Source organism: Hyperolius riggenbachi, chromosome 1 (genome assembly GCF_040937935.1).
Source record: "Hyperolius riggenbachi isolate aHypRig1 chromosome 1, aHypRig1.pri, whole genome shotgun sequence".
Lineage (NCBI taxonomy): Eukaryota > Metazoa > Chordata > Amphibia > Anura > Hyperoliidae > Hyperolius > Hyperolius riggenbachi.
Window position 1 is genome coordinate 276,532,706 of NC_090646.1, and position 288,358 is coordinate 276,821,063.

At 44.8% G+C, this 288,358-nt stretch overlaps 1 long non-coding RNA gene across 2 annotated transcripts; it reads right to left on the bottom strand.

Annotated features, from left to right (window-relative positions):
• Positions 1 to 77,123: 77,123 nt before the first annotated feature.
• On the bottom strand, positions 77,124 to 218,364 carry LOC137548098 (uncharacterized). 2 transcript variants are annotated; one of them, XR_011026667.1, is made up of 4 exons: positions 218,335 to 218,364; positions 86,992 to 87,100; positions 80,641 to 80,801; positions 77,124 to 77,278 (listed from the first exon to the last, which is right to left on the bottom strand). It is a non-coding gene; the product is annotated as an uncharacterized lncRNA (long non-coding RNA). The 2 variants fall into 2 exon arrangements; XR_011026669.1 differs by lacking the exon at positions 80,641 to 80,801.
• Positions 218,365 to 288,358: the final 69,994 nt, after the last annotated feature.

Below are 288,358 nucleotides of genomic sequence, written 5' to 3' on the forward strand. Positions count from 1 at the left end.
AGTAGCTAAGTGGGAATTAAATGGCATATCCATTCAAGACGATGAATGGGAGGATTTTTTTCTATCTCTTAAATTATCCTCTACAGTGGCTCACAATAGACTCATACAGTTGTATATCATACATCAAGCGAATTGGTCTCCAATGCAGATGTATAGTAAACAACTACGTAGTGGTGACAAATGCCCTAAATGTAAAGCACCTGGGGCAGACTTTTTCCATCTTATATGGCAATGTCCAGAGATTGCTAGTTTCTGGCATCAAGTCATATCTATGTTATCAACCATTGGAGGTGACACACTCGATCTAGATCCCAAACTCTGCCTTTTTGGCCTAATGACAGAAAAGCAATAGTATTGAAATTGTTCTCCCCTGATTGCCCCTCGATTTCCATGTGGAAAACTTTGATTATGGAAATCATCCAGTTTGAAAAAGTATTATACTCCAATCAGAAGTGTTCTATGAAGTTCAACAAAATATGGGATAAGTGGTTAGACTCCCTTCAGGCTAGATTCACAGTGGGACGTTGCGTTTTGATGCCACGTTAAAGTCGCACCGCAAGCTTACAACGCAACGCGCCCAAAAAGTGGCAACGCAGCGTTACCGTCACATACAGCAGATACAGTAAAAAATACAGGCAATGAAAAGTATGCTTCCAAGTCATTACTGAGCATGTGCAAACAGTCCAACGCAGCTAATAACGTGTATAACGCACTGCATGCAGTACTTTTACTTAACGTGCAGCGTTAGACACCAACGCAACGTGTGCACTGTGAACAGGGCATTGATTTTTCATTGCAGTGAGTTATTCTGCGTTAAATGCTGTTTTAACGCGCGACTTTAACGTCCCACTGTGAACTTAGCCTGACACTATTTAAATCTACATTTAAATATAAGCTGATAAAGTAACTCAAACAATAACTCTATGTTATCACATGCAAGTGCGAAGCACACACAGGCACCCTTGGTTTATATAATTACTGGGTTATAAGTTACACTGAGTTCCCTGAGCTGCTGCTCAGGTTTTCTATATTTAAGAAATATTTATATGATTATATTGCCAGAGACATATTCATACCATTTATTTGCAGAATATTTTGCTGCTGTAGTTCACAAATCAAAATGTTTAAGTGATATACTGGCCATAATATTCTGTGTATGTGACTGTTGTTTAATTGGGCAGTAGGTATGTTGCCTCTGCTCATTTCTGTTGTTATATCCTTCTATGATCATTAACAAAACAGGATCATTAATAAAATGGATTTAAAAAAAAAAAAAAAAATTCATATGTTGTTTGGGTCGATGACCCTACTTTCCCCTTGAGACACAGTGTTTCCCAATATGGGATAGCCAATAGATTACTGATCTAGCTGCTCTTTCTTTGCTCATTCAGTAGTGTTTTGTATAAAAGATCTCCTTGTCAGCGCTTGTCAACGTGTGTTCAGGCGCAGTAGAGACTCTTCGCTCGTGCTTTAGCGTAAATAGCCGAGCCCGGTCAGCATCTTGCGCCTGCACAGTAGAGTGGATCCAATCAGGTTCGTCTATATCCACCAGAGCCCGAGCGTAGAGCAGCTATGGTGCCTGCAGTGGCAGGCAGAAGTAAATATTGTTATCAGCTTCTGCTCCAGGCTGCCAGCACTGGATTGGGCTGGCGGAGGATATACAGGCTTCCCCCTCTCGAGGTACATACCCCTTCAGGGGCACTTTTTTCTTTACAGGTTTACTTTAAATGTATATGTTATTGCTTTGTGAATTGAAAGCATTAATTCACTTGATTATGGTCAATCATTCATAGGTCATCTCTGAGAACTTCTAATTGAAATCAAGTCATCTCAGGTCAAGAACCAAAATGAAATTAAATGGATCAATTGCGAAATTAAATGAGTAAATTAATGTGACATTACTTGACTAGATTGCCTAAATGTAATTTCACACCACTATGTAGCAAGGAAATAAATATCATGAAAGTGAAATCTTCCAGAGCAAGATGTTTTATTCTTAGTAATGCATACAGTACTTTAACCACTTCAGGTTCCAGGGTTTTTCTCCTCTTAAAGTGGACCTAAACTTTTGAATAGGACAGAAGGAAAACATAGAGAAATGCATCCTGTACGTATTTAGAGAGTTTAGCCAGTCTCATTCCCCCTCATCATTGACTAATCACAAGTTGTAGATTGATCGCATAGCTGTGTCAGCTGACTGCCAAAACTGAGAGGGTAATCTGAAAGCACAGGATGTTAAAGAGAACCCGAGGTGTGTTTAAAGAATGCTATCTGCATACAGAGGCTGGATCTGCCTATACAGCCCAGCCTCTGTTGCTATCACACACCCCACTAAGGTCCCCCTGCACTCTGCAATCCCTCATAAATCACAGCCGTGCTGTGAGGCTGTGTTTACATCTGTAGTGTCAGTCTCAGCTGCTCCCCCGCCTCCTGCATAGCTCCGGTCCCTGCCCCCGTCCCTTCCCTCCAATCAGCAGGGAGGGGGGAAGGGATGCAGGCGGGGACTGGAGTTCTGCAGGAGGCGGGGAGAGCAGCAGACTGACACTATAGACATAAACACAGCCAGCTCTGACAAGCTGTTTGTCAGCAGCGTGGCTGTGATTTATGGAGGGATTGCAGAGTGCAGGGGGAGCTTAGGGGGGTTTGGGATAGCAACAGAGGCTGGGCTGTATAGGCAGATCCAGCCTCTGTATGCAGATAATATTCTTCAAACCCACCTCGGGTTCTCTTTAACAATGTCTGCTTCCATGAAAGCAGGAAGTAAATACAGTAGATTTATTGCAGGATTTGTATCAGCTGCAACAAAAAAATGGCTTTCTTTAAAGGTTATTATTCTGTTGCGTATCTTTTAGAGCAGAGAGAAAATTCTGAGTTCAGGTCCACTTTAAAGTTCCTGACAGTTTTGGCATTTTAACTGTGTCACTATTAATACAGCAATAACTTTTAGAATACTTTTGTGATCAAAGTGATATATATATATATAATTTTTTTCTGGAAAACACAGGTTTTCTTTGGGTAATATTTTTTTCAAGAATTGTTTAGTTTTATAGTCATTCTACAGGGAAAAACATTGGCGTAAATGCAGAAATTACATGTATTTTCCCCTATTTTTCACATGATAAGAGCCACTGTTATAAAACACCTCAAAACATATTTTTTGGCTTGTCCTGATTAAAATGATACCATATATTCCATATTTCGATACTAGTTGTGCATGTATTGAACCATTATCTCCAGGATGTGCGTCTGTAGAGATTGGATACGATCGCTAGTGAGCACAGTGTGGGGACCACAGTGCTGTACAAATAAATTGCTATGCAACAGCACAGTGATATATCTATACAGTGTTGTGTTCCCGAACTGCCGTCCTAGTGATCACATCCGATTGATATGGGCGGCAGCCAGTACAGGTGTCAACAGGTCTTAAGGCCAAGTATAGGTGACACAAGGGATTCAATGATTGGTAGGGGTTAAAACTTCAATGCAGGGGGGGGAATATATATATATATATATATATATATATATATATATATATACAGTGGGGTGCTAAAGTTTGGACAACCTTGTTAATCATCATGATTTGCCTGTATAACTCGTTGGTTGTTTCAATAAAAAATGTCAGTTAAATATAACATATAGGAGACACACACAGTGATATTTGAGAGGTGAAATTAAGTTAATTGGATTTACAGAAAGTGTGCAATAATTGTTTAAACAAAACTAGGCAGTAGTGTTGGGCGAACATCTAGATGTTCGGGTTCGGGCCGAACAGGCCGAACATGGCCGCGATGTTCGGGTGTTCGACCCGAACTCCGAACATAATGGAAGTCAATGGGGACCCGAACTTTTGTGGTTTGTAAAGCCTCCTTACATGCTACATACCCCAAATTTACAGGGTATGTGCACCTTGGGAGTGGGTACAAGAGGAAAAAAAAATTAGCAAAAAGAGCTTATAGTTTTTGAGAAAATCGATTTTAAAGTTTCAAAGGGAAAACTGTCTTTTAAATGCGGGAAATGTCTGTTTTCTTTGCACAGGTAACATGTTTTTTGTCGGCATGCAGTCATAAATGTAATACATATAAGAGGTTCCAGGAAAAGGGACCGGTAACGCTAACCCAGCAGCAGCACACGTGATGGAACAGGAGGAGGCGCAGGAGGAGAAGGCCACGCTTTGTGAGACACAACAACCCCGGCCTTGCATGAGGGCAAGAAGCGTGCGGATAGCATGCTTTGTACCGCCATGCAGTCATAAATGTAATAAAGATAAGAGGTTCCATAAACAAGGACCGGCAACGCTAACCCAGCAGCAGCAGCAGCAGCACACGTGATGGAACAGGAGGAGGCGCAGGAGGAGAAGGCCACGCTTTGTGAGACACAACAACCCAGGCCTTGCATGAGGGCAAGAAGCGTGCGGATAGCATGCTTTGTACCGCCATGCAGTCATAAATGTAATAAAGATAAGTGGTTCAATAAACAGGGACCACGCGGCAACGCTAACCCAGCAGCAGCAGACGTGATGGAACAGGAGGAGGCGCAGGAGGAGAAGGCCACGCTTTGTGAGACACAACAACCCAGGCCTTGCATGAGGGCAAGAAGCGTGCGGATAGCATGCTTTGTACCGCCATGCAGTCATAAATGTAATAAAGATAAGTGGTTCAATAAACAGGGACCACGCGGCAACGCTAACCCAGCAGCAGCAGACGTGATGGAACAGGAGGAGGCGCAGGAGGAGAAGGCCACGCTTTGTGAGACACAACAACCCAGGCCTTGCATGAGGGCAAGAAGCGTGCGGATAGCATGCTTTGTACCGCCATGCAGTCATAAATGTAATAAAGATAAGAGGTTCAATAAACAGGGACCACGCGGCAACGCTAACCCAGCAGCAGCAGACGTGATGGAACAGGAGGAGGCGCAGGAGGAGAAGGCCACGCTTTGTGAGACACAACAACCCAGGCCTTGCATGAGGGCAAGAAGCGTGCGGATAGCATGCTTTGTACCGCCATGCAGTCATAAATGTAATAAAGATAAGAGGTTCCATAAACAGGGACCGGCAACGCTAACCCAGCAGCAGCCAGGGACGGATCTAGACCAAGTTGCTACAAGTTGCGCCTGGGGCAAGGTCAGGTTTTGGCGCCTAAACTGCCATTCCCCATCCACATTTTGCCGCCTTTTTAAGAATTCAACAAATTGCGCCTGGGGCAAGAGACCCGCTTGCCCCCCCCCCCCCCTAGATCCGTCCCTGGCAGCAGCAGCACACGTGATGGAACAGGAGGAGGCGCAGGAGGAGAAGGCCACGCTTTGTGAGACACAACAACCCAGGCCTTGCATGAGGACAAGAAGCGTGCGGATAGCATGCTTTTTACCGCCATGCATGCAGTGATAAATGTAATAAAGATAAGAGGTTCTATAAACAGGGACCGGCAACGCTAACCCAGCAGCAGCAGCACACGTGATGGAACAGGAGGAGGCGCAGGAGGAGAAGGCCACGCTTTGTGAGACACAACAACCCAGGCCTTGCATGAGGACAAGAAGCGTGCGGATAGCATGCTTTGTACCGCCATGCAGTCATAAATGTAATACAGATGAGAGGTTCAATAAACAGGGACCGGAAACGCTAAACCATCCCAGATGTTCATTGGTCATGTTACTTGGTTGGGGTCCTGGAGTGTTGCGTTGTCGTTTCCAATCCAGGATTGATTCATTTTAATTTGAGTCAGACGGTCTGCATTTTCTGTGGAGAGGCGGATACGCCGATCTGTGACGATGCCTCCGGCAGCACTGAAACAGCGTTCCGACATAACGCTGGCTGCCGGGCAAGCCAGCACCTCTATTGCGTACATTGCCAGTTCGTGCCAGGTGTCTAGCTTCATGCCCGGTTTCAGGTCCAGCGGTGCCAGCCACAAATCTGTCTGTTCCTTTATTCCCCTCCAAATTTCCTCCCCTGTGTTCTGCTTATCCCCAAGGCAGATCAGCTTCAGCAACGCTTGCTGACGCATGCCAACAGCTGTGCTGCACTGCTTCCACGATCCTACTGCTGCTGGTGCTGGGTTAGCGTTTCCGGATGAGGTACAGCTTTGAGATGCGTTGGAGGAGAAGGAGTCAGAGAGGTAGGTGCTGCTGTTGTTATCCAGTGGGAGGGACGGCATGGCAGCTGTTTGCGGCGTGGGCAACACCCGCGCCGTAGCAGGTGAGGAATCGCTGCCAGGCTCCACAAGGTTCACCCAGTGCGCGGTAAGGGAGATGTATCGACCCTGGCCGAACGCACTCGTCCAGGTGTCAGTGGTGAGGTGAACCTTGCAGGCAACGGCATTCTTCAAGCTTCGGGTTATTTAGCTGACCACGTGCTCATGCAACTCAGGCACTGCAGAGCGCGCAAAGTGGTAGCGGCTGGGAACCACGTAACGTGGGATGGCCACTGACATCATGCCCTTGAAGCTGTTTGTCTCCACCACTCGATATGGCAGCATTTCGCAGGCCAGAACCTTGGCTATGCTGGCTGGCTGTTACTGCCACGGCCCGGGGGTCATTTGCTGGCAATTTCCTCTTGCGCTCAAACATCTCAGAGACAGACAACTCAACCGTAGGGCTGCACACCGAAGGGCTGTTGGTTGTTGTGTTTGATGAACACTGGGAGACCTCAAGAGCACTAGTCCGGAAAGTGACAGTGTCAGCATCGTCTGATGTTTGTCAATGTTGTGAACCACGCAATGGCTGGACTACTGCTGCTGCTGAGGCGGGTCTGGTGGTGAGTCTGGTGAACCCAAGGGAGGCAGTGTTGCTGGTGGTACCCTGTCCTGCCGCGTTTGCCCACAGAGTGGGATGTTTGGATAGAATGTGGCGGCTCATGCTGGTGGTGGAGAGGTTGTTAATACTTTTCCCCCTGCTCAGGCGGGTCTTGCACACCTTGCAAATCGCCATGCTAACATCCTCAGTGCAGTCTTCAAAGAAAGCCCAGACCTTGGAGCACCTGCCTTGCTGGCGATTTCTGTTTGCGCCTCTTTTGCCTCTCACTTGAACCATGCTTGCGGTGCCTGAAATTGCGCGCTGCCTACCTTGTGGCACAAGGCGAACTCGTGCAGCAGTGGGTTCCTCAACAGACTCATCTGTGCTGCTGCTACGACGGCGATGTTCTCGTTCACAAACAAAATCTGGGTCTATGTCCACATTGTCCATACCCTCCTCTTCCATCTCCTCAAACTCGTCATATGTCATTGTGGGGGGCCGCCGCCGTGGAGTAGAGCTCCCCAGAACAACCTCTGCGCAGCTCACTCCAACGTCGTCTGGTTATCTGGCAGTTGTGTGCGTGGTGTCGCTGCCGGTTGTGTCAGCTTTGTGCCCACTGGCTCCTTGTAACTGGCTGAGGACTCGGACCTCGTGCGTGATGTGCTGGTGCTGCTTAACCCACTGCTGGACGCTTGAGAGGTCATCCAAGTAATTATCTGGTCCTGTTCTTTTGGATCTGTGAGGGTTGTTGTCCTGGACAACATGGGCGGTATTGAGTGGGTTTTCTTGGGTGCTCCCCTGTGGCCTGTACGTGAACCGTCAGGGGAAACACCTCTTCCCTTGCCCCTCCCTCTTTCACCGGATTTCTTCCTCATTTCACTTATCCTTAAAGTACACGCTGACTGGCAGCAGTACAGTGGCAGTACAGAAATGCTATACAGTGGTGGGTGAGCGGTGTACCACTATTGTCAGCAGCGACACAGAGCACAATGCTATACAGTGGCGGGTGAGCGGTGTACTACTGTTCCCAGCAGACACAGAGTGGAAGTAAACACAATGCTATACAGTGTGGCTGAGCCGTGTACACAGAGTGGCATTAAACACAATGCTATATAGTCTGCTATATAGTCACCCCGAACAGGGTGATGTTCTGCAGAACCCGAACAGTGGCAAACACTGTTCGCCCAACACTACTGGGAGGGAACGCAGATTTTAGTACTTAAACACACGATACAACATGTTTTCCGGGGTCAGACTCTGAGGCACATACAGATGGTCCCGATCATCATCCTCATCATACAACTCTTCTCCTGAGTCTGACCCACCCACCACCTCTGCCACCCCAACATCCCCAGACACAGACCCCTCATCGTCCTCAACATTAACTTGGGATGCTGGCCTGAGCCAGACCTCCTCCTCCACATCAGGCCCCATCATCTCCTCAATGGCAGCCCTCATTAATCGCTCTGGCGCCGGACCGATGGACACAACGTTCTCCTCCGGGGAGGGCTGCTGCTGACCACTGGCTGCTGGGGTGGATGTTATAGCTTGCGTGGGGCGTTGGCTGTTGCTGTTGTTGGGAGTGCTGCTCACAGCGGAGGTCTCTGGGGAACTCATGTTGAGCTCATATAGTGGTTGACGGTGAGTGGAGTATTACTGATCCCAGCAATATACACACTGACTGGCAGAGTACGCAATGCTATATAGTGTGGCTGAGCGGTGTACACAGAGTGGCAGTAAACACAATGCCATATAGTCTGGCTGAGCGAGCGGTGTACTACTGTTCCCAGCAGAATCAGAGTGGCAGTAAACAATGGTATATAGTCTGGCTGAGCAGTGTACACAGAGTGTCAGTAAACAATGGTATATAGTCTGGCTGAGCGGTGTACACAGAGTGTCAGTAAACAATGGTATATAGTCTGGCTGAGCGGTGTACACAGAGTGTCAGTAAACAATGGTATATAGTCTGGCTGAGCGGTGTACACAGAGTGTCAGTAAACAATGCTATATAGTCTGGCTGAGCGGTGTACACAGAGTGTCAGTAAACAATGGTATATAGTCTGGCTGAGCGGTGTACACAGAGTGTCAGTAAACAATGGTATATAGTCTGGCTGAGCGGTGTACACAGAGTGTCAGTAAACAATGGTATATAGTCTGGCTGAGCGGTGTACACAGAGTGTCAGTAAACAATGGTATATAGTCTGGCTGAGCGGTGTACACAGAGTGTCAGTAAACAACGGTATATAGTCTGGCTGAGCGGTGTACACAGAGTGGCAGTAAACACAATGCTATATATAGCGTGGCTGAGCGAGGTGCACAGTGGCAGTACACACAATGCTATATTAGTCAGGCTAAGCCGTGTACACAGAGTGTCAGAAAACACAATGCTATATATAGCGTGGCTGAGCGAGGTGCACAGTGGCAGTACACACAATGCTATATACAGCGTGGCTGAGCGAGGTGCACAGTGGCAGTACACACAATGCTATATATAGCGTGGCTGAGCGAGGTGCACAGTGGCAGTACACACAATGCTATATATAGCGTGGCTGAGCGAGGTGCACAGTGGCAGTACACACAATGCTATATATAGCGTGGCTGAGCGAGGTGCACAGTGGCAGTACACACAATGCTATATTAGTCAGGCTAAGCCGTGTACACAGAGTGTCAGAAAACACAATGCTATATATATAGCGTGGCTAAGCGAGGTGCACAGTGGCAGTACACACAATGCTATATATAGCGTGGCTGAGCGAGGTGCACAGTGGCAGTACACACAATGCTATATATAGCGTGGCTGAGCGAGGTGCACAGTGGCAGTACACACAATGCTATATTAGTCAGGCTAAGCCGTGTACACAGAGTGTCAGAAAACACAATGCTATATATATAGCGTGGCTGAGCGAGGTACACAGTGGCAGTAAACAATGCTATATATAGTGTGGCTGAGCGAGCGGTGTACTACTGTTCCCAGCAGCGACACACAATGACTGGGGGGGACCCTGGCTAGCGTGGCTGGAGAGCGAACTACCCTGCCTGCCTACCCAAAGCTAAACCCACAGACAAATGGCGGAGATATGACGTGGTTCGGGTATTTATTTACCCGAACCACGTGACCGTTCGGCCAATCAGAGCGCGTTCGGGCCCGAACCACGTGACCCGTTCGGCCAATCACAGCGCTAGCCGAACGTTCGGGGAACGTTCGGCCATGCGCTCTTAGTTCGGCCATGTGGCCGAACGGTTTGGCCGAGCACCGTCAGGTGTTCGGCCGAACTCGAACATCACCCGGACAGGGTGATGTTCTGCAGAACCCGAACAGTGGCGAACACTGTTCGCCCAACACTACTAGGCAGGTGCATACATTTGGGCACCACAACAAAGAAATGAAATCAATATTTAGTAGATCCGTCTTTTGCAGAAATTACAGCCTCTAAATGCTTCTTGTAGGTTCAAATGAGTGTCTGGATTCTGGTTGAAGGTATTTTGGACCATTCCTCTTTACAAAAAATCTCTTGTTCATTCAGATTTGATGGCTTCTGAGCATGGACAGCTCTCTTTAACGCACACCACAGATTTTCAATTATATTCAGATCTGGGGACTAAGATGGCCATTCCAGAATGTTGTACTTGTTCCTCTACATGAATGCCTTAGTGGACTTTGAGCAGTGTTTAGAGTTGTTGTCTTGTTGAAAGATCTATCCCCGGCACAGCTTCAGCTTTGCCACTGATTCCTGGACATTGGTCTCCAGAATCTGCTGATGCTGAGTGGAATCCATGCATCCCTCAACTTTGACAAGATTCCCAGTCCCTGCACTGGCCACACAGCCCCACAGCATGATGGAACCGCCACCATATTTTACAGTAGTTAGCAGGTGTTTTTCTTAGAATGCTGTGTTCTTTTTCCTCCATGCATAACGCCCCAATAACTCAATTATAGTTTCATCAGTCCACAGCACCTTATTCCAAAATGAAGCTGGCTTGTCCAAATGTGCTTTAGCATACCTCAAGCGGCTCTGTTTGTGCTGTGGGTGGAGAAAAGGCTTCCTCTGCATCACTCTCACATACAGCATCTCCTTGTGTAAAGTGCGCCAATGGTTGAACGATGCACAGTGACTCCATCTGCAGCAAGATGATGTTGTCGGCCTTTGGTGCTGGTCTGTGGGTTGACTCTGACTGTTCTAACCATTTGTCGCTTCTGTTTATCTGAGATTTTTCTTGGTCTGCCACTTCGAGCCTTAACTTGAACTGAGCCTGTGGTCTTCCATTTCCTCAATATATCCCTAACTGTGGAAACAAACAGCTGAAATCTCTGAGACAGCTTTCTGTATCCTTCCTCTAAACCATGATGGTGAACAATCTTTGTCTTCAGGTCATTTGAGAGTTGTTTTGAGACCCCCCATGTTGCTACTCTTCAGAGAACATTTAAAGAGAAGGGAAACTTAAAATTGACCCACTTAAATAGTCTTTCTCATAATTGGATTCACCTGTGTATGTAGGTCAGGGGTCACTGAGCTTGCCAAGCCAATTTGAGTTCAAATAATTAGTTCTAAAGGTTTTGGAAGCAATAAATTGACAACAGTGCCCACATTTATGCACCTGCCTAATTGTATTTAAATAATTATTGCACACTTTCTGTAAATCCAATAAACTTCATTTCACTTCTCAAATATCACTGTGTGTGTCTCCCATATGATATATATACAGTATGTAACACTGTCACTTTAATAAACATTTTTTTATTTTGAACTTTACTGGACCACTTGTACTGCTTCACTTGTAAAATGTGTATACGAGCGTGCAAGAGCACAATAGGGTTTCATGTCCAGGAACCTACAGGAGCACTGGGACTAAGTCCATAAACCACTAATGGTTAACTGCTTGTAGTTTCAGGACATAGATTCTACGTCCTAATTAGTGCTGCTGTAGGACGTAGAATCTATGTTAAACCTGCATTAAAAACAGCTACCTGCCACTGTTCGTGCTCATGCCCGCGAATGCGCAAGCTGGTGTGCACTCCCGAGCGTGCACATGATCGGCCATGCTCCAGCACATTGCATGCTCATGTGTGCTCCTGCATGTGCACGGTCCTGTGAATGATTGTTGCTTGCTAATAGCAACAATCATTCAATGAAATTCGGGGTAAAAAAGGTTTTAAGGCTGGATGCACCAGTAGCAGAAATGCTAGCGTTGCAGAAAACGCTGCGTTTTTACCACTAATGGAAGTCTATGGGCTGCAGGAGAAAACGCATAAAAAAGCATATGCGTTTTCGATGCGTTTTAAAAATGCTGGTTTTGTTGCATAATAGCCACAGACACATCAAAAACGCACATAATGAAAATCAATGGGAACGTAATGGTATGCGTTTTTCATGCGTTTTTATATGCGTTTTTTCATAAAAATAATTTTTTATGCTGTATTTCCACTTCCTGTTGTCTGCCTAGGGATTTGCATAAGTGGAAATATAAAAACTCCTGAAAAACTCATACAAAACGCATATGCGTTTTGTATAAGCGAACCGCAAACGCTTTAAAACGCACACAAAACGCATGAAAAACATGACATAAAACGCAGCCTTTAGAGTTATGTTATGTGTGCACCCAGCCTCAAAGTTTAAAAAAAAAATTAAAGTGACATGGTCCCAATAAAGTAAAGTGTTTTATTTAATTTTTAACCCCAACCTACCTATTAACCCAATATTAACCCCTGCAATACCTATACTTATTTATAAACTTTGAATGACTGCCGCCTGTAGCGATCGGATGCCAAAGCTCTACAGATGTCTCGCTCTGCCGTTACCTATCGATACATCAGCACTATGGCCCGTACAATGTCGCCCTAGCAAACGCATCCGATCACCACAGACGCGCAGGCTGGGGATAACGGTCTGCCACATGCTCAATATGGCATATATGGCATAAGGAGTATTGTTTTAACCAGGAATGGACAAATAATTCATTTGTTTGTGCGTTTTATAACTGTGGGACGTGTCATGTGAAAATTCGGAAGATTATGAAGGGTGAAAAATTTAAAAATGGGTATTTTCTGCATTTACGCTTAATTTTTTCCCCATAAAATGACTAAGATAAAATAGTTTTGGGAGAAAAATATTACCCAAAGAAAGCCTAGATTGTACTGAACAAAAAAAGATATTTATCACTAAGATGGCAAAAGTAATTGAAAAGTTACTGCTGTATCAAAACGACACAGCTAAAGTGTCAAAAATGTCAGGGACCTTAAGGGGTAAAAACTGTGGAACGCAATCCAGTTAAAGTAAACCAGAGCTGTAAAAAAATAAAGATTTGATACTCACCTGCAGCTTCCTCCTGCAGCATAAGCCTGTTCCTCCTACTTGAGACTGTTACTGTCAAAAATATCACTAACACTAACTTCAACTATTCAGACATTGACTATGATATTGAGGCAACCCATTCTGGTAAAAGCAGCAGATTTCCGGCAACACTACAGGACTGTTACCTGACTCAAATGGTAACTGAACCAACTAGGGGGGAAGGCATACTGGATTTGATCATTTCAAATAGACCAGATAACGTATCAAATGTGCAGGTTCAAGAACATTTGGGAAATAGTGATCACAACATGATAATGATTGATCAGGTGACTGATAGGCCGTGGAGCAGGTGGAGCAGCGAAACAATGAAAACTATGAATTTTAGAAAAGCAAAGTTCAATCAACTTAGGCAGGCACTAAGTTTGGTGAACTGGGATAATATACTACAAGGGAAGGACACTGAAGGGAAATGGCAAACTTTTAAAATTATTCTCAATCAATATTGTAGTAAATATATCCCACATGGAAACAAAACATCTAGAAATAAAAAAAAGGCCTCTATGGATGAATAGAGAGATTAGATATAAAATAAAGTGGAAAAAGAATGCCTATAAGGTCCTAAAAGAGGAATGGACCGAGGCTGCATTAACCACTTCGGGACCACAGTCTTTTCGCCCCTTAAGGACCGGCCACTTTTTTTCCATTCAGACCACTGCAGCTTTCACGGTTTATTGCTCGCTCATACAACCTACCACCTAAATGAATTTTGGCTCCTTTTCTTGTCACTAATAAAGCTTTCTTTTGGTGCGATTTGATTGCTCCTGCGATTTTTACTTTTTATTATATTCAGCAAAAAAGACATGAATTTTGGCAAAAAAATGATTTTTTTAACTTTCTGTGCTGACATTTTTCAAATAAAGTAAAATTTCTGTATACATGCAGCGCGAAAAATGTGGACAAACATGTTTTTGATAAAAAAAAAAACATTCAGTGTATATTTATTGGTTTGGGTAAAAGTTATAGCGTTTACAAACTATGGTGCAAAAAGTGAATTTTCCCATTTTCAAGCATCTATGACTTTTCTGACCCCCTGTCATGTTTCATGAGGGGCTAGAATTCCAGGATAGTATAAATACCCCCCAAATGACCCCATTTTGGAAAGAAGACATCCCAAAGTATTCACTGAGAGGCATAGTGAGTTCATAGAAGATATTATTTTTTGTCACAAGTAAGCGGAAAATGACACTTTGTGACAAAAAAAAAAAAAAAAAAAAGTTTCCATTTCTGCTAACTTGCGACAAAAAAAAATGAAATCTGCCACGGACTCACTATGCTCCTCTCTGAATACCTTGAAGTGTCTACTTTCCAAAATGGGGTCATTTGTGGGGTGTGTTTACTGTCCTGACATTTTGGGGGGTGCTAAATTGTAAGCACCCCTGTAAAGCCTAAAGGTGCTCATTGGACTTTGGACCCCTTAGCGCAGTTAGGCTGCAAAAAAGTGCCACACATGTGGTATCGCCGTACTCGGGAGAAGTAGTACAATGTGTTTTGGGGTGTATTTTTACACATACCCATGCTGGGTGGGAGAAATAGCTCTGTAAATGACAATGTTTTCACTTTTTTTACACACAATTGTCCATTTACAGAGTTATTTCTCCCACCCAGCATGGGTATGTGTAAAAATACACCCCAAAACACATTATACTACTTCTCCCGAGTACGGCGATACCACATGTGTGGCACTTTTTTGCACCCTAACTGCGCTAAAGGGCCCAAAGTCCAATGAGTACCTTTAGGATTTCACAGGTCATTTTGCGGAATTTGATTTCCAGACTACTCCTCACGGTTTAGGGCCCCTAAAATGCCAGGGCAGTATAGGAACCCCACAAATGACCCCATTTTAGAAAGAAGACACCCCAAGGTATTCCGTTAGGAGTATGGTGAGTTCATAGAAGATTTTATTTTTTGTCAAAAGTTAGCGGAAAATTGATTTTTATTGTTTTTTTCACAAAGTGTCATTTTCCACTAACTTGTGCCAAAAAATAAAATCTTCTATGAACTTACCATACTCCTAACAGAATACCTTGGGGTGTCTTCTTTCTAAAATGGGGTCATTTGTGGGGTTCCTATACTGCCCTGGCATTTTAGGGGCCCTAAACCGTGAGGAGTAGTCTGGAAATCAAATTCCGCAAAATGACCTGTGAAATCCTAAAGATACTCATTGGACTTTGGGCCCTTTAGCGCAGTTAGGGTGCAAAAAAGTGCCACACATGTGGTATCGCCGTACTCGGGAGAAGTAGTACAATGTGTTTTGGGGTGTATTTTTACACATACCCATGCTGGGTGGGAGAAATAACTCTGTAAATGGACAATTGTGTGTAAAAAAATCTAAAGATTGTCATTTACAGAGGTATTTCTCCCACCCAGCATGGGTATGTGTAAAAATACAACCCAAAACACATTATACTACTTCTCCCGAGTACGGCAATACCACATGTGTGGCACTTTTTTGCACCCTAACTGCGCTAAAGGGCCCAAAGTCCAATGAGTACCTTTAGGATTTCACAGGTCATTTTGCGGAATTTGATTTCCAGACTACTCCTCACGGTTTAGGGCCCCTAAAATGCCAGGGCAGTATAGGAACCCCACAAATGACCCCATTTTAGAAAGAAGACACCCCAAGGTATTCCGTTAGGAGTATGGTGAGTTCATAGAAGATTTTATTTTTTGGCACAAGTTAGTGGAAAATGACACTTTGTGGAAAAAAACAATAAAAATCAATTTTCCGCTAACTTTTGACAAAAAATAAAATCTTCTATGAACTTACCATACTCCTAACGGAATACCTTGGGGTGTCTTCTTTCTAAAATGGGGTCATTTGTGGGGTTCCTATACTGCCCTGGCATTTTAGGGGCCCTAAACCGTAAGGAGTAGTCTGGAAATCAAATTCCGCAAAATGACCTGTGAAATCCTAAAGATACTCATTGGACTTTGGGCCCTTTAGCGCAGTTAGGGTGCAAAAAAGTGCCACACATGTGGTATCGCCGTACTCGGGAGAAGTAGTACAATGTGTTTTGGGGTGTATTTTTACACATACCCATGCTGGGTGGGAGAAATAACTCTGTAAATGGACAATTGTGTGTAAAAAAATCAAAAGATTGTCATTTACAGAGGTATTTCTCCCACCCAGCATGGGTATGTGTAAAAATACACCCCAAAACACATTATACTACTTCTCCCGAGTTCGGCAATACCACATGTGTGGCACTTTTTTGCACCCTAACTGCGCTAAAGGGCCCAAAGTCCAATGAGTACCTTTAGGATTTCACAGGTCATTTTGCGGAATTTGATTTCCAGACTACTCCTCACGGTTTAGGGCCCCTAAAATGCCAGGGCAGTATAGGAACCCCACAAATGACCCCATTTTAGAAAGAAGACACCCCAAGGTATTCCGTTAGGAGTATGGTGAGTTCATAGAAGATTTTATTTTTTGTCACAAGTTAGTGGAAAATGACACTTTGTGAAAAAAACAATAAAAATCAATTTTCCGCTAACTTTTGACAAAAAATAAAATCTTCTGTGAACTTACCATACTCCTAACGGAATACCTTGGGGTGTCTTCTTTCTAAAATGGGGTCATTTGTGGGGTTCCTATACTGCCCTGGCATTTTAGGGGCCCTAAACCGTAAGGAGTAGTCTGGAAATCAAATTCCGCAAAATGACCTGTGAAATCCTAAAGATACTCATTGGACTTTGGGCCCTTTAGCGCAGTTAGGGTGCAAAAAAGTGCCACACATGTGGTATCGCCGTACTCGGGAGAAGTAGTACAATGTGTTTTGGGGTGTATTTTTACACATACCCATGCTGGGTGGGAGAAATAACTCTGTAAATGGACAATTGTGTGTAAAAAAATCAAAAGATTGTCATTTACAGAGGTATTTCTCCCACCCAGCATGGGTATGTGTAAAAATACACCCCAAAACACATTATACTACTTCTCCCGAGTTCGGCAATACCACATGTGTGGCACTTTTTTGCACCCTAACTGCGCTAAAGGGCCCAAAGTCCAATGAGTACCTTTAGGATTTCACAGGTCATTTTGCGGAATTTGATTTCCAGACTACTCCTCACGGTTTAGGGCCCCTAAAATGCCAGGGCAGTATAGGAACCCCACAAATGACCCCATTTTAGAAAGAAGACACCCCAAGGTATTCCGTTAGGAGTATGGTGAGTTCATAGAAGATTTTATTTTTTGTCACAAGTTAGTGGAAAATGACACTTTGTGAAAAAAACAATAAAAATCAATTTTCCGCTAACTTTTGACAAAAAATAAAATCTTCTGTGAACTTACCATACTCCTAACGGAATACCTTGGGGTGTCTTCTTTCTAAAATGGGGTCATTTGTGGGGTTCCTATACTGCCCTGGCATTTTAGGGGCCCTAAACCGTAAGGAGTAGTCTGGAAATCAAATTCCGCAAAATGACCTGTGAAATCCTAAAGATACTCATTGGACTTTGGGCCCTTTAGCGCAGTTAGGGTGCAAAAAAGTGCCACACATGTGGTATCGCCGTACTCGGGAGAAGTAGTACAATGTGTTTTGGGGTGTATTTTTACACATACCCATGCTGGGTGGGAGAAATAACTCTGTAAATGGACAATTGTGTGTAAAAAAATCAAAAGATTGTCATTTACAGAGGTATTTCTCCCACCCAGCATGGGTATGTGTAAAAATACACCCCAAACCACATTATACTACTTCTCCCGAGTTCGGCAATACCACATGTGTGGCACTTTTTTGCACCCTAACTGCGCTAAGGGGCCCAGAGTCCAATGAGTACCTTTAGGCTTTACAGGGGTGCTCAAAATTTAGCACCCCGCCCACTTGCCAGGACAGTTAACAAACCCCACAAATGACCCCATTTTGGAAAGAATACACGCTAAGGTATTCCATGAGGGCCATGGTGAGTTCATAGAAAATTTTATTTTTTGTCACAAGTTAGCGGAAAATGACATTTTGTGAAAAAAAACAAAAAACCACAATTTCTGCTAACTTGTGACAAAAAATAAAACATTCTATGAACTCACCATGCACCTCACGGAATACTTTGGGGTGTCCTCTTTCCAAAATGGCATCATTCGTGGGGTCTGTCCTGGCATTTTAGGGTCTCTGCAATCATTACATGTATGGCCAGTATTAGGAGTTTCTGCTATACTCCTTATATTGGGCATAAGGGTAATGCACTGTGGGCTGAAAGGAAAAATGAACGTCAAACAATCAATCAATGTGGATGAAAAAATATCTGCCAAAAAATTTGAAAAAAAAAAAAAAAAAGAGAGGAGGAAGGCGTCTGCCAGGACATAGGAGCTGCCGCCCCAAAAATCCAAACCCACCAGCTCGTATGCCCTGGCAAACCTGATTTATCCATTCACACCGATCGATGTGGATGAACAAATCATTGCCAGAGTTCTTTTTTGATACAAAGTGTTTGCCAAAGCATATGAATCCCCAACACCACTCCTCGGCCCATATGCCTCGGCAAACGTATCTTTTTGACTGCGGAGGAGAAATCTCGTCCTGCAGCGCTGCATGCACCGACTTGTGTGTAAGCTGACAGACGCGCAATGTTCTGTCAGGATGCACCATCAGTGCTGCAGCTGATTGGTCAGTCTGGATAGAAAAAAAGAGAGAAGAAAAAAAGACAAAACAATACAAAAAGGAGGGGAAGGCGTCTGCCAGGACATAGGAGCTGCCGCCCCAAAAATCCAAACCCACCAGCTCGTATGCCCTGGCAAACCTGATTTATCCATTCACACCGACCGATGTGGATGAACAAATCATTGCCAGAGTTCTTTTTTGATACAAAGTGTTTGCCAAAGCATATGAATCCCCAACACCACTCCTCGGCCCATATGCCTCGGCAAACGTATCTTTTTGACTGCGGAGGAGAAATCTCGTCCTGCAGCGCTGCATGCACCGACTTGTGTGTAAGCTGACAGACGCGCAATGTTCTGTCAGGATGCACCATCAGTGCTGCAGCTGATTGGTCAGTCTGGATAGAAAAAAAGAGAGAAGAAAAAAAGACAAAACAATACAAAAAGGAGGGGAAGGCGTCTGCCAGGACATAGGAGCTGCCGCCCCAAAAATCCAAACCCACCAGCTCGTATGCCCTGGCAAACCTGATTTATCCATTCACACCGACCGATGTGGATGAACAAATCATTGCCAGAGTTCTTTTTTGATACAAAGTGTTTGCCAAAGCATATGAATCCCCAACACCACTCCTCGGCCCATATGCCTCGGCAAACGTATCTTTTTGACTGCGGAGGAGAAATCTCGTCCTGCAGCGCTGCATGCACCGACTTGTGTGTAAGCTGACAGACGCGCAATGTTCTGTCAGGATGCACCATCAGTACTGCAGCTGGTTAGTCGTTCGCTCGGTCCACCTGGAAGGTTATTGGATGGAAAAAGAGAAAAAAAAATACAAAAAAACCCAAAAAACAAGCAAGCAGCAAAGCAATTACTTCATTAACATTAATAACCTTTGAACTTTTTTACTTAAAAACTTAACATTGCAAACCAAACATTAACTTCTTTGCTTACCTGTTTTTTGTTTTTTTTTGTTTTTTTTTAACTTACCTCCCGAGGACAAACCTCTCCTCCCCCATGGAACAATGTGCGAAGTGCAAATCGCACAGAGTTGTGGCGAAATACATTACGCAATTTGTCCCAAGTGAAAGGAGAGGTTTCTGGCAGCCCTGTGTATTAGGGTCCCTGGAAACCCGATGTTTGGTTTCACACTGCATATTGACATATCCGGTGGGTCGAGCCCGCCGCACCGTATCGTCCAAAACAGACCTTCAGACAATACCACAAGAGTAGCATTCGGCCTAGTAATGGACTGCGTCGCCATAGACTAACATGACTTCCGGGCCGATCGATATTGCCACAGAAGCCACGCAGTAACGTAGGCATGCACTAGCGTTAAGTCAAGCACTTCCGGCGTAGGGGGGGACCGCAAAGTGTGACTTTTGCTAGGCATTTTGCCCCAACGCATCGCAGCAGTGTGAAATAGCACTGAGAGACCCTTGTGTGCCTACCGCTGTGTGTGGAGTTCCCTACTCTCTAATAGTGTACCTGCTCGTGGTACCTCTCAAAACACTCCCCTAGGCATAGGCCAGGCTGGTCAGGACAGGTGGGACAATAAACGGTGGTGTCACGCCTTATTCCAGCCCTGCTGCAGACACGACAGCGTTTTCTTCGGATTCGTTGACCTGGGGTAGTCGGAATTGGATAGGCGTAATGCCTTCCATGCAGCCGGCTAGTTGCATCTTGGGGTTGGGCCACGGCACCTCCTGGATACAGGAGTTCCATCATGATCTGTTTATTAAATTGAATAAACGATCCAGTTCTCCCAGCCTTACTGTAGAGAACAAAGCTGTTGTAAATTGCCAATTGAATGAGGTAAAAAGACACTTTTTTATACCAGCGTCTTGTTTTTCGGGAAACTAAATAGGGCGCTAACCTCTGGTCATTGAAGTCCACCCCTCCCATGTTAGTATTATACTCGTGGGCGACAAGGGGTTTTTCAATGACCTCAGTTCGCCGTTGAATTTCAACTGTCGTGTCTGCGTGAATGGTGGACAGGAAGTAAACCTCCCTCTTGTCCTTCCATTTCACCGCGAGCAGGTCGTCAGCACACAAGGCGGCCCTCTGCCCCCGCTTAAGTCTGGTGGTAATGAGCCGTTGGGGGAAGCCCCGGCGACTAGGCCGCACGGTGCCACAGCATCGGATTTTTTCTATTTTTAAGTGCTGAAAGAGGGCCACACTTGTGTAATAATTGTCCACAAAAAGATGGTACCCCTTCTGGAACAAGGGTGACACCAAGTCCCACACAACCTTTCCACTGCTCCCCAGGTAGTCAGGGCATCCGACCGGCTCCAATTTGGAGTCTTTTCCCTCATAGACCCTAAAATAAGATGTATAGCCTGTGGCCCTTTCACAGAGCTTATACAGTTTCACCCCATACCGGGCGCGCTTGTTTGGGATGTACTGTTTGATGCGAAGGCGCCCGGTAAAGCGTATGAGGGACTCGTCTACGCAGATGTCCTGGTCAGGGGTATAAGCATCTGCAAATCTGGATGACAGGTGGTCTATGAGGGGTCGAATTTTGTGGAGCCGGTCAAAATCAGGGTGGTCACTTCGATGACAGGTTTCGTTGTCATTGAAGTGCAGGAAGCGCAGGATGTTCTCAAATCGTGTCCTGGACATGGCAGCAGAGTACAGGGGAACATGATGTGCTGGGTCCGTAGACCAATAAGACCGCAACACATTCTGCTTTACTAGTCCCGTGTGAAGGAGAAGGCCCAAAAAAATTTTCATTTCGGAAACTTGGACTGGTTTCCACCGAAAAGGCTGGGCAAGGAACTTTTCCGGATTGGCGGTTATATATTGTGTGGCCTTACGGTTGGTCTCTGCCACAATTAAGTCCAAGAGATCCTGGGTGAAGAACAGATAGAAAAAGTCTAGGGCCGATCCTAGATTATCTGTCTCCACCTGGACTCCAGACTGGGCGGTGAAAGGGGGAAGTACGGGTGCGGCGGAATCAGGGGATTGCCAATTTGGGTTTGCCAGCACCTCTGGTAAATTAGGGGTAGTACGGGCCCGTCTTCTTGGTGGCTGCGACTGGGATCTTACTGCACGTGCCACCGAACCAGTTTCAACTTCCATGCTGGTGCTCGCCACTTCACCAGGGTCTACGGAAGTACTGGTTCTAGGTCCAGGAGATGTTGTGCTGCTGGTGCCTGCCCCACCATGAAATCTCAGACCAGCACGAACACCACTCTGCTGCCCTTGAGGCTGATCCTGCGCCACCTGCGGTCCAACAACATGGGGTGTGGTACGCCTGGCTTTAGCCGGGACCTCAACCTCATCATCACTATCGGTCAGTGAGCCACTGCTCAATTCAGGTTCAAACTCTGACCCGGAAGATTCATCAAATGAGGCGTCCCAATCGTCCTCATCCGACTGGGCCATGTACCTGAGAACCTCATCATCGGAATACCCCTTTCTTGCCATGGTGGGCTGCTAAATTTAGGGGGTATTCCTCTGAGACTACCCAGAAAAAAAGAGCACCTACCTAGCAAAAGGGAGTATTTGAGAGGTAGAAAGCTGTGGTCACTGAGTTTTGATAAAAAAATAAATCAAAACTGAGGTTTACAGTGCCACAGCTATTGTACAGTGTTTTTTGCAGTGATCAGAAAAAAAATTCTGTCACTGCGGTGGGGCGGGCTGAACGCAAGTGCAGGCGAACGATCAGGCCTGATCGGGCAAACACTGCGTTTTTTTTGTGGATCCTAGTGACCCTAATAGATCTGACTGCGATCAGTAATGATCACTTACAGATACTATATAGTACCAATGTTGATTAGCGACAGTGATGACGCTAATTAGTGACTGTGGTGCAGTGGGCTGAGCACTAACTGACACTTACAAAGGGGCCTAGCTAACTGGCCTAACTGCTAACACTAGTGATACTAAAAAAGTGACAGTTTTCACTGATCACTGTTTTTAGATCACTAGGATAGTGACAGGGGGGTGGTGGTGAGTGGGGAATCAGAGGCAATCAGAAACAATCACAGGACAATCAAAGGCAATCGCAGGCCAATCACAGGGCACTCAATTCACGGGACAATCAAAGGCAATCACGGGACAATCAAAGCCAATCACAGGCCAATCAAACCAATCACGGCACAATCAAAGCCAATCACGGGACAATCAAAGCCAATCACAGGCCAATCACAGGCCGATCACGGGACAAAGCCGATCACGGGACAATCAAAGCCAATCACAGGCCAATCAAAGCCAATCACAGGCCAATCAAAGCCAATCACAGGCCAATCACGGGACAATCACGGGACAATCACGGGACAATCAAATACAATTACAGCACAATCAAATTGAATGTCAGCACAATGAAATTGAATGTCAGCACAATCAAATGCAATTACAGCACAATCAAATACAATGCACTGGGAAGGTGATTGGGGGGGGGGGGAGGGGGGGGGGTCTGAGGGCGATCAGAGGGTGTGGGGGGTTGACTAGGTGTCCGCACGGGGCAGACTGGGTCCTGATCTGGTGGGTGGCAGACACAGGGGGTGACGATAGGAGATCAGTGAGGGATTACAGGGGAGAATAGATGTAAACAATGCACTGGGGAGGTTATCAGCAGGGGGGGGGGGCTGAGGGCAATCTGAGGGTCTGGGTGGGTGATCAGGTGCCCCCAAGGGACAGTTTAGGGTCTGCGCTGATGGGTGGTGGTGACAAGGGGTGATAGACAGGTGATAGATGGGTGATAGACAGGTGATCAGTGGGTAAGGCAGCTATATAGCTGTATACAGCATACAGGGGGGTGGTCTGGGAGGGGGGTCTGGGGGGGATCTGAGGGTAGGGGGGGTGATCAGGGGACCCTAGGGGGCAGTTAGGGACCTAACCTAGAGGATAGCGTCCCTAGATAGTGACAGGGAGTGATTGATGGGTTTTTAGGTGGGTGGTGGGGTGCAGATACTGGTGTGCTGGGGTGGTCAGGGGGGGTTCTGAGGGCTGGGGTGGGCGATCGGGGGGTCTGTGTGGGGCAACGTGCGCTGGTATACTTGTCTGATAGGGCTGCCTGTCCTCTCTGATGGTCGCACGACGAGTGACCATCAGCGGAGGAGGCAGCCAGTATAATACACTTTGTTACCATAACAAAGTGTATTATACACTCTGATTGGCCGGATCGCGGAGGTTTGAAACCCGCCGGCGCTGCTGATTGGCCGGCGGGTTTCCGAGTAGGGTGGGCGGAGCCTATTGCCGGCGGCGATCGCGTCATTGATGACGCGATCGCCGCACAGCCGCCGCTGATGCCGCCCCCGCCGATGGGCGTATTGCGGTCGTTTGGGACCGGTCTTTGCCGCCGCCCATCGGCTGGGGGCGGTCGTTAAGTGGTTAAGCAAATATAAGGAGTGCAATAAAACTTGTAAAAAAAGAAAATAGGCTGGCAAAGATGGAAGCTAAAAATCAAATCACTATGGATATCAAATCTAACCCAAAGAAGTTTTACAAGTACATCAACTCTAAAAAAAAAAAAGGTTGACTGTATTGGACTCCTAAAGGATGAGGGTGGGAACTCAATGGTAGATGACCAAGGTAAGGTGGAGTTATTAAATGCCTTCTTTGCTTCTGTCTTCACAAGGGAAACATTGCTGTTGCAAATTACAGATGTGGAAGGGTCTCAATCTTCCAATTGTAATATTAAATACTTAACTGTAATGGATAGCGGAGATGCCGCCGCAGCGGTGAGCGGCATGGCGGCTGTCTCCACGTCTCAGCCGGCGGCCTTCGCCGCACGGTTACAGGGTGGAGTTTTGCCTGGTCCGTCAGTTGCACATAGACTGAGGGCTACGTGCCAGGCGACAGGACCTTTATGCAAATAGAAGGGGAGTCAGCTGATCGGCCGGTCAGCTGACTCCAGCAGTGCTCCTGATTGGTTGAGTGACTGGGGCGGCGGTGTGGGGCGCTCTCAGTATATATAGGACCTGCCTGTCAGTAGCTCCTCGTCTGCTGTTGCGAATGCTACGTGTTAGCACTCAGACCTTAGTCAGATCCCAAAGTGTGCTAGAACCAGCAGGAGCTGGGGATCTACACTTAGTCAGATTCTGTTGATAGCTAAAGTACTAATTGAATTGTATTATTTGTTATGACCTTCTGCTAGCCTTGACTACTCTTCTGCTTACTGATTCTGTGCTTCTGCCTATCTGATCCTGTTGCCGACTCAGCCTGAACACTACTCTGATTTAAGCCTTCTGTCTTTGTACCGTATCTGTCCGTTTGTTGCCGAATCTGCTTGTCTGACTCTCCTGCCCTCACCAGTGAGCCTAGTCTCTGGTGAGGGATTCTCTGTACAGCTTAATCACCTGCTCCTCAGGTGTCCAGTAGTTGCAGTACAGTCTTAATCACCTGCTCCTCAGGTGATTAGGAGTTGCAGTACAGTCTTGATCTCCTGCCCCTCAGGAAATCACCTGCTGCAGTACAGTCTGAATCACCTGCTCCACGGGTGATCAGTATATGTTGTTTTACTGTGCACCACCCCCTCCTCGGGTGAACTGATTACTAGTTCATCTGCATCTCCAGCTTGCTGGAGTGCTGATCCCTGTGTTCTATAGAGATATCTCCCTCTACCAGCTTCTCTGGGGGAGTTGGTATCTTTATCTGTATTACTGTTGCACCAAACACCTATCTTTGCATCTGGTTGTCCTGTGTCTCGCTATACTCGCATTATTGGTGATTCTGCAGATCACCACATAATCAGGTATAGTATCTGTATTATTGGTGATACTGCAGATCACCAATAATCAGAAAATCTGTTCTTGCTGACACCAATCGTTACATTAACGCAGGAAGAAGTGAAGGCAAGACCATATAAATTAAAAATAGATAAGGCACCTGGTCCGGATGGCATACATCTTCGGGTCCTAAGGGAATTAAGTTTAGTTATCGATAAACCCCTTTATCTTATCTTTTGTAACTCTCTTTCAACTGGCAAAGTGCCAATAGATGGGCGTACAGCCCACGTTTTCCCATTATTTAAGTATGGCAAAAAATCAGATCTGGGAAATTATAGACCTGTAAGATTAACGTCAGTTGTGTGCAAACAATTTGAGGAGTTACTATACAAGCCTTCATAGTAGAAAATAATCTCATTTCTCAGCATCAGCATGGGTTTACTAAAGACAGGTCCTGTTTGACTAACATGCTCAGCTTTTATGAGATAGTGAACACTAATGTGGATATTGGGAATGCTGCAAATGTGATATACTTGGACTTTGCAAAGGCCTTCGACAATGCTCCCCACAAAAATCTGGTGCAAAAGTTGAGGATGCAAGGACTGGGGAGTCTGTGGGCATGGATAGGAAACGGGTTAATGGACAGAAAAAAAAGAGTTGTGATCAATGGATCTTATTCAAAATGGGTGACAGTTAGCAGTGGAGTCCCACAGGGGTCAGTACTGGGTCCAGTGCTCTTCAATTTATTTATTAATGACCTAGTAGATGCAGTAGAACGCAATGTTGCTATTTTTGCAGATGGTACAAAATTGTGCAGAATCATCATATTGCAACAGGATCTGGATAGGATAGCTATATGGGCACATTAATGGCAGAGGAGATTCAATGTTGAAAAGTGTAAAATTATGCATTTTGGTCGTACCAATGGTCTAGCACCATACAAAATAAACGGGATACAGTTAAACTTGGAGAAGGACTTAGGAGTACTCATCGACAACAAGTTAAATAATTGTTTTCAATGTCAAGCCACTGAAGCTAAAGCTAATAACATTTAGGGATGCATTGAAAGGGAAATAAAAACTCGAGATGCTAGCATAATATTGTCCCTGTTTAACTCCCTAGTAAGGCCACATATGGAATATGAAATTCAGTTCCACATTACAGGAAAGATATTGCAGTTTTAGAGCAGGTGCAGAGATGAGCAACAAAATTGATACGAGGGATGGAAGGTCTCACTTACCAAGAAAGGTTAGATAAACTGGGTTTATTTAGTCTGGAGAAAAGACGCCTTAGAGGGGATCTAATTAAGGCCCGGTTCACATCTGTGTTTTTTTTGCGGACAGATCCGGCCATCTGGATCCTGGAAAACAGTCTGTTTTTACAGCCAGTGTGCTGTAAAACGTCCTTTTTCCATAGGTTCCTATTGTGCTGCAAAACCTTTTGTTTCTGTTCCGCTGAGCGAAACGATCCGGAAAATTGGGTCCTGCTGCATTTTTTGTCCATCCAGCGGAAAGAACAACGGAACTATACGGCCGGTACCGTTGGCAAAAGCTAATGTGAACCGAGCCTTCCATGTATACATACGTCAGAGGGCAATATAAAAGCTTGGCAGATGAGCGGTTTGTCCCTAGGCTTTTACAAAGGACTAGGGGACATGATATGTGCATGGAGGAAAAATGTTTTAGCTATTCATTTAGGAAAGGGTTCTTTACAGTAAGAGTGATTAAGATGTGGAATGCATTGCTACAGGAAGTAGTTATGGAAAAGTCTAAATCTGCATTTAAAGGGGGCTTAGATGCTTTCCTTGTGTTGGAAGACATCCATGGCTTTAATTACTATATAATGCCCAGTGGTGTTGATCCAGGGATTTTATATGATTGCCATCTGGAGTCGGGATGGCTTTTTTTCCCTTTTGGGGCTAATTGGACCATAAAGATTTGATATTCACCTGCAGCTTCCTCCTGCATCATAAACCCATCTGAGTCCCATGCCATCCTTCCACGGTCTGCCGTTCAGCCGCAATCAGCCCCAGTAACTGGCTCAGTCGCGTCAGTCCAGGTCTACTGCGCAATGCACAGGAGGTCCGCGCATGCGGAGAAGACCCAGACTGGACTCGACTGAACCTACTACCAGGGCCAATCGCGGCTGAAAGGCAGACCGCGGGAGGACAGCGTGGGATTCTAATATCTCTAATAACTTAGTGATATCTTTGACAGTAACAGTCTCAAGTAGGTATTTCTTACAACTGTCAACCAGGACTGGATTAACAACTCAGGAGCCTGGAGGCACAGGCATTACTGGTGCTCTAAACTCCACCCCTCAACACTGGCCACACCCTAAGTAAAAACATTCTGAACTCTAATCCCTGCCTCATGATGAGGTCATCAAGGTAGGACCCTTACAATACAGAATCCCGCCAGTGTTAATGTTAATTTAATGTAGAGCAGAGCAAGCCACCGCTAGCATTAGGACGGAGGATGAGAGATAAGGGACAGCCTCGCTGTCTGCACCATACAGCAGAGCGAGGGAGAAGCAGAGCCAGTGCCTAATGCAAAATCTATGCCTGCTGTCAACTGGAAAATAAATTATTACCGCTCCTTCAGGTAGGATTTTTTTCTGGTATGGGGCTCTTCTGCATGCAATGCCTATTTCAAATCACTTCATAATATCTTAATTTCACATAGGAATTCCAGAACTCACTGTGCCATTCATTGGTGGATTTACTAGAATATTTGGGGATTGTCATGATCTCTGAGTTTCACCTAGTACCTGAATTTAGTCCTGTTTCAATTTTTTTTGTCTGTGCATTATCCCTCCCACACTGTGTTCATTTCTTTAGTTGTTGGTTTCCAGTTTACTATGTTTTTGTGGCCTTCTCTCTTTTTGTCTTTTCCTCACAGCTGTGGCTCAGGTGGAATCATTAAAGGAAGCTTGAGGTGAAGTAAAAATTGAGTTTTACTTGCTTGGGGCTTCTTACGTCATGCGGACGCGCTTTATGGCTCTTTACAACGGGGAATGCGGAAGAAGAGGACGCTTTGCCCGAGGTCGACTGGCAGTCATCCGAAAACGAAACTTAGCCGCGGAGGGAGACCGGAGGGCACCGAAGGACCGGCGCGGGCACAGGACGGCTGCAGGAGGCTCGGGAAAGCCCCCAGGTAAGTGAATTTTTTTCCCCACCAGTTAAGGTTCCCTTTAAGACTTGTAATAGGGGACGGAAGCGTGATCGAGGAGTCGCATGGAAACTTAGCATTGTCCAGTTTGCTGTAAACTGAACTTGAAAATCCCTTCAATAGACTACACGGTGTAAATAGTGTAAACGGTGCATAGCATTTATTATGTTATATTAGTTTTATTCATAAAGTATATATTTTTGCAATAACGATCAAATTAATGTGTGTTAAAATGTACGGAGAATATGAAATATTTCTCTGCAGTGTACTTACTTTTTCCATATGACTGAACCTCGTTAGTAGAAATTACAGCAGAATTTCAAGGTTATACATTTTTAGCTTTTATTAAAACATGTTTGCAGGAAATTATTTTAAGATTATTTTACATTTTCTTGTTTCCAATCTCCAAATTACATTTCCCATGTACAGTATTTCTATGGAAATTCCACTAACCTCTAGTGATAATGTCACTCAGATGGATTCCCCTATTGGAATGCCTAGATAACCCACATCAAAGAGAGTGAACAAGACGTTCCACCTACAGCTTGAGTGATCATGTCACTAAGGGTTCCCACTTACATAGCTGTTCAGGTCCAGGACTTTTTTTTAAGCTCGGCTCAGAGTGGGAAGCGGATTCTAATGTATAAAAAAAGGATTTGCTACCACTTGTTAAAAACAATAATAGATATGTTGGTTGCCTTGCAGTAAAACATACTCAGAGTTCAAACTTGCTGCATTTTTCCAAAAACAGCCAGGAAAATGTACCTCACCATGAAATCCTTTTCTCCCTAGGTTTGTCACTGCATCCACTTCACCCCCGCAACTGTCACGCAAATGTTCATGTGTCTCCCCAGTTCCAATATAGTCAACTCAACTGCTCGGTCTTGGGACACACAGATTGGTGTCGGGCAGCAGCATGGAGATCCCCATAGGCTTGCAAAAAACCAATGGGAGTCCTTCCTCAGCAACAGGATTCTCATTGGTTCAAGGTGGACCAATGGAAATTATCCCTGTTGCTAGGGAGAATTGGTCTATTGTTTCCTATGGGGAACCACGTGCCCCTACCAGCCTCTGGGCTGTGTAGAAGGGACCGAGTGGAGCAGTCATTAGTGGCAGAACCGAAAGGACACGTGAGTGGTGATCGTGATGGTTGTAAAATAGACAGAGAGCTTATTGTGGCCATATTGCATCCGCTCCAATGAGAACCAGGGCCGTTTATAGGCTAAATTGCACCCAGGGCAAGGGTGTAAAAATTGCGCCCCCTTCCTTCCCACCCCCGTGGCCTCACGAATCCATATTTTTTAGGGACAGTCACCCAGCCACAAGGCACAAGTAGGTCTGCCTATTTACTTGTGACCAGCTGCTCATCCTGGAGGAAGCAGGGACCAGGAAAACACACAGGCGATGAGAGCCCGGAAAGCCGACTCCTCCATTGAGGAGTGGCACTGACAGCCTGCAGTCCCGCTACAGGACATCAGGTGTCATCACGCGGTGGTGACGTGATGATGACTTGACGTTGGATGCAGGCAGCCCAGGAAGAGTCAAGGAAGGTGATCGCGCTGGTGTTCTTCTTTCTTCTTCCATTCGGCTGCACCGCACATCACCAGCTCCCTAGCACCTTGTGGTTATGTCATTCTGCCTCGGCCCCCCCTTCTTCTACTTGCCAGTCTGCGCTCAGGGAGGTCGCCCTGCCCAAGAAACAGCCCTGATGGGAACACACCATTTGACAGATAGGGAGAAGAAATGGTTGTTGCCATTTTGATTTAAAGGGAACCTGAAGTGAGAGGAATGGGGAGGCTGCAATATTTATTGCCTTTTTAAATGATACCAGTTGCCTGGCAGCCCCACTTATCTATTTGGCTTCAGTATTGTCTGAATCACACCAGTAACAAGCATGCAGCTAGTCTTGTCAGATCTGGCAATGTCAGAAACACCTGATCTGCTGTATGCTTATTCAAGGTCTATGGCTGAAAGTATTAGAGGCAGAGGATCAGCAGGATAGCCAGGCAACTACTATTGTTTAAAAGGAAATAAATATGGCAGCCTCCATAGCCCTCTCATTACAATTGTCTTTTAAAGTACACCTGATCCAAGAGGGATATGAAGGTTGCAAGGCAAAAAAAAAAAAAAAAAAAGGTGGTAATGCACATTAACACTGCGTTACCGTGGCGTACAGTAGATACAGTGGAGCATAGAGGCAATGAAAAGTACACCTCTCTGTATCTGTGTAACGTCTGCATTTAAAGGTAACGCCCAGCAAGCAGTAAGTTACCATAATGCAACGTTTACAATGCAACGTTAACATCGTACTGTGAATGTCGCAAAGGCTCCTTTAACCTTCCTGGCGGTTAATTTTTTTTGCCAATTAGGCAGAAATCCATTTTTTTTTTAATTTTTTTTTTTTGTTTCATGTAAAGCTACCAGAGTGGTAGCTACATGAAACACCACTAGAGGGCACATGTGTCCCTCTAGTGCGATCGTCGCCGGCATCAACAGCAAACAGGGAAACGCTTATATATAACGCATTCTCCTGTTTGGCTTCTCCTGTCGCCATGGCGACGATCGTAATGACGTCATGGACGTCAGCCGACGTCCTGACGTCAGACGCCTCCGATCCAGCCCATAGCGCTGCCTGGAACTCATTGGTCCGGGCAGCGCAGGGCTCTGGCGGGGGGGGGGGCCCTCTTCCGCCGCTGTGTGCGGGCGATCGCCACAGAGCGGCGGCGATCGAGCTGTACGTGTGGCTAGCAAAGTGCTGGCTGCGCGTACAGCACTTTGAATGGGGCGACTCGCCCCACTAGAGGCAGAGATATCCTCCTGCGTGGCATAGCCCTATTTATTTCCTTTTAAACAATACCAGGTGCCTGGCAGCCCTGCTGATCTATTTGTCTGCAGTAGTAGTGTCTGAATTACACCATAAACAAGCATGCAGCTAATCTTGTCATAGTTGACAAAAATGTCTGAAACACTTGAATCACTGCATGCTTGTTCAGGGTCTATGGCTTAAAAGGAACCCAAGGTGAGAGACAAATAAAGGCTGATATATGTATTACCTTTTAAACAACACCAGTTGCCTTGCAGTCATGCTCATCTTCCTGGTCAGTAGCTTTTGAATCGCACACCTGAAGCAAGCATGCAGCTAATCTTTTCAGATTTTTGTCAGAAACATCTGATCGGCATGCTTGTTCAGGGTCCTTTGGCTAAAAGTAGATTCCATAATTCGCATTTGTAAAGGCAAATAACAATCCCAAAACACTTTTATTAAAAGGGTACCTGAAGTGACCTTATGTTTAAAGAGACTCTGTAACATGAAAAAGATCCCCTGGGGGGCATCACCTCGGGTGGGGGAAGCCTCCGGATCCTAATGAGGCTTCCCACGCCATCCTCTGTCCCACGGGGGTCTCGCTGCAGCCCTCTGAACAGCCGGCGACAGGCCCGACTGTAATTTCAATATTTACCTTTGCTGGCTCCAGCGGGGGCGCTGTGGCTGCTTTCCTCTCCGAACTACACGGAAATACCCAATCTCAGTCGGGTCCGCTCTACTGCGCAGGCGCCGGAAACTTGCGCCTGCGCAGTAGAGCAGACCCGACGGCGATCGGGTATTTCCGTGTAGTTCGGAGCCGACAGCCGTCAGAGCGCCTGCGCAGGAGCCAGGAAGGTAAATATTACGTCACGGCTGCACGGAGGGCTGCATCGAGACCCCCGTGGGACAGAGGACGGCGTGGGAAGCCTCATTAGGATCCGGAGGCTTCCCCCACCCGAGGTGAGTACCCCCCAGGGGATTTTTTGAGGTTACAGATCCTCTTTAATAAGCTGAAGGTTAAAGGGACTCTGAGCAGTGCAGTAACTATGGAAAGATGCATATCATTTTAAAGCTATCTTTCTCCTCTTTCCAATGATATGTAAACCGCCGCCCTACGGCTTTTAGTTTTCGCTATTTTCGCGATCGGAAATCGCGGCCACGGCAATTTCGATCGCGAAAATAGCGAAAACTAAAAGGCGTAGGGTGGCAGTTTATCTATCATTGGAAAGAGGAAAAAGAGAGCTTCAAAATGATATGCATCTTTCCATAGTTACATTTTATTACACAGGACGACTTTTCTCCAAAGTCGGCAGCTCGATTCAGCACAATGCAATGAAATATAAGGAACCCAGGGGATATAATTACAAACATCATGCTGGTAGGTGTGAGGATGTAATTACTTGTGGGTATGCTTAAAGGCATACCCACAGGCACTGCTCGGAGTCTCTTTAAGGGCTCTGCCTCTGACACAGGAGACCAGGGTTCGAATCTCGGCTCTGCCTGTTCAGTAAGCCAGCACCTATTCAGTAGGAGACCTTAGGCAAGTCTCTCTAACACTGCTACTGCCTATAGGGCACGTCCTAGTGTCTGCAGCTCTGGCGCTTTGAGTCCGCCAGGAGAAAAGCGCGATATAAATGTTATTTGTCTTGTCTTGTCAAATGATGCCGTGCGCTGCTGATTGTCTTCAGAGCCAGGCTCTCCTCCTAGGTCCCCCTCCTGCTACTGTGCGCTCTGCCGCTGCCCACTCCTCCCTCCCTTCCCACAGAGAACCACAGCTGCAGCAAGAATGATAGCAGCAGATGGCAAACGCTCACTCACCTATCCATGATCCAAGCAATAGAGATCCCATCATCTGAAACCCATCTGTCTCTTCTACAGTGCAGCCGCTCGTTCTGAACTTCCTGATTCTCAGATCAGACAGGAAGGAGGAAGTAGTAATAGTAGTAGTAACAGAGCGACAGCACTCTAGAGGAGACAGATGGGCTCCGAATGACGGGACCTCTATTGCTTGGATCGCAATAGGTGAAGGTGAGTCATCTGGTGCTGTCATTCTCTCCCACTGCGGCTGCCTTCTCTGCTGGACTATCGTATTCACTGGGATGGAGGCTGCATGGTGGCTGTCTAGTTTGGGACGAAATCAGTTGTTCAGTGGTGGGGGTGGTTATGTAATTCTGTCTAGGGAACGGCTTCCGGTTTGGCGGTGTCCAGAGCTTTCTGCTATTGCCAGGCTGGAGATGCAGGGGGAAAGTGCTGCTGCTGTGATATCTGGCACCCTCTTCACAAGGGCGCCCCAGCCCCTGAATGCAAATGTCCCAGCCATTCAGCTCTCACTCTGCATTTTGCCGCTGCTATTCCCTGCATTGTGCACCCACAGAGGAAAGCGGGCTGTTGCCCATAGCAACCAGTAGCTCGGCTGCCCCGGTGTGTGCGGCATGTTGCTGTGCAGCTGTATCTTCTGATTCTATTATGACATGATGGGGAGGGGCCCAAATCAGTTACTTTGCTTAGGGCCCCATTTAGCCTTAATCCGGCTCTGGGTACATGGTGGTCATGAAGGGATGGACATGGTCAGAAACTCAGATAGCCCGTGGCATTTAAACGATGCCCAATTGGCACTAAGGGGCCTAAAGTGTGCCAAGAAAACATCCCCCACACCATTACAACACCACTACAGTGGTAACAAGGCATGATGGATCCATGTTCTCATTTTGTTTATGCCAAATGTTGACTCTATCGAGACTCATCAGACCAGGCAACATTTTTCCAGTCTTCAACTGTACAATTTTGGTGAGCTTGTGCAAAGATGAGTGGTACCCGGTGGGGTCTTCTGCTGTTGTAGCCCATCCGCCTCAAGGTCGTGCGTGTTGTGGTTTCACAAATGCTTTGCTGCATACCTCGGTAGTAATGAGTGGTTATTTCAGTCAATGTTGCTCTTCTATCAGCTTGAATCAGTCGGCTCATTCTCCTCTGACCTTTAGCATTAACAAGTCATTTTCACCCGCATACTAGGTGTTTTTCCCTTTTCACATCATTCTTTGTAAACCCTAGAAATTGTGCGTGAAAATCCCAGTAACTGAGCAGATTGTGAAATACTCACACCGGCACATCTGACACCAACAACCATGCCATGCTCAAAATTGCTTAAATCACCTTTCTTTCCCATTATGACATTCAGTTTGGAGTTCAGCAGATTGTTTTGACCAAGACCACACCCCTAAATGCATTGAAGCAACTGCCATGTGATTGGTTGATTAGATAATTGCATAAATGAGATATTGAACAGGTGTTCCTAATAATCCTTCAGGTGAACGTATATACATATATACTTTCCTTTCACTTTAGGTGAACGTATATACATATATATATATATATATATATATATATATATATATATATTGTGACCAATGCTACTGTTTATTTTGCTATTGTATATACCTGTATAGTTAGTTAGTCAGTCAGAGGGATTCTGGTACTTGTAGTTCTTCCTGGGTCGCTGATTGTATGATTGCATGTGTATATGTATTTTTTTTTTGCACCTTTAGAAAATATGCATGTTTTCAACTTCAAATCCAGCCTGTGCAGACCTCAGTATTGTCTTGCTGGTGATCTCCTGTTCTTGCCTTGTCTTGATAACGATCTGCATGTGCAGATCCTTACAGTAAGTTGTTAAACGGTAAAAAATATTAAACCTACACATTTCCACATAACCACAACAATTCCTGGTGTTTGGGGCTCTATGTGTTCATTTGTATTACTTTGTTGTTTTCAAATGATACCTGAAGTGAGGTTATGCATAAAGAGATCAACATATACATTATACATACATTCCAAATCCAAATAAGAACTGGCCTTTTTTCTATTTTTTTTTTCCTCACTGCTAGAGATAAGAATTCAGAGCTCTAAATGACAGTTTTTTCTACAGTCTGACAGTAGTGTATTGCTCATTGATAACTAATTACAGGTCATAAAACTCCCATGTGGCTGATAAATATGTCTGAGTGCAAATAACAGATAAAAGGTTCAATTGCTCAAGCTTTATTTATATGGAAACCTGAGTCCAATATTTAAACTTATATATTTTTAACCATTAAATTTAAAATAAGACTATGGGATTCTAGCAAAGTCCTATTTAGGATTATGACTATAAACTATAAATACATCAGTTTAACTACACCTCAGGTGTGCTTCAATATTTGGTGTAACCTACCATGTCACCGTCCTCCCCTTGTGGTTCTGGATCACTATGATCTATACAGGTACTCTCTATGTCACTGTCCATTATAATAAAGAGTGTGTATGCTTGACTTCTTTTATAGATTTTTGCTCCATAAAAATGCATTATGATGCATTATGTTACATATTACATTCATGCTAATAGACAAGGGTGAACAGTCAATAAGTCTCTGTAAACTGCAACATTAAATTATAAAACGTCCCTCCTCACCAGCAGCAATTAATTCTAGACATGTAACAATTAATACTAATGTCTATTTGCCCATTTAGAGTACACTTAATTACAGCATACAATTCACCCCCAGCATAGAACAGTGTTATTTTTAGGTATCAAAATGTCACCCCAGGATGGCATTTAATTCCTCCTATCCAGCATGCAACCAACTAATTATATCATTCCACCCCTCACAAAAAAAGCTAAAGTCTACAAAGTCAAGTCTGAAGGGCACAATGAGCCAACTGAGAAGCAGAGTGGTATAGGTGGAATACATCGTGGCTGTGTGGAAGTGATGCTTAAGATTTCTCAGGTGTTGAAGGGGCAACAGCATTCAAACCTAATGCCAAAGAGCTATCCACTCCAACTTCCAGGTAGCAGAAATGCTTGCACTGATATTCGCATAAGAGATGTCTGTACAAAAGTAGTGCCTGTCCTGTATAGAAGAGCCGTGAAATGCATCATCTATTGAGCATGTACTTACTGTTACTAATGGGGAATTTGCCCCTGGTATGTGAGCAACCTAATCAATAGGCCTGTTTGATACATGGAAGTGAGGCAAAACACCCAAAAAATACCAGGACTGGATTTCTAGAAAGGCTACAAAGGCCAAGGTCTTGGGAGGCTGCTGCACAGGGGCAGCAGGACAAGAAAGAGGGATTGCAGCATACGGACTAATAGGCTGCTAATGGAGTATGCAAATGTGAAGCAAATGAAGAGAGGAGCTGCTGCTGAACGGCGCTGTACATGAAAGAGAGGCACTGCTGTATATAGATTGTTATACAGGGAAGAGGAGGCTGCATGTGGAATGGGAGGGGGCATCTGCACATAAAGTTGGCCTAGGAACGAAAAATTATAAATCCAGCCTTCGGTAACTGCATAGGTAGCATTGGATGTCCCTACAGTCCTTGATGACAATATCTATCTGAGCTGAAACCTTGTGCTATTATTGGTGTAGAGAAAGGGGTAGGACTTTCTTTCTGTGTACTTCTTAGGTTTCATTTTAAGTTGATTTAATTCACATTTAGTGGTTGGGCAAAATATATAGTGTCCTCCATATTGCATTCTGTAACTGCAAGTTACAACATTGCCATCATATGTTCAGAAACCAGGGTGTATAATTCTTCTGCCAGCTGTGTTTTAAGAATACAATGCTATACTTTGTTGAAAGAAAAAAATGGAAGAAAAACACTTTAAAGACACTATAGATTCCATTCAATTAACTGGCATCATTACAGGATGAAGGACTCAAACACACTCGTTTACAGCTTCCATGTATTAATTTTGAAGAATGTCTTGTCAACATAAATGTTTGCAGCACCATGTCTCTGTGTTTGGAATCCATGATACATAATGATAAATGCGACAGCACGCATCACAACTTAGGCTTTATTACCTTGGTCGATAAAGAAAGAGAAACATGATGTCATTGATAGACTGTTAACGTATTGAAAAGAACATGAGAAAAGGTTCAGCAGTGAATTCATGCTTGTTCCAGCCTCACAATTCATGTTTATGATAACCTATAGCAGCCATAGCAATGACATTTCATGATCATCAGCTCTGGCCTAGAATTTTATTCCAGACATGCTCCCCGCCAGCTCAAATTAAAAAGGAGTATTTCATGTTTATAGAAGTCAAGTTGTAAGCATCAACACTGACAACAGAACATAGTCCCTGTGTAACTGTAGAAAAACGACAGCTGTTCTTATAAATAAATGTGTGTGTGTATATATATATATATATACATTTCTGAATCCTTCATTAAAAACAAAATACTAAATGTGTGTGTGTGTGTGTATATATGTATACATATATATATATATATATATATATATATATATATATATATATATATACATACATTTCTGAATCCTTCATTAAAAACAAAATACTAAATGTATGTATGTGGGTGTTTCATTTCTTAAAGTGGACCTATAGTGTAATAAAAGTGTGCTGTTTAACTTACATGGAGCTTCTTCTAGCCCCCTGAAGTACTCCTGGTCCCTCGCCCTCATTCTGCCCCATTTATTATTAGCTATCCCCCTCCAAACGCTGCATGCCCGGCTCTAAACCCCATGCCGCACGCCACCTCCATCACGTTCCCGTAGTCGGGAGCATTCTGGGCTTCCACCGGAAAGCTGAGTTCACATCTCTGGGCATGAGTGTTTAGAGGAGCCTCACTCCCTTTTCCTCTACAGGAATTTTTACACAGTGGCAGACAGATTTTTGTCTCCGAGCAAATATTGCCTTGAAATAGGGGCCCTACATGGCTCCAAATTGTTGGCCATATGCTTTTACATGGAAGCAATAAAGATTTACTTTGGATGTGCCAACTTTTTTATCTGTTGAATACTACATAGAGGATGTCATCCTTCTTTTCCAGCTGTTGCACTTCACTGACAATGGGTTTGATCCTTTAGTGTGTGCAAGACAATACAATTAAAATGTATTCTAAACATGACTTACTGCCCACTAATAAGAGTAAGGCTGCTTTCTACACATCCTCCCTCATGGGCCTCCTCCCGAACCTCCCTGCTCATTTAGAAAAAGACCACTATAGGGCAAGTCATTACTGGTAAAGATGATTGACCACAAACGCAACTATATCCACTAGAGCCAGAGTTCAGGGGTTTGACTGACCCCAGCCCCTAACAAATTTTATTGAAACAGCCAGTGGGGCCAACTTTCTTGATTAGGGCCCCATTTCACCTTAACCCATCCTTGATATCAATATACACCACCTGCCCACCTAACCATACAGTGACCAATGCATCTGAGCAGATGCTGGCTTATAATCACATGGAAAGAATATTTGATCACATCTCATGACAGTCAAACTACACCAGGAGGGTGCATGGGAGTGGGGCTACATTGTTGTCAACAGCACTGTCCCTGAACAGTTGGTCATCTCCTCTCTTTCTACAGTTCACATTTCAGACTTAAAAATGTCTCCTCCCAACTCAGCTTTTATAGTGAGGGGCCTGCTTACAAAAAAGACCCCACTATTGACCAATCCAGCCCAGATGATCACAGTTTAGAGGTCATGCTGGGCATTATGGGAATAAAGTTATGGCAAATGCATGCAAAAAGCCACACTGAATTGCCATCCCTAATGGAAGTTTATTATTATACATGCACTCTAACTGTGTGTATATTTGCATCATGTGGTAATAAAGTGTACCTGAGATGAAATTCAGTAAAGGATTTATACTTATGTGGGGCTTCCTTCAGCCCCCTTTAGGCTGATGGCACCCTCGCTGTCCTCCTGGGACTCACCGATCATCTGCTGCCCAGCCCTGTCCCTTTATCCAGCTGGCTCGCTTGTGCTGTACTGAGCATGTGGGGACCAGCCACGCACGTGCTCCCTCGTACTCCCATCACCGGGAGCGTTCTGCGCCTGCATGATAGTACTGCACAGGTGCAGAACACTCCTGGCAACAGGAGCATGATGGGGCACATGTGCACAGCCGGGCTGCTCATGCGCAGTACTGCTGAACTGCAGATGATTTAAGGAAGAGACAGGCCAGCCAGCGGACGACCAAAGCCACCCGGAAGGACAGCCAGGGAGCCAATGGCTTAAAGAGGGCTAAATGGAAGCCTTAGGTAAGTATAAATGCTTTATTGAATTTCATCTCAGGTTTCCTTTCAGTTTAGGTAGGGAACTTGAAGTTTATTAAAAGTTTTTTTTTATTTTTTATTGCACCATTTTTTTTTTACACCATTATTTTATTTTTACTTTTTGTTTTGTTTTGTTTTTTCATTATTTTATCCCTATCACAAGGAGGCCAACACACCTTTATTTATGTGACAGATGTTTTTGTTAGACAATTTATGCCTCCAGTATATGCAAACCTCTAGACATAGTGTAATAGTTACATAGTTATTTGGGTCGAAAAAAGACATATGTCCATTGAGTTCAACTAGAACTCAGGAACTAGTAACACCATTGTACCCATCAGGAGTAATCACCATGGGTGGCCATAAACTTATAGATTTGCAGCAGATTAGACCATCCGATTTCTGTCAGATGCCTGTCAAGTCAAATCTCACAGGAATCTATCTGATGTGTGCCATACACTAGGAACAGATTTCCAATAGATTTCAGGATGAAATCTATTGGAAATCGATCTAAATGCATTATTGGACCATTAGATCGAACAAAACTCTATGGGCCATCGATCTGCTGCCACGTACAGCAGCACCCCTCACATTCTATGTGCAACTGCCTCTTCCATGAGAAAATACCTGTCCAGCAGCTCTTCTCTTTTCTACAGTATACTGTATGTCATTTGGACTGTTAGCTCCCTCTTCCATGTTTTACTGCCCATTTGCACCCTCCTTTTTATCCTCTTCCATTTACAGCAAGCCTTCTTTCATTAGTATTAAATGGGTCAAAAATCACTGTATACAGTTCATATATAGCCAGAATGGCCTAAAAGTTCACAACAGGTGCTTTTGAAATTATGTTCAGGGACACAGAGTCTCTCATTACAACAGATGACAAGTAATCACAGCTAGGGATCAGTTCCCCCTTCGTGTCCCCACTCACCAAATGCTGCAGCCGGATTGGGCCCGTATAAGCCTTTGAGGTATTGGCCACCTCACAGCCACTCGAGCGGGTCACAGTCACTTGTGTATTAGCTGGTCACTGTCACTCACTGGTACTTTAAATGCAGTCACCAGTAGCTTTTGGCGTTTGGCGATGTGCACCCGAATATGTAAAACAAGAATGCTCACATCGCGTAAAATTATCTAATTTATTCAGTTAAAAGTGCTTCATACACACTGCGCTCTGCAAACCTTCATGCATGTATGAAACATATATGTAAATACATAAAATGCACAGCGGTATGTTTGTAAGTCTGATGCTGGGCTTTATGCGGACAATTATGCTGTTTGTACCAATGACCGCCCCACAAGTGTACATAACTCACACCAATAGCGTCAGCCGTACCACCGGGAAAACCGCTGAAAAGTTCAAAGACTCGCGTGTATCCAACGTTCCGCGTCTGGTGATGTCACCCGCTACCACGTCGCTCCGTAGCTCCACCCAACGCGTTTCATTGCTAGGCAACTCATTAGGGGCTACGAAGCGGATGGCACAACGTGTTTTTATATCTGCCTGTTAGCCCCAGCCACAGACTTTTACATATGAGGTTTTAAAACAAGCAAAGTACAATAAAAAATAGCTACAAAGCATAATGCTTGAGGAGTTACAAATCACACATTAGTATATAAAATAATTATAAGTTTTAATAAACAAAAATAGAAATAATAGTGCTACTCCACAAATCTGGAAATGCAGGAAAATGCGATCCATCCGGTCGCAAAGGACCCAATAGTACAATTACTGGCCCAAGCCCATTAACGCACCCCCCAATCATACAGCCCGCAATATAAAGACCCCAAAACGGATAAAAATGATTAGATCCGCATCACCAGCGCCTCCACAGGAGTAGTAAATAATGGACCTACAAACTCTTCTGATACACAGTATCAGCCTCATCAATTATGCAAAAGGTGAGCCATCATACCATAACAGTTCACCTATTAACAGATTAACATAGCCTAATATAATTGTCATTCTATAGCAATTCTACCAAAGTGACTATAGTCTGTGCTAATGAAACAATTAAAATCTTTGTCAATCTTTGTCAATGTTGAGACCATTGTCAATCTTTGTCAATGTTGAGACCAATGTTGAGACCATTAGGATGCAAAGTGCCCATATTATATATCCACTAAGTTTCAAGTTTAGACACCTGTCACGGAACAGCCGTGAGAAACGAGAACGCAATCGCAATCGGTTTATTGCACCGATTGCCATTGATGTGCTAGAATCTAGATTGGTTGTGTAGGAGCATCTGCAGTCAATCTGGGCTCCCTCTTTCCTCAGCAGAGAGCTAGCAGTACTTAGATGCAGGATGTCTTTTGATGTGTTAATTAGCTTGGGCCAGGCCTGTGTCTAGGGAGAATGTTTATTTTTAATTACCTCAGGCAGATGTCAATTGCCCACCATTTAGTGAGCCCTTTTCATACAGGGAGAGCAAGGAAGCTACTCACAGCAGGAAGCCTATTCCAAACCTGCTTCCCACAGACTGACGGGCACCGCAAGGGCGGATGCAGGTATTATATAAGTTTTTGCCTATTTACAGAATACCATAAAAAGGGTAGTTATGAGAGCAGTATCATTGGATCTGTAGGGTCATGCTGAATCTCTTGATACCAGACGAGAGGGGCCCGGGGCCCCTACAACCCAGTTATTAAACTTCTCAGGAACTGAATCCTCTACCCTAAGCAAGTTTGGTATCATATGATCTGGCATATTCTATAGTATATGAATATGTGATGGTCATGTGTGTGCAAAAAGCGTAAGCTGAGATATGACAAATGTCATATTTGGTGGGCATGGGAAACCCACCCAGGGAGCTAACCGCCCCTGTCCAACCCCTGGGCTGTACTTGAGACCCCACCCAAAGATGTACATTGTTCAAAAGTGTCTGCGAGGGACCCCTCCCTCAGTCCTCCAAATTCCATCTGTATGAGAGCATGTCTACTGCCAGCCAGAGGACACATGGTTGGCGACCATCTTGTCTGAACTTTGCTCTGATCTGAAACAAAGAATTTTGCTGAAATTAAAACCAAGGACTTTATGATTTTCCCACCAAAAGGACATCTTCCATGAACCTAAGTATTTTATCCTTTTCTTTTCATACTGTTATTAATGTCTCTATAATTGTTGATTTTAATGATTTTCTGTATATATTAATTATTTATATTGCACGTAAATAAAGACTTTATCAAAGTCGTTTACTGTTCCGCTACACCTGCTATACAGCCATACACAGAAACTGAACTCAGGTCTCTGAGGAGTCGCTACTATTATTGATATCTAGACAGAATACAGCGTGTTTTAACCGTTTTATTTGCAGGATCAGTCAGTCAGTCGGTAGGGACCACTGGCCCATACCAGTGGTGGTGGCAGATATACCCTGAAATAGTGTGTAAGTTGTAATTACCGTACCTCACAGGCTCCCTTCTAGTCGGGCTGCTGCCCAAATTCCGTCGATTTCCGTGCACCGATTGCGACCACAGTTTGCATGGTCTGTGTGCTGAAACCAATTGGAAGGCAAATTGCGTTCCGACCACTAGGGCTCCTGTGACAATACCTCACGTGTCTTATGGCAAACCCTCCACCCCGGAACTAGCTTTTGTACACCGCACATTTTGGCTCCTCCAGCGCAGGTGTCATGCTGGAGATTGCTGTTGTACAGATACCCCATTTACTGAGGGATACGAGGCATGTTTTGCAGGTCCCTTGGGGTGTGCGGTTAGAGACAGCTGTCGGTGGGTTCATAGACCGCTGCTGACCATCTTGAAATGTTGGTGACTCCAATATCCCTAAAGCATATATGACAGGGCAGCCATCAGGGGGGTACAAGAGGGACAGTAGTATGGGGCCCAGGAAGGGTCTGGGGCCCAAACAGTGGCAGTGCCACTCGAGCCTCTGCTGGCAATTATTCTACCATGGAATAACAGTTGTGTGGTCATCTCCCTCTTCCCTGCTGCGTGACTGGTGAACACGCGTCAATGCAGGGGGGAAGGTGTTATGGGCGACAGGCAACCTACTTTGACTCTACCCCACATACCGTGGCTCCATCCCCACACAATCTGCCTATCACTTCATCTCTAAGTAATAATTCACCTATCAGATTGTTATTTGGCGTTAGGAAGGCCCTGTAGATTTGCCAAGTATGGGACCCAGAAAATTCTGATGGCAGCCCTGCATATAGAGATGGATGGGCAGGCTGGATGGGACTACCTATGCAGTTCTGTATGCTCCCTTGGCAGGGAGTGCATGTTACATAAAGAGCTGGATGAGCAGTCACACCAGTTTGCTCATCCTGCTCTTTATGCTACCCCAGTGGACAGGTCACCACTGGATGGGCAGGCTGGATTATTATTAGCATTGATATTTAGTATTTGTATAGCACCAACATCTTCTGCAGCGCTGGATAGAGTGCATTGTCTTGTCACTTTACTGTCCCTCAGAGGGGATCACAATCTAATTCCTACCCTAGCCATATGGCTATGTATCATGTTTTATATGTATCATAGTCTAGGGCCAATTTTATAACTGAAAGGACAACTAATTTTCAAAGTAAAGCCCATGTTTTCCTAAGGCACAGTTCACACTTAATGGGTTTTAACTGAAATCTTTTTCACAATACACTGCTGTGGAGAAGAAAAAAAAAACGAAAAACGCGTGCCAACTGATTAAGTGTAAACAAAGCCTAATGCTGGGGATACACGGTACGTTTCTGTACCGTGTATCGAGCAGCTGATCCGGCCAGCTGATAATATTCAGCTGGCTCGATCCCCACCGGCGGACAATGGCAGGGAATCGAGCGCTGATAAGGAAGCGCCGGCGGGGACGAGCGGCAATCGATAGGGGCGGACGAGTGGGGACGCTGCTGGGGTCGATCCGGCGGCTAATCGGCCACCGGATCGACCCGTGTATTCCCAGCATTAGCCAACTAAGGGCCGGTTCACACTTGCGGTTCCCTGCCAAACGGACCGGATGACCTGACTGGATCCGGACCGGATCCGGATCGGAACCGTACGGTTCTGATCCGGATCCGATCCGGATCCGGTCAGGTTGCATCAGGTGTTCATCAGGATGCGATCCGGATCCGTTTGGCAAAAGATAGTAGAAACCGAATAAAAATGTTGTGGTCTGGGAGGTCAGCAGAAGGTGGACCTGTGGAATCAGGCCCTCCGCTGTTTAGCACTCACCTCCACCTCCGACATACTGCCAACATCTCCAGCACGTTTAAAGTCACTGCTGCTCCACTCCAAAATGCTTGCCCATGTGTCCCCATCCAAAATCGCCGCTACAATACGCATAGGAAGTGGGGTAGAACATCCGGATTTTTAGCCAGTGTGTTGTGCGCTCTCCGGTTCTCATTGTTTTGTATTGGCCGGATGGTGCAGTCCGGCTCCGCTCCGGATATGGCTGCCGGAGGAGCCGGACCAAAAAATAGCGCATGTTGGGTCTTATGCCGGAGTCCGGATCCGGTCCGGACGAAACGGACGCATGTGAACGGATGCATAGGCTTTCATTGCTATGCCGTGCGTCCGTTCCGTCCGTTCTGCATGCGGCGATTCCGGACGGCGACCGCTAATGTGAACCGGGCCTAACTTATCTGTATGTTTTTGGTATGTGGTAGGAAACCTGAGTGCCCGGAGGAAATCCACACAGACATGGGGAGAACATACAAACTCTGTGCAGATAGTGCCCTGGCTGGGATTCAAACCAGAAAACCAGCACTGGAAGGCAAGAGTTCTAACCACTATGCCACCGTGCTGCCTAATCACATGGAAGATGAAAGTTTCCTGCCTATGGAAGAGAGGGGTTGCTTTACATGGGGAGGGGGTGCATATAGAATAAGGAGGTTGCTATACAAAAAAGAGGCCAACGTATGTGGAAGAGGTGAACTGCTGTACATTCAAGGATGAGGGTTACATATAAGAGATGGGAGATCACCAAATAGTTGGCCTGGGGAGGGGGAAGCAAAAAGTATAATCTGTTCCTGTATGGAAGTATTTACACTAAACTGGTAATGCAATATGCATACCATATTCTAGGGGGAACCTAATTACCATAGTTTTCCAATATGTTTTGGGATTAAGGGCCGGTTTCCACTACACGCGGATTCTGGATGGAGAAAATCTGACACTAATGAATGCCTGTGGGCCTGTTTCCACTAAACGTAATTTTTCTGATGCAGAAAAATTATGCATGGCATCATGTTGTATATTTCTGCATAAGAGCCCATTTCCATTTGTGAATGGGAGATGTTGCGGCTATGCATCACTTCCGCTCCCATTCACGTCACTTCCACATCGGGAGATGCGGAAGTGTATTGGAGGAGAAGGCATGCGGATGCTGCCATGCAAGAATCTGCGGCATGCTGCAGATTATCAGATCGCTCCGCACATCCAGCACGCAATGGAAACTGTTCCATTGCTGTGCTTTGGTTATAGTGCAGCAGCGGTGCGAGGTGTCTATGTAGCCGCATTGCACCGCGGACAGTGGAAACGGGCCCTTATAAATTCTGAATGCAGAAAAACTGACTCCAATGAATCTCTATAGGCCGCTTTCCACTAACATTTGCATTGTATGGGAAACGGATGCATGATGCAGTAATCTGCTTCAGAAAAATCGCGTTTAGTGGAAACAGGCCCATAGACATTCATTGAAGTCAGTTTTTCTGCATCTAGAATCGGCGTGTAGGGGAATCAGGCCCCAAGAGAGAGCACTCAAACTATACGCACTCAAACATGGACAGAACATAGAAACTGTCTATTACACAGTTTTTATTCTTATTAATATTTTTTCAGTACTTTAAGTACTGTGTAATCAGGGATGGGAGCGCTATTTGCATTAAAAATGCAAAGGGATCTGCTAAGCAGATTCAACAACGGCATTTTCTAGTGTGATAAAACCAAGTCACACAGGAAGAGTACAAATTAACTTTTATTACATGTTATCTTTAAGAAGCAAAAAGATCAATCAATGAAGATTCAGTGTCCTCCAATCCTTTCCCAAGCCCTGTAATGACTAAGTACAGAAGGTCAAAGGACCTTGTGGGAAGGAAAGAGATTAAGGTCATGCTGAAAGTGTCAACTGAATACAGATGAGAAAGACACTTGCTATGGATATTTTTTTTTTCAAGGCACAACTGACTTGCTATGATACTACTGGTCAACCCGATCCAGGGGAAGCAGTTCCCAAATACAAAGAAGCCTCCTGTACTAACAATCTGTAGTAGATTTAGGAACTTAACCTATAAACGTATATACTTGTCAGGATTTTTTTTGCTTATATGTGCAAGACAGACTTACAAACAGTAACCAGTGGCGTAGTAATAGGAGGTGCAGAAGTTATGAGTGCACGGGGGGCCCTGGACCAGAGAGGCCCACTAGGGGGCCTCCATCATCCATCGTATTCGTTTTTCATTGGTGCTATGCTGGTAATGAACACCTCTATATGTGAATTGCATAGCGGTAATCATTAACAAATTGTTTCCTTACTCTAAGTACACCTCTCTGACACTGTCAAGACTACATACCAATAGATTGCTTGGGGGGGGGGGGGACAGTAATGGGCGCTACTGTATTCATTTATGTAGTAGCGGCTGTGCTAGTGAAGTATCGCGATATGCGTGGGACTTCACAACGAACGGCTGCTGCTGAGGCACGCCCAATACACTTCCTGTAGTGCACATAATATGCCCGCTCTGTAATTATTTCATGCTGATAAGTTTAGGGTGTGTACAGGGGCATAACTAGGAATCTCCCAGCCCCCCGGCAGAAATTCTGATGCCCCCCCTCGGGGCCTGCCCAGGGCCGTTTTGGGGGGCTGGAGGGGTCGCAGTGTAAACAGAAAGTAGCGTCAGAAGCTAGAGAGAGAAATATCCGCGCTGGAATGCAAGGAAGGTATGTGTATTTGCCACTGCCCACCACTGCACAGGCACTAATTGATGCTGGAGGGGAGCGCAGAGGGGGGAGCCCGAGGTGAGGGAGGGGGGAGACAGTCCCCCCTCCCTGCCAAAGTGTGGCCAAGCTCTTCCCTCATGCTGCGACCCCTCCAGCCCCCAAAAACGGCCCTGAGCGGGCCCCCCATGGGTGCAGGGGCTGCATCCCCTAATGTTACGCCCCTGGGTGTGTAAGCTCATTTATTTTGCACTGCTTCAGCACGCAAATAAGTAAATGTAAATAAAATGACTTTTAAACCTACCAGCAAGCAAGAAAGTACTTAGACTAATGTTGGCAGTGTTTCAGATTGCTGAGTACTGAAAAGTTATTTTAAACAGAAGGAGAAAAATTATCTCGTAGGAGAAAACTTAGGGCTGGTTCAGACGGACGTTTGTGCAGCGTTTACCGCCAGCGTTCGGGGCTTGGCGTTAAACGCTCCCATTCAAGTGAATGGGAGCATTTGTACCAAGCTTTTACGCACGTTTATACGAACGCGGCGTTCGGGTCCCGATTTTCACTGGCGCTCAAGGAGCCCCTGGAAGCTACATGTTGCTTCCAGGGGCGGTTAACCGCGACGGGTAATGTTCCCCTAGGGGAAGAAAAAACGCGACCGCGTCCGAACGCAATGCGAACGCTGCTGAAAGCCCGACGCCAACGAACGCAACGCCTCCAAACGTCCGTCTGAACTAGCCCTTAGGAGAAAAATGCAAGGAATGCAAGTGATAACAACTGCAAAGTGACTGAGGAATTATCACCTGGCCTGAGCTGTCATTAAGTAGAGTGTTATTAGAGACAGCAATATAAAATGGAGAATTCAGAGCTGTCTGCTTTATTTTTTTATATTTTATGCAAAAAGGGATTCTATATAGAGAGAAATACACAGCATGCACACAGAGAGGGAGGAAGAAAGCAACATCAAATGTATGTATACACAGCCACACACGGCCACAGCCACAGCCACAGAGAGACAAAGCACTCTCTCTCCTTCCCTGGCTGCTCCCCTCTAGTTATGCCCCTGCAGAGGAAGCAGCAGGAAGGGATCAGCTACTGTACATCCTGCCTTCCTATGCTCCTCCCCACTCTATCTACTGCATGTGAGAATAACTACTTAAAGAGAAACTCCAAGGAAAATAGTGTAATAAAAAAGTGCTTAATTTTTAGAATAATTATGTATAAATGATTTAGTCAGTGTTTGCTCATTGTAAACTCTTTCCTCTCCCTGATTTACATTCTGACATTTATCACATGGTGACATTTTTACTGCTGCCAGGTGATATCACTGGAAGTAGCTGTTGCTTGCTTTTTTGGCAGTTGGAAACAGCTGTTATTTCCCACAATGCAACAAGGCTCCCACAGTGTGATGTTAGGACCTCAGAGCTGTGAGGCGCTGACATCACATGTGGGAGGGGTTTTACCACAAAATCAGCCATACAGAGCCCCTGATGAGCAGTTTGAGAAAAGGAATAGATTTCTTATGGGAAAGGGGACATCAGCTACTGATTGGGATGAAGTTCAATCCTTGGTTACAGCTTCTCTTTAAGGACTGGAGTAATAAGATCTTACTGTGAAAACTTATCACTACATGTTAATAAGGCAAGTTTCTTTGGTGAATTAACTCTTAAAATACTGATCGGTGCTTTATTATCACTAGCATGATCTTAGGGAATTGAGACCCTAACTCTCTTCTAATCCAAAATAATAATTTCTTAGAGGTTACAAAAGTCTGTGGTACTGCAAAATATATATGTGTTTTGTGTTGTGTGAATCCAATAAATATTTTGAAATGTTGTCAATTCTATTAATACATTGTTAGAGTCATTTGTAGTGAGAATTGTGCCTGAATTATCTAAAGCTGGACTGGACACTTTAAACAGCAAACTATTACAGATTACGCCCTGGCAGTCACCAAGTAATTTATATTGCACCATTGTTATGATAAAACTGTTCCAAAAATAGAGTTACCAAGCTTTTACTTTGCTCCTGTTTGTCTGAGATAATTGATAATAGGTGTTCTAATAGTTTAGGAAAACAGATGATATCAACACTGAAGCATGATTTGTAATATCTTCAAGCCAAAAAAGAAAAATATGTTTCGGACTTCCTTAGACTGCAGAAAACATTTGTGTTTCAGAGCTCTTCCTCTCTGATTTTTCCACTTGACTTACCGGTATCTGTTTTCTTGATTATACAGTATATGATGATAACCTGATAAATCTAATGGACGATTGAAAGGAAACCTGAAAAAGAAAGATATGGAGGCTGCCATATTTTTTTCCATGTATAACCTATTAAAGCTAAATTTAATACGAGTAACACTGTAGAAGGGTTGTTTTGATCCATATGTCAACAATATTAAACTAAACTAAATGTTATTATTTGTTTAGCAATGGAATTCTAAAGGAATGTGTTAGTTATAAGAAACTGATCTATAATTAAAATGCTGTGGTAGCACCCTAAATGTTAAATATAATGCTGTATCTCAAATATAATTATATATTAGACGAATAATATCATCATCAAATAAGACTAATGTAAGTATTCACATTAGACCAGCTTACCACAGTATGTAAGCCTATGTGAGAGAATATTCTTCTAAGGTGCTAGATTAAAATGAGGGGCTCCAGTAAGTTCAGTTTTTGATGGTTTTTTAACCACCCTGGTGTTCTATTAAGAGCGCCAGGGTGCATGCGCAGCAGTATTTTTTAAAAAAAATGTTCCCTATCATGTAGCTAGCCTAGCACTAGCTACATGATGCCCCCCTCCCTGCGCTATCCCTCCCACCCCTTCGATCGCCGCCGGCGCACTCGTCCATAAGGAAATCCCGTTCTGAACGGGATTCCCTTTAGGGCTTCCCCCATTGCCATGGCGACAATCGTGATGACGTCATCGACGTCGTGACGTCATCCGGCGTTCCCATCCACCCCGCAGCGGTGCCTGGCACTGATTGGCCAGGCTACGCAGGGGTCTTGGCGGGGGGGGCGGTGGTTACGCGGCAGATGGCGGCAAACGGCGGCGAGCAGCGGCGATCGGAATAAACACGCAGCAAGCAAAGTGCTTGCTGCATGTTTGAAAAAAAAATTGTGAAAATCGGCCCAGCGGGGCCTGAGCGGCGCCATCCGGCGGTAATGGACGAGCTGAGCTCGTCCATACCGCAAAGAAGGTTAATAAAGTGGTGGCAGAGGTGTACATACTAGTGTTCAGCACATTTTTAGGGCCGTTTTTAGGGCCGTGCGGGGCGTGCCACCGCCCGGGGCGCTGTTGGGAGGGGGGCGCTATAATGGAGGGGGCAGCCGAAGCCGCAGGGAGGGCAGCCCGACCTCTCCCTCCCTCTCCCGGGCCGCCCTCCGTGCTCCCCCCTCAGATGCAGAGCGAGCAGCCGGAAATCGCTGTTTACAACTCACCTCCCTGGCTCCAAGAGCTGCTCTCTCGCCGCTGGTCTGTCTCCTCTCTCTGCATAGATGCGGATACACACGCTGCCACGCTGTAGCAGGAAGCAGTGTGTATCCGCATCTATACAGAGAGAGGAGACAGACCAGCGGCGAGAGAGCAGCGCTTGGAGCCAGGGAGGTGAGTTGTAAACAGCGCTTCCCGGCTGCTCGCTCTGCATCTGAGGGGGGAGCACGGAGGGCGGCCCGGGAGAGGGAGGGAGAGGTCGGGCTGCCCTCCCCGCGGCTCCGGCTTCCCCCTCCATTATAGGGGACAGCTAACTATCTAATCTATCCTGGGGGCACCTACCTAATCTAACCTACGCTGGGGGCAGCTACCTAATTTAACCTACACTGGGGGGCAGCTACCTAATCTAACCTATACTGGGGGGCACCTACCTAATCTAACCTACGGTGGGGGGCAGCTACCTAATCTAACCTACACTGGGGGGCAGCTACCTATCTAACCTATACTGGGGGCCACCTACCTAATCTAACATACACTGGGGGGCAGCTACCTATCTAACCTACACTGGGGGGCACCTACCTAATCTAACCTATACTGGGGGGCACCTATCTAATCTAACCTATACTGGGGGGCACCTACCTAATCTAACCTATACTGGGGGGCACCTACCTAATCTAACCTACGCTGGGGGGGCACCTACCTAATCTAACCTACACTGGGGGGCACCTACCTAATCTAACCTACACTGGGGGGCAGCTACCTATTCTAACCTACACTGGGGGGCAGCTACCTATCTAACCTATACTGGGGGCAGCTACCTAATCTAACCTACGCTGGGGGGCAGCTACCTAATCTAACCTACACTGGGGGGCACCTACCTATCTAATCTACACTAAGGGGCACCTACCTAATCTAACCTATACTGGGGGGCACCTACCTAATCTAACCTATACTGGGGGGCACCTACCTAATCTAACCTATACTGGGGGGCACCTACCTAATCTAACCTATACTGGGGGGCACCTACCTAATCTAACCTATACTGGGGGGCACCTACCTAATCTAACCTATACTGGGGGCACCTACCTAATCTAACATACACTGGGGGGCAGCTACCTAATCTAACCTACGCTGGGGGGAAGCTATCTATCTTACCTATACTGGGGGGCACCTACCTAATATAACCTACACTGGGGGGCAGCTACCTAATCTAACCTACACTGGGGGGCAGCTACCTATCTAACCTACACTGGGGGGCAGCTACCTATCTAACCTACACTGGGGGGCAGCTACCTAATCTAACCTACACTGGGGGGCAGCTACCTATCTAATCTACACTGGGGGGCACCTACCTAATCTAACCTATACTGGGGGGCACCTACCTAATCTAACCTATACTGGGGGGCACCTACCTAATCTAACCTATACTGGGGGGCACCTACCTAATCTAACCTATACTGGGGGGCACCTACCTAATCTAACCTATACTGGGGGCACCTACCTAATCTAACATACACTGGGGGGCAGCTACCTAATCTAACCTACACTGGAGGGCAGCTACCTAATCTAACCTACGCTGGGGGGCAGCTACCTATCTTACCTATACTGGGGGGCACCTACCTAATATAACCTACACTGGGGGGCAGCTACCTAATCTAACCTACACTGGGGGGCAGCTACCTATCTAACCTACACTGGGGGGCAGCTACCTATCTAACCTACACTGGGGGGCAGCTACCTAATCTAACCTACACTGGGGGGCAGCTACCTATCTAACCTACACTGGGGGGCAGCTACCTATCTAACCTACACTGGGGGGCAGCTACCTATCTTACCTATACTGGGGGGCACCTACCTAATATAACCTACACTGGGGGGCAGCTACCTAATCTAACCTACACTGGGGGGCAGCTACCTATCTAACCTACACTGGGGGGCAGCTACCTATCTAACCTACACTGGGGGGCAGCTACCTAATCTAACCTACACTGGGGGGCAGCTACCTATCTAACCTACACTGGGGGGCAGCTACCTATCTAACCTACACTGGGGGGCAGCTACCTATCTAACCTACACTGGGGGGCAGCTACCTAATCTAACCTACACTGGGGGGCAGCTACCTATCTAACCTACACTGGGGGGCAGCTACCTATCTAACCTACACTGGGGGGCAGCTACCTAATCTAACCTATACTGGGGGGCAGCTACCTATCTAACCTATACTGGGGGCACTTATCTAACCTGTATTGGGGGCACCTACCTAGCTAGCCTATACAGGTGACCACTATACTGGCTACCTATATTGCAGGCACCTACCTAAATAACCTATACTGGGGGCACCTACCTATCTAACCTATGCTGGGGGCAACTATTCTGGCTACCTATATTAGAGGCACCCACCTAGCTAACCTGTACTGGGGCACCTACCTATCTAACTTATACCAGGGGCGCCTGCCTATCTAACCTATACTGGGGGCAATTATACTGGCTACCTATACTGGAGGCACCTACCTGGCTAACCTATAGCGGGGGCAACTATACTGGCTCACCTATGCCTGGCTACCTATACTGGGGGGACCTATACTAAGTGCAACTAGACCTGGCTAACCTATACTGCGGGCACCCATACCTTGCTCGGGGGGGCACAATTTTTACACCCTCGCCCTGGGTGCATTTTAGCCTAGAAACTGCACTGGTTCAGCACATGAGAATGTTGTATATCTTCATAATTTCCCCCATTCCTTTAGATTGTAAGTTTGCAAGGGCAGGGCTCTCTCCCTTCTTTGTGTCTTGGAATTAATTATACACTTTATTCGTCATGTTACTTTTGTCACTGTAATTACCAATTCTGTATTTTGTATTGATTCTGTATTGTTACCAATTCTGTATTTTGTATAATAATGTATACCATTTGTCTGTATTATTATGTACCCCATGTTAGTTTCTTACTTTGCACAGTGCCACGGAATATGTTGGCACTTTATAAATCAATAATAAAAATAAAGCTCTGTTAAGACAAGGGAGTGGAAGTCTATTTATAGTATACATTATGGAAAAGGACTGTGTAAGGTTCTAGAGGCAGCAAGTCACCACACACTATTTATTAACTTACATTAGACAAGACAAATAACATTTATATCGCGCTTTTCTCCTGGCGGACTTAAAGAGAATATGTACTCTAATATTCTTACACTAAAAAGCATACCATTCTATTCATTATTTTCTCCTGTGCCCCTCTGTGCTGTTTCTGCCACTCTCTGCTGCAATCCTGGCTTGTAATTAACAGTTTTAGGCAGTGTTTACAAACAAACTAACCACTTCTAATAGGCTCAGCTAAGCATAGTGTATGAGTCATTCAGAGTATGCAGGGGGCCTGCAGAGGGTGTGTATCGCTTCTACCAATCACAAGCAGCCCTGCACATTCCACACAATCAAGCTTTAGCCCGACAAACAGGACAGAGGAAAGATACATTGATTTATTACAGAGACAGTGCAGTTAGGAAAGGCTGCAGGAAGACAGACCACATTAGAACAGGCATAGGAACTTATAGGATAGAAGAACTAAGGCTGAAAAATTTGTTACAGAGTCTCTTTAAAGCACCACAGTAGCAGTGTTAGGGAGACTTGACAAAGGTCTCCTACTGAATAGGTGCTGGCTTACTGAACAGGCAGAGCCGAGATTCGAGCCCTGGTCTCCTGTGTCAGATGCAGAGCTCTTAACCATTACACCATCCAGCCACAGGTTTACACTTCCTGATGAGCAAAATGACAGACCAATGTCACAGACCGCAAGGCCGGTCTGCGGGAGGGTAAATCGATCAGTGTCAGAAATCCTCTCACACTGTCATTTTGCTCATCAGGAAGCGTAAACCTGACTTCGCAATTTGATGAACTGACTAGCGGAGAGGCGTTCGGATGCCAAAGGATTCGCCACACACATACAATTCAAAGATCTGCCACCAAACGGGTTACACAGCCCGCTACTGTAAGTATGCTAATACTTTGAGAACGCTCTGTTAACCCTTTGCAGTATGCAGGAATCTGGGTCAGCTCTGACTATCTGAGCCGGATTCACGCATACGGGTTATAAATGTACACTTCTATTAAACACAGGGTAGCGGTTTCAAGAGAATGGGTACGATTGTGTATGTTCAGCAACAGGTCATAACCGCTAAACCGCTAAACAACTTATTTACTGTGCACTCATGACATGAGTTTGCCATATTGTTGATTTGACGTTGACATTTGACACTGTGATGAAGTACTTTTTTACAGGGGTCTAGTCCTGGGAAAAGAAGTGAGTGGACAAAAAATGGGCGTGGTCAAGCACACCGTGGGCGTGGTCATGGGTGGGGCCAAATATACATGACCTTAGCAGTGATGTAAAAGGTCTGCCGAGGAAGTTTGAGCTCTGCCGTAGTGTATCCCCCAAAAATAGATGTAATCTGACAGCATTTCACCAAAAAGACACATAATCTGGTAGAAGTTCCTCCAAAATACAGATAATATGGAAGTGGTTCCCCCAAAATAGACAATGTGGCAGCAGCAGTTCCATCAACATACACATAATTTGGAAGCAGTTCCCCAAAATACGCGAAACCTGGCAGCGGATCACCCAAAATACGCGTAACACCCAAAGGACATATAATCTGGCAGTAGTGGTCCCCCAAACATACACAATCTGGCAGCAGTTCCCCAAAATACACGTAATCTGGCAGCAGCCGTTCCCCTAACATACACATAATCTGGCAGCTGTTCCCCAAAATACATAACAGCGGTTCCACAAAAATGCAGATAATCTGACAGCAGTTCCCCCAAAATAGGTACCCCCAGGTAGCCAGGTCTATAGGTGTCCCCAGTATAAGTAGCCATGAGTATAGTAGTCCCCAGTATATGTAGCCAGAGGTATAGTTGCCTAGTATATGTAGCCAGGGGTATATGTGCCCAGTATATGTAGCCAGTGGGATATGTCCCCAGTATATGTAGGCAGGGGTATATGTCCCCAGTATATGTAGGCAGGGGTATATATGCCCAGTATATGTAGGCAGGGGTATATATGCCCAGTATATGTAGTCAGGGGTATATATGCCCAGTATATGTAGGCAGGGGTATATATGCCCAGTATATGTAGGCAGGGGTATATGTCCCCAGTATATGTAGGCAGGGGTATATATGCCCAGTATATGTAGTCAGGGGTATATATGCCCAGTATATGTAGGCAGGGGTATATATGCCCAGTATATGTAGTCAGGGGTATATATGCCCAGTATATGCAGCTAGGGGTATATATGCCCAGTATATGTAGGCAGGGGTATATGTGCCCAGGTAGCCAGGTGTGCCCCCACCCGGAGGGAGCAGAGCAGAGAAGGCGAGCTATGGGGACATCTCCCCCCCTCCCATCCCTCACCTTCGTGCTCACCTTCCTGCCTCTCCCCTCCAGCGTTGTGAAGTGTCGGGCCCGCCAGCGAAAGTGGGCGGAGACTTACCTCGTTCCAGCCACAAGGGACACTCCGCTCTGTGTGCGGCTAGTCTGGTCTTCTAGCCGAACACAGAGCGGAGCATCCCTATTGGCCGGAAGAAGGCGGAAAGTCTCCGCCCACTTTCGCCGCCGGGCCCGACACTTCACAATGCTGGAGGGGAGAGGCAGGAAGGTGAGCACGAAGGTGAGGGATGGGGGGGGGAGATGTCCGCCCGTCCCCACTGGCCCCATAGCTCGCCTTCTCTGCTCTGCTCCCTCCACACAAGCCAGGGTGAACGGCGTTCACCCTGAAGATAAAGTGGGTGGACGCTGTTCACCCGCGTCCACGCAGGACTCGGCCCCTGCTTTTTTACCAGTTTATATGGGAACTATTGTGTATTGATACTGTTTATTGCTTTGGAGTTGTGTTGCACAGCTGTTTTTAGTTTATTATATTATTGGAGAATGTAAATAAAAGCCATTGAATTAAACACAAATTAAAGGACAACAGAAATGAAAGGTATATGAAAGCTGCCATTAACGGTTGGGTGTAGCAACTCAGATGTCTGATTATATGGTGATCTGCAGAATCACCAATAATACAGACGCTATACCTGATTATGTGATGATCTGCATAATCACCAATAATACTAGTATAGCTAAAAGGGTGCTAAGAGTGTAGTGCTTGATGCAACCGTAACTTTATTAGTTTTGCAAGACCTTACCAGAGGGACTGGTAAGGTACTATAATACACAGACTGTAACTTAGTAATTAGGCGAGACCTCACCAGAGGGGCTGATGAGGTACTATCAGTACACAGACAATGTGACAGAGAACAAGCCCCAGCAACTGGTGATGCTGAGGGAATCTCCCGAGGAGTGGGTGATTCAGATTATACTGCAACCTAGTGATCACCTGAGGAGCAGGTGATTAAGACTATACTGCAGTCTAGTGGACACCTGAGGAGCAGGTGTACAAACAATACTGCAACTACTGATCACCTGAGGAGCAGGTGATTAAGACTATACTGTAGTCTAGTGGACACCTGAGGAGCAGGTGTACAAACAATACTGCAACTACTGATCACCTGAGGAGCAGGTGATTAAGACTATACTGTAGTCTAGTGGACACCTGAGGAGCTGGTGTACAAACAATACTGCAACTACTGATCACCTGAGGAGCAGGTGATTAAGACTATACTGTACTCTAGTGGACACCTGAGGAGCAGGTGTACAAACAATACTGCAACTACTGATCACCTGAGGAGTAGTTGATTACGATACTAAGAATCCTTCACCAGAGGCTAGCCCACTGGTGAGGACAGAGTGGCCAGACAGGCAAGGTTCGGCAACAGGAAGGTAAGTAACAGTACAGAATCGTGAGGCAAAGGGATAATGGGTAACAGGCAGAGGTTCAGCAACTGGTCAGATAAGCAGAAGTACAGAAACGTTAGACAGGAAGCAAGGTCAGAGTTATAGCCAGAATCATACACAGGTAATCAATAACAATATAACAATTCCTAGTCTAGGTGTGAAGTCCTTGGTTTCAACACCTGGGATCTAGTCTAAGGTCTGAGCACTAACACGTAAGTATTCACGACAGCAGACGAGGACCGAATGACAAGTGAAGGCTTATGAGGAAGAGGGAGACTCTCAGCCACTCCCACCTCGGATTTCCGCCAATCCGAGCGGCGAGAGTCATCCCTGACGTCAGCCAAACGGCAGGTCAGCTGACGCGCCTTCTGCAAGCATAAAGGTCCTGTCTCCACACGCGCCCGCGCGAGACAGACCTCCTGTGAGTCAGAGAATCGACCGTTTCCGGCGTGCCAGACGCCGAGGGAACGGAGGATGCTTGTGAGCCAGGGAAGGAAGCAGCTGCAGACACCCCCTGAGTGTCGGCAGCCGCTGAGCTACTAGTTGTTACACTGCCATATTTATATAATTTGAAAAAAGCTAATTCTCCCACCACAGGTATCAACAATGACAACAATGGTTGTATGGCTGCCCTGCTGATCCTCTGCCTCTAATACTTTTAGCCATAGACCCTGAACAAGCATGCAGCAGATTAGATGTCTCTGACATTATTGACAGATCTGACAAGATAAGCTGCATGCTTGCTTCTGGTGTGATTTAGACACTACCACAACCAAATAGATCAGCAGGGCTGTCAGGCAACTGGTATTGCTTAACCTCTTGAGGACTGCAGTGTTAAACCCCCCAAAGACCAGGCAATTTTTCATTAAATTGGCCACTGCAGCTTTAAGGCCAAGCTGCAGGGCTGCACAACACAGCACACCAGTGATCCCCCCCCCCTTTTCTTCTCACCAACAGAGCTCTCTGTTGGTGGGGTCTGATCGCCCCACCAATGTTTGTTTGTTTGTCTGTGTTTGTTTATGTTTTTTTATATAAAAAGTGTTGTTTTTCTTTTTTTTATTTCATTGTAAACCCCCCCTCCCTTCCTCCCCCTGCCAGCCAATCCCCATGATCAGCTGTCATAGGCTTCAGCCGATCACCTCTGTGTCTCAGGAGGGGACAGCCGTGTCACACGGCAGTCCCCAGTACAGCGCTGCTGCTAATCACAGTGCTGTACATATAATTAGATGGCGATTATGCCGTCTAACAGGCAACCGCCGCTCGGAGACTGAAGGCGGAGCTTCGCTCCGTCCACCAAGCAGGAGATGCGCGCGCACCCTGTGTGCAATCTCCTGCAAAACAGAGCCCCAGGACTTTAAGGCGGTCGGCGTTAGGCGGTCCTGGGGCTGCCGCCGCTCATTTTCCCACCACAGTTTATTCCTGTCTGAACTGGTCCACTGTATACTCTCTTGTGCTGCCTTAAAGATCTGTGGGATTTTAACTTAAATTCCTCAGTTTAATCCTAATATTTAATCTCCAGAAATAACAGTGCTAGGATACAGACTGTACTCCAGCTGTGAAGCTGTATATTGTGGTCCCTGGAGAAACCTGTAAATTAAAACATTTCCTTTTAAACAATGCAAATTGCCTGGCTGTCCTGCTGATCATTTTAGTCATAGACCCTGAACTAACAGGGGTGAGCCTGGGGTGCCTGGCACCTGGGTGCAAGATTTTCTCTGGCGTCTATGGGAGTGGTTAAATTAACCGCGCCCAACCACATAACCACACCCATGTCCTGCCTAATCACACCCACACCCGCAGCACAATATAACCAGTCATACATACCGGTGCACCGAGGATATCGTATCGAGGACAGTGGCGCACAATAGTCCACATGGTGGAGGGCCAGCCGACCACAAAATGCAATCTTATTGGCAGAAGTCGATTTCCCCACAAATGCAATCTTATTGGCAGCAGATTTACCCACAAATGCAATGAGAATTGGCAGCAGATTTACCCACAAATGCAATCTTAATGGCAGCAGATTTCCCCACAAATGCAGTCTTATTGGCAGCAGTCGATTTCCCCACAAATGCAATCTTATTGACAGCCGATTTCTCCACAAATGCAATGAAAATTGGAAGCAGATTTCCCCACAAATGCAATCTTAATGGCAGCAGATTTCCCCACAAATGCAATGTTATTGGCAGAAGTCAATTCCCCCACAAATGCAATCTTATTGGCAGCAGATTTCTCCACAAATGCAATGAGAATTGGCAGCAGATTTACCCACAAATGCAATCTTAATGGCAGCAGATTTCCCCACAAATGCAATCTTATTGGCAGCAGTCAATTTTCCCACAAGTGCAATCTTATTGGCAGCAGATTTCTCCACAAATGCAATGAGAATTGGCAGCAGATTTCCCCACAAATGCAAACTTAATGGCAGCAGATTTCCCCACAAATGCAATCTTATTGGCAGAAGTCGATTTCCCCACAAATGCAATCTTATTGGCAGCAGTCGATTTCCCCACAAATGCAATCTTATTGGCAGCAGTCGATTTCCCCACAAATGCAATCTTATTGGCAGCAGTCGATTTCCCCACAAATGCAATGTTATTGGCAGCAGTCGATTTCCCTTCAAATGCAATCTTATTGGCAGCAGTCGATTTCCCCACAAATGCAATCTTATTGGCAACAGATTTTCCCCACAAATGCAATCTTATTGGCAGGCAATTCACTCACCTGAGTCTCTGGGTCTGGGTGGAGGAGGGAGGAGGATATAGGCAGTGGCTCTGCCTCTGGAGGAGGATATTGGCGGCACTGACTCACACATTGCTGGGCCTGGCTCAGTCAGCCTGTCTGTCCAGAGTTGGAGGAGGACTCTGTCTCTTCTGGCGGCACACTCTGCTGGCTGGCTGCAACTATGTGACCACGGCGGCGGGCGGCACTACGAGGAGCGGGCTGCGGGCACTCACTGTGCTGGCTGCTGGCAGCGCTGGCGCTGCTGATCTGAGTCTCTCTACTCTGTCCACGGGTCGGGCGGGCGGGCGGCTGCAGCAGTCTCACACACTGAGCTGTGGCTGCGTATTGGCTGCGCTGTGCGTCGTCGGCTCCTCCCCCCGTCAAGCGTGACGTGAGGTCAGGAGAGCTGCCTGTTTTCCGATTTGGCTGCACCGACGTCTACGTGTGACGTCAGGCACAGTGTGTTGCTATGCTGGGAGTGGGGAGATGAGATAGGAGGACTTCTTCTGCCCGTTCTTCCTTGCCTTCCGCCGGACCGGGTTTGTCAGAGAGAGGCGCTTGGGTGCAATGCACCCGCAGCACCCGCCCAAGGGGCGGCCATGTGAACAAGTATAGAGATCAGATGTTTGACTTAAGTTTGACTGCATTTGCTACATGCTTGTTTCACGTGCATGATTCAAACACTACTGATGGACAAAAGATCAGCAGGATGCCAGGTAACTGGTATTCTTAGGAAATAAATATGGCAGCTTCCATATTCCTCTCACTTCAGTTGTCCTTTAATTCACTACTCAGTTTTGCATTGTAATGCCTGATGTACCAATTCTCAGGTATCCATCTTTCCATCTTCCCCCTCAATAACTAGCGTCTGGCCCCTCACTTCTCACTCTCCCATGTCAATATGAAAACACATGTAGCTTATGAACCAGAGGACCATTCCAAATCTCTAGTACTGTATTGTATTCTTTAAAACTGATGCATTTGTCTGTAAGGCTAGCATGCAGATTTATGCACAATTCGATTTTTTTAGCATAGAAATATATTTCATCTTTACAAATAATACATGCAATACATAGACTTAATAAATATGAAAAATAGATCAACTGAACAGTTTTTAGGACTGATTAGTAAAGGATTACTATGTAAACAGATTTCTAAAATTGAAAGCTTAAATGAAATTAAGCTTTTCTAAAATTACGCTTGTCAGGTGACAGTTATTATTGTATTTATTAGTTGCTTTGCAAATATATTTCACACCAGTCAAGTATGGTTCCATTTCACCGACAAGCTAATTGCTTCTGCCCTTTTCTAATACATATGACATCTTATTACTGATTAAGTTGTCTCCCCTTAATTTTTCTTATAAAGCCAGATGACAAAACTATATGCATAACATGTCACAATAAATACTACGTTTGACAGTGCTTAACTGGTTTAAAATTGTGTGATCAAATTATTGAGTTTGTTATTGCGTGTGTATGATGTATCTCATTTGCATAATCAAATTGAAGCAATAATAGCTGTAAAAGTAAAACTAATGATCACATGGACCATTGCTTGTTACTTTCAGTGATTCTTGGAATTGCCTTGATGTAGACAGGGACATTTGTGTTTATTTAATAAAGTTTTTCAGTGATCACTGATGGTATGCAATGCACAGCAGCCAATCAGATTTTGTTTTTATCAGTTTAGAAAAGATAAGATGAATTATTATTTGGTTCTATGAAAACTTTGCATGGATGTCTTGCTACAAATACATTTGAGTCTATTTAAAGGGAAGGTTCAGGGAGGGGATTCAAAAAATAAAAATAAATTTCCACTTACCTGGGGCTTCCTCCAGCCCGTGGCAGGCAGGAGGTGCCCTCGTCACCGCTCCGCAGGCTCCCGGTGGTCTCCGGTGCCCGACCCGACCTGAAACTCCCCAAAAGGATCAAGCTACAAGATGTTTATGGAGCATAATGGATCTGCATGACTTTTCAGAAATACAGGTTCATACATGAACTTTTGCAGAAATGTTTTTCTACGCGGTCTTTTCAGAAATGAGTACAGATGAAGGAGGCAGGTAATTTGGGTGCCACGCGGCACCTGGTAATCTGGGCACCTCCATAGACCGCAATGTTAATTCCAGCTATGACGACATCCAGTGTACTATTCAGGTACTGGTCCACGGGCATATAGCCAATGCTCAGGAGGGGATGGTTAGTGCTAGGCATACGGTAGAGGGAGGATTGGCATTAGGTGTAGGTAAGGGGAGAGCTGGTGTGAGAGATAGGTTAGGTGGGGCAATAGTAGCATATTGGCAGTATACCCAATATTCAACTAACAACGTTATTCAGTGCCCACATTTCCCAATGTACTTTTTACATGCATGTCAGATAAATGTCTGTAAGGGCTTTTTTCCACTAGCAATCGCAATCACAAACGCCAGCAATTGCAATATTTCATTAACTTTGTTATAGGATTGCGATTTTTCATTTGCATTGCATTATCCCCCTTTAAAATTGCTCCAGAAAGCTGTTGCGATTTGCAAATTGAATCACTATAGTGGAGAATACTTCTCATGATTTCTATGATAAAGTAGCAACCCTAGCGATTTAAAAATCACTAGCAATTTGCGATTCAGCTGTGTAGTGGAAAAAGGCCCTAATTGATCTCCAATAGATTTCTATGTAAAGGGACACCTTCCAAGCCGTCATTGCTTGTGCTCCCCTAGATATGCACAGAGCTGTCTCACACTACAGATTGGCCTCAATTCCCTAAGCTTTATCAAACACTTTATTGAACATTTGATAATTTACCTCCTGAGTAAAATCTAATTTTGAATTCACTAAGGTGTTATAGATTTATTGAATGTTTTATTGATAAAATGTTCAATAAAGCTTAGTGAATTGAGGCCAATGTGTGGTTTTAGCTACAGTTCTCTGATAATGATTTGTATGTTGTTGTTTTTTTTTTACTGAAGGTGGAATTACATCATACCTAATAAGCTGTGGAGGTAGCATCAATACAGTAGATAGAAACAACACATTCTTTAATTTTCACTCCTGTTTTCTCGAAAGAGGGAAAAGGTTTTGTTAACAATATAAGTGATTGTGAAAAGTGGACCTCCCTGGGGATCATTTTAGACAGTGCTGCACTTTAATTCTAAGCTATCTAAATAGCATTATGAAGATACAAGGAAGCATTATAAAGCACAGTACAGATAAAACAAAAGCCTAACTTAACTTAAATTATTGTGAAACCTCAGCCTCTACAAATGTGAATTCAGAGCAAGCTAGGCCATATACTATAGGTTCTATTACACCTTCTTAAAAGTCCTAAAAGACACATTTGCTTTTCAGTAATATTGAGCAAAGTTGTCATTGGCATGTATCGTAAATTGAAATTACATTTTAAAGATGACGTTCAATAATCATGTCTTTTGATCGATGTTAAGGGCTACTATTGATTGATCATGCCAATGTTGATAAAGTCGACGTTCATAAAATTTACGACCATTTACATGGAAATCCTTGTTTTCACCTAACATGGCCACATGGAGAACTGGACTGCCAATTTTGTGAGAATCTCTCTAAAGGTGGCCACACACCATACAATTTTTTAAATATCTGTTCAATTTAAAAGAATTGCAATAAATTTTTCTGACTGATTGTATCATTTCAAAAACATGACCAATGTACCACACACGTATGTTCAATTTTTTCCTCAATTATGATAAAAATGATTGGAAACTCAGAAAAAATTGCTAGGGTGTGTATATTAATACATTGACAATCCAACACACACCATACAATCTTTAGTAGAAATTGAAGAGAAATATCTGGCATTCCGGATCGATTTAAATCGAAAAAAAACGGGAAATCCGATCAGATTTTTCAGTCGAATGAAAAAAAAGCTTTCGATTTTTTCGAGAGATACGATCGTTTTTATCGAATTACTGTAAAATCGGATCATTTTATTGTATCGTGTGTGGCCACCTTTAAGGTGGCCACACACCATACAATTTTTTAAATATCTGTTCAATTTAAGAATTGCAATCAATTTTTCTGACTAATTGTAACATTTCAAAAATATGACCAATGTACCACACACGTATGTTCAATTTTTCCCCAATTATGATAAAAATGATTGGATACTCTGACAAAATTCCTAGGGTGTGGATATTAATACATTGACAATCTAACACACACCATACAATCTTTAGAAAGATTGAAGAAAAATATCTGGCATTCCGGTTCGATAAAAATCGAAGGAAACGGGAAATCCGATCTGATTTTTCAGTCGAATGAAAAAAAAACGTTCGATTTTTTCGGGTGATCCGATCGTTTTTATCGAATTACTGTAAAATCGGATCATTTTATTGTATCGTGTGTGGCCACCCTAAGGGAGATTGGAGCCAATTCGCTGATAGACTGAACTCATAGGTTTAGCTTAGTCATGGACTATGTGTGTTCCTGTAGAAGTTCATCTGCCACTTGTGAAAACGTGAACAATACATGTGTGTGAAAGTATGATTCAGTGAAACTTTCTGAATGAAAATTATTTTGTAAGAAATAGTAGCTAGCAGAGAACATGTTTCTAAAATCAGGCTTTTGTTAATGTTATTGGACAGCAGCAAGCAAGATAGCCACACTCTGACAGGACTAAACAGACTCATTTAAAATTACACAATAGATTTGGGCCAGCAGCAGAATGCACAGAGAACATGCTCATTCCTAATCAGGTGTTTACATACAACATTGGGCATACAATATATTGAAATCCAGTCCTCTCAAGTTATACATTTTACTTCTGAAGTAAACTTACGCTTTCGAGTAATGTATGCATTAAGGAGCAAACAATAAAAGTACAATACATTTTGTGACTAGACCTCTATGCCTCATTTGGGGACAGGCAAGATTTCTGACATCACAAGTCACATGACCAGCGCTAAGAGCTCTGGAGTGTATGCACCAAACTGCATTCAGCAGAATAGAGTACATAAAGTCTTAATGCACAATGGGTAGAACAGAATGCAATACAATGCATGCACGTTACAGAGACAAAGTACACTTTCAGAGCAGATCAGTTTTATGGAGGTAATGAATTACACATAATTGTAATGTTTTTTTTCTAGTAACACAATTCATCAGTAATGGACTAGTTGCTAAGATTGACAACATTGTGAACTTGACTTCCTCCAGTTATGCAAAGCTATTTGTCCCCCCCTGTTTTAGATTACCCTGCTTTAATTAATAAGGTTTGTTGTTGTTTTTTCATGATGTGTTAGTCTTGACCAGAATTCACCTGTAATTCAGTATATAGACACCTATAGAAAATCTCCCTCTGGTCTATAAACTTGACTGCAGTTTTACAATGCTAGCACAAGCTACATATTCAATGTTAAAAATAATACATTTAACACTTTACTATAGGTTGTGCATACATGGAAAGAGTGCTCATTTGGGTTTTCAAACGTTGATTCTTAAATATTTTCCTCTAGGCTCCAATACTAATGAAGAGTCACTTCAGACATTAAGCTGAAAGTAAAAACTAGATTTAAGTACACTTGAATATCACAGAGATTATCAAAATTGTATCAAATAAATAATGACTATGTGACTGCAGTTTTATTAAATGTAGGGTGAGTTTGCAAGATGCTGTCTACTTCTACACTGCTTTCTCAACCTATTAAAGTGTACTGCTAGTCAAAGCATTTTGTTTTAGTTTTGAATAGAGTGAGGAAGAGTTAGAATGTCTGTCTTTGTAAAGCTGCGTACCCACCTGGCGATTTTTCCGACAACCGTCGATTTCTACACGACGTCGCCTGGTGGGTACAGAGCCATGATGCAAACGTCGCTTAGTGTCGTGCCGATAACTACAGACCTGCACAGCGGATCGCATCTTTAAGAGATTCCAGATGACACCACGCAAAGTACCGAGATCGATGGAAGTCTCGCTTGCACCGCTGTGTACGTCGCGTGATCTCGCTCTTAACCGGCCGACAGGAAGAGGCGTCACTGACGATCGTCTTCAAGGGGACGTCGCAGGAGCTGTCGGGCGGTGAGTACACAACTTTACTGTGAATGATCACACTGTAAGATTTACCTCTACTTCCTTATCTTGATGAGACCGACGTGAGTAGTGAGGAGAATACTATCAACCTGGTTAAGCTGACAACATCCCAGATATTCCAACCATTTACCAAATTACTAAAATAAAATGTTTTCACTGACAGTGTCTCAATTTACCTCACTTCCTCTTCTTTTTGGCACTGTTACTGATACAGGAAGTTAGGAAAAATCTTCTCATGCAGATACAGTTACAGTTGGCTGTACCCTGCTCACTTAGTCCACAGCTAAAACATAAACATTCACTGCAGTCCCACTTAACCTCCCTGGCGGTAAGCCCGAGCTGAGCTCGGGCTATGCCGCGCAGGGGGAGATCTCAGCCCCTGGTGGGGCGATTTTCATTTTGTAAATTGCTGTGCGCGCAGCCAGCACTTTGCTAGCCGCGCGCACAGCTTGATCGCTGCCGCTCTGCGGCGATCGGCCGCACGCAGCGGCTGAAGAGGGCCCCCCCCCCCGCCAGAGCCTTGCGCTGCCCGGATCAATGAGTTCCGGGCAGCGCTATGGGCTGGATCGTGTGTCCCTGACGTCAGGACGTCGGCTGACGTCCATGACGTCCTCCCGATCGTCGCCATGGCGACAGGAGAAGCCAAACAGGGGAACGCGTTATATACGCGTTCCCCTGTTTGCTATAGATGCCGGCGACGATCGGACTAGAGGGCCACATGCGCCCTCTAGTGGTGTTTCATGTAGCTACCACTCTGGTAGCTTTACATGAAACATTAAAGAAATGTAAAAAAAAAATTGGAATTCTGCAATTTTTGCAGAAAAAATTAACCGCCAAGGAGGTTAAAAAGGAGAGAAGGTTTAGACATCTCAGTAATTTTGAGATGCAGTATATTACCACTGATGAAGAAAGAATCATGACTCCTTTAGTATCATGGCATAATAATATGCTTTTGTGAACTATACTGTAGTGTTGTATTTTGATACAACTTTAATGATAGATAGATAGATAGATAGATAGATAGATAGATAGATAGATAGATAGATAGATAGATATTAAACTTTTTGTTGATTTCAGACAGTGGATTACAAAGTAGCCCTTGACCTATAACTAAAACATAACTTTACTGGGTTTTTAAAATCAGGCTGTTAGCCCAACTAGATGGCTCTTGGCCCTGTTACAGCCAATCAGAGGACTGTACTACATCACTGTGCTCAGTGTGCGTCCATCCAGCTCTCTGATGTCTCTGCCCTTTCTAGACATCACCCCAGCTGTTTAAAGTGAACCTTAAGTGACAAAAATTAATTGAGTTTTACTCACCTGGGGCTTATCTCAGCCCCCTGCAGCTGATCGGTGCCCACGACGAATCGCTCTGATGTTCCGGGTCCCGCTGGCGGCCACTTCCGGTTTCGCCGTCAGTACCCGTCAGGCTGGGGAACGCGGCCGTTTCTACGCGTTCCCAGCCAAAAGAGCACCCCTATGCGGCCATATGGCTGCATAGGGGTGCTATTTTGGCTGAAAACGCGTAGTATCAGCCGCGTTCCCCAGCCTGACGGGTCCTGATGGCGAAACCGGAAGTGGCCGCCAGCGGGACCCGGAACATCAGAGCGATTCGTCGTGGGCACCGATCAGCTGCAGGGGGCCGAGATAAGCCCCAGGTGAGTAAAACTCAATTAATTTTTTACTCTTAAGGTTCACTTCAATGCATGCAAACTGTCCCATGGCCTTTTCTATGTTTAACTCTTATTTAAAGATTAATTAACATTATCTTCATTCACCTAGCTCACAATGTCTTCCTATATTTTTAAAGTAACACTTTTTCACATATTGTTGTACTGTACCCATGTACATGAATTATTACACAAAGAAATGACAGATAGCATTTATTAGAGGTTTGTATTGTGATACTACATGACCACAATTTGAGGAACTAAAATCCCATGATGAACATTTTCTATTGCATTTCATTGTTAAAACACTGGTGCTGACTGTAAAACAAATCTAATAAAACTGTCATCAAACAAACATGCCGTCTCAAAATAAATGTTACACATCAGCTGTATTTTGCTGGAACTATTTCTCATTTAGAGAAACAATGAACCCACAAGTGAGTATTTCAACTTGGATATTTATTGTTCAGTACTTGTGTTCACCCAAGAGTATAGACACTAGTTTCATCGCACAGCAGGAAAAAGCATACTCATTCATTAATTTTCTCTCCTTTAAAGATATTTCTTGCGGTCTGTAGATTCTCTTTAAAGTGGATTTGAGATAAACTTTTACACATTTCATAATTGTGCCTCTTATATATAGTTTATAGAGCATTCCTCAAGCCAAATACTTTTTTTTTTAATGTCCTAATTACTTATAAACTAAACAAGCCTCGCCCACAGCTCCTCCAGCGCCTAGGCATTCTGTGCCCCATGTAGCAAGTGCTCATGGGAGCTCTGTCTGGGAAGGAGGAGGCATTACCAGCCAGAAGCTGCTGAGATTTCAGAGGCAAGAGAGCTGAAAGGGGAGGAGAGAGGAGGAGAAGGGAGTGGAGTTTTCAAAGGCTGAGGGGTGGAGATGCAGAGCAGCTTACCTGTGTAATGATGACATGCAGAATATGACTGCTTTCATTTTTTCATTTGCTCACAGGAAGAAATAATCATATACTGTTGAAGCTGTTTGCAGCTAGATTTGCTGTGTAAACTTAACTTTAGATATGATATATAGACAAGTTACTTGCTATAGTTAGTTTTTCATCTTGGATCCGCTTTAATGCTTTATTTGAACCTCTGAACTATACAATTTGGATAACATATTTATTAATGTGAGGCTTCACTTTTGGTAAGAAATAACCAATCCTTTAGCTTTAGTCATTACTTATATTGTTTAAATACATATAAAAACATAACTACTTTATGATCCTTACAGAGTCCATACAATTAGAAGGGTAGAAGTGGCTGCCAGCCACTCAGTTAGTGTATTTGTGGAAAACAAGCATCAATTGTTTCTGCTTTGTGCAGCTTATTATTCATGCAGGTCACCCAAAATATTAATTTTAGATTTGAAAAGCATGCAAACAGTCAGTTTTGAAGATTCATAGCTGGCTGCAAATAGTATTGGAAAAGCAATTTTAAAATTATTGTGAGTAGAAGAAAAATGTGCAGCACTGGTTAAGTTTATAGCACATTTTTAGAGAGAATTGGAGATATTGGAATATAACTTTAAAGGGACACTTAAGTCAAACAAAAAAAATGAGTTTTACTCACCTGGGGCTTCCAATAGCCCCCTGCAGCTGTCCGGTGCCCTCGCCGTCTCCCTCCAATCCTCCGGGCCCCGCCGGCAGCCACTTCCTGTTTCGGTGACAGGAGCTGACAGGCTGGGGACGCGAGTGATTCTTCACGTTCCCAGACACATAAGCACCCTCTATGCTGCTATATGGTATATGATATATGCTATAGCAGCATAGATGTCGCTATTGTGGCCAGGAACGCGAAGAATCACTCGCGTCCCCAGCCTGTCAGCTCCTGTCACCGAAACAGGAAGTGGCTGCCGGTGGGGCCAGGAGGATCGGAGGGAGATGGCGAGGGCACCGGACAGCTGCAGCGGGCTATTGGAAGCCCCAGGTGAGTAAAACTCATTTTTTTTGTTTGACTTAAGTGTCCCTTTAAGTTAGGTGTCAGAAGATATATCCTATACTGGAAGATTTTCGTGGTTAAAATGTACCAGAGCACTTATAAAGGAAACGTTTTATACATACCTGGGGCTTCCTCCAGCCCCATCTGCTCTAATCGCTCCCACGCCGCCGTCCTCAGTCTTCCCGCAGCTCTGGTACCGGGTCCCCGCACTTCCATCAGATGGAGCCAGTCTGACATGAATGCGCTGGAGAGATACGTACAGGGAGCACTGGAGAGATACGTACAGGGAGCACTTCTCCTGCGTAGACTGGCCCGAATGGTTGAAGTGACGTGTCCCGGTGTCGGAGCTGTGGGAAGACTGAGGACGGCGGTGTGGGAGTGATCCGTGCATATGGGGCTGGAGGAAGCCCCAGGTATGTATAAAACGTTTCCTTTATAACAGCTCTGGTTTCCTTTAAGCCAATGTATGCATAATATATGTGCATTTGTATGTCCCTAGACTTAATTTTGTCTTTGCAGCAGAAGTATTATAATGCACATGTATGTCTGCATAGCTACCTGAATATAACCTGTTGCCGAATACCATTAGCAATAGCATAAAAGATTTAGAAGGCCTTATTTCATGAAGTCTGATGTTAGGTTTGGTTTAGCTGTTCTGATGCCTTGAAATAGAATTTGCAGCTGATGCATATGTGTCCATGGCAACCCACAGTTACAGTCTATTTTGTCTGAAGCCAAAAATTCAAAATCATGATGTGACAACTTATTTTTGAAATTATTGGTATCTTTTATAAAAAAAATAATAATTTATTTTACTTACATAATTTCGTATGATATTTTTAAAAAGTGTTTTAATTTTGTTTGGGGTTTTTTGCTGTTCTTGTAGCTCAGTAGTTGATGTAATGATTTTGCATATATGTTCTATTGTGGTGCTATGAAAGCGTTGAATGACTCTAAATGTACACAATAGGTCTAATCATGTATATTTAGTGAATGACAAGACAGAAAACTCAAGTCATATGAGAATTATACTGTATCTTTGCATTGCTATATTGCTACATTGCTATATTTAGAGTAAAGTTTTAGTTTTTTCATCCCTTGGCAAGTATTTACAATTACCTTATTTTATTTTACTCTTTTATTTTAAATGGTTAAATATCTAAGCAGCATTAGGGAAAATGTTACCACTTACCATCTGTGATTTGCCATCTGGACGGTCTCTTTAGCATTGGCAAGTCCAATCACACGCAGATATATATCTCCGCAAATAGGCAAAAAGCTAAGTTTTATAATACAGACAACACAACAAAAAAAGGATATTCTATCCAAGCCACATGTTCTCTTGGACTTTATATAGTCACTAAGTCCCTGAAAGAAACATTCAGAATTATGATTTGCCCATTATAAAAAATAAAAATAGACTGAGAAATTTTGTTAAGTGAAAAACTTTTACATCTGTACATGAGCTGACAAATATCAGTCAATCAAACTATGCAGCAGTGTTGGTCTTGTTTCTATTATTTTGCATAGCAAAAAAAAAATTGCACTTGAAATAAATTAAGTAACTAGTCTCAATTTATTTTGTAACAAACTATGGTAAGTTTAGTCTTACGGCAATATTGACTGTGCAGTCTGCTTGTCGAAGGTCTGCATAAAAACAAGACATGGTACATTTTTCTGTGGTTGAAAATTGATTTATCCCCTTGTGAGCACATAGTGGGCTCTTTACCCTTCAATTCCTTTTTAATTCATAAAAAATAGACCACTACTAAAGGATAACTCTAGGCTGTATTGAATAGAAGTATTCCTCTAGTTATATCAGTTATTATATTATTATTATTATTATTACTGTTGAAAGGATTGCTGAAAAAAGTAATCCTTTGTGTTTAAAGATAACATGTTTTGTCCTTGGAGCTGTAATGTAAATAATCCGCTTTAACTGTTTTTTTTTTTTTTCCAGATTCAGTTAAATAGAGGAGTCTGCTGGCTGTTTAAAGAGAAACTCCGACGAAGAATTGAACTTTATCCCAATCAGTAGCTGAAACCCCCTTTTACATGAGAAATCTATTCCTTTTCATAAACGGATCATCAGGGGGCTCTGTATGGCTGATATTGTGGTGAAGCCCCTCCCACAAGAAACTCTGAGGACCATGGTACTCCTGGCAGTTTCCTGTCTGTGAACCTTGTTGCATTGTGGGAAATAGCTGTTTACAGCTGTTTCCAACTGCCAAAAAAAGCATGCAGCAGCTACAACACTTGCCAGCAGTAAAAATGTCACCATGTAATAAATGTCAGGATGTAAATCAGGGATTTAAAAGATTTTACAATGGGAAAACACTGACTAAATCATTTATACATAATTATTGTAAAAATGAAGCACTTTTTTATTACATTATTTTCACTGGAGTTCCTTTTTAAAGTGGACCTGAACTCAGAACTTCCTCTCTGCTCTAAAAGATACACAACAGCATAATAACCTTTAAACAAAAAAAAATGTCTTTGTTACAGCTGATACAAATCCTTCCTGATTCATGGAAGCAGACATATTGTTAATCTCCTGTGCTTTTAAATGGCCTTTCTGCCATCTCTGCCATAGGCAGTCATGTGACACAGAGAGATCAAATCACAACTTGTGATTAGACACAAATGGGGGGGGGGGATTAAACAAGCTAAACTCTCTAAATACATATATGGTGCAATTCTCTATGTGTTCCTTCTGCCCTGTGCAATAGTTCAGGTCCACTGAATTCTGCAGGGGATAAGTCAGCAGAAATGTTTATAAGACAGTTTAAATTACAGATCTTACTCTCTTAATCAATGCTCAGGCAAAGGTCATCTCATGGAGTAATAGTTAATTATTATATTTATGGGACAATATAAAAAAAAAATAAAAAAAAAAAATATATATATATATATATATATATATATATATATATATATATATATATATATATATATACATACAAACATGAGCTCTCACTGCTTCTCTAATGTGAAGGACCTCATAAATAAGGATCAGGTCTAACCTGAAGTTTAAGACAAAGACCCTAAGCATAAACAAGACTATATACTCTGTAAAGTGCTGAAGGTGTCAGTGGCACTTTGTAGATACTAAATAATAACTAAGAGCCAGTGCACACCAAAAACCTCTAGCAGATCTGCTATAGCTAAAGTTTTTTTATGCAGATTTTCAGAGCGATTTCACGCATGTTTATATGTAGGTAGAAAAAAACAAAGTCTTGTAAAAGTAATACTTTTTAATGGCTAACTGATAAAGTTAAATAATGCAAGCTTTCTGGGATCTAGTCCCCTTCTTCAGGCATATTTCTAGATGTTAGCTGTAGTAAAACACTGATGCAGGGAAGTTGCATGAAGATGGCAGTTGTACTGGTTGCTGTTTAGCAGTTAGATGTCAGGTGATCAGCAGTCTGGAGCCAGTGAGCTTATGCAAGCAAACATGAAATCTAGCAGGTTTCTGAAGATAGTGAAGCCAAGTCAATCATGTTACATAAGGAGTCATGAATCCCATTCCACAATTTAAACCTTCTGTTAATGTCTTAAACATTTTCATAAATTTGTACTCAGAAATCTTTCTTGCTTGTTCATTTTTGAAGTTACCCTTAAGAATAAGTACTTTTAGATCTTGCATGCTGTGTCCTGGTTCGCAGAAGTGTTGGCCCACTGGTGTGTCCATTTTACCCTCATTAATTTTAAAGCGGTGATGGTTCATTCTTGTGCGCAGTTTTTGTCCTGTTTCTCCTATATAGATTCCTCTTGAGGGGCATTTCATGCAGCGTATCATGTATACAACATTGGATGATTCACAGGAAAATTGGTCTGATATTTATAGAGAGGTTTTCTAAACATGCCTAGTGTTTTATGGAGTGTTTTTGCATAGCAGATTTCATATATTGTTACAGTAAAGCTGTTACAAAAACGCCTGGAAAACCGCTCTGATCTAGCGTTTTTAAGAGTGGTTTTCCACTTTCCTATACTTTAACATTGAGGCAGAAACGCCTCATCAATGAAATCCTCCTCTCATGCTGTCCAGTTCCAGGCCTCTTTGCTTGAATTTTGTCTAAGGAGATAATAAAGTAGCAACAGCACAGAAAAAAATATTTCCATTACATGTTGTCTCTTAAAGGTACTACCAGTACAGGTATATCCCTAAGTCAAGGGATACAATACTGTATGCATCAGATGTTGCAGAAAAAAAATCCAGATATTTCTGTAACAAATATATAAGAGTTAAATCATTCATTCTGGACTCTTCAGTCAGCTTATATAGTGTTTCTTTTTTCTTTCTCTGCAAAAAGACTACTTGTAGGTGTCAAAGAACTTATACAACTTCATATAAAAATCATATTGTACTTGATTTTATTAACTGGTAAATTCCAAAAATCTATTATTATTATTTGTTTCTTGGAGCTCTGTATCATACCCGGGAAAAGGAAAATACATGTTTCAGTAGCGGCACTTTTTACTTTGACGTTTTCAAGAGACCCTTGTTAAATAGCCGGCAAGTAAATGTCTACTTCTGGAATCATCACTTTAAAGTTAACAGTTCAGACTTTATTGGACTACCTAGAGTCTTTGATCTTGTAGTGTATATTTCAGACAGTGTATAAATACAGCATCAGTATTTTTTTCTCAAGACCATCTTTTGCAAAGAATAGTATTGGTATTTGAATTCAGCATAACAAATTCTGAACACCAGTATACTGCCAAACACCACACTTCAGTACCATTTCAGTACCAAACAAGTGGACCGGGTTAGTCCAAGGTAGTTCACTACTTGTGCTTTACAGTGCGTTTCACATGACTAAATTCTTCCACCTTCCGACTTTTGAAGAAGAAAGCATCAGAGTCAAGAGAAACAGAGTGTGAAGTGCGATTTTCACAGTATTTGGGTATTCTGTATTTGTTATGTTGAATCCCAAAACCAACACTAACAAGACACTCATACTATTTTGCAGGTTGACATTATTTTAATTAGTCCTCCCTGAGTTCTGTAGACGTGTTGTGGTTTAGGTTTGGCAGTTATTTGCAACTTGATAGAAATGTTATATTTGGCTGCTATTTTTTTTTCATATTTGCATTGGCTTATTACTAGCCATTCTCACTAGCTGATAAGCTGCTGGAGTTTGGTGTAGAATTGCAATTGGCATTATCAGTTTCTGAAACATTGCCTCGGATTTCACCAGCACATTTTTAGGTCACTCGCAAAATATATCTCATGTCCTCTAAATTGCAAACTACTCTTCAGGTGGTCATGATTTTTACTTTTCATTTATTTTTTACATCCTCCATCATGTTTGGATTTAGGTCTAAAGCAGTGACAATATTGGCAGAGTTTCCCAAAACACCGTCCACAAAAGCAGTGCTGTAAATTCAGGTCAGCACTTTTATTGTTTACTGCCACTCTCAGCAGGTGACTTGAGCCATACCGCTTCTAGTTTTCAGTTTTGTCAGCAAGGAAGCAAACAGTAAACATGTCCTCCTTGTTTTTGTACAAGTTAAAAACAGTACACTAGCTAAATCCCAAAAAACATACTAAAATACTTCAATGCAAAATAAATTCAGATAAGCTATATATTTCTATATACACGTTAAAAACAAGAGCTTAGAATTTTGAACTAATGCTTTTCTTACATTAGCTGCTATCCATCAGAGAATCAGGAAACCTCCAACTGAGTGTAAAACTAGGATATACTCAAGGAACATTTCTTTTTTAAGGGTAATGCAAACACAATGCACAAAGCCTCCATAACTCTGCAACAGACAGACAGCTTTGGCAAGAGACCGCAGAGTTCATTTTTCTCTATTCTTTTATGGTTGACACTTTCCATCATGAGCCGTGTTACTTTGACTTTGGCCTGCGTTTAAAAATACAACATCCCATGAACCTTAATCAGAGAACTTGAGAAGTGAGAAGAGCTAAATTAAGAGATTTACCTTCTGTAACATTTCCTGACAGTGCTCTTAAACCAAACACTGAGAGGTTTGTGTTTTGGGTTCTCAGTCAATGAACAAAGCTCCTTTTATCTGTCATCCAGACATCGAATGAGTTTTTCTCCAGCATCACTGAAGCCTAAGGGAACAATCATTAGCTGTGATATTAATCAACATGGAAATAGCTTCCTCTCCTACAGGAATGCTTATGCTTTGCCTGCCTTTGATGGCAGAGAAAATTTGCAAGTGTCCCAGATTTCACCTCACTTTAAAATGTAATTTATATTAGACAGCACACAGCTAATCTATTAATTAATATTTAAGACAAATATCTTGCTCGCATGCATGATGCTTAATAGCATAACTCATTGCATTGATAAGATACTGATCAAAATGTTTATGTATTCTTTTGCTGTTGACAGACAGTTTGCAATTTTGCCTGCGTAAGTGTATGTTCCCACAGGCAAGAACCGGCTCTTTACAACTATTTCTAGGTAAAGTCAAATGCGGTGATTTATCAAAGTTTTATTACAGCACTGTGCTCAGACAAGAAAAGTCTTTCCATTGCTGTTCACATATTCTGCCTTATTATTTGGTGAATATCTATGTTAAAGAGAATCTGTATTGTTAAAATCGCACAAAAGTAAACATACCAGTGCGTTAGGGGACATCTCCTATTACCCTCTGTCACAATTTTGCCGCTCCTCGCCGCATTAAAAGTGGTTAAAAACAGTTTTAAAAAGTTTGTTTGTAAACAAACAAAATGGCCACCAAAACAGGAAGTAGGTTGATGTACAGTATGTCCACACATAGAAAATACATCCATACATAAGCAGGCTGTATACAGCATTCCTTTTGAATCTCAAGAGATCATTTGTGTGTTTCTTTCCTCCATGCACTGAAGTTTCAGGCTGCTCTTTTCCTCTTGCAAACAGCTTTGCCCTTGTTTGTAATTCCTCAGTATGTGAAAGCACAGCCAGCTCAGAGGACGATTTATCCAGCTGATTAGAGCAGCTTCTCTCTTCTCTCTTATCTAAATAACACACAGACAGTGTGCATAGAGGGGCCAGAAAGGGTGAGTTCATAGCAGAACCACAACACTGAAGAACTTGGCAGCCTTCCAGACACAGGCCGACAAGTCTGACAGGGGAAAGATACATTGATTTATTACAGAGACTGTCATAGTAGAAAGTGCTGCAGTTAGCCAGAACACATTAGAATAGCTTTTGGAACATGTAGGATGATAAAAAACAGGATGCAATTTTTGTTACGGAGTCTCTTTAAAGTAGTCCGCTTTGTGAGTCAGAAGGATGAATGAGAATGTAGGCAAAAAGTGCTACGGTCCCAAGATAAAGTTGAGTTTGTAAACACGTTCATGTTCTGTTTTGTTTTATGTCTCTGTAAAAATAAATAAAATATTAGAAATAGAGAACAGCATAGAATAATACAGAGAACTATTGCCCAGTATGCAAAACAGTTATTTTGGGCATCAGAAGTGCTATCCTAAAATGGGCCCGGCAGCGACTACAATGTTTACTGTTGTTATTGCATCACCCGAGGGGTAATTTGGGTGATGGTGGCACCTGATAAATATTGTGTTTAGGCTGCTGGCGCCCATTAATTAACGTATTCTGCAATGAAGGTGGAAGTTGTATCAGCACAGATTGCGGCAGGGATGGTTGGTTAGTGTTAGGCATAATTATTGACAGATGTTGTGGCGGAGGGTCGGTTAGGGCTAGGCATCAGAGGGGGAGGTTGGTTAGGGTAAGGCATTGGAATGAGGGTCGGTTAGGATAAGGCGTCAGTGGAGGGGGAAGATCAGGGTTAGGCATTGGTGCGGGAAGGGTTAGGCATCAGCAAGGGGGTGTTAGGGTTAGGCATTAAGAGGGAGGGCTCGTGTGAGAGGTTAGGTTAGGATGTAGTAAAAGATTGGTAAAGATTAATGATATCGCAGTTATGCAGAGATTCATAATAGAATATTGGCAATTAACTGATACCGTTATCTCCAGTGCCCAAATTCCTACAGAGCCTATTTTAAAGAGACTCTGAAGCCATTTTAAAAACTAGTTTTTACCTGTCATTTAGCTTAAAGAGAACCCGAGGTGGGTTTGAAGAATATTATCTGCATACAGAGGCTGGATCTGCCTATACAGCCCAGCCTCTGTTGCTATCCCAAACCCCCCTAAGGTCCCCCTGCACTCTGCAATCCCTCATAAATCACAGTCACGCTGCTGACAAACAGCTTGTCAGAGCTGGCTGTGTTTATCTCTATAGTGTCAGTCTGCTGCTCTCCCTGCCTCCTGCAGAACTCCAGTCCCCGCCTGCATCCCTTCCCTCCCTGCTGATTGGAGGGAAGGGACGGGGGCAGGGACCGGAGCTATGCAGGAGGCGGGGGAGCAGCTGAGACTGACACTACAGATGTAAACACAGCCTCACAGAATGGCTGTGATTTATGAGGGATTGCAGAGTGCAGGGGGACCTTAGTGGGGTTTGGGATAGCAACAGAGGCTGGGCTGTATAGGCAGATCCAGCCTCTGTATGCAGATAACATTCTTTAAACACACCTCGGGTTCTCTTTAAAGGGACACTTAAAGGAATACTATCGATTCACATATTTTTTTCAATTGACACAGGAATTGTTTGGGACGTGCTGCTAAGTACTTGTGTATACATTTTAGTAGCAACTTCTTTGTTTATTGTTAGCAAAATACTTTCAAACTTTACTGACGCCAAAACTGACGGCTGACTGAGCCATGAGGAGAGGGGAAATTCCCCTCACACTTGATCAGTTAACTCTATGTGTAGCTCTGTGTGTGACAGAGAGAGAGAGAGCCCCCAACAGCTGCAGCTCCTGTGTCCTGTGTTTCTGACTGACCTGTCTGAAGAGAGCAGAGGAAATGTAACTAATTCTCACAGCTTTTTATACTGTTTTTGCTTTCAGAGTTTGATATATTTGATATTTGCTTTCTGTAGTCTGACAATGCAACTCTGGCTGTGCATTGAAGCAGACACCCCTTCTGCAATTGATTTGTCCCAATATAGCTAAATCCTACCCTCAATAAATTACAGCTTTTGCGTCTGATATTTAACATGAAAAGTAGGAAAATGTTTACACAGCTACTTAGACATTATTTGTACATTGTCATTTTAGAACACTTGGGTATCGATAGTATTCCTTTAAGTCATCCCAAAAAAATAAGTTTTACTCACCTGGGGCTTCCAATAGCCCGCTGCAGCTGTACGGTGCCCTCGTAGCCTCGCTCCAATCCTCCTGTCCCCGCCGGCAGCCACTTCCGGTTTCGGCGACAGGAGCTGGCAGGCAGGGAACACGAGTGATTCTTCGCATTCCCGGGCACAATAGCGCCCTCTATGCTGCTTTAGCATGGAGTATATATCATATAGCAGCATAGAAAGCGCTATTGTGGCCGGTAACGCGAAGAATCACTCGCGTTCCTGGCCTGTCACCGAAACCGGAAGTGGCTGCCGGCGGGAACAGGAGGATCGGAGGGAGACGGCGTGGGCACCGTACAGCTGCAGGGGGCTATTGGAAGCCCCAGGTGAGTAAAACTCATGTTTTGGGGATGACTTAAGTGTCCCTTTAAGGATGATGGTCAGTGCTTGAGTCCTATGGGAGAAAAGCGCTTTACAAATGTTATTGTATTATTGTATTGTATTAAAATGCTACATCCCACAGCAGAACGAGGATTATAACTCCCAAATCCTAGGGCAAAAATCCAGGACTTCACTTGGTTAATTAGTTTCTGCTCAATGTGATCTGATTCCTGGTCCAAATTATCTGATCTGCTCAGTCCAAATAATGAGCTCACTACGCTAGCAATTGTACATTCACTACAAGATTTTTATTTTTCCTACATATATGCTGTTTCCATTCATCCAATTAACCTTTCCTTTTTGTTCATAAAAGTATAACTATATCAATCTTCAACTCTTGCATACCCACGTGTGTCAAGAGACAGGGCAACAACTTGGCAATTTTGTATAGGAGATGTATGTACATAAATCTTTGAAAACAAGCAGGAATGTTAAAGCACAAATAAAAGTATTTAGTTTAAATGTGCAGGTGAGAACATATTGCCTGTTTTGCCATGTTGGGGTTTATAAGCAAGGAAGTCAAAAGGGGAATAGTGGTCAGATTTGGAGTCCCACCATTTAGTTTTACAGTGAGAATATTTAAAGGCTATGGCAAATCTTTGGATGTTGTAGTGCTACTGCCATTGCAAGGAATGAAAAAGGCAAAATAACAGTAACATTTCTGGATGGAATTTACAAAATACTTATGGTAAGGGAAAAGGACAGTTCAAAATCTTTGAACAAACCCTGCAAAAAATGGTGCCCACCAATTAATTTATGATTTTTCTACGCAAGTCTCAGTGTCTGATGTGAGTGAATTTGCTCTCCAAAATCAGTAACAAAATTGAGGAAATGGGTGAATTCTTACTACAAGGTCACTTAAGGGTGCATGCATATGCATAGTTTCTGTTACCCGTAGGGATCAGGATTCAATTTCTCAAGTGACAGTTTGGATATCAGTACTGCACAAAGCATCATTATCCTGTAGGCCAGTGACACATCTGTTGCTATGGAGTAAGCAGGAGGGTTGATGGCATGGTGCATGAAAAAATGGCTTCCAGAAGATGGGGTGAAGAAGGGAAAAATGGGCTCAGGAGTCAGTCATTAAAGATACATACAGGATGTTTATGCAACATCGGGGTACACCTGTTCACATTCTATGTTCTTACCTAAAATAGTCCTGAATTGCCACATCAGCTGGGTGTCATCTTCTGAGTGAACCTAGCTTTACAACCTATTAGTTCTTCACAAGAGCCTTCATGTTCATGAATCCAAAATAAACACCCTTCAATGCTGGACATGATGCTACCTTAAGAGAAGCCAGTAGCTGCTAAAAATAAGAAAAAGGAGAGAGAACAGAGTGCCTCTATGGTACAATACATTTAATTCAGTTTGCAAATCACAAAATAAATGCACGTACAAGATTGCAAAAATTTGCAAGCGTGTCTTACATGCTCAATCTTCCACTGCTCGGACATCGACCATGGCCAGCGGGGGACATCAACAAAGGTACATGGTAGGTCTGGAGTCCAGGCAAGCTCAGTGTGTCGGGTGATAATGACTGGTCATGATCACCCATAGTAGGTCTGGATTCCCTTGTTGATGTCCAGGCCCGTTTTTAGGGCCGTGCGGCCCGTGCCGCCGCCCTGGGCGCTGTTGTGAGGGTGGCGCTGTAAAGGAGGGGGAGCCGGAGCTGCGGGGAGGGCAGCCCGACCTCTCCCTCCCTCTCCCCGGGCCGCCCTCCGTGCTCCCCCCTCAGACGCAGAGTAATTATGCAGCAGGAAGCTCTGTGCATAACTACTCACCTTCCTGTGTTCCACTCGCCGCTGATCTCCTCTTGTCATAGACGCTGATACACACGCTGCTTCCTGTTTAGCCAGAAGCAGTGTGTGTATTAGCGTCTATGACGAGAGGAGATCAGCGGCGAGTGGAACGCAGGAAGGTGAGTAGTTATGCACAGAGCTTCCCGCTGCGTAATTACTCTGCGTCTGAGGGGGGAGCACGGAGGGCGGCCCGCGGAGAGGGAGGGAGAGGTCGGGCTGCCCTCCCTGCGTCTCTGGCTCCTCCCTCCATTATGGGGGGTTGACCTACCTAACCTATACTGGGGGAAGCTGCCTATCTAACCTATACTGGGGGGCACCTACCTAATCTAACCTATACTGGGGGGCACCTACCTATCTAACCTATACTGGGGGGCACCTACCTAACTTATACTGGGGGGCAGCTACCTAATCTAACCTATACTGGGGGGCACCTACCTAATCTAACCTATACTGGGGGGCACCTACCTAATCTAACCTATACTGGGGGGCACCTTCCTAATCTAACCTTTACTGGGGGGCACCTACCTAATCTAACCTATACTGTGGGGGGGGGCACCTACCTAATCTAACCTATACTGGGGGGCACCTACCTATCTAACCTATACTGGGGGGCAGCTACCTATCTAACCTACAGTGGGGGCACCTACCTATCTAACCTATACTGGGGGGCAGCTACCTAATCTAACCTATAATGGGGGGCACCTACCTAATCTAACCTATAATGGGGGGCACCTACCTAATCTAACCTATACTGGGGGGCAGCTATTTATCTAACCTATACGGGGGAGCCTACCTAATCTAACCTATACTGGGGGGCACCTACCTATCTAACCTATACTGGGGGCACCTACCTATCTAACCTATACTGTAGGGCACCTACCTATCAAACCTATACTGGGTGCACTTACTTATCTAACCTGTACTGGGGGCACCTACCTACCTAGCTAGCCTATACAGGTGGCAACTATACTAGCTACCTATATTGCAGGCACCTACCTAACTATCCTATACTGGGGGCATCTACCCATCTAACCTATGCTGGGGGCAACTATTCTGGCTGCCTATATTAGAGGCACCCACCTAGCTAACCTGTAGTGGGGCACCTACCTATCTAACTTATACCGGGGCACCTGCCTATCTAACCTATACTGGGGGCAACTATACTGGCTACCTATACTGGAGGCACCTACCTGGCTAACCTATACCGGGGGCAACTATACTGGCTCACCTATGCCTGGCTACCTATACTGGATTACCTATTCTTGGCTACCTATACTGGGGGGACCTATACTGAGTGCAACTAGACCTGGCTAACCTATACTATGGGCGCCCATACCTTGCTCGGGGGGGGGGGGCACAATTTTTACACCCTCGCCCTGGGTGCATTTTAGCCTAGAATCTGCACTGTTGATGTCCCCCACTGACCACGGTGAATGTCCATTTCTGTAACGATTGGTGTCAGCATGCAAAGAGAATCTGATTATTGGCGATCTGCAGTACCACCAAGAATGCAGATATACGCCTGATTATCGATGATCTACAGAATCAGCGATAATACAGATGTATTGCTAACCTCTGGACACCAGAATAGTGAGAGTGTTTGGTGTAACAGTAACAACTCTGAGTGAAGACCACCAGAGGAGCTGGCGGCCTAAGACTCCTGAGGAATTCACCCCTGACTGTGGGTGATATTCCTGTAGCCTGTGGACCCCTGAGCGAGGGACCGAGGCTGGGTTGCAGGAAGCCCTGCAGCTAATATGAAAGGTATTGCCCTGGACTGGGCTAACGTAATACAGTAATAGCACAATCCTAGTCTGGGGTGTGAGGTCCGTAGTCACAACACCCTGGAACTAGTATGGAGCATAACATAAATGATAATACAATTCCCTAGTCTTGGGTGTGAGGTCAGTGATCGTCAACACCCTGGAACTAGTCTGGAATACAACACAAAGACAATACAGTTCCCTAGTCTTGGGTGTGAGGGCCTTGATCTCAACCCTCCTGGTACTATGCTAGAGAATACACAGAAGATACACAGTATTCCTAGTCTGGGGTGTGAGGGCCTTGATCTCAACACCCTGGAACTGGTCTAAAAAATAAACAGTACAAGGTAATCTGGCTCAGTGTGAATTCCCAGGTCCACCTGGTTCAAACACACTGTAAGGATCTGACTATGGTCTGAATGCTTTCACAAAGTGTTTGCAATGGCAGACAACCAGCAACTGACAAGCAAGCAGAATATATAGTAGCTGAACTCTGCTGCCCCGCCCGAGCCACTCAGCCAATCATGAGTCCAGCAGGAACCAGCTGATCGTCCTGATCAGCTGACACTTCCCCTGCTGGTATAAAGGTCCTGACTTCTGGACCGCGCGCGCGTAGCTCTTCATCCATCTATGTGGACTAACAGACCCAGCCACTCCAAAGGCACGCTGCTGCGTACAAACCGCCACCTTGGACGCGGAAACAGCCGCTTTGCTGTTAGAACATGCGGCAGCTTTTCCGCGTTCTGCCACACTACCAGACGCATGCCTACGCGTGCAAATTACCGCGTTGGACGCGGAATCAGCCGCCTTGCTTTCAGCACACGCGGCGGCATTTCCGCGTTTTCTCACAGTACCCCCCCTGAGGAGTGGACTCCAGACATCTCCTTCCTGACTTTCCAGGATGTAAGTTAGAGAATTCCCTTTTTATCTCATACTCAGGCCGGTCATCAATCAACACAGGGTGGGAGGGAGTGGAATCCACCTGCACTGCTGGCTTGAGCAGGGGCACCTGAAATGATTATTTGTCAGCTTGTTTTTTCGGTGATAGAAAGATTTTGGGCCCAAAACCCCTGTCTAAAGCGTCTGCTTTGGCGCTTTTGCTATCTGATTCATGCATGAGAGGTAACCGTGAGGAACAGGATCCGTTAGAAATATCTGTACACTGTCCTGTCTTTCCTGCGACCTGTATCTTGGTATTATCCGCCTCACCCCTCTTTAAACAGTGCTCCTGACAATGGGCTGACCAGTTCAGTAGCTGTCCTGAAGCCCAGTCAATCAGCTGCGAATGAAGCCGTAACCAGGGCATACCGAGAACAACAGCAGAGCCCTTCATCGGCAGGACCAGGAACTGTAAACTCTCTTCATGCACTGCCCCTAAACAACATGACAGTAGGGGGGTTTGGGAAAGAAACTGGGCACTGCGCAATGGAGAGTCATCCACCGCAGTGACTGAAATCTGCCGGTCGGGTGCGGATAAAGGTATCCCCAAGCTTTTAGCAAAATCATAATCTATGAGGTTCGCTGCTGAACCCGAGTCCACCATGGCTTCTGCGGACTTGGCCCGACCTTCCCACGTAACCGATCAAGGAAGGATCAGCCGACCATTGTTCAGAGATGAACCCTGCTCACCTATGGTATTGACTTCCCCCAGGTGGTAGCATTTGTCTGGTCTAGAGGACCCATATAAAGCGTTCTTCTTTGAGCTCCTGTGACTCCTCTTCCCCAGACTCAGCCTTGTGTACCCAATTTGCATAGGTTCGCCTGGGGGTGAGGGAGACCGAGAAGAGTCGCGTAAGATAGACCTTCTGGCCACTCTACCACGAACCTGTCTCTGGTGGCGCAAATGGCAATCTATCTGTATAGCCAAAGAAATTGCCTCATACAATGATTCGGGCTCAGGATGGCCCATCATTACCTCATGAATGGTATCTGACAATCCGGCCAAAAAACAGTCCAGGAGGGCAAATGCGTCCCATCTAGCCGAGACTGCCCACCTCCTGAACTCCGCAGCATAATTCTCTACAGGACCTTTACCTTGACGCAGAAGCTTGGGCTTCCGTTCAGAAGTTGAGGCAATGTCCGGGTCATCGTAAATCATAGCCATAGCCTCAAAAAATTCATCCACAGAGGTCAGGGCCTGATGCCCAATAGGAAGACCATATGCCCAGGTCTGGGAATCCCCTGACAACAGAGTCTTAATGAATGTAATTCTCTGTGCCACGGTTCCAGACGAGTTAGGCCTTAACTCAAAGTATGACAACACTCTATTTCTAAAGTTCCGAAAGTCAGATCTGTTGCCAGAAAACCTTTCAGGTACAGGCATACGTATGTCTGTGCTAAGAAAAGATCGCACTGATTGAAGTTCCCGAATAGCCCCATATATCTGACATATCTGGGTCTGTTGGTTCAAAACTGCCGCGGAAAGTTGGTTTACCGCGGTGGTCAGGACTTCAACATGGCTATACAGTGCGTCCATTTGGGTTCGGTCTGCCATTCTGTAACGATTGGTGTCAGCACGCAGAGAGAATCTGATTATTGGCGATCTGCAGTACCACCAAGAATGCAGATATACGCCTGATTATCGATGATCTGCAGAATCAGCGATAATACAGATGTATTGCTAACCTCTGGACACCAGAATAGTGAGAGTGTTTGGTGTAACAGTAACAACTCTGAATGGAGACCACCAGAGGAGCTGGCAGCCTAAGACTCCTGAGGAATTCACCCCTGACTGTGGGTGATATTCCTGTAGCCTGTGGACCCCTGGGCGAGGGACCGAGGCTGGGTTGCAGGAAGCCCTGCAGCTAATATGAAAGGTATTGCCCTGGACGGGGCTAACGTAATAGAGTAATAGCACAATCCTAGTCTAGGGTGTGAGGTCCGTAGTCACAACACCCTGGAACTAGTCTGGAGCATAACATAAATGATAATACAATTCCCTAGTCTTGGGTGTGAGGTCCGTGATCGTCAACACCCTGGAACTAGTCTAGAATACAACATAAAGACAATACAGTTCCCTAGCCTTGGGTGTGAGGGCCTTGATCTCAACACCCTGGAACTATGCTAGAGAATACACAGAAGATACACAGTATTCCTAGTCTGGGGTGTGAGGGCCTTGATCTCAACACCCTGGAACTGGTCTAAAAAATAAACAGTACAAGGTAATCTGGCTCAGTGTGAATTCCCAGGTCCACCTGGTTCAAACACACTGTAAGGATCTGACTATGGTCTGAATGCTTCCACAAAGTGTTTGCAATGGCAGACAACCAGCAACTGACAAGCAAGCAGAATATATAGTAGCTGAACTCTGCTGCCCCGCCCGAGCCACTCAGCCAATCATGAGTCCAGCAGGAATCAGCTGATCGTCCTGATCAGCTGACACTTCCCCTGCTAGTATAAAGGTCCTGACTTCTGGCCCGCGCGCGCGTAGCTCTTCATCCATCTATGTGAACTAACAGACCCAGCCACTCCAAAGGCACGCTGCTGCATGCAAACTGCCACCTTGGACGCGGAAACAGCCGCTTTGCTGTTAGAACATGCGGCGGCTTTTCCGCGTTCTGCCACACTACCAGACGCGTGCCTACGCGTGCAAACCACCGCGTTGGACGCGGAATCAGCTGCCTTGCTTTCAGCACACGCGGCGGCTTTTCCGCGTTTTCTCACAATTTCTTTTGCAATTTGCAAACTGAGCTAAAGGTATTGTACCATAGAGGTGCTCTCTTCTCTCTCCTTTTTCTGATACAGACAACTGTCAAATCCCACCACTGAAAGGGCTGCTCTGGATGGTACCTTTACTCCTTTCTTTGTCTGACACGTGCATTGGAGTACTGCTTCACTTTGGACATAAAATCCTTTAGTCCTGGTTGTAGCACTTATATTTGTCTATTGTGCTGCTAAAAATAAAGCTGGGTTTAAACTGCATCTTTTGACTTACTGGCTGTAGCTGATGATCTGACTGATTCCAGGTTGTGCAGATTCCACTGATGGAAACAAAGTAAGGCGCTGAGACAGGAATGAAGACATAGCCATGGAAATCAGGAGTGCTATTGATAGAGACAAAACAGATACAACTCATAGGGCTGGTGCACACCAAAACCCGCTAGCAGATCCGCAAAATGCTAGCAGATTTTGAAACGCTTTTTCTTCTTTTTCTGTAGCGTTTCAGCTAGCGTTTTGCGGTTTTGTCTAGCGGTTTTGGTGTAGTAGATTTCCTGTATTGTTACAGTAAAGCTGTTACTGAACAGCTACTGTAACAAAAACCGCCTGGCAAACCGCTCTGAAGTGCCGTTTTTCAGAGCGGTTTGCGTTTTTCCTATACTTAACATTGAGGCAGAAACGCATCCGCAATCCAAAAAATGCCTCACCCAGGCATTTTTCGTTTCTGCAAAACGCCCCCCGCTCTGGTGTGCACCACCCCATTGAGATACATTGACCAAGCAGATCCGCAGCCGCAAGCGGATCTGAAAACGCCCAAAAAGCCGCTCGGTGTGCACCAGCCCTTTGTCAGGATAAAAACCAGACCAGGTGACAAAACAACAATCAAGTCAAGTCCATAAATAATCCAGCATTAAAGGAATATCGAGGTGACATGCCATGATGAATAGAAATGTGTATGTACAGTGCCAAGCACACAAATACCTATGCTGTCTTCTCTTTTTTCTTTCTCTTCCTGAAAGAGTTAGACAGGAGGAATTAAAGTGACAGTTTCTGTCCAGTTGGAACCTGGTTTGAACCTAGCTACAAAACACTTTCCTGGCAGAAAATGGCTTCTGAGAGCAGGAGATACAAAGGATCAATAGATTTAAACTCTGGCATATGTTAATGAATGTGTCATTGTGCAGAGACAATGAAACAGTAAAAACTTAAAAAGAAGATTTAAATATAAAATAAAACTAGGGGATATCGGAAAAAATATATTTAGGAGAAGGAGAATAGATACAATTGTTTATCTCATTAGTTTTATTTTCACCTCAGTATTCCTTTAAAAAGTGTTGACCTTAGAACATACACAATCCTAGAAGACTTCACTGTCCCAACCATAAAAAGCTACAGTATTTTCTTTTGTAGGGCCAGCATGATGACAAAATAGGCAATATGGGCAATACGTCACAGTGAAACAGGACGGTCCATAAATTCTCTCCTAGGAGATAAGTTTTCATATTCTACGTAAAATAATTGTTTTGCACTCTGCAATTAAAAAAGTCCCAAAAAGTTGGTGCAAAAATACTGTGAAACTTATTCTGAGTATTTTCTCGCTTGCTGGTGGCTAAAAATTATTTATTGTTAAGGTCTGAAACTATCTTCTAGGAGAAAACTTAGGAGAACAAGTGAATTGAATGACCCCTACTCAATACATTTTTCCCCCAGGAGATACATTTTCACATTATCTACAAAAAAATGTTGTACTTGCAATTGAAAAAGTTCTAAAAGGTAAATAAAGAAGCAATATCACAATTATTTTGAGTATTTTTTTGCTTGCTGTGGGTTTAAAAGATGTTTTATTGATAAGGTGTGAAAATAGCTCATGTGAGTAAACTCAGGAGAAAAAGGGAACGAATGTAGGCCCATATTGCCCATATACAATTTACTTTTTCTCCTTAGTTTTCTCTTAGGTGATCATTTTTCATATTCTCTTTAAAGTAACTTTTCAGCATTTCACAGTTAAAGGAAAGTACCAAAAGTAGTAGAAACAGTAGTAGCAAAATGATTGTGTGTATTTTTTTCCTTGCTAGGTGTTTAAAAGGCATTTTATTGATGAGGTCTGCAAAATATCATCTAGGAGAAAACTTAGGAGAAGAAGTGAATTGCAAATGGGCCATTGGGCCATATATGTAATTAATTGCTTCTCCTAAGTTTTCTCCTAGGTGATATTTTCACACCTTAGAAATAAAATACATTTTAAACCACCAACAAGCAAGGAAATACAATACTTTTGACAGCACTTTTTCACCTACTTTTGATATTTTTTCAACTGTAGAATGCTGAAAAGTTATTGCCGTATATAGTCGAGTATAAGTCGACCCTCTTAAGCTGAAATTGTTTTATTGACTCAAGTATAAGTCTACCCAGCAAAGTTAATGGCTGCACTTCAGGACCAGGAAGAATGAACTCCTGCACTTGCGGACCAAGAGGGTTTAATGACTGTATTGCATAAAGTATTGCAGCCATTAACCCCTCCTGTCCCTTAAGAGCAGCCAATAACTCCTCCAGGCCCCCAAGTGCTGCAATTATTCACTCCCTTTTATGCAGCCCGGTATTTCCTCCCTTGTTAATTGTTGTGGCCAGGACTTTCAGACCTGTATTTTGTTGGCGTTTCCTTTCCTCAAAGTACCACTAACCACTGGGTAAATTGCCGCAAATGAGAATGTCACTAATAGTTCACACATTACTCAGTGTGCTCAGTGTTGCCTGTGACTCATGTATAAGTCAACCACTATACTTTTATGAAGTGAATCAGACATAAATTTCTATATACAGTATATCAAAAGTAGGTGAAAAAGTACTGTTAAAATTATTCTGAATATTTTCTTGCTTCTAATGGGTTAAAAGGTATTTTATTTCTAATGTGTGAACATATCACCCTGGAGAAAACTTAGGAGAAAAGTGAATTGCATGTGGCCCAGTGTGTCTTTTTCAAACCATACCTATTCTTGAATGAAACACTCCTCTCTTGAATGACTGACCGACTGTGTAAAAAACACATTGATTGTCTTTTACTGAGCTTATTTTTGGATTAGATTATGATTTTTAAATATGAGCCGCTGCGAAATCTCATCTAGTAAAAAATAACCTCTGTAACTCAGGCATTGCGGTTAAACGGTAGGTGATACAGCATCTCTAATTTTAGCAGTTCTCAGTACAAATTGTTATTCAGTGCAGTAGAGATCCCAGTGTGGCTTTAGGATGTGTCCACTTGCCAGGTATAAACATCTTTATTATAGAATTCTCTGTGTGGGAATCACCTGTGTTGCCTAAAGGCTGATGCCTCAGGTAGAGCAGATGTGAGTACATTTGCTAATGTATATCTAATACAATGTACATCTCGTTTCTGCACAATAAAGTATAGGTTCTTTACAACTCCCTGCAATGCAGAATATGTACTGTTTTTAAAATTATACTACTACAAGGAAAGGCATATCCCTGTGTTATATGGAATTACTCAGGCCTTCTAAACCAAATCTTAAAAAACACGCGGACTATTGGTCCAGTGAGCTAAAAATTTCTATCTCAATGGACCAAATCCAACGGGCCTCCTCTCTTTTACTTAGATACTCCCAATGTGTAACACACTGGGAAACATTCCAAGAAAATTTGCTCCATTGGTACTACACCCCCTCCCGCGTTTCAAAATTCGACAAAAATACCTCCCCCAACTGCTGGAGAAATTGTGGTTCTCTAGGTTCACTTCCACATATAATTTGGTTTTGCAAACCCATCAACATGCTTTGGCTAGAAATCAGTCAATACATCGCAACTCATATCTGGACGGCTTTTACAATAACGCCACAATTGGCGATTCTTCACATAGGCCTGGAGCATATACCGTCACCCTTTCGCCTTGAAATCTCACAAATCCTCTGTGCTACTAGACACCTAATTGTCTCTAGTTGGAAATCCAGCAACCCTCCACCTGTATCATCAATCCTAGCTCTGGCAAAAGGAAATATAAACATGGAACATAAACTTAGACTCACTCAAGGAGATCATTCCTAACAAAGCACATCATCAGAATCAGTCCCCCATGCTTCTTGACTTCTCCCCCCCTGAACAATGCTGTCATACCGGACTACCAAACATCAAGGGACACCACCAACTGCCTCAGCAAAGCTAACATACCTGGTTGTCCCTAGAAACGGCGTTAGCTCTATTATTGTTATTCACCTGCAGGACTTGTTTATTTGTTTATTTGATTATTTGTTTATCTGTTTATCTGATTATCGGCGGTTAATCTGCTGTATACCTGATGTTTATGTAAAAGCCAATGGAAATTTCTATTCTCACTAACTGTACCGCTTTCAAAATATTGGCAATAAAAATTGAATTCGAAAAAAAAAAAGTAAAACCAGATTATTGCAATTTACAGTGACTCAAACAGCCCTTGAAACATCTATCCAAATGTATTAACAAAGGATTCACATAACAACCAAGAATTACCTTTTTTTCTGTTTAGAGAAGGTAATAAATAAATATACATCTCTCCATTCTGTGAGACACTCCCCTTTCCTATCCTCAAAAAATAAAAATAAAAAAAAATTATACTACTACAGACATCAAATCACAGCAGCAAATAAAAAATAAGAAGAGCTGAAAGCATTTTAAATTCATTCTAGGGATGTTTTTCCGCTGACCCATTTTGCATGGTAGGTTTTGCATAACCATAACACTGTTTTGGAAGATCACAGATTACTGTAAAATAAATGACATTGACCAAACTACAGTGTGTGTTTTTTCTGTGGATTTTAAATGATGCCGGGTTCAATAAATATTACCTTAATATACTGTAGTAAGTGAGTTAACATTATTCTTAAACTTGTTGGTGTAGTGGTGGATTTCGAAAGATAGGCAGCAGTAAATCAGAAGCAGAATCAGAATCAGAAATCTTTTAATCGCCAAGCACGACTGGGTCGTGCCCGGATTTGGGCTTGGCACATACAATTGCTCAGAGAGAGACGTGAGAGTAGTATCAACATAAGAAAAGAGCATAGTCATACAATCCTACAGTATAAGAGCATAGACATACAAAATCATACAGTATAAGCAGTAGTACATATTAATAAGCGGTAGTCTGCAGGGTGCAGTTTAAACAGTTTTACACTAGACAGTCCATCAGGTTGGTAACTGCAGCATTTGGGGGGGGGGCAGCGTTAAAGATGCAGGGAGTTTAGAAGGTTGACGGCAGAGGGGAAAAAGGAGTCTCTATGCCTCGAAGTTCTGGTGTAAGTGGCTCGAAATTTGCGGCCTGAATGGAGCCGGCTGAAAAAGCAGTGGCCCGGGTGTGAGGGGTCGCTGGCAATTCTCAGTGCTCTAGAACATAATCTGGAGTTGTGGAGGAGGTCGAGGGAGGGGAGGGGTCTACCGATGATTCTCTCCGCTGATCTAATGACCCTCTGGAGCTTGTATCTGTCGTTGTTGGAGGAGCCTGCGTACCAGAATAGGATGGATGAGCAGAGGACGGACTCAATGGTGGCTGTGTAGAAGTTCGTCAGCAGCTCCTGAGCCATGCCAAACTTCTTCAGTTGGCGGAGGAAAAACAGCCTCTGTTGTGCTTTCCTCTTGGTCAAGGCGGTGTTTGCCTTCCAGTGCAGGTCTTTAGAGATGGTAGTGCCCAGAAGGCGGACGCTAGCCACTCTTTCGACCTCTGTTCCATCAATGTAGATTGGAGGTGGAGTGGGCGCCTTCTTCCTGAAGTCCACTATCAGCTCCACGGTCTTGGCTGTGTTGAGAACCAGCCTGTTCTCCTTACACCACTGGCAAATACTGTCAACCTCACGTCGATAGTCCTGCTCGTCATTGTTTATTATAAGGCCAACAATGGTGGTATCATCAGCGAATTTGATGACTTTTACCGAGTCCACAGTGGATCTGCAATTGTTCAGAATGAATGTCAGAGTCAATTATTAAACATATGTGGTAAACAGGTAGCTGGCCCACTAGCTCCTACTTGCTCAAAAAACAAGAACTAGAGGTCCCCCCTAAATATGAAGATAACGAATAGAGCAAACTACAAAGATACCGGATGTAGAAGAAAATGCAAAAATCTTTATTCATAAGCCAACTACAAGTTTAAAAACAATTAAAAACAAAGCAGCCAACCTGGGCCAAAAGCCCCTAATAATACAATATAATATGCGAGACCCTGCATGTATATAATATAGAAAGGATGGAATGTGGCTTATCGTGGCCTCTCTGCAGATAATTGTAGGATAGGCCACAAAAAACAAATGTTCAAGAAGTGGTACTGCAGTATGGCACTGTATTGCAGAGAAAATCCACGAAAAACCACACACCATTAATAAACAAGCATGTATTCACATTGACTAGCTACCACTAACAAAACCATGAAGGTGCTAGTGCATAAACAACAATTAATAACATCATCAAAAGGACATGAATATATAGAATGATATGTGGAGACAACCAACAGGGAAAGTGAAGTGGAAGAAGATACTGATATAAGATGGAAGAGGGAAGACTCCCATAAGGTGCAGTAGTGAAACAAAGGTGGAAGCCAGAGAATGAAAAAATGAGCAAGGCTCACCTAGTATGGATGATAAGAGGTCTCAGGAATGGCTGCGCGGGCGCTACCCGCGCCGTCCGACTAGTTCCGCCGAAGCTGCAAGGGGACATTGATATGAGAAGCTGGCGCGGTTTAAATGGAGCCCGGAGGACGCGGCCGCGTCACTGGCTTGACCCCACGTGCCGTCTTACGTCAGCACGAAGGGTCAGCCATGCGTATGATGAGACGCATGTGGCTATGTGGTACGCATGGAGAAAAAGAAATTCGCCATCTAGTGGGCAAAAAGAGTAAGACATCCAAAATCACATAATTACAATAATTAGAGTCTCCATGAGAATGTGGCCGCCATCTAGTGGGCAAAACAGTTAATGATATACAAAAAAGTATAAAGATTCCAACAAAATACAAAAACATCCTGAGAGCGACACATAAAGTAATCTGGATTGGGAAAAATTCTCCTATCCTTTATATAATTATAAAACATTTAAATACAAAGTTACAAAGCTTGTATATCTTTATAAATTTAGAAACAATGTATATATATAAACGCTGTCCACTGAAAATCCAGGCAGAAGAGCTTGTGAGCAATGTACTTCACACGAATCAAGGGTGGCTCAATGAGGGCATGAGACTTGATCCAAATAATAGGATATCATTATTTAAGGCATCCTAAATCAGAAAGATAAATAATAATAATGGGTATCAATTCATAAAAAACCCTATCAATACATTATGTCATATCCAATAAAAAGATGCCACCCAGTGCTTAAGTACGCCTTACAGTGCACCAATCTCAACCCAAGAACCATAATTCAGTCCAGTCCTCTTACCACAGACTGTAGAAAAGGTATATATTGAAAGAGGATGCTCACATGTACTCACACCATGTGAGCAAGGAGGAGAAAAATGAACCTTCACTGTAAAATACACTAACTGGATGTCAAAACAAGAAAAAGGAGGCTAAAGACAGTCCAGCTTCCCTACCTTGAAGCTGTAGAATATATACAAAATCAGAAGATAGATCAATTAATCAAGAATAGTCCAGCTTCCTTACCTAAAGCTGTAGAGTACGAAAAGTAAAATAAATCACCGAAGGAGTGCACCGTCACAAGGATATGATTATTGTGGTAAATAACAACCCAAACTAAAATCTTCGTTAAGGCCCTGGGGAATTCTCGTACCTAATTTATAAATCCAACGCAATTCCCATTGCAACATCTTAGTGACATGATTTCCACCTCTATTGCTTAATTGTAGCTTCTGTAGTCCAATCACCTTCCAATTTTCCATTTTGCCCAGTGGGCATATCAAGGAATGTGATGCCACAGTAGTAAGGGTTTTATTTTCTGTATAATCCCTAAATGCTAATTTGATGTTAGAACGATGTTTCTGTATTCTCGATTTGAGGGGATTTTTTGTTTGACCAACATATCTTTTGGTACAACCACATTCAAGAAGGTAGATAACCCATGGGGTCTGGCAGTTTATGAAATCATGTAACATTATATACGAGTTGTCCAGATGATTGCGTATGCCTTTAGTAGGTTGCATTAATGAACAGATGGAACAATTTCCACAAGGAAAACTTCCCTTAGTGCTTAATGATCTTTGTGGATGCGTATAATGACTATGGCAAAGTCTATCCTTGAGACTGGGTGCTCTCCTGGCTGTTAGGGATGGTCTTGGAGTGATGAATTTTTTAATTACAGGATCACTCTGTAAAATCCTCCAATGAGTATTCAAGATACCATAGATCTCATTCCAATTCTCGTTGTAAGGTGTAATCAATCTAACCAAATTCTCACATTTGGTATTAACCTTTCTGGTTTGCAACAATTTCTCTCTTGGCGTAAACCTGGCTCTCCGCCATGCCTTTCTTATATATTTATTGGGATAGCCTCTGTTTCTGAACCTATCTGCCAGTTTGCTCGCTTCCTTTTCAAACTCTTCATCATTTGTGCAATTGCGTTTAACTCTCAAAAATTGTCCAATCGGTATACCGCGTTTAGTAGCCGCAGTATGAAAAGAGGAATAATGTAAAAGGCTATTGACAGCCGTAGCTTTGCGATATAAAGTTGTGTTAAGTTGGCCCTCTGGTCCCTTCAAAATCTTGATGTCCAGGAAATTTACTTCTTTCTGGGAAATATCAAAGGTAAGGAATATATTAAGATCATTGTTGTTGATAGTGGTCATAAATTCTTGCAATAAGTCCACACTATCTTGCCATAATATGAAGACGTCATCGATGAAACGATGCCACCCCGCAATGGCGGGGTGGAATCGTTCCAGCGACGACGTCCACACATACTCTCTCTCCCACCACCCAAGAAAGAGGTTGGCCACTGAGGGCGCACATTTGGCCCCCAAATATTAATTGTTGTTTATGCACTAGCACCTTCATGGTTTTGTTAGTGGTAGCTAGTCAATGTGAATACATGCTTGTTTATTAATGGTGTGTGGTTTTTCGTGGATTTTCTCTGCAATACAGTGCCATACTGCAGTACCACTTCTTGAACATTTGTTTTTTGTGGCCTATCCTACAATTATCTGCAGAGAGGCCATGATAAGCCACATTCCATCCTTTCTATATTATATACATGCAGGGTCTCGCATATTATATTGTATTATTAGGGGCTTTTGGCCCAGGTTGGCTGCTTTGTTTTTAATTGTTTTTAAACTTGTAGTTGGCTTATGAATAAAGATTTTTGCATTTTCTTCTACATCCGGTATCTTTGTAGTTTGCTCTATTCGTTATCTTCATATTTAGGGGGGACCTCTAGTTCTTGTTTTTTGAGTGTATATTGTTCTGGGTCGGTGACCCTTTATCCCCCCCACATAGCCTATTATGGCATTTAGAGTAACATTGGTTACCTAATGATGCTTGCTCGTTTTCCTGTTTTTTGAAAAACTAGCTCCTACTTGGTCAGTATTTTTAAAGATCACAGTGTGCTTATGACTTAGGCCTCTTGCACACTGCAAGCGATTCCGATTCAGATTCCGCTTTTTAATCAGTTTTTACATCCGATTCCGATTTGCAGTTTGCTCCTGCACACTGCAAATTGAAATCTGAATCTGATGTAAAAACCGATTAAAAAGCTGAATCTGAATCAGAATCGCTTGCAGTGTGCAAGAGGCCTTAAGCAGGTTTTGGAACTATAATACACTAATAAAGTCCAGTTGAAAAATGTGTACAGACTGATTCTTGCGCCTTGTACCCACACTAGTTGGTTTTAGGGCAAGGAGGCTGGTCAGGAGCTCAGGGTCACCTCTGCCAAGAATCTAGTGGCCCTGAATCCTCCCTGATGCATCACCAAGAGTCAGACTGACAGATCCTCTTGGCCGAGCACAGACCAGTCTTATTTTTCTCCTCCTTACCTCCCACACTGCATACCACTCTGTTGTGCTCTCCTTTCCATAGAAACAGAATGATGCATCTGTACAGAAATTGACCCAAAACTGTCACCCATCGAGTCCTGATGCCTCCAGGCAACAGCAACTGTACATGTATATTCACCTTTACTCTTAAAGCGGACCTGGACTCAGAATTTCCTCTCTGCTGTAAAAGATACACAACAGCATAATAACCTTTAAAGAAAAACATTTGTTTGTTACAGCTGATACAGATCCTACAATACATTTACAGTGTATATATTTCCTGCTTTTATCGAAGCAGACATATTGTTAACATCCTGTGCTTTTAAATTAGCCTATCTGCCGTGGCAGTCAGCTGACACAACGGAGGGATCAAATTACAATTTGTAGTTAGACACAGATGAGGGGGAATAAAGCTAAACTCTCTAAATACATACAGGGTGCATTTCTCTGTTTTCCTTCTGTCCTGTGCAAGAGTTCAGATCCACTTTAAGGGCCTAGTTATAAAATCATAGTAGTAGTAATCACCTGGCATCTCTTCTCAAACTTCTTCATGCAAAAAGCATGTCATTTACTATTACTATTCACTTTACTGCTGATGCAGTTCCTTTCCATTACTTCTGATCTTCACCCCATTAAATTTTTACCTTCAATTTATTTCAATAAATATAAGTAAATTCAATCAAAATCTGGTGTCTGTTTATCTCTTTTTCACCCCTTCCTCCAAGTGCATCAGAACAGAAAAATGGAATGGATAATATCAAGAAAGTAGTCTTTTGCTGGTTGTGTGTCTAGACAGGAAAGATACTGTATGTTAAAAACCACTGCTGTCTAAGAATGTCTGAGACAAAATTAACCTTTGTTGAGGAGTACAGAACATTTAAAGCAAACATGAACTGAAAATGAATGTTTAACAACAGTTTTCTTAACAGAAGCCGTGACAGCAGTCTGATGCTCATGAATGAAAAAAAAACAAATGTAATAATGACCTTTTAAAATTGTCAGCACTAGAAACTTATTGGCAGGGATTTCTCGTCCAGTTCAAAGTGTTTTGTCTTCTATTTACTTTTCAGGACAAAATGTGGAATTCGACAAGCTGTTTCAACAGCCTCCTCTGCGTGGATAAAATAGGAAAATAGAAAGGGACTTCACACAATTTCTTTTTAGGACTAGTACTCTATGTACCTGTTTTTATCTTATCATATTAATTCAGGTACCCTTTAGTGCAAATAAAACGATTATCAAATAATCAACCTTTTTATGTGCTAACAGAGAGAAGAACTTCTCAACGATTTAAGCATTTCTATGTTTATCTTTGATCTTCATCAGTTTATGGAAATCAATCCAGAGAAAAGTAAATGTGTTCAATAAATGCATCATACCACATGCTAGGATTTTTAAAAAATGTCCTCCCTAGGTACGGCTCACAGCAATAGCTAGGCACAGTGATTATAGGAGTGAGCTCTGTGTGAATCTGTCCATCATAAATTACCTCCATTTGTTCACTACTTGCAAAAAGACCCTTGGGAACATTGCAATTTAAAACCAAATAGATTAAAATCAATGACTTTGTCGTAACCAGCCTGCAGCAACCGAACAAAATATGTGCGAGTCAAATTAGTGAAAATAATAAGAATATAATGAGACTCACAGCTTTTAAAATAAATTGTTTGCTGGTCCTCTCCTGAGAATATAGTAACTTTTGCGCCCTTCCCTATTTCTCCACATCCTGACCCGACACAGACTAGTATAAATGTATGTCTTAAGCTTATTAATTTAAACTAGACCCAGGTAAATCAAAGACACCCTTAATTCTTGTTATGCATTTATTTAAATTAATTAAAGTGAAACTGTAGTTAGATGGATACGGAAGCTGCCATATTTATTTTCTAAAGCAATACCAGTTGCCTGGCAGTCCTGCTGATCTCCTTGGGTTCCGTAGTTTCTGAATCCCAAACCTGAAACAAGCATGCAGATCCCTGCTGGAATCGATTGATACTTCACTGAATTTGTGTGTTGCACCGTTCAATGCATTCGATGCATGTTATGGCCATCGGTTGAATACTGTTGCTGCCCTGCCCCAATAAATACTTTCAAAAAAGCTCCTGAAAGTCCCTTAAGAATTTAATTTTAGTAAAAAAAAAAATTGGTCGGGTGGAGTGGCAATTGGTGCAGTGGCGGTCTCTTGTCACCTTATACTTGTACATGATTTCAGATCTGAGTACATTTAATCTGTTTTATGACTCCACTAACATCCCTGTCACCAAAAAACAGGGAGTATCCAACCTCAATAACTTCAGGCCAGTGGCTCTAACATCTGTTATCATAAAGACCTTTGAAAGCATGGTTCTGCCTCTCCTAAAACTTTCCACTGATACCCTGCTGGACCCTTTTCAGTTTGCATACAGAGCAAACAGGTCCACTTATGACTCCATAAATATCTGCATGGAACTTGTCAATGAACAAACGGATAGGCCAGGCTCATACGCTAGGATCCTCTTACTTGACTTCAGCTTGGTGTTTACCACCATCAGCCCCCAAATACTTCAAGAGAAACTTGCTGCCCACGAGGTCCACCCATCCACCCTACTCCTGTGGATCACGGACTTCCTAAGTAACAGATCCCAGGCCGTCAAGCTGGACACTATCACCTTGCAACCAAGGACCACCAATACAGGGGCTCCTCAAGGATGTGTGCTGTTGCCGTTCCTATTCTCCCTTTATACAAACAACTGCAGGTCCACGGCGAACTCTGTCAAAGTTATCAAGTTTGCTGATGATACCACTATAGTGGGGCTCATTTCTGGGAATGATGAGCAGGAGTACCGCCACCAGGTTGACAGAATTTGCCACTGATGTAGGGAGAATGGCCTGGTCCTCAACGCTGGAAAAACCTTTGAGCTGATTGTTGACTATAAAAGGAACGCTGCCACCCCACCTCCAATCTGTATTGATGGCACGGAAGTTGAAAGCATCCCCTGTGCAGCCTCCTAGGCACTACAATTTCCAAGGACCCCACTAGGAATTTGGAAAGCCAACACGACCTCCACCCAGAAAAAAAGCCAAGCAGAGACTATTTTTCCTCCACCAACTTAAGAAGTTTGACATCGCCCGGGACTGTATGACGAGCTTTGACACCGCCACAATTGAATCTGTCCTCTGCTTCTCCATCTTGGTTTGGTACGCTGGCTCCTCCAGAAACTACAGAGAGTCATAAGATCAGCGGAAGGGATCATTGGGAAACCACTTCCCTCTCTGGATCAAATTTTTAACTCCAGACTGCGCTCCAGAGCTCTGAGGATCATCTAGGACCCCTCTCACCTGGGCTTCTGCTTCTTCAGCCAGCTTCCCTCGGGCCAGAGATTCAGGTCCATCTACACCAGCACCACAAGACACAGGAACAGCTTCTTCACCTCAGCATCAACTCTTTGAACTCTATGGACAACTCTTTGATCTCTATGGACTCTCCTCACACTGTACAAAATGAGTGGTCAACTCAATGTTTTGTTACGTTTAACCGCTGTATTTCTTATTATTGTTTGTATTGTATGTCCTGTTTCACACTAGCCCTGTACCTGCCAAAACCAATTCTGGGCACATCCCAGTTGTGCTTGGCGAAATAAAAAATTCGGATTCAGATTCTCTTTAACCACTTGCCGACCGCCCACAGCCGATGGGCTCGTAGGGGCAGCGATCGCGTCACTGGTGACGCGCGCTGCCCCTGGCAACAGGCTCCGCCCACCCGTGACGTCATCCCGCCGGCCGGTGGGAAGCGCCGGCGGGATGTTAACCCCTCGATTGCCGCCATACAAGCGTATAATACACTTTGTAATGTATACAAAGCGTATTATACATGCTGCCTCCTGCCCTGGTGGTCCCAGTGATCGAGGGACCACCAGGGCAGGTTGCAGCCACCCTAAGTCGCACCCAAACACACTGATCTGCCCCCCCCTGCCCTCTGATCGCCCACAGCACACCTCAGACCCCCCTGCCTACCCCCAGACCCCTGTGTGCGCCCAATCACCCCCTAATCACCCATCAATCACTCCCTGTCACTATCTGTCAGCGCTATTTTTTTATTAGGTCCTAATCTGCCCCTGGAGGCTCCTGATCCCCCCCCCCACACCCTCAGATCCTCCCCAGACCGCCCCGTGTACTGTATACATCTATTATCTCCACTAATCACCTGTCAATCCCCCATCAATCACCTGCCAATCACCCATCAATCACCCCCTGTCACTAACACTTCCCCTGGGGGCTCCTGATCACCCCCCACACCCTCAGATCCTCCCCAGACCCCCCTCCCCCGTGTACTGTTTACATCTATTCTCCCCACTAATCACCCGTCAATCACCCCTGTCACTAACACTGCCCCCTGGGGGCTCCTGATCACCCCCCCCACACACCCGCAGATTCTCTCCAAACTCCCCCAGACACCCCCCCCCCCATGTACTGTATACATCTAACCTCCCCTGTAATCACCCATCAATCACCCTTCAATCACCCCCTGTCACTAACACTGCCCCCTGGGGGCTCCTGATCACCGCCCCACACCCTCAGATCCTCCCCAGACCCCCCCCCATGTACTGTATACATCTATCCTCCCCTGTAATCACCCGTCAATCACCCGTCAATCACCCGTCAATCACCCCCTGTCACTGCCACCCATCAGATCAGACCCTAACCTACCTCTTACGGGCATCTGATCATCCGCCCGCACCCTCAGATCGCCCGCAGACCCATCCTCAGATCACCTCCAAAGTGCATTGTTTACATCTGTTCTGCCATCTAATCACCCACTGATCACCCATCAATCACCCCCTGTCACCACCTGTCACTGCTACCCATCAGATCAGACCCCTATCTGCCCCTAGGGCACCCAATCACCCGCCCACACCCTCAGAACACCCTTAGACCCCCCCAGACCTCCCCCCCTGTGTACTGTATACATCTATCCTCCCCTGTAATCACCTGTCAATCACCCGTCAATCACCCCCTGTCACTGCCACCCATCAGATCAGACCCTAACCTGCCTCTTACGGGCATCTGATCACCCACCCACACCATCAGATCGCCCGCAGACCCACCCTCAGATCACCTCCAAAGTGCATTGTTTACATCTGTTCTGCCATCTAATCACCCACTGATCACCCATCAATCACCCCCTGTCACCACCTGTCACTGCTACCCATCAGATCAGACCCCTATCTGCCCCTAGGGCACCCAATCACCCGCACACACCCTCAGAATGCCCTCAGACCCCAGCCCTGATCACCTCGCCAGTGCATTGCTTGCATCTATTCCCCCCTCTAATCACATCTTGAGACACCCATCAATTACCTCCTGTCACCACCTGTCACCCCCTAGCACACCTACCCATCAAATCAGGCCCTAATTTGCCCTGTGTGGGCTCCTGATCACTCGGCCAAATCCTCAGATCCTCTCAGACCCCCTTCCGATCACCTCCCCAGTGCATTGATTGCATCTATTTTCCCCTCTAATCACCCCGAGACACCCATCAATCACCTCCTGTCACCCCCCCTAGCACTCCTATCCATCAAATCAGGCCCAATACAACCTGCCATCTAAGAGGTCAACCTGCTTATGACCGGTCCCACAAAATTCGCCCCCTCATAGACCACCTGTCATCAAAATTTGCAGATGCTTATACCTCTGAACAGTCATTTTGAGGCATTTGGTTTCCAGACTACTCCTCACGGTTTTGGGCCCCTAAAATGCCAGGGCAGTGTAGGAACCGGACAAGTGACCCCATTTTAGAAAAAAAGACATCCCAAGGTATTCCGTTAGGTGTATGACGAGTTCATAGAAGATTTTATTTTTTGTCAAAAGTTAGCGGAAATTGATTTTTATTGGTTTTTTCACAAAGTCATTTTCCACTAACTTGTGACAAAAAACAAAATCTTCTATGAACTCACCATACAACTAACGGAATACCTTGGGGTGTCTTCTTTCTAAAATGGGGTCACTTGTGGGGTTCCTATACTGCCCTGGCATTTTAGGGGCCCTAAACTGTAAGTAGTCTAGAAACCAAATGCCTCAAAATGACCTGTGAATAGGATGTTGGGCCCCTTAGCGCACCTAGGCTGCAAAAAAGTGTCACACATGTGGTATCGCCGTACTCAGGAGAAGTAGTATAATGTGTTTTGGGGTGTATTTTTACACATACCCATGCTGGGTGGGAGAAATATCTCTGTAAATGACAATTTTTTGATTTTTTTACACACAATTGTCCATTTACAGAGATATTTCTCCCACCTAGCATAGGTATGTGTAAAAATAAACCCCAAAACACATTATACTACTTCTCCTGAGTATGGCGATAACACATGTGTGACACTTTCTTGCAGCCTAGGTGCGCTAAGGGGCCCAACGTCCTATTCACAGGTCATTTTGAGGCATTTGCTTTCTAGACTACTCCTCACGGTTTAGAGCCCCTAAAATGCCAGGGCAGTGTAGGAACCCCACAAGTGACCCCATTTTAGAAAGAGGACACCCCAAGGTATTCCGTTAGTAGTATGGTGAGTTCATAGAAGTTTTTATTTTTTTGTCACAAGTTAGTGAAAAATGACACTTTGTGAAAAAAAAATCAATTTCCGCTAACTTGTGACAAAAAATAAAATCTTCTATGAACTCACCATACTACTAACGGAATACCTTGGGGTGTCGTCTTTCTAAAATGCGGTCACTTGTGGGGTTCCTATACTGCCCTGGCATTTTAGGGGCCCTAAACCGTGAGGAGTAGTCTAGAAACCAAATGCCTCAAAATGACCTGTGAAATCCTAAAGGTACTCATAGGACGTTGGGCCCCTTAGCACAGTTAGGGTGCAAAAAAGTGCCACACATGTGGTATCACCACAGTCAGGAGAAGTAGTATAATGTGTTTTGTGGTGTATTTTTAGACATACCCATGCTGGGTGGGAGAAATATCTCTGTAAATAGACAATTGTGGGTAAAAAAATAAAAAAATTGTCATTTACAGAGATATTTCTCCCACCCAGCATGGGTATATGTAAAAATACACCACAAAACACATTATACTACTTCTCCTGAGTACGGCGGTACCACATGTGTGACACTTTTTTGCACCCTAACTTCGCTAAGGGGCCCAAAGTCCAATAAGTACCTTTAGGATTTCAAGGGTCATTTTGAGACATTTGGTTTCAAGACTACTCCTCACGGTTTAGGGCCCCTAAAATGCCAGGGCAGTATAGGAACCCCACAAGTGACCCCATTTTAGAAAGAAGACACCCCAAGGTATTCCGTTAAGGGTATGGTGAATTCATAGAAGATTTTATTTTTTGTCACAAGTTAGCGGAAATTGATTTTTATTGTTTTTTTTTTTTTACAAAGTGTCAATTTCCGCTAACTTGTGACCAAAAAAAAATCTTCTATGAACTCACCATACTCCTGACAGAATATCTTGTGGTGTTGTCTTTCTAAAATGGGGTCACTTGTGGGGTTCCTAAACTGCCCTGGCATTTTAGGGGCCCTAAACCGTGAGGCGTAGTCTTGATACCAAATGTCACAAAACGACCTGTGAAATCCTAAAGGTACTCATTGGACTTTGGGCCCCTTAGCGCAGTTAGGGTGCAAAAAAGTGCCACACATGTGGTATCGTTGTACTCAGGAGAAATAGTATAATGTGTTTTGGGGTGTATTTTTACACATACCCATGCTGGGTGGGAGAAATCTCTCTGTAAATGAACAATTGTGTGTAAAAAAAATCAAAACATTGACATTTACAGAGATATTTCTCCCACCCTACATGGGTATATGTAAAAATACACCCCAAAACACATTATACTACTTCTCCTGAGTACGGCAATACCACGTGTGGCACTTTTTTGCAGCCTAACTGCGCTAAGGGGCCCAAAGTCCAATGAGCGGCTTTAGACTTTACAGGGGTGCTTACAATTTAGCACCCCCCAAAATGCCAGGACAGTAAACACACCCCACAAATGACCCCATTTTGGAAATTAGACACTTCAAGGTATTCAGAGAGGGGCATGGAGAGTCCGTGGCAGATTTCATTTTTTTTTGTCACAAGTTAGCAGAATTGGAAACGTTTTTTTTTTGTCTCAAAGTGTCATTTTCCGCTAACTTGTGTCAAAAAATAAAATCTTCTATGAACTCACCATGCCTCTCAGTGAATACTTTGGGATGTCTTCTTTCCAAAATGGGGTCATTTGGGGGGTATTTATACTATCCTGGAATTTTAGCACCTCATGTAACATGACAGGTGCTCAGAAAAGTCAGAGATGCTTCAAAATTGGGAAATTCACTTTTTGCACCATAGTTTGTAAACGCTATAACCTTTACCCAAACCAATAAATATACACTGAATGTTTTTTTTTTTTAATCAAAGACATGTAGCACAATAAATTTGGACAAAAATGTATACAGAGATTTTACTTTATTTGACAAATTTTATCACAGAAAGTTAAAAAAATGATTTTTTTGACAAAATTCATGTCTTTTTTGATGAATATAATAAAAGCTAAAAATCGCAGCAGCAATCAAATAGCACTAAAAAAAAGCTGTATTAGTGACAAGAAAAGAAGGGAAAATTCATTTAAATAGTAGGTTGTATGACCGAGCAATAAACCATGAAAGCTGCAGTGGTCTTAATGGAAAAAAAGGCTCTGGTCCTTAAGGGGTAGAAAGACTGTGGTCCTCAAGTGGTTAAGAAGTGATTACATTTTCAGAACTGTATGCAGTTAGAAGCAGTTTTATTATTCATTTGGCATGTTTTGTACTTGGATGGAAATGAGTATTTGTGGTTGGAAGAGACTTCTCTGTGATTGTTAATCCTTACTTCACTGTCAGGTGACTAATAAGGCCCCGTTCACATTACAAACGCGGATGGCCACGGAACGCAACACATGCAAACGCACGCCATCCGCGTTTGTGTGCAATGCGTGGCTGATCCCATCACTGAAAAGTGAATGGGACAGCCACGCGTTTTTGCAAAAAATGCGTGCAGCATGCGTTCCCGGACCGCACAGGTCCGGAACGCATGCAGTGTGAACATCAGACAGTGCACTCTATGCACTGTCTGATGTCGTGCGTGTCGGCCTCCCGCACGCGTTTCCAAAACGCGGCTGGAAACGCGTGCAGTGTGAACGGGGCCTAATGCTTTTAGACCATAAAATTTAGGCCCATCATTTTTATGATAAGACCTATTTGGTGTGGTGGTGAAAGACATACTGGATTATTACAGTGCTAAAGGATCTTTGAAAAGATTTACAAGTTTAATCTTATAACTGGACTTAAGCTGCAAACATTTGTTACTGTATTTTCTAATTTTGTGCAGCTTACTTTACATTTACTGATACTTTCAAAAAATGTTTTGTCAAAAGCAATTGAAAACCGATCGAAAAGACATTTTGGGGGAGTCAATTCCCAGCAGATTAAATCAGAGTGATCGAATCTGCTGGGAATCAAACAGGAACATTGATGTGTGTATGGGCACCTTTAGTCCATTTCTCTATACAGTATAATAGAAATTAGTAAGTGATGGGGACATATAGTTTCATGTTGACTCGGTTCCAAGCCAATGAACCAGTGTTCCCAACATACAACTGGGTTCACAATAACAACTCCACACAATCCAAAAACAATAGTATACTGCTGAAAAACACCCAATCCCAAAGAAATAAGAACTGAGAATTGTTAATGGTTTATTCCTGAATGAAATGCATTCTGATGTTATTTCTTGAAGATTTAGTAAGCATACAACCAAGTTTTCATCTAAAAATCAATATCATAAAAATGCTCAAAAAGAGGGGAAAAAATAAGTAATGTTAAACAAAAGCCATGGTGTAGTTCTGTCTGATTATTTTCATAGCAAAGGCATTTCTTCTGAGTGACAGATAATTCATCTTTTTGCCAGTCTCCTTTCCCCTTGGGATCACTCAAAGCACAGTTATCAGCTAAACCTACATAAGATTTTTCCTACAGGAAGCCAGATGTGATGAGGTCTCAACCTTTCCCTGTAACAAAGGCGTTTGGGTTAATTATGATGGATGCCACATCACATGTCATACAGAAGGCACATTTTACACCAGGTATTTTTCTCTAATTCATTAAGCTGAGCAAAAAAAAAATATCCAGACTGCTGCGTTGTAAGGTCAAGGAGAAAGGGACGAAGTGTAAAATATCCAATTAAGCCAGGGAAAGTTTAGCAGAATTAGGTCGCCTGGAATTCAGGTTTTGTTTCACATAACCTCAGGTTCCAGCTGCTGAATTTGAAAGTCATATTTTAGTGAGAAGAGATTTAACCATACAAATTTTTAAAATCCCAAATGATTTATGTATTAGCTATTCTGACAACCAAATAAATACTACAATCCAAATAAAAAATGAATTATATAAAAATATATACTTGGATACGGCTAGATTTGCTCCCTCCCTCATACCTACACATCTTTTTAATATAAAATAAATAAATAAAAATCACTGATTTTCATAATAATGTAAATCTTGATATTTTGTAATCAATGTATATCATTGAGGATGAGCTGGTTATCATTCTGGTTGTAATGTCGGGATGTGGGCTTGTCTGCAAGTTATATAGTATGTGCAAGGGCCCCCTATGCCGAGCCTGTTTTGGAAGCGCCCCTGAAAGCATAGCTTCCTCAACCCCCCCCTCCAGCTAGCATCTTTGAGTCTCCCCAGCAGCTTTTGAACTGGCCAGTAGAGCTTCAGGCTCACCATGGTCATCTGACAGTAAGCATAGAGCTCCAGGCTCACTGTGGTCACATGACAGTAAGCATAGAGCTCCAGGCTCACTGTGGTCACATGACACTAAGCATGGAGCTCTGGTGGCCTGTTCAGAAGCTGCCTGGGAGATATGAGGATTCAAGCTCCAATGTGTACTCTGCAGCACGGATATACTTCCAGCACATATTTTACATGGAGCGAAGGTGTGTGTGTGTGTGTGTGTGTGTGTGTGTGTGTGTTGTGTGTGTGTTTGGGCAATACAAGAACCTTTACAAATAGAATCAATGAACTTGAGTTGCTTGTGAGAGATAAAGACTGAGATATTGTGGGAATAACTGACACATAAATAGATGATAGTTAGGACTGTGCAGTAAATTTGGATGGGCACAGTGTTTTTAGAAAGACCAGATGAGACAGAAACCATGTAGGAGTTTGTGTATTTGTTTGAAATTTTTGTTTCAGTGAATTCAAATAGTCCATTGCCCACTAAAGGTGCCCATTAATGGTACAATATTTTCTTCAGATGCAATCATTCAATTGCATTTGCAGGATTGTAAGTACTTGGAAGGTAATTATCGATTTTGCCCCATAAACGGCTTGATTAGGACACTTATTCTATTCCAGGTGATACATAGCTTGCAAATTCAAGCTACTTATCACCTTGCCGTTGCGTGCGTTGGCAGATCCCCATCCCGATAGTTAGGGAGAATTACTCAGGCAAAAGCCTGAGCGATGCTCCCATATCCCAGGCAAAGGGGGTGAGGTTTTGCACTGTGGTGCTGTCCTTCAGCACCACAGCACTGCTTCCCCAGGAAATGCGCATGACTCGCCAAACATTCGCCACCATCTTCTGCCACTGCATCTGAGGGTCTCCTTTAATAAGACCCTCAGAGCTCCCTGTCAGTCCGTCTGTGCAGCACCGAACCCTTCCCCCCCCCCCCCCCCCCACAGCTGAGCAACTCACCTTGCAGCGCCCCTGAACATTTGCCGCCTCTCAATGCAACTCCTGTGGCTATAATAATCTCTGAGCCCTGAAAAAACATTTTTGAAGATCCTGCCAAGGCTCTGGAGAGCTCTGGGGGTCTCCTTTATTAAAGGAGACTCCCAGATGTCACGGTGGAGGACGTGCGTTAGCGTGTTTAGACCTGCTTTTTGCAAGTCTAAGCTAACGTGCATGTCTGATAGGAAGCATCGCTTCCTGGCAGCATGAAAAGTGTATAGGATAGGGTGTAAAGAACTCGCTGGGTGATAATATCACCCAAGTCAGTTTTTCATCACTCTGCCTAGGGTTAAATGCAATTGGGTCAGGTGTCATATTGTCGCCTGATTATGGGACTTGCCAGCATTTAACACTGGCGAGTCTGACAATTGCACCAAGCCCTTTCTCTCTTCAGATACAACTGTAAAACCCAACATTCCAATCTACGAAATTCTGTATTTCAATCGGCCATAGAATATGTTTGTGTGTCGATTTTCTCTGCATATTGTGTGATTTTATGTACAATTTGATTGTTAAAATATGATTGCATCTGTGGAAAATATTGTACCATTAATGAGCATCACCACAACTAAATATCTCAAACTGCAGCAGTAAAACATTCAAAAACTCATTATTCCACATGTCCCTTATGCAAACATGTCAAAATGATATACATTATTTATTTTGAGGTACACTGCAGGGGCACCAAATAGAGGTGATAATTAAGATTTTAAGAGAGAAAATGTGATCAGGAGCCAATCAACATCACTTCTCAGTCATTCTAGAAGGCGTCAGAAAATAGCATTTATATAAGGTCAGTTAACTTTACTATGGACATTCCTGAAGTGGGGTATCAAGCCATCAACCCTTGGTGAAGACCAGCAGCAACTTAGTCTCTGCGCACAATCACACCTACTGCTGGTGCAGGGTGCAACGGATATCTTTGCTACTGTAATATCAGCATATTTTTTTTGTCGTTCATCTTTTTTTCAAATATTTACCTTACATCTGTAAGAGATACTGTATGTAATTCGTGTTTATGCAATCTGCAAATCTGTTTAACCACTTTATCCCCCGCGGTACGGATTTCTCCATCCCTTTTTCCATCCTTAGAAAACCAAGGGACGGAGAAATCCGTACCTCCCGCGCTACCGCCACTGTCCACGCTCCTGCCGCTCGTGCGCGCGCTCCCACCGCTCATGCACGCCGCTGCCCGGTAGCCCGAAAATCAATGAACGGGAAAATCCATTCCCGTTCGTTGATCTAAGCCCCCGCAATGATCTGCTGCTTCTATGAGAAACAGCGCGATCATTGTGATTTTCCCAGCCTCATAGTGCTTCCTGTAAGCATCCTTCCGGACGCTTACAGGTCGCATGAACAAAGACTCACTGTGGCCATCTTGTGGCCAAATAGTAAAACTACACCCTAAAGCATTTTACATATACAAATACATTAGTTTTACACAATAAAATAAACTCATTACCTCCCACACTCCCCAATTTTTTTTTTGTAATTAAAAAAAAAAATACAATAAAAAAAACATAAATAGTTACCTTAGGGACTGAACTTTTTAAATATTTATGTCAAGAGGGTATAACACTGTTACTTTATAAACTATGGGCTTGTAATTAGGGATGGATGCAAAACTGAAAAAAATGCACCTTTATTTCCAAATAAAATATTGGTGCCAAACATTGTGATAGGGACATAATTTAAACAGTTTTATAACCGAGACAAATGGGCAAATACATTTCATGGGTTTTAATTACAGTAGCATGCATTATTTAAAAACTATAATGGCCGAAAACTGAAAAATAATGATTTTTTTTCCCACATGTTTTCCTATTTTCCCATTAAAACACATTTAGAATAAAATAATTCTTGGCATAATGTCCCACTTAAAGAAAGCCTAATTGGTGGCGAAAAAAACAAGATATAGTTCATTTCATTGCGATAAGTAATAATAAAGTTATAGACGAATGAATGGAAGGAGCGCTGAAAGGTGAAAATTGCTCTGGTGTTTCAGGGGTAAATCCCCTCGGTGGGGAAGTGGTTAATTAACCACTTGGGGACCTAGCCTTTACCCCCTCTTAAGGACCAGCGCTGCTTTTTCAGATCTGTGCTGGGTGGGCTCTACAGCCCCCAGCACAGATCTAATGACAGGCAGAGCGACCAGACCGCCTCCCTTTTTTCCCCACTAGGGGGATGATGTGCTGGGGGGGTCTGATCGCTTCTGCATGCTGTGGGTGGCGGGGAGGGCACCTCAAAGCCCCCTCCACCGCACGATTCCCCCTCTCCCTCTCCTCCCTCCCTTCCCCGAGAGATCGGAGGCTGCACAGGAACGGATCTGTCCTGTGCAGCCTCTAACAGGCTCCCCGCTGTCATGTGACAACGATCCCCGGCCGCTGATTGGCCGGGGATCGCTGATCTACTACAACGCTGCTACTGTAGCAGGGTTGTAAAAATGTAAACAAAGCGGATTATTTCCGCTTGTGTTTACATTTAGCCTGCGAGCCGCAGTCGGCGGCTCACAGGCTAATCACGGAGCCCCCCGCCGTGAAATGACAGGAAACAGCCGCTCGCGCGAGCGGCTGTTTCCTGAATAATTAGCCTGCAGCCGGCGACGCAGAACTGCGTCGCTGGTCCTGCAGCTGCCACTTTGCCAACGCGCGGTATGAGTGCGCGGTCGGCAAGTGGTTAACTTCTGTGCCACAATGAAAAAATATTTTGGTCTTCCAAAATGTTAGCTATGTATAAATTAAATACAGAAAATCCCAATGAAACTCATAATTTCAAGCTGCATGTGAGAAAGTATAAATGGGTGCAAAATAATTCAGAGTAGTACGAGCATTTTAAGGAATATGCTTTATGTACACAATTTTCTTCAAGCACTCTATTTTCCTACCACATCTCAGAACATATGGGTTAGTGTTAACTGATTCCTCCCAATTTGCCTTAAAGGACATCCGAAGTGAAAATAAACGAATGCGAAAAACAATTGTATCTATTCTCCTTCTCCTAAAAATGACTTTTTTTTTAGCTATCCCACAGTTTTATTTTATATTTAAATCTAGTTTTTACGTTTTTACTGTTTCATTGTCTCTGCTCAATGACACATTCATTGAAGTATGTCAGAGCTCAGATCTATGAATTATTGACCCTTTTCATCTTTTTTCCTGCTCTCAGAAGCCATTAACTAAGTGGAAAGTGTATTATGGCTGTAATTACTTGTCAGTCAGGATTAAGCTATAGTCTGACCCAGTCCAACCCGGTCCCGACCCTGTCAGAAACTGTCACTTGCATACCTGATATTTATCTCTTTCAGGCAGAGAAAGAAAAAAATGAACACAGCCAAGTTATTTGTGTGCTTGGCACTGTACATACACATGTCTATCTCATCATGTCACATGTCACCTCGGTTGTCCTTTAAGGGTCATACACACGCTCAAAAGTCTTTTAAATACACGGTTATCAAACAACTTTTGTCAAGTAAAAGGCATGCAAACGACAAGGCGTTATCACTGATAAGAGACGGCCAACAATTGAGAAGACGCATCTCAAGTCACTCCAACTGTTGGATTGACTTGAGCTGCGTCTTATCAGTCGTTGGTCGCCTCTCATCAGTGATAACGGCTTGTCATTTGCACGTCTTTTACTTGACAAAAGTTGTCCAACTTCTTCAAGTTGTTTGATAATCGTGCATTTAAAAGACTTTTGTTGAGCATGTGTATGAGCCTTTAGCCTATGATAGAGACATTAGATTAGGACTTTAGTAGGGATCAGATTGTGAGCTCCTCTGAGCAACAATCAGTGATATGACTGTAGACAAAATATATTTGTGCTATATAAATGCAAGGTCCTTGTTTGTCACTGTCATGTCTCTGCTTAGTCAGTAACTCAGTATGTTCAGTTTTCTCTGCTCTGTCTCTCGCTCTCCTTAAGGTTTCTGTATCATAATTCCTTTCAAGAAACCTTTTTTTCGGTCACATCCAATTCTGTTTTCAAATCAGAATCACTAGTACAATTACGCCACACCCTCAACATTTGTCCCACTGGTTTCCCCCTAATCAATGATGGTGGATGAAAACTTCCTGCATGTAGTATTGTGTTCCCTGCTGTTGGCTTACGATATGTTTTGGTGATAAGGGTCCCTGCATCTTTTTCAATTGTCAAGTCCAGAAACATAATCTTATGTTCATTAATGGCAAATGTCAGCCGTATATTCCTATCATTTCGGTTGAGCTGGTCAAGGAAGTAGGTCAGTTGCATTTTGGAGCCACGCCAGACCAGGAGCACATCATCGATGTAACGAATCCAGAGGACGGCATGCGCCCCAAAACAGATGTGTCCATATACCTCACTGCGCTCCCAGAAACCCAGGTGCAAGCAGGAGTACGCCGGGGCACACGCCGCCCCATTGACGTGCCCCTGATCTGGCGATAATAGATCCTAGAGAAACTAAAGCAATTGTATTGCAGGATAAATTCAAGTAATTCCACAATAAATTGGATTCTTAGTAGGGGGATCCCACCTACCTCCCGCATGAAGAACTGTACTGCCGCAACCCCAATGTCATGTGGTATAGAAGTATACAGTCCTTCAACATCAATCCCCACTAATAGGTCAGATTCCTGCAATTCAGACCCATCAATCAATTTGATTATACCCCCCGTGTCTTTAGCATAGGATGGGAGTTCCGCAACCAGCCTGTCAGAAGTAGTGAAATTACCTCCAATGCGGATAGCGGCGTGACCGCTGTGGCATCTCCGGGCCTCCTGGCGGTCTTTCAGTACTTCATAGAGGGCGGCTGGCTCGCACGCGCAACGCGCAACTTCAGCATCTTTATGGGCTACGGAGACGTGTCAGCTGACCCGGAGGTCGGCTGACGTCAGGCTGCCTTCTGATTGGCTGAGCCTTCTGGGCGGCTCGGTGAATTGCTGTTTGTATTTAAGGATGCGCGGATCATTTGCTCTTTGTCTGTTGTTGCTGAAACTTCGGGGTGAAAGCTCTCAGACCTTAGTCAAATCCGTGTGTGCTTGATCCGGCAGGACCCCGGGGATTCACACTAACTCGGGAAAATATATATTATATTGTATTGATTAGGGATGGGACGAATCCACAATTTCTTCGAATCCGGATCCGAATCTAAAAAGGTTCTCGAATATCTCGAACCTTTCGAATCCCGAATCTAACGAATCCTGCACATAAGAATTGTGCGATCCATGGTATAGTTGCCCGCAGTATAGGTACCCAGGCATAGGTGCCCGCAGTATAGGTAGCTAGGTAAAGGTGTCTTCAGTATAGCTAACAAGGTATAGGGGCCTTCCCTATAGGTTGCAAGGTATAGGGGCATTCAGTATAGGTTGCAGGGTATAGTGGCCTTCAGTATAGGCAGCAGGGTATAGTGGCCTTCAGTATAGGTTGCAGGGTATAGTGGCCTTCATTATAGGCAGCAGGGTATAGTGGCCTTCAGTATAGGCAGCAGGGTATAGTGGCCTTCAGTATAGGTTGCAGGGTATAGTGGCCTTCATTATAGGCAGCAGGGTATAGTGGCCTTCAGTATAGGCAGCAGGGTATAGTGGACTTCAGTATAGGCCGCAGGGTATAGGGGCCTTCAGTATAGGCAGCAGGGTATAGGGGCCTTCAGTATAGGCAGCAGGGTATAGGGGCCTTCAGTATAGGCAGCAGGGTATAGGGGCCTTCAGTATAGGCAGCAGGGTATAGGGGCCTTCAGTATAGGCCGCAGGGTATAAGGCCTTCAGTATAGGCAGCAGGGTATAGGGGCCTTCAGTATAGGCAGCAGGGTATAGGGGCCTTCAGTATAGGCAGCAGGGTATAGGGGCCTTCAGTATAGGCAGCAGGGAATGGGGGGCTTCAGTATAGGCAGCAGGGTATAGGGGGCTTCAGTATAGGCAGCAGGGTATAGGGGCCTTCAGTATAGGCAGCAGGGAATGGGGGCTTCAGTATAGGTAGCAGGCTATGGGGGGCTTCAGTATAGGTAGCACGCTATGGGGGGCTTCAGTATAGGTAGCAGGCTATGGGGGGATCCAGTATAGGTAGCAGGCTATGGGGGGATCAGTATAAGTAGCAGGCTATGGGGGGATCAGTATAGGTAGCAGGCTATGGGGGGCTCCGTATAGGTAGCAGGGTATGGGGAGCTCAGTATAGGTAGCAGGCTATAGGGGCTCAGTATAGGTAGCAGGCTGGGGGGCTCAGTATAGGTAGCAGGCTGGGGGGCTCAGTATAGGTAGCAGGCTGGGGGGCTCAGTGTAGGTAACAGGCTGGGGGGATCAGTATAGGTAACAGGCTGGGGGGATCAGTATAGGTAGCAGGCTGGGGGGATCAGTATAGGTAGCAGGCTGGGGGGATCAGTATAGGTAGCAGGCTGGGGGGCTCAGTATAGGTAGCAGGCTGGGGGGCTCAGTGTAGGTAGCAGGCTGGGGGGCTCAGTGTAGGTAGCAGGCTGGGGGGCTCAGTGTAGGTAGCAGGCTGGGGAGCTCAGTGTAGGTAACAGGCTGGGGGGATCAGTATAGGTAGCAGGCTGGGGGGCTCAGTATAGGTAGCAGGCTGGGGGGCTCAGTGTAGGTAGCAGGCTGGGGGGCTCAGTATAGGTAGCAGGCTGGGGGGCTCAGTGTAGGTAGCAGGCTGGGGCGCTCAGTGTAGGTAGCAGGCTGGGGGGCTCAGTGTAGGTAGCAGGCTGGGGGGCTCAGTGTAGGTAGCAGGCTGGGGGGCTCAGTGTAGGTAGCAGGCTGGGGGGCTCAGTATAGGTAGCAGGCTGGGGGGCTCAGTATAGGTAGCAGGCTGGGGGTCTCAGTGTAGGTAACAGGCTGGGGGGCTCAGTATAGGTAGCAGGCTGGGGGGCTCAGTATAGGTAGCAGGCTGGGGGGCTCAGTGTAGGTAACAGGCTGGGGGGCTCAGTATAGGTAGCAGGCTGGGGGGCTCAGTATAGGTAGCAGGCTGGGGGCTCAGTATAGGTAGCAGGCTGGGGGGCTCAGTGTAGGTAGCAGGCTGGGGGGATCAGTATAGGTAGCAGGCTATGGGGGGTTCAGTATAGGTAGCAGGCTGGGGGGCTCAGTGTAGGTAGCAGGCTGGGGGGCTCAGTATAGGTAGCAGGCTGGGGGGATCAGTATAGTTAGCAGGCTGGGTGGGCTACCTTACCTACACTGCAGTAGGTAGCTGGGTCATATCCTCCTCCTCCCGCTCCCCGCAGCCTCCTCCGCTCGCCCCCCTGCATAAATTAGCAGAAGCAGCCTCTCACCTCCAGCGTGGAGTGCAGTGCAGCAGACTTCACTTCCTAGTTCCCCCTAGTGGCCGCCTGACCGGCTCTTACTGATGACGTAGTAAGAGCCAGTCACTAGGGGGAATAAGGAAGTCTGCAGGAGGTCTGCCGCTCCGGAGTCCGGGCTCCACGCTGGAGGTGAGAGAGGCTGCTGCTTCTTATTTATGCGGCGGGCGAGCGGAGGAGGCTGCGGGGAGCGGGAGGAGGACACTTGCGAGCGGGGGAAGCGGCGGATGCGCGGCGATGCAGCGTCGGGATTCGGCGGATTCGGCGAGCGGAAAATGGCGTCGGGATTCGAGTCCACGAATCTCGAATATTTCCTAATATTCAAGGGATTCGTGGATTCGCCGGATTCGTCGTCCCATCCCTAGTATTGATCATTACTGTGTATGACCTTTTGCCTGTTCTTCCGACTATTCTTTGCTCTACGATTCTGTACCTCTGCCAATCTGATCTGTTACCGACTATTGCCTGATTACTGACTTTGAGTTTGCCTCTCGACTTTGTACCTATTTTGACCGATCTGTGTACGACATTGCCTGTACGACCATGTCCTCAGTTAGTGATAGCCCCTGTCACTAAGGGCTATCACTTATACATATTCCAGAAAAAACTACTGTGCACTCAAACACGTGTGATCACACTTCAATAAAGTACTGACTATTGTGCTGATAGAGCTCATTCTGTTTATCAGATACACCACTGATCATTACATAACAACAGACCATGACCACTATGGAGGCCTTATGTACACAGGTTCAGGCTCTTACTACAGCGGTCAAACAGTTGAATAACACTGTTGCGGCACAGCAGGCTCAGATGAATCTCCTGTCTGAAGCTGTACACAGTTTGCAGGAATCTGCATCATCATTGCCTCCCTCCCGTGTAGTTGAACCTAAAATGGCTCTCCCAGTGAGATTTTCAGGTCATAAATCAGACTTTGAAATGAGACCTATATCGTCAGGCACTGAAAAACAAAGGGTAACGTTAATAAAAACTTTATTACATGAGGATTCTCAGACCTGGGTGTCATGATCGCTGCTGCAACAGGTATTGCTGGAAGTAGTAGTGCTGCAGCTCAGGCAGTTCTGATCTCTTTCCATGCAAGCTGCATAGCTTTGTCTGCCTTTCCCTGCTGTCAGCTTGTGACTGATTATCATTCACCTGTGTGGGAATCTGCATGTCTGCTCCCATTGGATGACCTCAGTATAAAGATCTGCTTCCTGCAGGACTCCTCGGGTTTTCATAGCTTCAGTTTAAGCTTGTCTTGCTGTTGCTTCAGCCCCTGATCGTGTTTCTTGTTCTAAAGATACTTTGCTGGTCTTGCATCATATATTGGTTAATTGCCAATATATATGCATACCAGCACTAGTGTTGGGCGAACAGTGTTCGCCACTGTTCGGGTTCTGCAGAACATCACCCTGTTCGGGTGATGTTCGAGTTCGGCCGAACACCTGACGGTGCTCGGCCAAACCGTTCGGCCACATGGCCGAACTAAGAGCGCATGGCCGAACGTTCCCCGAACGTTCGGCTAGCGCTGTGATTGGCCGAACGGGTCACGTGGTTCGGACCCGAACGCGCTCTGATTGGCCGAACGGTCACGTGGTTCGGGTAAATAAATACCCGAACCACGTCATATCTCCGCCATTTGTCTGTGGGTTTAGCTTTGGGTAGGCAGGCAGGGTAGTTCGCGCTCCAGCCACGCTAGCCAGGGTCCCCCCTGTCATTGTGTCACTGCTGGGAACAGTAGTACACCGCTTGCTCAGCCACACTATATAGCATTCTGTTTACTGCCACTCTGTGTACCTCGCTCAGCCACACTATATAGCATTCTGTTTACTGCCACTCTGTGTCTGCTGGGAATAGTAGTACACCGCTTGCTCAGCCACACTATATAGCATTCTGTTTACTGCCACTCTGTGTACCTCGCTCAGCCACACTATATAGCATTCTGTTTACTGCCACTCTGTGTCTGCTGGGAATAGTGGTACACCGCTCGCTCAGCCACACTATATAGCATTCTGTTCACTGTTCTGTGTCTGTTTGGAATAGTGGTACACCGCTCGCTCAGCCACACTATATAGCATTCTGTTTACTGTTCTGTGTCTGCTGGGAATAGTGGTACACCGCTCGCTCAGCCACACTATATAGCATTCTGTTTACTGTTCTGTGTCTGCTGGGAATAGTGGTACACCGCTCGCTCAGCCACACTATATAGCATTCTGTTTACTGTTCTGTGTCTGCTGACAATAGTGGTACACCGCTCACCCACCACTGTATAGCATTTCTGTACTGCCACTGTACTGCTGCCAGTCAGCGTGTACTTTAAGGATAAGTGAAATGAGGAAGAAATCCGGTGAAAGAGGGAGGGGCAAGGGAAGAGGTGTTTCCCCTGACGGTTCACGTACAGGCCACAGGGGAGCACCCAAGAAAACCCACTCAATACTGCCCATGTTGTCCAGGACAACAACCCTCACAGATCCAAAAGAACAGGACCAGATAATTACTTGGATGACCTCTCAAGCGTCCAGCAGTGGGTTAAGCAGCACCAGCACATCACGCACGAGGTCCGAGTCCTCAGCCAGTTAAAGTCTGGGCTTTCTTTGAAGACTGCACTGAGGATGTTACCATGGCGATTTGCAAGGTGTGCAAGACCCGCCTGAGCAGGGGGAAAAGTATTAACAACCTCTCCACCACCAGCATGAGCCGCCACATTCTATCCAAACATCCCACTCTGTGGGCAAACGCGGCAGGACAGGGTACCACCAGCAACACTGCCTCCCTTGGGTTCACCAGACTCACCACCAGACCCGCCTCAGCAGCAGCAGTAGCCCAGCCATTGCGTGGTTCACAACATTCACAAACATCAGACGATGCTGACACTGTCACTTTCCGGACTAGTGCTCTTGAGGTCTCCCAGTGTTCATCAAACACAACAACCAACAGCCCTTCGGTGTGCAGCGCTACGGTTGAGTTGTCTGTCTCTGAGATGTTTGAGCACAAGAGGAAATTGCCAGCAAATGACCCCCGGGCCGTGGCAGTAACAGCCAGCCAGCATAGCCAAGCTTCTGGCCTGCGAAATGCTGCCATATCGAGTGGTGGAGACAAACAGCTTCAAGGGCATGATGTCAGTGGCCATCCCACGTTACGTGGTTCCCAGCCGCTACCACTTTGCGCGCTCTGCAGTGCCTGAGTTGCATGAGCACGTGGTCAGCTAAATAACCCGAAGCTTGAAGAATGCCGTTGCCTGCAAGGTTCACCTCACCACTGACACCTGGACGAGTGCGTTCGGCCAGGGTCGATACATCTCCCTTACCGCGCACTGGGTGAACCTTGTGGAGCCTGGCAGCGATTCCTCACCTGCTACGGCGCGGGTGTTGCCCACGCCGCAAACAGCTGGATAACAACAGCAGCACCTACCTCTCTGACTCCTTCTCCTCCAACGCATCTCAAAGCTGTACCTCATCCGGAAATGCTAACCCAGCACCAGCAGCAGTAGGATCGTGGAAGCAGTGCAGCACAGCTGTTGACATGCGTCAGCAAGCGTTGCTGAAGCTGATCTGCCTTGGGGATAAGCAGCACACAGGGGAGGAAATTTGGAGGGGAATAAAGGAACAGACGGATTTGTGGCTGGCACCGCTGGACCTGAAACCGGGCATGAAGCTAGACACCTGGCACGAACTGGCAATGTACGCAATAGAGGTGCTGGCTTGCCCGGCAGCCAGCGTTATGTCGGAACGCTGTTTCAGTGCTGCCGGAGGCATCATCACAGATCGGCGTATCCGCCTCTCCACAGAAAATGCAGACCGTCTGACTCAAATTAAAATGAATCAATCCTGGATTGGAAACGACTACGCAACACTCCTGGACCCCAACCAAGTAACATGACCGATGAACATCTGGGATGGTTTAGCGTTTCCGGTCCCTGTTTATTGAACCTCTCATCTGTATTACATTTATGACTGCATGGCGGCAAAAAGCATTGCTGCTATATCCGAACGCTTTTTGTCCTCATGCAAGGCCTGGGTTGTTGTGTCTCACAAAGCGTGGCCTTCTCCTCCTGCGCCTCCTCCTGTTCCATCACGTGTGCTGCTGCTGCTGCTGCTGCTGGGTTAGCGTTGCCGCGTGGTCCCTGTTTATTGAACCTCTTATCTTTATTACATTTATGACTACATGGCGGTACAAAGCATGCTATCCGCACGCTTTTTGTCCTCATGCAAGGCCTGGGTTGTTGTGTCTCACAAAGCGTGGCCTTCTCCTCCTGCGCCTCCTCCTGTTCCATCACGTGTGCTGCTGCTGGGTTAGCGTTGCCGCGTGGTCCCTGTTTATTGAACCACTTATCTTTATTACATTTATGACTGCATGGTGGTACAAAGCATGCTATCCGCACGCTTCTTGTCCTCATGCAAGGCCTGGGTTGTTGTGTCTCAAAGCGTGGCCTTCTCCTCCTGCGCCACCCTCCTCCTGTTCCATCACGTGTGCTGCTGCTGGGTTAGCATTACCGGTCCCTTTTCCTGGAACCTCTTATATGTATTACATTTATGACTGCATGCCGACAAAAAGCATGTTACCTGTGCAAAGAAAACAGACATTTCCCGCATTTAAAAGACAGTTTTCCCTTTGAAACTTTAAAATCGATTTTCTCAAAAACTATAAGCTCTTTTTGCTAAATTTTTTTTCCTCTTGTACCCACTCCCAAGGTGCACATACCCTGTAAATTTGGGGTATGTAGCATGTAAGGAGGCTTTACAAACCACAAAAGTTCGGGTCCCCATTGACTTCCATTATGTTCGGAGTTCGGGTCGAACACCCGAACATCGCGGCCATGTTCGGCCTGTTCGGCCCGAACCCGAACATCTAGATGTTCGCCCAACACTAACCAGCACGTTTATTATTTTCCTTGTATTCGTGTTACGTTGATACATCAGTGTCGCTGATGTATACGTACACGAACTGTTTATATCCTGTGTTCAGTTAGTCAGCTTTCCAGCACGTTTTGGTAGTTTGCGCGTATCGTGATCACCCGTGCTGAGTTAGTTATTCCGCTCCTGGTTCTGTTTGTGGATTGCGTTCATCTCTGCGAAGAGATAACGAATCCTTCTGAATCCTGTTCTGTTACCGGTTGTGGATTGCATTCATCTCTGCGAAGAGATAGCGAATCCTTCTGAGTCCTGTTCCCTGTATTGCTCCAGTCCTAGTCAGTGTTCCTGCTTATGTCATATATCGGTTCATTGCCGATATAAACATATGTTAGTCAGACGTTACAAATAGTTTCATTGATAGCTGTAATTGTAATACGCTAGGAAAACATACTTATTGTATATTTGTCTGTGTTACGTTCATCTATCTTGATCCTGCTATTTCCTGACTATCCTGTCCTGTCTTTGTGAGGCACGCCATCGCTGCAACGCATTGGCTGCCTCATTCCAGTCTGTCTTGTTGTGGACGCTTGCTGTCACTAAGTAGCGGCTAGCTAGCAAGCGTTCATTCTGTCTACCTGTCCTGATCTCCTCAGTTCTGGTTTATGCGCTCAGCGCTACTTTGCGCTGAGACGTTATAGCGAAAGTATTGTTTGTGGCTGTCGGATCTGCACCGGCTCTGTGCGCCACAATCTCCTATTGGAGTCAGTCCTCCCCTCCACTATACTAGGGATAGCCTGTTTCCTTGTGCTAGTGTGTGTACCTCCTTCACGTCAGCTCATGCGTTGCATGCTGACTGTGGAGAATACACCACCAAGCCTTACATTATGAAAACCCCATTACCAATGCCCATTGTGGGGGGGATTCCCAGAAACTATGACACTGTTAATTATGGTTCCTGTTCCTTTAAGAAATTTGAAGAACTTAGCTCTGAAACAGAAAATGAGTTTTTCTCTGAAAGTGCCAGGTTCCTGGCCAATCCCGATCTCCAAGCGACTCCTGTTTCAACCTGGGCACTCCAGCTGGTTTATATTTTGTTTAAAGGGGAATTGTTCCAGTGGGCTTACGATGTTCTCAATCATTCCGATTTGAAAGAGAGAACGCTGGAATTTCTAGCGTTTGTGATCCATAACTGGTTGCGCATAGATCCATTGCCTTTTCCTCTAAATGAACTCCTGGCAGCAGGCCAATCAGCTGCCCCTTCAATTGTTTGCAAAAATGATCAGCAAGCAGAGAGTGTTACTGATAACTTTCCTGCAGCTTTGAATAAATCACCAAAGGCAGCAGGGTCTAAGGCCAAATGCAAACGTTCTAAGAAACGTGTCCGATCTGCAGAGTCGTTATCCTTAGCGACTGAGACCTGTAATGAGATTCTGCCATTAACAGATAATGAAATGCAATTGTCTTTCAGGGGAGTTAAATGGACTTATGAAACTACTAATGAACTTTCATCACTGGCTAGGGAAAATAAAGATTTTTGTTTAAAATAATTATCTGAGTATGATTATGAGGAGATATTACAGAGTATTGAACAAATCAACTTATTTGTGAAGCAAGGGAAGTTTGCATACACTACAGTTCAACACTTGCTACAGGTATTGGAGATTCTTAAGAATAAGGAATCTGCCAATCACCTGCTAATTAACCCAATACATGTCCCTGCCACAATCCTATCTGCAAACTGTGATCAGCCTGAATGTTTCGCTGTTAAGTATGCATGGGATCCTCCATTCGAGAGGGGAGAGATGGAAGCCCTGGTCTGTGAATGGAAGAATGATTCAAGTTCATTTTGTCAATTTTACAGTGCAAAAAGTGAAATGGTATTGAATGCATGCATTAAGTCAGCCTATAACCTAATAGAGACTGGTGTGTGTAGGTATGAATGTGTGGCTCCTTTGATTGATGTGTGGGAACTGATTTTGGATGATTTTTATGTGACTCCGAATTCGCAAATTTGGCGTTCTGACCCGCCTGCTTCAGCACCTTTGGCTGATTCAGCAGGTGATTCGGAGCTCTTTTTGTGTGAAATTGAAGTTCCTGCAATTCCACCCTGTACCATGGATAACTCAGTGTTACTTCCCAGTAAAACAGAAGCCACTGATACTTTCTTAACCTTGCCCTGCACAAATTTCTCAGCAGAGAATCCAGAGGTCCTGCTGACTTCCGAGTCCAGTCTAGCCAGTACTCATGAGTCTTTGTTCAGTGAAACAGACACCAGAAAAATCTTGCCTGCCTCTGCAAACACTTCTGCAGAAATTACCTGTGTTAATAAACTTTAACTCCTGTCTGATCCAGCAGATGCCAATAGATGCACTACATCAGTTTCCGAGTCCCAGCAATCCTGTCTAGAAACCTCAGAACCCCAGCATCTGAATTTTCCAATTTTACAAATGAATGGTGATTCAGATGCGCAAACATGTGTCTAGCTCAGAGCATCTATGTGAACCTGAAATCGCAGAATTATTACCTTGTTCAGAAAATGTTCCAGTAAATTTGCCCTGTATCGTGAATAGCTCAGAGCATCTGCTATGTGAACCTGAAATCGCAGAATTATTACCTTGTTCAGAAAATGTTCCAGTAAATTTGCCCTGTATCGTGAATAGCTCAGAGCATCTGCTATGTGAACCTGAAATCACAGAATTATTACCTTGTTCAGAAAATGTTCCAGTAAATTTGCCCTGTATCGTGAATAGCTCAGAGCATCTGCTATGTGAACCTGAAATCGCAGAATTATTACCTTGTTCAGAAAATGTTCCAGTAAATTTGCCCTGTACCATGAATTGTGCAGTAGATCTCTCCTATGAAGCTCAGGTCACAGAATCCTTATGCTGTCCAGCAGGTGCTTCCATGGTTTTGCCCTGCAATATGGACTGTTCAGTGATCCTGTCCAGTGAAGCTGGAGTTGCAGAGTCCTATGCTTCACCCAGTACTTTGGATACTTCAAACCCTCTAGCAGAAGACTCTGAGGCACTGCTTACCTCAGTGGGTGTTGCAGCAATATTCACTTGTTTAGCAGCTGTCTTAGAATTAAAGTCCACTCTAAATAAACTTGATGAATCTTTGTCTGATGAAGCAGAAGTCATTGAAATATTGTCCTCATCAGCAAGTGTCTTAGATACCTTGCCCTGTACACAGTCTGATTTAACCAATGTTGTTGAGTCCCTCTCCACTGTTGTAACAGCCGAGGAACTCCATCCCTGTCCTCTGAATGTTTCAGAGGTCTTGCCCTGTAACATGGATAATTCTGATTCTCTGGTCAAAATAACAGAAGTCTCAGAATTTCAGTCTGATTTAGTAAGTGTTCCTGAAAACCTGCCTGGTATCTTGGAAAATTCTGATTCTCTGGCCGGTGTGGCAGAGATTCCGGAGTTCCCTTCCTGTCCAGGGAATTCCTCAGATTTGCCCAGTTCAGTGGGGGATGCTGTAATATTGACTTGTTCTGCAGCCCCTCATGAGCTCCAATCCAGTGTATTAGATGAGTCTCTGTCTAGTCCAGAGTAAGTTGTGGAGTCCCTATCTAGTTCAGTGCGTACATCAGAAGAGTTGTCCTGTCTTATTAGTGCCCCTGAACCTGAATTGTTAATAACCTTGCTGGAATCAGCGACATCTAAGTCTGATGCTGCATTCTTTTGTGAGAGTCCAGTAGTTGCGAAGTCTAGTCATGATGGATTTTTTTTGGCCAGTCCTGGTTTTGGTCCTATCTTGGCTGACCCTGAGGCTCACAGTTCCTAGACATGCCCAGAGGTTTCTCTTGTGCCAGTGTGCCCAGATGTGCTTTGTGTGCCAGAATGCCCAGGTGTGTCTAAGGTGTTAGCGTACTCGGATGCTTCCTTAGGGGAGACATGTTCTGATGTTGCCGGTCTGCCTGCATGCCCAGAGATGGTTCTGGTCCCTGAAAGCCCTGATCTTGATGTTGGTCCTTGTAACCCTGACTCGGGAATTGCCATAGGTGCCATGGGGGTTCTTGATAGTTCTCCATGTGAGCCTAAAGGGCGTTCTGACCTTTTGGGATCTCTTTGGAGCTTTAAAGTGTTCTGGGAGATCTCTGAGGAAGCTTGCCCTGGTACCTTGGACTGGTTCAACAGTGGGTTTTGTGTTGGTAAAGACAGTTCCGGTGGGCATTGCAAAGGCTTTGGCATTTTTGGACGGTCCCTGGAAGGCAGTGGGTATCGCTCAGAGAGCTTCGGGGGGCTTTCTTCTGGAAATCATAGTTCTGATGGGTGTCACACTGAGTCTTGTAGTACTGATGGGCATGGTTCTGTAGGTTCTGGTTCTGATGGGTCCAGTCTTGTGATGACTGATTCTGGAATTTAGTCTTGCCGGGCTGTCCCAGTCATCATGAATTATCAGTTAGGTTGTCTCCTTGGGAATGTCAGTTTTGAGAGGCGTCTGGTATCCGCCTTTAAGGGCGGGGGTACTGTCATGATCGCTGCTGCAACAGGTATTGCTGGAAGTAGTAGTGCTGCAGCTCTGGCAGTTCTGATCTCTTTCCATGCAAGCTGCATAGCTTTGTCTGCCTTTCCCTGCTGTCAGCTTGTGACTGATTATCATTCACCTGTGTGGGAATCTGCATGTCTGCTCCCATTGGATGACCTCAGTATAAAGATCTGCTTCCTGCAGGACTCCTCGGGTTTTCATAGCTTCAGTTTAAGCTTGTCTTGCTGTTGCTTCAGCCCCTGATCGTGTTTCTTGTTCTAAAGATACTTTGCTGGTCTTGCATCATATATTGGTTAATTGCCAATATATATGCATACCAGCACGTTTATTATTTTCCTTGTATTCGTGTTACGTTGATACATCAGTGTCGCTGATGTATACGTACACGAACTGTTTATATCCTGTGTTCAGTTAGTCAGCTTTCCAGCACGTTTTGGTAGTTTGCGCGTATCGTGATCACCCGTGCTGAGTTAGTTATTCCGCTCCTGGTTCTGTTTGTGGATTGCGTTCATCTCTGCGAAGAGATAACGAATCCTTCTGAATCCTGTTCTGTTACCGGTTGTGGATTGCATTCATCTCTGCGAAGAGATAGCGAATCCTTCTGAGTCCTGTTCCCTGTATTGCTCCAGTCCTAGTCAGTGTTCCTGCTTATGTCATATATCGGTTCATTGCCGATATATACATATGTTAGTCAGACGTTACAAATAGTTTCATTGATAGCTGTAATTGTAATACGCTAGGAAAACATACTTATTGTATATTTGTCTGTGTTACGTTCATCTATCTTGATCCTGCTATTTCCTGACTATCCTGTCCTGTCTTTGTGAGGCACGCCATCGCTGCAACGCATTGGCTGCCTCATTCCAGTCTGTCTTGTTGTGGACGCTTGCTGTCACTAAGTAGCGGCTAGCTAGCAAGCGTTCATTCTGTCTACCTGTCCTGATCTCCTCAGTTCTGGTTTATGCGCTCAGCGCTACTTTGCGCTGAGACGTTATAGCGAAAGTATTGTTTGTGGCTGTCGGATCTGCACCGGCTCTGTGCGCCACAATCTCCTATTGGAGTCAGTCCTCCCCTCCACTATACTAGGGATAGCCTGTTTCCTTGTGCTAGTGTGTGTACCTCCTTCACGTCAGCTCATGCGTTGCATGCTGACTGTGGAGAATACACCACCAAGCCTTACACTGGGCTTATAATCTTCCTGACGGCCATGAGGCTTTGTTGCCGGTACAGGCATTTTTTAAGGCCATGGCAGTCATTTATGACGACCCAGATATTTCTGCTACTGCTGAGAGGAAACTAAAAAATCTTCGTCAGGGTCACAATACTTTCGAAGATTGTGCCTCTGAATTTAGAAAATGGGCAATGTCTTCCCGGTGGGAAAACTTTGCCTTGCTGGATCGTTTCCTTACGGGCTTGTCAGACTCAGTTTCAGACATCATGATTAGTCACCTTATGCAAATAGGTCATTCCAGACTATCAGAGTCAGAAAAGGCTAGGAGGAGAAAAGAGGATCTTTGCCTGTATTGTGGGGAGAAGGGTCATCTGGTACAAAACTGTAGCAAAAAGTCAGAAAACTTCTCCGCCTAGGTGTAGTAGGAGGTACTACACTGGGCGAACCTGTTTTACCTCCAAAAGATTCTAAAGTGTTGTTGCCCTGTTCAGTTATATGGGGAAACTAAGTTCACGCCACCCAGGCTTTTATTGACTCAAGTTCGGCAACTAACTTTATTGACACAGATCTCGCCTTAAAATGGAATATTTCCATCCTTTCCATGGAAAAGCAGATCTATGTAACTGCCATAGATGATTCCCCCCCACAGAACAGACAGCCAGTCTCATCCTCTCACTTGTCGGGTGGGGGTTCTGCATAAGGAAGAGATACAAGTTTATGTTTTGAATATGTCCTCTTCCTCTGTTGTCCTTGGTCTCCCTTGGCTACGCAAGCACTCTCCTCAGATTGATTGGCATAGCGGGCAACTATTGGCCTGGTCCTCAGAGTGCCAAAGGAATTGTTTAGAGAAAATTACTCTGTGTTCTACTATGGTCCATGTTGAGGGTGTGCCTTCCCAGTACATGGAGTATTCAGACGTTTTCTGTCCGCGTTCAGCGGATAAACTCCCTCCTCACAGGGAATTTGATTGTCCTATAGATCTAAGACCCGGTACCATGCCTTCCAGGGGACATCTGTATAACCTCTCAGGTTCAGAGCAGTGGGCCATGAAAAGCTATATAAAGGAAAACCTTGAGAAAAGTTTCATCCATCCCTCCAAATCCCCGGCAGGGGCAGGGTTCTTTTTTGTTCAAAAAAAAGACGGTGGTCTCCAACCTTGTATTGACTACAGGGCTCTGAATAAAATTACTATTCCCAATCGCTATCCCCTGCCGTTGATTGAGGATCTTTTTGCACAAGTAGCTGGGGCTCAACTGTTCTCCAAACTAGACCTGAGAGGGGCTTACAATTTAATTCGTATAAGACAGGGGGATGAGTGGAAAACAGCCTTCAACACACCCAATGGGCATTATGAATATTTAGTGATGCCCTTCGGGTTGTGTAACGCTCTTGCAGTTTTTCAGGAGTTGGTGAACGAAATTTTCAGAGAGGTGTTAGGTCGATTTGTGGTTGTCTATTTAGACGACATTTTGATTTTCTCAAAAAGTCTTGAGGAACACAGGAAACACGTAAAGTTTGTTTTGAATAAGCTAAGGCAAAATTCTTTATATGCCAAGATTGAGAAATTTTCATTTGAGGTCTCTAAAGTCCCTTTTCTGGGGTATGTTATCTCCAACACTGGATTATCTATGGATCCCCAGAAAGTCTCAGCTGTTTTGGAGTGGCCTCGGCCTGTGGGGTTAAAGGCATTCCAAAGATTCCTGGGTTTTGCAAACTATTACAGAAAGTTCATCAAAGGCTTTTCCCGGTGGTTGCCCCCCTCACCAATTTGACTAAAAAAGGGGCTGATGTTTGCAACTGGCCCGGGGAAGCCTGTGTAGCCTTTTCACAGTTAAAAGCACTGTTCTGTTCTGCCCCTATTCTCAGATATGTGGATGTGTCCTGTCCTTTCATTGTGGAGGTAGATGCCTCCGAGATAGGGGTGGGGGGCTGTTCTGTCTCAGAACTCAGGGACGTTTGCACCCATGTGCATTTTTTTCTCGTACATTTTCATCAGCAGAAAGAAATTATGATATCGGTAACAGGGAGTTGTTGGCAATTAAAATGGCATTTGAGGAGTGGCGCCACTGGTTGGAGGGAGCTGAACATGTGATCACTGTTTATACTGACCATAAGAACTTAGAGTATATTGAAGGGGCAAAGAGGCTCAATCCAAGACAGGATCGGTGGACACTCTTCTTCTCTAGGTTCAGGTTCATCATCACCTATAAGCCGGACAACAAAAATATCAAGGTGAACGCTTTATCTCGTAGTTTTGAGTCTGAGACAGTTCAGCCCTCATCGCCCCTTGGCATTCTACCTGAGCATGTAGTGGTGGCAGCTACTGAGCCTCAGGAGGATCTGTCAGCCACTCTGGGGTCTTTCCAGCAAGACTCGCCAGAGGGGAAACCAGAGGGTCTCCTGTTTGTGCCACTCCACCTGCGGCTTCATATTTTACAGTTATTTCACTGTCATAAAAATGTAGGACACCCGGGTATAACTAGGACCTAGGAGCTCTTGTGTGTGGTGGCCATCTATAAAAAGTGATTGTAAGGCGTTTGTACTGTCCTGTTTTGTTTGTGCTCGCAGCAAGGTTTCCAGGCAGGCTCCTGCAGGGACACTGCAACCTTTGCCAGTGCCTTCAGAACCTTGGACTCACATCTCGATGGACTTTGTGGGGGAACTCCCCAGTTCTGAAGGAATGACGGTCATATGGGTGGTAGTGGACCGTTTTAGCAAAATGGTCCATTTTGTGCCCCTGAAAAAACTCAAGAGCTTGCTGACTTATTTATCACCCACATTTTCCGGCTGCATGGGATACCAGTAAATGTGGTTTGGGACAGAGGAGTACAGTTTGTGTCCAGGTTTTGGCGAGCTTTTTGTCAGTCATTCGGGTTGACTCTGTCTTTTTCCTCAGCTTACCACCCACAAACAAACAGGCAGACTGAAAGGATGAATCAATCCCTCAAACAATTCCTTAGATGTTATGTGGCGGATACTCAGCATGAATGGGTTAAGTTCCTCGCATTTGCAGAATTCGCACATAACAATCTCAAAAATGCGTCCTCAGGCTTTTTACCATTTCAGGTAGTCACAGGGAGATCTCCTAAGCTCTCTCCTTTACCGGTGGGCAGGGTTGCTCGAATGTACCAAAATTCGATTCGGGTACATTCGAATTCGGGTCCGATCACCGAATTCGATTCGAATTCGGTTCGTGTTCAGTAACAAATTTCGGGTAAAAATTCGTGTTCGCGGATTCGGATGTGTTTTTTTTTAAAGGGAAATCCTATTTAAATAGGTGTAAAAAAAAAAAGGAGGGGAAACTTTTTTCTGCATTTCTTGTTTATTTTTCTTCACCGTCTTCACCGTCTTCTTTTTGTTCTCTCCATCTTTTTCTTCACCGTCTTCTTTTACTGTTTTACCATCTTCTTTCTTGTCATCAATCATTACTATCATCTTCATCATCTTCTTCTTCACTGGCATCTGGTTCTTCAAGTTCTTCTTCAATTGTTTTTTCATCTTCTTCTTCACCTGGTTCTTCTGCGTCTTCTTATTCTCCTTCTTCATCATCATCTGGTTCTTCTTCTTCATCATCTGGTTCTTCTTCTTCATCATCTGGTTCTTGTTCTTCTTCTTAAATCATCTGGTTCTTCTTCTTCAATCATCTGGTTCTTCTTCTTCATCATCTGATTCTTTTTCTTCACCTTGTTCTTCTTCTTCATCTGGTTCTTCTTTTTCACCTGGTTCTTCTTCTTCTTCACCTGGTTCTTCTTTTTCACTTGATTCTTCTTCTTTTTCTTCTTCACCTGGTTCTTCTTCTTCTTCACATGGTTATTCTCCTTCTTCTTCACCGTCCACCACCATCCTTTTTTTTGGTTCGTGTTCATATTCTTCCTCTTGAACCCAACGTAATATTTTTTCCCTTACAGAAGTGTACTGTTGTAAAATTTTATCTTCAACACCAGCATAGCTTAATTTGTGGTGTAATAGCTAGTGGCGCATGGCAGCAGCGCACAATTCTGTGGACCCTGGCGGTGGGAACACAGACAGCAGGAGGATAAATACGGCAGCAGAGGCAGGAGGAGTGACGTGTGGCAGCAGGCAATGTAATGGGGCCATGGTACTTACACCTCTGAATTATTTTTTTTACACCAGTATATATAGCTATTGTAGTGGCGTAATAGCTAGTGGCGTATGGCAGCGGCGCATAACTCTGTGAACCCTGGCGGTGGGAACACAGACAGGCAGGAGGATAAATTCAGCAGCAGGAGGAGGAGGAGTGACGAATGGTAGCAGGCAATGTATTCTGTGGATCCTGGTGGTGGGGACACAGACAGGCATGAGGAGAAATACAGAAGCAGAGGCAGGAGGAGTGACGTGTGGCAGCAGGCAATGTAACGGGGCCATAGTACTTAGCGTTGGTAGTACCACGGCTGTAAATACAGACAGCAAGATCAGGAGGTTCCAGACAGCAGTCGTGAAGCCCACATTGTGTCCAATGCACAACTGGGACAGCACAGTTTTCAGCAGCAGGAGGAGGAGGAGTGACAAATGGCAGCAGGCAATGTATTCTGTGGACCCTGGTGGTGGGAACACAGACAGCAGGAGGATGAAAATCAATTCAGCGCTGCGTAATAAGTTGGCGCTTTATAAATACTATAGATAAATAAATACATACATAAATAAAAACATTCATAAATAAATAAATTCATAAATAAATAAAGGAATTCATAATGAAATAAATAAATACAGCAGCAGGAGGAGGAGTGACGTGTGGCAGCAGCAGGCATGTCACGCGGGCCATGGTACCTAGCGTTAGTACCACAGCAACTAAAGAAAAACCAGGCCAAATTATCAGGACCCAGGGACTGAAGGTTGATGTCAAAGAATAACTCCCAGGCCCCTCATGTCCTCCTGTCACCGACAACAGGTGCCTGGAACGTGCCTTCAATCCAGGCCTGGTTTATCTTAAGGAATGCGAGCCTGTCTATGCCCTCTGTGGACAGACGAGAGCGCTACTCGGTGACCACGCCACCGGCCGCACTGAAGCACCTCTCAGACAGCACGCTGGAAGGGGAGCAAGACAGAACTTCCAGGGCGTACTGCGCCAGCTCACTCCAGATGTGCAAGCGCTCCACCCAGTACTCCATGGGGTCCACGCTGCCGGTGTCAAGCCCACTGAAGGATCCCATGTAGTCGGCCACCATCCGGGTCATGCGCTGGCTGTGACTTTGAGAGGAGGTGGCTGCTGCATGCACCTCCTCTCTCTGCTGCTCTACCATCATGTAGAGCGCCTGTGTCAATGACAGCAGTTCTCCTGGGCGCCTGACACTGCTGCTGGCCGCAGGCACCGGCTGCTGTGCTGGCTGGACAGGGACAGAGGGGGTGGAAGGCTGGGGGAAGGCTTCCTCCAGTCGCCGAACAAGGAGCTTCTGCAACTCCCTTGTTCGCTGCTCACGGTCTCTAGCAGGCAGAAACTGAGCCCACCTCCCCCTCAGCTGTGGATCCAAGATCATGCTGATGCAGGCGTCCTCCCTCGCTTGCATCTGCTTGACCCTGGGGTCTGTGCGCTGCCATGGGGAACAGGGTGGTCCGTACAACAGAGACATCAGGGTCAGCGTCCTCCTCCGCCCCCTGAGCCTCTTCCTCCTCTCTCCACCCTCGCACCACTGCTCCGCTGTTCCCCCTCAGCAGCAACGTCCAGCACCTCCAACTCCTCCTCATCCTCCTCCAGGGACTCAGATACCTGTGCAGCAGTGGCCTGTGCAGGTGGCTGCTGTTCTAACTGGTTCAGGGCCTCTTCTCCCAAATCCACCAAATCGCCAAGTGCCCTGTCCAGCAGACAAACAAAGGGCACCCACTGGCAAAGGGATGCCCGTTCCTGGCTCACCAGGTTTGTTCCCTGCAGGAAGGGAGCCAACACCAAGTAGACCTGCTGCATCTGCCCCACTGTGCGTTGGTGAGGAGGTAGAGTTTGGTGGTGCCGGCGAGAGTGCCATCCACGATGTAGCGGTTGACAGCCCTCCTCTGCTCAACCAGCTGCTCCAACATCGCCAGGGTGGAATTCCAGCGAGTTGGCACATCAATGACAAGGCGGTGGCAGGCCCTTGCGCTGCTGGATGTCTGCCAAGTTTGCTGCGGCAGCAGCTGAGCGGCGGAAAGTGCGCACAATTTTCCATGCCGATTCCAACAGCTCCTCCATCCCCTGGTAGGTGTGCAGGAACTTCTGCACCACCAGGTTGAGGACGTGGGCCAAGCAGGGGACGTGGGTCAAGTCTCCCCTGCTGATGGCAGCCAGCAGGTTGGCGGCATTGTCGGACACCACCAATCCGACTCTCAGGCCTCTGGGGGTCAGCCACGTCTTCTGCTCCCTCAGGTATCGGAACACGTTGGCTGCCGTCAAGCTGTTCTTCCCCAGGCTTTTAATCTCCAGCAGCGCTTGGCAGTAGCGGGCCTTAACGCTGCTGTTGATGCGGTGTCGCTTGGTGGCGGGAGCTGCTGCTTCTCCTCTGACCCTGCGCGGTGGCACCACATACTGGGCGAGTGGTGCCGCTGATGCGCCGAGGGTGGACCTGCTGCTTCCTCGCTCGGGCTTTCCACCAGGCTGACCCAGTGGGCCGTAAAGGACAGATAGCGGTCTGTCCCAAAACGGCTGCTCCATGAATCCATGGTTATGTGGATCCGTGCACTCACGACGTGATCGGAGGGTGGGATGCTGCTGCTGCTGCTGATGATGAAGTCTCTGCAGTGGCTGTCTGGCCCTGACCACTGCCTGCACAACTGTCCTTCAGGTTCATATACTCACTATAGTCGTCAAAATGTTTGTTCTGTAAGTGGGTCTGCAGGCACAAGGTACTCAACTTTAGGAGATCGCGACCTCCGCTGAGACTGACACCGCAACTGTTGCAAATTGCACGGGTCGCGTCCACTGTGCATTTAGTGAAGAACTGCCAGACTGTGGACTTCAACTTGCCCTTCGAGCTTGAGGGCTGGGGATTTTTTGGGCCCTTGGAGGGTTGTGTTTTTTTCTGGTTGCTTGAAGGTTTGCTGTGGGTGGTGGTAGCGGCTGAAGCAGCAGGCTGTGGCTCTGGCCTTCCACGCCCTGTGCTTGCTACCTTGCTGCTGCCACGCCTATGCACCAGAGACACCTCCTCCTCCGATGACGAGCTGCCTTCAACCAACTGTGCTGGTGGTACTGGTGGTGGCACATAGGAAGGATCCAGCACGTCATCATCATCCCCAAACATCTCCTCTGAGCCCGCCTTAACCAACTCCTCTACCCCAAAATCCCCTGCATCACGCCTCTCCTCATCAGCGCCAACCACAAACTGCTGCACCTCAAACTCCTCCTCCTCCTTGCATGATGATGTCCCCATTATCTCCTGCTCAAACTGCTCCACAACATCCCTGTACACGGCTGCAGTCACTGGGATGAAGACCAAGCTCAGTGAGGCTGGTCAATGGGGTCACCGTGACCTTAAGCGGTGGTGGAGGCCTGCTGCGGACCGGAGTGCTGGTGGTGATGGTACTCATCTCGCTGGTGCTGGAGGCCTGGCTGGAAACGGTGGCTTGCTGCTCCGCCATCATTTGCACCACAGACTGCACCTCACTCTCCACAATGGGCCGGGGGCTACAACCCGTCTCAAAGATGGGCGCAACGCGTGGCTGTTACGCCTCTGCTCCCTCCTCCACAACTCTGCGGTCAGTGGCTGGCGGCGGACCAGTCACAGACCTGCTGCTGCTGGCAGTGGCTGCTGCAATGGCGCTGCCTCTCCTGGTGGTGCCTCGCCCTCTACCTCTGCCAGTCATTGTGCAATAATATACAAATACAGTAAAAAAAAAAAAAAGTGTAGAAAAGGGCAGGAAAGGGTGTAAACTTTAATAAAGTTTGGGTTGGTGGTGGTGACTGGTGTTGAGTGACAACAAAAAATGAAAGTTTTTTCTTTTTTTTTTAAATAGTAGTACTACTAACAGCAGTAGTGTAGTCTACAGTACTAACTAACTCGTGTGACGGACAGTGACAATTAGAGTCGGTCACAAACGGTCAGACGCAATCAATAGGGTCGGGCAATGACAGCGACTCACAGGTCACAACGGATGCTGGCCTGTGATGTAACGGTTATTTGTTACACAGTACAGAAGCTAATTAAATCACAGACTAACAGTAGAAAAAATTAACTGAACGGGTAGTAGTAGTAGTAGACTAGTAGTAGTACGCAGGTAACTAATAAATCCCTAGTTAGTGTACTACACAATAACTAAGTGGTGTGTCACACAGTGGGTGGGAATTAGTGTCAGTCACACACGGTCAGATGCAATTAATAGGGTCGGGCAATGACAGCGACTCATAGGTCACAACGGATGCTGGCCTGTGATGTAACGGTTATTTGTTTCACAGTGCAGAAGCTAATTAAATCACAGACTAACAGTAGAAAAAATTAACTGAATCAGAATCAGAATCAGTTTTATTTCGCCAAGCATGAGGGGTCATGCCCGGAATTGTTTTTGGCACAGTACAAATCTCAGGAAGAGTACATAGAAAGAGACAGAATACACAACAGGTGTCAGTTAACAATACATTGTGGAACACATAACAGTCCCAGTGAGTCACTGGGATGTCTAATAGTTAATCTTGTGTGCTGGTCAGCCGTAGCACCGCCGGCCTCGCCGCTCGTTGGGGCTTGCTTTGGTGGTAGAATGTAGAGGGAGTTTAGGAGGCTGACTGCCGAGGGGAAAAACGAGTTCCTGTGTCTCATGGTTTTTGTGGGGATGGCTCGTAGCCTCCGTCCCAAGGGCAGAATGTTGAAATAGCGGTGGCCTGGGTGTGAGGGGTCGTTCGCAATCCTCAGTGCCCTGGTTTTTAGACTTTTGTTGTGCAGTAGGGCAAGTGAGGGGAGGGGGCACCCAATGATCCTCTCTGCTGACCTGATGACCCTTTGTAGTTTGTCTCTATCATTGATGGTGGCGCCAGTATACCACACCAAGATGGAAGAGCAGTGGATCGACTCAATGGTGGCGGAGTAAAAGCTGGTTAAAATTTCTTGAGTCATGCCGAACTTCCTCAGCTGGCGGAGGAAGAAGAGTCTCTGTTGGGCTTTGCGTTGCGTGGCAGTGATGTTGGGCTTCCAGCTGAGGCCACTAGAGATGGTAGTACCCAGAAGCCGGGCGCAGGGTACTCTGGTTACCTCATTGCCGCCAATGTAGAATGGAGGTGGGGGGGAGTAGCCCTCCTGAAGTCAATGATTAACTCAACGGTCTTTGCGGTGTTTAGCACCAGCCTGTTCTCCTTGCTCCAGTTGCAAATTCTCTCCACCTGCTTGCTGTACTCCTGGACATTATCCTTGGTGACAAGGCCAACGTTGGTGGTGTCATCAGCGAACTTGATGACCTTGGCGGAGTCTGCCTCAGACCTGCAATTGTTAGTATAGAGGGAGAACAGCAGTGGTGACAGTACGCAGCCTTGAGGTGCTCCAGTGTTCGTGGCCGCAGGTCGAGAGTGGATATCACCCAGTCTGACGACTTGGGACCTATTGGAAAGAAAGTCTTTGATCCAAAGTTGTAGGCTGGGGTGGACTCCGAGTGCAGCTAGGTCCCGTTGGAGAATGCGTGGGCAGATGGTGTTAAAGGCCGAGCTGAAATCCAGGAGTAGTATTCTGGCATACGTGTCTGGCCTATCAAGGTGGTCGTTGATGAGCTCTAGGCAGATATTGATCGCATCCTCAGTAGACCTATTTGCTCTGTATGCAAACTGGAAGGGGTCTAGGAGGAGCGAAGTTGAGAGCTTGAGGTAGGCCAAGACCGCGCGCTCCATGGTTTTCATGATGACGGATGTCAGGGCCACGGGTCTAAAATTGTTGAGTTCGGTGACCCCTTGTTTCTTAGGTACAGGTATGATGGTGGACCTCTTGAAGCACGCAGGGACCTTGCCTTCCCTCAGGGACCTGGTGAAGATAGCGGAGAGGATGGGAGCAAGCTGCCTACAGCAGGTTTTCAGGCGAGCTGGAGATACTCCGTCGGGGCCGGGGGCTTTCCTGGCGTTTAGGGTTGATAGGAGGCGCAGGATTTCGGCTTCGCACACCACCGTGGGAGAGGGTAGTCTCAGGGTGTTGTCAGCAGGGCATGGAGGTGGGGTAGCTGGTACCTGGTTCTCCTCCGGTTCTCCCTGATTCTCGAACCTGCAGTAGAATCTGCTGAGCTCTTCTGCTAGTGTCGGGCTGGGTGTTGCCTGCTGAGGTTGGGGCTTGTAGTTTGTGGTGGCCTTCAGCCCCTTCCATACCGCGCGAGAGTCTTTTAAGCGCAGGTTGAGTTTGATTTTCTCGGAATATTCCTTCTTGGCCGCTCCGAGCTCCCGCTTAAGGTCGTTTCTTGCCTTCCTATAGTCCTCCTGATTGCCGGACTTGTGTGCAGCCTCCTTTTGCCTCCGCAGTTTCCGTAGCTTGTTGGTGAACCACGGCTTGTTGTTCGGGTACACTTTGAAGGATTTCGTTGGTACACCCGAGTCTTCGCAGAAACTGAAGTATGAGGCGACGTTATCTTCCCATTCATCCAGGTCTGATGCTTCCAGGGACTTCCAGTCGGTGCATTCAAAGCAGGCTTGAAGTTCCAGTTTGGCCTCATTTGACCACACCTTTGTAGACTTAACAGTCGGTTTAGCTGATTCTAGGCGCCTTCTATAGGTGGGGATAAGGTGGATGAGACAGTGATCAGAGGAACCCAGGGCTGCCCATGGAGCCGCTTTGTATGCATCCTTCAGTGCCGTGTAGCAGTGGTCTAGGGTGTTCGGGCCCCTGTTGGGGCAGGCTACATGTTGGTGATAGCGTGGCATCTCCTGGCGCAGGTTGGCCCTGTTGAAATCACCCGCCACGATGAACAGTGAGTCTGGAAGGGACGTCTCCCACTGCGAGATGGTCTCGCTTAGGGTCAGTAGGGCAGATTTGACGTCGGCATCAGGGGGGATGTACACGCCGGCAAAGACATAAGAGGAGAACTCTCGTGGTGAGTATGGCGGTCTGCAGTTAATTAGTAGTAGTTCCAGGTCCGGAGAACACTTCCTGTCGAGTATCGTCGAGGTGGGACACCATGAGGAGCTGATGTAGAAGCAGATGCCACCTCCTCTTTTTTTCCCCGAGAGGACAGGGTCCCGATCTGCACGGATGATGCTGAAACCCGGGAGAAGGAAGGCGTTATCGGGGATGACCTCCTGTAGCCATGTTTCCGTGAAGCAGAGGGCCGGAGTATGACAGCCAAGGTCTCTCCTGTCGCAGAGGAGGCGTAGTTCGTCCATTTTGTTAGGGAGGGATTGTACGTTCGCCAGGAGGACTGAGGGGATAGCTGAGCATAGGCCCTTCTTCCATAGCCTCACGCGGGCTCCCGCACGGCATCCTCTCTGCCGCTTTCCTGGCCGGAGTCTCAGGGCTGGGTCTAGGACCTGCTGAATGTGGTCCCAGACCAGGGTGGTCAGGAGCTTGGCTTCAGGAAGAGGGGGGCCCCGTGGCTCCCATCCTAGAAGCTGTTCCCTAGTATAGGTGGTGCGTATGGCTAGGGGCAGCTTGGGCAGGCTGTGGGTGTTGGCGCTCCAATGTGGGGTGGAGGGGCATGGCATATTGGTGCCCCGGCCTGCTCAGCAGGAGCGCATGCATGCAGTCGCCAGTCCCTGGCAGGGTTTGGGGGGCAGTAACGCTGTAGGACAACAGGAGTGCTGTGGGTCAGCAGGAGATGGCAGGGTCGCTGTAGGTCAGCAGCAGGCAGGTCAGCAGCAGATGTCAGGTGGTTGTAGAGTGGACAAGCAGGAGGGTTGTGGTGCACTGGCAGGAGTGCTGCAGGTCGGCCGACAGGCAGACTGGAGGGCAGAGAGGGCTGCGGGACGGCAAGGCAGGTTGGTTGTAGGGCAGAGAGCAGGGCCGCAGCGTGTAGTCAGACAGGCAGGCAGGTTGAGGGACAGGTCGCAGACAGGCAGGGTGAAGAAGGTAAAAAGTTCCTTACCCCTGGTGGGAGGCAGTCTGGTGGACGGGTGCCATGTGGGTCCGGGTGCTTCCTTGTCCAGCCTCAACTGCAGTGACTAAGGCATTGTCTGGCTGCAAGATGGGCAGTTCTGTGGTTCCGCAGCTGTGGCTCTGTGGGTCCGCTTCCGCAGCCCGGCAGCCTTTTCCGTGCTGAGGGCCACGTGGGAGGCCTGGCTTTCCTGAGGCTGTCTGGCTGCCTGTGGATATGGATAACCCCGCAGGCTTCTGCGAGGATTCGTTGGCTGCGAGATCGCTCCGGAATGTGCCGGCTGAAGCTGTTGAGGACCTGGCAGCGAACTGCACGTGCTGCGCACCGGGAGCGGGAGGCCCCGGGAGAAGGCCCGCTCTCTGCTGGCTGTCGGCGCCACCGCAGCGTGCTCCGTGAGCCGGGCAGCACGTGGGTGGCCGGAGAGTAGTCCGGTGGCGGCGTCCGCGGGATCCCTCCGGAATGTGCAGGCAGAAGCTGTGTGGGGGCCTGGCAGCGAACTGCACGTGCTGCGCACCGGGAGCAGGAGGCCCCGGAAGAAGGCCCGCTCTCTGCTGGCTGTCGGCGCCACAGCAGCGTGCTCCGTGAGCCGGGCAGCACGTGGGTGGCCGGAGAGTAGTCCGGTGGCGGCGTCCGCGGGATCCCTCCGGAATGTGCAGGCAGAAGCTGTGTGGGGGCCTGGCAGCGAACTGCACGGGTAGTAGTAGTAGTAGACTAGTAGTAGACTAGTAGTAGTACACAGGTAACTAATAAATCCCTAGTTAGTGTACTACACAATAACTAAGTGGTGTGTCAGACAGTGGGTGGGAATTAGAGTCGGTCACACACGGTCAGACGCAATCAATAGGGTCGGGCAATGACAGCGACTCACAGGTCAGAATCAGAATCAGTTTTATTTCGGCAAGTACAGCAGAGCTATACTCGGAATTGGTTTTGGTACACATGGCATACATAGTGTAACAGTACAGACGCACAACACATACTATTTAACAATTAATGCAAATTGCGAGATTGCAGTCACAAAGTATGCTGGCCTGTGATGTAACGGTTATTTGTTACACAGTGCAGAAGCTAATTACATTACAGACTAACAGTAGAAAAAATTAACTGAACGGGTAGTAGTAGTAGTAGACTAGTAGTAGACTAGTAGTAGTACGCAAGTAACTAATAAATCCCTAGCGTACTTCAAATAACTAAGTTGTGCGGCGCAGACAGTTGGTGACAACTAAAGTCGGTCACACACGGTCAGACGCACGCAATCAATCAATCAATTTGGCCGGGCAGGTGACAGTCACATGTCACTCCCAACGGATGCTGGTGGCCTGTGATGTGACTAACTATTATTTATTACACACAGTACAGAAGCTAATAAAATCGCACACTAACAGTACAAAAAATTAACTGAACGGGTACTAGTAGTCATACGCAGGTAACTAATAAATCCCTAGCATACTTCAAATAACTAAGTTGTGCAGCACAGACGGTTGGTGACAATAAAAGTCGGTCACACACGGTCAGACGCACGCAATCAATCAATCAATTCGGTCTGGCAGGTGACAGTCACAGGTCACTCACGACGGATGCTGGTGGCCTGTGATGTGACTAACTATTATTTATTACACACAGTACAGAAGCTAATAAAATCGCACACTAACAGTACAAAAAATTAACTGAACGGGTACTAGTAGTCGTACGCAGGTAACTAATAAATCCCCAGCGTACTTCAAATAACTAAGTTGTGCGGCGCAGACAGTTGGTGACAATTAAAGTCGGTCACACACGGTCAGACGCAATCAATCAATAGGGTCGGACTGATGACTGTCATAGATCACAACAGATGTTTGCTGGCCTGTACAGTGTACACAGTCAGTCAGTAACTAACTAAAACAGTACTGAAGCTAATAAACTAACAGACTACAGCAGCACTAAATAATTAAATAAACTAGTACTAAGTACCGTATTTGTCGCCGTATAAGATGCACTTTTTCTCCCCCAAAAATGGGAAGAAAAAGTCCCTGCGTCTTATACGGCAAAGGCAGGGAATCCCCAACTTAATAACGCCCGCCGTTCCGAACCGCCGACCCGCCGCCATGTTGGGGATTCCCTGCCTGCCTTCCCCATGCCTGCCCGAGTCTCCTGGCCCCCTCCCGGATGGAAGTGTCAATAGCGGCGGCAACTTACCTTTGGCAGGCTCCTGCGCTGATCCTAGATGATTGCACTGCCCCCCGCTAGCCTCCTCTGCCTCCCCCCTGCTTTTCTGGCCCCCCGGGGGAAAGAATAAGTAGCGATAGCTTACCTCCGCAGTGCGCCCGCGATGACTGCAGACGTCCATCTTCCAGGCACTTCTTGCTCTAGTGACCGGCTTTGAACTGCGCGTCATCAGTTCAAGCCGGCCACTAGAGCGAGAAGTGCCTGGAAGACGGACGTCTGCAGTCATCGCGGGTGCACTACGGAGGTAAGCTACCGCTACTTATTCCTTCACCCGGGGGGGGGGGGGGGCAGAAAAGCAGGCAGAGGAGAATAGCGGGGGGCAGCGCAATCATCTAGGATCAGCGCAGGAGCCTGCCAAAGGTAAGTTGCCGCCGCTATTGACACTTCTATCCGGGGGGAGGGGGCAGGAGACGCAGGCAGGTGGGAGGGAGGAAGGCTGGGGGGGGGGGAGAGGACATATGGGGGGCACTGGAGGACATATGGGGGGCACAGGAGGACATATGGGGGGCACAGGAGGACATATGGGCGGCACAGGAGCACACATATGGGGGCACACAGGACACATGGGGGGCACAGGAGGACATATAGGGGCACAGGAGCACACAGGAGGACACATGGGGGGCACATGAGAACACACAGGAGGACACATGGGGGCATAGAAGGACATGTGGGGGGGCACATGAGGACACAGGACACATGGGGGGCACAGAAGGACACATGTGGGGCTTATTAGGACACACAGGAGGACACATGGGAGGCACAGGAGGACACATGGGGGCACAGGAGGACACATGGGGGGCACAGGAGGACACACAGAAGGACACATGAGGATGTGGGGGGCACAGGAGCACACGAGGACACACAGAGGTACATGTACAAGACGCTCCTGGAATATGGACGCACCAGGTTTAGTATTTTTTTCCCCTGGTTTTTGCCCTCTAAACCTGGGTGCGTCTTATATTCCGGAGCGTCTTATACGGCGCGAAATACGGGTAAGTACACAACTAACTAGAATCCCTAACCTACCTAAGCTAGTAGTAGGCTAAGGCTGCCCTAGGCTAGCAGGCCTAGCCTGCACACAGACTAACACTAGCCTAGCACAGTATACAGTATACACTAGCTGACTACAAACAATCAAATTACTATCTATCTATATAAGAGTACAATAGATGTGTTTAGGAGGTGTTTAGGAAGCAAAACGCTAGGTTTAGCACAAGAATGCACTTGCTCAGATGCAACACAGCACTGGAGATACTCTCAGTACCATCACAGTCACACAAGTACGTGGCTCCGCAAGATGGCCGCCTCCTTATATATAGGAGGGGAGGGCCAGGCTCCCCTCCTCTGATTGGTTGCTAGCATTGCCAGGACCTCAGCTGGAGGACTTATGATTGGCCCACGTCACCCGCAACGTCACTCCCGAATCCCGAAGTCGAATGCACTGCGTCATCCGGCCGAATTCGAGTGCGCATATTCAGGAAACTTCGCATTCGAGTTCGGCATATTCGGGTTCGACTTCGGCAACGCTGAAATCTACCCGAATTATTCGGGTAGATTCGCATTCGGGAGTCCTGGAGAGCAACCCTGGTATTCACTGGTATTCATCCGGAGTAGAAGCAGAGTATGACCTGCCAGATACTGTAAAAATCAATTTAAAAGGGAAGCCCCATATGTACTTGATATTTTGCGAAAGAAGGGCCGTAGTATAGGGCCTAATTGCTCTTCTATTCAAAATAGCAAACACCTTATACTGATCTCCTTGAAAGGTCAGTGTCTCCTTCTCCCTCGCTGCTTGTAGAATCACTTCTTTGGTTCTGTAGTAAGTGAACTTGATAACTCTATCCCGGGCAAGACTGTCGGCTCTCTTCGGGACCAGCACCCGGTGGATTCTATCAAATTCCATGCGCTCAATCGGTATGGCGGGACCAAGTTCTTGAAACATGGTGGGTACTGTGTGACGTCAGGTCCAGGATGGTCTCAAAGAGCCTGCACACTCAAAGGTTGCTCCAGCAGGAGCGATTTTTGGAATCTTCTAAGCAAAGTTTGGCTTCAGCAAGTTCCGCCTTAATAGCGTGAGGCCCTTATTGTGGGCATCGATTTCTGTAGTAGCGGTGCCCACTCTGTCTTCCAGCTCGTCAGTGAGGTTAGCCAGCTCGCGGATCATCTTTTTGAGCTGATTGGCCAGTTTGCTCGCTACCGCATCCAGCTTGCGTTGCAGTATGGCCTTAAACTTGTCAAGGAGTAAAGTGTTCTTGGGGTCAAGTCTATGGAAGCGTCCAGTGTTGTACTTTCCCACTTGGGCTGAATGTCTTGGGCTGAGAGCAGAGACAGGAGGCAATGGTAGCTCCAGAGCACGAGGATGCCGAAGATGCCATGCTTGCAGGGCCGCACCGGCACCGGGAGGATAAAGCAGAAATGGAGGGTGAGTCATCTCTCTCCCCTCTTGATTTTTGGCCCATAGGTGCCCTGTGGTATAGCGGCAATGTAGGAGGAAAAGTCAGGTGAGGAATGCCTGTGTGACTGATTTAACCACTTAAGGACCGCAGTCTTTTCACCCTTAAGGACCAGAGCCTTTTTTCCATTCAGACCACTGCAGCTTAAATGGTTTATTGCTCAGTCATACAAGCTACCATCTAAATGAATTTTACCTCCTTTTCTTGTCACTAATACAGCTTTCTTTTGGTGCTATTTGATTGGTGCTGCGATTTTTACTTTTTATTCTATTCATCAAAAAATACATGAATTTTGGCAAAAAAATGATTTTTTTTACTTTCTGTGCTGACATTTTTCAAATAAAGTAAAATTTCTGTATACATGCAGCGCGAAAAATGTGGACAAACATGTTTTTGATTAAAAAAAAACCCATTCAGTGTATATTTATTGGTTTGGGTAAAAGTTATAGCGTTTACAAACTATGGTGCAAAAATTGAATTTTCCCATTTTGAAGCATCTCTCTCATTTCTGAGCACCTGTCAGGTTTCATGAGGTGCTAGAATTCCAGGATAGTATAAATACCCCCCAAATGACCCCATTTTGGAAAGAAGACACCCCAAAGTATTCACTAAGAGGCATGGTGAGTTCATAGAAGATTTTATCTTTTGTCACAAGTTAGCGGAAAATGACACTTTGTGACAAAAAAAATAAATAAAAAAAAGTTTCCATTTCTGCTATCTGGTGACAAAAAAAAATGAAATCTGCCACGGACTCACCATGCCCCTCTCTGAATACCTTGAAGTGTCTAGTTTCCAAAATGGGGTCATTTGTGGGGTGTGTTTATTGTCCTGGCATTTTGGGGGGTGCTAAATTGTAAGCACCCCTGTAAAGCCTAAAGGTGCTCATAGGACTTTGGGCCCCTTAGCGCACCTAGGCTGCAAAAGAAATGTCACACATGTGGTATCGCCTTACTCAGGAGAAATAGTATAATGTGTTTTGGGGTGTATTTTTACACATACCCATGATGGGTGGGAGAAATATCTCTGTAAATGAGATTTCTTTTGATTTTTTTACACACAATTGTCCATTTACAGAGATATTTCTCCCACCCAGCATGGGTATGTGTAAAAATACACCCCAAAACACATTATACTACTTCTCCTGAGTACGGCGATACCACATGTGTGACACTTTTTTGCACCCTAACTGCGCTAAGGGGCCCAAAGTCCTATGAGTACCTTTAGGATTTCACAGGTCATTTTGAGGCATTTATTTTCTAGACTACTCCTCACGGTTTAGGGCCCCTAAAATGCCAGGACAGTATAGGAACCCTACAAGTGACCCAATTTTAGAAAGAAGACACCCCAAGGTATTCCGTTAGTAGTATGGGGAGTTCATAGAAGATTTCATTTTTTTTTCACAAGTTAGCGGAAATTGATTTTTATTGTTTTTTTCACAAAGTGTCATTTTCCACTAACTTGTGACAAAAAATAAAATCTTCTATGAATTCCCCATACACCTAATTGAATACCTTGGGGTGTCTTTTTTCTAAAATGGGGTCACTTGTGGGGTTCCTATAATGCCCTGGCATTTTAGGGGCCCTAAACCGTGAGGAGTAGTCTAGAAACCAAATGCCTCAAAATGACCTGTGAAATTCTAAAGGTACTCATAGGACGTTGGGCCTCTTAGCGCACCTAGGTTGCAAAAAAGTGTCACACATGTGGTATCGCCGTACTCAGGAGAAGTAGTATAATGTGTTTTGGGGTGTATTTTTACACATACCCATGCTGGGTGGGAGAAATATCTCTGTAAATTAAAATGTTTTGATTTTTTTACACACAATTGTCCCTTTACAGAGAGATTTCTCCCACCCAGCATGGGTATGTGTAAAAATACACCCCAAAACACATTATACTACTTCTCCTGAGTACGGCGATATCACATGTGTGACACTTTTTTGCAGCCTAGGTGCGCTATGGGGCCCAACGTCCTATTCACAGGTAATTTTGAGGCATTTGGTTTCTAGACTACTCCTCACGGTTTAGGGCCCCTAAAATGCCAGGGCAGTATAGAAACCCCACAAGTGACCCCATTTTAGAAAGAAGACACCCCAAGGTATTCCGTTAGGTGTATGGTGAGTTCATAGAAGATTTTATTTTTTGTCACAAGTTAGTGGAAAATGACACTTTGTGAAAAAAAACAATACAAATCAATTTCCGCTAACTTTTGACAAAAAATAAAATCTTCTATGAACTCGTCATACACCTAACGGAATACCTTGGGGTGTCTTCTTTCTAAAATGGGGTCACTTGTGGGGTTCCTATACTGCCCTGGCATTTTAGGGGCCCAAAACCACGAGGAGTAGTCTGGAAACCAAATGCCTCAAAATGACTGTTCAGGGGTATAAGCATCTGCAAATTTTGATGACAGGTGGTCTATGAGGGGCCGAATTTTGTGGAACCGGTCATAAGCAGGGTGGCTTCTTAGATGACAGGTTGTATTGGCACTGAAGTGCAGGAATGTTCTCAAATCATGACCTGGACATGGCAATTAAGTCGTACCAGCAGTGATCAGAAAAAAAATTTCTGTCACTGCGGTGGGGCGGGTGAGGGTTTGGCCGGGTGATCAGAAGCCCGCAGGGGGCATATTAGGGCCTGATCTGATGGGTAGCAGTGACAGGTGGTGACAGGGGGTGACGGGGTGGTTGATAGGTGATCAGTAGGTGATTACAGAGGAGAATATATGCAAGCAATGCACTGGCGAGTTGATCAGAGGGGGTCTGGGGGGCTAATTTAGGGTGTGGGCAGGTGATTGGGTGCCCGCAAGGGGCAGATTAGTGTCTGATCTGATGGGTAGCAGTGACAGGTGGTTACGGGGTGATTGATGGGTGATCAGTGGATGATTAGAGGGGAGAACAGATGTAAACAATGCACTTTCAGAGGTGATCTGAGGGTGGGTCTGCACGCAATCTGAGGGTGTGGGTGGGTGATCAGGTGCCCACAAAAGGCAGGTTAGGGTCTGATCTGATGGGTGGCAGTGACAGGTGGTGACAGGGGGTGATTGATGGGTGATTGACAGGTGATCAGTGGGTGATTATAGGGAAGAATAGATGTATACAGTACACAGGGGGGAGGGTCTAGGGAGGATCTAAAGGTGTGGGGGGGGGGGTGTTCAGGAGCCCCCAGGGGGCAGTTTAGGACCTAATCTAAAAAATAGCGTTGAGATAGTGACAGGGAGTGATTAATGGGTGATTAGGGGGGTGATTGGGTGCAAACAGGTGTCCCAGGGGTGGGCAGGGGGGGTCTGATGGGTGCAGTGGGCGATCAGGGGGCAGGATCAGTGTGCTTGGGTACTTACTAGGAGGGCTGCAACCTGCCCTGGTGGTCCCTCAATCACTGGGACCACCAGGGCAGGAGGCAGCCTGTATAATACGCTTTGTATACATTACAAAGCGTATTATCTGCTTTACATGCGGAAGATCGGGGGTTAACAACCCGCCGCCGCTGCTAATTGGCTGGCGGGTTGACGTCGCGGGTGGGCACATCCAGCGTGCGATCCCCGGCCAGCTAGTCCGCAACGAGCCGCCGCCGATCGGCGTATTGCGCGGTCGTTGCGGGCTCCACTTTGCCGCCGCAAGTGGTTAAAATCACAATCCAGTAATATATATATATATATATATATATATATATATATACATATATATACATATATACATATATATACATATATACATATATATACATATATACATATATATACATATATACATATATATATATACATATCTACATATATATATATATATATATATATATATATATCTATATATATATATATCTATATATATATATATATATAGATCTATATATATATATATATCTATATATATATATATATATAGAGATCTATATATATATATATATATATATATATATATAGAGATCTATATATATATAGATCTATATATATATAGATCTATATATATATAGATCTATATATATATATATATAGATCTATATATATATAGATCTATATATATATATATATATATATATATATAGATCTATATATATATATATATATATATATATATATAGATCTATATATATATATATATATAGATCTATATATATAGATCTATATATATATATATATAGATCTATATATATATATAAATACAGAGGGTGCTGCAGCACACAACAGGAAAACAGTGACAGGGGCTCTTGGTTACGCTTTAACGCGTTTAAGCTCACCAACTGCGCCAAAGTGTCCCCGATCTGGTGAGTCCTACTCTAACCAGGCAAAAATGCTAGTTTTTATCAGCGTTCTAGTGGGAACCATGCCAAAAGCCCAGGGGTCAGCTAAATGGGAGAAATGAAATTAAAAACACCTCACCTTCTACTAGCTACTAACTGAACTATGAGCACCGCTCATTTATATGCTTAACTGTGCTAGAGATGGGTGTGGTTATGCACGCTCATAGGGGAAAATAACACAAGCCAAGGGATGAGCAGCACAAACCGAATTTTATGCAATACTATGCAAAGTATGCACGCAGCACTGGAGAACCCCAATCTCCATAAGAAATATATAAATACAGAGGGTGCTGCAGCACACAACAGGAAAACAGTGACAGGGGCTCTTGGTTACGCTTTAACGCGTTTAAGCTCACCAACTGCGCCAAAGTGTCCCCGATCTGGTGAGTCCTACTCTAACCAGGCAAAAATGCTAGTTTTTATCAGCGTTCTAGTGGGAACCATGCCAAAAGCCCAGGGGTCAGCTAAATGGGAGAAATGAAATTAAAAACACCTCACCTTCTACTAGCTACTAACTGAACTATGAGCACCGCTCATTTATATGCTTAACTGTGCTAGAGATGGGTGTGGTTATGCACGCTCATAGGGGAAAATAACACAAGCCAAGGGATGAGCAGCACAAACCGAATTTTATGCAATACTATGCAAAGTATGCACGCAGCACTGGAGAACCCCAATCTCCATAAGAAATATATAAATACAGAGGGTGCTACAGCACACAACAGGAAAACAGTGACAGGGGCTCTTGGTTACGCTTTAACGCGTTTAAGCTCACCAACTGCGCCAAAGTGTCCCCGATCTGGTGAGTCCTACTCTAACCAGGCAAAAATGCTAGTTTTTATCAGCGTTCTAGTGGGAACCATGCCAAAAGCCCAGGGGTCAGCTAAATGGGAGAAATGAAATTAAAAACACCTCACCTTCTACTAGCTACTAACTGAACTATGAGCACCGCTCATTTATATGCTTAACTGTGCTAGAGATGGGTGTGGTTATGCACGCTCATAGGGGAAAATAACACAAGCCAAGGGATGAGCAGCACAAACCGAATTTTATGCAATACTATGCAAAGTATGCACGCAGCACTGGAGAACCCCAATCTCCATAAGAAATATATAAATACAGAGGGTGCTGCAGCACACAACAGGAAAACAGTGACAGGGGCTCTTGGTTACGCTTTAACGCGTTTAAGCTCACCAACTGCGCCAAAGTGTCCCCGATCTGGTGAGTCCTACTCTAACCAGGCAAAAATGCTAGTTTTTATCAGCGTTCTAGTGGGAACCATGCCAAAAGCCCAGGGGTCAGCTAAATGGGAGAAATGAAATTAAAAACACCTCACCTTCTACTAGCTACTAACTGAACTATGAGCACCGCTCATTTATATGCTTAACTGTGCTAGAGATGGGTGTGGTTATGCACGCTCATAGGGGAAAATAACACAAGCCAAGGGATGAGCAGCACAAACCGAATTTTATGCAATACTATGCAAAGTATGCACGCAGCACTGGAGAACCCCAATCTCCATAAGAAATATATAAATACAGAGGGTGCTGCAGCACACAACAGGAAAACAGTGACAGGGGCTCTTGGTTACGCTTTAACGCGTTTAAGCTCACCAACTGCGCCAAAGTGTCCCCGATCTGGTGAGTCCTACTCTAACCAGGCAAAAATGCTAGTTTTTATCAGCGTTCTAGTGGGAACCATGCCAAAAGCCCAGGGGTCAGCTAAATGGGAGAAATGAAATTAAAAACACCTCACCTTCTACTAGCTACTAACTGAACTATGAGCATAGTATTGCATAAAATTCGGTTTGTGCTGCTCATCCCTTGGCTTGTGTTATTTTCCCCTATGAGCGTGCATAACCACACCCATCTCTAGCACAGTTAAGCATATAAATGAGCGGTGCTCATAGTTCAGTTAGTAGCTAGTAGAAGGTGAGGTGTTTTTAATTTCATTTCTCCCATTTAGCTGACCCCTGGGCTTTTGGCATGGTTCCCACTAGAACGCTGATAAAAACTAGCATTTTTGCCTGGTTAGAGTAGGACTCACCAGATCGGGGACACTTTGGCGCAGTTGGTGAGCTTAAACGCGTTAAAGCGTAACCAAGAGCCCCTGTCACTGTTTTCCTGTTGTGTGCTGCAGCACCCTCTGTATTTATATATTTCTTATGGAGATTGGGGTTCTCCAGTGCTGCGTGCATACTTTGCATAGTATTGCATAAAATTCGGTTTGTGCTGCTCATCCCTTGGCTTGTGTTATTTTCCCCTATGAGCGTGCATAACCACACCCATCTCTAGCACAGTTAAGCATATAAATGAGCGGTGCTCATAGTTCAGTTAGTAGCTAGTAGAAGGTGAGGTGTTTTTAATTTCATTTCTCCCATTTAGCTGACCCCTGGGCTTTTGGCATGGTTCCCACTAGAACGCTGATAAAAACTAGCATTTTTGCCTGGTTAGAGTAGGACTCACCAGATCGGGGACACTTTGGCGCAGTTGGTGAGCTTAAACGCGTTAAAGCGTAACCAAGAGCCCCTGTCACTGTTTTCCTGTTGTGTGCTGCAGCACCCTCTGTATTTATATATTTCTTATGGAGATTGGGGTTCTCCAGTGCTGCGTGCATGCTTTGCATAGTATTGCATAAAATTCGGTTTGTGCTGCTCATCCCTTGGCTTGTGTTATTTTCCCCTATGAGCGTGCATAACCACACCCATCTCTAGCACAGTTAAGCATATAAATGAGCGGTGCTCATAGTTCAGTTAGTAGCTAGTAGAAGGTGAGGTGTTTTTAATTTCATTTCTCCCATTTAGCTGACCCCTGGGCTTTTGGCATGGTTCCCACTAGAACGCTGATAAAAACTAGCATTTTTGCCTGGTTAGAGTAGGACTCACCAGATCGGGGACACTTTGGCGCAGTTGGTGAGCTTAAACGCGTTAAAGCGTAACCAAGAGCCCCTGTCACTGTTTTCCTGTTGTGTGCTGCAGCACCCTCTGTTTTTATATATTTCTTATGGAGATTGGGGTTCTCCAGTGCTGCGTGCATACTTTGCATAGTATTGCATAAAATTCGGTTTGTGCTGCTCATCCCTTGGCTTGTGTTATTTTCCCCTATGAGCGTGCATAACCACACCCATCTCTAGCACAGTTAAGCATATAAATGAGCGGTGCTCATAGTTCAGTTAGTAGCTAGTAGAAGGTGAGGTGTTTTTAATTTCATTTCTCCCATTTAGCTGACCCCTGGGCTTTTGGCATGGTTCCCACTAGAACGCTGATAAAAACTAGCATTTTTGCCTGGTTAGAGTAGGACTCACCAGATCGGGGACACTTTGGCGCAGTTGGTGAGCTTAAACGCGTTAAAGCGTAACCAAGAGCCCCTGTCACTGTTTTCCTGTTGTGTGCTGCAGCACCCTCTGTATTTATATATTTCTTATGGAGATTGGGGTTCTCCAGTGCTGCGTGCATACTTTGCATAGTATTGCATAAAATTCGGTTTGTGCTGCTCATCCCTTGGCTTGTGTTATTTTCCCCTATGAGCGTGCATAACCACACCCATCTCTAGCACAGTTAAGCATATAAATGAGCGGTGCTCATAGTTCAGTTAGTAGCTAGTAGAAGGTGAGGTGTTTTTAATTTCATTTCTCCCATTTAGCTGACCAATGGGCTTTTGGCATGGTTCCCACTAGAACGCTGATAAAAACTAGCATTTTTGCCTGGTTAGAGTAGGACTCACCAGATCGGGGACACTTTGGCGCAGTTGGTGAGCTTAAACGCGTTAAAGCGTAACCAAGAGCCCCTGTCACTGTTTTCCTGTTGTGTGCTGCAGCACCCTCTGTATTTATATATTTCTTATGGAGATTGGGGTTCTCCAGTGCTGCGTGCATACTTTGCATAGTATTGCATAAAATTCGGTTTGTGCTGCTCATCCCTTGGCTTATATATATATTGATCTATATATATATATATATATATTTAGATCTATATATATATAGATCTATATATATATATATATATATATAGATCTATATATATATATATAGATCTATATATATATATAGATCTATATATATATATATAGATCTATATATATATAGATCTATATATATATATATATATATATATATATATATATATATATATATATAGATATATAGATCTATATATATATATATATATAGATCTATATATATATATATATATATATATATATATATATATATAGGTCTATATATAGGTGGTTGGGAGGGGATCAAGGGATACATGGGGGGGGGAGAGCTGGAAAAAAGTTTATTTTTACACTAAAATCGCACAGCCTGTCACGGCTGCAGGCTGTGCGTCTCTCCCTGTCACACAAGATCCACAGTGACAGGGAGAGGGAGGCGGAGAGGGAGGCGGAACGGCAACTATGTTGCCTTTCGGAGGGTGATCGCTGTGATTGGCTCACAGCGATCACACGGCAGGGAGCCAATCAGGGACGGCTCCTGCCGATACCCGGAAGCCTTAAGGCTAGTACACACTAGCAATTTTGATTGACCAATGATTGCTCAATTTTACCACCTCCATGTAGTATGACCATTTACCTATATAATCTGCATAGAATTGAAAATCTGTTTGGCCCTCATACTACATGGAGATGGTAAAATTGAGCAATCATTGGTCAATCAAAATTGCTAGTGTGTACTAGCCTTAAGAAGTGGCCATCTCCTTAACACTCCAGCCATGCCCCCCAATTCACAATACTTTTGAAAGTTTTATGAACATTTGTAGGAAATATAGTCTTTCAACACCAGTCAGCCCCTTAACCTGTGTTAGAGGTCATCCAAGACTGAAAAAAGCTATGGCAAATCAAGTACATATGTTTGACTGTCCTGCCGTCAGCCACTATATGTCCTATTCCTTGGTCCCGACTGGTAATAGTCAAAACCTTTTGAGCAAGAATGAATGTCCCCATGCATGCACAGTTGCCGTCCTTTGAGGTGCGCTGACGGCACCATCCTTGCTCCCGGTGGCTCACCTGGTGTCTGGGTCTTGCTCATGTAAACCACACCTGGGGACCAGTAAAGATGGCCTTTCTCTTTCTGAGGAGGAGACAGGGCAGGCAGAAAATATAAAGTAAGAAAGTCAGAAAACATTTATTTTCATTTCCACAGCCTTTACATTCCATTATATAATGGTCCTGTGCTGTAAAATGCAGAAGTATACACTATCCATGCCACCAGTAAAGTTGCATGAGGGGAGGCAGTAGCCAAAGTAAGCGCCATGCCTAAGCCTTGCGGACGAAGGCTGTGGGCCAGGGGCCTGGACTGGTGTGCAATTCTTGCGTTAGTGTCCTCTGCTGGGTCTCCTTTTTCATACAAATTAGTGGACAGGACCAAAGTGCTGTGAGCAGGGAGACGACTGTTTGTCTATGTGGTTTCCTGCTGGGTCCCCTTAACTAGACTAGCGCCAAACGTTCTCCCTCAAATATCTGTTTTTCGTTTTGTTTTTAGCTAAAGGTTAGATTACAATGCACAAAATGGCATGCTTAAAACTCTTTAATAGGACAATTGTCTGTTAATTGTGTATATTACTTAGAGATACAGGAGGTTATTATGGTATATGTGTTTCATTTACATTAATCTAAAATAACTTGAAATACTACAGCAGCTAATTAATTTAAGCATAAATGAAAAACAACACAAATTATGCAGAAGTATTGAGAATGTTGGTCTGTAGGGAGAAACAATAATACACCAGACATAGGTGACTTATTTCTGATTTACCTAGGGTGGTGGTTTATCTGTTTACAATAACCCTGCTAAAGCAGGAAGGTGGTGATGGGAGCTGTACTGTGACATCAGCAGAGTGGTCACATGGGTTGCATTGTGACATCACCAGAGCTCCTATATAGGAAAAATCTATTAACCCTTCGCACACTCACATGCAAATGTTCAAACAATTGCATTCACAGATTCACTCATCCAGGCACAACTGTTATCCCTACAGCTAAATTAAAAGCCAGGGTTTTAGTTCACAGAAGAATGCATTCTTATGCTTAATCACCTATACTGCGCAGAAGTACCCAGGTAAACATAGGTGTCTTAACTCTGGCCCTGTAACATGCATAGTGCAGACATGCAAACAGAGTGGCGCAGGGAGCTGTGGGAGTGCGCACTTAGCAGTGCGGGAAGCGTTGTGTTTCTATGCATACGCGTTTGTACATTTGTATTGCGTTTCCCATGCGTTTTCTATGCTTTCACGTTTTTTGTTCCCGCACATGCTTTTTTTGCGTTTTGCATGCATTATAATGCGTTTGCGGTTCGCATACACAAAACGCACATGCTTTTTTTATGCATTTTACATGCGTTTTTCTATTGCGCTTTATGCAAATCACTAGGAAGTCAACAGGAAGTGGAAATACATCAGAAAACAGTTTATTTTTAAAAAATGCATTTAAAAACTCATGAAGAACGCAAACAATACGCATTACATTGCGTCACCATTGACTTTCATTATGTGCGTTTTTGATGCGTTTTTTGCAAAATATGCAACAAAACCAGCGTTTTTAAAAACACATATTTTAAAATGCATTCAAAAAGCATATCCATTTTTTATATGCGCAGGGTATATGAGGGATATATTTATTAAAAAATACAAGGACATCAATATGAAAAAAAATCTTCAAAAATCTTTATGGTAGGCGTGACTAGGGGGTGTGGTTATTAGGGGGTGTGTTGGGGGTGTGGCAGAGTGGTGACATGGGTTGTATTGTGACATCACCAGAGCTCCTATATAAGTGGCGGTTCTTCAGGGGCTGAGTCAGATGCTGATTTGGTTTTGTGCCTTGCACGTGTGCCTTATTAGCTGCGATTTGATTGCGTTATTTCTTAGAGAATCTATTTTCTCTTTGAGATTTTTTTGATTCCTATTCTACAGAAAGGAGAGGTAGGTCCTTTTTGATTACTATTCTGCTGTCTTATTTTTAATATGCATTTTATATATTTTAACATTGAAACTACTAGCAGGGAGAGCTATATGCAATTAACCCTTTAGCAGCCACATATATCAAAACTATATGTGTGCTGCAGGGCCAAATCTTTTCTGCTGCTGGGGAAGTATGTGTTCCTTAGCCGGGCAGGGTATGCAGAGCGGCGCAGGGAGCTGTGGGAGTGCGCACTTAGCAGTGCGGGAAGCGTTGCGTTTCTATGCATATGCGTTTGTACATTTGTATTGCGTTTTCCATGCGTTTTCTATGCTTTTGCATTTTTTGTTCCCGCACATGCTTTTTTTTGCGTTTTGCATGCGTTATAATGCGTTTGCGGTTCCCATACACAAAACGCATATGCTTTTTTATGCATTTTATATGCGTTTTTCTATTGCGCTTTATGCAAATCACTAGGAAGTCAACAGGAAGTGGAAATACATCAGAAAACAGTTTATTTTTCAAAAATGCATTTAACCACTTCACCACTGAGGGGTTTTACCCCCTGAGCACCAGAGCAATTTTCACCTTTCAGTGCTCCTTCCATTCATTCGTCTATAACTTTATTATTACTTATCGCAATGAAATGAACTATATCTTGTTTTTTTCGCCACCAATTAGGCTTTCTTTAGGTGGGACATTATGCCAAGAATTATTTTTTTCTAAATGTGTTTTAATGGGAAAATAGGAAAAATGTGGGGAAAAAAATAATTATTTTTCCGTTTTCGGCCATTATAGTTTTTAAATAATGCATGCTACTGTAATTAAAACCCATGAAACGTATTTGCCCTTTTGTCCCGGTTATAAAACCATTTAAATTATGTCCCTATCACAATGTTTGGCGCCAATATTTTATTTGGAAATAAAGGTGCATTTTTTTCAGTTTTGCGTCCATCCCTAATTACAAGCCCATAGTTTATAAAGTAACAGTGTTATACCCTCTTGACATAAATATTTAAAAAGTTCAGTCCCTAAGGTAACTATTTATGTATTTTTTTTAATTGTAAATTTTTTAATTTTTTTTTAATTACAAAAAAAAAAAAATGGGGAGTGTGGGAGGTAATGAGTTAATTTTATGTGTAAAAGTCATTTATTTGTATGTGAAAAATGTGTAGGGTGTAGTTTACTATTTGGCCACAAGATGGCCACAGTAACTTTTTGTTTTAATGCGACCTCCAAGCTTCCTTCCGGAAGCTTGGAGGAAGAATAAGGAGGCTGGACACGTGAGTTTTTTCTCACAATGATCGCGCTGCCCATAGGAGAGCAGCTGATCATTGCGGGGCTTAGATCAACGAACGGAATGGATTTTCCCGTTCGTTGATCTCTGGGCGAGCGGGCGGCGGCGTGTTTACTAGCAGGGGGCGTGTTTACGAGCGGGAGCGCGGGCAGCGTCGGGAACGCGGAAAGTACGTGTTTCTCCGTCCCTGGTTTTTAAAGGATGGAAAAAGGGGCGGAGAAATAAGTACGCGCGGGATAAAGTGGTTAAAAACTCATGAAGAACGCAAACAATACGCATTACATTGCGTCACCATTGACTTTCATTATGTGTGTTTTTGATGCGTTTTTTGCAAAATATGCAACAAAACCAGCGTTTTTAAAAACACATATTTTAAAATGCATTCAAAAAGCATATGCATTTTTTATATGCGCAGGGTATATGAGGGATATATTTATTAAAAAATACAAGGGCATCAATATGAAAAAAAATCTTTATGGTAGGCGTGACTAGGGGGTGTGGTTATTAGGGGGTGTGTTGGGGGGTGTGGCAGAGTGGTGACATGGGTTGTATTGTGACATCACCAGAGCTCCTATATAAGTAGCGGTTCTTCAGGGGCTGAGTCAGATGCTGATTTGGTTTTGTGCCTTGCACGTGTGCCTTATTAGCTGCGATTTGATTGCGTTATTTCTTAGAGAATCTATTTTCTCTTTGAGATTTTTTTGATTCCTATTCTACAGAAAGGAGAGGTAGGTCCTTTTTGATTACTATTCTGCTGTCTTATTTTTAATATGCATTTTATATATTTTAACATTGAAACTACTAGCAGGGAGAGCTATATGCAATTAACCCTTTAGCAGCCACATATATCAAAACTATATGTGTGCTGCAGGGCCAAATCTTTGCTGTTGCTGGGGAAGTATGTGTTCCTTAGCCGGGCAGGGTATGCAGAGCGGTGCAGGGAGCTGTGGGAGTGCGCACTTAGCAGTGCGGGAAGCGTTGCGTTTCTATGCATATGCGTTTGTACATTTGTATTGCGTTTTCCATGCGTTTTCTATACTTTTGCATTTTTTGTTCCCGCACATGCTTTTTTTTGCGTTTTGCATGCGTTATAATGCGTTTGCGGTTCCCATACACAAAACGCATATGCTTTTTTATGCATTTTATATGCGTTTTTCTATTGTGCTTTATGCAAATCACTAGGAAGTCAACAGGAAGTGGAAATACATCAGAAAACAGTTTATTTTTCAAAAATGCTTTTAAAAACTCATGAAGAACGCAAACAATACGCATTACATTGCGTCACCATTGACTTTCATTATGTGTGTTTTTGATGCGTTTTTTTGCAAAATATGCAACAAAACCAGCGTTTTTAAAAACACATATTTTAAAATGCATTCAAAAAGCATATCCATTTTTTATATGCGCAGGGTATATGAGGGATATATTTATTAAAAAACTAGCTGGACGCCCGGCGTTGCCCGGGTATGTATTTGGCTAGTGTTGGCTCTGCCCACTTTTCCTAACACACAATTACTTAATGACCAAGTATGTGAGCTTTGCGGTCTTTGGCATCAATAATTTTCAATCAAATAAAATTAATCTGATTGGATGTGGCTCAACCCCTTTTCTGAATTTGAACCCCAATCACCCAATGGCCAACTGTACCAGGTACAAGTTGTACAGTGCAAGAATGGCAGCAATTAAATATTCCCCTTAAAAATCAATAGGTGGATTTTGATTGGCTTTTATGGGCTCCACCCACTTTTCTGAATATTAATCCCAGTCACCCAGTGACCAACTGTGCAAAGTTTGAGAACCCTACCATTAACAGTGTAAGAATGGCTGCAGTTTACATTTGCGCAATGAAATTTGTATTTTTCTCCATCCACTTATTTCCTAACATTGTTCAGGTATGTATTTGGCTGGTGTTGGCTCCGCCTACTATTTCTAACCCTAAGGCCTGGAACCCACTGAAAACCGCAAACGCAAAACGCAACCGCTAGCGTTTTGTCTGAGCGGTTTGCAAGCGGATTCATGCGCGTTTTTGGTCGTGTTTTGCAACATTGTATTTTTTTCCCCAGCGGGTGCCTAGCGTTTTGCGTTTTGCGTTTTTATCCTGATTGGTCCTGTGAATTATTTTTCATTTTGTTACAGTGTGCTGAACCGCAAAACGCTAGCAAAACCGCTCAGTTTAGGTTTTGCTGAGCGTTTCCGCTAGCGGTTCAATACTTTACATTGAAGCGCTAACGCTCCCAAAATGCTGCATGTCCTGCGTTTGCGTTTCTGAGAAACGCAAACGCTCCTGTGGAAGTAGCCCCATCCATTAACATTAGCCCAGCGTTTTGGCAAACTGCTAGCGTATCGCAGTGCTGCCAAAACGCTGCCAAAAGCGCTCCTGTGGGTTCCAGCCCTAACACACAATTACTCAATAACCAAGTTTGTGAGCTTTGCGGTCTTTGGCATCAATAATTTGCATTGAGATTAAACAAATCTGATTGGCTGTTTGTGGCTCCATCCCTTTGTCTGATTTTGAACCCCAGTCACCCAATGACCAACTGTACCAGGTTTATGGCTTGTGCCATTAACAGTGCAAGAATGGTAGCAATTACAAATTCCCCTTGAAAATCAATACGTGAATTTTGATTGGCTTTTGTAGGCTCCACCCACTTCTCTGAATATTAATCCCAGTCACCCAGTGACCAATTGTGCAAAGTTTGAGAACCCTACCATCAAAAGTGTAAGAATCGTTGCAGTTTACATTTTATCAGTGAAATTTGCATTTGTCTCCGCCTACTGATGACCCAGCATTGCCCGATTATGTATTTTGCAGGTGATGGCTGCGCCCACTTTTCCTAACCCTAACACACAATTAATCAATTACGCAATGACCAAGTTTGTGAGCTTTGCGGTCTTTGGCATCAATAACCTGCATTAAAATGAAACAAATCATATTGGCTGTTTGTGGCTCCACCCCCTTTTATAAATTTAAACCCCAGTCACCCAATGATCAACTGTACCAGGTTTGAGGCTTGTGCCATTAACAGTGCAAGAATGGCAGCAATGAAATATTCCCCTGAAAAATCAATAGGTAATTTTTTATTGCCTTTTGTAGGCTCCACCCACTTTTCTGAATATTAACCCCAGTCACCCAGTAACCAACTGTGCAAAGTTTGAGAACCCTACCATTAACAGTGTAAGAATGGCTGCAGTTACATTTTCCTAGTAAAATTTGTATTTGTCTCCGCCCACGTATGACCCGGCGTTGCCCACTTATGTATTTGGCTGGTGTTGGCTGTGCCCACTTTTCTAACCCTCACACGCAATGAATCAATTATTCAATTACCAAGTTTGTGAGCTTTGCAGTGTTTGGCATCAATAATTTGCATTGGAATGAAACAAATCTAACTGGCTGTTTGTGGCTCCACCTCCTTTCTTAAATTGAACCCTAGTCACCCAATGATCAACTGTACCAGGTTTGAGGCTTGTGCCATTAACAGTGCAAGAATGGCAGCAATGTAAATATTCTCCTTGAAAATCAATAGGTTAATTTTGATTGGCTTTTATAGACTCCACCTACTTTTCTGAATATTAATCCCAGTCACCCAGTAACCAACTGTGCAAAGTTTGAGAACCCTACCATTAACAGTGTAAGAATGGCTGCAGTTTACATTTCCCAGTGAAATTTGTATTTGTCTCCACCCACTTATGACCCGGTGTTGCCCTTTTATGTATTTGGCTGGTGTTGGCAGTGCCTACTTTTCTAACCCTAACACACAATTAATCAATTACCAAGTTTGTGATCTTTTCTGTGTTTGGCATCAATAATGTGCATTGAAATGAAACAAATTTAATTGGCTGTTTGAGGCTCCTCCCCCTACTAGCAGGGAGAGCTATATGCAATTAACCCTTTAGCAGCCACATATATCAAAACTATATGTGTGCTGCAGGGCCAAATATTTTCTGCTGCTGGGGAAGTATGTGTTCCTTAGTCAGGCAGGGTATGCAGAGCGGCGCAGGGATCTGTGGGAGTGCGCACTTAGCAGTGCGGGAAGCGTTGCGTTTCTATGCATATGCGTTTGTATATTTGTATTGCGTTTTTCATGCGTTTTCTGTGCTTTTGCATTTTTTGTTCCCGCACATGCTTTTTTTTGCGTTTTGCATGCGTTATAATGCGTTTGCGGTTCCCATACACAAAACGCATATGCTTTTTTATGCATTTTATATGCGTTTTTCTATTGCGCTTTATGCAAATCACTAGGAAGTCAACAGGAAGTGGAAATACATCAGAAAACAGTTTATTTTTCAAAAATGCATTTAAAAACTCATGAAGAACGCAAACAATACGCATTATATTGCGTCACCATTGACTTTCATTATGTGTGTTTTTGATGCGTTTTTTGCAAAATATGCAACAAAACCAGCGTTTTTAAAAACACATATTTTAAAATGCATTCAAAAAGCATATGCATTTTTTATATGCGCAGGGTATATGAGGGATATATTTATTAAAAAATACAAGGGCATCAATATGAAAAAAAATCTTCAAAAATCTTTATGGTAGGCGTGACTAGGGGGTGTGGTTATTAGGGGGTGTGTTGGGGGTGTGGCAGAGTGGTGACATGGGTTGTATTGTGACATCACCAGAGCTCCTATATAAGTGGCGGTTCTTCAGGGGCTGAGTCAGATGCTGATTTGGTTTTGTGCCTTGCACGTGTGCCTTATTAGCTGCGATTTGATTGCACTATTTCTTAGAGAATCTATTTTCTCTTTGAGATTTTTTTGATTCCTATTCTACAGAAAGGAGAGGTAGGTCCTTTTTGATTACTATTCTGCTGTCTCTTTTTTAATATGCATTTTATATATTTTAACATTGAAACTACTAGCAGGGAGAGCTATATGCAATTAACCCTTTAGCAGCCACATATATCAAAACTATATGTGTGCTGCAGGGCCAAATATTTTCTGCTGCTGGGGAAGTATGTGTTCCTTAGCCGGGCAGGGTATGCAGAGCGGCGCAGGGAGCTGTGGGAGTGCGCACTTAGCAGTGCGGGAAGCGTTGCGTTTCTATGCGTATGCGTTTGTACATTTGTATTGCGTTTTCCATGCATTTTCTATGCTTTTGCATTTTTTGTTCCCACACATGCTTTTTTTTTGCGTTTTGCATGCGTTATAATGCGTTTGCGGTTCGCATACACAAAACGCATATGCTTTTTTTATGCATTTTACATGCGTTTTTCTATTGCACTTTATGCAAATCACTAGGAAGTCAACAGGAAGTGGAAATACATCAGAAAACAGTTTATTTTTCAAAAATGCATTTAAAAACTCATGAAGAACGCAAACAATACGCATTACATTGCGTCACCATTGACTTTCATTATGTGCGTTTTTGATGCGTTTTTTGCAAAATATGCAACAAAACCAGCGTTTTTAAAAACACATATTTTAAAATGCATTCAAAAAGCATATCCATTTTTTATAGGGGTGGGACGACGAATCCTGCGAATCCACGAATCCCTCGAATATTAGGAAATATTCGAGATTCGTGGATTCGAATCCCGACGCCATTTTCCACAATACGAATCCGCCGAATCCCGATGCCGCATCGCCGCGCATCCGCCGCTCGCATTCGCCCTCCTCCGACCCCCCCCCCCCCCCCGCGCCTCCTCCGCTTGCCCCCCCTGCCCGCATAGTTTCCATCCACTCACCTATCGCGGAGCGCAGAGCGGCAGACCTCTCGCCGACTTCCTGGTTCCCCCTAGTGACCGGCTCTTACAATGACGTCATCAGTAAGAGCCGGTCCGGCCACTAGAGGGAACAAAGAAGTAACGAAGAGGTCTGCCGCTCTGCGCTCCACGGGAAAGGTGAGTAGATTCTTGCAGGGGTGAGCGGAGGAGGCACGGGGGACGGAGGGGGCCGTGGGGGGGTTGGCGGGAGGGCGAGGGATTTCGACCTACCTACCTACCTACCTACCTACCTACCTTCCTACCACTATCCCTACCTACCTACAGGCCTCTATACCTACCTACCTACAGGCCGCTATACCTACCTACCTACAGGCCCCTATACCTACCTACCTAAAGGCCCCTATACCTACCTACCTACCTAAATGCCCCTATACCTACCTACCTACCTACCTAAAGGCCCCTATACCTACCTACCTACCTACAGGCCACTATACCTACCTACAGGCCTCAATACCTACCTACCCACCTACCTACAGGCCCCCTATACATACCTACCTACCTAAAGGCACCTATACCTACCTAACTAAAGGCACCTATACCTACCTACAGGCCACTATACCTACCTACCTACCGGCCACTATCCTTACCTACCTACAGGCCGCTATACCCACCTACCTAAAGGCCCCTATACCTACCTAAAGGCCCCCTATACGTACCTACCTACCTACCTAAAGGCCCCTATACCTACCTACCTACCTAAAGGCCCCTATACCTACCTACAGGCCACTATACCTACCTACAGGCCTCAATACCTACCTACCTACAGGCCCCCTATACGTACCTACCTACCTAAAGGCACCTATACCTGCCTATACCTGCCTACCTACATACCTACCTATACTTAAGGCCCTATACCCTGCTACCTATACTGAAGGTCCCTTTACCTACCTACCTACCTAAAGGCCCCTATACCTACCTACCTACCTATACTTAAGGCCCTATACCCTGCTACCTATACTGAAGGTCCCTTTACCTACCTACCTACCTACCTACCTACCTACACTGAAGGCACATGTACCTTACTACCTATACTGAAGGCCCCTATACCTAGCTACCTACCTATACTGAAGGCACATATACCCTGCTACCTATACTGAAGGCACATATACCCTGCTACCTATACTGAAGGCCCATATTCCCTGACACCTATACTGAAGGCCCATATACCCTGCTACCTATGCCTCACCTCCTAATTACAAATGCCTCACCTCCTAATTACAGAAATGAACCCTGCAAGCTGCATGGATTGTAATCTGGGCTCAACAAAGAGCCCAGTATGTAACAATCCCAGACCCGGGTCTGAATCCTAATGCATAGAAACGCAACGCTTCCGGCACTGCTAAGTGCGCACTTCCACAGCTCCCTGCGCCGCTCTGCATACCCTGCCTGACTAAGGAACACATACTTCCCCAGCAGCAGAAAATATTTGGCCCTGCAGCACACATATAGTTTTGATATATGTGGCTGCTAAAGGGTTAATTGCATATAGCTCTCCCTGGGTTCATTTCTGTAATTAGGAGGTAAGGCATTTGTGATGTTTTCCCACATTTATTGTATTGTGGTGAGTTGCTGTTTTCAGCGTTTTTAGATGATTTTATTGTGTTGTACAGAGTGTCAAATAAAGCATTGTTATTACTTCAATGGTGGTGCAGCTCTTTTTCTCAGGATCCCTTTCCTTCCTTTTTCCACATGCCATAATTATCCTGAGGCTTGCACGCCTAACTTATTGAGGAGTGCGGATTGTTTTTTCAATTTCATCTACCTATGCCTGGGTACCTATACTGCGGGCAACTATACCACGGATCGCACAATTTTTATGTGCAGGATTCGTTAGATTCGGGATTCGAAAGGTTCGAGATATTCGAGAACCTTTTTAGATTCGGATCCGGATTCGGATTCGAAGAAATTGTGGATTCGTCCCATCCCTAATTTTTTATATGCGCAGGGTATATGAGGGATATATTTATTAAAAAATACAAGGACATCAATATGAAGAAAAATCTTCAAAAATGTTTATGGTAGGCGTGACTAGGGGGTGTGGTTATTAGGGGTTGTGTTGGGGGGGGTGGCAGAGTGGTGACATGGGTTGTATTGTGACATCACCAGAGCTCCTATATAAGTGGCGGTTCTTCAGGGGCTGAGTCAGATGCTGATTTGGTTTTGTGCCTTGCACGTGTGCCTTATTAGCTGCGATTTGATTGCGTTATTTCTTAGAGAATCTATTTTCTCTTTGAGATTTTTTTGATTCCTATTCTACAGAAAGGAGAGGTAGGTCCTTTTTGATTACTATTCTGCTGTCTTATTTTTAATATGCATTTTATATATTTTAACGTTGAAACTACTAGCAGGGAGAGCTATATGCAATTAACCCTTTAGCAGCCACATATATCAAAACTATATGTGTGCTGCAGGGCCAAATATTTTCTGCTGCTGGGGAAGTATGTGTTCCTTAGCCGGGCAGGGTATGCAGAGCGGCGCAGGGATCTGTGGAAGTGCGCACTTAGCAGTGCGGGAAGCGTTGCGTTTCTATGCATATGCGTTTGTACATTTGTATTGCGTTTTTCATGCGTTTTCTATGCTTTTGCATTTTTTGTTCCCGCACATGCTTTTTTTTTGCGTTTTGCATGCGTTATAATGCGTTTGCGGTTCGCATACACAAAACGCATATGCTTTTTTAATGCATTTTACATGCGTTTTTCTATTGTGCTTTATGCAAATCACTAGGAAGTCAACAGGAAGTGGAAATACATCAGAAAACAGTTTATTTTTTAAAAAAAATGCATTTAAAAACTCATGAAGAACGCAAACAATACGCATTACATTGCGTCACCATTGACTTTCATTATGTGCGTTTTTGATGCGTTTTTTGCAAAATATGCAACAAAACCAGCGTTTTTAAAACACATATTTTAAAATGCATTCAAAAAGCATATCCATTTTTTATATGCGCAGGGTATATGAGGGATATATTTCTTATAAAATACAAGGACATCAATATGAAAAAAAATCTTCAAAAATCTTTATGGTAGGCGTGACTATAGGTGTGGTTATTAGGGGGTGTGTTGGGGGGTGTGGCAGAGTGGTGACATGGGTTGTATTGTGACATCACCAGAGCTCCTATATAAGTGGCGGTTCTTCAGGGGCTGAGTCAGATGCTGATTTGGTTTTGTGCCTTGCACGTGTGCCTTATTAGCTGCGATTTGATTGCGTTATTTCTTAGAGAATCTATTTTCTCTTTGAGATTTTTTTGATTCCTATTCTACAGAAAGGAGAGGTAGGTCCTTTTTGATTACTATTCTGCTGTCTTATTTTTAATATGCATTTTATATATTTTAACGTTGAAACTACTAGCAGGGAGAGCTATATGCAATTAACCCTTTAGCAGCCACATATATCAAAACTATATGTGTGCTGCAGGGCCAAATATTTTCTGCTGCTGGGGAAGTATGTGTTCCTTAGTCAGGCAGGGTATGCAGAGCGGCGCAGGGAGCTGTGGGAGTGCGCACTTAGCAGTGCGGGAAGCGTTGCGTTTCTATGCATATGCGTTTGTACATTTGTATTGCGTTTTCCATGCGTTTTCTATGCTTTTGCATTTTTTGTTCCCGCACATGCTTTTTTTGCGTTTTGCATGCGTTATAATGCGTTTGCGGTTCGCATACACCAAACGCATATGCTTTTTTTTATGCGTTTTATATGCGTTTTTCTATTGCGCTTTATGCAAATCACTAGGAAGTCAACAGGAAGTGGAAATACATCAGAAAACAGTTTATTTTTCAAAAATGCATTTAAAAACTCATGAAGAACGCAAACAATACGCATTACATTGCGTCACCATTGACTTTCATTATGTGCGTTTTTGATGCATTTTTTGCAAAATATGCAACAAAACCAGCGTTTTTAAAAACGCATATTTTAACCACTTGAGGACCTAGGGCTTTCTACCCCTTAAGGACCGGCCACTTTTTTTCCATTCAGACCACTGCAGCTTTCACGGTTTATTGCTCGCTCATACAACCTACCACCTAAATGAATTTTGACTCCTTTTCTTGTCACTAATAAAGCTTTCTTTTGGTGCTATTTAATTGCTCCTGCGATTTTTACTTTTTATTATATTCAGCAAAAAAGACATGAATTTTGGCAAAAAAATGATTTTTTTAACTTTCTGTGCTGACAGTTTTCAAATAAAGTAAAATTTCTGTATACATGCAGCGCGAAAAATGTGGACAAACATGTTTTTGATTAAAAAAAAACCCATTCAGTGTATATTTATTGGTTTGGGTAAAAGTTATAGCGTTTACAAACTATGGTGCAAAAAGTGAATTTTCCCATTTTCAAGCATCTCTGACTTTTCTGACCCTCTGTCATGTTTCATGAGGGGCTAGAATTCCAGGATAGTATAAATACCCCCCAAATGACCCCATTTTGGAAAGAAGACATCCCAAAGTATTCACTGAGAGGCATAGTGAGTTCATAGAAGATATTATTTTTTGTCACAAGTAAGCGGAAAATGACACTTTGTGAAAAAAAAAGAAAAAGAAAAAAAAGTTTCCATTTCTTCTAACTTGCGACAAAAAAAAATGAAATCTGCCACGGACTCACCATGCCCCTCTCTGAATACCTTGAAGGGTCTACTTTCCAAAATGGGGTCATTTGTGGGGTGTGTTTACTGTCCTGACATTTTGGGGGGTGCTAAATTGTAAGCACCCCTGTAAAGCCTAAAGGTGCTCATTGGACTTTGGACCCCTTAGCGCAGTTAGGCTGCAAAAAAGTGCCACACATGTGGTATTGCCGTACTCAGGAGAAGTAGTATAATGTGTTTTGGGGTGTATTTTTACACATACCCATGCTGGGTGGGAGAAATATCTCTGTAAATGACAATTTGTTAATTTTTTTTACACACAATTGTCCATTTACAGAGATCTTTCTCCCACTCAGCATGGGTATGTGTAAAAATACACCACAAAACACATTATACTACTTCTCCTGAGTATGGCGATACCACATGTGTGGCACTTTTTTGCACCCTAACTGCGCTAAAGGGCCCAAAGTCCAATGAGTACCTTTAGAATTTCACAGGTAATTTTGAGAAATTTCGTTTCAAGACTACTCCTCACGGTTTAGGGCCCCTAAAATGCCAGGGCAGTATAGGAACCCCACAAATGACCCCATTTTAGAAAGAAGACACCCCAAGGTATTCCGTTAGGAGTATGGTGAGTTCATAGAAGATTTTATTTTTTGTCAAAAGTTAGCGGAAAATGACATTTTGTGAAAAAACACAATTAAAATCAATTTCCGCTAACTTTTGACAAAAAAATAAAATCTTCTATGAACTCACCATACTCCTAACGGAATACCTTTGGGTGTCTTCTTTCTAAAATGGGGTCATTTGTGGGGTTCCTATACTGCCCTGGCATTTTAGGGGCCCTAAACCGTGAGGAGTAGTCTTGAAACAAAATTTCTCAAAATGACCTGTGAAATTCTAAAGGTACTCATTGGACTTTGGGCCCTTTAGCGCAGTTAGGGTGCAAAAAAGTGCCACACATGTGGTATCGCCATACTCGGGAGAAGTAGTAAAATGTGTTTTGGGGTGTATTTTTACACATACCCATGCTGGGTGGGAGAAATACCTCTGTAAATGGACAATTGTGTGTAAAAAAATCAAAAGATTGTCATTTACAGAGGTATTTCTCCCACCCAGCATGGGTATGTGTAAAAATACACCCCAAAACACATTATACTACTTCTCCCGAGTACGGCGATACCACGTGTGTGGCACTTTTTTGCACCCTAACTGCACTAAGGGGCCCAAAGTCCAATGAGTACCTTTAGGATTTCACAGGTCATTTTTGTTTCAAGACTACTCCTCACGGTTTAGGGCCCCTAAAATGCCAGGGCAGTATAGGAACCCCACTAATGACCCCATTTTAGAAAGAAGACACCCCATGGTATTCCGTTAGGAGTATGGTGAGTTCATAGAAGTTTTTATTTTTTGTCACAAGTTAGCGGAAATTGATTTTAATAGTTTTTTTTCACAAAGTGTCATTTTCCGCTAACTTGTGACAAAAAATAAAATCTTCTATGAACTCACCATACTCCGTACGGAATACCTTTGGGTGTCTTCTTTCTAGAATGGGGTCATTTGTGGGGTTCCTATACTGCCCTGGCATTTTAGGGGCCCTAAACCGTGAGGAGTAGTCTTGAAACCAAATGTCGCAAAATGACCTGTGAAATCCTAAAGGTACTCATTGGACTTTGGGCCCCTTAGCGTACTTAGGGTGTAAAAAAGTGCCACACAGGTGGTACCGCCGTACTCAGGAGAAGTAGTATAATGCGTTTTGGGGTGTATTTTTACACATACCCATGCTAAGTGGGAGAAATATCTCTGTAAATGACAATTGTTTGATTTTTTTACACACAATTGTCCATTTACATAGAAATTTCTCCCATCCAGCATGGGTATGTGTAAAAATACACCCCAAAACACATTATACTACTTCTCCTGAGTACCGGTACCACATGTGTGACAATTTTTTGCAGCCTAGGTGCGCTAAGGGGCCCAACGTCCTATTCACAGGTCATTTTGAAGCATTTGTTTTCTAGACTACTCCTCGCGGTTTAGGGCCCCTAAAATGCCAGGGCAGTATAGGAACCCCACAAGTGACCCCATTTTAGAAAGAAGACACCCCAAGGTATTCCGTTAGGTGTATGGCGAGTTCATAGAAGATTTTATTTTTTGTCACAAGTTAGTGAAAAATGACACTTTGTGAAAAAAAACCAATAAAAATTAATTTCCGCTAACTTTTGACAAAAAATAAAATCTTCTATGAACTCGTCATACACCTAACAGAATACCATGGGGTGTCTTTTTTTCTAAAATGGGGTCACTTGTGGGGTTCCTATACCGCCCTGGCATTTTACGGGCCAAAACCGTGAGTAGTCTGGAAACCAAATGTCTCAAAATGACTGTTCAGGGGTATAAGCATCTGCAAATTTTGATGACAGGTGGTCTATGAGGGGGCGAATTTTGTGGAACCGGTCATAAGCAGGGTGGCCTTTTAGATGACAGGTTGTATTGGGCCTGATCTGATGGATAGGAGTGCTAGGGGGGTGACAGGAGGTGATTGATGGGTGTCTCAGGGGGTGGTTAGAGGGGAAAATAGATGCAATCAATGCACTGGGGAGGTGATCGGAAGGGGGTCTGAGGGGGATCTGAGGGATTGGCCGAGTGATCAGGAGCCCACACGGGGCAAATTGGGGCCTGATCTGATGGGTAGGTGTGCTAGGGGGTGACAGGAGGTGATTGATGGGTGTCTCAAGGTGTGATCAGAGGGGGGAATAGATGCAAGCAATGCACTGGCGAGGTGATCAGGGCTGGGGTCTGAGGGCATTCTGAGGGTGTGGGCGGGTGATTGAGTGCCCTAGGGGCAGATAGGGGTCTAATCTGATACGTAGCAGTGACAGGGGGTGATTGATGGGTAATTAGTGGGTGTTTAGGGTAGAGAATAGATGGAAACACTGCGCTTGGGTGGTGATCTGATGTCGGATCTGCGGGCGATCTATTGGTGTGGGTGGGTGATCAGTTTGCCCGCAAGGGGCAGGTTAGGGGCTGATTGATGGGTGGCAGTGACAGCGGGTGATTGATGGGTGGCAGTGACAGGGGGTGATTGATGGGTGGCAGTGACAGGGGGTGATTGATGGGTGATTGATAGGTGATTGACAGGTAATCAGTGGGTTATTACAGGGGAGAACAGATGTAAATATTGCACTGGCGAATTGATAAGGGGGGGTCTGAGGGCAATCTGAGCGTGTAGGCGGGCGATTGGGTGCCCGCAAGGGGCAGATTAGGGTCTGATCTGATGGGTAACAGTGACAGGTGGTGATAGGGGGTGATTGATGGGTAATTAGTGGGTGTTTAGAGGAGAGAATAGATGTAAACAATGGATTTGGGAGGTGATCTGATGTCGGATCTGCGGGCGATCTATTGGTGTGGGGGGGTGATCAGATTGCCCGCACGGGGCAGGTTAGGGGCTGGCTGATGGGTGGCAGTGACAGGGGGTGATTGACGGGTGATTGATGGGTGATTGACAGGTGATTGACAGGTGATGAGGGGGATAGATGCATACAGTAAACAGGGGGGGTGGTCTGGGGGGGGGTCTGGGGAGAATCTGAGGGGTGGGGGGTGATCAGGAGGGGGCAGGGAGCAGGGTGGGGGATAAAAAAAAAAATAGCGTTGACAGATAGTGACAGGGAGTGATTGATGGGTGATTAGGGGGGTGATTGGGTGCAAACAGGGGTCTGGGGGGTGGGCAGGGGGGGTCTGATGGGTGCTGTGGGCAATCTGGGGCAGGGGGGGGGAGAAATCAGTGTGCTTTGGTGCAGACTAGGGTGGCTGCAGCCTGCCCTGGTGGTCCCTCGGACACTGGGACCACCAGGGCAGGAGGCAGCCTGTATAATACACTTTGTAAACATTACAAAGTGTATTATACACTTTGTATGCGGCGATCGCGGGGTTAACATCCCGCCGGCGCTTCCGTATGGCCGGCGGGATGTTGCGGCGGGTGAGCGGCGCCAGGCGGAGGCGGAGGATCGCGTCACTGATGACGCGATCGCTCCGCCCATGCCCCTACAAGGACCGCCGCCAATTGTCAATACGGCGGTCCTTGCAGGGTGCACTTCCCGGCCGACAATTGTCAATACGGCGGTCGGGAAGTGGTTAAAATGCATTCAAAAAGCATATGCATTTTTTATATGCGCAGGGTATATGAGGGATATATTTATTAAAAAATACAAGGGCATCAATATGAAAAAAAATCTTCAAAAATCTTTATGGTAGGCGTGACTAGGGGGTGTGGTTATTAGGGGGTGTGTTGGGGGTGTGGCAGAGTGGTGACATGGGTTGTATTGTGACATCACCAGAGCTCCTATATAAGTGGCGGTTCTTCAGGGGCTGAGTCAGATGCTGATTTGGTTTTGTGCCTTGCACGTGTGCCTTATTAGCTGCGATTTGATTGCACTATTTCTTAGAGAATCTATTTTCTCTTTGAGATTTTTTTGATTCCTATTCTACAGAAAGGAGAGGTAGGTCCTTTTTGATTACTATTCTGCTGTCTTATTTTTAATATGCATTTTATATATTTAAACATTGAAACTACTAGCAGGGAGAGCTATATGCAATTAACCCTTTAGCAGCCACATATATCAAAACTATATGTGTGCTGCAGGGCCAAATCTTTTCTGCTGCTGGGGAAGTATGTGTTCCTTAGCCGGGCAGGGTATGCAGAGCGGCGCAGGGAGCTGTGGGAGTGCGCACTTAGCAGTGCGGGAAGCGCTGCGTTTCTATGCATATGCGTTTGTATATTTGTATTGCGTTTTTCATGCGTTTTCTATGCTTTTGCAATTTTTGTTCCCGCACATGCTTTTTTTTGCGTTTTGCATGCGTTATAATGCGTTTGCGGTTCCCATACACAAAACGCATATGCTTTTTTATTCATTTTATATGCGTTTTTCTATTGCGCTTTATGCAAATCACTAGGAAGTCAACAGGAAGTGGAAATACATCAGAAAACAGTTTATTTTTAAAAAATGCATTTAAAAACTCATGAAGAACGCAAACAATACGCATTACATTGCGTCACCATTGACTTTCATTATGTGCGTTTTTGATGCGTTTTTTGCAAAATATGCAACAAAACCAGCGTTTTTAAAACACATATTTTAAAATGCATTCAAAAAGCATATCCATTTTTTATATGCGCAGGGTATATGAGGGATATATTTATTAAAAAATACAAGGACATCAATATGAAAAAAAATCTTCAAAAATCTTTATGGTAGGCGTGACTAGGGGTGTGGTTATTAGGGTGTGTGTTGGGGGGTGTGGCAGAGTGGTGACATGGGTTGTATTGTGACATCACCAGAGCTCCTATATAAGTGGCGGTTCTTCAGGGGCTGAGTCAGATGCTGATTTGGTTTTGTGCCTTGCACGTGTGCCTTATTAGCTGCGATTTGATTGCGTTATTTCTTAGAGAATCTATTTTCTCTTTGAGATTTTTTTGATTCCTATTCTACAGAAAGGAGAGGTAGGTCCTTTTTGATTACTATTCTGCTGTCTTATTTTTAATATGCATTTTATATATTTTAACGTTGAAACTACTAGCAGGGAGAGCTATATGCAATTAACCCTTTAGCAGCCACATATATCAAAACTATATGTGTGCTGCAGGGCCAAATATTTTCTGCTGCTGGGGAAGTATGTGTTCCTTAGTCAGGCAGGGTATGCAGAGCGGTGCAGGGAGCTGTGGGAGTGCGCACTTAGCAGTGCGGGAAGCGTTGCGTTTCTATGCATATGCGTTTGTACATTTGTATTGTGTTTTCCATGCGTTTTCTATGCTTTTGCATTTTTTGTTCCCGCACATGCTTTTTTTTTGCGTTTTGCATGCGTTATAATGCGTTTGCGGTTTGCATACACAAAACGCATATGCTTTTTTTTATGGGTTTTATATGCGTTTTTCTATTGCGCTTTATGCAAATCACTAGGAAGTCAACAGGAAGTGGAAATACATCAGAAAACAGTTTATTTTTCAAAAATGCATTTAAAAACTCATGAAGAACGCAAACAATACGCATTACATTGCGTCACCATTGACTTTCATTATGTGCGTTTTTGATGCGTTTTTTGCAAAATATGCAACAAAACCAGCGTTTTTAAAAACACATATTTTAAAATGCATTCAAAAAGCATATGCATTTTTTATATGCGCAGGGTATATGAGGGATATATTAAAAAATACAAGGGCATCAATATGAAAAAAAATCTTCAAAAATCTTTATGGTAGGCGTGACTAAGGGGTGTGGTTATTAGGGTGTGTGTTGGGGGTGTGGCAGAGTGGTGACATGGGTTGTATTGTGACATCACCAGAGCTCCTATATAAGTGGCGGTTCTTTAGGGGCTGAGTCAGATGCTGATTTGGTTTTGTGCCTTGCACGTGTGCCTTATTAGCTGCGATTTGATTGCACTATTTCTTAGAGAATCTATTTTCTCTTTGAGATTTTTTTGATTCCTATTCTACAGAAAGGAGAGGTAGGTCCTTTTTGATTACTATTCTGCTGTCTTATTTTTAATATGCATTTTATATATTTTAACGTTGAAACTACTAGCAGGGAGAGCTATATGCAATTAACCCTTTAGCAGCCACATATATCAAAACTATATGTGTGCTGCAGGGCCAAATATTTTCTGCTGCTGGGGAAGTATGTGTTCCTTAGTCAGGGCTGGTGCACACCAAAACCCGCTAGCAGATCCGCAAAATGCTAGCAGATTTTTAAACGCTTTTTTTTATTTTTATGAGGCGTTTTGCTAGCGTTTTGCGGATTGCTGCTGCGGTTTTCAGTATAGTAGATTTCATATATTGTTACAGTAAAGCTGTTACTGAACAGCTTCTGTAACAAAACCGCCGGCAAAACCGCTCTGAAGTGCCGTTTTTCAGAGCGGTTTGCGTTTTTCCTATACTTAACATTGAGGCAGAAACGCATCCGAAATCCAAAAAATGCCTCACCCAGGCATTTTTCGTTTCTGCAAAACGCCTGCCGCTCTGGTGTGCACCACCCCATTGAGATACATTGACCAAGCAGATCCGCAGCCGCAAGCGGATCTGAAAACGCCCAAAAAGCCGCTCGGTGTGCACCAGCCCTCAGGCAGGGTATGCAGAGCGGCGCAGGGAGCTGTGGGAGTGCGCACTTAGCAGTGCGGGAAGAGTTGCGTTTCTATGCATATGCGTTTGTACATTTGTATTGCGTTTTCCATGCGTTTTCTATGCTTTTGCATTTTTTGTTCCCGCACATGCTTTTTTTGCGTTTTGCATGCGTTATAATGCGTTTGCGGTTCGCATACACAAAACGCATATGCTTTTTTTATGCGTTTTATATGCGTTTTTCTATTGCGCTTTATGCAAATCACTAGGAAGTCAACAGGAAGTGGAAATACATCAGAAAACAGTTTATTTTTCAAAAATGCATTTAAAAACTCATGAAGAACGCAAACAATACGCATTACATTGCGTCACCATTGACTTTCATTATGTGCGTTTTTGATGCGTTTTTTGCAAAATATGCAACAAAACCAGCGTTTTTAAAAACACATATTTTAAAATGCATTCAAAAAGCATATGCATTTTTTATATGCACAGGGTATATGAGGGATATATTTATTAAAAAATACAAGGGCATCAATATGAAAAAAAGTCTTCAAAAATCTTTATGGTAGGCGTGACTAGGGGGTGTGGTTATTAGGGGGTTTGTTGGGGGTGTGGCAGAGTGGTGACATGGGTTGTATTGTGACATCACCAGAGCTCCTATATAAGTGGCGGTTCTTTAGGGGCTGAGTCAGATGCTGATTTGGTTTTGTGCCTTGCACGTGTGCCTTATTAGCTGCGATTTGATTGCACTATTTCTTAGAGAATCTATTTTCTCTTTGAGATTTTTTTGATTCCTATTCTACAGAAAGGAGAGGTAGGTCCTTTTTTGATTACTATTCTGCTGTCTTATTTTTAATATGCATTTTATATATTTTAACATTGAAACTACTAGCAGGGAGAGCTATATGCAATTAACCCTTTAGCAGCCACATATATCAAAACTATATGTGTGCTGCAGGGCCAAATATTTTCTGCTGCTGGGGAAGTATGTGTTCCTTAGCCGGGCAGGGTATGCAGAGCGGCGCAGGGAGCTGTGGGAGTGCGCACTTAGCAGTGCGGGAAGCGTTGCGTTTCTATGCATATGCGTTTGTACATTTGTATTGCGTTTTCCATGCGTTTTCTATGCTTTTGCATTTTTTGTTCCCGCACATGCTTTTTTTTGCGTTTTGCATGCGTTATAATGCGTTTGCGGTTCGCATACACAAAACGCATATGCTTTTTTAATGCATTTTACATGCGTTTTTCTATTGCGCTTTATGCAAATCACTAGGAAGTCAACAGGAAGTGGAAATACATCAGAAAACAGTTTATTTTTCAAAAATGCATTTAAAAACTCATGAAGAACGCAAACAATACGCATTACATTGTGTCCCCATTGACTTTCATTATGTGCGTTTTTGATGCGTTTTTTGCAAAATATGCAACAAAACCAGCGTTTTTAAAAACACATATTTTAAAATGCATTCAAAAAGCATATGCATTTTTTATATGCGCAGGGTATATGAGGGATATATTAAAAAATACAAGGGCATCAATATGAAAAAAAATCTTCAAAAATCTTTATGGTAGGCGTGACTAAGGGGTGTGGTTATTAGGGTGTGTGTTGGGGGTGTGGCAGAGTGGTGACATGGGTTGTATTGTGACATCACCAGAGCTCCTATATAAGTGGCGGTTCTTTAGGGGCTGAGTCAGATGCTGATTTGGTTTTGTGCCTTGCACGTGTGCCTTATTAGCTGCGATTTGATTGCACTATTTCTTAGAGAATCTATTTTCTCTTTGAGATTTTTTTGATTCCTATTCTACAGAAAGGAGAGGTAGGTCCTTTTTGATTACTATTCTGCTGTCTTATTTTTAATATGCATTTTATATATTTTAACGTTGAAACTACTAGCAGGGAGAGCTATATGCAATTAACCCTTTAGCAGCCACATATATCAAAACTATATGTGTGCTGCAGGGCCAAATATTTTCTGCTGCTGGGGAAGTATGTGTTCCTTAGTCAGGGCTGGTGCACACCAAAACCCGCTAGCAGATCCGCAAAATGCTAGCAGATTTTTAAACGCTTTTTTTTATTTTTATGAGGCGTTTTGCTAGCGTTTTGCGGATTGCTGCTGCGGTTTTCAGTATAGTAGATTTCATATATTGTTACAGTAAAGCTGTTACTGAACAGCTTCTGTAACAAAACCGCCGGCAAAACCGCTCTGAAGTGCCGTTTTTCAGAGCGGTTTGCGTTTTTCCTATACTTAACATTGAGGCAGAAACGCATCCGAAATCCAAAAAATGCCTCACCCAGGCATTTTTCGTTTCTGCAAAACGCCTGCCGCTCTGGTGTGCACCACCCCATTGAGATACATTGACCAAGCAGATCCGCAGCCGCAAGCGGATCTGAAAACGCCCAAAAAGCCGCTCGGTGTGCACCAGCCCTCAGGCAGGGTATGCAGAGCGGCGCAGGGAGCTGTGGGAGTGCGCACTTAGCAGTGCGGGAAGAGTTGCGTTTCTATGCATATGCGTTTGTACATTTGTATTGCGTTTTCCATGCGTTTTCTATGCTTTTGCATTTTTTGTTCCCGCACATGCTTTTTTTGCGTTTTGCATGCGTTATAATGCGTTTGCGGTTCCCATACACAAAACGCATATGCTTTTTTATGCATTTTATATGCGTTTTTCTATTGCGCTTTATGCAAATCACTAGGAAGTCAACAGGAAGTGGAAATACATCAGAAAACAGTTTATTTTTAAAAAATGCATTTAAAAACTCATGAAGAACGCAAACAATACGCATTACATTGCGTCACCATTGACTTTCATTATGTGCGTTTTTGATGCGTTTTTTTGCAAAATATGCAACAAAACCAGCGTTTTTAAAACACATATTTTAAAATGCATTCAAAAAGCATATCCATTTTTTATATGCGCAGGGTATATGAGGGATATATTTATTAAAAAATACAAGGACATCAATATGAAAAAAAATCTTCAAAAATCTTTATGGTAGGCGTGACTAGGGGTGTGGTTATTAGGGGGTGTGTTGGGGGGTGTGGCAGAGTGGTGTCATGGGTTGTATTGTGACATCACCAGAGCTCCTATATAAGTGGCGGTTCTTCAGGGGCTGAGTCAGATGCTGATTTGGTTTTGTGCCTTGCACGTGTGCCTTATTAGCTGCGATTTGATTGCGTTATTTCTTAGAGAATCTATTTTCTCTTTGAGATTTTTTTGATTCCTATTCTACAGAAAGGAGAGGTAGGTCCTTTTTGATTACTATTCTGCTGTCTTATTTTTAATATGCATTTTATATATTTTAACGTTGAAACTACTAGCAGGGAGAGCTATATGCAATTAACCCTTTAGCAGCCACATATATCAAAACTATATGTGTGCTGCAGGGCCAAATATTTTCTGCTGCTGGGGAAGTATGTATTCCTTAGTCAGGCAGGGTATGCAGAGCGGCGCAGGGAGCTGTGGGAGTGCGCACTTAGCAGTGCGGGAAGCGTTGCGTTTCTATGCATATGCGTTTGTACATTTGTATTGCGTTTTCCATGCGTTTTCTATGCTTTTGCATTTTTTGTTCCCGCACATGCTTTTTTTTGCGTTTTGCATGCGTTATAATGCGTTTGCGGTTCGCATACACAAAACGCATATGATTTTTTTTATGCGTTTTTATATGCGTTTTTCTATTGCGCTTTATGCAAATCACTAGGAAGTCAACAGGAAGTGGAAATACATCAGAAAACAGTTTATTTTTAAAAAATGCATTTAAAAACTCATGAAGAACGCAAACAATACGCATTACATTGCGTCACCATTGACTTTCATTATGTGTGTTTTTGATGCGTTTTTTGCAAAATATGCAACAAAACCAGCGTTTTTAAAAACACATATTTTAAAATGCATTCAAAAAGCATATCCATTTTTTATATGCGCAGGGTATATGAGGGATATTTTAAAAAATACAAGGGCATCAATATGAAAAAAAATCTTCAAAAATCTTTATGGTAGGCGTGACTAAGGGGTGTGGTTATTAGGGTGTGTGTTGGGGGTGTGGCAGAGTGGTGACATGGGTTGTATTGTGACATCACCAGAGCTCCTATATAAGTGGCGGTTCTTTAGGGGCTGAGTCAGATGCTGATTTGGTTTTGTGCCTTGCACGTGTGCCTTATTAGCTGCGATTTGATTGCACTATTTCTTAGAGAATCTATTTTCTCTTTGAGATTTTTTTGATTCCTATTCTACAGAAAGGAGAGGTAGGTCCTTTTTGATTACTATTCTGCTGTCTTATTTTTAATATGCATTTTATATATTTTAACGTTGAAACTACTAGCAGGGAGAGCTATATGCAATTAACCCTTTAGCAGCCACATATATCAAAACTATATGTGTGCTGCAGGGCCAAATATTTTCTGCTGCTGGGGAAGTATGTGTTCCTTAGCCGGGCAGGGTATGCAGAGCGGCGCAGGGAGCTGTGGGAGTGCGCACTTAGCAGTGCGGGAAGCGTTGCGTTTCTATGCATACGCGTTTGTACATTTGTATTGCGTTTTCCATGCGTTTTCTATGCTTTTGCATTTTTTGTTCCCGCACATGCTTTTTTTTGCGTTTTGCATGCGTTATAATGCGTTTGCGGTTCGCATACACAAAACGCATATGCTTTTTTAATGCATTTTACATGCGTTTTTCTATTGCGCTTTATGCAAATCACTAGGAAGTCAACAGGAAGTGGAAATACATCAGAAAACAGTTTATTTTTAAAAAATGCATTTAAAACTCATGAAGAACGCAAACAATACGCATTACATTGCGTCACCATTGACTTTCATTATGTGCGTTTTTGATGCGTTTTTTGCAAAATATGCAACAAAACCAGCGTTTTTAAAAACACATATTTTAAAATGCATTCAAAAAGCATATCCATTTTTTATATGCGCAGGGTATATGAGGGATATATTTATTAAAAAATACAAGGACATCAATATGAAAAAACTCTTTAAAAATCTTTATGGTAGGCGTGACTAGGGGGTGTGGTTATTAGGGGGTGTGTTGGGGTGTGTGGCAGAGTGGTGACATGGGCTGTATTGTGACATCACCAGAGCTCCTATATAAGTGGTGGTTCTTCAGGGGCTGAGTCAGATGCTGATTTGGTTTTGTGCCTTGCACGTGTGCCTTATTAGCTGCGATTTCATTGCGATATTTCTTAGTGAATCTTTATTCTTTTTGAGATTTATTGATTCATATTCTTCTACAGAAAGGAGAGGTAGGCCCTCTTTAATTATTATTCTGCTCTCTTTCTTCAATATGCATTTTATATAAATTGACATTGAAACCACTAGTAGGGAGAGCTATATGCAATAAAACCACAAACCAATGCAAACTTTCTGAGATCCTCTGGATCCCCAAGCCACTTAGTATGGCAGAAAAATGGCAGAAATGTGTGATCTCCCCTGGATCCACATTACTTTTGATCTCTTTATGTATGTTTGTAGGAAGTATAGTCAACACCAGTCAGCCCCTTAAAGGGAACCCGAGGTGAGAGGGATATGGAGGCTGCCATATTTATTTTCTTTCAAACAATGTCAGCTGCCTGGCTGCCCCCTGATCCTGTGTCTCTAATACTTTTAGCCATAGACCTGCAACAAACATGCAGCAGATCAGGTATTGTGACCCAGATGAACAGGGCTGCCAGGCAACTGCTAATACGGGAGTAAATATGGCTGCCTTCATATGGGTTCCCTTTAACTGGTCTTAGAGGTCATCTAAGACTGAAAAAAGCTATGGCAAATCAAGTACATATGTTTGACTGTATTGGGCTGCTGCATCATTTTGTGTACTCTGCTCCCCTCTGTCTGCCACCGTTCTGCTACTATATGCCCCATTCTTTTGTCCCGACTGGTGCTAGTGAGGACTTTCTAGCCGGAATTAATGCCCGGCGCATGCACTGTAGCCATCCTTTGAGTTGCCCTGACGGCACCATCCTTGCTTCCATTGGCTATTAGTGGCTCTCCTGGTGTCTGGAGCTTGCTCATAGTACTGGAAGCAGTGCTTGTAAGCCATACTTCCAGGCCAGTGAATACGGCCTTTCTGAGGATATGTATAGAATACACTGCATTGTGGACTATGGAAGTAGAGAGGTTAGAGTTCTTAACTACTTGGTCTATGCTGTTAGATGTTCATATTGCATCCTCTGCTTTACATAATGCTGAGGTGTTATACTGGGAATACTCAATGAGATTTTTCAGTAGATTTACTGCCCGATCGATTTTCTGATCATTTTTCCGATTGATTTTCCAATCGATTTCCATTCACTCCTATGAGAAATCGATCAGAAAAAACGAACGAAAACCACAACGGACATGTCGGAAATTATCTATCGAACCATCTATCTGCCAAAAAATCTCATGGTATATTCCCAACATAATATCTAGAATGATTTTGTTAACTCTTTTCTCTGTTTCTTCTTTAGATCTTCTATAACACCATGAAGAGAGATCTTGATCTCCTCTCCATTCTGCGATCCCTGGGCGCAGAGTTTGCCTGCCTCAGGGCTGCCAAGCCTATGCAGGGAAAATTCATCGAGGTAATGCATTTATGTTCTATAGTGTCACTATTTATTGTTCCTATAGAGGAGACTTCATTTTCTCTAATTGTTTAGAATTGGCACCCCATAAAATATTAGATGTGACCTCTCAAAAGGTTACGTACATCTGGGCATAATGTGCACTGATAAATGTGGGTGCTGCCAAAGGTGCACATGTAAAAGTCTGCTAATAACTCTATAACCTTAAATTTGGGAGCCTGAAGTGTCCGATAAACAGGAGGCAGAGGGGCCACCCGCAATGCGAACTGCATCTATAAATGTGGGCGCTTTCAGTGGACTTTTATATGGAAGATAGTGTTGGGGGGAGTATTTAGGGTTAGGCATGGGGAAAGTTAAGGGTAGGTGCCTACCTAGGGTTAGGTGGTTGTGGGGGGTTAGGGTTAGGCACCCATCAGAGAAGTTTCTAGTGTTAGACACCACTTGGGGGGCCTTAGTGTTAGGTACCACCAGGGTAGGGGGATTGGTTAGTGCACGCATTAGGGGAGTTTTAGTGTTAGACACCACCAGGGGATATCGGTTAGTGTTAGGTATGAAGAGGGAGTGTTCTATGTGAGAGTATAGTTAGGTTAGGGCATAGTAAAATATCAGTAATAATTACCGATATTTTTCTATTAGATTTAATTAGTAGAATATCGGTGAAATTGCCTATATTCTAATACTGTTGTTTCATGCTCATTTTTCATTGTGGTGCTATTTCAGGCACGCCTCTCAAAAAAAAGGGGGGGGGGGTCACAACTTTTTATATCAAATGTAAGTTTCAGTTATTTTTTGAAGACAATTTTAGTATACAATTTGCTAATAATATATTTTCTGTGCTCTTTCATGTTCAGGTCACCAGCGATGAAGTCCGCCAAAGTGTTTGGTGGAAGTGCTCCTGCTTCGAAAAGACTCCACCGCTCGTAGCCTTTGCGCTTGTCTCCTTCGAAGGCAAGACGCTCCATGCTTCTGACCTAGTGTGGATGGACTACAGCGATAAGGATTCTGGATTCACAGCTAGAAGGTAAGTAACAGGGCCATGTCACTCATATGAATGGGTGTATAGGAGAGATAGAAGGACCACCAATGGGTAGCCCTATGTATGAATAAGTAGGTGATCAGGAAAATGATTGTAGCTGTGTAAGTGCAATTGCAACATTGCACATGAAACATATTTCATTCATTGCAAGCTGCATACAATTTGCATTAGGCTTGCATGCACGCCAAATTTATTGCATCTCACCTATCATCTCTAATAAAAATATAAGTGATATGCTCATCTTTTACAACATAGCTTAAACCAGTAATGAAAGTGAATTGCAAATCTTAGGGCTGGTGCACACCAAGAGCGCTTCTGAGCACTTTTAAAAATGCTAGCGCTTTGGAAAGCACTTGGCTAATGTATTTGAATGGGATGAACACACCAGAGCGATGTGATTTTCTCCCAAACGCAAATGCGGGTCCTGCAGCATTTCTGCGCTTTTCTGAGGTATTCAGCCTCAATGTGAAATATAGGAACGTGGAAAATCATTCTGAATAGCGCTAGAACAGAGCGATTTTCCAAGCGTTTTTGTTACAGAAGCTGTTCCATTCAAGCTCTACTGTAACAAAAAATAAAAAAAAACCTACACAAAAACGCTCCAAAAATCGCTAGGCATGCTTAGAAAATCGCTAGGCACTATTTGCCTAGAGTTTCTCTGAAAAATCACTTCAATAAGCGCAGAGCGTTTGCCATTACGCTAGCGCTTTCTGGTGCGCACTGGTCTTTACTTTAACCCTTTGTACTTATAAATGTATGTTGCTGATGCTAATATCCCGCAGAGCAGGAAGGTTCATTTGCTGACCATGCCTGCATTTTTCATGCTTGTACTAATCTCTGGGACTGAGCATTAGCCTAAGGCTGCTTTCACAGTGGGACGTTACAGGCGCACGTTAGAGCAGCCTGTAACGCAGCCCAACTCACAGTAATGAAAAGTCAATGGGCTGTTCACAGTGCCCACATTGCGTTACAGTGTAACGCTGGACGGTCAATGAAAGTGCAGCATACTGTGCGTTGTACGCGGTTTTAGCCACATTAGACTTTTTGCACATGCTCAGTAATGTTGGGTTTTTTTTAGTTTTTTTCCATGCAGGAGAGGAGGAGGGGAGAGTCCGCTATTATGTTTAGCGACATGGCTAATTAATATTCATTGCACTGCAGTTTTTACTTCCTGGATCGGCCGCTTATTGGCTGGCGGGACCACGTGATGCGGAGTGTTCCGATCATGTGGTCCCCACAGTCTTTTGACGCATGCGCTGTTTTCGTTCTATCACTATATAACAAAAACAGCGCACCAAGAGACACAACGCGTCTCTTGGTAACGTCCAAATTTAACCCCACCATGTGTTCCGTTAGACGGACGTTATGGGATCATAACGTCGCCTCTAACGCAACGTCCCTGTGTGAAAGAGTCCTTAGCGTTTGGAGCATGATCAGAGACCAATCAGTGGGGTCTCTCAATAGGTTACTCCCGATGATCACCATGATTGGCCAATAGAGGCAATTAAAAGGGAAAATTTGTTCTGATGGATGAAACTTCACAGATCATCCAGGCATTAGGAAAGTTAGAAGATAAGCACACTGAGGCCACACCCACAGTGGTCTGTGACAGCAAGAATGCAAGGCAATGGATCAAGAAACCAATGGCACACATTAACCACTTATGTACCAGCAGTCTATAGCCCCTTAAGGACCAGAGACTGCTGGTACCAAAGAACGGTGCCTCTTGACGAAAAGTTGTGCATACTCACCACTCACGTTGCTCCTCCATCCCCCATGCAGTCCTCTCTGTGTGAGCAGGTCAGGCGCCAATTTTATTGGCTCCCGACGTTGTCTATCAATGTAAGCCAATGGGATTGACCTACAGTGATGACCGTTTCAGGAGACAATTTCATTGGCTCCTGACTGGTTCATATAGATCTGCCCTCATATACACGCCAGGGCGAGTGGTCTGGGGCGGGGAGAGAGCTGCGTGATCTGTGGTAGTGGCAAGGATGCGTGACGGGATGATTGAAGTCTATGCCCCGGTAGCGGTAAGGGGATCAAAACAGGGCTTAGATTTCAATCAACATGGTCCGAAAACAGTTAAAGGAAAACTATCAATGCCCAAGTGTTCTAAAAAGACAAGATATAAATAATGTCTAAGTAGATGTGTAAACATTTTCCGACTTTTCATGTTAAATATCAGAGGCAAAAGCTTTAATTCATTGGGCCTGATTCACAAAGCGGTGCAAACTTTTTTGCGGACTTTTTCGCGCGCGCAAAAGTCCGCGCTCGCGCGAATCGCGGCAAATTGCGCGCGAAAAAGTCCGCGAAAAAGTTTGCACCGCTTTGTGAATCAGGCCCATTGTGTGTAGATTTTAGCTACGTTTGGAATGTCTCATTTTCAGAGGTATGAATCTCTGCAGTCTGACATGCTAAAAACAGTGTAATATTAAAGCAGAGTTATATGAAATTATTCTGGTATCAGGTTTCACACAAACAATTACAAATGTTTATTTTGCACATAAGATACATTTCCTCTGCTCTCTGTGAGAGAAAGCTCTGCCTGTCTCTGACTGAGCTCTCTGCACACAGGGTTGAATTAACACTGCACTATGAGGGAATTCCCCCCTCCCCTCATGGATCACTCTGGCATCAGATTACAGCAGACTGCCATCAGAAAAATGTGAAAGGAATTAGATAACAGTAAACAAACGGATAAAGATTCAAATGTATACACCACTACTTAGCAGCACTTCCCAAACATTTCCTATCTCAATTAAAAAATATATGTTAATCGATGCTTCACTGTGACTGTTAGCGCGCACATTTTGCAGTAATGCACTGCATGCAGTGTGTTACTATGCCGCACTCTCTTGTACCGCAACACACCTGCCGCACTGTGAGCATCACATAGCTGGTGTAATGCACTACTGTGAATGGTCTTACTCTAATGATTTAAGTTTCAGATGAAAAATCATTGCTTTATTCATGTTTTCTTCTCTTCTTCCAGAATCCTGCCTCTAGCTGCAATTACCATCTCGGTTCAGCACAAAGAGGGAACCATCACTCTGCAGTTGGACTCTGGCAAGAGCTATGTGCTCAAGCCGTATAGAGCCAACCTCCAGGACAGAGTGCTACTTGATTGGGAGGCCTTGAGTCACATGTCTCATGAAGCTGTAAGTTTTTATTTCCATTTATATCATGTAATCTACAGTTTAGTTGTATAAAGCTGCCCAGATTAGAGCTAACAGGCTCACTACATGTACCACCACCGCTGTCCCGTCTATGAGGCGGGGTGAGGCAGCTTCCTCAGGAGGTGGAAGTGTGGGGGCGGCACCCGCCTGACCGTAAGTGGGGGTTTCCACTGAGCTGGAGGAGTAGTGGCCAGGAAGGGGGAGCAGCGGGCACAGCGGTGGGAAGGGAGGTCGGACCTCCCCTCCCTCACCTGGGGCTCCCCTGTCCACGCTCCTTCTCCAGCTAATTATGCAGCATCACCATCAAGCAGTGGGAGGGGAAAGCAATGACTCACCAGCTTGCATTCCACGCTCCTTCTCCAGCTAATTATGCAGCATCACCATCAAGCAGTGGGAGGGGAAAGCAATGACTCACCAGCTTGCATTCCACCGCTGTGTCACTTCCTGCAATGCTGTCCACTGTACAGTGGAAGGCATTGCAGGAAGTGACACGGTGGTGGAACACAAGCTGGTGAGTCATTGCTTTCCCCGCTCACTGCTGTGCAAATGCTGTGCAATTAGCTTGGGGGGGAGCGGGGAGCCCCAGGTGAGGGAGGCGGGTCTGCTCCCTCCCCACCGCTATGCCCGTTGCTCCCTCTTCCGGGCTGCTACCCCTCCATGCTACCTATACTGGGGGCAATAATACTATCTATGGGGAGGGGGGGGCGTAATCCTCAGTTTGCCTCAGGTGGCAAAAAGTCTAGAACCGGCCCTGTTTACCACTTTATTTACACCGTCCTTCACTCCTCCCAAGCATATTCTCTGGATGTTTAAAGTAGGCCTATCAGAAAAATCCACAGAAAAATGGATGTATTGGGCGCATGGCAGTTATCAAACAACATTACATTTTTTTACTCTCAAAATTCCTTTATTTGAAAATAAAGTGCATTACATGGGCATAATGTGTTTAACAAAGTTTCACAAAATGTATAAAAAATACAAAGGTAGTACACTGCAAATATCAACTAAAGTAATGCCATATCTAACTTGTGTTTTCTCTTTGGAATATAGAAAGAAGTAGCTAAACAGGCTGAGAAAAAGCCGAAAAGAGACGAAAGTGACTCGCGCTCCTTACCGGAGCCAGATACAGCAGAGACTCCTGAAACACAGGTAAAAATTTTTTTTAGAAAATGGCTTAACCTAGAAGGAGTTAGGTAGGCTCTGAATACAGTTTTGTGAGAGATATCAAGAGGATAGACATTCTATTGGCAGGGCCGGGTTTAGGCCAAGGCCACCAAGGTCATGGCCTAGGGCGCCACAGGAGCAAGGGCACCTGTGGTTTAACAGCAGTTTAGCAGCTAAACTTTAGTAGCAGTTTAGCAGCAGGCTAAACTGGTGCAGCATTTGTAAGCTTGCAAATGCTGCAATGCAGGGAGATGAGGTGAGCGCCTGACCGTGGAACTCTGCTGCTTGCCACCTGTGCAGCAGCCATCTTGCTCTCTGTGCATGTTTGCATTGTGGCCAGTGGCTATGGATTTGGGCAGCATTGGAGCTGGAAAGAATAGGAAGCTTCTGCACTGGGTATGAGTGGAGAAATGAGTGGCACTGATGGCTGCTGCGGTGTGAAGGCGAGCTGGCTACCTATACTGAAGGGGGGCGGGAAAAGGAGGGATTAAGGGAGTCATCTGGCTACCTATACTGGAGGGAAAGGGGGAGCGGCCATCTGGCTACCTATACTGGGGGGTCATCAGGCTACCTATACTAGAGGGAAGGGTCATCTCGCTACCCATACCGAAGGGGGGCGGCTGGTGACAGTGGCCTTGGGCGGTAAAGAGTACAAATCCAGTCCTGTCTATTGGATTCAGAGCCTTCCCTCTGGTATCTGACTTTTTATTTTAATTTTGCTTCAGGTTTGCTTTAAGACCACATCTAACTGTTCTCTTATCATCTGAATGTGTCATAAATACAAACCCCATGCAGATTGTGCCCTGCCACTTGAATGATGCCATTTGATTACATGACATGCAATTTTGTATTGCTCAGGCAGCATGGATTGAAACATCTCTGCAAGCTGGCGTGGGACCTCTGTACACAAGCTAGTAAGTACAGTTAGAGCACCCGACTCAATGTTTGCACACGCTTTAAGGAAGTAATATTGTGGCATGGTTCCATGTATGTAGCTGTATTTATTCTGTGTGATAACTGGTTGTATTTGCTGGTACTAATTATTATTATTATTCTTTTATTTATAGGAGAGAAGGATGAAAGAAGGGCGTGAAAATGCAGGCCACAAGAAGAGGAGACGCCGAAAGAGGGTAGTGGTGCGCCTCAACCCTCCCAAGTGTACTCCTCAGTGGAAGAAGAGCAGCAGTACTCTTCCAAAGGTATGTGTTTATCAAAGGTTCTTGGCTCTTGAGCCTGGACTGCACAATGTCATGCACAATAGCCTCCCTCCACAGCACTTAGTGACTTTGATTCACCGAAAACTTCCTTTTTTTTTTTAAGGCTTTACAATAGTATTTCCGTAAGTAAGTAAGTAAGTACTTACTTACTTTTATAAAACACACCACTTTGTACAACGGTCTTTTCACGATCTATGGCGACTTGATCCGTCATGTTGGTCTTTCAACATGCCCAATGTCTTTCATGGTTCTTTGTGCATATTTTTGTAATGATCATTAAACAATACACACATCTTACATGGTCATAATGAGATTCAAAAGGTCCACAGAATGTATAAAAATACAAACATGTAGTAAACCGCAATCACATATCAACTAAAGTAATGCCATATCTAAGAAAATAATCTAATTTGTGGTTTCCTTCCTGAATATAGAACGAAGACACTAAACAGGCTGAAAACATACCTGAAACAGCCGAAAGTGACTCCACTGCTACGCCACTTCAACCAGAGACAGTAGAAACTCCCAGCCAAACAAAGGTAAGGAAAACTATTAATGTGGAAAAATTCTACCTGCTGTAGGGTATCAAGAAGGTACCAAATGTTCCAACAATATAGGGTGCATCACTTTCTCATAGTGATCTATCATTTGGTAGAACTACATTAGAGTATAGTAATGGAAACAATCAAATTTGTGGTTTTCTTTTGAAATATTGAAAGAATGGAGTTTAACTTCCCCAGTGTGCCAGCTCACTTTCTGACCTTTGTTTCCTGGTGCTCTAGGCCATGGCCTTTGTTGCCTTTCTTCAAATCCGGCCATAATTGAGATACCACGATGGTATAACATCAGTAGGCGTATCGGCGTGACTAAGAAAAAGAGAGAAGTTGTGACCAGTTGCTAGGACTGGAATTCCAACACATGGAGAGTATTAGTATTGTAGTGTATCGGTGTGCTCCCCTTTCTCATCTAATTGGACTGAGAGGATGTGTACAGCGGACCTAATCTCTGATCTAAATGTCTCTTTCAGGTCCGCTATGAGTGCCCAAATACCTTTCAGTGCATATGAGAAATTAGAAGCCTGCTCATTCTCAGTGTCGGCTGGAGCTTTATTCTCTGCATTCTTCCTGGACACCATCTTGGGCTGTGTAGTCCAGTGATTTCGCTGGCAGCTCTTTCCTCTGCTGCTTTGAGGTCATAATGGGATGCAGCGGCAGTTGGGGTGCCTGGCTGTGCAATTTGGTCTTGCTGTGTGTTGTATAACAGGCGGTTCGGCTGAATAAGGCAGAGCTGTGAGCAGAGCTCACGGAAGGTTTGTCTACATCAGTCCGCACCAAGCATGTGCCCCCACAACATTACAATTTTATTAGAAGTCATTGAAAAAAAAAAGGTCCCATGGTTAAGTCAGAAGTTAGAGAGGATTAGTAGCTTTTGTATGTTAAATATAATTAGAAGAAACTGCAATTATAACAAAGAGAATCTATTGTTTTTCATTAGATAAAACCTCGATGGCATTATAGGTAATTGCCTCTACTGAGTCAAGTGGAATGTAATCGTAATGTCAGGTCCACTTAAATATTGCCTAGTTGTCTTTTATACATTTATGCTGGAGGATCAGGTTATACAGTGTCTGGTAACTCATCCATACTTGTTGTGTGTGGACTATTGTTAGTTATGGAGTGAATCCCAAGAAATAACAACAATGTTTGGGTAATACTCTTAATGACTAATTGTAGAAGAAGTCTTGTACACTTTGTTTCTTCTTCAGGCATGATACAGAACTGGATCAGAAATGGTTCTGATGCAGTTGTGTATGATGCCTGAGGAAGAAATGTAACGTTTTGAAAGTAGCTATCTTACTTGGGAACTGCTTTACACTTCCAGGTTCTCTATACAGTTTGAACTCGAGGTGAGTGACACGGAGGCTGAAATTTTTATTTCCTTTTAAACAATACCCATTGCCTGGTGGTCCTGTTAACCACTTGAGGACCCGCCCTTTACCCCCCCTTAAGGACCAGCGCTGTTATTTGTGATCTGTGCTGGGTGGGCTCTACAGCCCCCAGCACAGATCAGGGTGCATCTAGAGCGATCAGATCGCCCCCCTTTTCCCCCACTATGGGGATGATGTGCTAGGGGGGGTCTGATCGCTCCTGCCTGCCGGTGTTGCGGGGGGGTCACCTCAAAGCCCCCCTCCGCGGCGAAATCCCCCCCCTCCCTCTCCTACCTGGCCCCCCTGGTGTTCCGGGCTGCACAGGACGCTATCCGTCCTGTGCAGCCAGTGACAGGACGTCCCCTGTCACATGGCGGCGATCCCCGGCCGCTGATTGGCCGGGGATCGCCGATCTGCCTTACGGCGCTGCTGCGCAGCAGCGCCGTACAATGTAAACAAAGCGGATTATTTCCGCTTGTGTTTACATTTAGCCTGCGAGCCGCCATCGGCGGCCCGCAGGCTATTCACGGAGCCCCCTGCTGTGATTTGACAGGAAGCAGCCGCTCGCGCGAGCGGCTGCTTCCTGATTAATCAGCCTGCAGCTGGCGACGCAATACTGCGTCGCTGGTCCTGCAGCTGCCACTTTGCCGACGCGCGGTATGAGTGCGCGGTCGGCAAGTGGTTAATCTTCTGGCATCAGTAGTGTCTAAATCACAACCCTGAAACAAGCATGTGGCTAATTCAGTTAGATTTAAGTCAGTCAGAGCACCTGATCTACATGCTTGTTAAGGGCCTATGGCTAAAAGTATTAGAGGAACACAATCAGGGAGACAAGCGGGCAATTTTCATTGTTTTAAAGGAAATAAATATGGAGGCCTGCATATCACTCTCACCCACCTCAGAATCCCTTCAAGGGCTGTCAAGAATCTACTATATGCTTACTTATAAATGTATAGTAAAATGAAGCACTGTACTAAATTCCCTTTTCTTTTTACAGGGAGAAAAACTGACAGGTGAAGACTTGGTAAACACCATCATAGAACAGATAAATGAGTGCGTTCCAACTGTGGACGTTGCCATCGATGGTGTCGCTATGAGAGGACTATTTGACTCTAAAGCTTCAGCTTCTATGCTTCACACCAATGTCTTCTATCAGTATTGGACATCCGCAGATCTGAGCCCTCTTCCCAGAGACTTACATCAAACATTCTGCAATGCCAATGGTTTTCATCCTTCACTCACAAGCTACTTTGTAGCCGATGTTACAATTGGAAGACACACCTATTACAATAAGGTCTTCGTTGTAACGATGTCTATGAACAGCCCCTTGATATTGGGCATGAATATCATCAAGGACTGGTGTAAAGATGTTGAGATGATCACCTGCGCTCCAGGATATCAGTGCAGCAGGCATGACTTCAGAAACATCCTGGCCTCCCGTATATCCTACTAAAGTAGGTTATACCTAAACACCACCCTATGTAAATAATAAAGTTAATAAATGAATCATAAATGTTGTTACCCTGTGTTCTTTTATAATGGTAATATTGATATTATACAGATTCTTTTCTTATAGGTTGTTCTTCCCTCTATTGCAGGGGTTTTGGGGAGGGAAGGTATAACAGCGGTAAAATGGAACATCACACAGGAATGGTTTTAAAATTTTGTTATTTAATGGGTTTAAATAGTGACAGGAGGTACAGGCAGCAACAATCTGGATATCAGTGCTGCATGTACCACCACAATATTATGCATCTAGTTAAATAACACTGGGACTCTACCAGTGCGACCACACAGACATACGCACTATTATACACACTATTGGATTACACATATGCCCAGCAGGGAGTATGTCACTGAGTGGGGGGCGGTGCTTGCATATGACCTAGTCGCTGCACTATGGCGCAGGCTCATATGAATACTGATTTCTGCGGTGTGTTGAAGTGGTGGCAGGCTCCCTTGCTGCTTAATCACCTCATAAATTAGGGGTAAAAAGGGCCTCAATGTGTTACAGTGGAGGAAATAATTATTTGACCCCTCACTGATTTTGTAAGTTTGTCCAATGACAAAGAAATGAAAAGTCTCAGAACAGTATCATTTCAATGGTAGGTTTATTTTAACAGTGGCAGATAGCACATCAAAAGGAAAATCGAAAAAATAACCTTAAATAAAAGATAGCAACTGATTTGCATTTCATTAAGTGAAATAAGTTTTTGAACCCCTACCAACCATTAAGAGTTCTGGCTCCCACAGAGTGGTTATACACTTCTACTCAATTAGTCACCCTCATTAAGGACACCTGTCTTAACTAGTCACCTGTATAAAAGACACCTGTCCACAGAATCAATCAATCAAGCAGACTCCAAACTCTCCAACATGGGAAAGACCAAAGAGCTGTCCAAGGATGTCAGAGACAAAATTGTAGACCTGCACAAGGCTGGAATGGGCTACAAAACCATTAGCAAGAAGCTGGGAGAGAAGGTGACAACTGTTGGTGCGATTGTTCGAAAATGGAAGGAGCACAAAATGACCATCAATCGATCTCGCTCTGGGGCTCCACGCAAGATCTCACCTCGTGGGGTGTCAATGGTTCTGAGAAAGGTGAAAAAGCATCCTAGAACTACACGGGAGGAGTTAGTGAATGACCTCAAATTAGCAGGGACCACAGTCACCAAGAAAACCATTGGAAACACATTACACCGCAATGGATTAAAATCCTGCAGGGCTCGCAAGGTCCTCCTGCTCAAGAAGGCACATGTGCAGGCCCATCTGAAGTTTGCCAATGAACACCTGAATGATTCTGTGAGTGACTGGGAGATGGTGCTGTGGTCTGATGAGACCAAAATAGAGCTCTTTGGCATTAACTCAACTCGCTGTTTGGAGGAAGAAAAATGCTGCCTATGACCCCCAAAACACCGTCCCCACAGTCAAGCATGGGGGTGGAAACATTTTGCTTTGGGGGTGTTTTTCTGCTAAGGGCACAGGACAACTTAATCGCATTAACGGGAAAATGGACGGAGCCATGTATCGTGAAATCCTGAACGACAACCTCCTTCCCTGCCAGGAAACTGAAAATGGGTCGTGGATGGGTGTTCCAGCACGACAATGACCCAAAACATACAGCAAAGGCAACAAAGGAGTGGCTCAAGAAGAAGCACATTAAGGTCATGGAGTGGCCTAGTCAGTCTCCGGACCTTAATCCAATAGAAAACCTATGGAGGGAGCTCAAGCTCAGAGTTGCACAGAGACGGCCTTGAAACCTTAGGGATTTAGAGATGATCTGCAAAGAGGAGTGGACCAACATTCCTCCTAAAATGTGTGCAAACTTGGTCATCAATTACAAGAAACGTTTGACCTCTGAGCTTGAAAACAAGGGGTTTTCCACTAAGTATTAAGTCTTTTATTGTTAGAGGGTTCAAAAATTTATTTCACTCAATGAAATTCAAAACAGTTGCTATCTTTTATTTAAGGTTATTTTTTCGATTTTCCTTTTGATGTGCTATCTGCCACTGTTAAAATAAACCTACCATTGAAATGATACTGTTCTGAGACTTTTCATTTCTTTGTCATTGGACAAACTTACAAAATCAGTGAGGGGTCAAATAATTATTTCCTCCACTGTATTTCATCAGTTTTACATTGGCCTTCTCAATCTCAAGCACTCTACACGTCAATTGATATGACAAGACAAAACATTTATATTGTTCTTTTCTCCTGGCAGACCTTAAAATGCTTGAGCTGCAGCCACTAGAGGTGTGCTCTATAGGCAGTAGCAGTGTTAGGGAGTCTAGCCCAAGGACTCCTTGCTTAATAGGTGCTAGCTTACTGAACAGGAAGAACTAATCAGAGATTTTCCTGAAGACAGGCAGCTCCGTAGTGCACATGCACAGTACGGCGTCACCTGTCTTCGGGAGCACTCGGGCTCCCGAATACTTCTGAAGCTTCTCTCGGTGGGAAATTTGAGCAGGGGTGACATCACTGGAATGAAGGGCCTGAGGAACGGGAAAGCTCAACAGGACCCAAAGCCTTCCGCCTCCTCAGGTAAGTATGTTTTTTTATTTCAAAATCACTTCAGGGTTGCGGCTAACAGACTTTGTAAGCGGTTACAGTCAAGCCACTAAATAATAAGTGTTTAGCAAGTGAATGCCAGAATTACAATTAGAAGTTAGTAGTGAAAATCACTATATGCAACTGAGCAATATGCTGTATATGCAAATGACACAAATGGTTATGGCTGATCATAACAGATGGCATTGGACATATACAGGCAATACTCGTTAGATAGAGCTAGTGAACAGGCTGCTACACTCACGTCTGTGCACATATGGGAGCAGGGAAGTTCAAGCCAAAGTATCCAAAGAATCCAAAAAAATCCCGCTGCACCAGATGGAGGGATATAATCAAAAAAGACCTTTATTTGCGATCCAACATCAAAGTTTGCAAGGAAAAAGCTCACGCGTATCGGAGCAACGGCTCCTTAATCATAGCTTACAAAAGACAAACATTACATGAGTTATATAGGTGAAAAAAGGGGGACACGCCCATAGGTGTCGACTCAATTCTTAAAGAGACATAGTTAAAATGGTGTGGACTAATACAATACACCTAATAGTAAAACACATACACAGTAGATGTCCTTTAAAAACATAGCATCAAACATCACATGCTAACAATTGTATACAAAACAAAGAGTGTAAAGGAGGGAACAGGACGATAATAGAGGGAGAGAGGAGGGGTTTAGAGAGGGGGAGTGGAGAGGGGGGGGGGGAGAGGATGGATTGGCATAACAAAGAGGGGTATAGTATAAGCATATGCATATATAAATGCATGAGAACGCATACATGTTTACCCACTGGCTACATTGGTCACTGAAAAATGTTAAACACTATATGGAAACCTGTCTGAAACACAACTAGGAATGAACATACATCACTATTTATTAGACATTATATATCGTACTTAAATCTAACCTAGAATTCAAACCTAAAGGTGAGCGGGTTCCCAATTTCCAAATCTAATAAGCTTCTCTATTTAGCAGCATCCTATCTGTGTCCCCACCCCTCATAGAACTCACAACCCTCTCTACCCCTTGGAACTTAAAGCTAGACATGTCCCCAGAATGGACATGTAGGAAATGCTTGGAGACACTGGAGATCTTGGTAATATAGGAATTATCTCTGATGCACCTGCCTGCTCCATTGTAATGCTCTGATATTCTTTGTCGCAGTGGGCGGGTGGTACAACCAACGTACTGAACTTTACATGTTTGGCACGATATTAGATAGACAACATTACATGTATGGCAATTAATATATTGTTTCATATCGTGGGTGGTGGATTTAGAGTATGAGACAATTTCTTGAGTCTGGTCGTGGACACCACAATACCTACATGTGTTGTATCCACATCTGTAGGAGCCTTTATATGCTAACCAGGTTGGAGTTTGTTTAGTTTTACTGCAATATAAACTCGGTGAGAGACTTGCAGCGAGAGTGGGGGCGCGTCTTGAGGAAAAACCGCATCCCTCCATTAATATTCTATGTAGTTTTGGGTCTGCGTGCAGGACTGGCAAGTATTTTTTAATAGTATTAACAATTAGATTATATTCTAAACTGTAAGAGGTTACAAAATTGACCCCTTTGTTACGTTGCCAGTTCCTGCAGGCAGAACTCGGTTTCAGGAGATCCTGACGTTTTTTGTGAAGGGCCAAATCTTTGGCCTTTTTTATCTGATCTCATTGGTAACCTCGGTTATAAAGTCTCGACTCTACTAATCCCAGTTCCTGTTGAAGCATATCAGGATCAGAGCAGTTCCTCGCTGCCCTAACCATTTCACCATATGGGATCGATTTCAGTGTATGACTGGGATGGCAGCTGTTTGCCAACAGTAGTGAGTTACCTGCACACGGCTTTCTGAAAGTTCTAGTCTGGATGCTCCTGGATCCCTTCCTACTGGTCAACGTAAGATCTAAGTAATCTATTTCCATTGTATTGGAGACCATAGTGAAGGAGAGGTTTAACCTGTTATCGTTACAGTAACCCAGGAAGTTAGGCAAAACATTGCTGGGGCCTCTCCATATTAGCAGTAGGTCATCTATATAACGGGCATACCAAAATATAAAATCAGAAAAGGGATTATCGTCTCCAAAGATGCGGAGCTCCTCCCACCACCCCATGTATAAATTCGCTAGGGATGGGGAGAATTTAGCTCCCATAGAAGCCCCGCATCTTTGGAGATAGTAGGTTCCATCAAACATAAAATAATTGTGGCTTAAAAGATACTCCACTGCCAACATGAGGAAGTCACCCACCGCTGGAGAAAAGGTGCTATATTTTTTAATATGGAAATCCAAAGCTTCTAGGGCCAAATGGTGGGGAATGGAGGAGTATAGTGAGGCAACATCCATTGTCACCCAAGTGAAACGGTCATCCCACTCTAGGTTCTCCAAACTAGACAACAAGTGTGTAGTGTCACGCAAAAACCCAGGGAGACGGCGTACCAGAGGCTGGAGACATGTATCCACCCACTGTCCCAGGCGTTCCCCCAAAGAGCCTATGCCCGCAACTATCGGGCGGCCCCTCGGGGGGACGTCCGACTTGTGCACCTTGGGTAGGTGATGGAAAATCGGGACGATGGGAGCCTCCACCATAAGGTACCCCCTCTCTCTTTCACTAAAAACTCCCAACGAAACACCTAGGTTTAATAGCTGTCCCAACTCCTTTTGAAAACGTTGGGTGGGATCCCCAGGCAAGACCTGATAAGTGTTATTGTCCTCCAATTGGCGCAGTGCCTCATTTTTGTAGGCCACCGCGTCAAGAACCACCACAGCACCTCCTTTATCAGCATTTCGAATAATTATTGTTTTGTTATTTTGGAGGGACTGTAGTGCCTCTCTTTCTTTTTTTAGTGAGGTCGGAAGGGGCCCTAGATGTTCTTTTGATCTGCATAAGTTCAGCTTCAACTAAATCTTGGAAGGTGTCTACCACCGGTGTCCTAGCGTGAATTGGGTAAAAATGTGGATTGGAGGCGGCCACCGGACCCGGGGCTGTCTCGGAGGCTGGGCCATCACTCATGCTGGACAAATGTTCCAACACGAGGATGGTCGAGATCTCCTGGTATGGAGGGATCTGCCCAATCTCCGGGACAGCAAAAGAAGAGGGTCCGGTGGACGCCCCACCACCAACATTCGCTTCATCTGATGCTTCTGTTTCAAGGAAATGTTTCCTCACCATCAAATTTCTCACAAATTTATTAATGTCTAGCATGGTGCTAAAGACATCACAATTGGTAGGACGGTGCAAAGGAAAGACCCCTAGAAAGAAGAGCAGTTTCAGCCTGGGAAAGTTCTATACTTGATAAATTGATAACATTGGTAGTAGCTATAGGATATTTCACTCTCTTACTGTGCTTACGACCTGCTCTCCTGCTCTTTCTCCTCTTTTGTTCCTGTATTTGCGATTCCCCCTCTTGGGACATTGGTAATATGTGGGTTGCCTTGGAGGGGTCTCTTGTATGGTCCGTCCGCGCTGGTCCCCCCCCCCTTTTGGGGTACCAGCAAAGACTGACTATGCCCTCTCCTCCCTAACCTCTGAAACATCTGATGCAGATCCTGTGCTGTCTACTGAGCTAAAGCTGACCCTCTTGGTGTACCTTGGTTTACTCGTTAGATGCAGTTGGCTTGTGTGCAGTCAGATGAAAGGGACACACACAGGCGTTACTCATAAGATCCAGTTGGCTCATGTGCAGCGTGATGGAATGGGACATATTGTAGTGGTCAGATTAGTATGATCCAATTCCCTTTTTCTCCTACGTTTTCTCCCAGGAGATAATTTTTCAACTCATAATTACTCATAATTACTTTTCTTGCATGCTGGTGGCTTGAAATGCAACTTATTGATAAGATGTGAAAATTCATCTAGGAATAAAAGTTAATTGGATCGGGCCAAGGATTTCTGATGATGTCACGACTAATTGTACAAAGCGATACAAGTGTTAAGTGACATCTGGAAGATATTGAAAGTTCAGACACCATGTGGGTCAAGGTAAAGAATAAATAGGGGGTGTGTGCAACAATGACCAATTATATACTCAGAATTATAAAAACACACAACCTAATTGTATTAATTTTTCAAAAACACACATGATATTTCTTAAAAACAGAGAAATCCCATATGGAACAGGCGTCCCACCACAACCAAACCTGTACATGCACCACCACTCACCTAATGTGATTCAGTGCCCTTAATTGGAGAGCACAGCCAGCTCAGATGAAAAATTATCTCTGAGGAAAAAAGTCATTTGCATATGGGCCATTAACTCTGATTTATGTGTGTTTTTGACCCCAGTGATCCCATTATAGAACATTAACTATTTCAAGAAATAGAAAGATACTTGGCCCCCAGACAACTTAACCTAGACTGATTCAATAAGTTCTTATCCACACCCATAAGGGCCCATATGGAATTAACTTTTTCACCTAGGAGATAATTTTCATCTTTTCGTTAACCATTTAATCCTATCTTGACGGCTATAGTCGTCCAGATAGCAGTCGCTCTGGTGTATCTGGGCACATACACACGTCCAGTGTTTCCACGGTGGGTGTGCGAGCATGTGCGCATGCCCACTGCTCGTTACCGGAGGCCTTTACACAGCAGCGATTGGGGAAGGGGAACTGATGTTCTCTATTCCAATCGCAGTGCCTGGCATGAATGGACATGTCCATTTATAATAGTCAAAGCAGAGTGGCAAAGAAAAAAAAAGAACACTTTCTGGAAACTCTTGATAGTGTTATTTGTGTCATCTAGTGGCAAAATAGTAAAAATACACTGAGAGCAAATTTTTATTAAAAATGAATACAACTAATCCCTTCACGTTACAACCAAGAAGTGGAGCACCTCTTCTGCAATCCATGTCGATGTGCTTCGGCAGGATCTGGCAGCACTTCAGATCAATATGCAGCAATGAACAGCATGTTTGTGTCTACATATGTTTGTGTCTGAGTTGATGGATAAATGCAATGAAATCAAGTTGACTGTTCATAGTTCCATGGAACAAATTAGTTTCCTGGATACTATGGTGGAGAGGTGAGGAGAGCGGTTGGTGACAGACCTCTTTGTCAAGCCCACGGATGTGAACTCCCTTCTCCATTACGGGAGTTTACATCCGAGGGCCACAAAGAGGTCTGTGCCAATTAGCCAGTTCCAGAGGGTACGGATGAGTGTGGAGGATGAGACAACTCAGAGTATAAGATTGGATGAGACGCAGAGCAAGCTTCTACAGAGAGGATATCCAACTGAAGTTGTGTAGAGGGCCAGAGACAGGTCAGCAGAGGACAGATCTGGACATAGAAAAAATAGATGACTTGGGAGTAGAATTCCATTTGTCTTCAAATATAGTGCAGTGAGTGATGATATTGCAATAAATTGTTAAAAAAAACACTGACAGTTTCCCACATATTGAACACTTTGTTAACTCCCCTATCTTCTCGTATCAGAGGGCCCCCAATCTTAGCGATAGATTGGTACACGGAGATATGGGTGGGACAAGGACACAGACCAGACTCTCATGTAGGGGTACGTTTCAATGTCTGAATTGTGTACATTGCAATTCAGTCATAAAAGGAGATCAAATTATACACCCCTACAAGGGAACCAAATTTAAGATAAAAGACTGCTACATGTGTGATTCCACATTTGTGGTATACGCCCTTAAATGTCCATGTGGTCTTTTATACATTGGACAAACTACTCAAAAGATGAAAGTGAGGCTTTCATCACATAAACATGCAATACGTGAGGGTCTGGTAGATCAAGCATTCCCCTACCATTTTAATGAGGCAAGACAGAGTCAGCTTAGATATATGATCATACAACAGGTCCTGCCACCGAGGAGAGGAGGAGATAGATGAAAGAAGTTGCTGTGGAAGGAGGCTCATTAGATCAAAATGCTTGATACCATGCAGCCAAGGGCACTTAATCGTGAATTAGGTTTGGTTCCTTTTTATAGATTAGTCCTTTTTGGTTTTCCCCTTGTCTCCATGGTGCCAGACTGATGTCTTTAGTTGTACACTATTCTGTTCTCTGTGAGACATTGTGTTTGGCCTGTCTGCGCATATTGATGCATGGTGCATTATGATAGATTGCCACTAGGTGGCACTAGTATAAACATGAGGTCATTGAATGATTACCATATCGCTCCTATTGATATTACTATATTGTTACTATTTCCGATATTTGCCTCTGTATGCTAGCTCTCTGCCTCACCTATAACCTGGCCTTCCCCCCTTTATGTAGTGACACTTTGGCTATCATTCATGAACAGGCTGTCGGTAAGGGGAACCCGTGCGGGAGAATACCGCCGTCGGTAGTTTATCCTTCTGGGTGGTCATTCATAAAGTTTGTGCCTGGGGCGGTAGCAGTGCGGAGGTTTTCTGGAGAATGGTGTCGGCAGGCGGGCGGTAGGCATGCGGAAACAGGAGAAGCTAGCTAAGTCCCTCCATGCGGTGCTCTCTCTGCTGATGTGTGGGAGGTCCGTCCCATTCACTTACATGTATTCCGCAAGCTTCCCGCTACATCCAGGGGATCGGTAATCCCCTTCCGCATACCGCTATGCGGAAATGTTTATGAATGAACATTTTGCTACTTTTTCTGGATACCTGCGTATCCACACTGCACAAGGCGGTACGTTGTTACTCTGCACGGGAATGTCAGCTCCGCATGCGGAAAGAGGCTTTATGAATTCACAACTTGCTCAGTGCTCAGTAAAGTCAGCGGTATTACGCTTTTCCGCATGCGGGAATGCTTTATGAATGATAGCCTATGTGTAATATACTTAGCCATATACAATAATTGTTACACTTGCTTCGGCCGCTGCGGCGGGAGTTTTGTTTACATCAGTTGTGGGCGGTGTTGCCGGCTTCTAGTCGGCACTCCGCTCATTTGTAGCTTGCAAAGAGTGGGCCGGCATAGACGTGTGATGTCATGCCGGACCGACGTGACCCCAGCGGGTTCCTCATCAGGTCCGCCGGAGATGGCAGTGAGATGGGTGTTGCAGGAGGCGGAGCGCAGCCACACTAACTGCTGTGGCTGCGGCCGACCAATATATTTGAAGGCTGGAGAGGTGTTACTTTATGCTGCCCTCCAATGAGCGAGCGGCTGCACAGTTCCCCATCAGGTCCACTAGGTATTGGATCGCTCTGATTGTCAGTGATACATGCGCACGATTGGCCGCCAGTCATCATGGAATGATATATAAAGAGAATGTATGTGTTTTGTGCAGTGTATTTGACTTGCAGCTGAGCTTGAGAAAGAAGCTATGTGCTTTGAAATCGCTGTGATGGCTGTCAAGTTTTGCTAAAGCAATAATAGAGCATTGAAATTAGATGGTGCTGGCCTGCTGTTCATTGCTGCAGTTAATCCCTTCTAAACTCCTCCTTCCCCATTACCTAACAGGCTCAGTAAAAGAACAAACTTAAAAAAAAAACATAAATAATTGCCTTAGGGACTCAGCTCAGGGGCGTAACAATAGGGGCTGCAGAGGTTGCGACCGCATCGGGGCCCTTGGGCCAGAGGGGCCCCGAATGGCCCACCCTCAACTGCAGTTTTAGCTCTCTATTAGTCTAGTGCTCATAATAATAACTTCTATAGATATTTTGAATAGTAGTAATCATTAACAAGCTGCTCCTCATCCCTGTCTTGCACCTCTGACACTGTAGTTGCCATTGGCAGATTTTGGTGCGCGGTATTAATTGTTATGTATAGAGTGCTTGGGGGGCCCCATGTAAAACTTGCCCAGAGCTCCTTAGCTACGCCACTGACTCAGCTTTTTTAATATGTATGTCATGTAGGTAAATTACTGTTATGTTAGCAAATGAGAGCTTGTAATTAGGGTCCGAATACAAAAAAAACACAAGACAGAAAAAAAGACACCTTTATTTTCAAATAATATATTGTTGCTATACATTGTACTAGGTACATAATTTAACTGTTGCGATAGCCGGGACTAGTCCTGAGTCCCAACACCTGCTGGAGATGTGAATCAGCAACTGGCTCATTTCACCATGTGTGGTGGGAGTGCCCGAAGTTCCATTTGTATTGAAAGATAAGATACACCTGGACTCCAAAAATGATAGAACTAGGCCTACTGATTGCAAGAGTACATACTTCCTCCACAGCTATGTTCAGTCTATTAGGGCTTATAAAAAATCACTATCCTTACACCTGATGAATGCAGCTCACTCTTTAATCCACACACTGTGATCTAGGACTCTTCCCATATTTAGGGAGTAGTTAAAAAGGATAGAGTTTATTTATGAAATGTAAAAGCTCTATGCATATAGAATAGAGACTAAATAGAATAGATAAGTGTAATCATCAACAATAGCTCTAACATCACAACAGTCAGTATTTTATTTAGAGTGTGATCACAAGTGATTTGGTGCACAGTAATATTCAGGAACACGAGAAAGTGATAGCCCCTAGTGTTGGGGCTATCCCTAGCTGGAGAGTGGTCGTACAGTCAATGTCGTCAAGGATCGGTCAGTCAGAGGTACAAAGTCGTGAGGCAAAATCAGTGTGAGTATACAGGCAATAGTCGGCAACAGATCAGATTGGCATAAGTACAGAATCGCAAGACAAGATCAGGGTAAGTATTCAGGCAGAAGTCGGCAACAGATCAGATTGGCAAAGGTACAGAATCGTGAAGCAAAGAGTAGTCAGAGATACAGGCAAATGGTCATACACAGTAATAAACAACAATAGTAATAATAATCCTAAGATAAGCGCGAATCCCTGGGGTCCTGCCAGTTCAAGCACACACGGATCTGACTAGGGTCTGAGAGCTTTCACTGCGAAGTTTCAGCAACAACAGACAAAGAGCAACTGACAAGCAGGTCCTAAAATACTGTTGAAGATTCAAACAGCGCCGCCCCAGAAGCCCAACCAATCAGAATACTGGGAATGACAGGCAGCTGTCAGCTGACCACCAGGTCAGCTGACACATCTCCTCAAGCCATAAATACGCTGGCGCTCCGCGCACATGTGAGCTTTTCGCTGCCCATACAGCCTGGACGACCGGACCTCCCCGATATCGGCGGGAGGCCCGGAGGCGCCCCCGCGAGCACAGCCGTGACGTCGGTCGCGCCGCTATCCGCATCTACAGTATTTGTTACATTACACCCCCTCTTAGGCATGGACTCCAGACATGCCTTGAATAGTTTCTCAGGATGTAAAATGTGAAATTCTCGTTTCAATTCCTCAGCATGATGTTGGTGATCTGGCACCCAAGATCTTTCCTCAGAACCATAACCTCTCCAATGAACCAAATACTGCACTGAGTTTCGCACTTTGCGAGAGTCCAAGATCTCCTCAATCTCATATTCGGGTTCCCCATCTACCACAACAGGGGGGGGGGGGGGGGGGGGGAGAGGAGTCTGTAAATACAACAACGAAACATGGAAGGATTTTACACCCCTCATGGTAGTTGGCAGAGCAACTCTATATGTCACCTCATTAATTTTCTCAGAAATAGAATATGGACCAATATATTTAGGTCCCAACTTTGCTGAGGGTTGTCTTAACGCAATATGGCAAGTGGAGACCCATACCTTATCCCCTGGAGCAAAATTCCATTCAACACTTCCTATCGGAGTGCCTCTTTTGTACTACAAACGCTTTTCCAAAGACCAGATTCTTTTTAAAGAGTCTTGCCACCCTTCTAATACAGGAAAGGGAGAAATATTCACGGGTAAAGGGGAAAACTTCGGTGACTTCCCTGTGACTACCTGAAATGGAGAAAACCCAGAGAAAGTGTTCCTAAGGTTGTTATGAGCAAATTCCACAAAAGAAAGGAATTTCACCCACTCATGTTGAGAATCAGCCACATAGCAAGGAAGAAATTGCTCCAGTGACTGGTTCATCCTCTCAGTTTGACCATTCGTCTGAGGATGGTATCCTGAGGAAAAAGACATAGTCAAACCCAAATGCTGACAGAAGGCTCGCCAGAACTTAGAAACAAATTGAACTTCCCTGTCAGAAACAATGTTTTCTGGTATCCCATGTAGACGGAAAATGTGAGTAACAAAGAGATCTGCAAGTTCTTGGGCAGAAGAAAGTTTTTCCAAAGGTATGAAGTGAACCATCTTACTAAAACGGTTCACTACTACCCATATCACAGTTTTCCCTTGTGACATAGGGAGTTCCCCCACAAAATCCATGGAAATATGAGTCCATGGTTCCATGGGCACAGGCAATGACTGAAGTGTTCCTGCAGGAGGCTGCCTAGCAGGTTTACTCCGGGCGCAGACTGTACATGAAGTGACAAACTCTCTGCAATCATTCTTAAGTGTAGGCCACCAGACGTAACGGGATAATAATTCTTGCATTCTGGCCATGCCAGGATGTCCTACATTCTTATGACAGGGAAAAAGTTGCAAAACCTGAAGACGCAAGTGCAACGGAATAAATAGGAGGCCATCAGGTTTCCCCTCTGTGGTAACCTGTTGATACGACTGCAGAGTGGATGCTAAATCCTCCATAGGTTCCGTGGCGGCCACAACCACATGTTCTGGCAGAATATTCACAGGGGTTGAGGGCTATTCTGTCTCAGGTTCGAAACAACGGGACAAGGCGTCTGCCTTGGCGTTTTTATTACCAGGTTTGTACACTATTATAAACCTAAATCTGGAAAAGAAAAGTGCCCAACGAGCTTGTCTCGGATTGAGCCTCTTAGCTCCTTCATTGTATTCTAGATTTTTATGGTCGGTGTACACAGTGATCACATGTTCTACCCCCTCCAACCAATTACGCCACTCCTCAAAAGCCATCTTGATAGCTAGTAATTCTCTGTTACCAATATCATAGTTTTTTTCCGCTGGTGTGAATTTGCGGGAAAAAAACGCACACGGATGTAATCGTCCCTGAAGCCCAGAGTGTTGAGACAGAACAGCCCTCACTCCAATTTCAGAGGCATCTACCTCCAGTATAAAGGGGCGTGTTACATCCACATGTTGGAGGATGGGAGCAGAGCAGAAGAGTGTCTTTAACTGAGAAAAGGCCACATGAGCTTCCTCAGACCAGTTGTAGGTATCCGCCCCTTTCTTTGTCAAATTAGTGAGAGGAGCAACCACCAATTTTGCATACAAACAATTCTGCCTGAGTTTATTTTATACAAACTTCACGTGTTCTCTATGGTCTTTGAGATTTTTGGAAAAAAATCAGAATGTCATCTAAATATACAACAACGAATCGTCCCAGAACGTCTCTGAAAATTTCATTAACTAGTTCCTGAAAAACTGCAGGAGCATTGCACAACCCGAAGGGCATAACTAAGTACTCATAATGCCCATCGGGTGTGTTGAAGGCCGTTTTCCACTCATCATCCTGTCTGATGCGTATCAGATTGTAAGCCCCTCTCAGGTCCAGTTTAGAGAAAATTTGAGCCCCGGACACTTGTGAAAACAGATCCTCAATTAATGTTACGGGGTATCGATTCTGTATGGTAATTTTGTTCAAAGCTCTATAATCAATACAGGGACGAAGTCCACCATCTTTTTTTTGAACAAAAAAGAACCCTGCCCCAGCCGGTGATTTAGAGGGACGAATGAAACCCTTCTCAAGGTTCTCTTTGATATAATCTTTCATGGCTACTTGTTCTGGACCTGAGAGGTTGTACAAATGACCCCTGGGAGGCATAGTACCAGGTCTCAGCTCAATGGGACAATCAAATTCTCTGTGGGGAGGAAGCTTATCAGCAGAACGTGGACAGAAAACATCAGAATAGGCGACATACTGAGGGGGAACGCTCTCAATGTAAATGTCAGCAGAACACAAGGTGATTTTCTCCAGACAATGTACTTGACAATCTGGAGACCAGGCCAGCAACTGTCCTGAACTCCAGTCTATCTGAGGAGAATGCTCACGCAGCAAAGGGAGGACAAGCACAATGGTGGAGGAGGACATATTCAGGACATAAAATTGAATTTCTTCCCTATGCAGAACCCCTACATGACAAGTGAGGATTGGGGTCTGAGAGAGAGGTTGCTTGTTCTATAAGGGAGAATCATCAACAGCTGTTACAAAGATCTGTTTTTTCATGGAAAGTACTGGAATATTCCACTTCATAGCTAGATCTAAATCGATGAAGGTTGCTGCAGATCCTGAATCGATAAAAGCCTGAGTGCAGCAAACTTGATTCTCCCAAGTGATTGTACAGGGTAATAACATTTTAGGATTCTTTTGAGGTAAAACAGATTTGCCTAGAGTAGTACCTCCCACTACACCTAGGCGGAGGAGTTTTCCGCCTTCTTGCTACAATTCAGAACAAGATGACCCTTCTCCCCACAGTATAAGCAAAGACCCTCTTTCCTTCTCCTGGTCTTCTCAGTCTCCGACAGTCTGGAATGACCTATTTGCATTGGCTCGTCAGAACTAGTCGTGACCGAGGGAGTGGAAAAAGTAAGTTTAGATGAAACACGTGATCTGCCCAGCTTACTAAAACAAATTCTACAATCAATCTTAATAGCCAATGTGATGGCCTCATCCAGTGTCTTAGGTTCGGGGTGACTAATCATGACATCTGAAACTGATTCAGACAACCCCGTAAGAAAACGATCCAGTAAAACGAAATGCTCCCACCTAGAAGACACCGCCCATTTTCTAAATTCTGAGGCGTAATCCTCGACTGAACTATGACCCTGAAGGAGATTTTTTAGCTTTCTTTCTGCTGTGGCAGCAATGTCGGGGTGGTACATATATGTCCGCCATGGCCTCAAAAAATGCCTGAACCGACGCCAAAGCCTCATGATCGTCCGGCAGATTATAAGCCCAGGTTTGAGAATCCCTGTGTAATAATGTTTTGATCAGAGTCACTCTCTGTAGTTCAGTACCGGATGAAAGGGGTCTCATCTCAAAATACGACATGCACCTGTTCCTGAAATTCCTAAAATCTGATCTTTGACCTGAAAATTTTTCAGGGAGGGCCATTTTAGGTTCAATAGCACGAACGGGAGGTATTGAGGGTGCAGAAGCCTGAAGATTGCGCACAGTGTCAGACAACAGATTTAATTGAGACTGTTGCGCAGTAACTGTAGTATTTAACTGCTCAACAGCTGTGGTTAAAGGGGAACTTCAGCCTAAACAAACATACTGTCATCAAGTTACATTAGTTATGTTAATTAGAATAGATAGGTGATATAATCACTTACCCACCCTGTTTTAAAAGAACAGGTAAATGTTTTTGATTCATGAGGGGTGCCATCTTTGTCATGGGTTGGTTGGAGGACCAACTCGTGTGGTCCACTGACAACCCGTTTCGGGCGAACCTCGTCCTCCATCGCCGTTTTATAGATGACATACTATGTGTGTGGGAGGGTTCAGAGGAGGAACTAGCTGGATATGTGGAATATCTAAATAGTAACCAATTGGGTTTATCCTTTACTATGGAAACCAACCCCTATAAAATACACTTTCTAGACTTAGAAATCAGAGTTGACCCCGATAGCGCAAACATCAGCATGATAAATTACTTCAAACCCACTGATAGGAATGGGTATCTTGATTACTATAGTGCCCACCACAAACCATGGTTAAAAAATGTGCCATTCGGGCAGTTTAAACGATTACGTCGAAATTGCACGAATGACGATGATTTCGATCGCCAATCGGCAATATTAAAAGCAAGATTCTTAGAAAAACATTACCCTATCCCCCTGATAGAGTCTGCTCTGGAGAGAGCTTCGGTTCTCTCACAACAGGAATGTATATCGCCCAAGGTCTCCAAAAAAGGAAAGAATCTAAAAATGGCCAACTCCATTACTAAACGCCTGCCTATTATCGTTGATTTTTCTGGACAAGCTGGTGAATGCAAACACATTTTTGATAAGTAGTGGCCAGTGTCAAACAGACCCTTCCCCCGAGACCCCAGTTGGTCTTCCGGAGAGGCAAGACCATTAGGGGCTATGTAGCACCAAGTAGATTGTCGTCAAATAGGGCTACAAACTGCGGTGGGAATCAGGCCAAATTGGGGTGCTACTCACGTAAGTCCAAACGCTGCCTTTGTTGTAAAACCATCAATAATGGCGTAGTCACCTTCCAGACTAATGGTTCTATACAATTTCCGATAAAAAGTCACGTAACTTGCCAAAGTACCTATGTAATTTATCTGTTAGTCTGCCCATGCAATCTGGCCTATGTGGGCCGCACCACCCAAAAATTTCAAACTCGACTAAACAAACACAGATCTAATGTTAACAAGGGGGAGCCTAAACATGGGGTGTCCAATCATTGTAATTTGGTACATAATAGGGACTTCAATGTGTTGAAGGCCACTATTATAGACCAAGTGCACCATCCTAACAAATATGAGAAATATTGTATTCTTTATAGACGAGAATCCTTTTGGATTCTGAAATTGGGGACACTTGAACCGGGGGGCCTAAACAAATATTTGGAGGAGATGAGTCATCTACAACAGACATTACAATAACAGTGATATAAAATTCTGCTTGTCTTTTTCTGCTCCACCAGTGGCGATTGCATTGCGCAGGTGTGCGTAGAGATATATGCATGCATGTGTGTGGGAGTTGGGTCCACATATGTGTATGCATTGAACATCATATGTTTCTGGATGTAAATCAAATGATTCGCTGCGTGTATATACACATATATATTGAGGTTAATTGTGATTCTTGAAATCGCCTGTCTCTGCCATGTAATGATTTGGAGGACAATTGGTGTAGTTACCTTTATTATATTAAATGGGGCTCTTTATATGTGGGACTTTCGGCTCTTGATGTGGGACTTCTTTGCAATACACTGGGTGTTTCTATATCCACTCTCCATAATCCTAGTGCATGCAGACACTTTAGGAGTCCCCTCTTTTTTCCTTCCCTTCTATTAAGGGTTCTAAGGTAATTTGGGTCTATTAGGATCATTAGGATCCTCTTAGTTACCTCCCAGAGAAAACTGATTGGCTGTAATGAACCATGTATGTTATATAAAGGGTTGTAGTTTTATTGTATATGTATGACTTGAAAAAGCGGAGGGTGTTCCTCCGTGAAACGCGTTGTCTTTGTATTAAATTATTGTTTTTTAAAAAGTAGCCCATACGTGTGTGCTACCTTGCATCATTTACCCCCATTGTATGCCCGCCCCGTATGGGGACTAGATGCCGCTCACCACGCTCTTCCGCGTGTGTTGGAGCAAGCGTCTTGATTCCCATAGCAACTGCCGCAAGGAGAGCTGAGACTAGTGACGTCACATCCGCCCTATCGATACGGAGAGCCCGGTCCCCGGCTGGCTAAGAGGGACGCATGCTAACCGCGGCTGAGTACGCTGTGCCAGCCATACTACTACTAGGTGAGACCTTTCCTACTACAGTTCCATTCATGTGACTGAAAATCTCAGAGCGCTCCCTTTTTCTTCTTTCTTCTATATATATGCTTTGTGCCTACGGGAGCAGCCGAGTGACTACTTGGGTGGCTAGATCGCACCTTAAGGGGCTCACTACCCCTAACCCTCCTTATCTTTGTCATGGGGGCAGCCATCTTTTTGGTTGAAAGGAGGTGACAAGGAGCAGGAGACACAGTTCCAACTGTCCTGTGTCCTGATTACCCCTCCCAGCTGCACACGCTAGGCTTCAAATGTCAAATTCAAAATGTCAAAAAAAAAAATTGCACCAAAACAGCAGAACGAGAACAACAACATCAGAAATCCCATCATGCTTTGCACAGCATCAGGGGAAAAAAGCCCGGGCAGTTTTTTTCTGTGCAGCTAAAAATGAGGCGTGTATAAGAGAAACAAAGTTCTGATGCTGTGAAACTGTCAAAGAAACACCAAACCTTTTCAGTGCTGCTGAGTCGATTTTTAGTCCGGAGGTTCACTTTAAGGCCTGAACCTGCTGACACAGTGCCTCCATAATAATATGGTCTGTTGTTATGTAATGATCAGCAATAGCGCTAACACCACAATAGTCAGTATTTTATTTAGAGTGTGATCACACGTGATTTGGTGCACAGTAATATTCAGGAACACGAGAAAGTGATAGCCCCTAGTGTTGGGGCTATCCCTAGCAGGAGAGTGGTCATACAGGCAATGTCATCAGGGATCGGTCAGTCAGAGGTACAAAGTCGTGAGGCAAAATGAGCGTGAGTATACAGGCAATAGTCGGCAACAGATCAGATTGGCAGAAGTACAGAATCGCAAGACAAGATCAGGGTAAGTATTCAGGCAGAAGTCGGCAACAGATCAGATTGGCAAAGGTGCAGAATCATGAAGCAAAGAGTAGTCAGAGGTACAGGCAAATGGTCATACACAGTAATAAACAACAATAGTAATAATAATCCTAAGCTAAGCGCGAATCCCCGGGGTCCTTCCAGTTCAAGCACACACGGATCTGACTAGGGTCTGAGAGCTTTCACTGCGAAGTTTCAGAAACAACAGACGAAGAGCAACTGACAAGCAGGTCCTAAAATACTGTGGAAGATTCAAACAGCGCCGCCCCAGAAGCCCAACCAATCAGAATACTGGGAATGATAGGCAGCTGTCAGCTGACCACCAGGTCAGCTGACACATCTCCTCAAGCCATAAATACGCGCGCGTGAGCTTGTCGCTGCCCATGCAGCCTGGACAAACCAGACCTCCCCGATATCGGCGGGAGGCCCGGAGCCGCCGCCGCGAGCACAGCCATGACGTCAGACGCGGAAGCGGCGGTCGCGCCGCTATCCGCGTCTACAGTATTTGTTACAATATATTCCGGCGTATAAGACGACTGGGCGTATAAGACGACCCCCCAACTTTTCCAATTAAAATATAGAGTTTGGGAAATACTCGCCGTATAAGACTACCCTTCTTCCAACGCACACCAAATTAAAATAAAAATAAAAAAATCATATACTGGTGCTGTGTATGAACAGATACTGGTGCTGTACTGTATGTGTTACCAGCCAGTATATAGTCAATTGACTTGTTGCATTGGTCAACGCTCCTTAAGTAGACCTGGTCAGCTTTCCTTGTCTACCTGTTTATCAGAGCGGTATGGAAGAATAGATTGCGCTCCCTCAGCAGGGAGATCTGAAAGGCGGTAACGGGATAGGGCGTATCACCCGGCATCAATGACACCCGGCGTATAAGACGACCCCCAACTTTTCAGAAGATTTTCAAGGGTTAAAAAGTAGTCTTATACGCAGGAATATACAGTAATTTTCACCTGGTCCAGCTGGGTTGAATTCAAGGCATCAGAAGCACACAAAAACCTAATTCTTGTTACTCAGAAAAATTGAGGGTAAAATAAGAAGAGGAAGCCTAAGATGGATATAGAGCATATGTGAAGCTATGGACATGCCTATGCAACAGTTGAAAGAAGCAGTGATTGACAGAGACATCTGATATGCAGACGTACATATATTCACAAGAATGAGGAGGAGAAGGAATGGCACTTTCGGTGTGAAAGGGTGATATAACTTTGCTTTGAAATACCCAACGCCACCAGAAGACTAGTAACTGGGCTACTGCACTCTTCAATACACTAGTCTTTCCTTCCTTTGCTCTCCCCATTTTTCTTCATTCTTTTAACTCTCTCCATCCCCCCTTTCTTTTTTTCTCCTTTTCATTTATAAAGACGACGAAACCAAAAAGTAATACAACCACAGTTTCACAAAGTAGTTTCCTGTCTTGCATATGTGCCTAATTAGCTGTGATTTGATTGTGATATTTCCTAGTGAATCAATATTCTCTTAGATGTTTATTGATTCATATTCTTCTACAGAATGGAGAGGTATGTCCTCTTTAATATTATTTTGCTCAAACTTTTTTTCAATCATGCATTTTATATATTTTAAAATTATAATTACAAGTAGGGACAGCTATTTGCAATTAAAAATAAAGCCAATGCAAACTTTCAGAGATACTCCGCATCCTCAAGCTGCTCAGTTTAGCAAAAAATAACGCAAATTTGTGATCTGCCCTGGATCCGCACTTTTGAAGTTTTTAAATATAGTCTTCCAACACTAGTCAGCCCCTTAACTGGTCTTAGAGGACATCCAAGACCAAAAACTGCTATGGCAAATCAAGTACATGTTTGTCTGTATTGTGCTGCTGTATCATTTTGTTTCCTCCAATCCCCTCTGTCACTATTCTGCTACTATATGCCCCGTTCTTTGGTCTTGACTAGTACTAGTCAGCTAGTCAGGACCTTTGATTCGGAAATAATGCCCCCACATATGCACAGTATTTGTCTTATGAGATGAGCTGAAAGCACCATTCTTGCTCGCAGTGGCTCTACTTGTGTCTAGGGCTCACTCATAGCACTGAGGCAGTGCATGTAAGCCACAACTCCGGACCAGTGAAGACCGCCTTTCTGAGGAGACGACAGGACAGGCACCATATTTGTTACACAGGTCCATTATAAAATGTAGGAAACTGGGGAAACTTTTTTATTTGCATAGACTTTACATGCATTTTATAATAGTCCTGTGCTGTAAAATCCAGGCAACCAGCCGAATAGGTTAAGGAAAGTTGCATATGCAGAAGTGGTAACCAAAGTGAGTGCCCTACACAAGCCTGTCGGCCGAAGGCTGCTGGCCAGGGTCCTGGATTGGTAGATGAGATAAAAGTCTATGGGGTTTCCTGCTGGGTCCCATTAACTATGTCAGCGCCAAACTTTCACCATGAAATGTGTGTTTTTTAGCTAACGTTTAGGTTACAATGCACAAGATGGCATGCATTTAAATCTTTTATTGGATAATTGTCTGTTAATTGTGTAGAGATACAGGGGCTTATTATTTTATATGTGTTTAATTTACATTGATCTGAAATCAGATAAAATGCCAAAAAAGCTAATTTCCTTCATTTAAACATACATCTAAAATAACACAAATTATGCAGAAGCATTGAGGATGTTGGTCTGTAGGGAAAAGCAATAATACACAAGACATAGATGACTTATTTCTGATTTACCTAGGGTGGTGGTTTATCTGTTTACAATTACCCTGCTAAAGCAAGAAAGTGGTGATGGGAGCTGTACTGTGACATCAGCAGAGCCGCATAGCTGCAGCAGGAGAGTGGTGATATGCAGGGCCGGTTCTCTCATGAAGCAAGGTGAAACATTTGCTTTAGGTGCAGATTACAGGGGCAGCATGTTTGCACTGTGTGTTTACACTTACAGCATGCAAACAGATTAAGAGGAGAAGCAAGAGGAGAGCAAGGGAGGTGAAGAGATCATCATTGGGGAAAAGCAGCTTGTTGTGCTGTGTGAGGAGTCTGACAGTGAGCGAGGAGAGGGGGGGAGGGGGGCAGGAGAGCAATTCTATACAAAGGAACAAGTGGCTGGGCACATCCATCATAAAACATCAATTTATTAAAAAATGTTTAAAAAGCCATACATACATTCTCAATGGACAATCTGCATGGAGAGAGGGTTAGCATGTTAAGGATCAAGACAGGCAAGAGAGCAGTAGTGTTTCATTTGACTTACACAGCAGAAAGGTGAAGGTGGCACTGCTGCCCTGGCTGAGGAGGAATGGGGGATGACCGACTGGCTGAGGGTGAGCAGTTTGTTTGTCACAGATTTGCAGCCAGCCAGCGTGTTATTGTGTTGAGCTGCAGCATGTCATGTCTCAAGTTGCTGCATATGCTCCCTTGCTGACTAAAAACATTAACCACTCTGCGACCGCCTAACGCAGGATGGCGGCTGCAGAATGGCTCTGTTGTTCCTCGATCACGCTATATGGCGTCATCTCATGAGGAGCGAGAAAAAACGGGAGCTTGTGCTTGCACGAGTGTGAGCTCCCGCCTGTAAACACAGTGGGGCAGAGCGATCAGCCTGCTGGTGGCTGATTAGCGATGGCAGTCTGTTTTCTGTATTTACATTTTTGAATTGTAAAAAATGGCCTGGTCACTAGGGGGGTATAAACCTCTGGTCCTCAAGCGGTTAAATGAAGCAGAGTAAATTGTTGGGTGCTGTGTGATTATTTAAATTTAGGGGGGGGGGGGGAAGGTGCATCTTCACAAGTTTGCCTTAGGCAGCAAAAAGTCTTGAACTGGCCCTGGTGATATGAGTTGTGTTGTGATATCACCACAGCTGCTATATAGCTAGAAGTTCTGCCATTTGATAGCAATATTTCCTAGTGAATCTTTTTTCTCTTTGAGATTTATTGATTCAAATTCTTCTACAGAACGAAGGTGTAGGCCCACTTTGTTTATTCTGCTCTCTCTTTTTTTTTATATGCATTTTATATATTTTAACATTGAAACTACTAGTAGGGAGAGCTATATGCAATTAACCCTTTAGCAGCTACATATATCAAAATTATACAGTATGTGTTCTGCAGGGTAGATTTATTTTTTTCTGGTTGGGAAAGTGTGCCTTCCCCAGCCTAGCATAGTATGCAGAGCGGTACAGGGAGCTGTCATATTTATCTGTTCCTGGCAGCTGGCTTCTCCTCTCCTCCACTCGCGCTCTGCAATACTGACATCCTCTTCTGAGTTCCCATCACATGCTATGTCATGTGATAATAACCCAGGGGATGGTGTCAGCACAGCAGCACTGCCCGGTGGAGGAAGAAGGGTGTTAAAAGAGTCTCTTTTTCTCACTCCTCTTCCACCACTCGGCAGCGCTACAAAGCTGTCACCATCCCCTGGGTTATGATCACATTGCATATCACGTGATCAGAACATAGAAGAGGATGCCGGGAGTGTAATGACGTGTGTGGATGAAGTGAAAACTATCTGCCCGGAACAGGTAAATACAAAAAAGCTTCTTGCACCACTCTGCATGGCTACATTAGGTAGCAAAATGGTTTATGCTGTTAGAAGACACCTTAGCATGCACATCTAACTTGAGACATTGCATGCAGGGCTGTTAACTGTATAACCTTCCCCTCTGCCAAGCACGTACTAGGTTCATTTTGGCAAAGAAGGGCTTTAAGTGCCAACAACGTACTAGGTATGTTATTTGGCAGTTTGGGAACCAGGAAGCAGCAGGGAGGGGGGCTAACATCATTCCTCCCTCCACATGGGCCCCCCTTCTCTGCCTCCCTGTATGACTGGAGCAGCGGTCGGAGTGTAATTACTCACCTTATCGCTGGCTCTATGCCTGTGTCCCACGCCGGCAGCCATCTCCTCTCTCTCCTTTCTTCCTATATGACGCATGATTACGTACGCGTCATACAGGATCGGGAGAGGAAAGAGGAGCCTGCTGCCAGAGGGGACACCATGTGGAGCCAGCGATCAGGTGAGTTAATTACACACTGACAGCTGTGCTCTAGCTCTGCAGGGGGCCACAGGAGGGGATCCCATGTGAAGTGAGAGAGGATAATCTCGCCCCCACCCCACCCCACAGTGGCCCCTATATCTTCTACCTATTCTGGGAGCTCCTATCTCTATTACCTATGCTGGGGCTACTATACCTGCTACCTATATGGGGGCGCCTATACCTGCTATCTATATTGGGGCACCTATACCTGCTACCTATACTAGGGCACCCATACCTGCAACCTATACTGGGGCACCTATCCCTTGCTATCTATACTGGTGAAATCTATTCCTGGCTTCCTATACTTGCTGCACCTATATCTGGCTACCTGTACTGACGCACCTGTTCCAGAACAGGAAAAGTTGGATACCAGTACATATCTGGTGTCATTGGATTCAGCAGAATCAGGGCTTTTACAAACATTAACATTTTTGTCAGTAAATGTATTTCTTCTTTGGAAAAGAAAACAACAGAAAAATATTTTATTTATTTCATTTGTTTTAAAACATATTTCACTCAAAAATGTTGTTGTACCACCAGAAAAAAAATTGTTTCAGTGTTCAGCCCCAAGTCATTACAGAAAAAAACAATATATAATATAGATTTTCTTGACAAAACCCTAAGTAAACCTAATGAGTGCAAAATGTCTACAAACTGCTTGGCAGTAGATATTCGCATTTAGGACAAATCGGCTGGCAGAAAAAGGATTAAAACTCAAAACCAATGCAAACTTACTGAGATCCTCAAGCCACTCAGTACAGCAAAAATGTGTGATCTCCCCTGGATCTACAATACTTTTGTGTTTCAAAAATGTTCATTTTTTTAAATAAAGGAACAATACAGAAAAGAAATGCAGGGTTATTGCATTGTGTCAACAATAGAACAAAAAACAAGTATAAACCGTAGAATATCATACAAACGTCCATTGTTCTAACATAAAAAAGTGGGCTCTAATGTAGTTGGAACAGACAGAACACTAGGTCATTGATCATAGTAGATCAGTAGAGGACCCAAAAGGCCCAAGGCCCGACTAAACAGTGCAATGCGTTGTCCATAAACAGTATTTGTATGATGCAGTGAAACACATTTAAGCCAAAAACTGTAACAAGCAGTAAACATGGAGGTAGCTTAGGAAGAGGCTAATGTACTCCAGGGGATTGTTCCCAGCTACCTGGAGTGTGCTGTGGAGGGAACAAGAATACCAGCCCAAGGTACAAAGGGCTGGTAATTGAGAAAGCTATGGAGGTCAGCCTATAAAAGGTAGGCAGAACCTCTGCTGAGGGAGAGAGCAAAAGGAGCAAGGAGGAGAGAGGAAAACTTGTGAAAGCAAGAAGCACAGAAAGGAGAGAAGACAAGAAAGAGAGGTTAGAGTGGGGCTCATCTCACAATCTAGAAACCAAAGTGTCCTCCATCAAGGGGTATTCAAGCCTGATCCAAGCATCCCAGATTTTCTCAAATTTCTTATGGGAGTCACGGAGGATGCTAGTCAATTTCTCATTGACCATATAGGAATCCTACAAAACACAGTTCCTGGAACTCACTGGCATTAACAACTGTGGGAACCTCACCAATATGAGGGAGCAGGAGTCTGGCAGGTGCAAAAAAGCCACTAATTAAAAACTTGAGGTCAAGCTCTGCTTCAATTCCACCATTACATTTTATTCAAAAAAGTCATACAAAACAATGATTAGTCACTAAATGTGTCACCTTAAAAACATAAAACACACTGCGGAGATGTACATTGCACAGCTGGCTCACACGCACACAGCACAACAAACGCACCAATCGCATCTGGGATCCCACCATACAGCAACTAAGTCTGCACTATTCCCTAGAGGGATGAGTCCTGTCCCTGCCAAATTGATTTTCCACTTCAAGGAGTTCTTCCTTATAAACGAAAGTGAAGCTTCCACAAGGTCACAGTCATTAAACAGTTGGACCGTATAGGCATAACTCAGCAGATCCTTTACCTTCATGCAGCATAACACATACAGTTTATGAGCATATAACAGGGTTCCACCTCAAAGAGGCTCTCACCACTCAGCAGCGTTGCAAAGGGCCATCCAGCGTCCTGTAGGCTACAGGTAAAGTTCAGTGCATGAGTTGGATTCTAGCCTCTCCCACCGATAGATCCATGTGCAGTAATGGTGGTGGGCTCCCCTTGATAGTATTAAACTGGTACGGTCGTGCGAGATAGTGCGCACCATCCGTCTCTGGTCAGCCACGCTACCCCTCTGGTTTAACTACCTCCTGCATGGTCCGGCATCAGACTCCAGCGTTGGTACAGGCAGGGCTTGTGGCTGGCGTGTGCAAGGCCGCAGTGGCAGTCACCCTCACCATGCGTATCGGCTGCTTCCGGCCTTAATCATGTGGTCAGTGGGCGGTGGTTTGCAGGCTTATCTTTTTATAGCGTCTCCGGTTAGTGTGACGATAACGTCGCATTACATTATCGCCATCTTGTGGATACTCTTCTGCTTGCAGGTTTTCAGTTTCTATTCAAGTGTGAGTGCAACCATAAGGTCGCATGCGACTGTTGCCATGTTGTCGACATTTATCTAATTTCAGCTCAACAAATTATCTAATTTCAATTTCAGCCATTCCAAACGGGGGCCATATATATATATATATATAGTCCCATTACTTGGGCCCTGTCTTGTGGATATTTTAGTTCATTACAGCCAGTTTATTCTATTAGGCTGCACATAGTTCCTTACTGTGATATAATTGCAGCAAATATCTCCCAATGATTTCATCTCAACTGCATAATAATCACAGAATATATTGTCCCCATTTTTAGAGTTATTTTTTGATCATCATTGACCCTGGCTGATTTTAGATTGAACTCACACATGCATTACACATTTCATCCATCTATTAGTTTATTACAATTTACTTCTGACAGTGATAACCCTTTCTGTCTGGCAGGTACCCCCTCAACTAACTCCCAACATCATGGACATGGCCGATACATTGTAAAATAGTTCTTAACGAGCACATATACATTCTATGTTGTGCGTCTTTGCAGCTAAGTTCACCATCCAGTTTCCATAGTGACTTACCTCCAATCCTCTCCACTTGGGAAAAGGGGGGAGGGGGGGGGGGGGGACCACCGGGACAGGTAAGGGGAAAGGGAAAGATAAGGGAGGGAGTGGGGGGAAAGGGGGGATTAAAGGATGAGAGGGAGGATAGGGGGGAAGGATTTGATTAAGGTAAGAGGGCAGAAAGGAGGAAAGGGATGGTAAAAGGAAAAGAAAGGGGGGGAGAGGGGGGATGGGAAAAGGGAAAGCAACAAAACTTTGGCCCAATTATTAGACAATTCCCAATATATACGGTTAACCAAGGGATAACAGCAAATCCCTGGATGTATCAGAGGAAAGGGGCAAATCTAAATTCTGTGTTAAGACCATTGGGTGTCATTGTCCCTAGCTGGTAAATCCAGCGTTTCTTAATTTGTCTGAGCCTCCTATCCAGGTCTCCTCCGCTAGAAGGGGCCTTCATCTTATAGATCCCTTTGAATTTCAGTAATTCAGGGTTAGCATCATGGAATAGGTGAAAATGTACTTTAATTGGAGATTTGTCATAATTATCCTTACTCCTAATTACTGACATGTGCTTTTGAATGCGTTTCTTCAATTCGTTAGCTGTTTTGCCCACATAGAGCAATTGGCATGGGCACTCGAGCACATATACTACAAATTTCGTATTGCAATTTATGAATTTCTTGATTTCGTATTCCCAGCTATTGCGTGCATTCCTAAATGTTGCCGATCGATCCACCAGACTGCAGACATTGCATTTACTGCACGTGTACATGCCTTTTGGCTGTATATGATATCCCAGCCACATGCTTTTTGCTCTAATTGTAGACGGATTGTATTCTGATTTTACAAGGAGGTCCTTGAGATTAGGGGCTCTTTGAGGCGTCAATAGGGGTCGTTCTCCTACCACCTCTCTTAGTGTGGGGTCTAATTGTAAGATATGCCAGTTCTTAGCTAATACTAGTCTCAATTGTGACCAATGTGATTTATTTATAAATTCAGTACTAATTAAGATACGGCACTAAATACAAGCATACTGTACTGTAGGTGTCAATACAGTGCATGAAGTATAAAGACTCTCACTCTTAGTTCCTGATTTACCAAACAGATTGCTTAACGCAGGTGCCCCGCGGCAATTCCATTAACTCATTAGCACCACACACGTTATTGGGATAACGTGTGGGGCTATGGTTACGTGTACAATGGCACTAATAGGTTAAATGGCTATGCTCCCCCAGTGTCAGTACTGGTAAAAGTACTGTGCATTGCCTTACATGGCAATCTTACCCCGTTTGGAAAATCAGGGCCTTTGTCCCATAGGCAAAAACTGCCAGTGCACAACTTCAAAAAGGATTTTGACACAGTACAAAAATTTGGCCTCACAACAACATAAGGGTAACATAAATAGGTAAATAATTCTAAGAAAAAGTATTGGTACTATACAGTAGTAACAATCCAATGTGAAGACACAGCCAGTCCTTGCCAGCACCACCGCAATACTTTCAACAAGAATGGAAGAGTCTACAATGTCCTTATAAGTCTCCGCAGATTTCGAAACCCTCAGTAAAAAAAATTGCAGGAAGGCAAGTCCCAGTAAGTTTGCTGCATTTCTTAACGTACTTTCATTTCATCAAATGCTTCCAGACGGAATTATGACATTACCAAAGTCACAACTTCCACCTGTACAACTACCAGTTTCAAGGCCTCATCAATTATTGGAAGATTAGCACTGAGTCCTGATTAGTTTTGCTTTTGTATTTGTGCATCAAGCTGTATAGGGACAACTTCTTAGATCTTAAACTGCTGTATTTATTCTTATTTGAGCCAATATATGTTTAATAGTTTGGAATCACCATGGAGACAATTTATAGAAGGCAGAAAGGGAACAAGAAATCTCCAGTTCTTGGATAAATAATTTATACAAGAATAGGAAATTAAGAGATCTTGCAGATATGTAGATATGTATTTGTATATTTTGATCACCAAATTTACAATGGTGGCAATGACACTAAAGTACGCAAAATGCAGTTTTTGTGAATGTTTGCCATTTTCAATTGTCTCTTCCCCCCCCCCCCCCCCCCCAAAAAAAAGGGGTAGGCTCTTTTTATTCACTTTTTGGACTCTCTAATGTTAAAGGGAGGCCTACTAAGTGTGCCCTTAGTGGCTGCAGCTCTTTGAGTCCTACTGTGGAAAGGCGCTATACAAATGTTAAAAAAAAAAATTCAACACCTACCTCCACTATTTTGTCCACACTAATGCAGGTATTGGTAATGCTGGAATTTGTTCATCCTTTTTCCACTATACTGTTGACCTATATATAAAAGGATGAACAAGCTGTTCAGAAAGTGATGTTGTTTATCTGAAATAAAGCCATCTTTCAGAACACATTCATAAAAGTGGACATTGCTTTCAGTGTGGCTTTCTCTCAGGGGCGCCTAAAGCCACTGGCACTAAAGGCAGCTGCTTGGAGCGGCATGAAGGTGGGGGCGAGCTGCTGCGGGGGGAGACTGCGGCTAATCGCCGCTATTGCAAACAGCTGCAGCTGCGCTTGTGTCCGATCATACTTTATTTACACTCTGGCGCCTGCATACACGCCCCCCGCCCAGGCCCAGCCAATAGACTTTTAGCCAGGAACCTCTCACTAGAGTCCCACCCACTCCACCTCCTCCTAATCCCCTGTCCCGCCGCTCTCCCTAGCAGCAGCCGCACGATTTGTTTACTGCTGCGTGTGGTGCCGCCTCTAACTCCGCCCCCCGCCAGCCAGAAGTTCGGGTTCCTAGGCTTGCCGCTGTCTGACCCATCCACTATGCTTCTCCTGTGCCCCCCTGTGTGATGAGCAGGCAGAGGTGAGGGTGAGCTGCAGGGGGGAGACCGGAATCAGCCCAGCAATGCTGATAAGTGCCGAGGAGACAGGAGGACAAGGCAGCTGACTGTGCACTGTGTGAGCCCAGAGCTGTGTATATTGGAATTGTAACATATGAGCTGAATGATGCTGATATACACAGCTCTGAGCAGCTCATAGTGCACAGCTGCCTGTCCAGAGACTGACACTCCCCTGCTCTTATCAGCTCTGCTGCCAGGAGATCTTCACTCCTGATAAAAACACTGTCTGACCGTCACCTGCTGGGGGGAGGGGAATAAAAAGCAGCATACATGCTAACAGTGGGGGGAAGGTAAACATGGGCACACAAGTCAGAGCAGTGACAAAGCTATGGAGCTGTGGGCCCTGATGCAAGTTTTACATGGGCCCCCCAAGCACTCTATACATAATAATTGATAAGGCACACCAAAACCTGCCAATGGCAACTACAGTGTCAGAGGTGCAAGAAGGGGATGGGGAGCAGCTTGCTAGTGATCACTATTATTATTATTATTTAGTATTTATATAGCGCCAACATCTTCCGCAGTGCTGTACAGAGTATATTGTCTTGTCACTTAAAGAGAACCCGAGGTGGGATTTTATTATGCTAGTGGGGCACAGAGGCTGGTTGTGCACACTAACACCAGCCTCTGTTGCCCCATGCTGTGCCTCCAAGACCCCCCTGCGCGCCGCTATACCCCCTGCAGTGCTGGCGACACGCAGCGTGTCGCCAGCACAATGTTTACCTAAGCGCTGTCTGTCAGCACCGCTCCCCCGCCTCCTCCGTATTGGCGCTACCCGCTGCGTCACTTCCCTCCAATCAGCGGGAGGGAAGGGACACAGGCGGGGAGCTCCGATGCGGAGGAGGCGGGGGAGCGGTGCTGACAGACAGCGCTTAGGTAAACATTGTGCTGGCGACACGCTGCGTGTTGCCAGCACTGCGGGGGAATAGCGGCGCACAGGGGCGTCTTGGAGGCACAGCATGGGGCAACAGAGGCTGGTGTTAGTGTGCACAACCAGCCTCTGTGCCCCACTAGCATAATAAAATCCCACCTCGGGTTCTCTTTAACTGTCTCACTGAGGAGCTCACAATCTAATCCCTACCATAGTCCTATGTCTATGTATGTATCGTAGCAGAGGCGTCCGAGCCATTAGGCAGCTATAAATTTTCGCCTAAGGCGACAGGAAGAGGCAAGGGCGCTTCTGCACTGAGTAGTGAGAGAAGAAATGCCTCTCAGCTGACTCAGGTGTCAGTTTACACAGCAGCAGCAGCGGGGCTGACTGGACTTCAACTCAATGATTCAAAGAACCACAGTAATGAATGAGTCAGTGAGAGAAGGCACTCATCCTAGTCAGGGATCCGAGGAGTACAGCATCATCAGCTCCTGAGTCCGACTCCTGAGAATTCAGTCCCTCTCTCTCTGCTACTGCTAACTGCGTGGATGTAGAGACTGTGTAGCAGCCAGGCATTGACTTCCCCCCAGGCCGCCTTTCATTCAATGATTTAGGGTTGGTCCTGTGTCTGCTGTATTCAGGTTTGTTGATGTAAGGCAATGTAAAATACTAGGCTAGCTGATAAAAGTGCAATTAGAGGGCAGGCTAGCTGGTAAATATACACAGCATGATGTAGAACTCGTCTGGAGGGTCAGTGGGAAAAAATATGTCTGGTCTCTCCCCATTGTTATAATGACTGCATGTGCAGATAAGGTCTTAAACAGGTTGAAAAGTTTTGACAGTCCCTAGACTCCAGGAGGGCTGCTTGCTGACTTGTGTAAGAGATTGGCAGGGACAGCAGTCCTATTACCAGCAACTAGTCTCTGTGTAATGTGGGACTGCAATACAGATAAACTGCTCCATCTCAGGCAATTCTCAGTCTCACTCCACTCCTCCTATCTCTGTATGTGTATAGTGTATGTCTACTGTGTGCTGTGTATAGTGTGCTCTGTGTGTGTGTGTGTGTGTGTGTGTGTGTGTGTGTGTGTGTGTGTGTGTGTGTGTGTGTGTGTGTGTGTGTGTGTGTGTGTGTGTGTGTGTGTGTGTGTGTGTGTGTGTGTGTGTGTGTGTGCGTGTGTGTGTGTGTTGTGTGCAGTGTGTGTACTGTGTGTGTGTGTGTGTGTGTATGTTGTGTGCAGTGTGTGTACTGTGTGTGTGTGTGTGTGTGTGTGTGTGTGTGTGTGTGTGTGTAGTGTGTGTACTGTGCTGTGCGTGTCTAAAGTGTGTGTGTGTGTGTGTGTGTACTGTGTATAGTGTGTATGTTGTGTGCAGTGTGTGTACTGTGTGTGTGTATGTTGTGTGCAGTGTGTGTGTGTGTGTGTGTGTGTGTGTGTGTGTATAGTGTGTGTACTGTGCTGTGCATGTCTAGAGTGTGTGTGTGTGTGTACTGTGTATAGTGTGTATGTTGTGTGCAGTGTCTGTACTGTGCGTGTGTGTACACTGTGTGTGTGTGTGTGTGTATAGTGTGTGTGTGTGTGTGTGTGTGTGTGTGTGTGTGTGTGTGTACTGTGTGTGGTGTGTGTGAGTGCATGCCGCAATAAGTATATTTTATGGTGAAACGCTCTGCTGCATAACAACTATTTTCTGGTGAACCCATGCCGCAATAAGTACATTTTCTGGTGAAACGCCGCTGCATTATGATTTTCGGGGGTCTTGGGGGTGGGGTTCACCACAGGAGTGGTGTTCACCATGAGGGGTGCGGGGTATGGGACTGGGGGCAATCACGGGGGGGGGGGGTGCCACAGGATTTCTCGCCTGGAGTGACAAAATGGCTAGAGACGCCCCTGTATCGTAGTCTAGGGCCAGTGTTAGGGGGAAGCCAATTAACTTATCTGTATGTTTTTGGGAGGAAACCGGAGTACCCGGAGGAAACCCACGCAGACACGAGGAGAACATACAAACTCCTTGCAGATGTTGACCTGGTTGGGATTCAAACCGGGGACCCAGCGTTGCAAGGCGAGAGCGCTACCCACTACGCCACCGTGCTGCCCAAATATCTAGGACTTTGCTCTGGGTGCCCATACATCTAGGCATGATAGGTAGATCAACCAAGAGACAGATTTCTCTCTGAACGAATTTGATCAGAGAGAGATCTGTCAGCTGCCCATACACCACTGGCTGAATCCTGATCAATTTCATGCTGAAAATGATCAGGAATTGGTCTTGTGATGCCGCATCTGACTGCCCGACGCTATCCCCTAATGTAAATTGTGTCCCCAGGTTCCCTGTGCAGTATGGGTTACCTGGCAGTGTCCGTATCTGCTCTGCCTCACATACATGTGCTCTACGTGGTTGCCGGTGTATATGTGGGTGTGTATGTGACATCACACAGGCACCCACATATACGCTGGTAACCAGGCGGAGCATGTGTATGTGAGGCAGTGCGGAGACAGAGCCATTGGCGGACGCAGACAGGTAACGTATACTGCACGTTAGGATTATTTTCTGGTAAAAGATTGCTGCATTAAGATTATTTTATGGTGAAACATTGCTGCATTAGGATTATTTTATGGTGAAACATTGCTGCATTAGGATTATTTTATGGTGAAACATTGCAGCATTATGATTATTTTATGGTGAAACATTGCTGCATTAGGAATATTTTATGGTGAAACATTGCTACATTAGGATTATTTTATGGTGAAACATTGCAGCATTATGATTATTTTATGGTGAAACATTGCAGCATTAGGATTATTTTATGGTGAAACATTGCAGCATTATGATTATTTTGTGGTGAAACATTGCAGCATTAATGTACCCCTGATGCCAGAATTTTTAATATGTTTTCCTCCCTGGTGCTGTGTGACTAGCAAACAGCAACATCCTCCCACCTCCAGCACTCCCTGCGGCCCCCGTTCTGACATCACATATGGGCAGGGAGGAAGTGGCAGTTCTTCCTCCCTGTGCCAGTCCTCAACTCAGCCCCCTCCACCTGCCGCTTCAGTTCCCGTTATGATCTGCTTCACACAGCACGCAGGGGAGCTGCGCTGTGTGCGGTCTTGTGGTGATTGAGGTTGGAAGGATATCCGACCTCGATATTCACAAGTCCGCACACAGCGCAGCTCTGTGGCCCCCTGTTTGCAGTGGTTCATGAGCGGAACTAGAGCGCCAGGTGGAGGGGCTGCATTATGGATGGGCAGAGGGGATGAGGAACTGCCACTTCCTCCCCGTCCATATTCGACGTTCTGCTCAGTCGAAGATTACGACTGAGCAGAATGGGGTCTACAGGGGGCACAGGAGGGGGAGGATGGTGCTGTGTGCTAGTTGCACCGCACCAATAACGTACCGTATTTTTCGGACTATAAGACGCACTTTTTCTCCCCCAAAAATAGGGAGAAAAAGTCCCTGCGTCTTATAGTCCAAAGGCAGGGAGTCCCCGACTTAATGATCGCCTGCCGATATGAACCGTGGACTTGCTGCGATGTCGGGGACTCCCTGCACTCCCTGGGGGCTTCCTGAACTTTCCCTGCATAAATGTAATTAGCGGCAGTGGCAGCCGCTGTCACTCACCTCATCGCTGGAGCCCGCGGTGATGAGCTTCTGGCCCCCTCCAGTCCTCGGTGTTGTCCTCTGAGTGTCCGGCGTCCTGATTGATTGCCCCTCTGTGAAGAAAACAAGCAGCAGCAGATGCAGACATCACTCACCTCACCGCTGGAGCCCGCGGTGATGAACTTCTTGTCTCCTCCCGTCGGCGGTGTTGTCTTCCGTGTGTCCAGTGATGGATTCCCCCTCTGAAGATTACAATCAGCGGCAGCCCCGGGCTCCAGCGATGAGGTGAGTGACAGCGGCTGCCACTGCCGCTAATTACATTTATGCAGTAGGACTTAAGGCAGAGGGGGACACCAGGAAGGGGTGGGGGGTAATCGAAAGGATAAAGGGGGGAAATATGGAGGACATAAAGAGAGACATGTGGAGGACACAAAGAGGGGGCATATGGAGAATACACACAGTATATATTATATATAGATAGATATGCCATAAAGTGGAACATATGGAGAACACAAAGAGGGGGCATATTGATGCTATAAAGGGGGACATATGGAGAACACAAAGGGGGACATAAAGGGGACATTAGAAGGACACCAAGGGGACAGGAGGAGGGCACCAAAGGAAGAACATCTACAAGACGCCCTTGAACTATAGACGCAACAGGTTTAGTTTTTTTCTTTTTTTCCTGGTTTTTGCCCTCTAAACCTGGGTGCGTCTTATAGTCCAGAGCGTCTTGTAATTGATATTAAAAATATCAGGACCGAGGTCTGGGTCAGGGGTACTTTAAGATTATTGTCATGGGGAGGCACCACGGGGGGGGGGGCACAGGTTTTCTTGCCTGGAGTGACAAAATGGCTAGAGGCGCCCCTGCTTTCTCTTTTATGATCAGTATTTCAAAAATGTTTGCAATTTGCTACATTTATAGCATGTCAATCAAACTTGATCATCTCTTCATAAGTCCCTATGGAAATCCTCACTTTGATCTCTACAGGAAGTAGTGGAGAAGAGCAGTGGCTGTTCCAGATCCTCAATGGAACATGTTCTGCTACTTCTTAAAGAGAATCTGTATTGTTAAAATTAAAATCGCTCAAAAGTAAACATACCAGTGCGTTAGGGGACATCTCCTATTACCCTCTGTCACAATTTCGCCGCTCCTCGCCGCATTAAAAGTGGTTAAAAACAGTTTTAAAAAGTTTGTTTGTAAACAAACAAAATGGCCACCAAAACAGGAAGTAGATTGATGTACAGTATGTCCACACATAGAAAATACATCCATACACAAGCAGGCTGTATACAGCATTCCTTTTGAATCTCAAGAGATCATTTGTGTGTTTCTTTCCCCCATGCACTGAAGTTTCAGGCTGCTTTTTTCTTCCTGCAAACAGCTTTGCCCTTGTTTGTAATTCCTCAGTATGTGAAAGCCCAGCCAGCTCAGAGGACGATTTATCCAGCTTGTAAAAGATAAGAGAGAAGAGAGAAGCTGCTCTAATCTAAATAACACACAGGCAGTGTGCAGAGAGAGGCCTGGAAGGGGGAGTTCATAGCAGAACCACAACACTGAAGAACTTGGCAGCCTTCCAGACACAGGCCGACAAGTCTGACAGGGGAAAGATACATTGATTTATTACAGAGACTGTGATAGTACAAAGTGCTGCAGTTAGCCAGAACACATTAGAATAGCTTTTGGAACTTGTAGGATGATAAAAAACAGGATGCAATTTTTGTTACGGAGTCTCTTTAAAGAGACTCCGTAACAAAAATTGCATCCTGTTTTTTATCATCCTATAAGTTCCAAAAGCTATTCTAATGTGTTCTGGCTTACTGCAGCACTTTGTACTATCACAGTCTCTGTAATAAATCAACTTATCTCTCTCTTGTCAGACTTGTCAGCCTGTGTCTGGAAGGCTGCCAAGTTCTTCAGTGTTGTGGTTCTGCTATGAACTCATACTTCCAGGCCCCTCTCTGCACACTGCCTGTGTGTTATTTAGATTAGAGCAGCTTCTCTCTTCTCTCTTACAAGCTGGATAAATCGTCCTCTGAGCTGGCTGGGCTTTCACATAGTGAGGAATTACAGACAAGGGCAAAGCTGTTTGCAGGAAGAAACGAGCAGCCTGAAACTTCAGTGCATGAGAACAGGGGGAAAAAACACACAAATGATCTCTTGAGATTCAAAAGGAAGGCTGTATACAGCCTGCTTGTGTATGGATGTATTTTCTATGTGTGGACATACTGTACATCAACCTACTTCCTGTTTTGGTGGCCATTTTGTTTGTTTATAAACAAACTTTTTAAAACTGTTTTTAACCACTTTTAATGCGGCGGGGAGCGGCGAAATTGTGTCAGAGGGTAATAGGAGATGTCCCCTAACGCACTGGTATGTTTACTTTTGTGTGCTTTTAACAATACAGATTCTCTTTAAGTCGTGGCTAGATCTAATCTAGATCTAATAGTCTCAAGTGATAAATAGTCATTCAAGTGCAGAAGGTTTCTGGTTGCCACTTGAATTACACAGCACTAGAAATCAATACTCAAAAACTTCACTGCCTGGCAAAAATGTTCCTCTCCTTTTCTCTTTATAATAAAGGCCCTTTTTCACAGGTCACCCGTAATGTTTGCTTTTCAGTTCAATTAGGTGGAGCTTCATTTTTCCACTTTAAGGTGTATACAATTCTAATATCCACTATTCAAGCCTGGTCCATTTTTGGAAAAAAACATTTGCTTTATCTTCCATAAATATGCCCATTAAAAACTGGTGAATAAGATTACGATAGTGGAGAAAACCAAAATAATGATCTAAGCACAGATCCTAATTCCTTTTAAATAGGTCTCTAGGAAACATTTGTAATAAATGAACCTAAAGCTATAATATTTATTGTTCTTAGGACAATAGGCAGCACAGATGAACATACTTAAATACCCTTGATATGTGTCACGGCTGTTCCTAAGTATCAGGATAGGTAAAACCCTAAACAAAAATAATATAGTGAGTAGGTTCATTTCTTTGTTCTTAAGAAGAGAGAAATTGGATTCAAATTATGTGTTATAGGAGGATGGTAAACAAATCACCAGCACACAATACAAATTTAAAATTTTACATAAGTAATTTAACTAACTGAGGGAAGATTTATTGGCAATGCCTTTGAATTCAAAGGGTTAAGAGCCTAACCAGAAAAAGGAACATTTATGCAATATTCCTTAAACGATTACTACAGCAGTCACATGCTGGATAATATGTAGTATAGTATCATCTACTTAGCTGGACTTTTTAATGTCCTTGGCATATTCTATATATTTTATTTGGATTAGATATAATGACAATTTCCAGAGGTTCTAAAGCCAATCCAACAAACAAAGGGGATGAGGGACATACTTGTAATTTGCCTCTTAGCACAATGAAAGGCTCTAAAACAAAATATGTCTTTAATGTATAAGAAAAGCATCTACTGCTATGCCAAAGCTTTCTCCACAGCCCATCATCAAGACCTTCTTCAAGTATAGCCAGATTGTAGAATCAAACAGTCAGGGAGAGAGACAATTTTTCTGTGATCAGCTTCACAAATAGTTTGTGTCCCTCTGGATGAGAGGTAGTGCTGAGCAGGGAATCATTAAAGCGGAATATAACCCTGCATTTCAACTTTGCTCTAAAACATTATTTACAGCATATTATATGCAAAAAGCATTTTTTTTTTTACTAGACCAGCATTGGAAGGGTTAAACACAGAGGTTTTAAGTTCCGTGCAGACATTCAGATGGTTACATTCTATTTAGTTAGTGTGTAACTGTTTATCAATAGATACATCTCTTTGGCTGTCCTCCAAGCTCCTTCTCAGTGAGAGAGATGAGTCATAATAAACACATATTTGTAAACAAAAAGTATCTAACTCAAGTTCGGATTCGGATGCAGAAATCTCTAGGGACTTTAAAGCCCTGTGTAACCCTTCCAATGCTGGTCTAGTAAAAAAAAAAAATGCTGGTTGCATATAATATACTGTAAATAATGTTTTAGAGCAAAGTTGAAATGCAGGGTTATATTCCGCTTTAAGTAGGACTATAAGGAAGAAGAAGAATCCCCATTGCGTGAAGCTTGTAGAAGCTGCTCTTTACTTGGTAGACTTTGAAGTACAAGATAAGATCTCTGCATGCTCAATTCTGCGCAGGGGCTGACCTCATAGTTAGATGCAGTCTGTAATATGTGAAGCTCTCTAGCAAGAGAATTGGAAGAATTAAAGAGAAATACTTAGTCTCATCATCAGTTACATCAAAGGGTAGCACTGCCTCTAATTGGTCACCTTGATGCCAGATAAGATACATCCAGTCATAGGCTTTGTTTACCTCTGAAGCTTTACCCTCAAGGTAAAGGTTATTTGTCACAGATCTGGGGAATCCACCTTGTATTCTGTCTGCTAGGCCACATAGAAAACAGGGGAATTTTAGAGTGAATGTAAGGCCACCAGGGCCGGATTTGTACTCTTTACCGCCCAAAGCCACTGTTACCAGCCACCCCCTTCAGTATAGGTAGCGAGATGACCCCTCCCCTTTTCCTTCCAGTATAGGTAGCCAGATGACTCCCTTAATCCCTCCTCCCCCCCCCCCCTTTCAGTATAGGTAACCAGCTCGCCTTCACACCGCAGCAGCCATCAGTGTCACTCGTTTCTCCGCTCGTCTCCAGTGCAGAAACTTCCTCTTCCTTTCCGTCTCCATTGCTGCCCAAGTCCATAGCTGCCGGCCCTGGAGCTGGGAAAAAAGGGCGCATGCCGCTAGTGGACAAAAAGGGCGCCACCATTCACTCCCATAATAAATAGCGTTTAATGGGCGCCGAGTAGGAAAAAAGGGCGCCGGAGCTAAATAAAGTTTATAAACGGCGCCAGGAGCTAAATAAAGTTTACAAACGGCGCCCGGCGATGTTTAATGATTTATAACTGAACTTGTGGTGATTTACGTTTATAAAATGCACCCGTGCCGAATAACGTTTATGAAAATAATAAACATATTTATCTTATTTAAATAATTAAAACATTATTTAAAGTTTTATCTCTTACTGTTTGTAAAACATTATTATTCACAAAATAAAGCGATCAGTACGTAACGTAAATTGCAAAATTTTTTTTGAATCCACAATTAGTAAAACATTATTATCCACATAATAAAGGGGGGTCTTAGGTTTAGGCACCAACAGGGGGGTCTTAGGTTTAGGCACCAATAGGGGGGTCTAGGGGTTAGGGGTAGGTACAGGGAGGGGTACTTAGGCAACAACAGGGGGGGGTCTTAGGTTTAGGCACTAACAGGGGGGTCTTAGGTTTAGGCACCAACAGGGGGGTTTTAGGTTTAGGCATTAACAGGGGGGTCTTAGGTTTAGGCACCAACAGGGGGGTCCTAGGTTTAGGCACCAAGAGGGGGGTCTAGGGGTTAGGGGTAGGTACAGGGAGGGTTACTTAGGCACCAACAGGGGGGGTCTTAGGTTTAGGCACCAACAGGGGGGTCTTAGGTTTAGGCACCAACAGGGGGGTCTTAGGTTTAGGCACCAACAGGGGGGTCTTAGGTTTAGGCACCAACAGGGGGGTCTTAGGTTTAGGCACCAACAGGGGGGTCTTAGGTTTAGGCACCAACAGGGGAGTCTAGGGGTTAGGGATAGGTACAGGTAGGGTTCTGTGTAAGAGTAGGCTTAGGTATAGTTTTAGTAAAATTTTAGTAATAATTACTAATGTATTACAACATTTATTACGAACGTAGTTATATTTATATCATCTTTATAAACAATATTTTCAAATTTTATTATAACAACAAACCATAAATGACGGTTATTCACAATAATATACAATTATAACAATTAAACATATATTATTGGTTTTTTTATAAACGTAATTATAAGTTTAACTTTTGAAACAGGGAAGATTAACGTTTTCACAATTTCCGATTTCATAAACATTATTTAATGATTTATAATTTTGTTAAACATTATTTGTAAACGAAATATAGCACACTATATTTATAAACCCTATTAATGATTAATTATTATTTAGAGTTTACACCCCGCGCCCTTTTTGTCCAGGCGCCCTTTTTGTACGTACGCGCCGGCCCTAATCGTGCACAGAGAGCGAGCAAGGTGGCGGCTAGCAGCAGAGTACCACGGTCAGGCGCTTGCCTGATCTCTCTGCATTGCAGTATTTGCAAGCTTGCAAATGCTGCACTAGTTTACCCTGTTGCTTTGGTGCCCTTGCTCCTGTGGTGCCTTAGGCCATGGCCTAGGTGGCTTTGGCCTAAATCCGGCCCTGAAGGTCACACACTAAAAGCAGGAGTGTTATCTGCACTTGCCACTACTTCAGTCTATCTCCACAGTGCAAAACTGAAGCTTCCCAGCTTCTGTGTTAATAACAGGGAAGCAGCTGCTTCATTGGGTGATATAACTAATGTATTCATTGTCAACAGGAGGTGTGACTTCAAAGGCTGATAGCAGGCTTGGAACTCAGCAGTTCAGAGGCTGGCAAAATAAGGCTTTGATGCTGCATGTTGGAGTGGAGAAGCAGATAAAATGTCAGTTTCTTATGCAACCATCCTTGGCATTCTGCTGTCTGAGACAAGAACACATTTTGTCTCATGGAATGTTGGCATAGATGGAACCTGCTGTTCTAATTATCAACCAGTCAGTGTGTTTTTTTGGGTAGCAATGTGCTGGCATTCCAAAACTCAACCTTTGATTTCAAAATTGTCACTGCAAAACATCAGTATTTTTAACAAAATGAGTAGTAGCAGTAGGGTATTGTACCGTGTTAGCCATCAGTAAAAGCAAGAAGTTTTAAATCAGGATGATACCATTTATTGGCTAACTACAAATGAATAAGAATGAACAAGCTTTCGGCCTTGCAGCCTTCGTCAGGTTTACATCCTGTTAGTTTGCAAGCTGGTGGTGCAGACAGCTTATATACATGCAACATCAAAAGGGAAAACAGATATTTTTTAAGCATAAATACATCATGAAGATGCCTTAATACAAACAGACCATCTAAATGGGGTAAGATAAGGATCCTTGTTTACTTTATTGCTCACAGACCTGGTATTAGGATTGACCCAGAGGTATCGTAAATTCTTAGTCCACAAGTTCAGCTAGGGTGGCTGAGACAGTTCATATATCATCAATCTCATACCAATATAGAAAGTTGTTGTCCTTATTCAAACCCTTCTGCACAGCTTTGAAACAATTTATAAATTTTGTTTCTGCTATTAATCGGTCATTTGACGTTTTGAAGCCGCCCTTCAGGGCAGTGACACGAAGATCATCCATGCTGTGTCCGTTGGACCGAAAGTGTGTAGCAACTGGGAGTCCAGATTTGGTATCATTAATAGTGTGCCTGTGTCCATTCATACGTTTGCGCAGAGTTTGTCCAGTTTCTCCCACGTACATAACATTGGGGCATTTAGCACACATGATCAGATATACCAGATTGGTGGACCCACAAGAAAATTTACCTTGTACTCTGTACTCCTGTTGTGAACCTGGTATCGTTACCCTGTCAGTGGAGTAAATGTGTCTGCAGGTCCCACGTATTTTTTGTCGGCAGGGTGATGTTCCGTTTTGTTGAGGCCTATTCAAAGAGCTCCTGACAATCATCTGTTTTAGATTGTGTGGTTGCCGATATGACAAGAGTGGAGGTTTAGGGAATATCGTTCTCAGTCTGTGATCCTTGTGTAAAATGGGATGAAGTTCCTCAGCAATCCTCCTTAAGATTTCCAGGTGTGGGTTGTAGGTGACAACCAAAGGGACACATTCCTCTTTTTGGTTTTGCTTATATTTCAGGAGTTCAGTCCTGGGGATGTTGCTGGCTTTCCTGATTTGGGCCTCAGCCATGGGAGGACTGTAACCTTGTTTAATGAAAGTGTTCTTAAGGTGATCCAGGTGCTTGTCTCTGTCCATCCTGTCAGAACAAATCCGGTTGTACCTTATAGCTTGGCTGTAAATTATAGAGTTCTTAATGTGCTTGGGATGAAAACTGTCATATCTTAGGTATGTGGGACGGTCTGTAGGTTTGCGATACACAGAGGTTTGTATGTTGTTACCCCTGATGTATATGGTGGTGTCCAGAAAGTTAATCTCTGTGTGAGAGTAGGTAAGTTTCAATTTGATTGTAGGATGGAAGGCATTGAAGTTCCTGTGGAACTGGAGAAGATCATCCTCACTTGCGGACCAGATGATTAAAATATCATCAATGAAGCGGAAGTAGGCCAAGGGTTTTATGCCACATGCATTGAGGTATTCCTCTTCGATTTTGGCCATGAATAGATTTGCATACTGTGGAGCGAATCGCGAACCCATTGCCACGCCCATCTGCTGTAAATAGAGGTCCTGTCCAAAAGTGAAATAATTATGAGTGAGAATGAATTTGATCAGTCCAGTAATAGGCTTTACAGGTATGCCCTGACCCTGAAGATATTTACGGCAGGCCGCAATACCATCATCATGGGGAATGTTCGTGTACAGGGACTCCACGTCCATCGTGGCCAGTATGGTTCCCTCAGGTACTGGGCCGATGGCTGACAGTTTGTTCAGGAGGTGGGTGGTATCCTGTAAGTAGCTGGGTCTTTACAGACAAGAGGTTTCAAGATGTTTTCCAGCCACCCTTAGTTGTTCTCTGTAAGAGTTCCGCTCCCTGAGATTATGGGCCTGCCTGGGTTTCCCTCTTTGTGGATCTTGGGAAGCATGTAAAAGCAGGCTGTTCTAGGCTCTTCAGGGATAAGGGTCCTTACATGTAGTCTGATGTTTGCAGGCAATCTGTTAACCATCCTATTAAGTGCCATCCTGTAGCCTTTTGTGGGGTCCCCCTGTAATTTGGCATAGTGAGCAGTATTGGATAATTGTCTTTGTGCCTCCTGGATGTAGTCACTGGTGTTCATTATGACTATGGCACCACCTTTATCCGCTGGTTTAACAAAATGAATAACATTTATTTCATGCTTCAGACTGCTGAAAATGAAGAAACTTGAAGGAACCAGGACAGACGAGAATCACTCGGCCCAACTGCAGAACTCCTCTGCCTGGCAGGAAATCGAGCTAAAACGGCTAAGCCCTAACGTCCCTACAAAGGTGGAAAGGATTAGAAGGATAGACAAGAGCCTACCTTATAAAAAAATCTTGTGTATGCCCATTGCCCATCGTAATGCACCTTCCATGTTTCATAAAATATGGGATAAGTGGCGGGAGAGATAGACTTGATTATCGGGCATAAGATTTGTCCCAACAACCACAAATTAGCCGAAAGTGTGAGTGACTGTAAGTGGCCGCAAGGTGCTGTAAGTGGCCGTAAGTTTATAACATATCCAGTTGAGTACTACTGCCTGATGATAATATGTATTGGTTCTTACTAACAGCCCTATCGATTCTGTTGGAGCCAATACCCATATAGACTGTAATCTATAGAGATACTTCTGGAGTACCTTGTACAGATTGTACTTGAATACCCATGGTCACACAATAACAACTTTACCGATACTGATACACTGATCTTCAGTCCCTCTGTTATTCTCTGTACAAATGTTTTCCTTATTTATGATTCATTTCTTGTCTTGCATAGAGAAAGCTGTTTTTTTTTTTTTTTACAATGTGCCTCAATAAAAAAAACCTTTATGTTCAAAAAAAAAAAAAAGGACAAGGCCCAACTGCACAATTGCACAAGACAATAAGGATACCGTATATACTCGCAAGCAAGCCGAATTTTTGACCTCCCAAAAGTGGGCCAAAAGTTGGGGGGTCGGCTTGCTTGCGAGTCACGTTGGTCGTTGGTCCCCCTCCCCCCGCGGCCGTAACGGCGATGTGTATCGCCATTACTATGGAAATCGCTCTGCCTACAGCGTCCTCTGTCATCACGCAGCAGCCCGTGAAGCGAGCTGCTGTGAATTATTTATATGCCCCAGGAGATGGAGAGGGGACTATTGGAGGCCGCAGGGTAAGCTAATAGCAGAGGCGGCCGTGGGGGGGTTGGGTGAGGCGGGGGGCACTGTCTACCTATACCGAGCACTATACTAGCTATACTGGGCACTATACTAGCTATATTTGGGCACTGTACTAGCTATACTTGGGCACTATACTAGCTATACCGAGCACTATACTGGGCACTATACTAGCTATACTTGGGCACTATACTAGCTATACCGAGCACTATACTAGCTATACTGGGCACTATACTAGCTATACTGGAGCACTATACTAGCTATACCGAGCACTATACTACCTATACTGTGCACTATACTAGCTATACTGAGCACTACCTACCTATACTGAGCACTATACTAGGGCACTATACTAGCTATACTAAGCACTATACTAGCTATACTGGGCACTTTACTAGCTGTACACTGGGCACTGTACTGGGCACTATACTAGCTATACTGGGCACTTCACTAGCTATACTGGGCACTACCTACCCATACTGGGCACTATACTGGGACACACTGGGGGGGATCACACGGCCAGCATTTCCTACCCCGGCTTATATGAGGGTCAATCATTTTTTTTCTGGTTTTTCAGGAAAAAGTTGTGGGGGGGGGGGGGGGTTGGCTTATATGCGGGCCGGCTTGCTTGCGAGTATATACAGTAAGTACTTCACAGTCCGCAGTTTGAGAATCAGATGCCTTACACCGATTCGGTTGGCTGTTTCCTTAATACAAGCCATATACCATTGTCATCAGCAACAGTAAACCGATGACTGTGGGATGCTGGCCTTATAGTAAAAAATTTAAAGTAAGCTGTAACCTAATCTGGCAAATCAAAAGTAAAACACATTGTGGATGAATGAGCATAAGGTTGAGGTGTTTGGATCAAGGAGAAGAACATTTCTGAAGTGTAAAGCAAATTAAAAGGTGCTGAAGGAGTGCTTGATATTTCTGTCAAGCATGGTGGAGGGAAAGTAATAGCATAGATGTTTTGGAGTTGCTAAGGTGGGAGATTTAAACAGTGTGTAAGAAATAATGAACCGTGATCAATGTCCTGGGAACAGCTACAGAAGCCGTGAGTGGAAATTCCATCTAAATACCTTTGAAAACTGACAGCTGTAATGGCAAATATTTGAAGAACTGTACCTGATGCAAGTTGAGGTTTCTTTGAGGAATTTGAAGTTAGATGAATAGCAGCAGTAATGGTAATCAGAAGTATGTTATGACTTTGTAGTTGAATTGACTACAATATATGGTTGATGTTATACTACTCTGTATAATAAAGCATCAACTATGCAAACAATTTTGGAAATGCTTTCAAATGTAATAGCATGAATAGTTTGTCTTAAAGAGAATAGTGGAAATGCAGTCCCAATAATGCGTTGGCTGAAGCAGGGAGCATGTATCATTCAGTGCCTGCAGACATTCACCAAGTATCATTCTCAGGGCTTTCAGCATGCAAACTGTTTTCTTTACTTTGTAGAGTCAAATATTTCAATTAACGGACACTGGTCATTGTTTAAGGCAGACACCGTGTTAACCGTCTTTACTGGACCGTGCGGAGGTGGTTTTTAAGTGAACGCTAAACCTTAAAGAGGAACGTCAGCCTAAACAAACATACTGTCATTAAGTTACATATGTTAAAATAGATAGGTAATATAATCTCTTACCCACCCTGTTTTAAAAAAACAGGCAAATGTTTGATTTCATGAGGACAGCCATCTTTTTGGTTGAAAGGAGGTGACAGGGAGCATGAGACACAGTTCCAACTGTCCTGTGTCCTGAGCACCTCTCCCAGTTGCTAGGCAACGTGCATAACAACATAGGAAATCCCTTCATGCTTTGCACAGCATAAGGGGAAAAATGTCCGGGCAGTTTTCTTTGATGGGGAGGAGCTTAGTTTTTGTGCAGCTAAAAATAAGGCTTATGTAAGAAAAACAAAGTTCTGATGCTGTGTAGGGTACTGGGAAAAGAAACACAAAGACAACGAGAGCCCAAATTGTGCAGTATATCATAGGTAGATGGATAAGTAAAAGTGTTCAAAAAGGGAATACTCACAAAGGTGGGTTGCACACGGGGCAACCGAACACTTAAGGCAGGTGGAGTGTCTCATACCTGACTCCACTCAGGTATGCCAGCAATCCTGGAGGCGGTCCCTCTCTTGGTAAAGAACCTCATGCACTCTAAATCCGTGAGGTGGTGTGGGTTCCACCTTAAGTTTGGTGTATGGGACTCCCCTCACTGAACCGTGGAGGGGAGTATGATACAGGAGGGAGTAAAGAGGCGCCCAATGGAGTATAAAAGAGTTAAAAACGTCAAAAACGAAAAGGTTGAGATGGCTTACCTCATAGACGACAACTCACTTTGAGTAGAAATATTTATTAACCACTTGAGGGGGGCTTTACCCCCCTTAAGGACCGGCCACTTTTTTTCCATTCAGACCACTGCAGCTTTCACGGTTTATTGCTCGCTCATACAACCTACCACCTAAATGAATTTTGGCTCCTTTTCTTGTCACTAATAAAGCTTTCTTTTGCTGCTATTTGATTGCTCCTGCGATTTTTACTTTTTATTATATTCATCAAAAAAGACATGAATTTTGGCAAAAAAATGATTTTTTTAACTTTCTGTGCTAACATTTTTCAAATAAAGTAAAATTTCTGTATACATGCAGCGCGAAAAATGTGGACAAACATGTTTTTGATTAAAAAAAACAAAACCATTCAGTGTATATTTATTGGTTTGGGTAAAAGTTATAGCGTTTACAAACTATGGTGCAAAAAGTGAATTTTCCCATTTTCAAGCATCTATGACTTTTCTGACCCCCTGTCATGCTTCATGAGGGGATAGAATTCCAGGATAGTATAAATACCCCCCAAATGACCCCATTTTGGAAAGAAGACATCCCAAAGTATTCACTGAGAGGCATGGTGAGTTCATAGAAGATATTATTTTTTGTCACAAGTAAGCGGAAAATGACACTTTGTGAGAAAAAAAAAAAAAGTTTCCATTTCTTCTAACTTGCGACAAAAAAAAATGAAATCTGCCACGGACTCACCATGCCCCTCTCTGAATACCTTGAAGTGTCTACTTTCCAAAATTGGGTCATTTGTGGGGTGTGTTTACTGTCCTGGCATTTTGGGGGGTGCCTAATTGTAAGCACCCCTGTAAAGCCTAAAGGTGCTCATTGGACTTTGGAACCCTTAGCGCAGTTAGGCTGCAAAAAAGTGCCACACATGTAGTATTGCCGTACTCAGGAGAAGTAGTATAATGTGTTTTGGGGTGTATTTTTACACATACCGATGCTGGGTGGGAGAAATATCTCTGTAAATGACAATTTTTAAATTTTTTTTACACACAATTGTCCATTTACAGAGGTATTTCTCCCACCCAGCATGGGTATGTGTAAAAATACATCCCAAAACACATTATACTACTTCTCCCGAGTACGACAATACCACATGTGTGGCACTTTTTTGCCCCCTAACTGCGCTAAGGGGCCCAAAGTCCAATGAGCACCATTAGGATTTCACAGGTCATTTTGAGAAATTTCGTTTCAAGACTACTCCTCACGGTTTAGGGCCCCTAAAATGCCAGGGCAGTATAGGAACCCCACAAATGACCCCATTTTAGAAAGAAGACACCCCAAGGTATTCCGTTAGAAGTACGGTGAGTTTATAGAAGATTTTATTTTTTGGCACAAGTTAGCGGAAAAGGACACTTTGTGAAAAAAACCTATAAAAATCAATTTCCGCTAACTTGTGACAAAAAATAAAATCTTCTATGAACTCACCGTACTACTAACGGAATACCTTAGGGTGTCTTCTTTCTAAAATGGGGTCATTTGTGGGGTTCCTATACTGCCCTGGCATTTTAGGGGCCCTAAACCATGAGGAGTAGTCTTGAAACTAAATTTCTCAAAATGACCTGTGAAATCCTAAAGGTACTCATTGGACTTTGGGCCCCTTAGCGCAGTTAGGGTGCAAAAAAGTACCACACATGTGGTATCGCCGTACTCGGGAGAAGTAGTACAATGTGTTTTGGGGTGTATTTTTACACATACCCATGCTGGGTGGGAGAAATACCTCTGTAAATGACAATCTTTTGATTTTTTTACACACAATTGTCCATTTACAGAGTTATTTCTCCCACCCAGCATGGGTATGTGTAAAAATACACCCCAAAACACATTGTACTACTTCTCCTGAGTACGGCGATACCACATGTGTGGCACTTTTTTGCACCCTAACTGCGCTAAGGGGCCCAAAGTCCAATGAGTACCTTTAGGATTTCACAGGTCATTTTGCGACATTTGGTTTCAAGACTACTCCTCATGGTTTAGGGCCCCTAAAATGCCAGGGCAGTATAGGAACCCCACAAATGACCCCATTTTAGAAAGAAGACACCCCAAGGTATTCCGTTAGAAGTACGGTGAGTTCATAGAAGATTTTATTTTTTGTCACAAGTTAGCGGAAAATGACACTTTGTGAAAAAAAACCTATAAAAATCAACAAGGTATTCCATGAGGGGAATGGTGAGGTCATTGAAAATTTTATTTTTTGTCACAAGTTAACGGAAAATGACACTTTGTAAAACAAAAAAAAATTCTGCTAACTTGTGACAAAAACTAAAATCACCGTGCACCTCACATAATACTTTAGGGTGTCCTCTTTCCAAAATGGGGTCATTTGTGGAGTCTGTCCTGGCATTTTAGGGTCTCTGCAATCATTACATGTATGGCCAGTATTAGGAGTTTCTGCTATACTCCTTATATTGGGTATACGGGTAATGCACTCTGGGCTGAAAGGAAAAATGAACGGCAAACATACCTTGCTCCACATCAATGGCAGATCTTCCTCCACATCAATGGCAGTGATAACCTCAGGAGAGAGACACCCAGTGCCGGAAGCAGTAGATTTGGGCGCATAAGACAAGTGGACAAAAAGGGCGCCCCATTCACTCCCATTATAAATATCGTTTAATGGGCGCCGAACAGGGAAAAAAAGGCGCCGGAGATTATTAACGTTTTAACAAAGGCGCCCGGAGATTTTTAAGGATTTATAACTATGTTTGTGATGATTTAACTTTACAAAATGAGCCCGTGACGAATAACGTTTATGAAGATACTAAATCACTATTTTCTAAAACATTTCTAAAACATTATTATCCACCCAAAAAAATTATTTACATTTTTTTATTTACATTTTTTATTTATTAATGTCTGTAAAACATTATTATCCATAGGGGTCTTAGGTTTAGGCACCACCAGGGGGGGTCTTAGGTTTAGGCACCAACTGGGGGGTCTTAGGTTTAGGCACCAACTGGGGGGTCTTAGGTTTAGGCACCAACTGGGGGGTCTTAGGTTTAGGCACCAACTGGGGGGTCTTAGGTTTAGGCACCAACAGGGGGGTCTTAGGATTAGGCACCAACAGGGGGGTCTTAGGTTTAGGCACCAACTGGGGGGTCTTAGGTTTAGGCACCAACAGGGGGTCTAGGGGTTAGGGATAGGTACAGGGAGGGTTTTTAATAAACGTAAATATAAGTTTCACTTTACAAACAGGGAAGATTAACGTTTTAAGAATTGCCGATCTCATACACATTATTTAGTGATTTATAAATTCTTAAAACACTATCTGTAAACGAAATTCTACACAATATTTCTATAAACGATATTTCCATTTAACGTTTATACCACGCGCCCTTTTTTCCCGACGCCCTTTTCGTACGTACGCCCCAGTGCCACCCTGCACTCAGGGTGAGCCACAAAACTTATGTGACTGGGCCTCAGGACTTTAGTATACAGCATTATGCCTGTAGGATACAGCAATATGCCTGCCAATAGAGATGACTCTGTGTGGCATTAAAGCATCATCATAGGCCCAAAGTAAATCACATATAAACCGGGGGTGTCCACACTCAAGGGAAATTCAAACATGCTGTCTTATATCGCCAACCCAGGACAGATCAGCAATATCAAGCATGGAAACCAATCCTTCTTCCGACTTTTATGCTTACCCGTTTGGTTTTCAAGCTTACCTCTCCTCTCCCTGCGACAATGTGCGAAAGACCACTGAGTGTGTGCCTACTCCTGTGTCTGGAGTTCCCTAGGTTCTAATAGTGTACCTGCTCGTGGTACCTCTCAAAACACTCCCCTACGCATAGGCCAGGGTGGTCAGGACATTTGGGACAATAAAAAACGGTGTCAGTCCTTCTTCTAGCACTGCTGCAGACACGACAACGTTTTCTTCGGACGCGTTGACCTGGGGTACTTGGAATCTGATAGGCGTAATGCCTTCCATGCAATCGGCTAGTTGCATCTGGGGGGGGGGGGACCCTGACACCTCCTGGATACAGGATGTCCAGAACGATCTGTTCCTGAAATTGAAGGAAAGATCCAGTTCTCCCAGCCTTACTGTAGAGAACAAAGCTGTTGTATACTGCCAATTGAATCAGATAAAAAGACACTTTCTTATACCAGCGTCTTGTTTTCCGGGTAACTAAATAGGGCGCTAACCTCTGGTCATTGAAGTCCACCCCTCCCATGTTGACATTATATTTGTGGACGACAAGGGGCTTTTCAATGACCGCAGTTGCCCGTTGAATTTGGACTGTCGTGTCTGTGTGAATGGTGGACAGAAAGTAAACGTCTCTCTTGGCCCTCCATTTCACCGCGAGCAGGTCTTCAGTACGCAAGGCGGCCCTCTGCCCCCGTTCAAGTCTGGTGGTAACGAGCCGTTGGGGGAAGCCCTGGCGACTAGGCCGCGCAGTGCCACAGCATCGGATTCCTTCTAACTTTAAGTGCTGAAAGAGGGCCACACTTGTGTAATAATTGTCCACAAAAAGATGGTACCCCTTCCGGAACAAGGGTGACACCAAGTCCCACACAACCTTTCCACTGCTCCCCAGGTAGTCAGGGCATCCGACCGGCTCCAATTTTGAGTCTTTTCCCTCATAGACCCTAAAACGACATGTATAGCCTGTGGCCCTTTCACAGAGCGTATACAGTTTCACCCCATACCGGGCGCGCTTGCTTAGGATGTACTGTTTGATGCCAAGGCGCCTGGTAAAGCGTAAGAGGGACTCGTCTACGCAGATGTTCTGTTCAGGGATATAAGCATCTGCAAATGTTGATGACAGGTGGTCTATGAGGGGCCGAATTTTGTGGAGCCGGTCATAAGCAGGGTGGCCCTTTTCATGACAGGTTTCGTCGTCGTTAAAGTGCAGGAAGCGCAGGATGGACTCAAATCGTGTCCTGGACATGGCAGCAGGGTACAAGGGAACATGATTTACTGGGTTTGTAGACCAATACGACCGCAGTACATTCTGTTTCATTAGTCCCTAGCGAAGGATAAGGGCCAAAAAGATTTTAATGTCGGAAACTTGGACTGGTTTCCACCGGAAAGGCTGGGCATACATGCTCTCCGGGTGCTCGGTGATGAATTGTGTGGCTTTACGGTTGGTCTCAACCACAATTAAGTCCAAGAGAACCTGGGTGATGAACAGCTGCAAAAAGTCTAGGGCCGTTCCTAGATGAGCTGTCGCCACCTGGACTCCAGACTGGGCGGTGAAAGGGGGCACTACGGGTGCGGCGGAATCAGGGGATTGCCAATCTGGTTGTGCCAGCACCTCTGGGAGTCTATGGGTACTACGGGCCCGTCTTCTTCTTGGTGGCTGCGACGGGGGTACTACTGCACTTGCCACCGTACCAGTTTCAACTTCCATGCTGACGCTCACCACTTCGCCAGGGTCTACAGAAGTACTGGTACCAAGTCCAGGAGATGCTGCGCTGCTGGTGCCTGCCTCACCAAGAAAACTATCAACAGCGCTAGCACCACCCTGCTGCCCTTAAGGCGGATCCTGCGCCACCTGCGGTCTAACGACTTGGGGTCTGGTACGCCTGGCTCTAGCCGGGACCAAAGCCTCGTCATCACTTTCGGTCAGGGAACCACTGCTTTCTACAGGTTCAAATTCGGACCCGGAAGATTCGACAGATGATTCTTCCCAAAAGAACTCATCCGACTGGTCCATGTACCTGTATACCTCGTCATCGGAAAGCCCCCTTCTTGCCATTGTGGATTGCTAAATTTATGGGGTTTTCCTCCGAGACTACCCAGAAAAAAAGAGCACCTACCTAGCAAAAAGGGAGTATTTGAGAGGTATTGGGGTTGGTGGGAAGTGGGGTCTCAGAGGCAATCAAACAATCACGGGACAATCAAATACAATTACAGCACAATCGACTCCAATCACAGCACAAGCAAATCTGATGCACTCGGAAGGTGGTGGTTAGAGGTGGTGGGGGGGAGGGTGGGGTTGGGTGTGGTGGGGGGGAGGGTGGGGTTGGGTGTGGCGGGAAGTGGGGTCTCAGGCAATCAAACAATCACGGGGCAATCGAAGCCGATCACGGGACAATCAAATACAATTACAGCACAATCGAATCCAATCACAGCACAATCAAATCTGATGCACTCGGAAGGTGATGGGGGGAGGGTGGGGTTGGGTGTGGCAGGAAGTGGGGTCTCAGAGGCAATCAAACAATCACGGGACAATCGAAGCCGATCACGGGACAATCAAATACAATTACAGCACAATCGAATACAAGCGCAGCACAAGCAAATCTGATGCACTCGGAAGGTGGTGGTTGGAGGTGGTGGGGGGGGGGGGGGGGGAAGGTGGGGTTGGGTGTGGCGGGAAGTGGGGTCTCAGAGGCAATCAAACAATCACGGGACAATCGAAGCCGATCACGGGACAATCAAATACAATTACAGCACAATCGAATACAATCGCAGCACAAGCAAATCTGATGCACTCGGAAGGTGGTGGTTGGAGGTGGTGGGGGGGGGTAGGGTGGGGTTGGGTGTGGCGGGGAATGGGGTCTCAGAGGCAATCAAACAATCACGGGACAATCGAAGCCGATCACGGGACAATCAAATACAATTACAGCACAATCAAATACAATCGCAGCACAAGCAAATCTGATGCACTCGGAAGGTGATAGGGGGAGGGTGGGGGAGGGTGTGGCGGGAAGTGGGGTCTCAGAGGCAATCAAACAATCACGGGACAATCCAAGCAGATCACGGGACAATCAAATACAATCGCAGCACAATCGAATACAATCGCAGCACAATCAAATACAAGCGCAGCACAATCGATACAATCAAAGCACAGTCAAATACAATGCACTTGGACGGTAATTAGGGGGGGGGGGGTCTGAGGGCGATTTAAGGGGGTGGGGGGTTGATCAGGAGCCCGCACGGGGCAGACTGAGTCCTGATCTGATGAGAGGCAGACACAGGGGGTTACTGATCGCAGATCAGTTAGTGATTGCTGGGGAGGACAGATGTAAACAAAGAGCAGTAATTAAAAACTCCTACTTAGACAGGCCTTGGATGTGGCAGCTCCAAGGTCTTGGCTGCGCTCACATATGGTGTCGGATGCTGGTTCTGGGGCCCCGGGCAGTGAGAGTTCCCGGGGCCCCAGGCTGGCTCATGCACCATTGTTTTTAATTACTGTAGTATTCCATGCAGTTTAGTTAGGAGGGGGGCAGATGAGAGGGAATATCCTGCACGCTGGTGCCCCCTGCTGGTCATATAGCCATTGTCTATATGCAACTGAAGCCCTCTCCTACTAATTGGCTGACTTGCTCAGCTTTTGCTTGATTATCACTGCAAGCTAGGTGTATTATGTGTGCACTTCTCATTGGCTTATAAGCAGCCTGCAGGCTTTATAAAGCAGCAGAGAACTGTTTGGGAGTGAGGTTCTCCAATTGTGTGTTTGGTAAGTTTTAGAGCAGTAGGAGACAGGCCTTGGATGTGGCAGCTCCAAGGTCTTGGCTGCGCTCACATATGGTGTCGGATGCTGGTTCTGGGGCCCCGGGCAGTGAGAGTTCCCGGGGCCCCAGGCTGGCTGATGCACCATTGTTTTTAATTACTGTAGTATTCCATGCAGTTTAGTTAGGAGGGGGGCAGATGAGAGGGAATATCCTGCACGCTGGTGCCCCCTGCTGGTCATATAGCCATTGTCTATATGCAACTGAAGCCCTCTCCTACTAATTGGCTGACTTGCTCAGCTTTTGCTTGATTATCACTGCAAGCTAGGTGTATTATGTGTGCACTTCTCATTGGCTTATAAGAAGCCTGCAGGCTTTATAAAGCAGCAGAGAACTGTTTGGGAGTGAGGTTCTCCAATTGTGTGTTTGGTAAGTTTTAGAGCAGTAGGAGACAGGCCTTGGATGTGGCAGCTCCAAGGTCTTGGCTGCGCTCACATATGGTGTCGGATGCTGGTTCTGGGGCCCCGGGCAGTGAGAGTTCCCGGGGCCCCAGGCTGGCTCATGCACCATTGTTTTTAATTACTGTAGTATTCCATGCAGTTTAGTTAGGAGGGGGGCAGATGAGAGGGAATATCCTGCACGCTGGTGCCCCCTGCTGGTCATATAGCCATTGTCTATATGCAACTGAAGCCCTCTCCTACTAATTGGCTGACTTGCTCAGCTTTTGCTTGATTATCACTGCAAGCTAGGTGTATTATGTGTGCTCTTCTCATTGGCTTATAAGCAGCCTGCAGGCTTTATAAAGCAGCAGAGAACTGTTTGGGAGTGAGGTTCTCCAATTGTGTGTTTGGTAAGTTTTAGAGCAGTAGGAGACAGGCCTTGGATGTGGCAGCTCCAAGGTCTTGGCTGCGCTCACATATGGTGTCGGATGCTGGTTCTGGGGCCCCGGGCAGTGAGAGTTCCCGGGGCCCCAGGCTGGCTCATGCACCATTGTTTTTAATTACTGTAGTATTCCATGCAGTTTAGTTAGGAGGGGGGCAGATGAGAGGGAATATCCTGCACGCTGGTGCCCCCTGCTGGTCATATAGCCATTGTCTATATGCAACTGAAGCCCTCTCCTACTAATTGGCTGACTTGCTCAGCTTTTGCTTGATTATCACTGCAAGCTAGGTGTATTATGTGTGCACTTCTCATTGGCTTATAAGCAGCCTGCAGGCTTTATAAAGCAGCAGAGAACTGTTTGGGAGTGAGGTTCTCCAATTGTGTGTTTGGTAAGTTTTAGAGCAGTAGGAGACAGGCCTTGGAGGTGGCAGCTCCAAGGTCTTGGCTGCGCTCACATATGGTGTCGGATGCTGGTTCTGGGGCCCCGGGCAGTGAGAGTTCCCGGGGCCCCAGGCTGGCTCATGCACCATTGTTTTTAATTACTGTAGTATTCCATGCAGTTTAGTTAGGAGGGGGGCAGATGAGAGGGAATATCCTGCACGCTGGTGCCCCCTGCTGGTCATATAGCCATTGTCTATATGCAACTGAAGCCCTCTCCTACTAATTGGCTGACTTGCTCAGCTTTTGCTTGATTATCACTGCAAGCTAGGTGTATTATGTGTGCACTTCTCATTGGCTTATAAGCAGCCTGCAGGCTTTATAAAGCAGCAGAGAACTGTTTGGGAGTGAGGTTCTCCAATTGTGTGTTTGGTAAGTTTTAGAGCAGTAGGAGACAGGCCTTGGATGTGGCAGCTCCAAGGTCTTGGCTGCGCTCACATATGGTGTCGGATGCTGGTTCTGGGGCCCCGGGCAGTGAGAGTTCCCGGGGCCCCAGGCTGGCTCATGCACCATTGTTTTTAATTACTGTAGTATTCCATGCAGTTTAGTTAGGAGGGGGGCAGATGAGAGGGAATATCCTGCACGCTGGTGCCCCCTGCTGGTCATATAGCCATTGTCTATATGCAACTGAAGCCCTCTCCTACTAATTGGCTGACTTGCTCAGCTTTTGCTTGATTATCACTGCAAGCTAGGTGTATTATGTGTGCACTTCTCATTGGCTTATAAGCAGCCTGCAGGCTTTATAAAGCAGCAGAGAACTGTTTGGGAGTGAGGTTCTCCAATTGTGTGTTTGGTAAGTTTTAGAGCAGTAGGAGACAGGCCTTGGAGGTGGCAGCTCCAAGGTCTTGGCTGCGCTCACATATGGTGTCGGATGCTGGTTCTGGGGCCCCGGGCAGTGAGAGTTCCCGGGGCCCCAGGCTGGCTCATGCACCATTGTTTTTAATTACTGTAGTATTCCATGCAGTTTAGTTAGGAGGGGGGCAGATGAGAGGGAATATCCTGCACGCTGGTGCCCCCTGCTGGTCATATAGCCATTGTCTATATGCAACTGAAGCCCTCTCCTACTAATTGGCTGACTTGCTCAGCTTTTGCTTGATTATCACTGCAAGCTAGGTGTATTATGTGTGCACTTCTCATTGGCTTATAAGCAGCCTGCAGGCTTTATAAAGCAGCAGAGAACTGTTTGGGAGTGAGGTTCTCCAATTGTGTGTTTGGTAAGTTTTAGAGCAGTAGGAGACAGGCCTTGGATGTGGCAGCTCCAAGGTCTTGGCTGCGCTCACATATGGTGTCGGATGCTGGTTCTGGGGCCCCGGGCAGTGAGAGTTCCCGGGGCCCCAGGCTGGCTCATGCACCATTGTTTTTAATTACTGTAGTATTCCATGCAGTTTAGTTAGGAGGGGGGCAGATGAGAGGGAATATCCTGCACGCTGGTGCCCCCTGCTGGTCATATAGCCATTGTCTATATGCAACTGAAGCCCTCTCCTACTAATTGGCTGACTTGCTCAGCTTTTGCTTGATTATCACTGCAAGCTAGGTGTATTATGTGTGCACTTCTCATTGGCTTATAAGCAGCCTGCAGGCTTTATAAAGCAGCAGAGAACTGTTTGGGAGTGAGGTTCTCCAATTGTGTGTTTGGTAAGTTTTAGAGCAGTAGGAGACAGGCCTTGGAGGTGGCAGCTCCAAGGTCTTGGCTGCGCTCACATATGGTGTCGGATGCTGGTTCTGGGGCCCCGGGCAGTGAGAGTTCCCGGGGCCCCAGGCTGGCTCATGCACCATTGTTTTTAATTACTGTAGTATTCCATGCAGTTTAGTTAGGAGGGGGGCAGATGAGAGGGAATATCCTGCACGCTGGTGCCCCCTGCTGGTCATATAGCCATTGTCTATATGCAACTGAAGCCCTCTCCTACTAATTGGCTGACTTGCTCAGCTTTTGCTTGATTATCACTGCAAGCTAGGTGTATTATGTGTGCACTTCTCATTGGCTTATAAGCAGCCTGCAGGCTTTATAAAGCAGCAGAGAACTGTTTGGGAGTGAGGTTCTCCAATTGTGTGTTTGGTAAGTAAACAAAGAGCAGGGGATGTAATCAGGAGGGGGGTATGAAGGCAATCGAGGGCCTGGGCAGGTGATCGGTTACCCCCGCGGGGCAGTTAGGGTCTGCTCTGATGGGTGGGGGTGCTGAGGGGTGATGGACAGGTGATAGACAGGTGATCAGAGGGGGATCAGAGGGGGATCAGGGGGTAAGGTAGCTGTATACAGATGTATACAGTATACAGGGGGGTAGTCTGGGATGGGGTCTGGGGGTGATCTAAAGGTAGGGGGGGGGGTCAGGGGTGACTAGGAGGCAGTTAGGGACCTAAACTAAGGGACAGCGTCGCTAGTTAGTGGCAGGTGGGGGGGGGTGGGGGTTTTATAGGGGTGCTAGGGTGCTGGGCAGGGGTCTGCTAGGGTGATCAGGGGGGTTAGAAAGGCTGGGGTGGGTGATCAGGGAGGCTGAGGGCAAAAAAAGCAGTGTAGCTGTATAACTTACAATATGCTTCCTCCTCGCTGGTGGTCTCTGCAACAATGAGACCACGAGGCGAGGAGGAAGCACGTATAAGGCACTTTGTTTACCTAACAAAGTGCCTTATACATTCTGATTGGCCCCATGCGCGGATTCCTCCGCTCGCCGGCGCTGCTAAGTGGCCGGCGAGCGGAGACAAAATGCCGGGCTTCCGACTCCCGGCGGAGGATCGCGTCACGGATGACGCGATCGCTCCGCCCATGCCCCTACAAGGACCGCCGCCTTTGGGCATGAGCTGGTCCTTGTGGGGTCCACTTCCCGGCTGCCTCTGTGCGTTAGGCGGTCGGGAAGTGGTTAACAAGCACAGGCAACGCGTTTCGGGGATCTAGCCCACTTCCTAAGGCCAAATAAAGTGTCCCTACAGACATCAAAAAAGAGAGTGCTTCATAAAATTTGCATGAGCATACATACACACAATGTGTATAGGTACTATAGGTATAGGTATAGGTAGACCACCATACAGGGGCATAGTAATAGCCACAGCAGCTGCTATGGGGCCCAGTAGCATAGGGAGCCCAGGTGGTACTTAACCATTTCTGCCGCTGGCACGTGAGCCTCACATCCGCAGTGGCAGTTGCTACAGGGATGCGCTAGTCAGAACTACTGCGCCTGCGCAGTATGCCCCGAACCACATGGCGGTGATTGACAGCACCACTCACGCAGGCGCAGTACAGGTCGACCTCCAGGTGGGCCTGACGTCATCACCTGGGATCGGGAAGCTTTCACAGGCGAACGGTTCACCACGGAGCTGCAGCGAGGGACATGCTGGGAGCTTGGGGCTGGACGAAGCCCCAGGTAGGTAGTAGAGATGGGCCGAACAGTTCGCGGGCGAACGGTTCCAGGTGAACATTGGGTGGTTCGCCTTCGCCGGTGAAGGCGAACTTTCCCTGAAGTTTGATTCACCCCATAATGCTCTATGAGGGTCAACTTTGACCCTCTGCATCACAGTCAGCAGGCGCATTGTAGCCAATCCGGCTATACTAAGCCCTGGAGCCCCCCCCCCCCCTTATATAAGGCAGGCTCCGGCGGCCATTAGTCTCACTCTTGTGCCTGCTAGAGACAGAATAGGGACAGCTGCTGCAGACTTGTTCTCCTAGGGACAGATTAGTCAGGCTCTTGCCTTCTTAGCTTGAATCTTATTGCTATAATAGCGCCCCAGAAAAGCTCTTTTCAGAGCTCATCCTGCTCGTGTGATCAATTTTTTTTTCTGTGTTTGAAACTGACACTTGTGTTTTTTAGACAGCATTGCTAATTCATACTGTGTGTCCCACTGCCAGCAGCAGCACATTCAGTGACTACTACCTGTGTGTGTGAGACACTTGTGTTGCTTAGACAGCATTGCTAATTCATAATGTGTGTGTCCCACTGCCAGCAGCCCACCAGCATTCAGCAGCACATTCAGTGACACCTGTGTGTGTGACAGGGAGCTGCACATTGTACTACCTACCCAGTACTGCATTTACCTACTACTAGTACCTGTTGTGTTTAGTTAACCCACCTCATCACTGCATACACCTACGTTTGTGTTGAGTGAACCCACCTCGCTGCACATAACTACCTTTTGTGTTGAGTGAACTTGCGTCACTGCATATAACTACCTTCTAAGTTGGGTGAACTCACCTCACTGCATATCTACCTTTTCTGTAGAGTGAACTCACCTCACTGCATATAACTACCTTTGTGTTGAGTGAACTCAGCTGACTGCATCTAACTACCTGTTGTGTTCAGTGAACTCACCTCACTGCATATAGCTACCTTTTGCATTCAGTGAACTCACTTCACTGCATATCTACCTTTTCTGTTGAGTGAACTCACCTCACTGCATATAACTACGTTTGTGTTGAGTGAACTCAGCTGACTGCATCTAACTACCTGTTGTGTTCAGTGAACTCACCTCACTGCATATATAACTACCTTTGGGTTGAGTGAACTCACCTCACTGCACATAGCTACCTTTTGTGCTCAGGGAACTTACCTCACTGCATATATAACTACCTTTGGGTTGAGTGAACTCACCTCACTGCACATAGCTACCTGTTGTGTTCAGTGAACTCACCTCACTGCATATATAACTACCTTTGGGTTGAGTGAACTCACCTTACTGCACATAGCTACCTTTTGTGTTTAGTGAACTCACCTCACTGCATATATAACTACCTTTGGGTTGAGTGAACTCACCTTACTGCACATAGCTACCTTTTGTTTTCAGTGAACTCACCTCACTGCATATATAACTACCTTTGGGTTGAGTGAACTCACCTCACTGAATATAGCTACCTGTTGTGTTCAGTGAACTCACCTCACTGCATATATAACTACCTTTGGGTTGAGTGAACTCACCTCACTGCATATATAGCTACCTTTGGGTTAAGTGAACTCACCTCACTGCATATATAACTACCTTTGGGTTGAGTGAACTCACCTCACTGCATATATAGCTACCTTTGGGTTGAGTGAACTCACCTCACTGCATATCTACCTTTTCTGTTGAGTGAACTCACCTCACTGCATATATCTAGCTTCCCCCCGAGATGGACAAAATGGACAAACCAGGTGGAGGAAGAGGTAGAGGAAAACCCAGAGGAAGGCCACCTGGCACTGGCAGGTCTGTGCGAGGTGGTGTTGCTGTGATTTCGTGCGGACCTGGACCAAAGTACAGTGCTCAGAAGAAGGCACGTGCCATCACTTCCCAAAATTGTGAGGACGTGCTTGAGTATTTAACACAGAAGACCTCATCTCCCGCAGCCAGTGCTACCAGCGCTAGTACAAGCACCACATCCGCTGCATTTGACACTTCGCAGGAGTTATTTGGTGGTGGTGGTGGTGAAATCACTGATTCACAGCCACTACTGCAACAACAAGAAGAAGGCGCAGGTACGCCACCTCATACGCCACCTCATACTGAGTTAGGTGGCGATAGTATGGACGTAATGTGTGAGGAGGGGCATGATGAACCACCTGAAGTTGGTGCAGTTGTGGAGTTGTCTGAAGAAAGCGAAGCTGGGCAGGAGGATTATGATGACGATTATACGGATGCCACGTATGTTCCCAAATAGAGGAGATGACCAGGGGGACAGTTCAGAGGGGGAGCCAGAGAGGAGTAGGAGGAGATGACTCCATGATAGAAGCAGAGGGAGCTCGTTCTCAGAAACAGCCGGGGGCAGTGTCCGGCGCCATGTATCGCCAGCTATGGCCAGCCAGCCAACATGCCCTTCAATGTCAGCTGCTGATGCCACCGTAGCGCCATCACCCCAGGGGGGCTCAGGGGTTTGGAAATTTTTTAACGTGTGTCTCAGATCGGAGCAAAGCCATCTGTTGTCTCTGCCAGCAAAAATTGAGCCGTGGAAAGGCCAACTCTCACGTAGGGACAAGTACCTTACGAAGGCACCTGGAGAGAAGGCACAAACAGCTATGGGAAGAACACCTGAGGAAATGCAGCACCCCTCAAAACACAAGCCACCCTCCTTCTCCTCTTCCTCCTTCAGGTGCATCGTCTTCATACGCTTTCTCCCTTGAACCTTCACAGCCACCCTCCTTCACACCGCCTCTGCCCTTGAGCGGTTCCTGCTCCTCTGCCCGCAGCAGTAGCCAGGTGTCCGTGAAGGAAGTCTTTGAGCGGAAGAAGCCAATTTCGGCCAGTCACCCTCTTGCCCGGCGTCTGACAGCTGGTGTGGCGGAACTATTAGCTCGCCAGCTATTACCATACAAGCTGGTGGAGTCAGAGGCTTTCCGTAAATTTGTGGCCATTGGAACACCGCAGTGGAAGATACCAGGCCGCACTTATTTTTCCCGAAAGGCCATACCCAAACTGTACCGTGCAGTTCAGAGGCAAGTGGTGTCATCTATTGCGAAGAGTGTTGGGTCAAGGGTCCACCTGACCACGGATGCCTGGTCTGCCAAGCACGGGCAGGACCGCTACATTACGTACACAGCCCATTGGGTCAACCTGGTGACCGATGGCAGCAAGCAGGGAGTACGTGGCTGTTCAGCGGGCCGACTTGTCACACCTCCACGGCTTGCAGGCAGGGCTCCTGCCACCTCCACTCCTTCTCCTCCAGCTACATCCTCTTCACTGTCAACCTCCTCCTCCTCAGCTGAGTGTCAGTTGAACTCTAGTGGTGCTGCCATCTCCTCTTCCTCTCCAGCTACACAGCCCCATCTCCCCAGAGCCTACGCTGCATGCCAGGTACGACGGTGTCACGCAATTTTAGACATGTCTTGCCTCAAAGCGGAGAGTCACACTGGAGCAGCTCTCCTGGCTGCTCTTAACAAACAGGTGGAGCAATGGCTAACCCCGCACCAGCTGGAGATCGGCAACGGTGTGTGTGTCAACGGCAGCAATCTCCTTTCCGCTTTGAATTTGGGAAAGCTGACACATGTACCCTGCATGGCACATGTGCTGAATCTGGTCGTGCAAAGATTTGTCTCAAAGTACCCAGGCTTAGAGGACGTCCTGAAGCAGACCAGGAAGTTGTGTGGGCATTTCAGGCGGTCTTATACGGCCATGGCACGCTTTGCGGACATTCAGCGGAAAAACAACTTGCCAGTGAGACGCTTGATATGCGATAGCCCGACTCGCTGGAATTCCACCCTGCTCATGTTCTCTCGCCTGCTAGACCAGGAGAAAGCCGTCACCAAGTACCTGTACAACTACAGTAGAAGGACACAATCTGGGAAGATGGGGATGTTGTGACCCAACAGCTGGACACTGATGCGAAATGCATGCAGGACCATGCGGCCGTTTGAGGAGGTAACCAACCTGGTGAGTCGCACTGAAGGCACCATCAGCGACTTGATCCCCTACGCTTACTTCCTGGAGCGTGCCGTGCGTAGAGTGGTGGATGAAGCTGTGGAGGAGCGGGAACAGGAACAGCTACGGCAGGAGGAGTCGTGGGACCAATTTTCAGCCGAACCACAGGTTTCCTCAACACCTGCGGCACCACAGAGGGGGGAGGAGGAGGAAGAAGAGGAGTCGTGTGGGGAAGGAGAGGAGTCAGACTCGGATGATTATGAGGAAGGTGTTTCTGTGGAGGAGGAAGAGGCGGCAGCGGCAGAAGAACAACCGCAGCAGCCGTCACAGGGGGCTTCTGCTACTACACGTTCCCGTGGTATTGTTCGTGGCTGGGGGGAGGAAGAGGAGTTGCGTGACGTCACTGTGGAAGAGCAAGAGGAGATGGAGAGTACGTCTGGATCCGACTTTGTGAGATGGCCTCTTTCATGTTTTCCAGCCTGTTGAGGGACCCCCGTATCAAAAAACTCAAGGCGAATTACCTGTACTGGGTGGCCACGCTACTAGACCCTCGGTACAGGCACAAAGTGGCAGACCTGTTAGCAACTCAACACAAGGCGGAAAGGATGCAGCACTTGCAGAACAAGCTGTCAATGATGCTTTACAATGCATTTAAGGGTGATGTGACAGTACAATGCAATAAAGGTACCACTGGCAGTATTCCTCCTCCTCCTCACCAGTCCACGCAGGCAAGGACAGGACGCTCCAGCGATCTTGGGGTGATGTCGGACATGCGGACATTCTTTAGTCCAATGCCTCGCAGTAGCCCTTCGGGATCCACCCTCCACCAACGCCTGGACCGGCAGGTAGCCGACTACCTGGCCTTAAGTGTGGATGTACACACTGCGACAGCGAGCAGCGACGATGAACCCTTGCTTTACTGGTTGCGCATGCTTGACCTGTGGCCAGAGCTGTCCCAATTTGCCATACAACTTCTCTCTTGCCCTGCCACAAGCGTCCTGTCAGAAAGGACAGTCAGTGCAGCTGGAGGCATTGTCACTGAGAAGAGAAGTCGCCTAAGTCATGACAGTGTTCAGTACCTGACCTTTATCAAAATGAACGAGGCATGGATCCCTGAGGGCTATTGCACGACCGAAGACTAAGTCAGTCCCCACACACAGCATCTCTGCCTGCAGGCCGCTTGACTGCCTTCTCCGCCAAGACCACCAGGGTCCAGGACTCTAGGCGGATTCCAGAATTTTTAAGGCCGCTGCTAGCAGCGGCCGCTATACTAAGTTTTCTGGGGCGTGCACATGCCTGCCTAATTTTTCTGGCTGAACTGCAGGCGGCTGCAACAAAAAAAACAAAAGGCATGTACATGTGCCCATCCCCCTTCGTGATCATTACCTTGCCGCGGTGAAGGGGCTTGCGTATCACAATGAAGCAATGACCGCCGGCTATATGAGTGTCTCGGGTGGGGGTGGCACACCAAAGATAAAAGGTCGTTGTGTCATTGTGGTCAGACCAAATTTGATCAGCTGGACAGTCACTGTTCTGTCATTCAGCTACATCAGCCGGGCGACCATATGGGCTGAAAAGCCACCATCACCTGCACTCTCGTCATGGTGCGCACCAGTCTAGCACGCCCGTCACTACACAAACGGCTGTTTGCAGTCACTGCATACCTTTCACTGCATCTGTGACTGCACATTATACCTGGCAGTCAGTGCATAACTTGCACTTGAATGGATACAGTTTTAAACAATTGAAAAATACAACCATCTACATTTTCAAACAATTTAAAAATACAACCATCTACATTTTAAAACAATCTAAAAATACAACCATCTACATTTTCAAACAATTTAAAAATACAACCATCTACAATTGAAAAAAAAGGCAAAAAACTTGCCCTCCGTAAAACATTCTTGGCAAATGCTTTCGACTTGGTTTGTCTTCCGCTGGGTCAAGGGTCCATCTGATCACAGATCCCTGGTCTGCAAAGCACGGTCAGGGCAGCTACAGCATGGGTCTCAGCAGGCTCCCACTTCGGGACGGAATCCAACCTTCATTCCCCGCCCATTACCCGTGGTGACAATGTCAGACTTGCCCGCCTCCATATGATTCTCGTGAAAGGAATGTGGTGTCATCTTTGCTCACCATAACTGGTTCTCGTTAAAGGATTTAAAGTACATTCATTTCAAATTCAGCAAGCCCTCGATAGTCCTCCTGTATTGTTATTTTTGGTCACTACCTCGGGGCGGGCATGCCTGCCTGCTGCCCTCCTTGCCTGGATGTGTGGTGGGAGCCGTTTGTTAGGCTACAACTCCGGACCGGAATCACACCAGGAAGGGTTCCCCCGCTATTAGCCATGGTCAGTGGTCACGATGGCAGACTTGACCTCCATAACAGATTCTCGCCGGAGACCAACCTGGTGAATCGCAGTGAAGGCACCATCAGACTTGCCCTCCATAATGGATTCCCGTTAAAGGATTTAAAGTTGATTTATTACAATTAGGGCCTCAAAAGGTCCTCCTGAGTCCTGTATTGTTATTTTTGGTCACTCCCTCGGGGTGGGCGTGCATGCCTGCCTGCTGCCCTCCTTGCCTGGATGTGTGGTGGTAGCCGTTTCACAGGCTCCAACTCTGGAACGCAATACAACCATCTACATGTTCAAACAATTGAAAAATACAACCATCTACATTTTCAAACAATTTAAAAATACAACCATCTACATTTTAAAACAATTAAAAAATACAACCATCTACATTTTAAGACAATTTAAAAATACAACCATCTACAGTTTCAAACAATTGAAAAAAAAGGCAAAAAACTTGCCCTCCGTAAAACATTCTTGGCAAATGCTTTCGACTTGGTTTGTCTTCCGCTGGGTCAAGGGTCCATCTGATCACAGATGCCTGGTCTGCAAAGCACGGCCAGGGCAGCTACAGCATGGGTCTCAGCAGGCTCCCACTTCGGGCCGGAATCCAACCTTTATTCCCCGCCCATTACCCGTGGTGACAATTTCAGACTTGCCCGCCTCCATATGATTCTCGTGAAAGGAATGTGGTGTCATCTTTGCCCGCCATAACTGATTCTCGTTAAAGGATTTAAAGTACATTCATTTCAAATACAGTAAGCCCTCGATAGTCCTCCTGTATTGTTATTTTTAGTCACTACCTCGGGCGGGCGTGCATGCCTGCCTGCTGCCCTCCTTGCCTGTGTAGTGGTAGCCGTTGCTCAGGCTCCACACCGGATTCCATCCCTCATTCCCCGGCCATTACCCGGGGTCACAAATGGCAGACTTGCCCGCCTCCATATGATTCTCGTGAAAGGAATGTGGTGTCACAATGCCAGACTTGCCCGCCTCCATAGGATTCTCATTGTAGCGGTACTGAACAAGTACCGCTACAAGTAGAAAATGTAATTTAAAAACAAAACATAAGCTTTTTAAAGCGGAATATAACCCTGCATTTCAACTTTGCTCTAAAACATTATTTACAGTATATTATATGCAACCAGCATTTTTTTTTTACTAGACCAGCATTGGAAGGGTTACACAGGGCTTTAAAGTTCCTGGAGATTTCTGCAGACGCATCTGAAGCTCAGATAGTTACATTTTGTTTACATAAATGTATCTAAGTGTTGAATGTTACACACTTTGGCTGTCCTCCAGCTCAGTCAGAGAGAGTGAGTCACATTCAACACTTAGATACATTTATGTAAACAATATGTAACTATCTGAGCTTCGGATGCATCTGCAGAAATCTCCAGGAACTTTAAAGCCCTGTGTAACCCTTCCAATGCTGGTCTAGTAAAAAAAAAAAATGCTGGTTGCATATAATATACTGTAAATAATGTTTTAGAGCAAAGTTGAAATGCAGGGTTATATTCCGCTTTAACAATGCCATGGAAAGTTGAGAAGGCAGTCACACATTACCTGACATCACTGAGTGAGGAAGAGCAATCTCGCCATGTTGCGCAGTAGTCCAGCATGGCCGTCACTACACAAACAGCTGGTAACTTGTGGTGCGTTACACAGTTAGTTTGGTGCATCAGTGTAAAGCAGTACTCTAATTACACTCCCTGATTGATGTATACACATGCAAGATGTTTGAAAGCACGTTAGGCCTGCAATTTAGCATTCAATGTGATTTCTGCCCTTAAAACGCTGTTTTGCTTCACATCCAGATTTTTCCCCGGGACTTTTGGCGTGTATCCCACTCCGCCATGCCCCCCTCCAGGTGTTAGACCCCTTGAAACATCTTTTCCATCACTTTTGGGGCCAGCATAATTTTTTTTATTTTTCAAAGTTCGCCTCCCCATTGAAGTCTATTGCGGTTCGCGAACTTTTCCGCGAACCGAACCTTCCGCGGAAGTTCGCGAACCCGGTTCGCGAACCTAAAATCGGAGGTTCGGCCCATCACTCGTAAGTAGCACTTATTGTCCTCATATCCCCCTGATGACTCCTTTAAGCACACGTCTGTCCCCGTTGGGTGCTTGTCTACCTGGTATCTACTATACTAAGTGCCTACATGCTTATACTAGGCTGTGTATAAAATATACAATTTGCATCAGCTCAACAATATTAGCATTTTATTGACCATCTTTACACTGTTATATATAATAGTAAACTAACATATTATATTAACGTAATATAAACTAACATATTATGATGAATGTTAGTTTAGAAGAGAGTTGAGTCACACTGCTGGTTTACATTTTTTTTTTTTGTAAAGACTAGGGTTTACATTGGTTTTCACTATACTCACCTCACCTTTAGGATTACTAGTGTATCAATAAAGGGCCGGTTACACCTCTACATTATGGATCATAATCGTTTGCCACATAGCTGAGAAACGCACACTGCTGCAAATATGACAGTGGGCCACTTGAGAACTGTATTGTATTGCGCTTTTCTCTAGAGTAAAACATTTGGACAGCTTTGTGTTTTTCCCACATACCACACATGTTAACAATATGTATTTTGCTACAAAATAAAAAAAAATCGCAAATGAAAGAACAAAAAAGCAAAAATAATAATTTTTACAGAAAAAAAATCCTCCCAAAAAACAGCAGGGCTAGTGCACTGACAAATGTGCTCTGTGCCACTGTAAACCATGGCAAGGCTGTACGCATGATGTACATCCTGTTAGTATTAGCCCCATTCCCCATAGTGTCATAAGCAGAGGAAAAGCTGTACTCCTATAATCGCCTCGCAGTGCTGGTTCCCTGGTTAGAATCCCAGTCAGGGCACTATCTACACATAGTTTGTATGTTCTCTCCATCTGCGTGTCTCCAGGCACTCTGTTTTTCTTCCACATCCCAAAAACATAGAGATAAGTTAATTGGCTACCATCTAAATGAACCCTAGACTACAATAGACACATAACTGTGGTAGGGATTAGATTGTGAGCTCCTCTGAGGGAAAGTTAGCGACAAGAAAATATATACTCTGTAAAGCACTGCGGAAATTGTCAGCACTATACAAATACTAAATCATAATAATAGTAATATGTATTCAGTCAACAGCCGGTCTGGAGTTGGATTCCAGCTTTCAGGAGAGCCTCATTCCATGATATAGACTGTGCAGCCCCGGTGGGACGGCTATGTGGAAAGCAACCGTACTGTTTATTTCACTTAATGAGATCCAAATTGCTTCAAATAGCTGAGAGAAGGAAGCTGACGCGGGTGATTTAAGGCTATGGAAGGACTGTAAACTATTAAAGGAATAATAAAGCACCTTCTTGCCTCCTGTGATGTCATCAAAAGCAGACATGTTTTCAGAGGAAAATGTATGTTTTTAATAGTTATGGCTCAAATATTGTTTTAATATTTGATCTTCCTGTATACATTGAGAATCAAGCCATTTATTCAGCTATCCATATCCAGTTAAGTATGATAACATTTCCCTGCTTTACTGCTCTTTATGGTCGGCATTATTGTGGCTTCACCTTATACTTTATCACACGACTTAGTAATCTCATTCCGAATCTCTCAATTTTTGCACCAGTATCAACACTCTGTAAAATTTATAACCAACTCTGTGCAGGCAAACATGTAATGCTCCTCCGAGTTTCCTGCGTGCAGCAATTGATGGAACATATCCTTCAGAAGTTACAGAAGCAAGAAGCTTATTAATGTTAGCTGTCTGACAAATCAATTATTCATGCTTTAATCTTCTTGGAGGGACCTTTACCTCTCCATCTTGTTCTGGAAATGAAAGTGTATGATGTATTTTGCAGGTGATTCTGTGCAGGAGAAGCAGCAGTCATCAAAAAGAGTATTTCCAGATTCAGATTGAAAAACAATGTAGTGTATTGCTCTTTTTACTGCAGTAGAGTGACAGTAGTGAGATGCTGGTGTTTATTTTACACTACAGAGAGCATGATATGGCCTGTGGGGTGTGCAGGATGAGACATCTCTATTACAGATCATTTTAACTCACCTCATGGACGATCTAAATTTCATGGTAAAACACACACGTAAGATGCTTCTCACACAATTACGGATGGATGCTGGGTAATTTCCCGTGCTTGTGTATCTATGTTTATAAAATGGTTTATACATGAAAGAACGCTTTATTTTGCTTACACGCGTTGTGGTTTTTCATGCTTTATAGTGCGCGCACACATCGCATCAAATGTCATTGATAACACACGCGTCATTTCAACTACTTGTTTGATTTTGAGAAGACACTTGCATGTCCATGTGTATTATCCAGAGACACACTGCACACTAGTATAATAGAATTCATGTAACACAGAGATATGAATATGTCCACTGAGTTGTATGGGAAGCACATTCATGTGTGCCAATATGCTGTGTGATTACACAATGTGCCTAGTGCAAACAGGGCCTTACTAACCGTGGCTGGCCCCCTCTGCATGATGAGTTTCTGAATATAGGAAGGGTCAGCAATACTACAGCAGAGCAGTTCAGAGCTCGAAAAAAAAGAAAAGCAAGTGCATTTGGTTCTATGTAAAATGTGCAGCTGAGTGTCCTCCCCTGCTACCCAATCCCCACTGCTACGTCTCTCATCCCTGTTACCCTGTCCTGCTAGGGTCATCCCAATACATTCGCTAAAGAACACCCCCATTTCTCCCAATTTATAACAGCAGTTTCCCCCTCTTTCTAATGCAAAGTATGTCAGCCATATATCTTTGGGGACAGGCAAAAATGGCGCACAGCGCCAATAGTGTCAGAATGGCACTGCATTAATTAACTTAAAATGATATTTATCGTTTTATATGTTAAATTTTTTTAGCAGGGATCGGGCTGGAGGAGAGGCAGCGGGGGTCGGGCTGGAGAGGCAGCGAGCAGTGGGCTGGCAGCAGGCACAGGGTGGAGAGGCAGTGGGCTGGCAGCGGGCACAGGGTGGAGAGGCAGTGGGCTGGCAGCGGGCACAGGGTGGAGAGGCAGCGGGCAGTAGGCTGGCAGCGGGGTCGGGCTGAAGAAGCAGCGGGGTGGAGGGAGGATTACGCAGCATTGGTATACATTACCTTGTCCCGGCCGGCGATCGCTCCTTCACTTCATAGCTTGCAGGAGTCCTGCATCCAGCCAATCACCATGCGGAAACTGAAGCCGCATGGTGATTGGCTGGATGCAGGACTCCTGCAGTGAAGGAACGATCGCCGGCCGGGACAAGGTAATGTATGCCAATGCTGCGTAATCCTCCCTCCACCCCGCTGCTTCTTCAGCCCGACCCCGCTGCCAGCCTACTGCCGGCTGCCTCTCCAGCCTGACCCCCGCTGCCAGCCCACTGCCCGCCATCTCTCCAGCCCGACCCCCGCTGCCAGCCCGACCCCCTCTGCTAGCTCCCTGCATTTTTCAATGGCGCACTGTTCTGCTGTTTTATAAAACGCTATTTACCGGTTTAATGTATTTACATTAAAACGGTAAATAGCGTTTTATAATCGGCAGAACGGTGCGCCATTATTTACTCTGCGCCATTTTTTACTGTATGCATATCTTTTGCTAGCTGTCCATCCGCATGGCCTCTATCTCCTCTAGGTCCTGGATGGCATGTTTTCACAGCTTCTGTTGGACATCAGCAGCAGAGGACACAATAGCTGAGACCAGAAGGACGCACAGGCAAGAAGAACTCAGTTGTGGAATGCAGGTAAGGAAGCTATACTCTCACTTTCCAGCATGTCTCCGTCTGCACAGAACTGTGTATTAGGGTGTGGTGGATACCACTGGCAATCTGGCAGGACAAGCGACATAAAGTTGCTCTGCTAGTGCTTTCTGCTTTCGGAAGTAGTTATGGGAAAGGGCTTGGATGCTTTCCTTGCACTGCATAAATACCACGTAATTCCCAGGATAGTTGATCCAGGGATTAATCTGACTGTCATCTGAAGTCGGAAAAGAATTTTACCCTTTTAAAGGCTAATTGGCCCAGTCCTTGTAAGGGTGTTATGCCTTCCCATGGATCACTGGGTTATGTGCGGGTTCAGGACAGTGTTATTTTTTGTTGTTGTTGTTCTTTCTGGTTGAATTTGATAGATGGATGACTTTTTTTCAACCAAACTATATTACTGTTTAATAAGACAGTTTACCAGCAACTGAGAAAAAGGTGGAGGAGATGAGGGGGAGGAGGTACTTCACTGCACAATCTGCACATTAATGCATCACACTAACACCCGCAGCTGCAGGGCCAGCATACAGGAAGAGGTGTAACATTGTTAGTGACAGGACTGGCCATGGGACAAGAGTGGAACCAACATGGGGTAGAGGCATCGGTGGGGAGTGACGGTACTGTCAATCTACAACCGCTTTGCCTGTTCTCTCAGGTGCTCAGGTTATACTTGAATTGGTTATACTCAAGTACAGTACATACACATTGGACCTGAAGTAATCCACTTTTTCTCCTAAGTTTTCTCCTAGGTGAATTTTCACATCTTATCAATAAAATGCCTTCTAAGCAATGGCGTAGCAATAGGGGTTGCAGAGGTAGCGACCGCATCAGGGCCCTTGGGTCAGAAGGGCCCTCCCTCAAGCACAATATTAGCTCTCTATTGGCCCTGTGTTGGTAATAATCACTTCTATAGATGCTTTAAATTGTAGTAATCACTAACACACTGTTTCCCATCCCCTCCTTGCACCTCTGACACTGTAGTTGCCATTGGCAGGTTTTGGTGCGCCGTATCAATTGTTACGTATAGAGTGCTTGGGGGGGCCCATTGTAAAACTTGCACCGGGGCCCACAGCTCCTTAGCTATGCCACTACTTCTAAGCCAGCAGGAAGCAAAAAAAAAATCAGAATAATTTTGACATTTAATCTCAGAGTGCTGAAAAGTTATTTAAACAAAAGATAAAAAAATGATCTCCTAGGAGAAGACTTACAGTAGGAGAAAAAGTGAATTACATCAGGCCTATTGACTGTTAACACTTAAGGTGGCCATACATCCGGCGACATGGTGGCCAATCAACCATCCAATTCAATTATAATAATCGAATTGGATGAAAATCAGTTCCGCCAACTGCATGCTTGACTGAGAATGTGACCAATTTCGGGATGAAAATTGGTTGCATTGTCGACTGCACGTGCCGCAAGTTGTAAGGCCGACTCGGCTTTGTGGTGGGAATGGCGTGCAATTTTGTGACGATTGATGAATGTGATGAAACCCCCAGTGCTGTTCCCCCTAATGTGAAATGTCCCTCCGTGCCCAGTGTAAAGTATACATTACCTCTCCGCGGCCTATGCTTGTCCCTCCGCTAGCTCCGGACGCATTACCCTCTCCATACATGCAGGCCCCACGTGGTTTCCTAGTAAGGGCATGCGTGGGGACATTTCACATTAGGCGGATGTGGCACACAAAGCCGATTCCGGATCAATTTTGCATGAAATTTATCGGAATTCGGCCTGCGGTGTATGGGCAGCTGACAGATCTGTCTTTAATCAGATTCGATTAGAGAGAGATTTGTCTCTTGGTCGAATCTGCCCACCATCACTAGATGTATAGCTACCTTTAGATACTAGTTAATCTCTCCAATGTGCTAAGTCATATCTCTGATCAAGTGTAGCCATTTGCTTATTTTAATTCTCTGGCCATGCTCATGCCTCTACAGTACAGCCATACTGAGAGAGAGGTAGATAAGAGTTCTGCCCAAGTAGCTACATTTTCTACATTTTCATTGACTAAACTCTGTTAAATTATACTATTTGTTTAAGATAAAGTTAAAAAAAAAAGTTGAAACTGTAACACTGATATACCAGAATGCCTGTACTGACTACACCTCGGTTCAGCAAAATGGCCCTCTACATATTTTACTTTCCGTGTTTAAATTATATTGCATTAAATAGCTGAGACTAATGCGGCAGCAGAGGCAAGGAAAGGGATTTTATATTTTGTGTGTTCCCCTCCTAATTTATTTATGATGGGCCTTGTTACATTAGCCATGACATTCAATGTACTAGAAGAGAAATCCTACCTTAACTTTATAGAGTGATTCATGGTAGCAATATTATTCACACTGTGAATGCCTTAAAAGTATTATGCACGCTCTGAACATAATGGCTGCATTGCATAAAAGAAATGGATGTGAAGAAACAAAACTGTAATAACTATAATAACTGTAGATTGGGTCTCTTCTATCGTGATTTTCTAGTGAATGCAAACTAAAAGCTAAGTACTGTGAAACAATAAACACTTGATGCTTGCAATTGTTTTCATCTTTTAGATTGAAAACTCATAAGGGCAAGACTTTGTCCCCTATTGTTCATCACCACTGCTGGACGTTTTGTAAGGCAGCTGTCGATATCAATTATTGTTACATGTATAGTTTTGTGCTATTCCTGTACTATGCATTCATATTTTCACTTTATTTCCATATTTTTCACAAGGCCACAGGAGACGATGGTGCTATATAATGCTATATACATCATTAATAATAAAAATATTTGACTTATGTTAGCGGAAAAAAGCAGTGACATATTAAAAAGAGAAGGCATGAGTTGTTGCCTGTTTTGTTTTGAAATTTAAAATCGCAGTTTTAAAGTTGGTTAGGTATTGAACATTATGGTCCATTAGTCCACGTATGTCTCAGCTAATCAGCAACCTACACAAATGTAAGGCTATGTTTAAAGGGAATGGATTGGATGAGCACATCACTTGCAGGCCAGATGTGGTGCCAATACAATATAATGGCAATGCATTCATTGCAGCGTGCAAAACACTACTGCATTAATTTCAGTGCACACTGGATCCATTGCCATTACACTGAGAAAGGCCGGAATCTACCAGGCAACAGATGCCCTGGCAAAGTGTATTCGCTGTTAGGGTATCTTCACACTCATGCCTGTGATTTTCCGCCACTTTTTGCACGTTTTTACATATTTGCAATTCTGCATTTTGTGATGTTTCACATTCTGTTCTTTTTTTTCTCATTTTATTATACACATTTTCACATTCCGATGTTTCCATGCATATCTATGAAGTTAATTTATATGAATTTGTGAGTACTTATCTTTACATTCAAATGCAAAAATTTCCATTGACTTGCATTGTCTGCGATTCGCATGTCTGTTCCCCAAAAAAAGCATACATTTAGGCTTTGTTTGTTCTGCAGAAAGTTAATTCACATTAAAATGCACATAAAGCTCAATGCCATTGGCTTTCATTAGATGTGCTGCGAATTCGGAAAAAATGCAATTCGCATACAAATTCTTTCATGTGTGAACTGGGCTTAAATCTAGCCTTAAAGTGTAATTCATATGAGACGTAAATACCTTAACTTGTTATCTGTAATATAAGCAGCAAAAAGTAATATAAGCAGCAAAATGTAGCTCTTAAGTTGAATACTCAGCACAAAAACTGTGGAAGATGGATCAGGGCATACACGACGACAAAAGATGCGAAGAACGATTGTTTCTTGATCTATCCTCCACAATCACTTACCATAGGAACAAATGACAGGCACGTACGTGAAATTGAACGATCGCTGTTATTAGGGCAGGGGTTCATGTCAATTGGAACTACCTTCCACGATTGGATCCATCATGACAGTTATTCAAAGCAATTATTAGTATTAATGTACACGGAGACCATCCATTCTCAGAGCCCATATGCAATTAATGTTTTTTCCTAAGTTTTCAAACCTGTCAATAAAATGTATTTTAAATCACCAGAAAGCAAAAAAAAAAAAAAAAAATACTCACAATAATTTTAAGGCCCCATTCACACTAAAATCCCTCTTTCTAGCAACATGGCTGCCTGCTCTTAGACACAGAAGCTGATAGCAACATTTAATATTTCTGCAGGACTGAAGCATAGCTGCTTACGCTTTAATCATGGTGGATGCCGATGTCAAGTACCAGCCATGATCCTCCTACACTGAAGTGGTTTATCAGTTGATGGTCTACCTGTGCAGTGGTCTGTGTACCTCCATATGCTACTGAACCCTACCTCCGGATCTGTGGAGGCCTCAGAGGGTGAGTGTGGGTTTGACGGGGGACCCACACACAGAGGTGATTACGGGAAGTGGAGAGTGTACACTGGAGTGGTGACGGTTGATTATTTTGGAGTGGATTACGCTATGTACTTTCCTTGTTCCCTTTACATATGACGTTTTGGCTGAATCCAAAGAGGGTGATCCAGATCCAGTGTGATAACAACAGTGTTTCTGTCCATTTGGACTTACCCGGATTACCTCCAACTGATGATATATGACTTTCTTTTTGCGCTGATTCAGTCCTGAGCACGGTCATTACCTTTGAGTGGCCACAAAACAATCAGCTATCAATTGATATTTGTTCCATTAATTCAAAACAACTAATCTTAAAACAGCTTTAAAACCACCGACGAAAACAATCTACCATGAGGCTGTTGTGCAAGAGCTTTAGTGATCTTCTCCTGTTGCACCCCCTAGTGCTCTGTTCTTTCAGAGACCTGTTGAACCCTCTCTGTACTCATGATATCATTGTGCATGGCACACAGAGGAAGGTCTTGGACTGCAAGGTTGTTGTGTTTTTAACGCAGAGGGCTTTAAACTGACTAATGTATAATGTATATTACTATACCTAATCTTAGTCTGCAAGTCTGCAAGCTTATTTCCTTACCCTAGTCACAGTGTGCCATCTCTTCCATAGTCTAGCGCCATGTTTTGGATGAGTGTGAGGAGTGTGAGGAGAAAATATAGGCTTGGCACTACTGTGGTTTATTTGCCAGTCAAAAAGGATTCATGCATAAACATTTAATGCAAAACAATGCAAGTACAATGTTTTGCATTGCACGTTTATGCATGAATCTTTTTTGACTGGCAAATAAACCGCAGTAGTGCCAAGCCTATCGTTTCTCCTTGCTTTTAATTTGATATACCGATCCTAGAGGATTTGAGCACACTGTAAGGTTTGAAGACTTTTGCTTCTCCTTACTTTGTGCCTTATGCTTCAATAACCAAGTGCCTCCCCGCCCTGCCTTTCTTCCTCATCCATTTGTATTTTGGAGAAGTCTACCAGTATGAGTTTGGAATATGGGAGGAAAATGGCGTGCCTGCAATAGTGCTACCTAGTTTATCCCCATGCTACCCATTTAACTATGTGAGAGATTTTACAACAATTTTTTATATGGAGACGCAATGCTAACTATGCAGAACTGGTGACTATGGCACAGACATCTTTAGAGATCCTAAAATGTATGAAAACAAAAACAAATAGTTTTCTCATCAGTATCTATGAAATTGTCTGTTCTAAGTATACTTTACCTTAAAAAATAACAACTGAATAACAGGCATGGAGTAGAAGAGGTGGAACACGTACATACAGCATGGCTATTACCCAGTGCTTAGGGCAGAAACATCTCTAAATGTTGCTTTGACTTTATGAAAGTTTTACAACACCTCTTTCATCTTTTATACTACACAATAGCTGTTTCATCTTTGATACTCCACATGTCTTTTCTACATTTTCCTTTTATGCAACTAAGGGTTCTGTGAACTCTCTCTTTGGGGGTCAATAACTGAATGTGATCTAAAGCACAAAATAAATGTATTGATTGTTCTTTGTTAACTATACCTTTGGCATAATCAATAACTGCACTTCAAAGTATTTCAAAAGCACAAAAAAAACACCATGGAATAGTGTTGCTGTGTGATTACATAAATACCTTTACATGTGATTACATCAATTCCTTTACAACAATATAAAAATGAGACCGTGAATATTAGTGTTACTTTAATGTGCCTCAGTTTAGCTTTAAGAGGTCCACATAGCTTAGTTTCTAAAGATCCCGAATAAGAACATCAATGAACTCAGTGGAGAAAAAAAATCTGATGATTTTCTCTGATCTCTGGAAAGGAAGTGCAGTTGCAGAATGCACTAAACTGGGATAGAAAGACCACAGAATGTCAGAGGAACATTGTTCCATTTAAAAAAAGGGAAAATGTGTACAACGGTGGGGAGGAACAATTTTTGCGTGGCTTTACTAGATGTTTTTCCCTTATGGACCAAAGCAATTTTCATATTTCAGCGCTCCTCCCTTCACCAATAATGTAATCAATACTTATAACAACAAAATGAATCATACCTTGTTTTTTTTTTGTCCACCAATTAGGCTTTCTTTGAGTGGTACATTTTGCTAATAATTATTTTATTCTAACTGGATTTTAATGGGGATATTAACCACTTGTCGACCGCCCACATCCGATGGGTGGCGGCAAAGTGGACGTCGAAAGGACCGCAATACGCCCATCGGCGTTGCGTCCTTTCGGCATGCCCGGGGAGCGATCGCGTCACTGGTGACGCCCGCTTCCCCCGGCAACTGGCTCTGCCCACCCGCGACAACAACCCGTCGGCCGTTCGGTAGCGCCGGAGGGTTGTTAACCCCACAATCGCCGCATGCAAAGCGTATAATACGCTTTGTAATGTATACAAAGCGTATTATACAGGCTGCCTCCTGCCCTGGTGGTCCCAGTGTCCGAAGGACCACCAGGGCAGGCTGCAGCCACCCTAGTCTGCACCCAAACACACTGATCTGCCCCCCCCCCTGCCCCCTGATCGCCCACATCACCCCTCAGACCCCCCTGCCCACCCCCCAGACCACTGTTTGCACCCAATCACCCCCATAATTACCCATCAATCACTCCCTGTCTCTATCTGTCAACGCTATTTTTTTTATGCCCTAAACTGCCCCCTGGGGGCTCCTGATCATCCCCCCACCCCTCAGATTCTCCCCAGACCCCCCCCCCGTGTACTGTATGCATCTATCCCCCCTGTAATAACCCATTGATCACCTGTCAATCACCTGTCAATCACCCATCAATCACCCCCTGTCACTGCCACCCATCAATCAGCTCCTAACCTGCCCCTTGAGGGCAATCTGATCACCCACCCACACCACCAGATCGCCCGCAGACCCGCCGTCAGATCACCTCCCAAGTGCATTGTTTACATCTGTTCTCTCCTCTAAACACCCACTAATTACCCATCAATCACCCATCAATCACACCCTATCACCACCTGTAACTGTTACCCTTCAGATTAGGCCCTAATCTGCCCCTTGCGGGCACCCAATCAACTGCCCACACACTCAGATTGCCCTCAGACCCCCCCTTATCAATTCGCCAGTGCATTATTTACATCTGTTATTCCCTGTAATAACCCACTGATCACCTGTCAATCACCCATCAATCACCCCCTGTCACCACCTGTCACTGCCACCCATCAATCAGCCCCTAACCTGCCCCTTGCGGGCAATCTGATCACCCACCCACACCATCAGATCGCCCGCAGACCCGCTGTCAGATCACCTCCCAAATGCATTGTTTACATCTGTTCTCTTTTCTAAACACCCACTAATTACCCATCAATCAATCATCAATCACCCCCTATCACCACCTGTCACTGTTACCCATCAGATCAGACCCTAATCTGCCCCTTGCGGGCACCCAATCACCCGCCCACATGCTCAGATTGCCCTCAGACCCCCCCCCCCCCTTATCAATTCACCAACCAGTGCATTATTTACATTTGTTCTTTACTGTAATAATCCACTGATCACCTGTCAATCACCCATCAATCACCCCCTGTCACTGACACCTGTCAATCAGCCCCTAACCTGCCCCTTGCGGGCAATCTGATCACCCACCCACACCATCAGATCGCCCGCAGACCCGCCATCAGATCACCTCCCAAGTGCATTGTTTACGTCTGTTCTCTCCTCTAGACACCCACTAATTACCCATCAATCACCCCCTGTCACCACCTGTCACTGCTACCCATCAGATCAGACCCCTATCTGCCCCTAGGGCACCAATCACCCGCCCACACCCTCAGAACGCCCTCAGACCCCAGCCATGATCACCTCGCCAGTGCATTGCTTGCATCTATTCCCCCCTCTAATCACACCTTGAGACACCCATCAATCACCTCCTGTCACCACCTGTCACCCCCTAGCACACCTACCCATCAGATCAGGCCCTAATTTGCCCCGTGTGGGCTCCTGATCACTTGGCCAAGCCCTCATATCCCCCTCAGACCCCCTTCTGATCACCTCCCCAGTGCATTGATTGCATCTATTTTCCCATCTAATCACCCCCTGAGACACCCATCAATCACCTCCTGTCACCCCCCTAGCACTCCTATCCATCAGATCAGGGCCAATACAACCTCTCATCTAAGAGGCCACCCTGCTTATGACCGGTTCCACAAAATTCGCCCCCTCATAGACCACCTGTCATCAAAATTTGCAGATGCTTATACACCTGAACAGTCATTTTGAGGCATTTGGTTTCCAGACTACTCCTCACAGTTTTGGGCCCCTAAAATGCCAGGGCAGTATAGGGACCCCACAAGTGACCCCATTTTAGAAAAAAAAAGACACCCCAAGGTATTCCGTTAGGTGTATGACGAGTTCATAGAAGATTTTATTTTTTGTCAAAAGTTAGCGGAAATTGATTTTTATTGTTTTTTTCACAAAGTGTCATTTTACACTAACTTGTGACAAAAAATAAAATCTTCTATGAACTCACCATACACCTAACAGTATACCTTGGGGTGTCTTCTTTCTAAAATGGGGTCAATTGTGGGGTTCCTATACTGCCCTGGCATTTTAGGGGCCCTAAACTGTGAGTAGTCTAGAAACCAAATGCCTCAAAATTACCCGTGAATAGGACGTTGGGCCCCTTAGCGCACCTAGGCTGCAAAAAAGTGTCACATGTGGTATCGTCGTACTCAGGAGAAGTAGTATAATGTGTTTTGGGGTGTATTTTTCCACATACCCATGCTGGGTGGAAGAAATATCTCTGTAAATGGACAATTTTTAGATTTTTTTACACACAATTGTCCATTTACAGAGATATTTCTCCCACCCAGCATGGGTATGTGTAAAAATACACCCCAAAACACATTATACTACTTCTCCTGAGTACGGCAATACCACATGTGTGGCACTTTTTTGCAGCCTAACTTCGCTAAGGGGGTAAAGTCCAATGACCATCTTTAGGCTTAACAGGGGTGCTTACAATTTAGCACCCCCCAAAATGCCAGGACAGTAAACACACCCCACAAATGACCCAATTTTGGAAAGTAGACACTTTGAGGTATTCAGAGAGGGGCATGGTGACTCCGTGGCAGATTTAATTTTTTTATTTTTTTTGTCACAAGTTAGCAGAAATGGAAACTTTTTTTTTGTCTCAAAGTGTCATTTTCCACTAACTTGTGACAAAAAATAAAGTCTTCTATGAACTCACCTTGCCTCTCAGTGAATTCTTTGGGATGTCTTCTTTCCAAAATGGGGTCATTTGGGGGGTATTTATACTATCCTGGAATTTTAGCACCTCATGAAACATGACAGGGGGTCAGAAAAGTCAGAGATGCTTCAAAATGGGAAAATTCACTTTTTGCACCATAGTTTGTAAACGCTATAACTTTTACCCAAACCAATAAATATACACTGAATGTTTTTTTTTTTTAATCAAAGACATGTAGCACAATAAATTTGGACAAAAATGTATACAGAAATTTTACTTTATTTGACAAATTTTATCACAGAAAGTTAAAAAAATCTTTTTTTTGACAAAATGCATGTCTTTTTTGATGAATATAATAAAAACTAAAAATTGCAGCAGCAATCAAATAGCACCAAAAGAAAGCTGTATTAGTGACAAGAAAAGGAGGGAAAATTAATTTACTGTATTTCGCGCCGTATAAGACACTCCGGCATATAAGACGCACCCAGGTTTAGAGGGCAAAAACCAGAGAAAAAAATCATATATACTAAACCTGGTGCGTCCATATTCCAGGAGAGTCTTGTACATGTTACCCCTCAAATGTTGTCCTCCTGTGTCCCATTGTCTCCCCATTTGTCCTCTGTGTCCCCAATACCTGCCCCATGTGTCCTCTGCGTCCCTCATACATGCCCCATGTGTCCCCCATGCCTGCCCTATGTGTCCTCTGTGTCCCCCATACCTGCCCCATGTGTCACCCATGCATGCCCCATGTGTTCTCTGTGTAACCCATGCATACCCCATGTGTCATCTGTGTGTCCCTCATACATGCTCCATGTGCCCTGTGTCACCCATGCCTGCCCTATATGCTTGCCCTATGTGTCCTCTGTGGCAACCATGCATGTCCCATGTGTCCTCTGTGTGTCCCTCATGCCTGCCCCATGTGCTTGTGTCCCCCATGTGTCCTCTGTGTTCCTCATGCCTGCCCTATGTGCCTGTGTCCCCATGTGTCACCTATGCATGCCTCATGTGTCACCCATGCCTGCTGTGTCCTCTATGTGTCCCTCATGCCTGCCCCATGTGCCTGTGTCCCCCGTGTGTGTGTGTAAATTGTGGCTGCACCCGATGTATGCCTCTGCCCGCTCCCCATGCCTGTAATGTGTAATGTGTCCGGCGTGTGTAATATGTTCCCACCCGCTGTGTACCTGATCTCTGCGTGCCCCCGTTAGTGTATAATATGCCCGCTCCCCCGCCTGCCTTATCTCCCTCCCCCATGTGGTTGCTGGCCCCCTGGGTGTTAATCTGCAGTGGCTTACCTCTCCGCCTTGCCCGCGAGGATTGGAGACCTCCTTCACAGCCGCGCATCTCGCTGTAGTGATCGGCATGTGATAATGACGCAATCACCACATGCCGATCACTAGAGCAAGATGCGCGGCTGTGAAGGAGGTCTCCAATCCTCGCGGGCATGGCGGAGAGGTAAGCAGATTAACACCCGGGGGGGGGGGGTCAGCAACCACATGGGGGAGGGAGATAAGGCAGGCGGGGGAGCGGGCATATTATACACTAGCGGGGGCACGCAGAGATCAGACACACAGCGGGAGGGAACATATTACACACGCCGGACACATTACAGGCATGGGGAGCGGGCAGAGGCATACATCGGGTGCAGCCACACAGGCAGGGAATTCCCGACGTGGCGGCGGGTCGCGGTCCGTATCGGCGGGCGTTTCAAAGTCAGGAATTCCCTGCCTTTGCCGTATAAGACGCAGGGACTTTTTCATACTATTTTGGGGGGAAAAAAAGTGTGTCTTATACGGCGAAAAATACGGTAGATAGTAGGTTGTATAACCGAGCAATAAACCATTAAATCTGCAGTGGTCTGAATGGAAAAAAAGGCTCTGGTCCTTAAGGGGTAAAAAGACTGTGGTTCACAAGTGGTTAAGAAAAAAATAAAAAAAAGACCTTATGTCACAGTTTTCGGCCTTTATAGTTTCAAAATAAAATATGCTACTGTGGATAAAAGCCACACATTTTATATGCCCATTTGTCCCGGTTATTACAACATTTAAAATATGTCCCTAGTACAATGTATGTCGACAATATTTTATTTGGAAATAAAGGTTGTATTTTTTTTTTCAGTTTTGCGTCTATCACTAATTACAAGCCCTTATTTGCATTTTATTTTGATAACTTTGGGAGAATGGGGGAGGTAAGGGGTTAATGAATGGGGAATTTTATGTATTTTTATTTAATTTTATGTATGTAGTTATAATTTTACTATTTGGCCACTAGATGTCCGCCAAAGTGAATTGTATACAAAAAGTAATGCGTATGTGTTTACTTTCACTTTGTCGACGACCACCAGCATCTCATTGAGGCCAGTGATCACAGAAGGCACTTTGATCAGTGTACTAACGGGCAACGATGAGAATGCGCAAGGGAATGTGCAGGGGCATGTAATGTTTGTAGTTTGTATATGTTACGGCTAGAACCCGAAGTCTGGCCACTTCGGGTTCTGGCCGGTCAGAATGCGAAGTGGCCGCTTTCTGCGGCCAATACACAAAACGCTGCTGAATTTTGGACTTTGGCCGGCCAGATCGCGTACTAACTAAGTGTGGCCGGCCAAGTCCCGAAGCTCACCTCTCCGCTTTACGTCCCCTCTCCCTGCGCTGTCTCTGGCTGTCTGCTCTGTTCTGTCCCCTCTCCCCGCGCTGTTTCCGGCTGTCAGTTTTACTTACAAGGACCCCTGGGCTGCCCTGACGATGCCGGCTGCTTCATATCCCCTGCTCTCCGATGAGCTGCTGTGCGCAGCTCAGTCAGTTGTCTGTGTGCTGCTGGTGTTCCGCTGTCCCCCGTTTGTCTGCACTCTCCTGATCATATACCAATACCCCTGCTTCTCAAGCCCCGGGTCCTCACAGACTAACGGAGAATGGGGCACGGAGAACTTAGCAGAGGAAAGATGAGCTTTCCTCTGCTAAGTTCTCCATGCCCCATTCTCCGTTAGTCTGTGAGGACCCGGGGCTTGAGAAGCAGGGGTATTGATGCTGCGGAGAGGGGGGAGAATTGGTGTCGCTGAAATCTGCTGTCCCTGCAATCTGCTGTCCCTGCTCAGCTCTTCACAACGGCTGCTTTCTCCTCGAACGACCCAAGGCTCCAGGTGACAGTTGGGTTGGACAGAGAATGGAAGGGGGTGGGGGAGGAATTTGAGAGGAGGATAGCAGTTTATGGATAACTAGTGACCTTATGCTGGATACACACTTTGGGTTTTGCTGCGCGATTTGCGAGATCGATTCCATCAATTCAATTATTTCCAACATGTTCGTTCGTGTTTCGATGGATCCAGCCGTCGATTTTGCATATTAAGTATGCAAAATCGACGGCTGTATCCATCGAATCACGATCGAACATGTTGGAAATAATCGAATCGATGGAATCGATCCCACGAATTGCGCTGCAAAACGCAACGTGTGTATCCAGCATTAGCCCGTTTAAAAACGGGCTAGGTCTGTCCCCACGTGCACTTGCACACACGGCCTACAGCTATGTCGACACTAATAAAAATGCTAATATAATATGTTACGGCCAAAACGGGAATAGAACTGGCCGGTTTGACGTCGGCCAAAGTCTAAAATGCTGCGAATTTCTGACTTTGGCCGACTGACTTTGGCCGTTTCTAGAACTGGCCGGCCAATGTCAGAAATTTCCAGCATTTTGGACTTTGGCCGACGTCAAATCGGCCAGTTCTAGAAACGGCCGGCCAATTCTAGAATTGGCCAATTTCTGGTTTTGGCCATAACATATATATGTTACGGCCAGAACCCGAAGTTTGGCCACTTCTAGTTCTGGCCGGCCACTTCGGGTTCTGGCCGGCCAATGCGCGAAGTGGCCGCTGCGCTGCGGCCAATGTTAGAAATGGAATGATTCCTCTGAGGTTAATGTATCTTCTGGCCGCAGCGCAGCGGCCAAACGTTTAACAACTTAGTGAATTTATTGCAATTCAGCCGGCGGCAATGTAACAATTCAAGCCGCCGGCTTTTTTTTTTCTGCCTCTCTCTCTCTCTCTCCTCTTATGGGCAGTCGGCGGGGACATGCGTGTCCCCGGGAGTCGTTCGTGGCGCCAGGGCAGCAGAGCGGGGAGGCTGCAGACATTGCTTCTGCCAGCACCCGCTCTGCAAGAACAGCAGGATCCCCCTGCCGCGACGAACGACTCCGGGGGGACACGCGTGTCCCCGCCGGCGGCCCATAGGAGAGCGAGAGAGGCGGGGGGGGGGGGGGGGGGGGGGGAGAGAGAGGCAGAAAAAAAAAAAAGCCGGCGGCTTGAAATGTTACATTGCCGCCGGCTGAATTGCAATAAATTAACTAAGTTGTTATACGTTTGGCCGCTGCGCTGCGGCCAGAAGATACATTAACCTCAGAGGAATCATTCCATTTCTAACATTGGCCGCAGCGCAGCGGCCACTTCGCGCATTGGCCGGCCAGAACCCGAAGTGGCCGGCCAGAACTAGAAGTGGCCAAACTTCGGGTTCTGGCCGTAACATATACAAAATGCATAGGAGTTTTGTATGCTGGGTGGAAGAAATATCTCTGTAAATGACAATTTTTACACGCAATTGTCCATTTACAGAGATATTTCTCCCACCCAGCATGGGTATGTGTAAAAATACACCCCAAAACACATTATACTACTTCTCCTGAGTACGGCGATACCACATGTGTGACACTTTTTTGCAGCCTAGGTGCGCTAAGGGGCCCAACGTCCTATTCACAGGTCATTTTGAGGCATTTGCTTTCCAGACTACTCCTCACGGTTTAGGGCCCCTAAAATGCCAGGGCAGTGTAGGAACCCCATAAGTGACCCCATTTTAGAAAGAAGACACCCCAAGGTATTCCGTTAGTAGTATGGTGAGTTCTTAGAAGTTTTTTTTTTTTTGTTACATGTTAGTGGAAAATGACACTTTGTGAAAAAAAAATCAATTTCCGGCTAACTTGTGACAAAAAATAAAATCTTCTATGAACTCACCATACTACTAACGGAATACCTGGGGGTGTCTTCTTTCTAAAATGGGGTCACTTGTGGGGTTCCTATACTGCCCTGGCATTTTAGGGGCCCTGAACCGTGAGGAGTAGTCTAGAAACCAAATGCCTCAAAATGACCTGTGAAATCCTAAAGGTACTCATAGGACGTTGGGCCCCTTAGCGCAGTTAGGGTGCAAAAAAGTGCCACACATGTGGTATCGCTGTACTCAGGAGAAGTAGTATAATGTGTTTTGTGGTGTATTTTTACACATACCCATGCTGGGTGGGAGAAATATTTCTGCAAATAGACAATTGTGTGTAAAAAAAATCAAAACATTGTCATTTACAGAGATTTTTCCTACCCAGCATGGGTATGTGTAAAAATACACCCCAAAACACATTATACTACTTCTCCTGAGTACGGCAATACCACGTGTGGCACTTTTTTGCAGTCTAACTGCGCTAAGCGGCCCAAAGTCCAATGAGCACCTTTAGGCTTTACAGGGGTGCTTACAATTTAGCACCCCCCAAAATGCCAGGGCAGTAAACACACCCCACAAATGACCCCATTTTGTAAAGTAGACCCTTTAAGGTATTCAGAGAGGGGCATGGTGAGTCTGTGGCAGAGTTCATTTTTTTTTTGTCACAAGTTAGCAGAAATGGAAACTTTTTTTTTTTGTCTCAATGTGTCATTTTCCGCTAACTTGTGACAAAAAATAAAATCTACTATGAACTCACCGTGCCTCTCAGTGAATACTTTGGGATGTCTTCTTTCCAAAATGGGGTTATTTGGGGGGTATTTATACTATCCTGGAATTTTAGCACCTCATAAAACATGACTGGTGCTCAGAAAAGTCGGAGATGCTTCAAAATGGGAAAATTCACTTTTTGCACCATAGTTTGTAAACGCTATAACTTTTACCCAAACCAATAAATATACACTGAATGTTTTTTTTTTAATCAAAGACATGTAGCACAATAAATTTAGACAAAAATGTATACAGACATTTTACTTTATTTGACAAATTTTATCACAGAAATAAAAAAAAAATCATTTTTTGACAAAATTCATGTCTTTTTTGATGAATATAATAAAAACTAAAAATTGCAGCAGCAATCAAATAGCACCAAAAGAAAGCTGTATTAGTGACAAGAAAAGGAGGGCAAATTCATTTAGATAGTAGGTTGTATAACCGAGCAATAAACCATTACATCTGCAGTGGTCTGAATGGAAAAAAAGGCTCTGGTCCTTAAGGGATAGAAAGACTGTGGTCCTCATGTGGTTAAGAATTTTTTTTTAAAAAGACCTTATTTCACAGTTTTCGGCCTTTATAGTTTCAAAATAAAATGTGCTACTGTGAATAAAAGCCACACATTTTATATGCCTATTTGTCCCGGCTATTACAACATTTAAAATATGTCCCTAGTAGAATGTATGTTGAAATATTTTATTTGGAAATAAAGTTGTATTTTTTTTCAGTTTTGCGTCCATCACTAATTACAAGCCCTTATTTGCATTTTATTTTGATAGCTTTGGGAGAATGGGGGAGGTAAGGGGTTAAAGAGGAGCTGTAACGTCAAAACGTCCCCTGGGGGGTACTCACCTCGGGTGGGGGAAGCCTCCGGATCCTAATGAGGCTTCCCACGCCGTCCTCCATCCGTCAGGGGTCTCGCTGCAGCCCTCCGTACAGCGGCGACGTAAATATTTACCTTCCCGGCTCCTGCGCAGGCGCTCTGGTGGCTGTCGGCTCCGAAGTAGGCGGAAATACCCGATCGCCGTCGGGTCTGCTCTATTGCGCAGGCGCAAGACTCCGGCGCCTGCGCAGTAGAGCGGACTCGACGGAGATCGGGTATTTCCGTCTATTTCCGAGCCGAAAGCAGCCACAGCGACCCCGCTGGAGCCTGCAAAGGTAAATATTGATTTGACAGTCGGGTCTGTCGCCGGCTGTTCGGAGGGCTGCAGCGAGACCCCCGTGGGACAGAGGACGGCGTGGGAAGCCTCATTAGGATCCGGAGGCTTCCCCCACCCGAGGTGAGTACCCCCCAGGGGAGGTTTCTGATGTTACAGAGTCTCTTTAATGAATGGGGAATTTTATGTATTTTTATTTAATTTTATGTATGTAGTTATAATTTTACTATCTGGCCACAAGATGTCCGCCAAAGTGAATCGTATACAAAAAGTAATGCATATGTGTTTACTTTCACTTTGTCGACGACCACCAGCATCTCATTGAGGCCAGTGATCACAGAAGGCACTTTGATCAGTGAAAGGGAACTGTGTTCTCATTCACTTGTCAGTGTACTAACGGGCAACGATGAGAATGCGCAAGGGAATGTGCAGGGGCACGTAATGTTTGTAGTTTGCATATACAAAATGCATAGGAGTTTTGTATATGTTTTCCATGTGTTTTGATATTTCCATTTAAGCTAATCACTAGGAAGACAACAGGAAGTAGAAATACAGCAAAAATAATATTTTTTGGGGGGGAAACGCATATAAAACACATGGAAAATGCATGAAAATCGCATACCATTGCGTTCCCATTGACTTTCATTATGTGCGTCCTTGCTGCATTTATGAATATTATGCAACAAAAACAAGCCTTTTTAAAAAACATCAAATGTTCAAAACACACTGGTTAGCGAAAAGTGAGCAGATTGCGCTTTCAACTGAGTATAGCAATTACTCTATGCAAATATATATGTATAGTCAGACTGGTCAGAAAGCGCACATTTCCAGGGTACCCCGGTGCCTCAGGTCCTGGTGTCCAAGTTCATATGTCCAAATACCTCAAACAGAAGCCTCCCATAGCGTGATACAGTTTAAAAACAACTCACCGGTTGTTAATGTGCACAGAGTTTTTTGCACAGGCTCTCCCCCGTTTGCCAAGTCGGGCTACACTGCGTATCTCCGCGGTTCGCGTTCTCCGCCGCCACCGCTCACTTCCTGGTACGTCCAATCCCCATCCCTTTTTAAAAACCCAGGTTTGAAAATGCATAGAATTAGTGGCAAAAACGCAGCATTTTCTGCAAACACTTGTGTTTCTGCGATGTGTGCACCGAGCCTCAGAGGCAAACAGCATTGAAAACAGATTAAAGAAAAACAATAACTTACTGTATTTATAGGACTGGCTGAAGGGGTTGAAGGGAAAAGTAGCAGAGCCTCCACCCCAACCACTTCTAGCCAGAATACTGTTGGGATGGAGATGTAATTCCTCAAATGGCTTGAACACATCTTATCAGTAGAAAAATACATATATTTTCACAGATCTTTACATCAGTCACTAGCGAGGGGGAGGGAGTGCGACCCACACCAGGTTGGGTAACCCCGGCTGCCCTGTGCGCTGAGGGAGGGGGGACGCTGTAATGGAGGGGGGAGCCACAGCCGTGGAGAGGGCAGCCCGACCTCTCTCTCCCTTCCTTTCCCTGGGCTGCCCTTCATGCTCTCCCCTCCGACTACAGAGGGAGCACAGGGAAGCGCTATAAATTTCGCAGGAAGTAAATATGTATACACAGCTATGCAGAGGAGAAGACCAGCAGCAAGTGATCGGCGATTAGAACCAGGGAGGTGAGTTACTGACTATTTACAGCGCTTCTCTTCGCTAACTCTGCAGTCGGAGGGGGGAGCACGGAGGGTGGCCCGGGGAGAGTAAGGGAGGGAGAGGGCGGGCTGCCCTCCCCGCGGCTGACTCCCCCCTCCATTATGGGGGAGGGGGCACCTACCTACCTACCGACCTACCTACCTAACCTATACTGGTGGTCAGCTACCTATCTGACCTATACTGGCGGCAGCTACCAAGCTAACCTATACTGGGGAGCAGCTACCTAATCTAACCTATACTGGGGGGCACCTACCTAATCAAACCTATACTGGGGGGTAGCTACCTATCTAACCTATACTGGGGAGCAGCTACCAATCTAATATGCACAATATGGCAGAGAGGTAATAACCCTCAGGTGCTCAAGTTCTCAACTAGAGGTGTACCGAACGGTTCGCCGGCGAACGGTTCCAGGCGAACATTGGGGGTTCGCGTTCGCCTGCGCCAGGCGAACTTTTCCGGAAGTTCGATTCGCCCCATAATGCACTATGAGGGTCAACTTTGACCCTCTGCATCACAGTCAGCAGGCACATTGTAGCCATTCAGGCTACAGTAAGCCCTGGAGCCCCACCCCCCCCTTATATAAGGCAGCCTCCGGCGGCCATTACAGTCACTCGTGTGCCTGCTAGAGAGAGGAAAGGGACAGCTGCTGCAGACTTTTTCTCCTAGGGACAGATTAGTTAGGTTCTAGGCTGCTTTGCTTGTTCCTGACTGATTAATATTGCTTTTAAAGCACCCAGCAACAGCTCTTTTCAGAGCTCAACCTGTACATTTTTTTTTTCTGACACTTTTGTTGCATGCACAGCCTTGCTAATTGATAGTGTGTGTGCCACTGCCAGCAGCCCAGCACATTCAGTGACTGACTGCCTGTGTGTGTGACAGGGAGCTGCACATTGTACTACCCAGTACTGCATATACCCCAGTACCTGTTGTGTTTACTTAACCCACCTCATCACTGCATATACCTAGCTTTGTGTTGAGTGAACCCAGCTCACTGCATCTAACTACCCAGTACCTGTTGTGTTTACTTAACCCACCTCATCACTGCATATACCTAGCGTTGTGTTGAGTGAACCCAGCTCACTGCATCTAAGTCTAACTACCTGTTGTGTTGAGTGAGAACCCACCTCACTGCATCTTAAGTACCTTTACTGTATACTGTTCAGTGAACCCAGCTCACTGCATCTAACTACCCAGTACCTGTTGTGTTTACTTAACCCACATCATCACTGCATATACCTAGCGTGGTGTTTAGTGAACCCAGCTCACTGCATCTAACTACCTGTTGTGTTGAGTGTGAACCCACCTGGCCACCTCACTGCATCTAACTACCTGTTGTGTTGAGTGAGAACCCACCTCACTGCATCTTAAGTACCTTTACTGTTGAGTGAACCCAGCTCACTGCATCTAACTACCTGTTGTGTTGAGTGTGAACCCACCTGGCCACCTCACTGCATCTAACTACCTGTTGTGTTGAGTGAGAACCCACCTCACTGCATCTTAAGTACCTTTACTGTTGAGTGAACCCAGCTCACTGCATCTAACTACCCAGTACCTGTTGTGTTTACTTAACCCACCTCATCACTGCATATACCTAGCCTTGTGTTGAGTGAACCCACCTCACTGCATCTTAAGTACCTTTACTGTTGAGTGAACCCAGCTCACTGCATCTAACTACCCAGTACCTGTTGTGTTTACTTAACCCACCTCATCACTGCATATACCTAGCGTTGTGTTGAGTGAACCCAGCTCACTGCATCTAAGTCTAACTACCTGTTGTGTTGAGTGAGAACCCACCTCACTGCATCTTAAGTACCTTTACTGTATACTGTTCAGTGAACCCAGCTCACTGCATCTAACTACCCAGTACCTGTTGTGTTTACTTAACCCACATCATCACTGCATATACCTAGCGTGGTGTTGAGTGAACCCAGCTCACTGCATCTAACTACCTGTTGTGTTGAGTGTGAACCCACCTGGCCACCTCACTGCATCTAACTACCTGTTGTGTTGAGTGAGAACCCACCTCACTGCATCTTAAGTACCTTTACTGTTGAGTGAACCCAGCTCACTGCATCTAACTACCTGTTGTGTTGAGTGTGAACCCACCTGGCCACCTCACTGCATCTAACTACCTGTTGTGTTGAGTGAGAACCCACCTCACTGCATCTTAAGTACCTTTACTGTTGAGTGAACCCAGCTCACTGCATCTAACTACCCAGTACCTGTTGTGTTTACTTAACCCACCTCATCACTGCATATACCTAGCCTTGTGTTGAGTGAACCCAGCTCACTGCATCTAATTACCTGTTGTGTTGAGTGTGAACCCACCTGGCCACCTCACTGCATCTAACTACCTGTTGTGTTGAGTGAGAACCCACCTCACTGCATCTTAAGTACCTTTACTGTTGAGTAAACCCAGCTCACTGCATCTAACTACCTGTTGTGTTAAGTGAGAACCCACCTCACTGCATATAGCTAGCATACCCCCGAGATGGACAAAATGGACAAACCAGGTAGAGGAAGAGGTAGAGGCAGACCCAGAGGAAGGCCACCAGGCACCGGCAGGTCTGTGGCTGTGCGAGGTGGTGTTGCTGTGATTTCATGCGGACCTGCCCCAAAATACAGTGCTCAGAAGAAGGCACGTGCCATCACTTCCCAAAATCGTGAGGAGGTGATTGAGTATTTAACACAGAACACCTCATCTCCCGCAGCCACCAGCGCTACAACAAGCACCACATCCGCTGCATTTGACACTTCGCAGGAGTTATTTGGTGGTGGTGGTGAAATCACTGATTCCCAGCCACTACTGCAACAACAACAAGAAGGCGCAGGTACACCACCTCATACGTCTGAGTTAGGTGGCGATAGTATGGACGTAACGTGTGTGGATGGGGATGATGGTGGACCACCTGAAGTTGGTGCACTTGAGGAGGTGTCTGAGGAAAGCGCAGCTGGCCAGGAGGATTATGATGACGATTATACGGATACCACATATGTTCCCGGTAGAGGAGATGACCAGGGGGACAGTTCAGAGGAGGAGTCAGAGAGGAGTAGGAGGAGACGACTCCATGATAGAAGCAGAGGGAGCTCGTCCTCAGAAACAGCTTGGGGCAGTGTCCGGTGCCATGTATCGCCAGCTATGGCCAGGGAGCACACATGCCCTTCAACGTCAGCTGCTGCTGATGCCACCGTAGCGCCATCACCCCAGGGGGCCTCAGCGGTTTGGAAATTTTTTCACGTGTGTGTCTCAGATCGGAGCAAAGCCATCTGTTGTCTCTGCCAGCAAAAATTGAGCCGTGGAAAGGCCAACTGTCACGTAGGGACAAGTGCTTTACGAAGGCACCTGGAGAGAAGGCACAAACAGCTATGGCAAGAACACCTGAGGAACAGAAGCACCCCTCAAAAGACAAGCAGCGGAGAACAACCGTGGCAGCCGTCACAGGGGGCTTCTGCTGCTCCACGTTCCCATGGTATTGTTCGTGGCTGGGGGGGAGGAAGAATGGATACACTTTTAAACAATTTAAAAATACAACCATCTAAACTTTCAAACAATTTAAAAATACAACCATCTAAACTTTCAAACAATTTAAAAATACAACCATCTATCATTTTCAAAAAATTTAAAAAAGGGCAAAAAAACTTGCCCTCCGTAAAACATTCTTGGCAAATGCTTTCGACTTGGTTTGTCTTCCGCTGGCTCAAGGGTCCATCTGACCACAGATGCCTGGTCTGCAAAGCACGGTCAGGGCAGCTACAGCATGGGTCTCAGCAGGCTCCCACTTCGGGCCGCAATCCAACCTTCATTCCCCGCGGTGACAATGGCAGACTTGCCCTCCATAACGGATTCCCGTTAAAGGATTTAAAGTTAATTCATTTCAAATACACAGCAGGGCCTCGAAAGTCCGCCTCCTGTATTGTTATTTTTGATCACTACCTCGGGGCGGGCGTGCATGCCTACCTGCTGCCCTCCTTGGATGTGTAGTGGTAGCCGTTTCTCAGGCTCCACACCGGATTCCATCCCTCATTTCCCGGCCATTACCCGGGGTCACAAATGACAGACTTGCCCGCCTCCATATGATTCTCGTGAAAGGAATGTGGTGTCATCTTTGCCCGCCATAACTGGTTCTCGTTAAAGGATTTAAAGTACATTCATTTCAAATACACAGCAGGGCCTCGAAAGTCCGCCTCCTGTATTGTTATTTTTGGTCACTACCTCGGGGCGGGCGTGCATGCCTACCTGCTGCCCTCCTTGGATGTGTGGTGGTAGCCGTTTCTCAGGCTCCACACCGGATTCCATCCCTCATTCCCCGGCCATTACCCGGGGTCACAAATGACAGACTTGCCCGCCTCCATATGATTCTCGTGAAAGGAATGTGGTGTCATCTTTGCCCGCCATAACTGGTTCTCGTTAAAGGATTTAAAGTACATTCATTTCAAATACACAGCAGGGCCTCGAAAGTCCTCCTCCTGTATTGTTATTTTTGGTCACTACCTCGGGGCGGGCGGGCGTGCATGCCTGCCCGCTGCCCTCCTTGGATGTGTAGTGGTAGCCGTTGCTCAGGCTCCACACCGGATTCAAACCTCTCATTCCCCGGCCATTACCCGGGGTCACAATGGCAGACTTGCCCGCCTCCACAGGATTCTCATTGTAGCGGTACTGAACAAGTACACAGCAAGTAGAAAACAAAACGTAAGCTTTTTAACAATGCCATGGAAAGTTGAGAAGGAAGTCACACATTACCTGACATCACTGAGTGAGGAAGAGCAATCACGCCATGTTGCGCAGTAGTCCAGCATGGCCGTCACTACACAAACAGCTGTTTGCGGTGCGTTACACAGTGAGTTTGGTGTGTCAGTGTGAAGCAGTACTCTAATTACACTCCCTGTTTGATGTATACACATGCAAGATGTTTGAAAGCACGTTAGGCCTGCAATTTAGCATTCAATGTGATTTCTGCCCTTAAAATGCTGCTTTGCGTCACATCCAGATTTTTCACCGGGACTTTTGGCATGTATCCCACTCCGCCATGCCCCCCTCCAGGTGTTAGACCCCTTGAAACATCTTTTCCATCACTTTTGTGGCCAGCATAATTTTTTCTATTTTTCAAAGTTCGCCTCCCCATTGAAGTCTATTGCGGTTCGCGAATTTTTCCGCGAACCGAACCTTCTGCGGAAGTTCGCGAACCGAAAATCGGAGGTTCGCGACATCTCTATTCTCAACTACAAAGAATAGTAACAATAACCATGATTGGTACTGAAGTATACATTTATTTAATGTAACAATGCACCTAAATTACAAAAGTTAAAAACATCATGAGATGGCCATCCTCTCATGCTATTACCCACCACACATCCAAACATGCATTCCACTGTCCAGATATAGATGAAAAAAATGTGAGCTCACAAAAATGTAAATGGGACTAGGGGAGAATGACTAGAGCAGTTCAAAGTAGAGACCAGCTGTATTAGTATTGCCAATGCAGGAAGATAAAGCAAGCAGCAGGTGTACTAGCAAGCCAGGATGTTACACAGCGTATGTAGACCAAGCAAGTCCAATGATGGATGACCAGCAGACAACTTAGCGTCCATGCATAGGACAAGTTATGTAAAAAAAACAGTGTCTCACCACTCCGTGGTCGCTGCTTAACAGGAGCTTGAGCAAATCATGTGTGACTGTCGTCCAGTGCATCCAGAGTATGAGTGTCAGAAAGTCCTGATGTCGGCCAGAAAGCAGCCAACTTTGTTTCCTAGAAGTCGGAGATATGGCCCTGAGATCCAGATGCTGGGGGTCAAGCTGCGTGCTGCAAGAGTGTATCTCTGCAAGGAGTTCCTGCTATGGTGTGGATGTGAGTGAAGTCCGCGGGACGGGATGGCATCTCATGGAGGCACAGTCAGCTACCAATCTAACCTATACTGGGGGAAGCTACCTATCTAACCTATACTGGGGGCAGCTATCTATCTAACCTATACTGGGGGCAACTATTCTGGCTACCTATATTAGCCTACGTCCTTACTGTTACACAGTTACATTACAGTTAGCTCTGCCCATGTGATGTCATGGCCACACCCATTTTTGCCGCGGCGCGCTTCGCTTATTTGGGGGGAGGGGTGTCGGTAAATGATCCGCACTGGGTGTCAAATACCCTAGCTACGCCACTGACATCACTCATGTAAGAGGGACACATATGAAGAAGAAAGAGGGACAGGGGGATTGAATTCCCAAAGTGGGACTGTCCCTCCGAAAAAAAAAAGGACAGTTATGCTCACCAATTACTAAAGTGTTAGATTGCCTTAGCTACATTGGAGAACTTATGGCTTAAAGTTGACCTGAACTCTTGCACAGGACAGATGGAAAGCCGAGAAATGCACGCAGTATGTATTTAGAGAGTTTAGTCTGTGTAATTCCCCCTCAGCTGCGACTAATTACAACTGCAATTTGATCTCTTAGCTGTGTCAGCTGGCTGCCTCGGCAGATCAGCTAATTTGTACACACAAGATGTTAACCCTATGTCTGATTTCATAAAAGCAGGAAGTAGACACCTGCTTATTCCACTTTTACTAATGTGAACATAACTCTCCCATAAGGAAATTCTTCAATGAGTGTGAGACCCGCCTGTGAGTGGTACAAGCCCTCTGCTCTCACTGATAGTAGCATTATATGCTAATTTGAAGAATAGCCATTCACATTAACAGATTAATACAGTATCTTTTTGTCATGTGCGATTTTGCAAACATTTTCTTTAATGTTATTATATTACATTGATTGCAGATTGTCAATTGTTTCATTTCTGTGTCCTTTGTCTGTTGTCATAAAATCAGGTTAATTTAATAGCTTTTATGCAGAAATCTGGAGCCAATTTTTAGTATTATAGTTATATATATATATATATTTTTTTTAATGTTGGTATATGAAAAGTGCAATTTTAAAGTACTCCTTTTTTTCTCTATTTGTTTATTTTTGAGGAGGTATAGCAAACACTCTTAAAGTTAAAGCATTAGTTTACAGTTTATTACCCTGTAGTATCTCGGTAGATAGTAGGATAAAGTCTGCTTCAGACCTTGTTTTCCAATTAACTACATAAAATAGCCAAACAATTAAAAATGACCTATGCACATCTAACTTAAAGAGAACCCGAGGTGGGTTTGAAGAATATTATCTGCATACAGAGGCTGGATCTGCCTATACAGCCCAGCCTCTGTTGCTGTCCCAAACTCCCCTAAGGTCCCCCTGCACTCTGCAATCCCTCATAAATCACAGCCACGCTGCTGACAAACAGCTTGTCAGAGCTGGCTGTGTTTATCTTTATAGTGTCAGTCTGCTGCTCTCCCTGCCTCCTGCAGAACTCCAGTCCCCGCCTGCAGCCCTTCCCTCCCTGCTGATTGGAGGGAAGGGTAGGGGGCAGGGACCTGAGCTATGCAGGAGTCGGGGGAGCAGCTGAGACTGACACTACAGATGTAAACACAGCCTCACAGCACGGCTGTGGGACCTTAGGGGGGTTTGGGATAGCAACAGAGGCTGGTCTGTATAGGCAGATCCAGCCTCTGTATGCAGATAACATTCTTTAAACACACCTCGGGTTCTCTTTAATACGTATGAAATGTGCAGCACTACATTGAAAAGATAAAGGATGTTGCCGTACCTTTTTGTTGGCTAAATAATAAAACAATAACATTGGAAGCTCGTGTCGTGAGTCGTATCTGAGAGAGCTGCTGGCAGCCATAGTATAGATGAAAAAAAAAAGAATAAAAGCTTTTATTAACAGTTATAAAGATTTTAATTATGTTAATTAAATAGTTCTCATGCTTATTATAAGTGAAAAGGGCAGCAGGTCTTCACACAGTCAGGTACTTTTGCACTTTTCTAAACCTGCCGCTGGGACTAACATGTAAGTAGTGGAAAGATTAATAGGGTTCAAAAGCTCTTGGCTGGGGTCTGCTTCTTTAGAAGAACAGAAATGCATAGACAAAGAGGTAAAAATAATAATAATAACAATAAAAGGGATTAATTGAAGGCTTTAAAATTGAACTCCAGGAAAACCTTCACAATCAAATGTGGATATCATCTGTATTATAACATAACAATCTTGACCCCCAGAAGCAATACAGTTTTGTAAACAAGGAGCAATGCTAGGGCAGTTTGTCACAGTTTTTCTGCTTGAAGACTACATTTTTCGCACAATTAGGCTTCAATAGCACAACTAACTTTTGACAAATGAGCATAAAGCAATAAAGGAAAATATGCAATAAGTAACAACTGTGAGGTAAAATAACATAGCATAGTGTTACTAGTCCAGCCATGTACAAGTCCCATGTGAGGAAGCCTGCTGCAACAGTTTTGGCACAGTACAGGCTTCTCTTACATACCATTAAGTGCATCTGTGACAAATAAAATGGAATCATTTATACTTACCTGGGGCTTCCTCCAGCCCCCTTCAGGGTGAGGACTCCCTCACTGTCTCCCTGGACTGCTTTGATCTTCCCCTGACGGTCCCGGTATATTAGTACAACCGCACTCTGTTGTGGGTACGGCTGTGCGCTCGCCTGTGTCATGCTCCCATGGCCGGAAGCATTCTGTGCCTGTGCAGTACTGATGGTCATATGGTCATGTCTAAGAGAACACATGGAGAAGCATGTTACCAGTTTGGTCAGAGGATAGATATGTAAGTCTCTCATTTGCTAGGCATGATCCTGTGCTAAAGTAGGATGTGATCAGAGCAAATCAGAGCTTAGCTTTGCAAATCTATCAGCTGATCAAACAAATCACATGCTTTTCCATGAATTCTCCTAGACATACATAGAGAGAGAGAGAGAGAGAGAGAGAGAGAGAGAGAGAGAGAGAGAGAGAAAGAGAAAGAGAGAGAGTGAGAGATGGCTCGAACCACCGATTTTTGGTTCGCGAACCTAGCACTCGAACTTCCGTAAATGTTTGCGAACCTGCGAACTTTGCGAACCGTAATAGGCTTCAATGGGCAGGTGAACTTGAAAAACTACAAACACTGTTTCTGGCCACAAAAGTGATGGAAAAGATATTTCAAGGGGTCTGACACCTGGAGGGGGGCATGGTGGAGTGGGATACATGCCAAAAGTCCCAGGCAAAATTACGTATTTGACGCTCAGCAGGGTTATAATCCCTAAAGGGCAGAAATCACATTGCATTGCTAATTTGGAGGCCTAAAGTGCCTGAAAACATCTTGCTTGTGTATACATGGAACAAACACAATTGCTAACTTCCAGCTACAGCAATATCCTGCCTCTATCTGGCTAGCAGACGCCAGTCAGCCAATCAGGTGTACTGTAATACACCCTTTGCCTGCTGTACCAAATCTAGCAGGAATTACATAGATTAGCATTCAGGTGGGAGGCTTCGGTTGGACGCAATCGTGAATTGCATCGTTTACAGGGACGCCCCGTGTAGGCACATCTCCCACAGGTCCCCTCCCTAACCACTCACCTGTCAACCGCATCCTAGAAGCTGCAAAAACGAAATTTAAAATCACAAACACTGGTCCACATGACAGCCGGGGCCCCAGGTCTCTCTCACTCGCTGGGGCCCCCAAACCACCATGCAGCACCTATAGGGAAGTGTGGGCAAGCCCTGGACCTCTCACCTCCAGGGAACTCACCCCACCACCTCTAAACTGAATGCCAACTGCAACAAATGCAACAAATGCAGTTGGCATTCAGTTTAGAGGTGGTGGGGTGAGTTCCCTGGAGGTGAGAGGTGATTGTGTAGACATGGATCAGCAGTTAGTGTAAGTAGTGTACTGCTTCACACTGACAGACCAAACTCACTGTGTAACACACCGCAAATAGAAGTTTGTGTACTGATGGCCGTGCTGGACTGGTGCGCCCGATGGCGAGAGTGCAGGCGATGTCGGTTTTCAAGCTCATTGTTGGGCTGAGGTAGCTCAATGACAGAACAACAGTGACTGTCCAGCTGATCGAATTTGTCTGTCCACAATGAAGCAACAACCTTATTATATTGGATGTCCCCCCAACACACTCATATAAGTCATTGCTTCATTGTGATACGCAAGCCCCTTCACCGCGGCAAGGTAACGATCACGAAGGGAAATTGACACATGTACATGCCATTTGTTTTATTGTTAAAGCCACAGTGCAGCCAGAAAAATTAGGCACGTACACGCACCAGAAAAATTATTTTTATGTTTGGTACAAAAGTTGCTAGAGTCTAGCATACACACGACCGCACCGACTTGAGACTAGCAACGGTTCCAGCTGTTGCCGGTAATTGAACAAGTCAATCGCCTGGGGACAGCTCTGATTAACAACAGTTGCTTGCGCGCACCTTATACACACGGGGGACCTGTCA